Here is a 288,358-nt window from a genome sequence, read left to right as displayed (position 1 = left end):
AAAAAAAAACATAGCCACTGTGAGTTAGAAAGGGGACCAGTGTCGGGGACCCAGCCCCAGTGGAAGTCCAAAGAATCAGCGTTGCACCCACTTGACAGTTCATCCTACTCATAAGCCACGCAGACTTCTGAGTTCCCATGACTCTCACACTGTCCATGCTGACACGCTGGTGACAGAATCACATAAACGCCGTTCTGTCCGCACGAGCTCTTAGCCCAAGAGAAAGTACATATAGTGGCTGGAAGAGAACGGTCATGCATTCTTTGTGGGTCATAAAGTTGAACAGAGGTCACCTCACATGCGACTATAGGCAATTTACATATAGTAATATGCAATATAAGATTACATTCACCACCTAGATAGAGAGGTGGCTCAGCATTCAAGAGCACCAGATGCTCTTCCAGAGGACCGGAGGCTTTTAAATGTCTCCAGCTCAAGTTCCAGGGCACTCAGGACCCTCTGCTGGCTTCTATGATACACAGACATAGATGGAAGAAAAATATCTATATCCATAAACAAACCAACAAACAAATTTACCAGGCTAGAGTTCCAGCTAGCCTCCCAGCAGCCAAGTCCTGCTGCTGAGCTCCCACAAGTGGAACAGACTCCAGCTATTCTAGAGGCCAGCGCCCTGGGAGGAGAGTTCAGACACAGAGCTTTGCTGGTGGCTTCCTTATTTCTTCCATCCCAGTGACAAAATGCATCCAACCTAAGAGAGGAAGGCTTATTCGGCTTGTGTCTGAGGGAAAGGTGTCACGGCCGAGCAGGACAGCGGTACCTTGAAGCAGCTGCCCAGGTGGCATTGAGTCTACAGTCAGAGGGAAGGGAGAGATGAATGTTGGCGTCGAGCACACTTTTCCCTTTCTATTTAGTCTGGGACTCTGCTCCACGGGTTGTGCTGCCCACATTCAGGGGCGTCTTTTCCTGCTCAGCTCAGCCTTCCTGGAAATCCCTCAGATACATTCAGGAGAGCTTCAGGGCTGACATTAACCCTCACTATGGTGACAGCGATGGCTGTCACACCAGATCCTACCACACACGCTTGACAGGGTGAAGGAGAGGGCTGGGGGTCGGCTACAAGGAACGCTTCCTGTGGGTCTTCCATAGGAACAGGCCCGGGAACGAACTGAATACTGTCCGCGTGAGTGCTGCCTTCCAGAATCCCAGCAAAGACTCCTGGGATGTACCGGAAGGACAGCTCAGCTCAGCTCGGCCCTACAAGTGCAAATTAATGTTTCCTTTTCAATGAACTCTCACCCTGCCTAGTTTTTGTCAGATTGGATCAAATTACCTTAGCTAATTAAAATGATGAAGCCGAATTAGTGTTAGGACCATAATTACTTTCCCCATTATCAGACCGCACCGTCACCGGCTCTCCGCGTCTGTTTCAAAGGCAAGCAATCTGACAGTGCAGATTACAGTCTTCTGGCGTAAGCTCTCAGCCAAATGGACCAGTGAAGCACTTACTTTGAAGATAAATGCTCAGTGAGATGAGAGGTTATCACCAGACACCCTTTCTCTACTCCAAAAGCAGCCCTATTGTTTTGTTTTGTTTTTGACATTAGCACATCGCCATCCCATCGTTCATGGGGCAGGCCATGATTGCTGAGGGGAAAGGAGCATTGCCCCACCTGTCGTGGGAGGGGTTTATGTCTGATGTCCAGCGGCAGAGGGAACAATATAACCGGGGAAACATTTCTCAACACAAAGCCCTGGATCTGTTCACACGCCTGTAGTCTTGCAGAAACTTCAGTCCCCTTTTCTGGTCGTTCTAAATATTTTCTCAAACTCTTCGGTGTATTTAAAGACACTCATGTCCCCGGAGATGAAACCAGCCCCGTTATTGTCTTGAATTAGAATAGAGGCAGCTGTAACGGGATGGGCGGCCTCTCTGAAACCGCTGACGTGGGAATCCGGCTCAAGGTCTATTCTGGTCTCTGTGCATGTGAGAACATATGGCCTTCCGCTGTGCTGAGAGGCACACCGCAACGCTGCTGTCCCGAGTGGGAAGGGACATTGTGCTGGCGGAGAAGATCCTTTTCTGGCACCTGTGACATACCAAATCCTTCACCTCTGAGGCTGGCGAGTGACAGCTGGGAAGAGGATATGTGGAGTTCCAGGAGCTGTGAGCAGCTCTGCCTTACACCCCTATCCCCAACACTACACACACACACACACACACACACACACACACACACACACACACTGGAGCAAGCCTTGTTGTCACAGGGAAAGACAAAAAAAAATTTCCCCATCAATACAAGTAAGAAAGCCTGGGAGATTGCCTTCTAGATAACTAGCCAGCAGAACAAAACATCTGTAGTCTGAGATGCACAGCCCCTCCTTTTTGTGAGCACACACGGAGGGAGGTATGGTCTATAGGGACGGCTCTCACCCAGCCCCCACCCTGGCCTGCAGCCTCTGTTTTAATGACAGAGCAGCAGGATTTCGTGTGCAGATTTAATTTGTGTAATTGGTGCTCAGAATGACTGCTAATGAGGCGACACAGAGGTAAAGCCCAGCTCATCTTGCTGCCAGCAGCCAGCTGCCACCTCCTCCCTCTTCCTGCTCCTCCTATCTCCATTGTCAGGACCAGCTCTGATAGCAGTGGCCTGTCCTTTCCCCAAACAGCCCGGGATTGTTTGTCTTTCCTCATATTCTAAAACAAAATATTTCAAATCTGTTGACAATAGAGCCAGGACTGATTGTTTGCTCTTGCCTTTTCTGGCTTAATAAGTCATCATTTTGCCTTCTTTATACTGTCTGCTTTTAAACAAAATGCCACAAAATCCTCCTCTCTAATCTTCATCGATCCTGCCTCCTGCTCTTAAGATGACATCACAGGCTTCGGCATCTAAATCCCTAAGGAGGATGGGACCCATTGAGTACCTATGACAGAACCCTCACTGTTTTTTAAGTTTTGTACATTTTATCAGACAACTGTATTTTTGCAATTTGTGTCTTTCCTTTACGTGTGTGTGTGTGTGTTCGTGCATGTGTGTGTGCTTATGCATATGTGTTGTCTGAGGTTTCTGTCCCACCCAGTACCACATCCATTCAGCCCCAAAGAAATACAAAGATCTACATTAATTAAAAACTGGTTGGCCTATTAGCTCAGGCTTTTTATTAACTGTTATAACTTATATTAGCCCATAATTCTTGTCTGTGTTAGCCATGTGGCTTAGTACCTTTTATCAGCAAGGTGTTCTCATCTTGCTTCCTTTGCATCTGAGTTATGACTATGGAATAGCCTCTCCTCTTCCCAGAATTCTCTTGTTCTTGTCGCCCCACCTCTACTTCCTGCCTGGCTACTAGCCAATCAGCATTTTATTAAAAATAATGCAAGTGACAGGATAAAAGACTATTGTCCCATAGCACATATGTGTATCGTGTGTGTGGTTATGCATATATATATATGTATATATATATGGTGTGTGCATGTATATACTATGCATATGTGTTTAGTGTATGAGTGTAGGTATGATTTATGCATGTGAATTGGTATGTGTACGCATGTGTGTACAGTGTATACATGTATGTGTGGTATACGCACATGTATGTGCATGTTCATGCATACCTTTAAGATATGTAAGTTTAAAAAGTGGCACGTGAAGAAAAGATACCATGCAGCAGAGCTTAGGTGGAGAGCTTTATTATTGGAAGAAAGTGGATGGGAAAAGAGGGAAGGGGAGAGACTGGCCTCTGGGCACAGGAGCAGCAAAAGAAGAGAGACAGAAAAAGAGAGAGACAGAGAGACAGGCAGAGAAGTAGAAAGAGAAAGGAAGAGACGAAGGTGTAAAAGGGATCGTAGCAAATGTGCACAGAAGGTGTTCTTAGTATTTGCAACTGAGGATGTCAGGATCTCAAGGGCAGGCCAGTGCAGAAAGGTGGGCTTGCCTATGCATGACTGTGTAGAGGCCAGAGGTCTGCACAGGGTGTCCTTATGGTCCTACTCTCTTGATTTGTCCACTGTTGCTTAGGGGCTGGGTTAAAATGCCAACACGTAGTGTGTTCTTTCCCTTCCACAGCACAGTAGCCATGTTTTGCTTTTGTTTGAACTTTGTGGGGTTGAGCATAGCAGTCTCAAGTATGTCCAATGACAAAGCAAATTCACCATTCTCTAGTGGAGAGAAATAAACATCAACAAGAAGGAGAAGAAAGAAGTCCATGCTGATGGTTCTGCTAGCAGTAGGTGTTAGGACCCATGGGGTGTGTCCTGCCCATTGGAAAGATGAGGCCCATGGGGAGTGTATAGAGTCATGAGGAATATCCATGGGGAGTGTGGGGCCTGCGGGTAGCATGCCCATGTGGAGTGTTCATGGTGAGTCACTAGGTTTTGTTTTAAATTCCATTTGTCAGAAAAATAAAATTGTCCCCTTAGAAAAATAGATGATTTGATTGGTTCTATAGCATGGAAAGTGGAAAAATTTCCCAGAGAACCTGGAATAATAATGACACAATAAAAAGGCAACATGGAGCAAAGACCAGAGCACCGATCTCAAAGAGTGTACTGTGACCTGGGTTGAAACACTAAGCAACAAGCAGGACTATCCTGGATTCACCCCCAAATAAAAAAAAAAAAGACCAGAAGAGGTTTAATATCATGAGATAAGATCTGACCAGAGTTTCAGATAGACTGAGATGGCAGAGAGCTGGATTATTCCACACAAAGAATTGCAGAGACCCGAGAAACAGGGTAAGCTAGAATGAAAAGGGATAAAGGAAAAATTATAAGTATGGGGAAGGAGATGAGAAACTCAGGAGTTAGGGTCACAGTGATGAACATCCAAAACAGAGATAGTTCTATATTGTGATGTAGCAAGACAATGGGCTAAGCAGTTAGCAAGAGCATATGGGCTATCTCTCCTTACCTAGGGTCTATTCAGGCTAAAAGAAACTGGCTTAAAATAAATAGCTGGCCTCCTCATTTTTGCTATCTTGTTAAGTTTTAAATATTTGGATAAACTGAGTCATACAAGAAACTGGTATTCTATAATGATGCCCTATAAAAGGATCAAAACTTAAGATTCACAGTCTCTCCAGCCGGGCAGTGGTGGCGCACGCCTTTAATCCCAGCACTCGGGAGGTAGAGGCAGGCGGATCTCTGGGAGTTCGAGGCCAGCCTGGTCTACAAGAGCTAGTTCTGGGACAGGCACCAAAGCTACAAAGAAACCCTGTCTCGAAAAAACCAAAAAAAAAAAAAAAAAAAGAAGATTCACTTCACAGTCTCTCCACGGGCTGCATTTATGATTTAAGGTTTTATTTTGGTACTAGAAGAGCTTTAATTCAAGAATTGTAATTTCTAAGGCCTTCATTAGGACGTGCAGGTTAACAGTCATCTCATAAATAACCAAATTCTTCAACGTGTTTAGATCTATGCTTGTGGTCATACTAAGAACAAATGTAATTCATTGCCTTTATTTAAACTTATGTCTATTTTTAAGCCTACAAATAACTAAAAACAAATACAGTTTATTTAAAGTTTGATGGACTTAATAGGTAGCCTTCGAAAACTCCTCAGAGATCTGCTGAATATGGCATTTCAACTGTCTAGTGAAGAAAAGGCTTCCTGTGTTAGACAAAAAGGCAGATCCTAGAGGCAGCCCCAAGGTCTCCTCTAGAGAGGACAATTACACTGAGATTGTGGTAATGCTAACCACTGGACTAAACTTCCCCATTCCTCACCTGTCGCCAGAACCTTGGACAGGAGAACTGACTGTCTTCCTAAGGCTTTGACAAGGCAGGCCAGTCTCTCAAGTTCCTAACCCACAGAGAAATTTCTCAAATCTTTTGGGTTTGGCAGCCAAACTCTGATGCTGCCCTGTGTGACAGTCAAGAGCGAATGCTGTCCTGTGTGACTGCTGGAGGCTGGAGCCACTCTGTCTCCATGGAGATTGCCAAGGAGGAGCCTGGAGTAATTGTCCATGTAACTGGTAAGTCTGTCATTTTACTGATACACAGACCACTTGGTTTATACCTTCTGCTCACATTTATCTTTCTCAGACCTTGGATGCTATTAATATATAACAGCTTTATCAGTTTAGCAACAACTGCTTGGTCAATAAATTTCATATATGAAAATTAGATCTTGCTTTTTCTAGAGCTATTAGGTCTCCTGGTGAGAAGACAGACCTACAAAACAGGTTTCCATGAAACTTTTACTATTCCTATATTTAAAAGAACTTGCTTTACAATGAATACTCTCAGTAATCAATCACTTATTTCTCATGGTAAATGAGTGAATGGAAAAATGTTTGAGTTTTATGAAAGTTGTAAGGGTCTGAGAAAATAATTAAAATAATAATAATAAAAATAAAACTTAAAGATGTTAAGTTTGTGTAAGTTGTAAGGGTCTGAGAAAATAATTAAAATGAATATAGTAAATAAACTTAATGATGTTAAGACTTCTAAGGTTCAAAGTTTTAACATAGTAATCAATGGAGTTTTAATAAGCTATTAGACTCTGGTAAAGCACTGACTACTATTATATTCACAAGCTTAAAAATTTAAACTTCCTTTAGTTGTTTTCTAAGCATAAACTAGATGGTGCTTCTCATCATGCTTAAGACATCACTGTCTAATCTGTTTATATCCAGCTCTCTGGACAGAGAAAAATGTGCTAATGCTTTTAACTCAAATCAGTTTTTTGGGATCTCAGTGCTTTTACTGCAATTTGAAGCAAGGGTAGACTGCGTTTTTTTTTCTACAATGTGGATTTCTGTACCTATTACAAACAGTGGTAACCTATCAGAAGTGGTTGCCACAAGCTATTGAGGTTCATGACACAATTACAGCTCATAGCAACTGATAATTCAGATATCAAAGCACCAGAGAAAGTATTTCCTTATGGGGTTTCCTGTAGCTAGGCTTGAGGATCACTGACTCTGAAAACCATTGCTTCCATCTCTAATTTCACTTGTGTAATAACAGCTATGATATGACCCCATTAATATGCATTTCCATGTAATGTGTATATGTAACCTCATGATTACATCACTGTCTTATGGGCACATAGATCTGTGCATGGTCAGGAAGATGACTTTTCATTTGGCCGTATAATTTTGATATGTAGAATATATATTAGGGCATACTTCATAACCAGATCTATTTGTCCCGTGAGGACAGTAGATACTTAAAAGCCTGCCTTGTTGTTTTTGCTAAGACTATTGCGCACAATTAGCTCCTTTTTACCTCAGAGCAAGTTTAAACTAGATTAAAGGGTTTTTGTAAGCAGATCATAAGTTTAAAACTTTACAGCTGTGCACAAGGTCAGAGTTGTATATGTGCAACCAGGTTGCTGCACAAAACCCATGAAAAGCATGCCAGTTCCTCACTCGCCAAGTCTGCCAACAAAAGACCTAAGTCTCAAAGCGTATCACACTGGGCACTATCCTTCTGGTCACAATCTCACTCCTGGAACCTTGCAACCTTAGGTTGCTATGGCAATGACTCAGCTCCCTATTGCTTATCCTAGGAATGGGCTTTTGACCAATGAGAGGAGGTAACTCTTGTAATTTCTGTATTGCTTCAAGGCCCCTGCGAGAAATAAAGTTCTTACGCTGGAGGAGAAGCTAGGAGGAGCAGCTAGGAGAAATTCGAAGCAGGACAGGAGATAGAGAAGAGGTGGAAGAACAAAGAGACTAATTATGAAAAGCACCTGTGTGGGAGCGTATCCCCTCTATTAAAGAAAAAAGTCCTTTTTGTTTGCTGTTGCGTCCATTCTGAACCCTGAGTGTGTCTTAGGGTTGGACCCCAAAGACTCTCGTTAGTCAGAATAATGTATCTAAAACCATTATCTCTTTTTGCAAACTTTAAATGCATTTAAGCTTCAGGAGGTCAAGACACGGGACTCACCTGTCACAGGTCAAATGGACTCCAGAGAAGTGCTCCTGTCTGTCAATGGCCTAAGTGTCCCTATGTGCTACTTATTTCTGGGGGCAGGGTGGGCTTCTAAATGCAAGATTGGTCTTTACGTTTTAACCTCTGCCCCTTGTCTGTCCCAGTGGATCTTCCCTCACCAATGGCAGACACTATCCATGAATCAGCTGCGGACTACAAAACTCCAGATATCTGTGAGCCCTGCGCTTCCTGAAAGTTGATATAAACCAGCCAATGTGATTGCTCCCTGTCTCTCCTGTTAGGTCAGCGAAACAGATGCTTCTGATGAATGACCCCCCCAACTATTTGAACCCCCAACCCTTGGCCTTTGACAAGCATTCATGGACCCTGGCAGCATCCTAATGTCCATGGTGAAGCAGTTACAGAAGAGAGTGCATTGCCCCTTTTTTTACAAAAGACTAAAATTTTAGGTCAAAAGGCACTGGGACCCCACTGGAAAAGATCACACCTTGTCATCCTGACCACTCCCACTGCTGTCAAGGTAGATGGTGTCAACACTAGATCAAGCATGTCACAAGAGGTGATGACCCAGCTGCAGAAAAATGGGCCATGGCTAAGGCCTGAGAAGATCTACCAAAGATTAGACGGATATGGGTTATAGACCAGTAGGGTTTTGTCTGACTGTGTTCCCTCTGCTCTTTCGTAGGATATATTTCTAGATCCCCCTTTAAGAGCAAATGCAAATGTAACAACAGCTGTCTCCCGGCTCCCAGAATCCACTTCATCAGGTGGACATTCTTTCCTCCACGTCTCTGTTGAAACTGTTTGGTCTGCATGAGATGACATTTTCCACCCCTGCTCAGCTATTTGACAGATGCATCAAGCCCCCAAATTTTGTTATCTTAGTATCCCTATTTCCCAGGATGTTAGTATATGGCAGTCTGGCAGGGAGGGACCATTTGCACTCACAAATCAGCATCTCCTTACACCCCTCTTAGTAAGCGTAGGTTTGGGAACACACATGGTATCTTCAGCAAGAGAGTTTTACTGCACTGGCATTGGTAAATTCTTGAACTTGGTGTTTGTCACCAGTTATCTGAGAAGCTTTTGTGTGCTTTCAGTTGAGGGAGTTTGAAAAGGTCAAATGAAGAGCAAAGGTATTAGACAGTGAGGAAAAAAGTTCAGGGTACTACAAATGGTATTTCAAAAAATATTTTAGAAGCAAAAATATAAGCTTCACAAGTAGAAACCATTTTTATCTTCCTCTTTAAAGAACTCGTTGGCTTTTAGCCAAAAGTGGAATTTTCCAACTTTATAATTTAGCATTATTCTTTGACATGTTATAGAGAGAGAAAGATCAACAAAATATCCAAACTTTTCTGCTTAAACAATTATCCAGTTCTACTTGGAAGTCAAGAGGTCATTTGCCATAATTTGCTAATTAGGACTTTAATTCCTGGTATTGACACAAAAGAAGCTGTTTCTATCTATAGTAACAATGAGGGTTTGTGTTCCCAATCTGGAAAACGACATCGGCATTGGATTTGATCAGGGAATGTATGTGAGCATGGAAATAGTCTCCCAGCTGATGGTCAAGATAGGGTGGGAGAAGACAGAAGGAGGGGTCAAAGGACCGCCACCCATCCAGCCCACGCAAGAAAGGTCTTGACACTCTTAAAAAATACATGACACAGTTAACACGACCAATAGTGATTCATGAAGTGGAAATAATGTCTAAGGTCAAGGGGTGAGCTAGATAAGAGTCTTGCCTTGGGTGCTGTGCTGAGGAAGGACCATTGTAGTAGAAGAAGAAGGTAGAAGCAGAATTTATTCCATTTCAGAGAGAGAGCTGGAGGAAGACATGGAAGGGTTGTTCTCCACATACAGTTGGCAAGAGGCCAGAAAGAGTGGACCCAGGCAAGGGGAATCGGAGGAAGCACAGCAGAGAGATTTATTTTGTTTCAATACTAGGGACTTCAGTATGTTTATACAGTAGTGCAAAGGACTGATTACTGTGTTCCCAGTAATCAGAGAGCCATCTGGAAGCTGGTGAGAGTGGAAAGTACACCTCAAACCACAAGTATCTGTGTGACAGCTCATTAGAGGTAGCCATTTATTCTGTTCTCTCATGTCAAAGTGAATGTCCTACGCAATTAAGATGCCATCTTTTCTTAGGTGTACTGTTCAGTCCCAGTGTCTGGCATAGACTGGTCAGCTCTAGCAGCTTGAGAAAATTACTGAAGATCATGTCACCAGTGTTAGGCAGAAAGAATTCATAGATTATATATGGACAAATATAACCCTACCAACTTTGAGGGAGGGGCTAAACAGCTCTACTATGTCCACCTATTCAAATCTCGTATCATACAGAAGCACAGGCATTCTTAGAAATGAGGTTAAATCGAGATACATTTAACCGTTGCCAGTCACCCCTACACATAGCTAATGTCTACATGAGATGATAACAAGATCATAACTCCATCTTCTGTGGTACACGGCTCCCAAGGACACCTGAAGATGCTCTGAGCCCACAGAAAGGAAGAGGCAGCTACTGAGCAATGTGCAGTCTCCCTCATTTCCCATGATGTCACTGCCATCACCTAGAAATAATGATAATGAATTTTGTGAGGCAGTCTTATGGGAACAATTCAATATGTCTTTATTTTATATGACAAGGAAATAAAAAGAAAAATAACACAGACACACACAGAGACAAACACATCACACAAACATGTTCATAGCAAAATACTCATGACTGTTGTGGCTTGCTTTTGTGGTTGGTTACAGGGGCATAGCAGTATTTGTAACAACCTTCTAGTTACACTTCTGAGTTCCCTTCATTTTCAACAAACCCCTCAAGGGAATAACCCAAGCCTTAACTCCGGAAAGGTCTAGCCAGGGTTGTTGAACCCTATGACACAGCAATACGACAATTTCACCCGCTCACAAGTTGAGTCGAGTCACATCCAGCATTGTCCTGGGTTGGCTTCAGCCGCAAACATCTGGCCTAGACCTTTGGTGATCCTGCCTGGAGGATGGTCTGTAGTCTTCTGTTTTAATCGTGGGACTGGTGTAATGCTATGCCAGGTTGTTAAGAACCCTCTCTTTCCTCCACCGTGAGGAAGTGGTCTGATGTTCAATGTCTTAGTTTGATTGGACTTCTTTTCTAAAACACCATCATCAAATTAACTTGGGAAAGAAAGGGCTTATTTAAGATAACGTGTCCTAGTCACAGTCCACCATGAAGAGAAGTCAGAGCAGGAAGTCCAAAAGGAACCTGGAGACAGGGACTGATGCAGAGGCCTTCAAGTGATGCTGCTTACTGGCTTGTGCCTCGTGGCTTGCTCAGCTAGTTTTCTTCCACAGCTCAGGACCACCTGCCCAGGGGTAACACTGCCCACAGTGGAATGGGCCCTTCCACATTAATATTAAGAAAATGAATACATATAAAAGCTTGTTGCAACACCCCTGATATATTGTGGCAAAAACCATCCCATAATATGGATGACGGGTTGGCATTTTCTCATCATACACTAAGTGGAAAATAGCAAATAATCATTTGGCAGAAACTAAGAAGAAAAACATTGCCAATGAAATTTGACCCTGCAGATGTGAAGCAGAAAAAACAGGAAAAAATAAAACTTAACAATATTTACACCGTCTTTCTCAAGGGACAAGCCTTTCCCAGGAACAAAGTCTTCTTCAGGGACAAGCCTTCCCCAGGGACAAAGCCTTCTTCAAGGACGAACCTTCCCTAGGGACAAGGCTTTCCCAGGGGACAAGCCTTCTTCAGGGACAAGGCTTTCCTAGGGACAAAGCCTTCCTCAGGGACAAAGCCTTTCTCAGGGACAAGGCTTTCCCAAGGGACAAAGATATGGCTTGTTGCAGATACACGATTTATTATAAAAATCACTGAGAATTAGTCAAAGTTCACAGCTATTTTATAAAAAGTAATGAAAGAAAACCAGGACTCCACACCCTTTTCCCTCTAGAAATTGGTGTATCAATGCTGACATCCTGTACTGAGTTCTCCCAGCAAAATTTCCTATCATGTCCTCCATGTATCAAATAGAAAAGTATTGTTTTAAATGGTAAAAATGCACAAAATAATCTTTAATATGATTTTGGATAATTTCATAAGTTAGGAAAAGAACCTAGTGAAATGAACAGTAATGCAAAATATTGGCTGCTAGTTACCTTGGAAAGGTTTGAATCTGAACCTTGGTAGTGTGTGTGTGTGTGTGTGCATGCATATGTGCTCACACAAATATGTGCATGCATTTGTACTTATATGTTTGCACAGGTACTTGCATATGGGTACACTTGCATGTCAAGGTCAGAAAAAAATTTGGGGTTATCATTTCTCCAGCATGGTACACCTTGTTTTTCAAGACAGATTCTCTCGTTGGGACCTATGCTTTGTCAAGCAGCTAATTTGGATGGCCAGTGTGCTCCAGGGACCCTCCTGTCTCTGCCTCCCCAATGCTGGGTTTATAAGCATACATAGCCATGTCTAACTTTGTATCTGGGTTGTAGGTATTGAACTCAGGTCCTCTTGGCAGGTACTTTACCAACTGAGCTGTGTAACCAGCCCACATCAAGTTCATTTTAGTATGAATAGCTCATTTAAATCTTAATGAAGCGTCGCTCATATTTTGCCAGTCGGAAATATTACTTCATTCTTTCTAATGGGAAACAGAAGCCCTCAAATTTTCTTAGGTCCTTCCTGCCAGCGAATTCCAGACCCACAGACATATTTGACAACCAAGATGGAACTCTTGAGAGATCAAAGAAAATCTGTTAGCATAAATTCAACATTTCTCTTATCAATATTTGCAATAGTTTTTGTAAACAGTTCAGATGAATGTGTATGAGTAGTTTGCCTACCTGTATGCCTGTGGACAACATTCGTGCAGCACCGGGGAGGCCAGAAGAAGGTGCCAGAGACCAGGGGCTGGAGTTAGAGCCATCAGGAGGATGCTGCAAACTGAACCTGGACCTTCTACAAGAGTCACGTGTGAGTCTTCTCTCAGCTCCTATCGCTTAGAATGTGGGTTAATTTCTTAATCCTGTAACAACTCCAAAGCTACACAAATGTCTGTTATGCTTTAAGGAAAATTTTCATCAGAATATTGGCACATAGGAAGAGAACTGGAGTTGTTAAATGCCCAAAGTGTTTTATACATAACCACATCATGCCCTCTCATAACCCCCATTCCAGTAAGTACACAGGCCCCAAAGAAACCTTCTTTGTGCCCTCTAGCCGTGACCCCTCAAGGGACTTCTTAGAGCCCTATTGTCATTGATTTTTTTCCCTCAATATAAATGGAAACTAGCAGTTTTCCCTGACATGCCTGGCTTAAATTCCCCAATGCAGCATTCATTAAATCCTGACATTGTGCCTAGAGACAGCTTGTTATTGTTGCCATATAGTATTCTGTTATATAATTATAGTTATCTGAGGGGGATTTAATTCGCAGATTTTTGTCATTTTGTGTATTTCTCCACAAAAGCTAGACAAGCTGTATTTCCTGTGCACTTGTCTCTGTAGGCCAGATCTTGGAGAGAGACTGTTGGAGCAGAAGACACTTGCATGCAGAACAAACTTTGATAAACATTATCAAACAATTCCTTTGGCGGTTCTATTAGTTTAAAATCAAGGGAACAGTCCAAAAGAACAGTCACTTAGCCCTTCTTCCTTATAGTGGGCACCACCAGTCTTTCCTTATAGTGGGCAATGCCAGTCTTTCTGTATAGTGGGCAGTACCAGTCTTTCTGTATAGTGGACACCACCAGTCTTTCCGTACAGTGGGCAATGCCAGTCTTTTTGTATAGTGTGCCCTACCAATCTTGTTTTACCTTAAAAAAGATTCACTTTTAATTTTGTGTATATGTTTGTGTCTATGTGAGGGTCTGTGTAGGTTCCCATGGAAGCCCGAAGAGAATGTTGTATCCCCTGGAGCTGGGGTTAGAGGCAGTTGAGAACTATCCTAAATAGGTTCTGAGAACTGCACTCAGTTCCCCTGCAAGAGCAGCAAACCTCTTAACCTCTGAGCCATGCCTCCAGGCCTTATTTTACTTTTTCTAGCATCAGTGTATGCCTTCTTTAAAAAGTAGCTCTTTTGTAGAATTTGTTTTGATTTTATCTTTTGTAGCCTCCGTGTGGAGTACAAGGGTCAGATTTCTTGAGCTATGTGTGGGCTGCTTTTATGGGTGTCATGGGGGCCTGAAGAAGTTGACTTTACCTGCTTGATCCAAGCAGAAAGAAGACTGTCTGAGCCCCAGAACAGAGTCCCCCTTGAGAATTGGTCCCCAGGAGAGTGAAACATAAGAGAGGTGACTTCCAACTGTGACTATCAGCCAGGTGTTGACAGATGCCAGTGGTCTTCATTTGCATATTTGGAATGACTAAATCAGGGCCGGCCACATCATCAAACAAGGAATCCCATAGGTGATCTTCCAAGTCTTCGGTTTCTTTTCCCTTTTTGTTATCGATCTGTTTTAGGGAACGTGCTCCGCTCTGGTTGCCAATCATTGTCAGCGCGCCTCCTGCCAACTGCGCGCATATGTGTGGCTTAGCTTCTGCGGTTCTAAAAGCGTTTATGGAAAGTGTGACTTTTATGGAAGGTTCTGGATTTCAATAGAAAGTCATTTTGTCAATGTTTCCCTTTATACTTGGTGTTTTACATCTTGCTGAGGAAATATTTATGGGTCTGTTCTCATGTCGTTTCTGCGAGCTTGCTTTTCTGCATGTCCCATTTGAGCTTCAAACCCTCATACCGAGTTTTGTGTTTGGTATGGCATCGGAATCCAGTTTAGCTCTTCTCTGTGCCTGTGTGTGTAACTCTGGTGAAGAATGGTTGCATTTACCACCGGAGGGTAGTTTTGCATGCTCCAGAACTCTTTGTTAATCAAGTTCTCAGGCTGGACTGTTGCCCCCCAGAATATTCCTCTACTAGGTAGTTTCTGAAATTCACCCCAGTTATGGAGGTCAGGAGTTTGCTGCACCTCACTATTGCTAGGTCAAGTTCTACTGTGTTACTATGTCACATTTATTCAGACAGTCATTACCAGTGGATATTTAGATTGTGTCCCATCTCTATTTAGTATGAGTAAATCTGTTGGGAACATTTTAGTGCAAGTCTTTGTGTGGATTTCTGCAGTGCTTTCTGTTGGTTCACACTTTGGAGTGTGTTTTCCAGATCTCAGGTGAAGGGGCGTTTTAATTTTAGGGTATTTTCTATGCTACACTGTTTAATTCCAGGGCATTTTCTATGTCGCAATGTTTAATTCCAGGGCATTTTCTATGTCGCACTGTTTAAGTCTAGGGCATTTTCTATGTTGCACTGTTTAATTCCAGGGCATTTTCTATGTTGCACTGCTTTAAAGAGTGTTCACACTGCACTCTTGATCCCAGCACAAGAGACTTGGGTGCCAGTCCAGTTTCTACTGCCATCTCCTAAATCCACTAATCCAATTAAAAATGTTTGCTTGTCTCAAGATTAACGATATTTTGTTCTACGTTTATAATTTTTCTCTCTATGTGTATCTTTGATCTAGTTTGAATTGAATATTGGATTTGGCATGGGTTATGCACTGAAAGTAAAATCTGTCGTTTTTTTTCTCATAACTTGGCACCAAAGGTAATGCACACCGGCTTCTACTTCTGGACCCTCAGTTTGGTTTCATTTATCTATCACTCTGGTTCAGAGTTGGTGGAGTGCTCTTTCTTGAGGTAAATCTTGAAACCAGCAGTCTAGAGGCTCCAATGTTGTCCTTTCATAGACTCTGATCTGGTCTGATATCTAGGCCTCTGCAGTTCTGGTTAGATGTTAGCAACAGGTTGCTGTTAGCAGCCTTTGTAAGCACAGCTCTCACCCCTCATCAAATAAGCTTCTTTTGGCAACAGATGGAGACTAGACAGAGGTCTACAGCTGACCAAAATGCAGAGATCATTGATAGTAGGGTGCCCATCCACAACTGATGCATCTGCAATGCAACCCCTGCTCCTAAAGTTCAGGGGACATCTCAGAAAGGGGTGGAATTATAAGAGCGAGTGTAGCTGGCTTTCTCGTGCACCACTAGCCCCCAAATCATGACACAGAGACTTATTATTAATTATGAGTGCTTGGCCTTATCTTAGGCTTTTTTCTAGCTAGGCTTTTTAAAAAAAATTTAAATTATCTCATTTCTATTAATCTATGTGCTGCCCCAAGGTTTGTATTGTCCATCCTGTTTTTCCTTTTCTTTTTTTTTTTTACTTTCTCCATTTCTTGCTGGCTGGGTCCAGCTGGCTGGGCCCCTGACTAGATGGCTGGCTCCCCTTTTCTCTCTGCCTGTAAGCCCCACATATCCTTCCTCTGCCTAGCTATTAGCCATTTGGCTTTTTATTAAACCAATCAGGTGCCTTAGGTAGGCAAGGTGAAAGAGCAACACACCTACATAGTTAAACAAATGCAACACATTCTTTACATAGTTAAACAATTATTCCGCAACATGAACAAATGCAACACATCTTTATATAGCTACACGAATATTCTTTTTTTTTTTTTTTTTTTTTTGGTTTTTCGAGACAGGGTTTCTCTGTGGTTTTGGAGCCTGTCCTGGAACTAGTTCTTGTAGACCAGGCTGGTCTCGAACTCACAGAGATCTGCCTGCCTCTGCCTCCCAAGTGCTGGGATTAAAGGCATGCGCTACCACTGCCCGGCTACACGAATAATATTCTATGCCACAACCAACCAGAACAGCAGGATGTCTGCTGCGTGATAGTATCTCTTAGACATCCAGGGAAGCTGTACCCTGATGGAGGAAGGTCATTGGTTAATAAAGAAACTGTCTTGGCCCATTCGATAGGCCAGCCCTTAGGTGGGTGGAGTAGACAGAACAGAATGCTGGGAGGAAGAGGGAAGTGAGACAATCGCCATGCCTCTCCTCTCTGGTCAGACGCGTTGGAACTCCAGCCCAAGATGGACATACACTAGAATCCTTCCTGGTAAGCTACTGCCTCGTGGTGCTACACAGACTATTAGAAATGGGTTAGTCGAGATGTGAGAGTTAGCCAAGAAGAGGCTAAATATAATGGGCCAGGCAGTGTTTAAAAGAATACAGTTTCTGCGAAATTATTTCGGGTAAAGCTAGCCGGTGGCTGCGAGCTGGGCGGCAGGAACGCAGCCCGCAGCTCCTTTCTACAGTACCCATGGAATCTCAGCAGTATGGTTACCTAATAAGACCTGTACAATGTTGACACCAGCTGATGTTTCAGCACACAGCATCAGCAACAACTGTTGTGGTCATCCTCGGCCTCGCAGTGAACTGAAAAAGAAATAAACTAGACTGACCCTCAGCTGTGCCAGACCCGACATCCCTGGCAAAGAACTTTAAATTTAGACTCTAGCAGAAGTTAGGACTTAACATTTTTTGAAAATATTATTTTGAGAGGGTTATTTTTAATACATTGTTTGGACATTGTTATATAATGCATACATTTATGATTAAAACTTAGATATTCCCTAGGAGTCTCACAAGACATAGCTTAACTAGGTCTTGGTAGGTCTCAAGCAAGGAAAACAACAAGCTGGAAGGCTTAGGCAGGACATCTCTGCAGTGTAATCTGTAATCATCCAAAGGACAGAACTACAGCAGCGGCCCGGCTCCGTGTGTGTTTGATGCACACTGAAAGCAGACAGAGTCAGGGCAGACTAGCAAGAATGTTCTGGAATGTACAGTGTAGAGCCAGGAAGAGGCTTGGCCTGATGTTATTATATGTGTGAATGGTATGTCTTCTGTATTTGTTTTTCTCATTTAAATTGCTGACACGAAGGTCAAATAAGAGCCTCTAGCACTTTCCACACTGCTGTTTGCAGCTGTGGTAAGCATCAGATAATGTCACCATAATTAAGAATTTATTGGCACCTTCCTTAGACCGTATATGAACTTCCTTACCAGAAAGAACGTTAGCCAGGATTCGTTGCCAGGAAAAATCCTGTCTCTCATCAAGCGCAGGACACTTTCTTCTGTTATGTGAAAAGAGCAACATAAATCTTGTTTATCTTTGGACTCTCATTGCCAACAAGTCTTAAAATCAAACTTAAAATCCAACTTTAAAGCCCAATCGAAGATCCAGTTTTAGAAAGTATGTTTATTTTCATTCTTGTTCTTTCTACATATTTTTTTTCTTCCATGGCCCAGTTTTCCTCTTCTCTCGTGTGCTAAAGGCATAATTTTAGTGCTAACTTGACTCCAGTTCTTAATTCTGAAACAGGGACACGCCATCACAATCATAAAACAGCGCGGTAAGGAGCTGAGTTGTACGTATCTATGCTTGTACTTCTGCAACCTGTGGGCCAAATTCTAAACAAAACAAAACAAAACAAAAACAAAACAAAACAAAAACTATTATGGTGAAAATGGCAGATGGAAACAAATTCACATGTCGTTTGACTGACGTGGACTGTAACACACTCAGAACGTGTATGACAGGGTTCTTTCCAGGAAGAGCTAGAGTAGAGGAGTCAAGGTTTACTGATAACTGAAGAGGCTGTCACATTAATGAGCAAGATTCACTGTTAGAAATCTACACTGTAACTCAGTGGAGCCAGGTATGGTGGCGCAGCAGGGAAGCTGAGGCAGCAATATTGCAAGGGCCAAGGTGGCATAGCAAGACCCTGTCTCAGGCAGACAGACAAGCACACAGCAAATGAAGGTAGTTCACTGTATTGCTAGATTGGGGAAAAAATAAATTGAGTTACAATGTTTTGAGCAGATTTATGTATTTTTTGCTTCAAATTTAACCACAGTACTAGGAAAATAAGATAATTTTCTTAGTTTAGTTTTTTGTTGTTGTTGTTTTTTAGTGACAGAAAATACTGTTTATTTTTTTAAATTTGTAAATCTACTTTTATTTTTAATTCTGTGTATTCAGCATGGGCACGTGTGCATGAGCACAGATAGCTGTGGAAGCCAGAGATGTCATCAGATCCCTTGATTTACAGGAGGTTGAGAGCCTTCAGATCAGAGCTCAGGTCCTTTTTGAGGACAGCGTAAACTCACAGTGCTGGAAGTACTAGCCGGGGTCCTGTGAAGGAAAAAGTAGAATGCAATATAATAATACCGAATAATTACAAAATATAATGTAAAGTCCACAGGCTGGATGGATAGTGACACTCTACTTACAGATGACTCGAACGTGTACCTATAAAACCAGAGCGTGTCAGTTAATCACTAAGTTCAGTAAACATTCTAGCAAGGACACTAGTTGTCATGGTCTCCCTCGGCCAGCAAGAAGGATGCAACACCAGAGCTCTTCTTGCTAAGCAGTTTATTCAGGGCTTTATTCACAGCTTCCTTCTCTTTCCCTCTCTCTCTCTCTCTCTCTCTCTCTCTCTCTCTCTCTCTCTCTCTCTCTCTCTCTCTCTCTCTCTGTCTCTGTCTCTCTCTCTCTCTGTCTCTCTCTCTCTCCCTCTTAAATAGGCATGGGCTGCCAACCCTGGATTGCCACCTGGACACTGTCCATAGGTCCATGCATATGCAAGCAACTGACGATCATTGTGTGATAATAGCATAAGTCAGGCCTAGTTGATAACAGGAGTTGATATCACAGAGAGGATATCGCTTTCGGGATCGCGGAGCGCGGGAGCCAGCACCATCAGATGTGACTCCACGCAGCTCTCTACACATTGCCATCAGGTGTGACTCCACGCGGCTCTCTACAACTAGTATTTCTCGACATGAATCCTCTCAAACCGGGAAACAAACTGGAAAAAGCTTGCTAACAAGTGCGATGACCCACGCATGCTCTCTGTGGAGCAAACTCAAAGAATCACATCGTATTCGACCTTTTTAGGCTAATTTGCTGTGATAAGCTAGCATTATACAGGTTTATGTTTTACCCCAATTCAAGTACACCTTTAATGAAATGCATTCTAATTTCAGGCAGTTTACACATTTCATTTTAAAATTTACTTACAAATAATATTTAATTTTGGCACCCACAAATTAGCTTTTAACAAGAATGAATGGTTCTCTGAAAGAAAATGTGTTCAGTATAACTGGAAGGGGTTGTGGGCCTTCCCAGGGTGAGCAGACTCTGAGGTTTCTTACTCCTGAATGGGCACACCCGGAGTGGTCTCAAGGACTCCAACCAGGACAGTCAGTGAAGAGCCGAGGAGCTGTGGGTGAAACATGGATTTTCAGAAGAGTGAGTGTAAGGGACAGCCCCTGTGGACAGTGAAGCCAGGGCTGAGAACACAGAAGATCCCAGCTGTAAGAATAAGCCTGGTAGCCAAGCCTTTAATTCTAGCACTCAGGAGGCAGAAACAGGCAGGTCTCAGCGAGTTTGGGGCCAACTAAGGCAAGCTCCAGGACAGCCTGGGCTACACAGAGGGACTCTGGGAATGGAGGTTGGATAGACGGCTCAGTGGTTAAGAGCAGTTGGTCTAACACCCCCCACACACACCTGTTCTTACATGCATGGGCGCACACACACACACACACACACACACACACACACACACACTGATGCTAAAATCAATCTTAAGAAAAGAATAAATTGGAGCTGAAGCTAAGTTGGTAGGGTGTGTGAAGCCCTCCATCCCCAGCCTTACAGGAATCAGTTCTCATGGCTTGCCTTCCCTAATGCCAGCCCTGGTGGTAGCGGGTAGAGTTACCAAGATCAAGTTCAAGGTTATAAGTTGGCAGCAAGCCTGGGAGACATAAGACCCTGACTCAAAAGCAACAAACAAACAAACAAACAAACAAAACCCCAAACAACCAATGAAACCATCTGAGCAACACCCCATAGTAAAAGTGTCACTTGAGGTTCAGGGCAGCACTGAACCAGACTAGTCTATCAGAAATCAAATACAGAAGTCTGAAGTGAAGATTCACCATGTGCCTTCCCGTGAGAAACAGGTTGCTTTGGGACCTGCATCCAGAATGGTCATGCTTGCAACAGTGTTAGGATTCTAGGCTGGCAGGTTTTGTATGTCACTCTCTCTAGACTCAGTTCAAAACAGTCTATCTCAACAGCAGCCTGCACTGCTCTGTTCAAAGTGTGTTTAGTAATGACACAAGCTTTCAATTTGTGCCCCTTGCTTGGATGGGTCTGTCGTGGGTGTTCTCACCTTCTGTATCCTTCCAATCAGCTCCACACAGAGCCCTGGCCTTGATCCCTAAATTCCTGTTTAAAAGAAACTCACTTTGTGTAACTTTGACTGGTAAATATTGACTTGTCCTCCTGTGCAATACGATGGCAACATGCTATGGGTATGAGTAAATATTTCTGCTTCAACTAAGCAGAGTTTGTGGATGCAAAGGATTGGGACCAGCGCCAGCTTACATGATAGTATTTTTATATGACGCTTATCTGCCCAAGGGATTGCCAGCTTTCTGAAGGAAAAGCAGGGAGGATGTTTGTCCCTACCTACTAGTGATTGATGTATTATCTGAATTAAAGAGGATCCATACAAAATTTATCAGTGTTAAAATTATCACAGTTGCATATATGAAATGGAAGTGCTTCTCATTATAGAGAACCTTAAGAAATTATACACAGCAATTTAGATAATTCTCAATTTCTTGTAACTATGTGCCAAAAAATTAGCTTATAACCCTTACAATTTCTAACTTACAGATTTCGTGTTGCTCAAATGTTTATGAGAGACATCTGTGGGGTTCCCATGATTATAAATTAGCAATCAGGAATTCCCCAGAAAAGCATATATTTTTGCAGACATAAAACACGGAATAATAGAATGTGTACTGACACCAGGAGGAGGTAAGGTGGTCTACTGAGAAGTCAGAAATAATAATAATAAACACTATGTTCTAGATCAGCAGTTCTCAACCTGTGGGTTGCAACAACTTTGGGGGTCACAGATCAGCTATCCTGCATACCAGATATTTACAATTAATAACAGTAGCAAATGACAGTTATGACATAGCAATACAATTATCTTATAGTTGGGGGTCACCTCAACATGAAGAACTGTATTAAAGGGAAGACTGAGAACCACTGCTATAGATGTATCCCAGCGCTTCGATGCTACCATACCAAGCAAATATTCCTACACACATCGCTAAAAATAGTTCCCTTTTCCTAAAGAAAAAGACCGAAAAGCTACATTTTCTCTACTCACCATGACATTATAATTTAACATAAGAGCTCACGTGGAGCAAAATACTTTTAGATAAGCTGTAAGTAATATTGCCTGAGAGCTTAAACGTTTCCAGCTGGTTTCACTTAAAGGTCAGTTTTTCTAAAGAATGGGTGAGATACTAAGGAAAAAATAATGAGATATGAACATATCCTCACATTTTATTTTTAAAATAAGTTTTGAGGTTCTTGTTACATTTGTGTATTTTTTGTGTGTATGTGCATGCACACACATGTGTGCCTGGAGGGGCATTCATACCACAACCAAAGTCTAATTGCAGGAGGGGGTCCTCTCCTTTCACCAGTAGGGTCCCAGGGCTGAACTCAAGTTGTGGGGCTTGCCACCGTGAGCCTTTTCCGACTCAGCTGTCAAGCTGACCCTCTGTATATTTTCTTTGTAGAGAAACACATCAACTTCACAGAGCTACAAATACCCTGGGTTTATAGGCTTTGAGAAATAATGCCCTCCAGGAGAGTTTGTAGTGCATTCCTTTTGAAGGATCATAATTTCACCCTCAAAGTGATCTCCTTCCACAAGTAATAAATTGCTTTCAAGTATTATAGATATTCTACAGGGCGTGCTAAGATGTATCTTCTCCTATCATAACTTTAAATGTTGTCAGAATTGGAGATTTCTTTTTATGTTCATGTCCAGACTTGAGTGACCACATACAAAGTACCTCTGCTTTGAAAGGTGTTGTGTGTGGCTACAGGAGTATCTATCAGTGCTCATGTGCCTTGTGTCTACCAAATGAATGCAGTCATCTCATCAAAGTGTCTAAATTCAGCTTTCCAAATAACCAATCACATGGGTTCTTCACTCACCTTTGTTCTTAAGCAATGAGTAATAGATTTTTTAACATTCTCAGCATTCTTCATCAGATAATTATTTATACTGTAATGAAAGATGAAACATATATAAAAATGCTGATAATGAGTTAAAAATTTTATGATGTGGAATGTCTTTCTGCATATGTGTTGCTTTTATTGGTTGATGAATAAAGCTGTTTTGGCCAATGGGTTAGCAGAGTACAGCCAAGCGGGAAATTCAAACAGAGATATAAAAAGAGTAGGCAGAGTCAGGGAGATGTCCTGTAGCTGCCAAAAGAGATAGATGCTAGAACATTACCGGTAGACCACAACCTTGTGATGATACATAAATTAATAGAAGTAGGTTAATTTAAGATGTAAGGGTTAGCTATAAATATGCATGAACCATTGGCCAAGCAGTGTTATAATTAACATGGTTTCTATGTGATTATTGGGTCTGGGCAGCCAGGAATGAATGAGCAGTCTCCAGTTACAATATTACTTCTTAAGTAGCATTTTCATTATCTGTAAGGTTAAAGGGGCTGCTTACATGGCATTGCATGAACCTTTATCTCATATGTTAGAACACAATGATTTGCATCCTTGTTTTTACTGATTGCACCATCTGTGTAAATTCCATGCAGTGAATGGAAATAGAAAGCTCCCCTGGGCATTCAAACTTGCTTGAGGGAAACCAGCAGAAGTACATCTTCTAAAGGGATTCTGGCATTAAACTGCATTAACATCTGCCTGTGTGTTAAGGATGATGAGATCAGGTTTTGAGCTTTCAGACATAACGTCCCACTGGTTTCATTATGCACACACACACACACACACACACACACACAAACACACACACACACAGAGAAGACACAAGGGCCTCACTGAGATGCCACACCCCTCACTGGCCCTAGGAGAGCCACACACACAAGAGAACTAACCTAGTCCCTCATTGGCCCTGGGATGGCCTACCTGATGGCCCCACCCTAACAGGAGAGTTGGCCCCCCATAGGCTATAAAACATGCAACACAGGATACAAATTTTGTGTTGTAAATATCTGAAGTCCACACTCCAGGAGGGAGTCTGTGCAGACAGGGCCTTGCCTGTCCTTCTCCATGGAACAATAGTGACAAAGCAAATCTTGATAATTTTTAAAATCAAGGGTTAAATCAGTACTCCATCCTCTATTTCCATTTCTTAAAGGTGAAGAAATAAAATTTTTCTAAAATAATTTGTCTTATTTTGAACAAATATGTAGGAAGCCATAGAAAAGAACGTGTTAATAAGTAATCTGTGTTACTTACTATTTCCTAATGATATTCTTTTTTAATTTATTTTATTGGTTCTTTGGGAATTTCACACCATGTACCCCAATCCCACCCATCTAAGTCTGGGCAGGTCACCCAAAGGAAGTTCTTTACTTCCAACCATTATCACCTGCCAGAGCAGGACTTGGCCATTGATAAATTTAAATGGAGGCCTGAGTCTCAGTAGTTTACCCTGAAGCAATACCTGGTTGCAGGAAGAACCACAAACTGAGATTATCCAAGCACCCCAAAACAGACCGTTCAAAGGAAATGCTTAACATTCCAACCACTGTAGATAGGACCACCTGCCAACACACACTCACCACGACACCCCTAGACAAATGTCAGCCAATCAGAAGTCCTAAACCTCAGAAACCCCCTATCCTCACCTTTATTACTATAAAAACCCAATTGTAACAGAGCTCAGGGCTCTCTGTTTATTCCAATACGTTGGACATGTGAAGAGACCAAGTTTGCAAACGTGCATAAATTAAAGGCTCTTTGCTTTTACATAGGGGACTCGGTCTTCTTGTTGGCTTTTGGGGGACTTCACGGATTTGGGCATAACACCAATTCCTTTCTCCACCTCACCTTGTAGTGCCCCCCCAAATAAAACTAACAAATTAATCATAAAATAAGGCAGGGAGGGGCTGGAGAGATGGCTCAGTGGTTAAGAGCACTGGCTGCTCTTCCAAAGGTCCTGAGTTCAATTCCCAGCAACCACATGGTGGCTCACAAACATCTATAATGAGATCTGGTACCCTTTTCAGGCCTGCAGGCATACGTGCAGGCAGAATACTGTATACATAGTAAATAAACAAATCTTAAAAAAAAAAATTAAAAAATAAGGTAAGGATAAAAAAAGAAAATAGTAACAATAATTTTTAAGAATTAAATGTAAATAAGAATATCAATTTCAATTAAAAAACAAACAAGCAAGCAAACAAACAAAACAAAACAAAGTAGAAAAAACACCCCCAAAACTTCTCTTCTCTGTTTTTGCCTTTCCATTTCCTTTTCATTCACTTCATCTTAGTGGTACTGGGAGCTGCTGTGTAACATGCCATACACCCTTTTGCCCAAACAGATTTTCTTCACTATGTAATGTGTTGTTGGTCAGGTTCAAGGCCTCTGCATCAATATTGGATCCCCACAGAAACTCTCTGGATATCCCGCTGTTTCCTTGAGTCCTGGAGGTCGTGGGGCTACATAGTTCTGCAGGACCACTCCCTGTACAAACTCCAGCAAGTCACAGATGTAGGTGTAGGGGTGTGCTAGCCTAAAGTCCTGGACGTGTACCTGGGTGGCTGCCGAGCTGATCAGTCCAGGCCACTGGGACCACCCCTGTTGAGGACTCAACAAAATCACCTCTTACCAGGGTAGGGATATGGGAATTTTAGAAATATAAGTGAAGAATATGAAGACACATAAAAATAATAAGACAGAAACCATAGAATAATGCCGGAAGGGTATTCCAGTGATTACTGAAATCACCTGCGTTTATTTTCCCACAGCTTTTATATACTGTGTAAGTGGGAGGAAAGGAAATGGTAACAAAAGACTTTAGTAACATGATAAAAAGGGTAACTCAGTCAATCGCTTTATCACTCTGAGACATTAAATCTTTAGCATTATGTTGTCTAGGTAGCAAAGTTGCTCTAGATCACACATCCTGAAGGCTGTCCCTTCCCCAGGTGACCTCATAGTTACAAAAGAAGGAGCAGAAGCACATTTGCATATCCTGACCACCTGTCAGGATGGCAGGGATCTACTTGAATGAGCTATTTTAGTGTTAAAAAGAACCAAGCAATCACATTCTGAGTTGGGACACGCAACTACACACTTGTCATTCATTTGAGCAAACTCTCTGATGATCAGACAAGGTGGAAATGGGCCCATATTTCTCAATCCCCACCCCACCCCTTGTCAGGTGAGGGGCAGGTTCAGCTCTTCCACACCCCTAGTAAGGAGTGGGGTCATCTTTGCCAAGTGTGGGGGGCCAAGTCTCCTGTTAGGGTGGGGCCATCAGGTAGGCCATCGCAGGGCCAATGAGGGACTAGGTTAGTTCTCTGGTGTGTGTGTGGCTCTCCTAGGGCCAGTGATGGGTGTGGCATCTCAGTGAGGTCCTTGTTACTTCAACTCATAGTTTAACACATGGTTCAACTCATGGTTCACCTGGGTCTCTGTAGTAATAATGGTTATCAATGTAGATTCCAGCCATGTCAGGACCGTGAATCCAGACATGGTCCTCAGCAGTAGCCCAGCCCAGTCAACTCCATGGCCATAGGTGACAGCACAGGCCACTCAGGTTGTCATGGCCCCAGAAGCTGCACATCCCTCAGAGCCCAGCATGGCCACAGGTGGCCATCTGGAAGCTAGGCATCATTTTGGCCTTTGGTGGGAATGGAGGCCATAGACATCAACATAGACTCTGGCTACAGTAGGACCATGAACCCAAACGTTGTCCTCAGCAGCCTCTCAGGCCTAGATATCAGGTGACAGACTGCACAGACCTCTCAAATTAGTGTCAGCCGGGCTGCAAGGTGGGCCTTTTGACAGCAACATAGCCCCAGGTGACTGCCTAGATCTTATGCACATCCTTCAATGGTGCCAGGAGCCATGGATAGCAACACAGACTTGGCTGCAGTGGGGCCACGGACCCAGATATGGACGCCACCACAGCCCCAGGAAGCAGCACAGTCCACCCTGATCTGTATGGCCCCAGTTACAGCATGACCCAGTGTGCCCTCTGGTGTTGCCTCATACTCTGGGCATCCGCATAGCAATTGGTAGTAACAGGAGCCATTGACACTGACACAGACCTCGGTTGAGGTAGGGCCATGGATCCAGAAATGACCCCTGGCAGCAGCTCAGGCTAGTTGTCACACTGGCCACAGGTGGCACTGCAGTCCACTAGGATGAGCAGGGCCCCTGGCCATGGCATGTCTCTTGGTCACAGCATGTCCCTTGGTCATCAACATGGCGACAGGTGGTGTCTCTGAGCCCAGACATCTGTGTGTTCTTTGGTGCTGACTCGGGCCATGGATATCAACACAGACCCTGGCTGTGAAAGGACCATGGAACCAGACATGGTCCTCAGCAGCAGCCTGGGTCCTATGTCACCATGGCCCCAGGTAGCAGCATAGCCACTCAGATCAGCATCACACTGACTGCGGGGTGCAGGGTGGCCCTCAGGCACCAACAGGGCTCCAGGTGGGAGCCCAGACCTCAGGCACGCACCTTATCCTTGATGGAAACAGAGGCCTTGGATATCAACATGGTCACAGACCCATGGACCCAGACATGGCCTCTGGCAGCCGCCAGGACCAGATGTTACCGTGACTCCACATGGCAAGCAGGACCCCACCTCAGTCCATTCGTCACCAGCTACACCTCTACAGTCCGACTGTCTCCACAGGACAAGAACCTATCTGCCTCTCTCTTCCTCCTATACCCCTCCACACCATAATAGCGCCTGACTGCATCTTCTTCCCGTCCAGGGTAAACTACCCCTGGCAGTTCGTATGAGTCTCTCTTTCTCCTAATGGTATTCTAATACCTCATTAAGCTTTATTTTTATTTAGATAACTTAGATTGAAAGTTTTATTTTGAAAAGTCAGATACATATAAATTTTAAAGCAGTTTTAATCGTTAATCAAGATTCAGCAATTGGAAATGCATTTGTTTTTTGGCATTTACTGCATTTAAGCTTGACCAAGAGCATTTTCCTGGGTCTCTCCTGATTGGCCTGAGTGAGAATCCATTCGGAGGTACCTATCCTGCCTTGTTAAATCAGCTTAGGCCAACTGGTCTAATCCATAATTATTAAAAGGTTTCTGAACCCTCTTGCATGTGTATGGCATTATCAAACAAAATTTGTTTAATTAAAAAATTGTGTATGGATTGTTTTATCCGCTTAGAGGTTTGTGTATCAACTGCATGCCTGGCGCCAGTGGGTGCTAGAAAGAGACATCAAATCCTGTGGAATTGGAGTTATAGACAATTGTGAGCTGTTATGTGGGTGCTGGGAATCAAACCCAGATTCTCTGGGAGAGCTCTTAACTGCTGAATCATTTCTCCAGCCCCCAGAACTGGTTTCTGCTAATTTTCTGCCCTCTAACTTCTTTGTACTTTGTACACCCATAGCTCTCTTTTCTGCTTCTCTCTCTCTCTCTCTCTCTCTCTCTCTCTCTCTCTCTCTCTCTCTCTCTCTCTCTCTCTCTCTTTTCGAGACAGGGTTTCTCCATAGTTTTTTGGTTCCTGTCCTGGAACTAGCTCTTGTAGACCAGGCTGGCCTCGAACTCACAGAGATCCGCCTGCCTCTGCCTCCCGAGTGCTGGGATTAAAGGCGTGCGCCACCACCGCCCGGCTGCTTCCAATTCTTTCTTTTATTCACATCCTTCTACCTCAATACCTCTTTCTCCTCTTCATGGTCTCCTTTCTAGAGAAATACTTACTTTCTTGAAAATACATTTTTATTTTATTTTATTTTTTGGATACAAGATCAGTTCAGAGTTTTTAAGAGGTAAATTAATACCATTTAGGTCTCATAAGGAAAATTATATACAATCCAATTCAGACATATTGGTTATCCCCCAGAGTGCCCTGGTACTTCATAGATAGTCAGTTCCTCTACACACCTGGGCCTTGATTTTAAGCATGAGGCATAGAGATTCAAGGTCTGATGAAAATCAATATCTCATCAGATTCTAAAAGGGAAACGAATGCCTCTCTCAAGGGCTTGATTTTATGTCAGACAGCAATGTCAACGCAAAAGATAAAAGGTTTCAAAATGTCATGGTAAGGCTTGAAAAAGCCATGAATGAACAGGAAGCCACCCTACTAACTAGTCAGAGTTCTGTGAGATTTCCAATAAATATAGAAATGGACAGGAGTAAAAATAAAAACACCTTCAGTGTGGCCCTGGAGAAGGCCTGCCTTTGCTGGGGACATGCTCTAACAACACACATCTCCCTTTAAAAGCTGTGGCTTTTATTTTAGATATGATTATTTCCTGCTGTGGTCGTAAATTAAGGGTAGTGACTATTAAATTTAATTACTTTCTATGGCAGCATGCAGCTGGGGAAATTTAAGCTCTCAGGAAGGGTGATTACAAAGAGAAGACCCCTCCACACAGCGATCATCCCCCTGCGAACGTCCTTCACATAGGCAAGATTCAGTCAGAGACCCACATAAAATACACAAGCTTTTTTGGCTCAAAGAGAGGGGTCTGAATTCACCGAGCACAGAGGCAGAGCTGCCAGTCGGAAATACTGCACTTTCTGTATAGAAACGTACTCTGTGTTCCTCTCCACAGTGACCATCATCCAACATCCGGTGAGCTAGAAATCAAATGGCAGGATTTCTCCCAGCCAGAATGACCATCTAACAAATGTCCCTGACTCAGAACACGCTGTTCTCTCAGCTCTTAGGTGACTAGGGCCTTCTAGGGATTCATAAATATGAGCATGAACAATATTAATAGTATGTATGCTTGGAGCAATGAGGTTTTTTTTGCACATGCGGATGGAAGAAAAACACACAGGTAAGCTTTGACACGTTTGGGCTGCAGCGATGCAGTTAAACAAAGTTGAAAGTGGAGTTAAGGGTGGGATTATGAGCTCTGCAATGATCATGGATGACCCTGCTTGGAAAGTACACTTGGTTGGACTCACACTGGGCAACAAGGTTTGTTAGCAAGAGTGTGTTCCTATCACCCGCTCAACATCACTCCAAATCGAGAAAACAAGTATGGGCCACATAACGTTTAATAAATAGCCCATGTTTTGTATAATATATGGAGGAGGAAGAACCAAAATTATACTCACATACTATGTGTTCAAATACTAACCTGAAATACATGTATTTATGGATGATGCATTTGTAAATGTAATCCATGATGGCTTTTTCCTGTGCATTTAACAGAAAGAGGAAGATGGACCCACTCATGAGCATTTCTATGGTCAAGAGAGGGTGAGAATAGGAACATAGCAGTAACTAACAAAAGGGGTCCAGACAGAAACCAAAGTGCGGAGGTAAGGCAGAAGAGACCCCCAGGCCCAGCAGAAGGTTCTGTTTCCTCTGTGATAGTGCTGGACTTTCCTGTGTGAATCAGTTCCCCAACCAACCCAGAAGAGTTCTCAGAGCACGTGGGTGAATAGGGCAGGTATAGGAAGGTGGGCAGATATAATCAACATGCAATACAGGAATACAGAAAAATATTAATTTGCATAATTAATACAAACTAAAATGATGCGAGTTTTAATAACAGAAATCCAATTCATCAAAGCATACCTGTTTCCAACTACATAGTAATGTTTAGTGAAGTCATTTTTCCTGCATAAAGCCTGTCTCATGCCTATGTCACAGAGTGAAGCAACTCCTACAGGACAGCTGAATTCCTTTTTGTCTTTGTAACTATAAAGATGAATTCTCTACACAGTACAGATATATGAATATTAGATTTAGCAGAAAAGGTTAACACCTCTATACGTTATATAAAAACAGATATTTCAGGAGGCTGGAGAGATGGCTTGATGGTTAGAAGTATATGTGGTTCTTGTAAGGGACCCAAGTTCAGTTCCTGTCAGCCCTGGGGAATGAGTCACTGTCACTCCAGCTCCAGGGAGTCCAAAACCCTCCTCTGGACTCCACCCTGGACTCACATGTGTGTATCCTCCACTTCCCCCTCCACAGAATTAAAAATAAATCCTTAAAAAATAGATATTTCAAATGTTGTAGGCATTTGATAGAAAATGCTAAGTCAATTGTGTGGTACATTAAAGAATACAAAGAAACACCCCAAATTGTACCCACTGCAAGAAACACACTTTATGAGAATAATACTTTTGAAATTAAAAACTGGAAAATAAAAATAGTCCTATCGCTTTAAGGCATGAGTTTGGAACTTTCTGCTACCTTAACCCTGCCTAGTGATGTGTATCAATACATTGACAGTCAGCATCATCTCTCAGATATAGTGTCTACTGTGCTTTAATAAATATGTTGCTATTTTTATTTACAGCATTTGAAAGACCCATGATAATACACATATCTAAAGTTAAAGGGATCCTAATTTGCCAAGGTACTTAACTTTTATTTTTATGAATTGAATTATTATTTAATACATATATTTGTTTACTTTTGCATGTATGTGAGTTCATGTTGTGGATGGAAGAGAGAGGCCGTGCCATGAGTGTGTGCATGTGTGTGCATGTGGAGCCAGTGGAAAGGCTTGGGTGTCCCCCTCAGGAGCCGTTTACCTCACTCTTTTGAGACTAGTGTCTCTCATTGCCTTGGGGTTCCCACGTAGGTGAGACTGCCAGAGAGCCCCAGAGCTTATCCTCTTCCCAGTCCCCATTGTGGGACTCTGAGCACATGCCACTATGTCTGGATTTTTTTTTTTTTTAAATATGGATTGTGGAGACTGAACTCAGACTCTAACGTTTGCAAGTCAAGTGTTTTACTGAATGACCTATATCCTCAGGCTCCAAACTCTAATTTTTATTATATTAAGACTAATGTTAAGAGCTAATTTAGAATAATCACTGTAGTTGAAACAAAAGCATTGGTAGTTGTAATAGCTACTCTGACATCATCTCTTAGCCAGACATCTGTATTTTCTATATAAATGCATTTTATTTAATATTTGAATTAATATCTAGTTCTTTAGAAATTTTCCCAGTTGGTAGCAACTCTTTGTGCACAGCGACAGAGAAATGATCAAGATATTTACCTTTCCTAGTTTATTCTACATTCTGAATTTGTGTTACTTCCTTAAGAAAGTATTCTTTGTTTGACTCCTTGCTGGTTATTATACCATTCCCATTAACCTATGCATAGGTTGCATTTGGACATTTAGAATGGTTTAACACCATAAATATAAAATAAAAACTCAGTTCATCTATTAACAACTTCATAAAACTGCCTTCAGAGCTAGCTCTTAGAAAGTGTCGCTAACCTTTCTTTAGCATGAGAAAGAGAGTCGCTTCATGTGGCAGTGAGGAGCGTAGCTACTGCTCATTTGCAGAACACACATGCCCACTCTGGAGGAAGCCTAATTTGTCATCACACATGGAATGTTTTCTCTGGGGACTCTATGCAACACATGTGTCTGACACAGCATCGCTTGTTGACGTTCAGTGTAGTAGCTTCTTGTAGGCCCAGGGCTGCATGTGATGCTTTGAGTGCATAAGCAGTAAAGAAAGAGGATGCAGTGCCTCTTAGGCAAAAGGCACCACCACACACAGCATGGAACAGTCAAAGTCGATTTTAAATTCTCCAAACCAAAACCGCTTTTGTGTGAAGAACGTTCCTTCTAACTGGTATCTAACTATCAATGGAATAAGAGGGACGGTGGAACACTGACTGCCTTTGCATCTGAGATGGGTAGAGAGATGATCAATAGATACAGAGGATCGCTATGGCTGACAGATGTTTTATCTGGTTAGAGTGTAGATGTAGATAGATTGAAGGTTGTGGATAATAGATACAGATATATGATAGAGATGAATGATGATTGATATGCAATAGATACCAGATAGATAGCGGATAGATTATAAATAAATAGGTGATCGACAGATACATAGGTGAGTGAGAAAGAGTTATGGTTGCAGATTAGAAAGGAGATCAATTTCATTTTGAGAAATGAGTATTTTAATATTGTCTGGGAAATAGATTCTGAAGGAAAAGATCCAAAAAAAACCCCACAGCTGCCTTTTAATTAGCTACTGAAAATCACAACAATATTTTAAAAACTGGTGAGAAAAAGGAGATTTGAATGTTGAAACCAGACGGCACAAGTGAAGCCAACTAGAAAGCCCATAGAACAGTTTAGATAAACAGAGGAGACTTGGACAAAGCTCCATACAGCTGGCGATTACGACAGCTTAACCCCTTCCACATAAGTTATTCGTACAGCTGTGTGTAGTTCTAAAACTAGAAAATACATTTTCATCAACCAGTAAAACTGAAATTGTCCAAAAGAGTCCGTCCAACTTTGCTTGTAGGAGTTGATGTGAATTGCTTTGTTGACATCGACAATGATCAATCAACACACTTTTACTCTGTCAACACTTGAGAAAAGTCCAAAACTGACTTAACATTTGCAGGCAGTTGCTTTTTCCCTCTTAAGGAGATGAATTTGAAGAAAGTTGCCACAGTGCTAAATGCATGATTCCCAAAGCAATGCATGCCTTATGTACGACCAGAAGAACCAGTGATGAAGTATGAATTACATCAGGGCGCTGACTCTTCAAACAAAGACACATATCAGACGAGAGTGGGCGGCACACACAGAGGAAGATTTAGAAGCAGTAAACCAGGCAGCATCTTTGTAGGCACAAACTCTAAAAACTCGATACTTCTCTGTGATGTCTTTTTTGAAGAGCAGAGCCAATGATGATTATTATGATCTGTCTGAAACAGATCATCCCTTCCAATTTGGTTATTATCAATAGCACATAGAGAACCACATTTCACTCAAATGGAATAAAGGCCTTACAGCTGTCTTGAAGCTCATTGTACATGGCCACTGAATTGCTAACAAACCCTACTTCCATGTTTCAAGTCGCTAATGTCCAGGATTGTATCAGTCTTTCTAATGAATACCTTGGCTGCATACAAATGAAAAATGTATTCAACCATTCACCTAGGGAAGCCAACTGTCTCACACAGGTTTGCTGTTCTCTCGTCTTTATGGTCGCTTTTGCTTCACTCCCCTTTGGTTTATTCAGAACTCATTTATATTCATCCAGAAAGCCTTCCATAAAAGAAAGCCCCATTATTTCCATATAGCTATGAAAGCTACCTTATGAGACAGACAGACAGAGAGACGGGTGAGAGGGAGAGAGAGAACAGGGCATGTCTTAATTTGCTTTTCTGGTCAATAAATTCTCTGACCAAAAGCAAAGTAAGGAGGAATGAGTTTATTGGCTTATCGGTTTTGGTCCATCACTGAGGGAAGTCATGCAGAAATCTGGAATTGGGAACTGAGGCAACTTTTTCTTGGCTCCTGCTGGTTCTGTTGTTGTTGTTTGTTTTTTAAAGGCTCTTTTCTTCTTTCTCATTATACTGATTAAAAATATTTTTCATCTCTTTCCTTGCTTCATTCAGTGCATCCATAAGAACTACTTTGCTATGATTGAAAACCTTGCTAGACTGGTACACCCATGGACATCAACAAAACATAGCATATCAAGTTGCAGTAAGATTAAGCATCTCCCCGTGCATTAAGAGTGGACATGGAGACCCAGTATGAACAATAGGGCCTCAAAAGCCAGTAAGAAAGTAATAGACAGCTCCCTTTTCCCACTACTAGGAGATCCACAAGAAGACCCATGGAGGCTCACTGGTTATCTGTTCTGTCTCCGTGAGATTCTATGAGCCCAGGTTAGCTGATTCTCTGATTTTATTTTTTTGTGGTGTCCTTGATGAGTGATCAGGTTGAGCAGGGGTGGAAGGAGAGAGTTCTGAAAGAGACTTACTGGAAAGGGGGAATATTTTGGGATCAGGTAAAATTTTGGTGCAAGAGAATCTCCCAGGAATCTACCAGGATGACCACAGCTAAGACTCCTAACAACAGCAGATCTGTAGCCTGAACTGGATATCTCTTGTGAGCAGGCAAAACTTCAAGTGGAAGGAGTGGGAAAACAACCCAGCCATGTAATCTTATACCTACAGTCTATCCCACCTACAGGATATGCTGAGGTAAGGGTGAACTAGAGATTGAAGGAGTGGTCAACCAATGACTGCTCTAGTCTAAAACCCATGCCAGGAAAGTAAGCTCACACCTGACACGGCCTGGAGCACCAGAACCCACAGGCTGGATGACCCAGAGACCTGATAGAACCAAACATGACTGGGAGGAAAAAAGTCAATGTAATGATGCTAACACTATTCTGCTTTATTCATATATTGGTGTAAATAGAGACTGTGCTTTCATTTCCAGGCCACCCAGACCCAAATAATCACTCAGAAACTATATTAATTACAACACTGGCCAAGGGCTCAGGCATATTCCTAGCTAGATTTTATATCTTAAATTAGCCCATTTCTATTAATCTGTGTATTGCCACGAGGCTGTGTCTTACCGGTAAGATTCTGGTGTCTTTCTTCTTCAGTAGTTACATGGCATCTCCTTGACCCTACCCCCTCCCTCTCTCCGTCTTTCTCTATCTATCTATATCTGCTTGGATTTCCCACATGTCTTTACTCTGCTAAGCCATTGATCAAAACATCAACCAATAAACACAACACATACACAGAAGGACATCCTGCACCAGATTGGTGCCTAGCCCAATTGTCATCAGAGAGACTTCATCCTACAACTCATGGAGACAGATGCAGACCCCCAGCCAAACATTGGGCAGAGCTCAGGGAATCCTGCAGAAGATGAAGAGAAAGGAAGGTAAAATTGTTTTTTATGTCTTTGTTTTATAAACACTTCTTCTGTTCATTTTTTTCAATATATCTGTAGATTTTAATCTTTTTGTCGCTGTTGTTAAGAACTGAAGCACAAGTGTCCACACTCCCTTTAGCATACATAGGGTGGGACACTGCCTTCCTCTTCCACACAGGCAGACTGCAGCATCCCCAAGGTCGATGACACAGGTGTATCATCTCTGCCAAAGGAAGGACATGCCCAAGGCTGTATGACAATTATTCTTTGCATGCGCTTTTCAAAAGACTATTAAATATACTCAACATTTGCTTATTTCTCCCTTAAATGTAATTTGAAACTTATTTTGAATGAGAAATGATCAGATTATAACTTCTCAAGGTGAAAAAAATTTCCTATGGGTGTAAACAAGGCTGCTTCCTGTTTTTCCTTGGGTACACCCTTGAGTTGGGGTCTGGTGGTTTCACAGTAAAAAAATGGATGCAAATAAACAAAATTGATTAAAAGAAATGTTAGGATCTTGACATTGAGAGCAGACACTGTCTCAAGCAATATTGATATCAATGTGGCTAAACAGTAGAGATATTTGTATCAACAAAAAACTTACAGGGCCTGGTGATTGATGATGAGAAAGGAAGAAGAGAGATGAAAACATATACAGGGTACCAGATAATGTGTTATAACAGAGTAAAGAATTAACAATGAAAAGAGGAAGTTTATATGGAGAAGGTGAAGAAAGTCATTGACAGAATGAAAATTGTGAGCTCAAGAATGTGTGAGTAGAGAGTCCACTGGGAACACCAGACTTCCCACATGGATACCCATCTTTGAGTGTGCCTGCAAGGTATTTCTAGAGAAATGGAAATGAGAAGGAAAGTTCCACACACAACGTGGATGGCACCATCCCAAAGGCTCCAGGGACCAAATGAAAGGAGAACACAAGCCAAGTACCACTGCTCCCTTTTTTCTGTTCCCTGATCATGGATCCAGTGTGACAGGTCTCGTTGCACTCATCACCGCCATGCTTTTCTCCCATGGTGAACCATGTCCCTTCAAACTGTGAGCCCAGACAAAACCCTCCCTTAAGACAACTTTTGCCTGGAATTTTGTCACAGAAACAAGAAACATTACCAACGCAAAGTTGAAGGCTCAAACCCAACATCCAGTCATTTTCTCAATTCTTTGTGCTCGTATCCACTGATTGTTTCTGATTTTTTAATGGGAATAACACAAGATTGTGTTATAGGTCAGTTAACCCTAAAGAGAAATACATGTGCGTATATTCTTTTGATTTCATTTTTACCAGAGACAAATGTTGTCTTGTAAAAACTGTTTTATGCAGAAAGCATCATCCCCAGACAGTGAGCATAACTTCAGATCCTCAAAGAACAGCACAAATATCAAAACACCCTCATTTCTGCTGTGACACCATCCAGTCCAAGCACTGATGATAGATGCCATCATATAATCAGCACAGAGACAGCACCTGCATCCATTGGCTCTTCTTGACAGCATTACTCCCTGCTCATCTGAATCCAGGGCGGAGTTTAAAGACAGGATTAAAGCATGGCTTAGCAATTTATAGCAGGACGCACATGCAACACTGTTCATCCTCCTCGACACATTGCCTTAACTAGTTGCTGTGTAAATCTCACTGGGTCATTCAGTTAGATGTGAATTCATCATTATTAAAATTTATGCAATCAAATTAATGGTTACTTTTCCTGTCTTTAGTTGCTAAGCCATATATTGGCTATTTGATTAAACAAGCCAGAAGATGCCTTCCCCTCAGGCAGGTTAAGAAAGAGATGAAACTGATGGTTGGGAGGAACACTTGATTGACACTGGGAGGCTGTCACTTTGTTGTTATTAGATATAAATATGGGTTTGCTGTTTTAGTCTTAATTTTTTAAAACTTTATGTATAACAACGGAGGTCAAGGTATTCATACTCAACTGACTGTACCAAAGCAGAAGTTCAAAGAACTGTAATACCAAAAGAAAAAGAGCTATAACATACAATGTTGACCAGCTGGAGAGATGGCTCAGCTCTTACGAGCCTGTACTGCTCTTGTAGAGAACCCGAGTTCAATTCCCAGCGCCCATATTGGGTGGCTCTAACTCCAGCTGCAGGGACCCGATACTTCTGTCCTCCCAAGCACCTGCCTTCATATGTCATATGAATACACACACACATGCATGCACATGCTTGCACACATATGCACACACACACATACACATAATCAAGAAATAAAACAAATCCTTAAAAAGGTACAAGGTTTAAAGAGATTTTAAAAAGAAATGTTTGCAAGCTAGAGATGTAACTCAGCTGGCATTGTGCTTCCTTCCCCAGCAGGCGCCAATGTCACAGTCGTTCCTCAACGACCACCAGCCCACAACTAATTACACAGAGACCTAATATTAATTACGAAAGCTCAGCCTTAGCTTCAGTTTGTCCCAATAACTCTTATAGTTTAACTCATATTTTAATTAATCTGCTTCTATCACATGTCTTTTACCTCTCTCCCATTTTGTATGTTTGACTCGTTTTGTATCTTAATGACTTGATCCTTCCTCCTCATCCATTCTCTCTGCCCGGAAGTCCCTCCTACACCTCCTGCCTAGCTATTGGTCGTTCAGCTTTTTATCACACAAACCACAGCAATGCACCTTCACGCACTGTACAAATTTCTCACAACTCACCAAATTCTGGGTTTAGTCCCTAGCAGTACACAAAACAGGACATAGTGCCACACACCTGTGATCTCAGCACTGAGAGGTAGAGGCAAGAGGACCAGACATTCCAGGTCATTCTTGGCTACACAGTAAGTTTTAGGCCAGCTTGGACTGTATGAGACCTTGTCCCAAAACTTTTTGGTTCCACAGTTAACCCTCACTTGCTGCTGAACTCTCCCTCTATGAGTTCAGAGCGTCAAAAACAAGTAGCTAGAGAAAACGCAATGCGGGTCCAGGTGAGAGCGCAGGCGCAGCAGGCTTGCAGGGCGGTGTTACCCATTCTAGGTTTAAGCCCTCTGCGCCCCCCACATGGCTGCATGCGTCCGAGTCCTGAGTCACATGTGGGATCCAGTTTTCTTTGCTTCTATGCTCCTCTGTTCCGCCAACTTCAAGTAAATGACCATCCAGTGATTTGCGGATCCTTTCTTTCCACCAGAATCTTTGTCCTTCCCCCGCCCCTCCGTTTTCTCTTTCTGTCCCAGCGACTCAGTCGTTTTCTTCCATCTTCCCACGTTTCCTCTTTCTGTCCCACAGATGTGATCATGTTCTTCTATTTGCCCACTCTCATGAGCATCCATGCACTGTCACGAATCCCCGTGTTCATGTGATTTCCACAAAAAGCCCAGGCCACTAGTTTCTCTGTACACGGCAGGTCCTCGGACTGACTAGCCCTTCAACCTAGGTGGAAATGCAATTCGGCAGGTGCCCAGGGCCCGGGAACCCTGTGGACACTGTCCACTGTGCTTGTGTAACTGTGAATTGGTCCTCTGTCTCCCTTCACTGAAGGCTTCTTCAAAAGCCCTAGGCCATTTCGCCTTGATGCTGGCTGTCAACCTCTCGCCAGGACTCAGAGCACACTCCCGGGTCAGGCATGCCAACACTGGAAGGCTTCTGCATGCTAATGAGACTTTGCCCACCCGCAGATGCTTTCCTGAAAAGACAAAAAGCTGAAGACGGAACCATTCGCCTCTCCATCTTCCCTCTAGATGCACAATACACCGAGCCCCTTGCTGACAGAGAAAGTGTACACATTGCCCCCAAATTCACTAGACTAACAAAGCGCTTCCCGGCCACTTACAGAAGAAAAGTGTAGGGATTACTATCAACTCGTTCCTTTCATGTGTCCTCACCTTCAAAGGGCAGCCAGGATCGAACTGCGGTCTTTGTTGTGGCGGTAATGAGCTGGGATGGACGGATAAGACAGGCCGTGGATTCAGGGTCCCAGATGTGCAAGGCTTCATGAATTTATTATCAAAATGTGTCCTTCTCCTTGTAAACTGCGCCGCCACTACCACAAAGTGATTGTTCTGACTCCTGTCTCGCTACAAAGAGTGACCCCCAGCAGCTTTACAGCTGCTCAAAATGCAAAAATTATAACAGTTTCAAGGATCACATCACAGAGTCACAGGCCACTCACCATAATCTTTTAAATTTTGTTTTCTAAGGACATAATAGGAATAAAAACTATGCTCCCAAGAATCATACGCATAAGAAAGACATCTTTAGAAGTTTGTAAAACTTGCAAGAGCATTGCTGTGGACCTTTAAAATTATTTCAGATAGCAAAACTAAATTTTAAAAAGTCTGCATTGGTTTGATGCCCAGGGATGCATGGGATTTCATTTATCCATTCAATCCTTTGCTGACCTCTGGAAATTTCATTTTCTTCCAATGGCCAGTTTCATGTGCTCCAGTGAAAAGGAACAAGTATTGCTTCAAATTACAAACAAACTGGAAACAAATGGTGGTTATATTTTTCAGATATGAATATATATTCTATCACTAAGTAGACAGCCCCAATTAGTTTATTTTTAAGTCCATGTTTTCATGAGAAGATAAATCTGTGCTAAAGGAGGATCTCTGGATTTGACCTTAGCTCTCTGTTTACCTGCTGTGTTATCTTGCACTTCACAGTTTCGAATGTAAACTAATGGCATCATAGGCCAGCAGTGATGGTGCAGGTCTTTGATCCCAGGGCTTGAGAGGCAGAGGTAGGTGAAGCTCTATGAATTCAAGGTCAGCCTGATCTACACAGAGTTTCAGGAAAGCCAAGATTACACAAAGAAACTCTGTTTTGAAAAAAAAAGGGGGGAGGAGGTATTAGGTTATGTAACCCCTCAGACAGGGCTTTGATAAGGGAAGAGATCAATAAATATCAGATATTTGTATCTTTATGACACTGAGTTTCTACAAACTTGCTTCCATTTGAATTAATACTATTTGAGGAAATTATTACTGCTGCTTTATTAGTACTGTCTCTAAAATTCTTACTTTTTATTGCCCAGTTTCTCCCATGATGACTAATCTGGATTGTCAGCACAATCGTATCTGAAGTCAACTAATGCCCAAACTTCTGGATACTCCTGTGCAGGACTTTCTTATCAGGTCATTTGAAGTAGGAAGGTTCACCCTAAATGTGGGTGGCTCTGTCTGTGGGAGCCCAGATAGAAGGCCATGGAAGGAGGAAGCTTTGCTGTTTGCCTGCTTGCCTGAACTCTTGCTAGCAAATTCATCTATCATGTTGTTGAGGCAATCCTTCACCAATATTAGAACCAACTTTCTCAGGATTCCAGGGCAGATTGAAAACCAACAGCTCTCTGGGAATCATACGGGCCTTTGGCCCAGATGGGGACTGCAGAGACATCAAGCCACATGGACTGAGAACTAACAAAATCTTGGCCCCTCGGGATGAGACAGCCGTTGTTAAGACTACATGGACCATATAGTGTATGCCAAGCTAATAAATCACGTACGTACACACACACACACACACACACACACCCCTATCAATTCTGTTCCTTTGGACAACCCCTAGTAACACATATCCTTTGTCTCTTGGAAGGATGCAAATTTACCTATGTTCCTGTATTTCTATACTGGTTGCAATTTCAAATTCTTAGCAACTATCTTTAAATTTTATGTTTAAATATGTATAATTGTATATTCTTAAAAGTTAGGTTTAAACTTTTAACGCAGTTGTGATTTTAGTTTATTTTCCCAATTCTCTGACTAAAACATATTATTTTGACAAAACCACTTAAGGCAGAAAATATTTATTTGGCTCACAATTTTAGGTTACAGTCCCTCATTGTGGGGAGGTCACGGCAGCAGGAACCTGAACCAGCTAGTCACATGCATCCACGGTCAAGGGAAGAGATGAATGGTTTAGTGTCTGCATGGCAGTGCTCAGGATCCCTGCCCAGGGAATGGTGCCACCCACCATGAGCGAATTTTTCCATCTCAAGTAGTAATCCAGATAATCCCCCCACAGAAGGCCAGCATATCCAGTTGTACTGCTGACATGGGTCTTCCTCTATGAGAGGTTGAAGCACAATCCTTGGGTGCTGACCTTGGTATGTTTAGCAACCAAGGGACCTGCATGCTGCAGAGAAGTTTACAGGAGGCCTGCAAAGCTCTGTAAGACACAAAGCTTCGCGAGAAAACACATTGGCAGAAACACTATCAAACTGCAGGGAGAGGCATTGAAACTACCGGAATGAGGGCAGACTATGAACTCTTTAAATAGTTCTGCAAGGAAGGTGGCAAGCAAGCAACCAAGCAAGCAAGCAAACAAGCAAACAAAACACCAACCAAACCAAAACCAAGACCAAATCACAACAAACCAAAATGGTGTCGGTTTTGCTGAGAAAGCATAGTGACTGCAGAGTAGAGCAAGGTTCCCTGCAGGTTTCTAGAGTCATGACCCTGACATCTAACAAGCAAGGTCTGTGCTCTGATGGCTATGCCCCACACCTGGGGGTCAGCAAAACCTCAACCTAATTCTCTCGTTTGCAAATGATGCTGCCTGTCTCTATTATTCTGTGCATCCGGCTGTGCCCCAGGCAAAGGGTGTCTGCCTAGCTTCACCATCACTGGAAGCCACTTGGGCAGATACACCGACAGAATTCTATACCGTAATCTCCACGAACACCTCGTTCTGAAGCTGATGAAGGTTCGGAACTTCTAGTTACATCATCTCTAGGCACCGGCTTTTCTTTCCTGCTTCCACCAGAATTTCATAGTTTTCTAGTTTCTGTGTTTATTGACTTCTGTGTTCTGATCTTTTTGTCCCTTTTGCAGTGTAACCTGTCCAACTATTGTTGAACACTGGAGTTAATTCCATTTTGAGACTTTTTGACATTTAGTGACTATTGTTTTAGAAGCTATTTTACATGAGATTTTTGTATGCGTATGTATATGCACCATGGATGGAACCCATGGTCTTGTGCATGTTAAGCGATGCCCTTCCAGTGAGCAGGAACCCTCAGCCCATTAAACAGAAATTTGGGATATAAATACCACCTGCATTTCTATTTTTCAATGGTGTGTTTTTACTCTATATTTTATGTATCTGATAATCTTAAACATAGTACATTCTGAATTACCTTTCGCTTTCTTTATTATTGAATTTGAAGGTTAAACAGAAGACTTGAAGGTTTTATTTGGAGCTGCAGTAATCTCTTGTTTTATAATCTTCTGCACAGACTCAAGTCATCACTCCCTGGCTCCTGCCCTCGCTCACTCCCTAACTCTTTACCTTCCTTTCTCTTCTGTCTTTGCATCGTTCCCTTTACTTACCCAGGATTCTGCTGTCAGCCCTTCATCCACAACCAGGTCCACCAGTAACTCAGCTCATGTACAGAAATTTGACTTCAGGTTTTGAAGATTCAATAAACAAAACATAGAAAGCAGTTGCCCAGGTTTTGCTGGGACCTAAGTCTAAAAGGAGAGAGACCTCATAGCAAATAAGATTCTACATCAGTTCAACTTCATGATCTACACTTTTTCTAAATCCAAAGCTTACATCTGCACTAGACATGTACAGCAAACCCATCTGCTGTCCTTCCTATCCCATTTGATCCCTGGTCTCACATCTGGAGCCTGCCACCATATGGCTTCTGAGGCGTGAACTCAAGTCAGTTGGCTTCGTGGCAAGTGCCTTCGTATGGAACCATCTTGCTGAACTAATGTTCAGTATCTCTAAGAATTTATTTATTTTTATTCTATGTGTATGAGTGTCTCCATGTATGTGTGCCTAGGCATCATCTGTGTATCTGTTTTCCCATGAGGTCAGAAGAGGACATGGGGTCCCCTGGAAATGGAGTTACAGGCAGTTGTGAGTCACCATGTGGATGCTGGGAATGTACTTGGCTTCCTCAAGAATAGCCTGTGCTCTTCTTAATGCCTGGGCCACCTCTCCAGTCCCCAAACATGAATATCCAGTCCCCAAACATGAATATCTACGGCACACTCCCCACCTCTTTTTTTGGTAGCTGCAGGCCTGACTTCTGACTGTAGACCAACAAGAAGCATGTGGAAGAATGTGTGTGTGTGTGTGCATATGTGTATGATTGTGTATGTGTTTGTGCATGTGAATGTGTGTGAGTATGCATGTGCATCTGTGTGTGTATGATTGTGTATGCATGTGCATGTGTGTGTGTGTGTTTGTGTGTGTGCATGTGTGCATGTCTGTGAATGTGTGTGAGATGCCATTTCAGTTTGTGAATTAATTGGATTCAAGCTCTTCAAGTAATTTAACCCTCTTTGCCTTCTCTCGCTTTTCAGCATGGACTATCGGGACTGCCGATGCCTTCTTGCTCTCTGCCTGTATTTCATGAGAAAGATTTGATTTTCTTAATCAGCTGGGGCAAGACTGGCAAGAGCCTCTGCTTTTATTGCACATGGAAGCATTTACTGCGCCGTGAGCTGCCACGGAGAGGTTGATTTCTCAGCTGTTTGTCAGGTGTCCCCGGATGTATACCGTCTCTCAGCAGTGAGTCTCAAAAGCCAGTCCTCCCTACAGTGTCAGTGTACACTCTTCCTCCAGGAGTCTGGGGAGCGGCTACTGATTCTTATTTAACTATAATGTCTAAGACTTGGAAACCTATTTAAAACTGAATTAAAAGTTTATAACTCATAGTAAACTCCTTGGGATGGAAAATATCTGCATAAAGAAAATATTCTGATTAAACAACTCACATAGTGGCTATGGGTAATCAAATACACAATGTGTTTTTGGAAACAAACTAATTAAAACTACCCCACATAGTTGACCCTCGGGATGCTCTTCACAGGATGCTGCCTTTCTAGATAAAATACAGATGCAGGCTTTCCTTGGGTGTTCTTGGCTATTACATGAAATGAAAGTACTTATTGAAAAGTTCTAAGACAGGATGGGAGTTCAGCTTAGTGGAAGACTGCTTGCCTAGCATGGGCAAGGCCTGAGCTGTACCATAGAGCAAAAGCAGCTTCATTCCTAACACGGCCTTCCATGGGAAGAGCTAGCGAGCTTACATCTGTTTTAGATTGGGGTCTTTAACTGTCAGGCTTCAAGAACTACTTTGATAACAAGCAAAGACTGAGACTAAAGACCTCAAGACTCTGATTTCCACCACACCGGCTTGACTCAAAAAGAGCTCCTGTTTCTCTTGTGCTTTGCAGAACTCAATTCTTACGGTGCAAGCGGTTGTGATGTTTGGTTTCCGCAAGAGCAGTCATCTAAGTTTCAAAAGGCTTTTTGGTCAGAATAATGTTCCTCAGATGTTTACAGGAGCATCCAAGTCGAGCCAGCATCCCAGCTGGGGTGCTGAAGGTGGTCAGTGCGGGATCTGCCTCCTTTTGGGAGGCCCCAGGACAGAAAACCAAACTTTGACCTCTAAAGCAGCTTGTTCACCATGGACAGAAGCTCTGCCAGTGAGAGGACGGAGCGTGCTTCCCACACTGGGGCAAAGCAGCAGTTCTACCCAAAACCAACGACAAGGTTTCCTACATATCACACTCCATCTGTGCTTCTAGGTTTGTCCTTTCCTTATCTTGGCCTTTGTTTTCAATTTTTACTTTTTAAGGGGACATTGCTGCGTGAACAAAGAAGAGGGAAGTGATAAGGAGCCTTTTTCTGTCCCTCTTTCCATCCCTCTTTTGTTGCTCTTTTTCTTTTATCTTTTTTTTAAGTTTTATTGTGGAAATATTATTCTAGCAAAACAACTTTTTGGAGATTGGATGGCTGCTCCTACAGTAACTAACTTCACACAGCAGCTACCCGAGCTGTGTAGGTGGAGTCCGACAGAGAAGAAAAACTCTTCTGACTCCAGCCACATGTGATAAAGATCAGAAGACTATGAGCTGCTTAGGAGACGGTGAACTTGCAATTCTCTAGGATTACAGGCATGGGCCGAAGTGCTGCTTGCTAAGAAATTGTGGTATATATCATGGTTACCATGGCTGTGGAATTCCTCACCAGGGGAGCCATTCTTCCTTTTGGAAATGGTTACTGTGAATTCCATTCTCTACATAGATAGAGGGTTTCTCAGCTCTCCTTGCTCGCAGCCATTTCTCCCTGAGTTGGTATTTCAGTATTCTCCGCCAGGCAGGGCTCTGATCAACTGCTCTGGCATGGTCCTCACTGATGCTGATGTTGTGGACAGCTCTGGACGGTGAGAATATGTCAGAGGGGATTCTGTCCTGTATGAAAAAGATGCTCTAAAAGGACCAGTTGAAGGAAGAAGGCTAAAATGCACACACACACACACACACACACATAGTCAGATTCCCTCAGTTCAAGCTTTTTTGAGTAATTGCTAATTGTCTTCAGAAAGCACATCCATATATCTTAGATTATTTCCCCTGTGATTCACTTTCTTTTTGCTTTTTTTTTTTTCTTATTATCTCTTCTCTCTTGTCTGAGCAGTTCTGAGATAACCTCAAATTTGCTAAAATTCTTATTCACCGAGTCTTGATTTGATTTAACCCACCTGAAAAATTCTGAATCTGTTGCATTTTTAACATTGGCACACATTTCTTAAAAATTAACTTTATTTTTAGAACAATTTTAGGTTCACAGCAGAATGGAATGCAAACTCCAGAGATTTTCTAGATCCTCTCTGTGGGCAAGAACCCACCTTCTCTCCAGTTACCAACTGCTACATTCCTAACCAGAGTGGCCCAGTTGAGTTCAACCATAAAACTACAAGAACACGAATGTTTGTACTTTATGTCAACACTCCCAGGGTCATGTGATCTAAGCATCTAAACACATTTAAAATGTACCTGTCTTTACCACAATCCTATAAAAAGGATTAATTTTGCTTTGACAAAAAATACTCTTGTGTTCTAGCTTATCTTTCCTTACTCCACAAATTCTGGCAACCAATTTTTCATTTCCTCCATAGTTGTAGCTTTTCCAGAACGTCATGGAGTTGAAGTTGATTCAGTGTGTAGCCTTTCCATACTGGCTTCTCTCGATAGTGATATACATTCAGGCTGCTCTGTATGTATTCATGTGTTGAAAGCTTATGTCTTTACAAAGATTTATGATTTGTATGTGAGTGTGTGTGTGTGCCCACAAGTATATGCTGAGAGATGCCAGAATAGGGCATCGGATCCCATAGAGAACATGGATTCTTGGACCTAAACTCTGGTCCTCTGCAAGAACAGTGAGTTTTCTTAACTGTTGAGCCAATTCTCCAGCCCCCGAGTTTTACTTTTCTTAACAACTATCTTTTCAGCTGAATGCAGAATTGTTTGATTCTATCATAGATGAAAGTTTGGAATTATCAAAACTTAGCCTGTTAAAATTAAAATCAAAGGCCATTTTGTTCTTTCTTAAAAGTATAAGGATCCCAGTATTTTTCCCAGGCTAGCCTCTACCCTCTGGGTCTAAGCAATCTTTCTATCTCAGCCATCTATTCCCAGTTCTTGATTGAAACCCAAACTGTGTCTAGTTAGAACTGAATAGTTTCAACACTCAGAAGATGCCACAGAGACGGCTGTAGTGAGTACCACAGGGACTGGGGACAGATGTCCTGTTTTTCCCTCCCTCCTGCAGTGTGAATTCTGTAGCTCATAAACAACCGAATATTGCATTGCTTTGAATTAAAGTCATCAACAATTTCTAGAGTAAAATGAAGTACATCCCAGTCTTTATGAGGAATGTCTCCCCAGGGGTAAGATAATTCCATACATATTTTTTTTCTTTATGATTCTTACAGTGTTAGGTCACCAGAGTTGGCTGGGGAATGTTCAGTTTTTATTCTTTATGATTAATTTTGTCTGTTAATTGACAAATAGCTTTCCTTTTAACAATGGGGAAGAAATGGGAATAGAATGCTCTCAAAATATCTAGTTGTGTAATGAGAAAGCATAGCTTTTTATTGCTTGTTTGTTTTAACTGAACGTATGCCCATTGACCAAGACTGGGAACACATGGCCAGATGGGCGGCTACAGCTGAGATGCTATAGTCTGTAGTGAAAACATCTCTAGACCAAGTAGCTTGGCTTCAGCTATGGGACCTCATGCATTGATATAACTAAAAGAATCATTTGCTGATATATGTGCTCATTTTCTACTTAAACAATTATTAAACAAATATATGTGTTAATTTCAGCTTTATTCTTTGAGACTTGACTGTCACACTCACTCAGCTCTGCTTCATCACGAGGGGGTTCCTAACGTAGGTGGCAAAGGGTGTCATCTTTTCATCATAATTTGCTTGTCCTTCATCTATTTATCTATTTCTCTCTCATCTATCTGTCTGTCTGTCTGTCTGTCTGTCTATCTATCTATCTATCTATCTATCTATCTATCTATCCTCCATGTATCTCTCATCTCTCTATCTATCTATCCTCCATATGTCTACTATCTATCTATCCTCCGTGTATCTATCCTCTCTCTCTCTCTCTCTCTCTCTCTCTCTCTCTCTCTCTCTCTTTGTGTGTGTGTGTGTGTGTGTCATGTTGGAAAGCTGTTTGTTTGTTCCCAGCTGCCCAGACCTGAAATAATCACACAAAAACTATACTATTTACAACACTGCTTGGTCTATTAGCTTATGCATGTTTCTGGCTCACTCTTATATCTTAAATTAACCCATTTCTATTATTTTATATGTTACCATGAGGCTCATGGCTTACCAGCAAGGTTCCAGCTAGTGGCTTGTGTCTTTCTCCTCTGGTGGCTCCATGGCTTCTGGTTGACTCTGCCTACTCTCTCTCTATATATATATCTCTTCCAGCCTGGCTATATTCTGTTAATCCATTGGCCAAAAGCAGATTCTTTATTTATTAACTAATAAAGGCAGCACATATACAGAAGGACATCCCACAATCTATCTACTATCTATCTATCTATCTATCTATCTATCTATCTATCTATCTATCCATCTATCCTTCATGCATCTATCTATCTATCTATCTATCTATCTATCTATCTATCTATGTATCTATCTATCTATCTATGTATCTATCATGTTTGTCTGTCTGTCTGTCTCTCTTCTAACCATCTCCACTTTCAGCATTTATTTAGCTCACTAATTCAGGATGTGTGTATATTCTGGAAAGAAATGCCCTTAGATTCCAATAACCCAAGCCTATTTCTTTAAACACTAAGTGAACTCCCAGAAGGCATTGAAGGTTCCATAGTTCATAGTCTGAGCAGTAAAGGAAAGGTGTCCTCTCCCTCCTCCAGCCCTCTAAACTGGAGCCTCTGTGCTCTGCTGAGTCTCCACATGCATGCACAATCCTGCTCAGATGCTTTTCTGTTCTCTCTTCTGCTATATCCACTATTAATTTTATTAATCTCTCATTCTGCATGACTCACCATGAATAGGATTTGATCCAATGATTCAGCCTAATCAGCAAATATGCAATTGAGAGACAAGGAGAGTTGATAAGTAAAGAATGTAAGGTAATTTTATAAATAGAAGTTTTATAAAGATAAAAATCCATATTTTAATGCATTATTTTGTTTTCATTTTATTCTTAAATTTTGAGCATTCAGATATTTAATTCAAAAATCAGAAAAATCTGGCTTTTAGCTCAGAAATCCTCACACATACATCAGTAGGTTGGCTTGGATTATTTCTAAACGTCTCCATATCTCAAATCACTACTAAATACAGAAAATGAGTCACTTTTATATTTGTTGTCTTTCAGAGTTCCATTTGTACTTCTGAAAAAATTAGTAGCTCATCAGTTTGAACAATCAATGGAATCACACATGGGATCAAGGAAGTTGGCAGGAATCAGCCATTAAGGACTCTGTTGAAGATTTTCCCAGGCATGAACCTGGCTTTGTACCTTCAAGTTTTCCACATTCATTTTATTTTTATCCATAGATGCTGGAAAATATGCAGGGTTAAGTAAGATGCCCAGTTTCAAGGTCCAAGAAAAAAGCCTAATGGCAGATTGAGAGCATTTTGACTCCACCCACAGCAATCTGCTGGTATTCCACTTTTCATAAAGAATCGGTTGTTAGTTGTTTAAACAAATAAATACAAATTGTTAATTGATGACGTCAGCATTTCCGGTTTAGCTCACAAGAGCAGAAGCCAGAGGCAACTGCATTTGCGAGTCCCTCTTTACAAGGCAGATCTGGGCCTTGGGACCCAGAAGCAGTCAGCCTTCTTTTCCACACCTAGCCATTCTTGAACATTAAATCCCAGAGACCACTGTTAGACAACTCATGCAATCTTCATGTCCTCCTGTTGCGACAATTCAAAGTGCTGTGGGATAGAGTACATTTCAGTTAAATCAATGTTCATAATTTTAAGGTGGTGGAATAAGTTATATTCCGGGGTTTTAATGTATTCATGTCATTTTTCTTTTTGTTTTATACAAAAATGGTGACTATTAACTAAAGGAAAAGGCATTTATTTTTTCACTGCTTACTTGCCTGTGTACGTGACTTGTGTCTCTGTGTGTATGTATGTGTGTATCTATAAAGCTTTTAATATCTAATATATCTTTCTGTCTATCTACCTACCTAAACTATCTATCATTCATAGATCTACCTGTATATAATCTACCTACCTACCTGTATGTCTATCTATCTATCTATCTTTTATCTATCTCTCTCTTCTACCTATTGATAGTTTTTTGATTTCATTGAACACACTCATTTTTCATGTATAGTCAACCATTTTCCTTTCTTCTTTTGTGACATTTGTGCATGGTTTTCAGCCATTTTTCCTTCGTGTTTTCATCATTTTTCCTACTCATTTGTCAGGAATCTCCATCCTTATTCGTAGTTCTGTGGAAACCTGATTATAGATTTTCCCATCAGTTCTCTGAGCCCTGGGGAATTTGGATGTCTGTGGAAGGAATGTTGTCGCATCACACATCAGGAACCTCAGTGCTATCTTCTTGATAAGAATTTGATACCATGATGGTTGAACTCCAACTTCTGACTCTGACAACTTGTGAGCCCATTCATTCCTCTTCCCTCTGTCACTCATTCCTGCTCCAGTTGGTGAGGAAGCTAGATGCTCATCTTAGCTGCAGGATAGAGGAGTCCAAACCACTCAAGTCCTTGTGACTCAGGAGAACCCATGCTCTGGCCTCATTCCCTACCTAGGTCAGCCTGCCTTCCTTGTCCATAAGCTTTCGGGAATAACATCTGAAGCCTGCATTGCTCACTTCCAAACCTCATTTATGTGTGCAGCAAACATTTAGAATTTAGAATGTCTAGAGGACTCCATGAAATGATTGAAACTCACAGTTATTCATCAACTACCTTTTTCTTGACTGTCTTTTTAGTTAAGAAGCAACATACATACATATACTTTCGCTTAAGAATGCAGAAGAGGTGTGGGATCAGTAAGGGCCTTTCTGTGGGAAGACTTCCCCTGTAACAACAGAGTTATAGTACATATGATGTCCATTTATATGTGTACATGACGCAGAGAAAGGAATCCGTACTCTACATGTTAGAAAGGAGCTACAACTGCTTTGTCTCTTCTCTGATATTTTTCTCCACAGCTTCCCCATTAGAAGGACACTGCCCACCTTTCTCTTTCTTTTTTTTAAAAAAAATTTTATTTATTTAGTATAAAATATATGCCTTCAGGCCAGAAGAGGGCACCCGACCTCATTACAGATGATTGTGAGCCACCACGCAGTTGCTGTGGTAATTGAACTCAGGACCTTTGGAATAGCAGGCAATGCTCTTAACCGCTGAGCCATCTCTCCAGCCCACCTTTCTCTTTCTTTTCAGTTGTCTGCAGATCATGCAAGACTTAAGGTGAGACCATTGCAGTAACTGCTTTGTGTGCTCACCACGCAGCGTCTTCTGATCCATTGCCATGGTCTTGACTTATGAGAAGGTTGAGTTTCTCTTTATCACTTTTACATCTGGTATCAACCCTTTAATATATTTTTATATTTAAAATTGCATGTAAATTAATGTGCACATTTTATTTTTCTGTGACTAGTGTTTCAATTCACCATTTTACTTGCAAGATGTTTATATCATGACTCATGGTCTAGAGTTTAGCCATTTCCACAGCTCTGTTAATATTCTGGTGAATAGATTTACCATATGTATTAATCCAATATACTATCCAGTATAGGCACTGGATGATTTTGGTGTTTTAATTTTACACAGAGATGCTTTGGAGATAATTCTATGTGCTTTCTAAAACTTATGTATTGATTTCTTTGAGTTTTAGACTTAGAATTAAAATTACTTATGGGGTATGTGGCTTTTGACCTATTAGAAAACACGAATGTAACACTTTTCTAACATTATACCTATATTCACATTCGCAACCAATAGGAGAACATCCATTGCTTGGAAACTTGCTGATGATATACAATACTGGCAGAATTACAATCATGCTAATCTGATAGATGCATAATTTATCATTTTAATTTGCATGCCTCTGGATCCTAATGAAGCATGCATTCTTTTTAATGGTGGCAACGAGATCGTCTTTGAGTTGCTTTACTTTTTCTATTTACACTTTTTATATGAAGCTTCTCTGCGGCTTCTGATGAGCAGGACCACTCAGTTGTGTGTGTTGTTGGTAGTTAACACCACAGTGTGCATCTTACAAGCCACACCAAATCTTCCTGAAGTAAATCCGTTCGTCTTAAGTAAACATAAACCATTCCACTGCTTTCCTGGCACTAAAGGGAAGCTTCCTGGCAGTCCTTTCTGGTTTTGGCTGGGCTTGTCCAAAAGATGGTGATCTGATGGGACAGGGTTGGTCTGTTACTAATAAATGCATTGTTTAATTAATGTCTTCTGTTATTGAGGATCTGGTATCATTTCTAATTGTTTGCTGTTAGCAACTGAGTAGTAACAGAGATTCGAATGGAGGAAAATGAAGAAACCATATCAACAGTGATATCTTTAGGACAAGGTCTCAACAGCAACAATACAGAGGCATGTTGGACCATGTTGTTGATTGTGTTGAATTTCCCTTAGAGGAGTGATATGAATCTCCACTCTCCGCAATGTGACCTGAGGGGTCCTTTAAGGCTTTCCCTTTCTTCCTACCCAATACTTCAGTAGCCACAGTTCCATAGATTTCTACTGAAGGTGAATGACTGCCGAGGCAGGCATGAGACCAGCCCAGGGCACACCATACTGGCAGAGGCCATACTAACAGCTACCCTGCTTCTGTTCTGTAAGCCTTCCTCTCCCATAACGAGGCACAGAGTAAGGTTTACAGAACCTCAACACTGAAGCTGGGTCTGTCTCTCATGTCGGATGGTAGATCAGTCCTTTCTTCTGAAATGTCATCTCTGCCTCTCATAAGTATGAATAAAACTGCACTTTGCTCTACGGCAAGAAACTATTGATTTACTTGTTTGTTTTTGAAAAACTGTGTTTATCTTCATGAGTTTTGTTATGCAAAAATGCTTGGGAAGAAGCACAGTGGGTGCCTCTGCTTTTAGCCTATGCAGAAATAAGAGGCCCTTCAGGAGGTCTGTCCTTAGAAGGCCTTGGCATTGACTTCTGCACAAGCAGATGATGTAATTCCAACACCGAAGAAATGGAAACCAAACTAAGGAATATTTTAAGGAGGTTTGTAGTTTTGTTTTCATTATCAAAACAAAGATTCAGGATGTCGAGGTGGCTCAGAAGACAAAGTGCTTGCCAGGCAAATGTGGGACTCCAAATCCAGTCTCCTAGGATCCACTTATACACCAGGCACCCCATCATTCCAGACTCTAAATATGGATGCGGGAAACCCCAGGGCAAGCTGGCTAGCTAGACTATCAAAACCAAGGGTCGCTGGCTTCAAATGAGACCCTGACCAGTCAAGAAGGTGGAAAGTCATATAATAAAATTCTTAAAGAAAACCATGGGCTTCTATATATGTACCAGCAGTAAACACACACATGTGCACACACATACAGCTCACACACATGCATGGACACAGTTCATACGCATGTACACATGTTCAGAAAAAGAGCAGGGGTTCACTTAAGACAGATGTAGTTTGCATTTTCTTAGCAGTCTCTGCACGACACCTGGAGACACGTAAGCTCTCAGACAGCAAAAAGAGGAAGTGAACATACAGGAAAAGCCAGCAGCAGCTAAGAAAGTGGCTCCGAGACAATGGCCAAAGCTAAGCGTCTGCTGATTCCAGATTTTCTTTATGGATGAGATAACAATATGGAATTGTTTGTCTGTGTGTTTTAGCTAGCATATCTGGTAATCACAACGAGAGCCGTGACAACTGTAGGCAATGCTGTAAGAAAGAGTTCCCGACCATCATCCTAGTCAAAACCAAAGTACCCATTCCATTTCTTTTTTTTTTATCTGTCTAGAATCATTTTTTTTATTCTTTTTTAATTAAAATTTCCAACTGCTCCCCGTTTCCCATTTCCCTCCCCCTCCTCCCAAATATTGCCCCCTCCCCCCGCTCCCCTCCCCCTATCCCCACTCCTCTTCTCCTCCCCCCACACCATTCCCCCTCCCTCTCGATACTGAAGAGCAGTCCAAATTCCCTGCCCTACAGGAAGACCAAGGTCCTCCCACTTCTATCTATGTCCAGGAAGGTGAGCATCCAAACAGGCTACGCTCCCACAAAGCCAGTTCATGTATTAGGATCGAAACCTAGTGCCATTGTCCTTGGCTTCTCATCAGCCTTCATTGTCCGCCATGTTCAGAGAGTCCAGGTTCAACCCATGCTTATTCGGTCCCAGTCCAGCTGGCCTTGGAGAGCTCCCAATAGATCAGTTCCACTGTCACAGTGGGTGGGTGCACGCCTCGTGGTCCTGATTTCCTTGCTCACATTCTCCCTCCTTCTGCTCCTCATTTGGACCTTAAGAGCTCAGGATAGGAGTGAGAGACCTTGACTATATCCACCACTACCAGTAACGACTGGTTCTCACTTTGATGAAACTGAAGTAGAAGACAGCAAATGTGTCTGTGGTTGGACACAGGTATGGAACATAAGTCGGTCATTCATTTTTCTAACATGGGATCATATCATTACAATGAGATTTCAAGATGGGTGGGGTTGGTTTTGTCTCATTATGTGCTAATAATGCAGTAAGAAAAAGAAACCACAGGCCCAGTTGGTCAAGGACCAACTTAGAGCAGAACAACGAAGGCCAGCTGTTCTGCATGTAAGCACCGTAGACCTGCCTCTCCTCAGACTGTATCCGTGCATCTAGCGGGCTGAACAAAGCCCAGAATCAGGTTGCGGCAAGTACCACCGCAGTTTCTGCTTGCGTCGTCTGCTGTGCTTTGTGTTGGTTTTCAGTCCCGGGAGGCCACATTGCTAAACAGGCCGATACAGACGTCCTGCCATTTTCAACCTGGCATGAGAATGGCTGGGTTGGGGGAATGCTTGATCTGTGTCCTGCACTCGGAGGAGAGGCCCGCTCGGGCGGGAGAGTACCCGAGTCCGGAGACTATGAAGACGCCTCCTGTGGGGAAGGTACCTCAGATAATCATCTCCCCCCCCCCTCCTGCGTCTCAAACTCCATCTCCCCGCCCCATCTCCCCACTCCATCTCTCCCTGAGTAGGGATCATATTCAGGCTCTTCCTACTTAAAAAAGAAATGTGTATGCTCTATGAAAACTGAAGTGCATTGCTAAAATTTCTACAGCCAGCAAACATTAGAAGCTTCCCGGACTGGTAATGAAGGTGGAAGGCGGGTGGGGGGACGTTAACTCTATAATGATCAAGGCCATGATGCCTGCCTGTGATCCCAACACAACGTAGAGCCATCCACGGTACTGTTACAATATGGGATGTGGATGCAATGCGAGGAGGCTGTTGTTAGAGCCGCACTGGCCCAGTCTCTACAGAATCGAGTGGAGGGAGTATGGACCAGAAGCCCAGGTGATGGTCCTCTGGCCTTCTCCCTCCTCCTAGGGGCAGTTAGGAGCTTCCTTATCCTCACCATAGGAGCAGCTGTCATTGCATTGTTCTGCTTATTTTGCTGCCATGGCTACTGGGCCAAGGTTATCTCTGCTCTACAATGGAGAGCAATAATTACATTATGCTCAGAAGAAAAGGCCGGATTTCTCTACAAGGTGACCTATATCTGCAGCTGTGCCACAGGGTGACTTACGTGACATTGCTCACAGTGACATTGGAAGGGATTTTCATCATTTTCATACTGCAGTGATCTACGGATTGGGAGAGCTGTGTAAACTTGGCCCCGGGAAAGGTGACTAGCAAGAATCCTGAGTGTCCTGGTGACAAATCAAGGCGCTTTGCAAACCTGCTCCCCATGACTGTGATAAACACAGGGCTCAGGAGCCTTTTAATGCTTTGTAAGGTGACCTGTCCGTGTGTATAGGGGTGTCTCTGCGCATGTGAGTACAGATGTCTGGGGGGTCAGAAGCGGGCACTGGACCCCCTTGAGCTAACGTTTCAGGTGGTATAGTCAGCCACTGGATGTGGATGCTGGGAACTGAACTCTGGTCTCTGCCAGCGCAGTGTGTGCTCTTAACCCCTGAGCCACCAAGTCAGCTCTTCAGCTCCATGTCTTCAGACTTTGAAGATGGCACACACATACTAAAATATATATTCTAGAATCTATTTACAGGATAGAAGTAACACATTGTCAATCCAGTCTGATCAGATGAGGAGGGCACAGGGCAGAGGTGACCACACCATCTTATGGGGCTACTCTTCCTGAGCTTGTACCTATGGTTTCACAAGGGGACCACCTATGACTAGTTGTTAGATGTGAGAATGGCTGGATAGATGGATTGTTTGGTACAGGCTAAGGACACTGTGGCAACCTTGGAGTACTATAAAAACAAACAAAACAAACAAACAAAAAACATGGTTCCCAGTCTGGTGGTGGTGGCATAGGCCTTTAATCTCAGCACTGGGGAGGCTGAGGCAGGTGGATCTCTGTGAGTTAGAGGCCAGCCTGGTCTATAAGAGCTAGTTCCAGGACAGGCTCCAATGCTACAGATAAACCCTGTCTTGTAAAACCAAAACACACACACACACACACACACACACACACATACACACAAATAAGGCTCCCATGTCAGTGATCCAGTAGAACAGAGCCACTGGTCACATGACTCTGTGATGGGATGAGAACAAGAGGTAGGGTAGAGAGGAAGAAAGTTAAAGAACTGTAGAAGGAAAAGAAGCCCCTCCTCCAGGTATCTGGCTTTGCCTTTCTTGCTGATAGTATCAGGGAATTTCAGACTCACCTGTGAAGACAAAGTGACTTACACATTTCCCTGCAGATACCTCAGTCACAGTGCTAAAGACTAAACAAATGAACTGTGCTTACTCAGGGCCGTAGTGATGTGTTGTCCTGGGCGTCAGCACCCCACCCCTTGTTCTCACAGGGCACAATATCCCTCACTAGTCCACCAGGAAGCTCTGTTTGCAAAAGGAAGTTCTTTGAGCTTTAAACTGTGATGTTTTAGGAAAAGTCAGAAAAGGGAACGAAAGATAGGCAGGGAGGAGAGGGGAGATGTGGTTGGATGTAAAATGTTCTACATGGGTCCGTGTGTTTGAATCCTTGTCCCCAGCTGGTGGCGCTGTTTGGAATGATTATGCAACACCTTTAGGAGTGGGAACCTTTCTGGAGGAAGTGCATCACTGGGGCTGGGATTTGAGGGTTTATGGCTCGGTGCTGCTTCCTGTTCTCTTTCTTGGCTCCCTGCTTGTGGGTACAACCCGGTTGCTCTGTTTCCTGATTTCAAAGCTTGTGCTCCTGCAACCTTGCCTTCCCTACCACAATGGGCACATCCCCTCAGAAACCATAAACCAAAGCCAAACCTTTTTCTGTAACCTGCTTTCTGTTGGGGTGTTTTATCAAGGCAACGGAAAGGTAACCAACACAGAGGTGGGGCTGCTCTGGGTCCCAATCTTTCCTCAGGGCGGAGGCAGTTGCAGCAGGCAGTGTGGTGTGGATCTGAAACAGCTTAGCCACACAGCATAGGGCCAGGGTACCGTAAAGGTTTCTGAGGGAAGGCCGTGTACCACGGGGGAAGTCGGCATCGTTAGTATGTGACCTGTAGGGGAGCCAGCATCCCCAGCTAGGCTGTGTGCAGTCTCTCTTTTTGGGTGAGGGAAGTAGGGCTTGGGTAATAAGCGCTTCAAGTATTAGTATTAGTCAGTTTGTGTTCCATGACTGGGTAGCAGGGGACTTTCTGCTGTGTTCTCTCTCTGCTTGAAGCCCGGCTCTGTTTAGAGCGTGGCTACCTGGAGGTCCTGTGTTCTCTATCAAAAAAAATAAATAAAAATAAATAAATAAATAAATAAGCCTTGTAAATTAAACTCCATAGATAATGAAATGTAGAGAGAAACCGGATCATAGATTTAGAGTTGTGAAGACTCGGGAAGTTTACAGCTAAGCTCCCCCCCACCACCTCCTCAACCCCCAGCTTCTTTCTCTTAACCCTTGCCTTAAACTCTCTTTTGAGAAACTCCAACTCCACTTTACACTGGCCTATCTTGGAATCCTTTTCCCGTACTGAAGCCATGTCTCGTGGTCCAGCCTGAATGGAGTCCCCAAGGGGGACAGAAAACTCCTCAGCCTGCAGGAGCTGCCTCCTAATGACAAGCCGCTCAGAAAGAAAGATGCTCATGGGAAGAGGAGCAGAAGCCCGAGAGCAAGAAGACCCTGATGCGACAGTGCCTCATAGATGACGTCAGGCCAGCTAGCAGGACTTCAGTCAGAGCTTGCTCTACTGGGTCCCCTTTGCTCAGCCTTCCTCCCAGGTCTGTCGTGTGACTGGCCACCACATCAAAGTAGCCATGGGAAGGGATTAATTTAACAACAGAAAGGAGCAGATGTGAGGAAGGCAGAACTCAGCCGCCATTGTCCTCTGCACAAGGCCCTTAAAGCGCCTGACCAGTTAGACTTGCAAGTAGTTCTGCTGACTCTTGTTTGGGGGCTCTCTGCTCCGAAAGTCTCCCCGGATCGATAGCTTGCAGGATGGCAGCACAAGGTGAGTCAGTAGCTGCCCATCAATGTCCACTTCCCCCCTCAGATGGAATACTGCCGACTTTAGGTGGTCATTCTGTTTTCCTTCCCCCAAACGCTTCACGTAGACCGCCCACTTAGTAGGTGCGCCCGTAACTTCTTGTCTTCTAAATCTCTTTCCCATTTCCTTCCCAGAGTTCCTGGCACCTCCTAAATGAACGACTCCAAGTTGTTGGTTTATGGTATGATCTGCTGCTGGCTTGTCCTGCCACTTGGGTATCCTGCCCCTTTAAGAGACAAGCTCTGCCCACTCCCCCCTTCCGCAGAGGCCAGGGGATCTTCTGCCTGGGCTCTCTCTTCCTATCTGAAGAGGTGGCTGCCCCTTGGGTAACCTCTGGGTCACCTGCCACTGCCTCACTCAGGAGACCCACTTCTTTTTAGAGAATAACAGCTTAGAATCCACTTCAGGGAAACTTGGACTAATACTTCATGCTAGGTGGGGGCACAGATGAAGGCAACATGGAATCTACTATAAGATAGATTTACATATATTTCGTAAAATATTTCTATATTTTACAGAATCTAGACCTAATTACTAGAAAACACACACAAAGTGCCCACTGTGTGGAAGAGGAGTACAGTTGTCAATGTCGTAGGGATTACTGTCAGTTCTTAAAGCAGGGACTATGAAATGGAGAGAGGGTCCCTTTGTTTGTCCCTGTTACCCGGATAACTTACACTTGAAATAACCACACAGAAATTGTATTAATTAAATCACTGCCTGGCCCATTATCTCTAGCCTCTTATTGGCTAACTCTTACATCTTGATTTAACCCATTTCTAATAATCTCCATATCACCATGAGGTCGTGGCTTACCGGGAAAGATTTAGCATGTCTACCTGGCGGCTCCATGGCTTTCTCTCACTCTGCTTTCTTCCTCCCAGAATTCAGTTCTGTCTTCTCCGCCTACTTAAGTTCTGCCCTATCAGGCCAAGCAGTTTCTTTATTGATTAACCAATGAAAGCAACATATAAACAGAAGGACCTCCTACACCAAGGGACCCCTGATCTGACCTATCAAAGGACCCTATGGAAACGCAAACTGCACAGGGCACACTGCTCGTCTCTCTGGCTTTTCACTGCTGGATTTGAAGCAGTGGAACTCACAGCGGAGCTCCCATTTCACAGCAGGTCCTAGACAAGTTTGAGGAGGTAGGGTTTCCAGCCAAGCAAAAAGACATTCGGTGGTGACCAAGGACACTGAGATGCCTCCTCCAGGAGAATTCTCTGCTCTCATGGAGGCCAGTGCCTTGTCAGCTCTGTGTCTCTTGGGGTTGGAGAACAATAAATTGTCCACACCACAGGAAACTGGTCTTTTCCTGTCTTCTTCAGTGTTGACATGAAAATTCAGGGTTTTTGTTTTCATATATCAAAACGCTTATTCCCTGATCCAAGCCCACAGTCATGTGCTGGAGGGGAAGCCATTAATGGGATCCCCCTCTCAAAGCACTAAGGGACCCTGGGGATCCTGCCCTTCAAACCCTTCTGCAGGTCAGTGAGAGCTCAAGGCCCCATGACACTTGCTGTCTGTGACTTCCAGCCAGCACCAGCCGATGCCCAGGACTCTACAAACGCTGACACATGGCCCTGTGTTTGATAGAGCCTGCAAGGAAAAAAAATATCTGAATGGATTATACTAGGGGAGAGAGATGGAGAATAAGAAGAGAAAACTATAAGAAACAGAAATGTGATGTACTGAGGTTTGCATGTAAATGTCTCTGGTACCCAACTGAGAGCACTATGTGGGAACTTGCCGTGGTAGAGGCTTGTTTGCAGCCAGGGACATGGGCTATGAGCTGGGCCTTAAAGCATTATAACAGGGTTCCAGTTCCTTCCAATCTCATCTCTGCACCCTGACTCTAGAGGCAATGCAGCAGCGGATTCCATTCCCTTGATGAACAACTCCCCAAATGTGGCTAAATTAAACCCTCCCTCCTTTCAGCTGTCTCCCCCACCACCACCACCCATCCCTGGAGTTTTTGTCACAACAAGAGATCTGACCAGCACACTATGTTAAATGCCATGAGGTTCAGAGTTAAATGGACAAATGGAGAGCGTTCTTTAAGAATACAGTCCCCTTTGCTGGAAGGGAGAGTTAGCCTCCATCAGAGCTAAGCCCCCTTACTGGTCATCTAGTGCAGAGTGGTCATCCCTGAAGTCGTATACACACAAACAGCAAAAACAGACTGGGGGGGGTGCATTTATATATCTGTGAACATACATACATACACAGGAATACACATAAGAATAGTAAAGGAGGCTATCACCTGAGAGTGGGGGGCCGTGGGAGGGGCTAGAGGAAAGCAAGGAAAAAGAAAGTGATGTATTTCTATTTGATTTAAAAAGATATCCAGTCCTCTTATTTAGAAAACATCTGTGAATCTGTAGCTAGGGTTGGTGTCCAGGCAACGACAGATGATACATCATGAAGAACATATATTATCTCTGTGATGATCCTCTTTAGCTGACATTATTGTACTTGTTCATTTATAGAAAGTTTAGCCCAGGAATTTAAGCAGCCACTTGCAATTTAAGTGGCAGAATGAGGACTTAAACTAAGGTCCGTGTCTACAGAGGGCCAGCAAGTCCCGACATGTCATGCTATTTAGATCTTTAGAGGAGAGCGTTTCAGTGGCCTGTAAGAAATTGAGAACTTTCTGGCTAATTAAATAGCCAATGGCATTACTTTCATATAAATCTATGCAATTAGGATAATGATGTCTGGTTATCATCTAGAATACGTCTAATTAGACGACATTTAATCTTAAATGCCTCACAAGCCCTTTGAAGAAAAACATATTGCAATGGTTACAACCGCAGTAGAGAATCCCGGCTTATTCAAACTTCTTATCCAATCCAGACCACTCCCTTTAAAAAAGTGGGGTGTCTTTTAAAGTTACTTAGAAGCTACTACTGATTCAATGTGAAGTGCCCTTTAGTGCCAAGCTACAGATGAGAAACAAAGCTTATTCTGCTTGTCGTGGCCAAACCCACTAGTTAGGAAAATGAAAAGAAAAAGAAAAGCTAACCTCTAAGAAATAGACTACTTTTGCCCATTCTTTTAATGCACACGAGTGGGGAAAAGGCAGAGATCAAATGTACGTAGTTTTCTGGGGTCTTATGATGTTTCTTTTTTTCTGACAAGTAATTTCAAGCTGTGATCAAATTTCCTCATCTTCTCTCACACGAGTTAGAAAGAGCAGGGTATAGAGAACACTCGTGATCTTCCAGAGGGGCACACAGCTCACAGCTTAGACTCCGTTCCCTTCTCAGCTCAGCATCTGTTCTTGCGATGTTTGCTCCATGGAAAGTCTTAGAACCCACGAACTGATACAGGTTGTGAAAAATGATGTCACTTTCCAGGATGCGTGGTGATGAGGCTTTTCTGGTGATCAATTTAAAAGCCTCGAGGTAACCATTTGTCTTTTGATGTGTGCACTTTGCCCTGGCTTGTTGTCCCTTTTCTGTTGGGCTTTTTTCAAAATTGGTTAATTTGCAATGCAGAAGGATCCCTTGCAATATGCCTGGCAGCGTGCCCTGACAGGGTCAGGTGGTCATCACCTCTAGGAGGCGCTGTTACGGTGCTCCGTGGCAGTTACTGTGCCTCCGGGAACTAAAGGGACAGCCTAAAGTAAGATGTTACCACCAACACACACACACACACACACACACACACACACACACTCACTGGCCAGTAAGACAGAGGCAGTGAGACTGGGCATGTGGAGGAGTGTTTCAGGATATTTCCCTGCTCGTGCACGGTACAGTCTGCACATAGAAATGAACTGCATAACAGAACTAAAACAAGAAAGCGGGTACCACAACCGCCCCCCCCACCCGGTTGTCATGGAAATGCGGCCTCGTTTGCACTTCCTTCAGGAAGGATAGTTCAGATTGTAGTGTCTCTCCCTGAAATCCTTGAACAGGCTAGATTATTTAAGCAATTTCCTTCTCTAATCCTTACCACATTTCACAAAGCAATTTAATTTCTCTTCCCATAGTTTCCATGAGTCCTTGAGGTGGTAGACCATCCCCCGAAAGCTCTGCTCAATGGGAGCTCTTACCCTCTTGTTTTATGACAGCATCACCGTTACTTGTACATGGACTATAATACTGAGGTTTAAAATTAAAAAAAAAAAAGTTTTCTGGTATTAGGTTAGCGAGTTTAAGTGTAGCAACCCTACAAAGTGTAGCAATCGCTGGGAGTGTGTGCAGGAGGCACACAGTTTAGAAACGCCTTCCCGTCTCTGGCCAGCATCAACCCTGCTGTATTGTAAATGCTTAGACTCTCTAGAAGAAAAATTAATATTGATTTTGTCAGAATGATGAAAGAGCTTTAGATTTTGTGCCAAACTATAGAAACCCGGGCATTCTCTGTGCTTCTCAAAGCTTCTGGATCATTCACCAAAAGATGGGCATGTGTGAGAGAGTTGGAGAGCGCCGAGAAGGCAGCCCAAACCCTGCTCCTGTTTGTACAACCTGGCACATTATTGTAGAACTCTGCCTCACCTGCATGCTAACTCCTAAATGTTAAAATAACAAAGCTTCCCTTTTATTTTATTATATATTTGTTTTGCGCATGTGCGTTTGTGTCAGTGGCGGGTGAAGGTCAAAGGCCAACGTGTGAAGAGTTGGTTCTCCCCTTCTACCATGTTAGCTCTGGGCCTAGAACTTGGGTTGTCAGGCTTGGCAGCAAGCATCTTTACCCGCTTAGGCATTTCTCCGCTCCGATCCCCCAAATAACAAATATATCAACCCCGGGGTAGCACAATATCTGAACTGACAGTCACAAGAGCAACCTTGAACTGACTCAAGAAGGAGGTAGCTCTGAGTGACCCGGCGAACCAGGGCTGCGTGCAGTCAGCAGCTGTCCTAGTGAGCAGGACACCCCTTTGTGGTTAAATATCTATGAAAAGTCAAGTGCTATCCTGGCTACATGAGAAACTGAGGCACTAACAGCATGCACGTGTGCTGATCACACACCTGAGAAGCTCTAGAGTCCCGTCTGCAAGGGAGTTTCTAGATTAGGTGAATCGAAGTGGGAGAATCCATCATAAGTGCATAAGGAACTGCCCCAGTACCTGGGGTCTGGCCCTGGATAAAGAAGGGAAAGCCAGCTGAGCGCCCCAACCATTTCTTTTGCTTCTGGACTGCAGATGTGATGTCTGCCTCATGCTCCTACCACCAGGTCTTTTCCACTACAATGACTGTGCCCCCCTTGAACTATAAGCCAGAACAAACTCTTCCTCCTCCAGGCTGCTTCTCCTCAGCTCTCTGATCTCAGCAGCAAGCAAAGCAGCAAACCCTGTATGTCCTTCTGCCTTCTGTGGGCACAGGACACAGGATCCTTTTGCCTTCTATGGGCACAGGGCACAGGATTCTTCTGCCTTCTGTGGGCACAGGACACAGGACTCTTCTGCCTTCTATGGGCACAGGACACAGGACTCTTCTGCCTTCTATGGGCACAGGACACAGGATGTACATGTGGGGCACAGACCCTAAAATGTTCTGAAGGTTTCTACACAGGGCTGAGAGATGCAAGCAACACACTCCACCAGAAAAAGAATTTTATATGTGTGTGTGTGTGTGTGTGCTTGTATGCATATATAGTGACATTTGAATTTACAGAAGGAGTTGAGAATAACCATGTAAGGAAGAAATGCCTGTGGAATCAAAAAGAAAGAGCAGAGATGAAAATGTTTGGTGATTGTATGTACTGTAACTGTCATGCTGGAGAAATGGGAAAGCTTGTTCAAGAAAATGTGCTAGAGAAATGTGAAGAAAGAGATTTGAAAGGGAAGCCATCGTATGTTGTGGGTTTTACACGTGCATGTGTATTTATGAAAATAAACATTACGTTAATAATTTATAAACACATGCCATGTATACTGTAATTGTGAAAGCAAGTAAGTACTAGGGTTAAGTGAATGTTAGGAATCAAATATGGAGCTTGGGAACCCCAAGGAAGGTCTGTAAGAGAGCTTGCAGCTGCCTGTATGATAGCCAAGCCAACCAGACAAGAGGAATGGCAGGCTCTGAGAACACCACAAAGGCCTCTGGTCTCCACAGGCTCAGACTGGCTGCCACAAAACCCACCCAAGAAACATACACAGGGCGCCATTGCCCTTTTACCTATCAAGTGTTTTTAACTTCATGAGCAGTTATACCATCATATGTTTTGCATTTAATAAAACAGACTTAATTGTGGGTAAGGTTTCTGTTGCTGTGAAGAGACATCATGATCACAGCAACTCTTTCAAAGGAAGACGTTTAATCGGGGTGGGTTGCTTACAGTCCTGAGGTTTAGGCCATTATCATCACGCTAATGGTGACATGGTGGTGTACAGGCAGACATGGTGCTGGAGGCGGAGCTGTGATTCCTATATCTTGACTTGCAGGCAACAGAAAACAGTCTTACTGGGCATGGCTTAAGAATATAGGAGCCCTCAAAGCCCACCTCCTCAGTGACATACTTCCTCCCACAAGAGCACACCTGCTCCAATAAGGCCACACCTCCTAATAGTGCCACTCCCTTTGGGGACCATTTTCTTTCAAACCACCACAGTTGGTCTCCAGGGAAACCTTTGTCTATCCCAGATTACCCTAGGGTGATCAAGGACAGGAGGAAGAGTTGGCCAGGACTAAAATCCAGATGTTAGAGGCAGGTCTTTGCAGCATGGGTTGGTCCGCCCTCAGATTTGGAGATGGCAGTGACCGTCTGACTTGGCAAAGTAAACCCCAGATTGTTTGCCCCCTCTGCCCGTGCCCGGGTGAGTTCTTCTTTGGGAACATGAGAACTGAGCTTGCTGCTGAGGTCGTGATTAGCAGAAGATGGACACTGTCATCCCATGTGTGTGAGCATCGTGCTGATGGGTGTGCTGCCCTGCGACATGCTGTGATACGGTCCCAGCTGCCACTCTGTTGGAAGGTTCTATTAATTTCTTCAAGCTGAACTGTTTCCTTGCTGAGTCTTGCGAAACTCTGTGGCAGGATCTTCCAAATGGCTCTGCATTATGACTTAAACATACGTATCTTAGAAAGCAAGTAATCTGCACTAATTTCAAATCCCTCTGAAATTATAACGTTGAGGAAAGTGCAGGGCACCTCTTTAAAACAGATGTCCAATATTTCTTCTTATAAATATTTCTCATAAAAGACATAAACAGAACAATAACTTGGTGATAGATGTAGAATTAATATTGTGCGCACTAAAACCATTTTGGTGGAGGAGAGCAGAAACACTTTATTAATGCAGATAGCTTAAATCCTATCCAAATATATAAGCCCCAGATATAATTTTTTCCTAACTTTTGGAGCATCATTGAAAAGTAGCTTTATTTGGTACACCATCATTTTTCTTGTCAAGTACATTTTATGGACCCAGTAGCTGGGCTGATTTCCTCTGAGACGCCTTACTTGCCCTTTAGCACCAAGTAACTTCACAGGATTTTCACGACTCCTCTGGAGGGACTGGAGAACAATTCACACCAGCAGATGTCAGTCGGGTCAGTTTAGATCCATGTGACCATAGACGAGACAGAACAATAAAGTATGGTTATCGGTTTTAGAAACTTTGAAAACTACACATTTTGTGGGAAAAGAATTCCAAGTCAGAATTTTAACTTCTTGATTTTACTGGGACATTCATACAGATGTATTTATGTATACACATACGTTTCTGGTACTTTTTGCCTCATATATGAAAGAAAGCTCTTGGTTTTACTTTTTCAAAATTGAGATCACCTTTAAAGATATCCAACTAGTGATTATCATTAATTATGGATACGATATTTACAAGCTGAGTGTTTAAGCCTGAGTGGAGATGCCATTTCCGTTATAGATTTCAGCATAGAATCCTCGTGCATCTAACATGACCAGGATGTGCTTTACTTGATAGTCATTGTACACATCATGTGACCTCATGAGAAGCCTGTTCTTGTAGCTGCAAACGAAAACATTGCTAATCACTAATTAGAGATAACACTGCTCATTTCTGACCACTCAGCTGAGTCATATTAATTTCAAATGATTTGGGCACCAACATAGAAACTCTGAGTTCTGTTGAGCTGATTAAAAGATTTTCGCCTCTGTGGGATACTGAAGTCTCCAGGCTGTGAAGCCCCCAGCTGTCTGACCAGTTTTCCCACCACCAGAGTTCACTCTGTGTTCACTCTCAAAACCCCTGTGTCCTATATGGCCACTGTGCAAGTGAATTTGATGTTAAACAAAATGCTGGTACGTGATGGTAGAAGGTAATTATTCTGTAAAAGGTAAATTGCTGAACATGGTGCCCACTACCTGTAATCTGAACCCTCGGAAGATGGAGGCAGGAGGATCAGATGTCCAAGGCCATCCTTAGCTAGGTGGGATGCTGGAGGCAAACCAGGGATGAGGGAGACCTCAAAAACACAAGTAGCAAACAAACTCTCCTGAGAATAACAGAGCAAAAATGATGCTATAAAATTAAGTGCTGACAAAGCATTTCAGCAGTGACAATCTATCAGCAAAGTATAAACATCTCTAAGATTCTCCACTCTGGTTCTCTACGGCCCTCGGTGCTTGCTGTACTTAAGAGAAAGCAAGAGTTAAAATTTCAAATTCCATACCAAGCCTATTGTTTGTGGTTAATTTTGTTACATTCTGTTTGATTTCATGTTTTTGTTTCTTCTGGTAATAGAACAGCTAAATAAACACAACAAATTGAGTTCTAATGAGAACAATAAAAAAATTACATGGATCAGAAGCAGTATGCTGAAACATGAGTCTTGTGGCCCATTTGCCAAAATGATCGTAAAGAACTCCTTCTGTGTAAAAGCATTAATGCTGTAATGGTGGTGGTTATTCAGATGACGAATGTTAATATCACTGAGTATTTGAAAAATTATATTATTTCCATTATGCTAATCTTACTGTCTTAATAGAAGAAATCACACCCCCATTAAGATGACCAACTCCACAACCTGTGTCATCAGTGAAAAAGTACACTTAGGAATTCAAATGTACTGTTATTCAGAAATGAAAGGCGGAACAATTACCAGGGGTGTTGGATCAAACTGGTCTACAGAAAGCTCTATGTCTACCAGGTCTACATAGCAAGGCCTTGTCTCAAAACTAATAGCAACAATAATGAAATTTACATATGTGTGCATATACATTCACATACATAATATCCAAACATGTAAAATCACCATGGTTTACAAAAGTATACAGGCCATCCAAAGTCATGCTGAAGGAATAAATTCGAGTTCTAAAAATTCTAAAAGCAAGCCTAGAAACCTGAATTTGATCTCCAACATTTGTGTTTTAAAAATAAAAAGGCAGATTCATTACAGAATTACATCTGTAATTCTAGCTTCCCTGCAGTGTAATGGAAAAAAGACAGGAGAGTTGATAGGAAGCTTGTGGGCCAGAGGGCCTGGGGTTTGATGGTCAGCTATGCAAGCAAAAGCCACCCTGCCTCAACAAGGTAGAACCCACTTCCTATAGTTGTTCTCTGACCTCTGCACATATGGCTTCTTGTGCATGAGGCTATACACACATACACAGAAACACACACACACATATTATATATACATAGATACATACACGCATATACATATATGTATATACACATTCACAATTAAAAATTTAACAATAATTCTAAAAATATTGTATGGGGTTACAATTTCATAGAAATGTCATGACAAAAAGTGATTGTTGAAATATATGACCTAATAGAAATTATAAACCTTGCTGAGGCTGCCTCTGCAGTAAACCATTCATTAAACAAACATGTCATATGACTAGATCTTACCAGGTTCTGCCCAAGAAATGACAAGAATCAGTAGGATGCTGGTGTGGGAAGTCCTTCTGTATGTGTGTTGCTTTTATTGGCTAATGAATAAAGAAGCTGCTTTCGGCCAATGGCTTGGCAGAGTGGAGCTAGGCGGGAAAACTGAACTGAATGCTGGGAAAAAAAAGGTGGAGACAGTGAGAAGCCATGGAGTCGACAGAGGAAAAAGGCACAAACCACCAGCCAGAACCTTGACGATAGGCCACAACCCTCGTGGTAAAATATGAAATAATAGAAATGGGTTAACCAAAGATATAAGACCTAGCTAGCAATATGCTTAAGCTATTGGCCCAACACTATTGCAAATAATATAGATTCTGTGTGGTTATTTCGGGAACAGGGGAGGCCAGAAATGAACAAGCGGTCTTCCACTAACAAGATGCTCTCAATCACTGCCTCAGGAAGAAAGGTAAAAACTGGGAGGAGAACGTTGCTTTGACATATGTGAACATGTTTATATATATACACTTAAATAATGATTGTATGTATCAGAATGTTTTCACAACACTGCGAAACATTTATGAACTTTTAAGAACCATGCTCTTAGCAACTTTCCAAGGATACAGTCTATTGTTGCTAAGGATAGTCACCACAGCATCTTTCATGCTATTCTTCCACGTAGTTGAAATGTTGCATCATTTTTCAAAAACGTGTTTTCCCTGATAAGAATGGATACTGGCAAAAAACAAAGTGGAAAAAGATTCCGTGAATGCACACCAACCAAATAGACCCTGAGTGTCTGCTGTCACCTCTAGCAGGCTATCAGTCTCCATGTCATTCTGACTGTTGTAGAGCAATGAACGGGCCGGGGATCTGTAACTATTTTAAACCTGAAGCTTCATTCAAAGCCAATTGTGTGTGTGTGTTTAAAATATCTATTGATGATGATGGTGGTGGTGGTGGTGGTGGTGGTGGTGGTGGTTGTGATGACGATTGTGTGTGTGTGTGTGTGTGTGTGTGTGTGTGTGTGTATGTGTGGCATGTACATTCAGGTGACCATAGAGGCCAGAAGAGGGTATCAGATCTCTTGGAGCTGGCACTTCAGGTGACTGGTGCCACTCAATATGGGTGCTGAGAACTGAACTGGGGTCCTTTCAAGAGCAGCATTCTTAACCGCTGAGGCATCTCTCTGGCCCTGTGTTTCTTTATCTATAGGGAAGAATCCAGTATTTAGTGCATATATTAATAAGAAGCTGTGGGAAGATCGAGAGGGTCTGTTGCCACACTCTATGTCCAATCAGTAACAGAGAGAGACATTCCTACTGGAAATCAGAGGTACTTGGGTTATTTCACACTCCCAACCTTCATTATTCATTGTAGAATTTAAGCCAAAATAGGCTACAGCCAGAGCAAGACACACAGGGCATTGTATTAAAAAAAATCTTTTAAATTTAATATAACTGAAGCCAGAAGAAAGCTATTATTAAATAAAATTTGCCCTGATGATTTGATCTCTCTTTGGCAAGTATTTAAAAGCCTCATTTTGCACACGAAATTTTGCGCAGTGTCAGCCTGAGTGTGAGTGTGGTGTGGGTTTGTTTTGGGCTTGGAAATCTGTTACCAGCTCGGAAGATTTGATTTGTATTATGCTGTGATTGCTTCTCTTCCTTTGATATCTCAAGTTTATGGTAAATATTTACATTTACATTCTCTCCATTTTCTGATGGAGGAATGGGCTGTGGCCTGCTCCCATGACATCATGACCCTTGGTTTGTTCCTTGCTCAGCTCACCTCTGCTTCCTACTCTTTGTTCTGAGCTGAGCTCACAGCCGTTTGCTTGATTTATTCCCCAGTTCTTTCCATCCTCCGCCTGTATCTACCAAGGTCTTCCTACCAAGCTGAGGGCAGCGTGCTGCTTCAGAGGTTCTTACTATGTACACCAAAGCCTGAGGATGAGAAGATGTTATTTGTGCAGATTTGGATTATAGTATGTTCCAAGTTTTACTTTCCTCCTTAACTTTAGTAAAATTTATTGACGAGTGAAAATTACTCGTCTTTATGACGGTGTCTTGAAATTAGGCATGGCTTATGCTAAATTGGAGTTTCTAATTTCTTAAAAATGAACAAGGCTGTTGGTCAATAAGGCAGTACTCCCTTCTTCCATAATAAGACTTATTCTAGGATGCTGGCGAGGTGGCTCAATGGTTAGAGCATTTGCGGCTCTAACAGAGAACCTCAGTTCAGAACCCAGCACTGACTTGATTGCTGTCAGCAGTGATATGAAGCTGCAAGTCTATGGTATTTGATTCTCTCTTTTGTCTTCCACTGGGAAGCAGGCACATGAGTGGAGTACTCACATATGTGCAAGCAAGACACTTAGAAGATAAAACAAAAATAAATTAAAAAGACTGCAAAAACAGGAATAGTTTTCAAAGTCTTTGGAACTGTGCAATTCTCCATGTTATCACAGATATGATAGCTTGATTGTAGGAACCAGAAGGCTAAGTCTTTCTTCTGTTCGCCACACCATCTTGGTTCTTCCTTTGGTAAGAATTAGCAAACTGGTTTTCACTGTTAGATGGAAGACTGTTTTATTTATATATCCCAGAGTCAAGAATTCATGATGCTTGGTAAATATTGAGTAGACTGACTCACAATCAATCTGCTAAACCAGGCTTGTGCCGAATGCTGCAGTCAGGACTATTAGATTTCATTAGGCAATGCGCCCCCAAGATCACCTGAGGGCCTACATGTAATCAGGAAGAAGTATAGTTCACTTAGCTGTAGACACCCAGTGTTCCCAATATACATAAATCTAAGCCCAGGGAGGTCACCCCGGGACTGAAAATAGATAAGAACAGCCCCAGTGCCATGCTGGTGCTCTGGTCCTTGTAGGTGAGGTGGCTCTTGTTCCTGTGTGTTGTCACCACAATGATGGCTCCGTAGTCCCGAGCCTAACCAAGATGTGACCCAGCCTGATCTTCCCACGCACACATGACCTCACATGGCCTCAGTCAATACTTCATAAAGTGAAAGTTTATTCTGCAAACCATGATCCATATATATTTTTTTCAATTTCAGAATATTTTTTGTTTTCTTTATTCTTTAATGAACTTCATGTTTCGATTTACATGATTATAAAAATAGATTAGCTCACAGTGATGGACTGTGGCCTGGAATTGTAAGCCAAGGAAGCCCCTTCTCCCTTCAAAACCAAGACACTTAGTAACTTCCCAATTTCAGCAAAGGCAATGGCACCTCATACATAGACAGAAATTAGATTTTGCCTGGCAAGGAGGCTTGCTAGGGAGAAAAGAGAATGTTGGCTGCCTACTGTCACCGCTCCCGGGACCCATGCAGCTCCTGAGTGCATAGCATACAGGATCCATGGCTGAAGAAAAAGCTGAACAAAAGTTGAAAGGCAGAAGCACAGAGCAGGTCCTGGAAAGTTCTTTACTGTGGCTTCTTCAGTGACAGGAGATGAGCTTGTGGGCCAAAAGGAGTCATTGCGGAAGTCACAGGCCTGGAGGAGTCACCTGTAGGTCCGGGGCCTGGAGGAGTCACCGCATAAGGTCAGGGTTGAGATTAGAACACAGATTCTCAGAAGTCTGGCCATGACTCTTCTGATAAATGTGGTTTGAGCAAAATGACAGACTCACAGGAAAAAGAAAAGAGCTGCTCGTGACTCAGCTGAAGCACTAATCCGAACTGCAGCTACCGCCTCCTTCTCATAGCAAAGCTGCTAACCTGGCACCCATTTTCAAACACGCCGGTGCCTATTTTGTTTGAAATAAAGCAACATTTTATGTTGAGGTAAGTGGACTCTCTAGTTCTTCCAAAGCCCTTCCTGCCTTTCCTGAACTGGAAGCAGACAGAACATTTAAATTCCTTTCTGTTGACCCCTTAATCTCTTCCCCTGAGACACAACTGGTTTCAGCTCCAGGGAAAGAGTGTAAGAGGTGAGGAGCTGGAAAACAAGGAGTGAAAGCTGACCTTTAACCCTTGACCCTTGACTCTGGAAGCAGTAGTTCATGCTTGAGAGTGATTTAAGTGCATGGGACCTGTAGGACCTGGAGAAAATTCCACCTTGGGTAAGAACTGATGCCTGGTTGGGTGTCTGGGGTCTGCAGCTTCAGGCTCAGGAGCAGGAAGAGGGAAGCTCCCACGAAATGACCTTTTCTGCTTAATAAGGTTTGGACACCCTTCCCCTGGCCATCCTGATGCTGGGGACCTGGAGTTGTTATTTTCGAAAGTGGATGCATTATGTAAGTCTAAGAGAGATACGGCCTCAGCCAGGGGTGACACAGCACAGTCTTTGCAGTGTGACAGCAAGACAAGCAAAGTTCAGCGGGTGGCTCAGGGGGCAGGGGCACCCCACAAACCCGGTGACCTGGAGCTGGAACCCTGGGACCCGCATGGAGGAAAAGGGAGAGCAGCTTCCTGCTTGCTGTCCTCTGGCTTCCACATGGGGAACAGCGGCATGCACCGTCCCCGTCCCCACTAAATGAATAGATTAATAAATATACAAACTGACTCGCTTAAGGGGAGGGGCTAGGGACTGTCAAATGTTTCGCCGTGCTCATTGGCTCACACTTGCTTTTTGTGAGAGAACTGTAGTTACACAATCTGCACACTGAGATGGGGCTATGGGATTTGCCTCGTCTTTGTTGCTTACAACAGTTATGCAGACCAGATAGGCTTTGGTGAAAAAAAGATTTGTTTTGGATTTCTGTTCAGGAAGTACAGCCATGAGAGATCGCTTTGGTAACTGACTTCCTTCTTAGCCTCCAGGACCGCTCTATGGGGTGGCGCTGATGACCTTATCTGCTCCTAAGGACCTCAGGCTCCACGACCTTTGAACACAGCTGGTTTCATCCTCTTAATATGCCTCAGTGGGAGTTCAGCACCAGCAGGACCCTTAGGGGTCAGAAACCATATTTGATATATTCAAAGGATCATAACTACCCTTAATCTTTGGCACACTACACAGACAGTGCACCAAGCATCCTGGCATCCCCAACAGCTTCCATTCCTGTCCCATAGTGAGGAAACAGGTTCTGAAGAGACATGCTTTCTCCAAGGAGCTGAGCTTATGGGCAATTAGACTTTTATGTAAATGTTCCTGGATCCGAAGTCTGATTTCCTTACAGAGTAATAGTAGTCAAACTGGAAGTCACCTGACTCTCCCCAGGCCTGAGGTAAGCCACAAAACTTGCCCAAAGATTTTCCTCCGTATCAAATAGCCAGAAAACTCAACCATATAGTGGAAACACTGGGGGAAACTTAGCATCACGGTGAGACTGGAGGGGCCAGCCACCCTCTTCTAGTCACACAGCAGCCAGTGCTAGCCTGGCCATCTGGAAAGCCACTCAGCATCCTTGGGTACCACTCCTGCTCCTGCAGGCACCCCTTTTGGAGCTCTTTTCCATGACACACTCTCCTGGTGGTGGAGTCTCAGAATGGGTAATGCAGTGACTTGTCTATGCCATGTGTGTGCCTGTGTGCACACATGCACATATGTGTACTGGCCACACAGGCAGCAACATGGAAAATATTAAAAAGAGAATGTGAGATGGGTATGGTAGGAATAACTAGAGCCATGCTGAAGGTTCCCTGAACTTTAGTGAGAGGAGAAAGAGCCTTTGTTAAGAATGGGATTCTTAACTCAGAGAACGGAAGGCATTGCAGAGAAATGTGGAGAAAGGAAGAAATAACTCAGCGTAGGGGAGAAAGAAACTCTTCAGATGTACAGGAAAGGAAAGTGTATATCAGATTTCCCTGTTGGGGGACATTCGATTACACTGTGAACCCCAAGTTTGCATTTACATTAATTAAATAAAATTAACCTTGGGTCAGGAGGCTGAGTTAGCAACTAGTTGAAAGAAAGTAATCCTAGGGCATTAGAGGGCATCTGGGAGAGATAGAGAGATGCACCGGAAGGAGTAGGGAGGGGTTTTGAGTGGAATGGCTTTTTTTATTGTCTGGCAGAGCAGGGAGATGCTCTCTTTGGGAGATGCCAGCAAGAATGGGAGGTTAGCTAGTTACTACTTGCAATTTGCAGCCATGCACTGTTGTAATATGAGCGGCGGGCCTGTGTCCCCGGCACCCGGCTGCCCACATGGCTTACTTATGCCCTGAAATAATTACATGGAAACTGTATTCTTTTGAACACTGCCTGGCCCATTAGTTCCAGCCACTTATTGGCTAGCTCTTACATATTGATCTAACCCATTTCTAATATTCTGTGTAGCACCATGAGCTGGCTTACCAGGGAAGATCTTAACCTGCGTCTGTCTGGAATGGGAGAATCATGGCGACTCCCTGACTCGGCTTCTTTCTCCCAGCATTCTGTTCTGTCTACTCCGCCTACCTAATTTTCTGTCCTATTAAAGGGGCCAAGGCAGTTTCTTTATTACTTAACCAATGAAACAACAGATAGAAAGATGACCCACCTCCATCAATGCACCAACCTCTCTATTAGGTTTTCACCCCAGTCTTTGAATCTCAAGTCTTATTTATAAATAGCACAATAGAGATTTAGTTAAAGCTATCTTTAGTGGCAGCAACAGGGCCAGTGCCTACGGGAACAAGAGAAACAGGCCTGTAACTGTGGAGTAGTAATTGCTGGCTGAAATAGCATTAGATTAGGGTGCAGCCACTGTGCACCCAAACCTCTGCTCACTCTCTTGGAGGCACAGCTGCCCACGGACATGCGTGTGCAGGCAGATGTGAGTTCAGATCCACCTCAGGAATCTAGGCTTTGCACCAGCATCATCGCCCATTGATTGCCACAGGAATGCTTTCTCTGGCATCTCAGACTCATTCCAGCCTGTACATGTGCAGGCAAAACACACACACACACAAACACACACACACACATACACACACTTAAAAAAACACAAAGACTTAGCCAGAAACAAAACCTGTGCAAAATGGCATAAATCACAACAGAAATAGAACTTCAACGAAAGTCTTGCTCTAGTTGACTTGTATAGAGAGCCAAGGAAATATGCTGCCCCAATGTTCCTGTAAGAAAACCTTAGAATTCTCTAACACTGTCTAATTACAATGCAAAGAGTTAAGAATTAGGCCTATGGAGCTGGGAAAGTAGTGAAATGATTGAGTACTTTTTGCCTGGATTCCATTCCCAGAACCCACGTGGTGGCTCACAAGCACATGGAACTCCAGTTCCAGAAGGCTGGATGTCTGGTGTGTTTCTGGTTGCTACAGGCACTGCACACATGTGGTACACAGACAGACAGGCAAATAAACACCCCCCACACACACAAAATAAAATCAATAAGTCTTTAAAAATTAAAATTAAGACTTTCACACAAAACCAAAAATAATCTAGAAAACTTTTAAACAGGAGGAAATGAACAAAAGTTTAAAACATGTTTTAAGGACACTTGAACTTGGCATCCTAAGTCTGTTTTAAATAAAAATGTTAAATGAGCATGTTAGCTAGAAGTAAACCAGATCAATGGACCACAGAACATAAAGCTATCACCCATGGGCCGGGAGCAAACACAACAGTCAGCTTCCTGGGAAGACAAAAATGACACCTGTCTACAAGGTCACTCTCCCCCATGCTGGGTCCTCTTTGTCATTCCCATGCGTTGTGCAGCTTTCTGTAATTCAGGTTCATCATTAAAGGCCATTGGGATCAGTTATTTAAAAAGTTCAGTCATGTACCAGAAAGTTTTACTATATCTGCCTTAAATTAGAATAGTTTTCAATGCATTCCTTGTGGCATTCCTTCAAGGATTGTATTTTCACTAATGGTGAGTCACTATTCAATACTTTGTATTATACATCAATTACGCAAAAGATTTGGGGACAAAGTTCATTTTAATTGAACCCATCATGTGACTTCAGACTTTTCCTGTGCAGGGACCTTTTGGCATGTCTTGTTTAGATGACAAAAGATCATTTGGAATGATTCCAAATTTAAATCCTGCTTGTAGTTCATGTTCAACTAATGATTAACCTTTAATTAGACTATAATTAAATTAATTCTATTAGTTAACATCTAATTAGATTTAATGCATGCATATATGCATATCTATGTATGTATACTTCCTTTGCTAACACAGGTAATAAAAGAACCCAATAGGAAATTATACAAAATTTCTAGATACGAAATTTAAGGGTCTGGAGAGATGACTTGAGAACCTGGGTTTGGTTCCCAGCTCCTGTGGCAGGCAGCTCACAGCACCTGTCACTGAAGGTTCCCTGACTCTTCTGGATTCTGTAGGCACCCATACACAAATGGCACACACCACACCACACACACACACACACACACACCTGCCTGACCATTTTCATCTTATAAACAGCGAGAGCCTTAACTGTGTGACTCTCTCGTCATCGACGATGGAATGGATTGGAGGCACCCAAGAGCAGTTGCTGCAGCCGGTGCAGTCTGCTGGCAAACAGGGATTGCTGGGGTGTGCACACAGGTGTCCTCCCCTATCATTTGTGAGTAGTGCATTCAAGGAAAAGATGGGAGGCCCCGGGAGGCTCTGTCGGCAATGAGCGCCGTGACATGTTTCACAAATCTGCTGCATTATGTTGTCAAGAGCATTATCCTGGAACAATTGTATCAGGAGACGATCTCTTGCCTCTTTCTCTGAAGATGATAGACTCTGGGAGCAAATGAGGCCTCAGTGGAGGCGTGCTAATCTATCTCATTTGCGGGAGTAACTCTTCCCTCCCCTTCAACTTGTATGCACAGAAGAGTCCTTTGAGATAAATCATTTTCGTTTTTATCTCTAAGATGATTTCCACATTTTATTATCATTCTTTCTTCTCAGTATTCTTTTTCTAAAAATATGTATTTATTTTCCTTTTATGTGTATGAGTGTTTGCCTGTGTGTCTGTCTGAGTACTGTGTGTGTAATGCCCAAAGAAGCAGATGAGGGCATTGGATCCCAAGGCCTGGCATTACAATGTTTGTGAGCCACCGTGTGGGTGCTGGGAACTGAACCTGGATCCTATACAAGAAAAACCAGTGTTCCAAACCACTGAACTATCTCTCAAGTCCCTTCATATTCCTTTTAAGTGAATTCAATAAGCTGGAAGTCAATACGCCTCAGTAATAACTCTTTCCTTACCCCCCCCACTCCTTCCCTCCCTCCCTTCCCTTACTTGCATTTCCCAGGTAAGCCCTCCCCTTCTTACTTCCTCAGTAGTTTCAGGTAGACTGTATACGTTCTACTGTAGCTTTCCTTGCTGAGAGGAATTCAGTGAGAAAACCCGCGAATCATTCCCTTGCCACCGCCAGGTCCTCACACCATTGAACCAAGGGTCCCCAGCAAACCCAGATTTCCCCCACCTGACCCTGGGAGAAGGAAAAGTGAAGCCAATCAGAAGGAGAGTGTGTCTTCCAACAAGAAATATCACACAGACCCTGTCACAGGAGAAACTGAGGCCCAGACGGTCATGATGTCACACTTTGACCAAAACTGCTCATCTATTCACAGCTCCTGACCTCTGTTTAAACCTAAAGCCTCAGGTCAGTTCCCCTGATGACAGACTTTGGGATCACTGCACCTCTTTGCTTTGTATCTTTAAACTGGATGGAAGGGACTGGTGTCCACATCTAACTTGTTGAGGCGCCAAAGTTCAGGCTTGAGCCTTAAGATCTCCAGTAACCCAAGCAACCACCCGGTGCTATGGAGTAGGAACTGAGGCAGGCACCCAAGACTGGAAACATGTTTGATGACTAGCAAGCCACTTTCTTGTAGCGCAAGTCAGAGGCTAGACAGGAAATAAGCCAGGTTAAAACACAGGTTTCCAGGCCACGAGCTCTCCTAAGCACTGCGGAGACTTCAGTGTGAAGCTGCAAAGAGCTCGCTAGGAGGCCACAGTCCCTTCTGGGAATCTGGTTTCCAGCAATTCCTTTTGAAAGCTGCCTTGCTTTTTACAGCAATTAATTCCATGGACAAGCCCTCTGTTAAATCATCCTTGGATGATATTTACAAACTCTGATGATTGTTCTCTGGGAACTAAGTCTTTGTTACTTGCTTGGCTTTTGTGCTGTTGTTTTTGTAAGGAGACATTCTTTTCCATGTAGGAGGTCCAACTTCCCATTGTTAGAGTCCAGAGACCAGAGGGGTGGAATTAAGTGTGTTCCCTGTGAACTTCCATCCTGCCAGCAAGCTAGCTCTGGGAGATGGCAAGGGGTTCTGACTGACTGTCATGATTGTAAGCCTGAGACTATTGCCTCTTCAGTTGCAATCTTTAAGAATGCCATGTCTTCAGAAGAGGGACATCAAATAGTGTCCTTATCCGTCCTCACTGCTGCCTAGTCATGGAAATAAATTGAGCTGGCTTCTTTCCCAGAGAGCATCTCTTAGCTAAGGTACAGAAGCGCTAGGAATGTGGCACACCCTTCGTGACTGCTGTGCCTTGGTTTGGATTCGTCTCCCTCCAGCATCTCCTCAACTCTTTGAGAGGGGAATCAAGAATTTTTCCTGCAGTGAGTTCATTTCTTTTCTCTTCACTCCTTTAGCCATTTGACCCTCCAGAGTTAGAGGAAGGAAAGAGAGCTGTAGAAAGCTAGTGAAAAATCCATTTATCCACTCAACACAGACTTAAAGCAGAAAGAGATAGAGGGCTAAAGAGCTACGGGTGTTAATGTTTCATCACTGCTCTAAAAGCCAGCATTGGGAACCTATCTGAGGCCTAGGCACATTTAGTACATATTACAAATGATGGTTTCCTAAACCCACCTTGTTTTGTAAAAAAAAAAAAAAAAAAAAAAAAAGCGCAACACAGGGTCTGAGTCAAACTTACATAGGGAAGGATGGAGGAGACGGGGCTGTGCTCTTAGCACCCACAGTATGGACAGGAGGTGAGGATAATTGGACTCTGGGCTCCTCCACCTTCTCTCAGGGGGAGCCATGGAAGGGCTGCTGTTGTTAATGCTCTGCAGGGAGATCAGTACACTAAGGAATCCTGGGATTGAGTGCCAGAGCACACCTGTTGGGACTGCCGGAGCCCAGTGCTTGCATGGAACTGTAGTACTGTAAGTGTTTCAGGGGGTTCTGAAGTAGAGGGGGATCTTAAAATCATCACCCTGAGAACCAGAGAGATTGTAGGTCTCTATCCACAGGATCATCTGAATTCAGTCCACAATGAAGAGCATACATAGAGATGCAGGAAGCCACTGTCACTCCAGTACTTAGCGGAGGACTCGAGACTCAAACGGAGTAGGTTTTACATGTGCATCCATCCTGTGCACTGTCCGTATGACTTCACCTTGGCAAATTTTATTTTCTTTTTCCAGAAAAGAGAATGAAGGTCAATGGAAAGAAACCTCCAGTTGGCTGTCAGCTATGGGAGAGAGTGGCACAAGTTAGCTCACCTGCAGAGGCCTGTCACCTGGGACGAGGGGCTCCATTGAAAGGTAATTTGCAAGACATACCTCTGTGTTTGTTCCATGAAAACAAACAAACAAAAGCATGCACACACGCACGTGTGCACACACACACACAGACACAGGAAAATGGTAGTGAATTCAATTGGGGACATAAATCAAATTGTAACACTGATCTTCAAATTTCTACTTTGATTTTTTAAAATTATCCCTGAACTTCCATAATCGAAAATCTTCATTCTAAAACACATTTCAACATTTTAGGGAAAGAAGACTCAATAGTTGAAAGTAACTGCTACTCTTGAAGAGGTTCCAGATTCAATTCTCAGTGCCAAAAAGGAACGCAGACATCAGTAACTCCACTCCTAGGGTCTCTGATGCTCTCTTCTGGCCTCAGTTGTCTCACTGCAGGCACAAGGTAGCACACTTATATGCATGAAAGAAACAAATAAAAAAAAAGTTTAAGTAGCCAGGCAGTGGTGGGGCAAGCCTTTAATTTCAGCACTTGGGAAGGATTGGCAGATGGATCTCTGTGAGTTCAAGGCCAGCATGGTCTACAAGAGCTAGTTCCAGGACAAGCTTTAAAGCTAAAGAAAAATCCTGTCTTGAAAAAACAAACAAAACCAAAACAAAACAATCCAAAAACCTTTAAGAACAAGTATTTCCCACTTTGCTTTGAGATCTAATGAAGATCAGCTGTCACTTGTGCACATAGATGAGGCTAGAAAAGCACTTGGTGATGCCTGAGTGGACTGATCAATCACAGCCTCTGTTGTTACTCATAGGAAGTATCTTCTAGAAATATAACACCCTTTGGTTCCCATTTCTTCCATCAAAACTTGTAGCTGCCCAATGTTAAACCACGGATTTCTATAGATTGAAACTTTGTTCACAGAAAGAAAGCAATGGGGCTCATGAGATTCAGGAAGCAAAAATTCACAAGTCTCAGGAAGTTCCCTAAACTGAGAAGACTTACAAGGTTCCTGGACAAGGTTATATAAACAGAGAGTTGATGTCCTGACACACAAAGCTGCAGGCAATTTGTGTAGAAAGCTTTGGGGGTGCTTCCATGAGTTCAAGTGCACCAGTGTGGGTGTTGCAGTGTAAGCTACCTTTGAGTTGTCTGTTCTTCTGTGAGCCACCCCTACATGTGCTCTTGGGGAGAAAACACCAATTAACCTGATGGTTTCCAAGTTGTCCCTTACTGGAGTTATGACTTGCGTCTGCTGTTGATGCTCTAGCCCCAAAATAACCACACACAGAAACTGTATTAAATTACTGCTTGGCCCATTAGCTCTAGCCTCTTATTGGCTAACTCTCACATCTTGATTTAACCCATTTTTATTAATCTGTATAGCGCCACGTGGCAGTGGCTTACTGGGTAAGATGCAGCAAGTCTGACTCTGGCGGCTCCATGGTGTCTCTCTCCTACTCTGCCTTTCTTCCCCCCAGCATCCAGTTCTGTCTTCCCTGCCTACCTAAGTTCTGCCCTATCAACTAGGCCAAGGTAGTTTCTTTATTAACCAATGAAAGCAACACAAAGACAGAAGGACCTCCTACACCACCTGTGTGTGTGTGTGTGTCATCTTTCTGCAGTGTGCAGGGTTGTGTTGGTCCTGTGTTCTGACTCTGTGAGGTTGGGGATATCATCACTAGGAAAAGATTCACATATGATGTTTGTCACCACCCCATCAGAATCAGTGGAGTCACCACTGTGATTGTTGGAGGATGGGACAATGTCTGGAGGCCTGGGCTTGGTGTTTTGACATCTGCTCTTTTTTTGAGATGCTCTCACTATGTAGCCTAAACTCGACATTCCATCAGTGTCCAATCTTCATTTCCAGAGGCCTGGAGCTACAGGACAGAGCTATTGTGCGCAGCGTAGAAACCTTTCCAAAGATCCTGGCAGATCCTAGGTCTTGGAGTTAATGGGCTGACTGAGAATAGAAGCTGTATTTGGTGTGTTGGGTATGTTTGCACAGTGGATTGCCCCAAGCTTCAGCATTGAGCAAGGCCAGGGCAGCTGCCTCCATGCAGCCTACCTCACTCCACCAATGTTCTACCTGCTCTAGCTCATGCTTGTGACCACATAAAGGGCCCTCCACCACCATAAGCAGAAACACGATATTCTGACATGGAGAAGCCAGTAGGACGCATGGATGTGACCCAAAGCAGGTGCCGTAGCACCTGAAGGGTTTTCTGAAAAGACAGTGGTGACCGAAATCCAAGATTCAGGAGGCAACTTGAGCAGAGAACAGGGAATCGGCAGCAGGCTCATCTAAGATGGGCAGGATGGATAGTGATTGCTTATTTTGTGTATCAGAGGAAAATGGTATCCAAAAGGACAAGTACCGCGCACGGCGCCCCCCCCCCCCCGTGTCTGTGTTCTGTGAGCTGGCACCCAGTTCGTGAGCTTGGGGCAAGGGGCTGGAGGTTAAAATACACAGACACACAGACAGACAGACAGCGAGATGGGTCATCCTTGAATTCCCCAAGAATGCCCCCTTTATTGTGTTCAGGGGAAGATTATATAGAGATAGCCACGCCCAGCCAAACCCACCAGAAACCACTCTCCTGCCATCAGGAACTCCTGAAGGTCTCGTGCTCAGAGCAGATGTAGGCACTCAGATCAGGTGATTAAAAGAAATTCAGGATCTGGGGTTTCACTGCTCCCAACAGACAAGCATCCCTGTCATGTTGACAAGGAGGCAAAGTTCAAAATGAACGTTGAGAAATAACGGTAAGTAAGTTCCCACAGTTTAAAAATAAAACCGATGTGGTTGGGAAGATGACTCACCGGTGAAGAGAGCTTGCTGTTCCTCCAGAGGACCCGATATCAGTTTCCAGCACCCATGTCAGGCAGCTCACAACTGCCTGTAATTCCAGCCGCAGGAAATTCAGTGCTTTCTTCTGGCCTCTGAAGGTAGTGCATGCAAGTGCGTGAACCCACATACTTACACACTTAATTTTTTAAGTTAAAAAAGATCAAATTAGGGCTGGAGAGATGGCTCAGCAGTTAAGAGCACTGACTGCTCTTCCAGAGGTCCTGAGTTCAACTCCCAGCAACTACATGGTGTCCCACAACCATCTGTAATGAGATCTGGTGCCATCTTCTGGCCTGCGGACACACATGCAAGCAGAACACTGTATACATAATAAATAAATAAATAAACAAATAAATAAAACTAATGATTAACAGCGTGGAATTTATGAGTTGTGTCTTCATTAGATGCTTGGCATGGTTGATGTTGCAGGGCAGATACAGCTATAACTACCCTTTGCTGGTTATTCAGAATGTACAGTCTTTTATGTTTTATTCAAGCATATTCTCTCTCTTTTTTTTTTTTGGTTCTGAATGCTGGTGAGGGAAAATGATTCAAAACTACAGCACACTCCAAATCTGCTGGCCACAAGGATCAAAATGATAATATCTCTGAAAATCAAAACAAGGAACTCTGGGATGGAAAAATCTCAGAATGGTTTTTTTCAACCACTGTTTTCTATAAAGCTCTACTTTGACTTGGAATTTTAGAAGAAGATCAGTTTCATATAGATGACAAAAATAATAAACATGCCCTCTCAGTTATTGCAAGTTTCCCCAGAATACAGAAGCATTCGCTACACAACAGCACACACTTAGTTTTCGGTAGGAACTTTCTATTCTCCTGACACATGGTTATTTGGATGTTGATGTAAAATAAATCCAGCCTCCAGAAACAGTTACATGGTGAAAGAAAAAAGCCAATTACACTGTGTTATTGTTAATGTTAGCGCCAATCAGCAATATAAATGTACAGGGACCTTTTCTGTTGATATTCAGGCGCCTGGGGGATGTTGTGTACTCTTTTGTTACTTCGAAGTAACTTGTCTGCCTTAGTTGTCTGTGATGTCTTTAGAAGCAGAGGCCAGGAACTTCTAAGTTCTTGCACCTTTATATTCTACCCACATTTGTTTATACTTTGGAATTATAGTCCCATTGAGTACCTACTATTACCCATCTTGTGAACCACTATCATTACTGCTTACAAATGAACAACCCGGGGTTCTAGTAAGGGCTGAATGTGGACTCAGACGTTTTCTTATAGCCAATATTATTCTCTATCTATTATACTATAATGTCAGCATCCACTTCAAAATGACAAGGGACCACAGAGCTCTGGACCCAGTCTCTCTTCCAACATCGGGACCTCCCTTCTTTCTTCCTCTCTTTCTCTTTCTTCCTCCCTTCTTTCTCCCTATCACTTCAATAATTATAGCAAAACTAAACAAGCACATGACAAAACTCAGCCTGTGTATGTTGCTCATGGCTGGGGCTTCTTTTTAAGGATATAGCAATTCTCCAGAGGCAGTTGACACTGATGCTGGTGTGTGACACACACACACAAGAGCACCAAAGGGTAAAGTTCATACAAAAGGAGACAGGGTGCTACCCAGGTCAGGACCAGGTCATGGCCAGAGTCTGGGCCTGGCAGCCCCACAGGGCAGATAAGTCCCCTAGTCACCTCACCCTTTAGAGAGTAGTGGAGTGCAAAAAAGAAATTTATTCAAGGTGTCCACACAGGGAAGGGAAACAAAGTCCAGGGATTTTCTAGTATATCCCTAGGGTCCTGATGCGAGGCTTAGGCTTAAAGAGGAGGTGTACACAGCTAACCCATCAAGCTGTGGTTCTGTCTGCCATTATTGTCTGTGCCTCAGTCTCCTGAGCTAACATGTTGTCAGATCTGTGTGGACATTCTCTAAGAAAACTACCTCTTCCTCTGGCTGACTCCAGCCTTCATTCAGCCTTTGCCCGCTCCCAAGGAAAAGTCTAGTCTCTTGAAGTCCATTGTCTTGCTACTTTTATAGTGGGTGGAAAAGACATGGTGTTTCTTTAGAACATTCTGGACAAGATGCACAGATTAGTGTCTTTCTAGACCCGACAGCAGAACTCTCCTGTGCCACGGAGAGTTTGGAAGGAATGACATTCAAGCGTGTCTTTCAGAACAAAGAATATTACCATCAAAGACCTAACTATCAAAACAAATTTCCAAAAATGTAGTGTTAAAAGAGATGCTCAAAGTCGGGGGCTGACGGGATTGTCCTGCTGAGAACAATGCCTAACTAATTGTACCTCAAGTGACCTTAGGTAGATTCTGTTGTTTTCTGCCACTGTCCAACACTGAAGCCCTTCTCTGGAACATGCAGGTTGCTTTGGGGAACTGTTATAAAACATTTCATATTTATCCTCTGGGTTGTTATTTTGTTTGCTTCAGGAAACATTGAAATGTCTCTTTGTAAGGAACCAAAAAGGACCGTAATTAATTTCCCCACTGAGTAAAAAGCCCCAAGTCAGAGTATTTACTCTCACAAAAAGTAGGAGAAAATCATACTGGTACTTGTTAGTACTATTGTTTCCATTGATGTCCAGCACGATTTGTACTAGATTTTGAGAGGACCGTGCCTTCCTCACACACAATGTTGGTATCAAAACCAAACCATGGGATGATGAACCTCTAGCATTTTCTGAGAACTCAAGTGGATTCACTTACAGCATCTTCAGGATCATCTTTGAACTTCAGATTCTAGCGATGATTTTTTGGTAACAACTATTTCCAGATGTGTACAGTGGCATCGAAATCTTAAGCACAGTGTGTGTGTACACCCTGACTCAGACAGCAGCAAGAGACCCTGATTCTGTGACTGGTTCCAACATCCAGATCAGAGATTCCCACCTCTTTGGAGGACTCTGGGACTTTAACACTATTGTGAAAATATTATGCTGCCTATGTGTGTGGGGGTGGATATTCATATATGTGCAGGTGTATGTGTATATATAGATGTGCATGAGTATGTGTGTGTGTGTGTATGCGTGCACAGAGGTTAGAGGTCAGAGGTCAGAGATGTCAGCTGGGAATATTATTCCTTAGTAGACATCCACCTTGGTTTCTGGAGACCTGGATCCCTGAGTGGCTAATGTGCTTTAGGGGTGAGTCATTCCCAGCGCTAGGGTTGCAGGCTTCTGGTTTATTTTTATGTACCTTGGGCCTTAGGTCTTTGTGCTTGCACATTCATTGAGTTTTCTTCCCAATTGTAGAACACTTCTAAAGGAAGACCTTGCTATGAGTAGATTAAAACCTCCTATGAGTAGACAGGCTCATCATAGGAGCTACCAGGGTGGCGCCAGGTGGTAGCTCTTTAGGTACTTCCCGGAGCTTGTGTGAGGCTGACCCAAGCAGCATGAGTTCTGAGGGAACTGTGAAGATCATAACTGTCATGTCCACACACAACAGTGTGAGCAGAATTAAATGAGGCTGATCAGGCTTCCTGCCCTGCTAACCAGCAAAAGACACTGGCTTTGTTTGGTTTCTCACATCACAGCTTTGTACAGGGCAATCTGAAGACTAGGGATGGATGATGACTCAGTCGATAAAGTTCTGGCTTTGCAAGCACAAGGGCCTGACTTTGTGCCCTTTATTTTAAAGGTGTCATAAGAACTGGGAAGCAGAGATAGGTCTCTGGGGCTCGCTGGCCTGTCAGCCTCCTGGGTCAACTCTAGGCTAATGAGAGACTATGGTGTTTTGAATGTAAATGATCCCCATGGGCTCCATATCTGAACTCTTGATTCCCAGTTTGGGAAGGATTAGGAGGTGGTGCCTTGTTGGAGGTGGAGTGTTATTGGGGGTGAGTTTTTAGGTTCCAAAGCCCCCACCATTCGCAGTTAGTTCTCTCAGCCTCAAGAATGTTGCCTTAACATGTCAGCTCTCAGCTAACTGCTCCAGCAGCATGCCAGCCTGCCTGTCTGCCGCCATGCTCTCTGTCATAATGATCATGGGCTCTAACTGTCTGAAACTGTAAGCAAGCCCCCAGTTAAATTATTTCTTTCATAAATTACTTTGCTCATGGTGTCTCTTCACAGAAATAGAAAAGAAACTAAGACACAGACCTTGTCAAAAACAAAACCAAACAAAAAACCAGTGCCAACAGTAGCAACAACAACAACAACAACCCCCCCCCCCAAAAAAAAAACCTGACATCCATGCGCTGGTGCCTCATGGATGGGACTGGAAGTTGTTCTCTGGCCTGTACATGCATTCAAACACACAGGCATGGAATCAATCCCACCCCCACCCCACGGCAAAGACATAAGAGAGCATCTGAAGATGGGTGAGGATCCCCATTATCTTGTCTGCTTTTGTTGAAAGAGCAGTTTTCGCTAGAATCGAGACGGCAAAAAGACAGATTCTTGCAAGAATAGCTGTGGACACAAAGCCTTCCTAATAGCCGGCAGGGGAAACCCAAGCCAGACGCTGCCACTGTGGGAAGAGGCATTTTTAGGATGACTGAGTAAGAATAAAGCAGAGCCAAGGACACTCTTGATGGCTTCTGATTCCACGCCCCACAGCTTTAACAGAAGAGATCTGTTTCTTCCCTGATAACCCCAGGGTGGATTGTGAAAGTACAGGCAGCCCCTTCACTTCGCCACTTATTACTGCAACACAGAGCTCTACTAGCTTGGGGTCTGTTGAGCTAGGCAGAAGCAGTTTGCTGCTATTAACCCCTGGGATCCACAGCTGGAACTGGTTATGTGTGCGTACATGCATGTATGTATGTGTGCATGTGTGTACACATACACACATAAAAGCGTACACATGCTGTTTATTGATTGATTTATTTGTCTGTTTTCATTAACGTTAATATTTGGGCATGCTTGGTTATCTGAGTTATTTTAGAAGCAGCAGAGCCTGAACTATTGTTAGTTCTGAATAACTAATTGCAACAATAGAGCATTGTTTCCTAACAGGCTTCTCTCATTCTGACATTAACTCCAACCAGACTCTAGGAAGAAATCCTGTCTGTTGTTCTGGGGCATCACGGAGAGGACTGAGGCTGAAAAATTCAGGAATAACCTTTAAAATTCAACCTGTGCACTGTTCATTTGCTTCTGAAAAGCCCCCTCTCTGTCCACAGTATCTGCTCCTAAGTGAGAAGCTGGAAGACCAGTGGGTTTTGAAAATGTGTTAAGGAAAAACAAAAAACGAAACACAAAGCTCCTGTTTTATTCTCATTACTATTGTTGTGATAAAACACACCAACAAAAGGCAACTTGGGGGTAAATGGTTCATTTTCAGGGTTTATTTCCTAATTCCAGGTGTAGTTCGTCACTGCAGGGAAGTCACGATGGCAGAGCTTGAGAGAGCTGGTCACATCGTCTCCACAGTCACGAGCCTGCTGTGCTCAGCTCCATTTCTCCAATTATAGAGTTCAGTGCCTCCTTTTTTTTTTTTTTTTTTTTTTTTTTTGGTTTTTCGAGACAGGGTTTCTCTGTGATTTTGGAGCCTGTCCTGGAACTAGCTCTTGTAGACCAGGCTGGTCTCGAACTCACAGAGTGCCTCCTGCATGGGGAATTGTACCACGCACAGTGGACTGAGTCCTCTCACATGAATTAACTTAGTTAAGCCTAGCTTCCGTAGACATTCGTACAGACAACCGTTAATTGTGACCCTCTTTTCGGGGGATTCACACACATTCACACACACACCACACACACATACACACCCCACAGCACACAGCACAAAAGAGTGTGGTCTCAAATTAAAGAAGCAAAGATATGCATGAAATAAAAACATTTTGAGAGCTTGGAGTAACAATTATTATCCCAGAAGTAGGGAAGCTGAGGCAGGAGGATTAAGACATCAAAGGGAGCTTGGGTTGCACACCACACCAATCTCAAAACAAAAGAAAACAAAACAAAAAAGAAACAAAAAAAAGCAACAACAAGAACACTAGAAGACAAATTATATTTTAATTCTTTCCCATTTCAGAATGCGGTTTTAAAAGAATGATAATTGAAGGCAGATCATAAGCTGCCTGGGAAATATGCCACAGTATAGAATAATTACTATAAGATAATACAAAAGAGATCAGAAGAACAAGCAAAACAATTAACAACACATGTTAATGGCTGCAAGGAGAACTCCTGAGTGTGTTCTCCACGGCCCTGCAGTCTGCCCATCACAACTTGACATAAGGTGCAGGCCACCCGATGAGCTCTTCCAGCAGCCTTTCCTTTCCTCATCCCCACTGACATATTAATCTCACTCTTCTCTCCTCAGATCTAGTCCCTAACACCTAATGGTACTTGTTGGGACCCTCCTGGATTTCTCATGTTTCTGTAGCTATCCCATGTTTAGGGACAGAAGAGGAGGTGGACCAGACAAGTAGAGAGATAAAGGAACATGAGCTAGGGTGGTCAGGAAAGCTGCAGGTTTGTTCTGCCAACTGCCCGAATAGCAGTGCCTATAACCCAATAACCCCAAGTCAGCTGTCAACTTTGGTTCCATCTTTGTGCCTTGTAGCTGACTTTCAAATATAAGGTCCTATTTAATGATACCACCTTAGTTTAGATATTTACCAGAAGAAAGTGGTATTTATTGGCGTCACTGATAAAACCTCAAATTTACATTTAAGAAAATTAAAGATGGGGATTCTGAACTTTACTAACTATGATATTTGATGATATATGCATAGGAAATTAATATAGAATGTGTAGTATTATAGGGTTTCTGGTTAGAAAAATATCCATGCAGGAACCACACACACATATAATCTTATACTGTGATGACACCTTGACATGTCACACAGCTTGTCCAGTGAAGAACAATGGATGAAGATCACAGGCAGGCAGATGGCTCAGCGGAAATTACCATAAACCCTCAGAAGTGTCACTTCCGGCTTCTCTCAAGCAGACATGAAAAGTTGAGGGTCATGGAAGAACCTGAACAGAGATGAGCTGGCAAAACTGTCTTCTCCCTTCATCATGGGGCAAGAGCATGTACATAGTTCAGTGCCCGCTGGGTCATCCACAGGGCAGTTTAGTTGGAGATACAACTAAAATTACCATAGAAGGCTAAAGAAGTCGTGGAGCCTTGTGGCGGTTAATCTACATTGTGAGCTTGACTGGGTTAAGAATCACCATGGAAACAGGCCTCTTGGTGTATCTGTGAGGGAGTTTCTAAATTGAGTTTATCGAGGTGGGAGGACCCCACCCCCAGCAGTGGGAGACATTATCCCATGGGCTGAGATCCTGGACCGGATGGGTTGAGCATCACCCCAGCGCTCATCTCTCCTTGCTTCCTGACTGTGGATAGCAATGTGACCCGTGTGGATGGTCACATGACCATCTGTCTGGAGTCCCGCCTCTGTGGCTTCCCTGCCATGATGGGCAGCACCCTCAAACACTGAGGCGAAAGGAATTCTTCCTCCTTTAAGTTACTCCTGTGACAGCAGTGAGTACAGTACCTCACAGGATACCTGAAGATTTCTGCCCCCCATAGAATGATTCTGTGTTGTTTGAATTCCAGCTGAACAATAGAAATCCTTTTCTTTGTCCATCTCTCCTGTGACTCCAATCTGCAGCATGCCAGTCTCCCTCCTTCGATAGCTCAAATTTAGTTCAATGGAGAAATAGTTTGCATTGTTTTTAAAAGATCAAATTGACTTTTTAAATATAAGATTCTGCAAAAGGTAAAACTTGAGCTTAGGATTTCGCAGGAAGTGGGACTGCCATCCGATTGCCTAAAACACTTCTGAGGACTCTGTACTGAGACTGGTGGTCCTCGTGGGAAGCTGCAGTGTACCCCAGGCTGGCTGTGCCCAATAGGCTAAAATCTCCAGCCACTGTTTCTTTAATGCATGCCAGGTTACCATTTCAGCTGGGAACTGTTAACTTGGGGCTACTTTCTGTCTCTTACAGAAACTATTGGGTCTTATGCCTCCCCCACGGAGAGAAGGAATGAGGAGAGAGATGTAGTGGCTGAGGATCAAGGCTCCATCTCCTTGTCAGAGTCACAGTAGCAGGACCAAGAGTAAGGGGTAATGCAGTCATAAGAGAGACTTGAGGAAATGGTATTCCGATCTACAGTTCCCTGATCAGCCTCAGGAGGGCTATTGGACCACAGAACAAATATCCCATACCCTAGAACCATTCTCCAGCTATATTATTTCTTCATTATTTGGCAAAGGATGCAACATCTTCAATACCGAAGAAGCATCTTTGATTCATTTGGCTTGACAGACGCATTTTAAGCACTTATAATTACAGCAAGCATCCAGCATCTTCACGCTTCCTCTCTGCAGCAGCCCAGTGTCTTACATCGCATCACCACCCAGGTGACAGCTGCGCCATTGTGAGCCCCGTCCTCTTAAGAGTGGAATGCTAGTCGCTGCTAGTTCAGCAAACAGACCTTATCGCTGTGACCTAAGAGAGCTCCGAGTGAGGTGGGAAACGCCCACTGGCTGACTACGGGTTTCTAACAGCCCGGACTACAATGGCTTCTTTTGTTTTCAAAAGCTCAAGCAAAATCTGATATTCACAGCTGTTGTGCATCGATTCTGTGGAGAGGCGATCTCACTATGAAACCCAGAAGTTACTGCATGGATCTCAGGGGCACAAAGATTCAAGTCCAAGGGCTCCAGGGCCCAGTGGGGCTATAGGGTTTCCAGGAGCCCGCCAGACTGCTGTCTGTACATGCTGTTTGATAGCATCTAGTGGAGTCAGGATGGAGATGCGGTGGAGCTTCTGGGATTTTTGTTATTGTTTTCTTGTTATTATTATTTTTTAAAAAATTTATTTATTTATTATGTATACAACATTCCTTCCATGTATGCTTGCCAGAAGAGGGCACCAGATCTCACCATAGATGGCTGTGAGCCACCATGTGGTTGCTGGGAATTGAACTCAGGACCTCTGGAAGAGCAGTCAGTGCTCTTAACCTCTGAGCCATCTCTCCAGCCCCTTTCTTGTTATTATTAAGAGACTCGTTGGAAGCCAACAACAAACAAGCCACAACAGTCCCGAAACCCATACACACTCTCTTGGCGAGAAAAGTGACATGTACATACGAGTACAATCAAGACTGCACGGACTAAGTTCACTAGCGCTGGGCATGGACACAGAGGGCTCAGAGCTGCCATCCTGCAGTGGAGATCTTCCGAAGAAATTTCCCTAGGACTCCTATTATGAGAGAAAGAAAAGGTAGAAGCACCGTGCCAGCCAAAGGGAGCTTGTCACTGGAAAGAAATTCTAGGACAGTGAGATGGAGCACCTTGACCAAGATGGCTTAGCCCTGCACCTCTTCCCCTCCGTTCACACTCAGACCTCACCGGATCTCTCTCTCTCTCTCTCTCTCTCTCTCTCTCTCTCTGTCTCTGTCTCTCTCTCTCTCGTGTTTTAATGGGTTTAATGGGCCTGTTGAGAAAAGGTGATTTGTTGGGGCCTCCAATGGCCTGAACACAAAGCAAGAGTGTATGTCAGAAAATGAGTTTTTACATTTTGTATTTTAGTTACATCTTCTACATACCTCTCTGAGAATTTGTTCAAGTATCAAAAGACTAAAATTTCTATGGGAAAATCGTACTAGCCACACAAACGTTGAGAATCCGGAATGCCAGTAGCTTTTGAAGTGTCAGTCTACTCAGGGAATCCACACATCTTTGCCCAACTGCTGCCCCACGTGTCATACAAAAGATACATTCATGTGAGTCTGGAAACATGCTTAAAGCAATCACTATCATTTAAAACGTTGAACTTTTTCCAAGTTAAAAGCACAAGCGTGGGTGTGCGAACACCCCAGCCCTGCTCTGTGGGCTGTTCTGTACAAACACAGGTTTTCCCTCTGTTCCATTCACGGCCTCAACTCTTGGGGCAGGAGGCGGCCTTTCTCACTGTTTTCTGTCCCTGTCCTTTTGTGATTAAGTCAGACATTTGAGTGCCATGGACACCTCTGCCACAGCCTTCTCCACACCTGTTTCTTAGGTTTCACTCTGGTGCCAGTATGGGCTTGTGGGGTGATAAGCCGGTCAGCAACAGCGTGTAGGCACGTGACAGGAAACGAGAGACTGGAGTGAGCTGCAGCAAGGCTAACATGTTACGAGAAGTCAGTTGGCAGAGAAAGATGGGAAGCACTTCCCTGCTGGGCCTCACGCACAAACTGAGGGTGTTGTATACAACCGTGGGGGCAGAGGGGGCATGCAAATGGTCTAAGGTGGGGGCTGCCTAGTCATTTACTTGGAGCGGAAATATCCACTCTGGACGGAGAGGGGATGCTCTTTTCTCACACCACACATCCTGGAAATAAAATCTAGAAGATTCATAAGGCCCTCCCCCTATTTACAGAGACAGTCAACTATGGCCAGGGTAGTAAACTTTGAACAGCTGAGCTTCGCCACCTGTTCCCCTGCCTAAAGCTCTCCTAAAGAGGGAAGGCCTGCGCCTCTGCCCCAGGTGTTCAGTGTTGGATATGAAACAGGAAAATTTCTAGCTTTCCAGTTGGGTGAACCTAAGATTCCACAAGATTCTGAACAGGGAGTTGCTGCTAAAAAGTTATGTCCATGCTGTGTGTGCATGCATGTAATTCTACATGTGTAGTGTGCACACATGCTCTTGCAGGCACGTTTCAGCTGCCTGGTAACAGTATGCTAAGCATGTGTTGTTTACCTAACTTCCCCTGGCTGCCGCTCCTTGCCCAGACTCTGAGAGTATCATTGCTGGAGGAGTCAGAGTTCTTACAAAACTATCAGCTGCATGAGAACAGCATTTGCAGGAGTTTTGATAACACATTCTGCTTCTTATTGATTTCCGATTCCACTTATTACTGATTTCCTTTATCCTTTAGGAGCCATCCTCTCAGGGTCCGGTGCTAGCCTGGACTCTCAATTATTTTTCTAGACCAGACCCCAACATAAACTCTCTCTCTCTCTCTGGACTGGCATGGAGGAGACAGGAATAAAGACACGACTCACATGGTTTCATCGGGAGGGAGATTCTCAGAGATCCCTCATGATATCCTGAGTTTACATCCTGAAGAATTCCTCTCATTTATTCCTTAAACAGCCTTTATACCAAAACTTAACTTAGGGGAAGTATATTAGCATTCTGTCTCCTAGGTAACCAGGTAACTGGCTTTCAGTCACATCCACAACTATCTGTCTGTCATGTATGCTAGCTGTCACGTAGGCTTGAATCAGCATCTCTGTGAGGCATCCTCCAAATTAAAAATGAAGGAGCAAAACATCCTGACCCTTTGTTCGGGCAGTGACAGCCTGTCTGCAGGGCTATGTGACCACCTCAGGTGGGGTCTCTGGCTTCAGAGCCTGGCTGCCACACCATATAGAAATATGGACCTACACCATCCATTATTGCAAAGACAGTCCATGAAAATAAATGTTATTGTTTACCAATAAATTTTAAGGACACAGGCTTGGATAATAAAAATTCCATTTGTAGACTAGTCTTTACATTTAAATATGAATATGAATTTCATAATATTCCATTTTAAGGAAGAAACTCCCTAAATTTTCTTATTCAAATTTTTGAGTAAAATTACTTGAAAATAACTTCCCCTTTTTCGAGTAATCAGAATGTATAGTTTGTAATATCTTCCTCCTAATTGTGGAATTGATTCCTTTTGCCCAGGACTTATGAAATATATTTGCAACGCAGCAGTGACCCCCAGTGGTCAGAAGAGGACTGACACCTGTGCATTGTTTAAAGGCAGACAGCCCCTTCCTTCCAGACCGATTTTTACAGAGTTAAACCAACACTCACGGTGTTTGACCCCGGCAGAAACTAGCATTTGTAATTCTATAGTTTCCAAAGAACTGTGAATGTACACATAATCACAAAAATAGTAAATCGCTGTTCAATGGAATTTAATTGTGAACAAATCAAGACTTTCTTATAAATTTTAATATTGTCCTGAGACTTAGAAGTTCCTCTAAACATCCACCTGTCATGGAGGGGAAGTGAGAAATAGAGAAGCCACCTGGTCCTATCGTAGTTTTTACTTGAAGTTCTGAAGGACTCACGTCAGATATTTCTCTCAAAACCAAATGTCTGCAGGAGCCACTGTCATACCCCATTCCCAAAGCACACGCCGTTCCTGTTTTGTTTTCTTTCTCTTTGCTTCACTTTGAGACAGGGTCTCACTGTGTAACCCTGGCTCGCCTGGAACTTGATACATAGACCAGGCTGGCCTTGAATTCACAGAGATCTTTAGGCCTCGTCTTCTGGAGTGCTGGAATCAAAGGCGTGTGCCAGCACACCCCAGGTCTGACTTTACTTCTTGAATGGAGCCCCGCTCATCTCAATTTTTCTCTCTTCCCCTGTAGGGTCTGGCTGGCAGCCTCAACAAGTTCTTGTGTCAAGTTGAAGTCGAGGCATGGTTTCCTTACTGATCATCACAACTCAGAGTTAAACTTCTCTCTTGGAATGTTTACAAGCCATTGTTCTTGTCTGTAGGCTGTCTGTCGACATTTTTCTTCCTGTGCCTGTTCGAAGTTTGAACACATCTTCAGGGCAGTACTGCACACTATGTATCTGAGCTATCAACGATTCTGTTCAAACTTTGGTTCCCTCTTTTCCTCATGACAACACATGGTCTCAAAAGCACAGAGGCAGGGAAGGTCAAATTGATGACCTCATAGAAGACCTACTGGAAAATCAAGAACAGTGCAAGACTAATCGGACACCAGAGGGATGATGGACACTCTGAGACTCACGGGTGAGGGCTGTAGGGCAACATAGAATATAAAACACCACTGGTGTAGTCTCATTAGCGTGCTAGAGTCAGGCAGTGCCATGATCAGAGACCCTGAAGGCGTGTCCACAGACACAGCCCCAGAGAAAGAGTGGGAAAGAGAAGTGTTGTGGCATCATATTGTTACTGAAGACTCACACACAGGTAAGTGAAATGCCAGAGGAGGAAAAAGGATCAGAAGTACTTGTGATCACAATGCTTGCAACTTTCCAGTTCCTGGCAGAAACCTAACATTGGGTATGGGATGCTCAAGGACACACAAACAAAACTGGGTACCATCTTCAGCTACCAAAACCCAAAGATGCTGGAGGAAATCTTGGAAATAAATGGAGGGAGGAAAACACCTTAGGTGTCTAGAAGCTACAAACGGGCACTGTGAAGAAGCCAAGCAGGGAAGAAAAGTGGGGTGCAACTGTCAAAACAGTGTGGAAATTCCCAGAGAGGACAAGGATGGCAGAAGGAATCTATGAGAAAGAAGTCAACGTGTTTACTGTTCCTGTTCTTAACTGACCTAAAGCAGCAAAGGAGACAACATTTCACGACCACCAGCAGCCTGAGATGTCCCCTCAGGGAAACCTCCAATAAGGGGAAAGCTATACCTTCAACCACCTGACAGAAAACACTCAGCAAGGCTAGTGAGTTTATAAGTAGGCACAGGAGATAGAAAGGTCACTGTGATGAAATGAAGAGATGAATGTCTCTGGAAGGGCAGGACCTCAACATAGCAATCCCAGAATACCTTTGGTGGAGGCCGGCAATAACCTGTGGCTGAAACTATCGGGAGACACCTGAAAACCTGGCTGGGCCACCTGTACTGATCAACACATTACTTCCTAGTACCTCACTTCAGTTCCTGCCATAGGCCCTCTACAAGCCCCAGACCAGCAGCTGGATGGTGCATACATGCAGGAGCTTTGGCCTCTTCCGCTCCCCATCCCTCTTGAGTGCGCAACTATAGATTTACAATAAACTTCTATCTTGATGAAATGTTAATAAAGAAAATAATAATACACCAAGATGACATATTGTGTGTATGTGTGTGTGTGTGAGAGAGAGAAACAGAAAGAGAGAGAGAAGAGAGATAGAGAGAGACAGACAGACACACACAGACAGACAGACACACAGAGAGAGACAGAGAAGAGAGATAGAGACAGAGAGACAGAGAGAGAAGAGAGATAGAGAGAGACAGAGAGACAGAGAGAGGGAGAGAGAGAGAGGGAGAGAGAAAGAGAGAGGAAGAGAGAGGAGGAGGAGGAGGAGGAGGAGGAGGAGGAGGAGGAGGAGAGAGAGAGAGAGAGAGAGAGAGAGAGAGAGAGAGAGAGAGAGAAGCTTCTTAAGCAAGTGACGCTGGGGAAGGGGAAAATGACTATTTGCACATGCAGGATGACCCCAGATCCTCCCAGCTCACTCTGCACAATGGCTCAGTTGGTTAATTCTCAATGGATCAACAGCCTTAAGGCAAGACTCAAAGGTGTGAGTCAACCACAGCAAAGCACAGGAAGACATTTTAGGATGCACACATCAGATGAAGGCTCTCAGATCCAGGAGACAGCAAGAACTGATATATGGTAGTCCATGAAATTACCAAACACGTTTGCACAGCAAAGGAAGAAGGAGAACCCAGGAAGTGGAATGGAAACTTTACCAAGGAGCTTAACAAAAAATATACAAGGTGTCGAAACAACTTAAAACCAGAAGATAATCACCCAAAGACTAAATAAACTAATTGAAAAGACTGTTCTTCAATGAGTATACATAACCAATAAATGTCAGAAAATCCTTGGCCAGCAACCTGCAGTTGGCATGGCCGTTCACTGCTTTCTTTGTGAAAGTCTTTCTTGGTTCCTGCAATGTAACCAGTGAATTTCCTATGGACTCATTTGTTAGTTTAATTCTATTCTTCACCCAGTAACGTGCCTCCCCAGCCCTCTCATGGTGTTCACAGGGCCATGTCTAGTCTAAGGGATCTTTGTAATCTCTTCTCAGCCCTTGCTAACCTCACCCTTTCTTAATACAACAATGAGTCCTAAATCTACCAACAATGCAGGAACGTCTCCTCGAGATTCCCCACAATGTGCCCATGTGACAGAACCCTCCGTATCTCCACACAGACAGCAAACAGCATTCTCAAACATGGTATCCAGTCTTTCCCACACCACTTACAGTCACCTCACTCCTTTGTGTTCCTCAGTATCGCTAGATTATAAACCTGGGACAAAGGGCTGAGGTACCTATTTAACTTATCCAAATAGACTTGGTTCTCCCTGCATCCTTCAGTCCCTACCTGGCTGGCATACCTGGTCCCCTACCCTATCTGTCTCCAATCTGGGGGCTAGACTGCCCTTCCCCTAGCTACCCTTCCCTAATCCAACCATTTTGCTTGTCACTGTGTGTTCATTTGGGCTTCCTGATTGCTGCACCTACTTCTCCTCTCTCCTCCCCCTCCCCCATTACCTCAGTCTGGTCATGTCCGCCGCTCCCCAATGTTCTAGCCTCTGGCTACCTCTCCCACACATCTACAATAAGCTTGCTCCTTACCTTACCTGAAACAGTCATGGTTTCTTTTTATCTCTTTTTTTTTTCCTTCAAGCACAGACTTTGTTCAACTTGGATCCTACTCTCTGTCTTTCTCTCATTTAATGAATACTTGCGCTGTGGTGCCCCTCCCACATGCATGCATTCTGATCTGCACCGAAACTACGATTCGGCCAAACATGTCTGGCTTCACCGGACTTATATATACAAGAAGGCAGGCTCAGGCAATAAGCAAAATCAAAATTGAAACAGAGGCGGAGGATAAAGAGCGTCATGGGTGTCATTTGACATCGTTAATGGCATGCCTGGAAAGCTCCACCAGGTGGGTGGCAGCCAAACACATCCTTTGAGGGTATGGGAACCCAGGGGCGTGAATGTGTAGAGGGCTTTTCCAGGCAGAGGCTACGGGAAGTGCAAACACTCTGAGTCACCTGGCCAAGGATGAGGAGGCCAGTGATTCCAGAGCCATGGGAGCTTCAGGACAGGAGGGTGGGGAAACAGAGGCAAGCCCCGTCTGGTAGAGACTTGACAGCCAGTGAAAGACTGGCTTTTACAAGGTGAGACAGGAAACCCCAGTTCTTTACCGAAGAGCCATGACTTGGATTCTCTTTACCAGGGTTCCCCTGCCTTTTCTTTGAGAAACCACTGTTGAAGATAAAGGTGGGGCCAGAAGAGAAGGATGGAAATGGCATCGCTGGGACAGACCTACGGCTTCAGGGCCATCCTGTGTGCCCTATGGACTTGTAAGCTTACCACTTGAAAGACTCGGAAATAATGGAGAGATATATCAACGCAACACAGTCGTTCTGGAAATCATTTCCAAAAACACCACACAAAGTAAAACAAAAGTTCTGGCAATTCTGAGAGGAACAGGAGACTATCCCCAAAACGGATCAATTTTACGATGCGCTTAAGACTCAGTTGTGGAAAAACTTGGAATAAACTCCAGTTTCTGGGTTCAAATGAGTCTCTCTATTTCATCTTATATGGGTTTTAGAGTAATGTTGTCATTTACCCGTTTTTATAAAGTACCTAGGGTTTTGTTGTTGTTGAATAAACTATAAAAATGTAAGAGCATCCCAATGCACTAAAATAACTAGTTTAGTGATGTGATGTTTATATGGGTTGTGTACTTGACAGTACGTAGGCTCAGCTGTGAGGCAAGCCTCTGTCAGGCCCGTGGGGGAGTCTAGACTCCGTTAACTGGGAGGAAGACCCACCCTAGGTGTGGAGGACTTGCCTGGGCTGAGCTCCTGGACTCTGTGGGAAGGAAGCTCTCCTAGCACGGATGTTCAACATCTTTGCCTTTTGCACTGAGGGCGTAACATGGCGAGCTGCTCCAAGCTAGAAACTCCTGATTTCTCCACGGTGATCAATTGCCCTCTCCAACCGTGAGCCACAGCAACCCTTTATTCCTCCATTGGTGTACTCTATCACAGTAACAGCCAAAGTCGCTAAGAGCGAAGAGAGGCCAAAACCTCCAGAATGTTCATTTGACGTCTCTTCATGTAACGGATACAAGATGACTGTATCTCCACATTGGAAACATTCAAGTCTCCGATTTCTGATAACCATGTATATGGGGAATCAAAAATCAAAGGCCACGCCCCTGTCCTGGGATACAGTCCATGTGGCCTTTGGTGGTTTTTGTCTACCTGATATTTGATGAGAGTAAAGAGAAGAAATTGTTTCTAAAAGAACGTCTTGTCTTAGATGGCTTAGCAGAGAGGCTTGTCACTAGGTCTGATGACCGGAGTTTGAGCCTTAGGAACCCAGAGAGTCAAAGGAGAGAACCAATTCCTGCAAGTTGTTCTCTGATGACCTCTATAAGCATGAAAAACATATGTACACATGTATAGAAAATAAATTAATAAATAATATTTAAAAAATAAAATATATTTCATTGCATATAGCATGAGACTGCAAAGAAACCCTACCTTCTTGTGACCACTATGTATGAATCACACCTGATTTTTCAAAGTCTTTCAGAGAATGGGAATCTATCCTAAGAGGCAGAATCTTCTTGGTCCACAACGTCCCTGAAAGGCACATGCGCAGTCCTCATCACTAGGCTTTTTTCTACAGGCTGAGGCGCTGCAGCACACCCTGCCAGATAGTCCCACTGCTTTTCCCCTGGTCTGGCAGGGAATTCTCACACTGGCCTTCTTCAGATGGCTCCATGGTTTCTGCCTCCAGTGTCCTGCCCTGGATTCCTTTGATGACTCACTGTAACCTGTGAAGCCAGTACATTCTGCTCTCCCTAAGCTGGTTTCAGTCAGTGTTTACCATAGCAAAAGAAAACTGAACTAGGGCATATGCTAACCTGGCAAAACCAATGGTATAGTAAACCCAACAGCTTTTAAGAATGCATAGGCCATACTTCCTTGTGAAACAAATGCATGCATGCATGCATGTGTCCAGGTGGAGAGGTCATAGCTGCAATATAGATGCAAAGATAGAGATCATTGGAGATATGCCCGTCACTGCATTGTTTTTTTTTGTTTGTTTGTTTTTGTTTTTTTTTTATCTTTCTTTTGTAAGTCTGTACCTTTAGCTCTGCACGCAGAGGTTTTTGGAAAAGTTGTATTAAGAGGTAGGATGCACAAGCAAAAAGGGAGTTACATACTAGCCTTTCATTTTAAACCTAATTAAGTTTAATCTTCATGAAAATCTAATAAGGAACGTCTCAGAAGACAGATGGAATAAATTTGCATCAAATCCCTAATTTAATATTTAGTATTAATATATATTTTACTCAGAATTTTATAACATTATCCAAATTATGTAAGACTCAGTATGACATACGTTTCAATCTGAGCTGCATAGTCTTATATTAAGCTACATTAAACAGAGACTCATTTTTTTAAAATGTAATAAACTTGTCACCCCCAAGTTTGCCTCAATGGAAGTCACTAATGACATAACAAATGGCATCAGGCTTGTGTGCCCGCCCTTTGCTGTGGTGTAAAGACTGTCTCAGCTGATTTTTAAGTGCCTAGCCTGACCCCAAGATCCCAGAATGACATCGACCTCTGCTCAGACCTAGGAGTCAGTCCGAGCCAGTTCGCTGTAGGAAACTCAACAACTAACATTAAATTAATTTTACAGAAAATTGTACATGCTAGTGCTAAAATACTTTGTATGTGTTCTCTAGAGAAGAAAATGAGCCCAGATAAAGTCAGCCAAGGAAATCCTAGACTTTGTTTGTTAACATGCAAATATAAATTCTTGGTAAAATTTGCTCTCCATTTGTGGGGCATCATTGTATTTATCTAAAAAGTCAAGAACATTAACTACTGTACAGTCACGATAGTTCTGGTTGATTTGTGAAAAATACTTCACAAAATGCAAATTAAGGGGGCAGATTTATTCCGGCTTCCAGTGCAAAGGGTATGGACTGTCATGGCAAAGAAGTCATAGCGGCTAGCTGGTCACATGACACCTGCAGGCAGGATGCAGAGAGACATGAATGCATGTACTCGGTCTCTTCTCTTTTTGGTCAGTCAGGGATCCTAGCTCCTGGGTAAGTACCTATGTTTAGGATGGGTCTCTCCACTTAATTAAGCTAATAATCTAAAAGAATTCTCACAGACAGCCCAGAGGTTTATTTTCAAGGTGTCTCTGGTTAGTATTAAGGAGAAGAAAGTGGCCACCAGGTAGCAAATGGGTACTTGCTGCAATGACTATGAGCAATGGGAATGGGACCTTTCCCAGCTGTCCTGGGAGAAAGTTGGCCTGGGAAGGTTAGATAAATGTTGATCTCTTATCTGGGAAGTAAAAGGTCAGGAATTTATGGATTATTAGCATAACTAGGGAGCATGAAGAGAGAAGACAGATGTCAGGCTGATCTCTGCGGTTTGAGCATCCAGAGAGATGTCGTTCGGAAGAGCCCATGCGTTAACAAGATCACAGGGCAGGAGCCGCATGCCCTGGCAAGCCCTGAGATTGGTCTATCCTACCAGGAAAGGGAGGCAGGTCAAATTTCTCCGTGAGCCGTGAGCCCTCATCTGAGAACTTGCTGCTCAGAAAGAAACTAGTGAACATTGTCACCAGGGGACACAAGCACAGAGAGGAAAAGCAAGATGTCATTCATTCCCTGTGACTTCCAGCTTCTATTAGTCATGCCAAGAAAGACAAAGGTGTGTGGAGGCCCTGTTCTTCTTAAGAACAAGCCTGCCACCCTGTGGCTATGGAGAAAATTACACTTTAAAAAAGCCTGCTTGGCATTCCAGCCTAACAGAGTGGATGAGATTTCAGGGTTATTATGTTATAAGCTATTACTTGTATTTCTATTGATTCATTTTGGAAGCCTTAAATCAAGTTAGAAGTAGAGAACCAAACAGCCTGGTTCAAAAAGAGATGTTTGTCTTTGCCTTAGCGAATATTCATGTATATGTTTGTGAATGTCTTAACATGTCTTAAATGTGTTATAATTTGGACTCAAAAAGGAGAAAAACACATCGTCCTTTATATGGTTTTTCCATGGAAAGCCAAGAACACGTTCTCACTTTCTTTTGCCTCTGCCGTTTGCCGTGCATCTTTTCAGGAAGCAGCCATCTATCCGGTGAACTGCATCCCCCACAGCTAATTCTCACCACGATGGAATGTGTTGACTATCTTATCAATAAACAGTGCACAGCGTGGTCCTTGACTTTGCTATCTGGAGAGAGGTCATGAGAGCACGGTGGAGAGTCACCAAGGGCATCCACCGACGGCAGAGGTACGCAGACCCTGGAGCTGTGGGGAGCACACAGGACTTGAGGTCTCTGAGTGTGAACAGCTTTGCCAAGAAAATGAGGTGGGCATCTGGATTGCATCAACTTTAAAGGATTAAATAAGATAATTTACCTGTCACACATTAAAAAGAGTGGCGGCCAGTGGGTGCCAGATATACAAAGACACTAGAGAATAAGGTATAAATTTTGTAGCGTGGAGTTAAAACATATTAGCTATGTAGACTAAGCAATCCTGGAATGTGATAATATGTTGAATTCCTGTGAATGGACTGGCGTGATACTGTAGTGCACTCTGGCTGACATGTGATCCCTCAAAAATCATGTCTTACCAGAAGCAACTGCACACCTGGCATTCTAGCCTGTAGAAGACAGAGACATGAGGATTGAGTTCCAGGACAGCCTGGTCTCCATGGAGAGTAACAATGAAGAGAGCTCGGGCTGAAGTTCAGTGGTAAAGGGGTATTCTACCACAGGCACAGTTTAGATCCCATTCCCAGGATCTGAATTAATTAGTTATATAATTAGAAGATCATATGCTGAATCTTTAACTTCGGAGATGTGACTTTCAGGAGATGATTAGGGTCATGTAAAGTCGCAGCCTTGGATTGAATCACGTATTTCTTTCTCTCAGTCTCTCGTCTCCCTTTTTGTCTCTGTTTTCCTTTTTCTACCTGCCTCCATTTCTCTCTCTTCTCTTCTTTCTCCTCTCTTCCCCCTCCCTCAATTTGCAAATATCAAGTACAGGCAAAGATCAAGAGGACACGGGGAGACAACAGGTGTCAGCAGAGCCAGGAGAGAGTCCTTTGTAGGAGCCAGGTCAGGCACGATGGTCATTTGGGTCCTTCAGTACTTAATGTGGGCTTCTGCTGCCACGTCTTCTCAGAGTGTTGTCTTCTGTGGTGACAGCCATCAAGCAACCAAGCAAGGAATACACATGATGTCACGGTGGGGTGGTGCAGTCTCCTGGAAGTGAGGCCTGATCGTTGGTGTAGATTTCCTAACTGGCTTTGTCTTGGAAGCACAACAATAATAGCGTTCTGTGCACCCATCTATTTGCTGTGATACGCGTGTGTGTGTGTGAGAGAGAGAGCATGTGTGAGCGTGAGTGTGTATGTGTGTGTGAGCATGTGAGTGTGTGCGCATGTGAGTGTGTGAGCATGTGTATGTAAGTGTGTGAGCATGTGAGTGTGTGTGTGAGCATGAGTGTGTATGAATGTATGTAAGCATGTGAGTGTGTCTGTGAGCATGTGATTGTCTGCGAGCATGTGTGTGTGTGTGTGTGTGTATATGAGAGAGAGAGAGAGAGAGAGAGAGAGAGAGAGAGAGAGAGAGAGAGAGAAAGTGGGGGGGGGGGGGAGAGTGAGGGAGAGAGAGAGTCTGTCCAAAAATGATCAACCACATAGGGCAGGTGCAGATGCTAAGGCCCGTGACAGAGCCCATGGATGAATGGTAAATCTAGAGTGTGTAAACAACGATAGAAATCCTGAGAACCAGAGGGAAGCAGTAGACGTCAAAGGCGCTTTTCCAACCGTAAATGCATCTGATGCACTCCTCGGTGGACATGACGAGAGGAGGAAAGCCACTGAAGCTGAGCAAATAGACAACTCTACAGCAAAGTAGAACCGGAAGTGGTCATCATGAGAGGGAGAAGAATATCCGGGAAGTGTGGGTAATAGAAAAGTGTGCGGAGTTCACATAACAGGAGCATGAGAAGAGAAGAAAGGACACAAAGGAATGGAAGGATATAAAACCAGTTTGCTTCAGGCACCAAAGCAGGGGTCCGGGAAACCTAGAGGGTGGTGAAACCACAGGTCCTGGAAGCCGAGAGGGTAGTGAAGCCATGGGTCCTGGAAGCTGAGAGGGTGGTGAAGCCACGGGTCCTGGAAGCTGAGAGGGTAGTGAAGCCACGGGTCCTGGAAGCTGAGAGGGTGGTGAAGCCACGGGTCCTGGAAGCCGAGAGCGAGTTGCCGATTGGAGAAGTGAGGAAAATCCTGGGCAAATCATAAGAAAAAACCCATTTTATAAATTGAAAGATAAAATAAAAACACCCAGCAATAAGCCTGATGAAACAAGAATGCCTCACATACGAAAAAGCAAGGGAAAGGATTTTCTTCAAGATCTCCTTACAAACACGGAAAAATGAAACGCTGGCAAACAACATGAGCAAAAGTACCCATCAGAGTGTCCTTCCGAATGCAAAGGTAGGCCTTTCTCAGACCTGAAGCAAGCAAATGAAAAGAGCAACAACACAAACCAACTCAGAAAGTTCAATAACCTGGCACCCAAGAAGTGTCAATTAAATTATTTAGAGAGCCATCCCTAGCTGTGGAGTTCCCAGCAGGGGATAACTGCCGAAGGAGGAAAAATAACTTTTCCACCAGTTCTCCTTGCCGCGTCCCCCCATGGATGGCCCCAGGCCCATGCCCATATGCTCATCACTGAGTAATCCTGGCAGGCTGTCTTAATTAGAGCTTCCATTGCCGTGAAGAGACACCATGACCATAGACGGCAACTCTTACAAAGGAAAACATTTGGTTAGGGCTGGCTTAGAGTTCAGAGGTTTAATCCATTGTCATCATCGCAGGAAGACATGGTGCTGGGAAAGGAGTGGTGAGGTCTATGCTGTGGACCAATCCTTTGATACACTATGAATATGTATTACTCTCATTGTCTAATAAAAGCCGATTGGCCAATAGCCAGGCAAAATGTATAGGTGAGGTGATCAAACTGAGAATACAGAAGAAGCGGGAGGTCAGAAGGAGTCACCAGGAGCTGCAGAGGGAGCAGGACATGCTATAGGACAGGTAAAACCACAAGCCACATGGCAGAGGATAGATAAGAAAAATGGGTTAATTTAAAATGCAAGAGTTAGCTAGTAACAAGCCTGAGCTATTGGCCAAACATTTATAATTACATTAAACCTTTGAGTCAATTATTTGGGAAGTGACTACCGAGTATTTGGGAACAGGCAATTGGGACAGGAAAACTCTGCCTACAGGTCTATATCTGGATTGGCAAACAACATAAAAAGGGAGTAGGTCACTAGGCCTGGCCTGAGCTTCTGAAACCTCAAAGCCCACCCCCAGTGACACACTTCCTACACCAAGGTCACGCCTACTCCAACAAGGCCACGCCTCTTATCAGTGCCACTCCCTATGGTCCTATGGGGACCATTTTATTCAAACTACCACAGAGGCTATTAATATATTAAACATAAAATTTAATAGATCAAACATAAAAAGAAGACATGCAATTTAGGAGACTGTTGGTTCTGAGAGAGGGCTGGGAATTGAAGGGGAGAAACGAAAGGAGCTCATTATGAAAGGAGAGATTAAGATATACTATGTATGTGCATGAAATGTTCCAAGAATAAAATATTAACCTTCATTAATTTTTTTTTTTTTTTTTTTTTTTAGAGAGAGAGAGAGCAAGAGGGATGTAGGTCAGAAATGCAGATGTTGGACTACAAAGACAGCTTCATGTTTAAGAACACAGGTTGCTCTTGGTGAGGACTGGAGTTTGGACCCAAACACCCACACCATGGCTCACAGGCTCTGTGAGCTCAGCTCCAGGGGATCTGATGTTCTCCTCTGGCCTCCTCAGCGCTACACACGTGCACATGCATGGGACAGAGATGTAGACTGCATGGAGGTAAGATAAATGCTTGTCATTTTTATTCTTATCTATGATACATGTTTATGCACAATAAGAAAAGGAATGACATTTTTATCTATGTAAATGTGTATTCATATACACCTGTGTGTGGAATTAAAATTGATAAGGGAAATGGCTGACATTATAAAGCGAAAGGACAAGGAAGATTTTTATGTAAAGAATTATGCTGCCAAGAAAGCATTATGGTGCTCTTTGAAAGCGAATTCTCATTATTTAGAGTGAGTATTGTAAACTCTAGAATAAAACACAGACCACGTGCAAGGAGAGAAGATGGAAGCACACAGGTGCTCAGCTGAAATGCTACAAGACACAAAAGAGCTAAGACTAAGTAGGAGCAGCCAATGGGGACAGGCAGGCAGCAGCAAAAGCACACTGGGTTCTGTTTGTCAAATTTTATTGTCATTGTTGCTGTGGTCTGGTCTCTTTCATTGATGTTTTAAAGGTTCATTTTTATTGCACGTGTTTACTGTTTGCCTACATGTATGTGTGTGCACCATGTGCGTGACCAGTGCCCAAAGAAGCCAGGGGTGAGCATTGATTTTCATGGAGCTGGAGTTAGAGACAGTTGTAGCTTCCATGTGGCTACTGGGAATTGAAGCCTGATTCCCCTGCAAGAGCAACAAGCACTCTTCACCATGGAACTATCTCTCCAACCCTCTTGGTTTTCTGTTTGTTGTTTTGTTTTGTAGACAGGCTTTCACTGGGTAGCTCTGGCTGGACAGGAGCTCTCTTTGTAGCTCAGGCTGGCCTTGAACTTAGAGAGCTCTGCCTCCTAAGTGTGGGGCTTAAAGGTGTTGCCATCAGGGCTGCTGTTTGCTAGTCTTTCACAGAGAACATTTGCATCTGAGTCCTTTGAGAACACGGCCCTGGAGATTTTCACACTTTGTGTCCTTGGGACTTGGTCAGGGTAATATGGGCACCCCAGAATGTTTGTAATAATTTTTTTTACTGTCAGTTCTGTGATTTAGCCTTAGGAAAACTATCATTAACTCTTTAAGAGTTTGATGTCATTCACCTGTGGAGCCTCCTGGACGTTGTCTTTTCTTGGGAGACTTTACACTATTAGTTCAATCTCTTTACCCAAAGCTGATCTATTCAAGTCTTTGTGTCCTGATGATCATTTTGGTAGGCTGTACATGTCCCAAAATTTACTATTTTTTTCAGACTTACTAATTTGTGTGTGTGCACATGTGCAGGTGTGTGTGTGGATGAACATTTGTCAGTGCGTTCACATGTGTTTATGCATAGGAAATCAGAGAACCTTAGGTACCATTCCTTATGTAATATCCACCTTTGAAATAGTTAATTTTGAACACAGTGTTTCACTGGCCTGGGCCTAAGCAAGGGGCTGGGATATGTGGTCAGTCAGCCCCAGGGATCTGCTTGTTTCCACCTACCCAGAGCTGAATGACAAACACACGTCACCCAGGACAGGTCTAAGGACTGAACTCACGTGGATTATACATGCACGCCACCTGTGACAGGTCTAAGGACTGAACTCATGTGGATTATACATGCATACTACCTGTGACTGGTCTAAGAACCAAACTCAGTTAAGTGTGGCAAGTTCTTCACAGCGACCCATCTTCCTCAGCCTGGTTTTCCTCCTTTGTTAGCACATAAATGCTATGATGACAACCACATTATTTGTGTTTCTGGGACAGGGTCTCGATCCCCATCTTTAGTTTTATTCATTGGGTTTTTCCATTCAGTCTTTGTTAGTCTAGCTAAAAAGCTTATCTATTTTCTTTATCTTTTCAACAAACTGACTTTATTCCATTGCTTTTTTCATACACGTTGAAAGGCTCTGCTTCGCTCTGTTCTGTTTGGTCTGTCCCGTCTCTTCCCTCAGTACCACTGTTTCTGAACTCGCACCTTTGGTAAGTTTGGTTTCCCTTTTCCTCTTGCTGTTCTGAGAACATTCTAAATTTCCCTTGACTTCTTGGGAGTGCTTCTTATTCTTAGTGTGTCCGTCATCTTAGTCCTGATATTCATGTGGTTCATAGAATGTCTTTTATTATTGACTTCTCATTTTATTTTATTGTAATCAGAAAAGATATAGGGCATGATTTTAAGTTTTAAAATTTGTTAAGATGTGTGGCCTAACATCTGACTCTCGAGAAGTGTCTCTCAGCTGGTACACAGATTGTCCTGTCTGTCTGTGGTAGTTTGATAGTGATGTTTCCTCTTTACTTTTTAGTTGGATGATCTGCCCAGGATTGAAACTGGGTAATGAAAAGTACGCAGTGATGGTGTTCTTGTCCATTTCTCTCTTTAGCCTAATAGTGTTTGTTCTGTAAAATTTCTATACCTCTGAGACATAGATACTCTCATGCGCATCTTCGTGTTTAACTGACGCCTTGGCTTCTAGAGGAAATTACTCTTCCTCTTGCAGTTTTGTCTTCATTTGTCCTTGTGATTATAGCAATACCTTTAGGCTCCTGTCAATCAAAGCCTGATATCCACCCTTTGTTTCCAGGCTGTGCACATCTTTATGGATGAGACGGGAATCTCGTAGGCAGCGTATTAGGAGGCAATGCCTATATAATCTGTATTGTTTAATTGGAGAATTTGTTGAATTTATTTTGAATTTTGCTATGGACAGGTTAGGGCTTACTCCTATCATTCTATTGATTTTCTTTTTGATTTTTTCTTCATTTTATTCTCCTCTTTTGTATTCCTTTATATTTAAAGGCTTACTATGTTTTGTTAATGTTCTATTGATGTGGAAAGACACTACTACCAAGGCAACTCTTATTGGGGGGTTAGTCCATGATCACAATGTCAAGAAGCAGACAGGCAGGGCACTGAAACAATAGGGGCATGGCAGAGAAAGGCAGAGAGAGATAAGAGACAGGGACAATGGTCCTTTGACCTGGTGTGGGTTTCTGAAAGCTCAGTGCCCACCCCCCATGATTTAGTTCCTCCTACAAAGCCATACCTCTTTATCCTTCCCAAACAATTTTACTCTCTGGTGACCAAGCATTCAAATATGTGAGCCCATAGGGGCCATTCTCATTCAAGCTACCACACTAAGCTATCTTTTTCCCCCACAATGTCTTCTCTATGTAGATGTCCTCATAGTGGAAACTCTTGCTTTCATTACACTGGTCCCCGTCTCTAACTCCTGTATATAGACTCCCATGAAGGCTAATTTTCAAACTTGTTTAATGGCCTACATTTCCTTCCGCTCTTATTTCTCATAAGGGTTTTTTGTTTGTTTTGTTTTAATGGAGTTTAGTAATTCCTCACAAAGCTCTCAGGATTCCCTCAGGATTCCTTCTCTTTTGCATATTCATGGTTTGATAGCATCTTTTCCTGACTTAGTAAAAAACCTTGATAAATAGATCCATACCTATCCCCATGCACAAAACTGAAGTCCAAGTAGATTAAAAACCTCAATATAAATCCAACCATACTGAACCTGATCAAAGAGAAAGTGGAAAGTAGCCATCAATGTGTGGGCACAGGAGACAACTTTCTAAATATAACCCCAGTAGCACGGACACTGAGAGTAACAATAAATGAATGGGACCTCCTGAAACTGAGAAATTTCTGTAAAGCAAAGGACACAGTCAATAAGAAAAAAAGACAGCATACTGAATAGGAAAAGATTTTCACCAACCCCACATCAGACAGAGGACAGATTTCCAAAATATATAAAGAACTTAAGAAATTAAACATCAAAATTCGAAATAATCCAATTAAAAATGGGGTATAGAACTAAACAGAGAACTTTCAACAGAAGAATCTCAAATGGTCAAAAGACACTTAAAGAAATGTTCAACATCCTTAGACATCAGGAAAATGGCTCTGAGATACCATCTTACAGAAGTCAGAATGGCTAAGATCAAAAACACCAATGATAGCTTATGCTGGAGAGGATGTGGAATAAGGGGAACACTCCTCCATTGTTGGTGGGAGTGCAAACTTGTACAGCCACTTTGGAAATCAGTGTGGCATTTTTTCAGAAAATTGGGAATCAACCTACCTCAGGATCCAGCAATACCACTCTTGGGCATATACCCACAGTATGCTCAATCATACTACAAAGACATTTGTTCAATTATCAGCATTATTTGTGATAGCCAGAACCTGTAAACAACCTAGATAACCCTCAACTGATGAATGGATAAAGAAAATGTGATACATTTAAGCAATGGAGTAGTTACTACTCAGTGGTTAAAAAAAAAAAAAAAACATGACATCTTGAAATTTGCATGCAAATGGTTGGAACTAGAAAAATTGATCCTGAGTGAGGTAACCCAGACCCAGAAAGATGAACATGGTGTGTACTTACTCACAAGTGGATACCAGCTGTAAAGCAAAGGATATCAATTCTATAGTCCAAGATCCTAGAGAAGCTAAGTAGGTGAGCCCTAAGAAAAACATACATAGATCCACCTTGAAAGGAGAATAGACAATATCACCTGACAAAATTAAGAGAGTGGGGGTGAGGGAGAAGGGATGATGGAGAACTTGAGGGAACGGAATAGTTGAGATGGAGGAAGGACAGAGATAAGAGCAAGGAAAGAGATGTTTTGATTGAGAGAGTCATTATGGGGCTAGAAAAACACCTGATACTAGAGAAATTCCCAGAAATCCACAAGGATGACCCCAGACCCTAACCAATAGAGGAGAGGGTTCCCAAACTGGCCTTGCCCTGTAGTCAGACTGATGAATATCTTAAATGTCACCATAGAACCTTCATCCAGCAACCGATGGAAACAGAGGCAGAGACCCACAGTGGAGCAGTGGACTGAGCTCCCAAAGTCCAGTTGAAGGATGGGAGGAGTGAGAATATGAGCAAAGAGGTCAAGGCCATGATGGGGACACCTGATCTAATGGGAACTCATCAACTCCAGCATAGGACCAAAGTAGACCCTCTGAAAGTAGGTGACAGTTGTATGGCTGGGGCAGACTGAGGGGCCACTGGCAGTGGCACTGGGATTTATACCTACTGCATGTACTGACTTTTGGGAACCCATTCTCTTTGGAGGGATACCTTGCTCAGCCTAGATATAGTGGGGAGGGCTTTGGGCCTTCCCCAAAGCAATATGCCTTACCCTCCCTGACAAGTGGATAGAGAGTGGAGGGTAGAAGGAGAGAAAGGGAGGAGGGGATAGAGTGGGAACTGGATTTGGTATGTGAAATAAAAAAAGTTTGTTTCCTATTATTAAAAAAAAATAAAGCTGGGCGATGGTGGCGCACGCTTTTAATCCCAGCACTAGAGAGGCAGAGTCAGGTGGATCTCTATGAGTTGAGGCCAGCCTGGGCTACAAGAGCTAGTTCTAGGACAGGCTCCAAAGCTACAGAGAAACCCTGTCTCGAAAAACCAAAATAAAGTAAAATGAAATAAAATAAAAAAATTACAAAATCTAAAAAAAGAAAGAAATAAAAGAAAGACCTTGCTATTAAATTGAACAAACACGTTACCTGGCCTTTTCTCCCAACGTTTGCCCTTCCAAGCTTTTCACCATTTCTTATGCTTGTTGAGGATTATGTCCTTAAGCCCTTAGATATTCTCTTGAAGATCAGTTTTTTTTTTTAATTATACTTCTTTTCTCCTTTATTTTCTCTTCTTTCTTTCTTTTCTTTCTTTGTTCTTCTTTTTAGTTTTAAATGGGCTGAGGCCAACCACCAGTTTTTGTTTTAGTTTGATTCATTGAAATCTCCATTTTCAGGATTTCCATTTTGGTTCTTTACCAAAATATCAATCTCTTTCCTCTTTTCTCTCTCTCTTCTCTCTCCTCTTCCTCCTTCTCTCCTCTCTCTCACCCCCTCCTGCTGAATTGTTATCCATATTTTTAGTTGTCTCCAGAACTGCCTTGAGTTACTTACTCATGTGTCCCTTGGAACCTCACAGGTATTTGAGTTTCCTTAGACTTTCTATCAGGCATCCCATTGGCCTCAACTTTCTCTGGACTCATCCTATAGTCCCCATGTTTGTGAGCACCCGGTTACTATTTTCTTTTCAGAGTCTCCACATGAGATTTGTACACCTGCTGGGTCTCATATCTGCCTCTTCCATTGGCGGGGCCTTCCTAACAAGCAAGTCTTTCCTAAATACAGGTTTTAGGGAGCTGGCTTGCTATGCAATGCTGTTGGTGTTTCCCATTGGGCACCATGGTGCAGTTTCCCTGAAGGATCTAATCAATGTCTTTGGGTATGGTATACACCATTATCAAGTCATCATTTTATGAGTGTTATCCACTGCCTGCAGCGAGAGTGGCTGTCTCCATTGCCCGGTGCAAATTTTTCTAGGACTGCGGGTTCTCACTCTGCCACTAAACTAGCCAAGACCTCTAGCATTGTTGGCCCCAGTAACAGGAGAAGGCTGAAGCACTGGCCCTCTGAGCAGTCAGTGCTGTGAGCTGCACATGGAGAAACATTTGCTGGATATTAACCCCTTCTGAGGTCTCACATTCTGCCCTAACAGCAGTGCCTAGTCAGGGAACGTGAGGAGGGGATGCCGGCAGAAAGCATGTAAATGATCAGCATCCCTTTCCTTTTGCTGCTCGATGGTACTGACAGTGGAGGAGACCTCAAGCAGAGCCTGGACTGTAGCATTCAGCCTGCCTGCCATGGAGCTGCAGAGTGGAATATTCTTCTCCGCATATTCTGGGGCATGGCAGCAGCAAGCACTGTGGCGTCCCTTCCTGTCCAGGACTGAAGAGGTGCTTGAGTCTGATCCACAAAAATTCCTGCTGCGAGATCCCTCACTGGCACCAGTCAACTTGAGGATGGCCATGTCTTCACCTCAGACAGCAGCTCCCTGATGCCATGAGTGAGAAGGGCAATGCCCTTGGCGCCCCGCAATGTGGGACACGTAACAGACTTGGATTGGAATTTCTTACAAGCTTCTTCCCTAAGAAAGGATTAATATGCGCTTTCACTGAGCAATTACTTCTTCTAACCAAAATCACAGCTCATTTTCTTCTCAAAACACATGTTTGCCGTTTTTAATCATGGACTCAGTGATTAGGGATGCAATGAAAAGAAGGGAGGGCCAAGAAGCATTTCAGATAAACAAAGAATTAAGATGCAATAGGTTCAGTAAGACAAGAGCCCTCTGGACTGTTCTGGAGAAGTCCTTCAGATAATACATTCTTTCATATACAAAGAGTCTGAGCACCATGAGTTATCAGAAACTGTTCAGCCCTAGTAATGGCCTGTCTCCCAACATGCCAAGCTCTGGGCTTATTTATTTTTATTTCAGTGTGTTGCACTAAATACTTTCATGCATACAAGATATTATTATTTGCTAAAGATCTGTAATTATGATTGTTATACAGTACCCTTGGACCTCTTTCTAGTCAGGAAGATGCAGTGTTATCGAGAACACAGAAGGTTCTGCTAACGGGGCAGAAGATTCTTCTCCCAAAAGAAATGAAAACAGAATTCTTCTTAAATGCCTAGTTATATCAGTAAAAGTCCTCTTCATAACCTCAGCATGTCAGGAGGGGACAGACACAGAAATTCCCCTTTGTCAGGTGCTGTGAACACGACTCATCCAGATGAGGATGAAGTTCTTCCAGGAGTGAGAAAGAAGCTGTGACCCATGGGCACCAGGGTCACTGACAGTAGACACACGCTGGGCCGTGAGCCGGGTGGTCCAGCACCCACAGCTCTGCCACGTGGCAGAGGAAGATGGCTTATGGCGTCCTCAGGCAATTTGCCTGACAAATCCACGTGCATCCCTGTAAGTAGGACAGTTCACAAAGAGGCACGGGTATGAGAGTGTCGGCAAACAATGTCTAGAAACACAAGACGTGAACAGACGGCAAATGTCAAGCCACAATACCCCACCACAGCGCTTTGAACTTGCAAACCGACTTTCTGACTTGGAGCTCTGTCCAGAAGCCCCCCCTGGAGTCTTTTGGAAGCATCCCTAAGCAGTGTCTTTCGGAAAGGCTGGCAGTCACTATTGCTCAGGGATTGGTGGGTTAAAGTCTTGCTTTCCCTTATCTTTTCGAGCCAGGCATCGTAAAACTTTAGCGGTCCTGGGAGGAGGGGAGACTTTTACTCAGTACCATCTGAATGCCATGCGTCATGTTAGATACGGAAAAACACAGAATTGTCTCTTCCCCGGCTTCTGTGGTATGGGGCCAACTACTGACACTCATTTAAGACAGCAGGAAAAAAAAAACAACAAACCCAACCAAACAAAAACAAACCAACAACCTATAATTATAATTTTCTGTGTCCTCCTTCAGTCTCTGGGTAGAGAACTAAATTACAAACTTAAAAGAAATGTATATTTAACACGTAGATTTTACAGCTGTAGCAAAATAACCAAGAATGTATCTTTGAGGACCCCTCCCCCCCATTGTTTCCATTTGGTGAATACCACAAAAAAATTCACAAAGAATAAAATATAAATAACATAACCATGAAACCACCTCTTCTGTCTCTCGAGATGACCGAGGAGTTAAGACAAGCTACCCGCTAGTGCACTTGGTTCTCTTCCTGAGGGAGCCCGCCACACTTCAGTTTCTGTTGTAGGATATGCATTATTTTACGAAACAGATAAGCAAGTGGCAATGAATTGGAATTTATTTCAATCATTGAGAGATTTCAGGTTTTCTTTTTCACTCTTTTTTCTTTAAATAATTGAGTGATTTTGGAATATGCATTCTTTAAAAGAAACTTCTTTAGTTTGACTAAAGAAACCCAGAAGAAGTCTGTTTTTTACACTCTCCTTGTCCTCCTGTCTTTTTTCAAACACCACATGCATAGACATTGGAGCACCAGTCTCGAGAGCACGAATAAAGATTCAGCATCATTGACAGCAACAAGAGAATCTAGAAATTTCTTTAACGAGCATAAAAGGAACAAGTTACGATTTCTGGTCCTTTCACATAACGAGATGCCACTCAGTGGGGAAGTATGCCGAACCGTTGCTACAGCCAGGAATGCTGGCTTCAGTGAAAACACGAAGCAGCTCTTCTCACAGCGGCTCTCATTTCATCACCTTCGTTTAAAATGGATGTCAGCTGTGATCATTGGGTAGGGGCCCTCCGCCCTCTCAGGTGGACTCTCGGTGGTGGGCAGAGGCCCTCCGCCCTCTCAGGTGGACTCTGGATGGTGGACAAGGGCCCTCCGCCCTCTCAGGTGGATTCTTGGTGGTGGGCAAGGGCCCTCCGCCCTCTCAGGTAGACTCTTAGAGGTGGGCAGTGGTTCTCTGAACTCTCAGAAGGACTCTTAACAGTGGGCAATGGTTCTCCGACCTCTCAGGTGAACTCTCCTACTGGATTCTCCCATTTTTCCATTCTCCTGCTGATAAAAGTTACAGTAAGATTTTTCTATATTTCGGACATTTTCAGAAATTCAACGGATTCCCTCATCATTTATCCGTTATCACAAACATGCACACTGAATTAATTACACACATAGATCGTCTTTTGTCCTCTAGCCCAGTAAGAGGCCCACCACACTGTTCATCTTAATGTTTTTGCTAGAGGACATAGGCTTTTTAACCCATGCATTAATTATTTTAGACTAAATTAGGTAGAAGCCTAGATAATAAAGACAAAAACAGGATCAACTCCTGACGTTTCAACAAAACGGTAGAGTGTTCCAAACAGTTGTTGAACTAAGAAGTTTCTCCAAATTCTGGGCAGTAATTACCAGCTTGTGGCGAGCGCCACAACACTCAGAGAAGGAGGTTCACATTCAGTGTAAGCAATTTCCATTCCAGCGGGTTTGCTCACGCAGTCACGCATATGATACTATGAAGCATTTTGAAGCAAACCCTTCATTTAGTTTTTCCCATAAGTGTGACATTAGAAAATAAGATTCCAGTTTCCATCATGTAGTTTTATATTTATTTACAGAAAATGATGGCTTCATATAGTCTTTTTAAATTAAACACTAGCTTGACTAAAAGAGGTACACATTGCTTATTGTTTATATAGGCGAAAACACACAGACGTGTGTGTGTGTGTGTAACATGGTTATGTCTATATGCACAAAGAAGATATAGATAACACAAAGAGAAACCAAAGTAGTGAAAAACCAAAAACCAGATGGTTTGTATAAAAGACCAGAAAGGGTGGCTATCTTGGGGGAAGGGATGGGTGGAACCAGCTTAAGATTAAGCTTTCCAGGGCTGGAGAGACGGCTCAGTGGTTAAGGCTCATGCCGAGGACTTGCATTGGGTTCCCAGCATACTTCACTAAGGAGCATGACTGCCTGCAACTCCAGCTCCAGGGATCTGATGCCCTTTTCAGTCTTCTGCGGGCACTATATGCACAAGGCACACATGGTACACATACATATGTGTAGGCGAACATTTCACACACATAAAAAAAATCTTTATTTTCAGTTAAGCACGCAGCTGTGCTTCTGGGTAGGATTCTCTGCAAGGAACTTCCTGTGCTCTGAAACAAGGGCCAGCAAGGGATAATAGCTGGCCAAATTGGCTCTTTCTTGTTGGGAGGCAGAGGCAGGTGGATCTCTGTGAGTTCGAGGCCAGCCTGGTCTACAAGAGCTAGTTCCGGGACAGGCACCAAAGTTAGAGAGAAACCTTGTCTTGAAAAAAAAAAAAAAAACAACTAACTAAATAAATAAAGCTTTATTGGAACACGCTCATAATCAATTGGTCATATTTGCTGTTGCACTGCGGGAGCAGAGTTAATCCGCATGATCACTATGAGCTTTCAAGTTCCAAAGGATTAATATCTTGCTGCTTTATGTAAAGTCATTACCTTTAACCTCAGGCTACAGCCTGACCATGGGCCTCTGCTCAACAAATGTAAAGAAACAGCTTAATTTTGGCTCATATTGCAATCTTACTAGAGTCCTGAGCAAAATACTACTTCATAAAAAGCAAAATTAATAACACTGGCCACAGAAAGAATGAGACTCAACTGGACAAACGAGAATGTATTGTGCCGAGATAGGTAATAATGGGCAGATTGACCTGATATACAGACATCTGAAAAAAGAAACAAACAAAAATTTTCACGTACAAAGTTACCTCATGGAAATCTTTGCTATTATCTTAGGGTCACTGCTGCTGTGATGAAACACCATGCCCAACGCAGCTTGGGGAGGAAAGGGTGCATTTGCTTTATCCTTCCACATCACAGCTCATCACCGAAGAAGTCAGGAACCCAAGCAGGGCAGGAACCTGCAGGCAGGAGCTGATGCAGAGGCCATGGAGGGATGCTGCTTACTGACTTACTCCCCATGGCTTGCTCAGCCTGCTTTCTTATAGAAGCCAGAAGTAACACCACCCACAAGGGGCTGGGCCCTTCCCTGGCAATCACTGATTAAGAAAACACCCTACAGGCTTGCCAACAGTTCGATCTCATGGAGGTATATTCTCATTTGGGGTTCCCTCCTCTCAGATGACCTTAACTTGTGTGAAGTTGACTTTAAAGTAGCCAAGGATGGTTATGAAAAAAAAAGAGTAGAAATATTAGCCAGTGTTTCGCTGGATATTCCTCAGGAATGGGCTAGCAGAGGAGCATGGGATTGAGGGATTTTCCCTAAGACAGGAAAAGCTGGATAGTTGTGGATCACAGATCAGTCCCAAAGGGTGCAGTCATTCTTAGGAAAAAGAAAGTCAGAAAAGGGAAAGGAGTGAAGAACCAGCAGTGATAGCCCCTCCAGTCTGAGAATAGACAGAGCATTATTTTATCACTTACCTAAAATGACAGAGTTTTATAATTTTTCATAAAACATCCAATACCAGGATTTACCTTATGAAGTTTGGGAAAGAATAAGGCCACAGAGAGGTAAGTTCAATTCCAAAGCAGCCCTACAGGGGTGCTTTCTGTTTAACTAGCAATCCAGGTCCTCCCTTCAAGGTGCCCTTGGGTGTGAGAGTGAAGAGCTCCCCACAGAAATGCACCCTAGTAGGAAAGAAGAGGCCTCTTTATAGCATAGTCCAGCCCTAACTAGATGCACCCACTTACTTGCCCTGCCTCGTGCACAGGAAGGAAACAGAATGGTCATGCCAGGACTAGGCTGGGAGGCTGGGGGAGCCTAGCAGTGAGCAGAGAAGCCACAAATGGCTCTGAAGATCACATTACAAGGATGGTATGGTAGAAATAAAAGCAGTTTCAAGTCACAAATTACCATGTTTCTTGCTTTTTTAAAAAAATTAAGTAAAAATCACTTTATGGTAAAGACTCATTTTTTTACCATCTTGCCAACAATGTTTACTGTCAGGATATATATTGTATTTGCTCGAGGTCACGTGACCCTTATGACTCAGTAACCACAGAAAATGGCGGTCAGAAAGACAGTGTCACTGTGGTATGGAAAGGCAGGAAGCCTGCTGGATGGTTTAGGCTAAGAAAATGGAATTATCTTGCCAAGTTTGCCTTGTTTACAGTTTTCTTTCTGTAAATAAATAAGAATAACACTAATTTAAATGACAGTAAAAAAGTTTTAAAGTAAAATTTAAGTGGAGAATTAGGTTTTGCTCCTGTCCTCTCTCCAGTGTCTCGTGTAGCCCAGGATGGCTACAAACTCCTGATATTTCTGCTTGCAGGTTTTCAGGGCCTCTTGTGGCTGAGGATGGTTTTGTACTCTTGATTGTCCTGTCTCAACTTCCAAGTGCTGGGGTTGGGGGGGTGCACCACAAAGTCAACATGAGAATAAGCATGTTTGTAGTTTATGTGTAATTATATAGCATTTCATAAAATTCTGTTTGGTCATGGTGAGTATCTTAGTTCCATGAAAAAACTGGTTTCAGATAAAATGATAACCCAACAGGATGGTTATATCTAATCGTAAAGTTGATACACCCTAAAAAGATCACCTGGAAAGAGAGTCTCAGGGAGGAATTGTCTAGACCAGATAGCCTGTGGGAATGTTGTTCATTGAGGTTGAAAAACCCACCTACTGTGGGCGACACAGTTCCCTAGGCAGCAGATCCTGAACTGTCTGAGTGGAGAAAGCAAGCAGAGCACAGCAGGCCTTCGTGTTCTTGGCTATGGGTGTGGTGTGGTCAGATGCTTCCAGTTCCTGCCACAGTTGTTCTGTCTCTTTCTTGGCTATGGGTGTGGTGTGGCCAGCTGCTTCCGGTTCCTGCCACCTTCTCTGCTCTGCAGTGATGAGCTATAACTTGGAACTTGAGCTAAAACAAAGCCTTTGCTTTTGTCAGGGTATTTTTTTTTTTAATCACAAAAACAGAAAACAAAGCTAAGACAACCATTGACTTCTGACCAAAAAATCATCCGATTTTCTTTATAAATGCAAGGATAGTCTAGGACTCAAAAATCAGCCACTAAAGGATTTTAATTAAAATGAACATCTCTGTCCCAGAAAGATTGGCAACATAACCAAAATAACCTGCTGTACAATAGTATTGATAAAACAGAAAAAGGTAAATGTTTGTGATACTGAAAATGTCAGACACAACTTTAACAGAACATCAAAACTATGTTTAGTTTGTTCACAAAAGTAGAAAACAATCCTTCCGGTGTGGGGAGTGTGGTGTGCGGGGCATGGAGGGTGCTAAGGAGTAGGGCAGAGCCAGTGAGCAGAGAATGGCGCAGCCCGTGGGGAGGGAAGTGGACAGAGGGCACAGTGGACCTGGAGGTTGGGAGTGGAAGGGCAGGGCACTGGTTATCTTTCATGTTGCCATGATCAAATGCCCGACAAGGAGCAACTTAAGGCGATTGTTCCGTAAATGTGGGAACGTAGGTCGATTAGCCGGAGGCAGAGAGGGACGAGGTGTCGGGAGCTAGAAAGGCACATGGTTGCCCCTAGTGATCCACCTCATCCGTCAAGACCCCACTTGCTAAATTTCCACATCTTTCTCAAACAGTGGGAGGACCAAGTGTTCAAAGGCTTGCATTTGTGTGGCACATTAGATGTTTACACAGAATAGACAAGAAGAGCAGAAATCAGACAAGAGCCAAAGAGAGGAAACAATGGCAAGGTGTGGTGTGTGTCTGGGGCTTCATGCTGGGCACTTGTCTTGTTGCTGTGGCAAAATTTCCAGGGTGAGATTAATTTGTCTCCCAGTTTGAGGAGCCAGCTCATCACGGCGATAGGAGTAGGAGGCAGCAGGTCACACCACATCCACACACACACAGACAGACACACACACACACATCCACACACATCCACATCCACATGCACACACAGACAGACACATCCTCATCCACACACAGACAGACACATCCTCATCCACACACAGACAGACACATCCTCATCCACACACAGACAGACACATCCTCATCCACACACAGACAGACACATCCTCATCCACACACATACAGACACATCCTCATCCACACACAGACAGACACATCCACATCCACACACAGACAGACACACACATGCACACACAGACACACACACACACATCCACACACAGACAGATGATGGAGGAAGGTCATTGGTTAATTAATAAAGAAACTGCTTGGCCCTCATAGGTTAGAACATAGGTGGGTGGAGTAAACAGAACAGAATGCTGGGAGGAAGAGGAATTGAGCTTAGATGCCAATGCAGTTGCTCCCCAGGGCAGACGCGATGCCACTCTTCCCTAGGGCAGACGCGATGCCACTCTTCCCCAGGGCAGACGCAATGAAGCTCCGACCCAGGATGGACGTAGGCTAGAATCTTCCTGGTAAGCGCACCTCAAGGTGCTACACACATTAATAGAAATGGGCCAGGCAGTGTTTAAAAGAATACAGTTTGTGTGTTGTTATTTTGGGGCATAAGCTAGCCAGGTGGCCAGGAGCTGGGTGGCAAGAACGCAGCCCGCAGCTCCCACGACAGACAGACACAGACACCACCACATCCACACATACATATACACTTCCACACACAGACAGACACGCCCACACACTGACAGACACACAAAGACACACACGCCCACACACAGACAGACACACACGCCCACACACAGACAGACACACATATCCACACACAGACAGACACACACATCCACACACAGACACACACATCCACACACAGACACACATCCACACACAGACAGACACACACATCCACACACAGACAGACACACACATCCACACACAGACACACACACACATGCACACACAGACACACACACACATCCACACACACACAGACATATCCACATCCACAGGGTGAGGGCTGGTGTTCTGCTCTTGTTCTCCCTTCTATTCGGTCCAGAAGCCTGGCTTGTGGGACGGTGATCACAAGTTCAGGGTGGGTTTCCCCACCTCTGTTAAACCAATCCAGAAATCCCTCACAGACATGCTCAGAGGTTTCTCTCAGCGCGGAGTCTAGGTCCTGTCAAGTCGGCAGTCTTGACCGGCTGAAGACTGGCTTCAGAAAGGAAGGGCTGAGAAGAGAAGAAAGACAATTAGGAGAAGGCAGGAAGAGATTCCTCCCCGGCTTGATGAGGCCCTAGGAACTGACGAGTGTGGTTCAGTTAATAGTTGTCATTTCTGGCCAAAAAGCATAGAAAAAAATTTTGGATATTGAATTAAATGATTGCAAGAATGTGCACAGCGTCACAAAGCCAAGGGCGGCACACGGATGTGAAGTTTAAATGACATGTATTCTCTGGCTCCTCTCATGTGTAGGCACACATGTGTGTCCTTATTACCCATCGTTCCTGAGAACCATATGTTCTAGTTATGTATTCCAACCAAAACCGAATTGGGGAGGAACGTGTTTATTTGGTTTACACCTTCCACCCACAGTCCATGGCCGATGAAGTCGGGACAGGAATCGATGGGAAAGGCTGCTTCCTGGCTGGCTCCCATGGCTTGCTCAGTACGCTTGCTTCTACAGCCCAGGACCACCTGCCCAGGGGTGGCCCAACTCATGCATCAAATATTAATCAAGAAGATGACCCAAAGGCAGGGCACAGGCCAATCCAAAGGAGGCAATTCCTGAGTTCAAGTTCCCTCTTCCACAATGACTCTACTTTGTGTCCAATTGACAAAAACCAACCAGCATGGTTTCTAATTGGCTACTAATTCCATTTTTGCTATATCTCTGATTTTAACAACCATTTTCATAAGGAGTGAAGATATGGGTAGGGAAAATAGCTGCATTTGTTCAGGTTTACTGGAAGACAAGAGAAAATGTACAGTTAGAAATGTTTTTTATATTTTACATCCGCTACTGCTCTACATATGACACCTACTTATTCGTGTGTTTCGTAGCTTTAAAATATATTTTATGTATATGATGACCTCATGTCTTTCACTTTTAAATGAATAATAATTTTTTGTATGTATGTTGAGAAATGTGCTTGTGTGTGTTTGTACATGGATGCAGGCACATGTGTGGCGGTCAGAGGACTTCCTGGCGTGCCTATATTCTCTTCCCCCATCGTTCCAGCCTGCTTCTTTTCAACTCTGCATCCATCAGGCTGCTTGACCTGGTTTCCAGGGATTCCCCTGTCTATGACTCCTGTGTACCGCTAGGGGTCGCCAGGGTTACGGACAATTGTGCTTTTCTGTCTGGCTTTTAAGTTGGTTCTGAATAGAATTGAGGCGGTCAAGAGTCCCTGGCAAAAGTCTTTACCAAACAGTGAGCCATCTCCTCACCAGAAGACAAATTATACATATATATTAATTATAGTGTACTATTCTAACACAGCTCTAGAAATCTAAGGGAGACAATGAAAAAAAGAACAAAAGCTTCATTTCATGTTTTATATAAAACACTCTAGATTTCTTTTAAAATTACATACTATGCATACAAAATTGTAGTTTTGTGTAGAATTATCTACAAATGAGTAGATTACATCATTGTGGAAAAATAGTAGTTCAACTCACCATACCATTGCTTAAATAATTTGTGGGCAAGCCTCCCTTAGAATTTTTCAAACATATTTTTTTGGACTGGTTATGACCGTCTTTTTGTATTGCTTTATTTCATAAAATGAAGACTATACACTTATTTCGTAGATTAAACACTTCACTTCACAGAATGAATTAAATTATCTGTTTTCCCAAATTAAATTCACTGGTAAGAGATGTTAATTCCGTTCTGTTGAGCTGTGAAGGCATTTCACATGTTCTCCAACAGAAGCCAGGCAAACCAGCAAGAACTTCACCATCTTCCCTAAATATATCCGAGTTATTTCGCTCCATTCTTATGTCTCTGAGTATTACACCGCGCAGGATTAGCAAACAAAATGGAAGTCTTCTTCAGTCTTTGGACACTCACAGCCACGACTTGTAGTAACGTGTAGATCCAACTTTAATCTAGAAATCTCTTTTGGCTGAATTACAGCCAAATAATGGCATTAAGCGGTATGTGGTTGGCAGCGATAAAATTTTTTTTTTGACGGGGCTTAAAAGCGCCCCCCCTCCCGTAGTTGTTTTTGTTTTTTAAGGGGAGGGGTAAGTTAATGATAGGCATTCGATAGTTATGTAGTCTGAAAAATGCAGCAATAGAGACGCCTAACTCTCTCTGGTCTGCGTCCTGTTCCCCCCTCACACTATAGCTGGGCAAGGGGCAGGAGCGAATGTTCTAACTAAACAAAGGAATTCGCGATGGTTTTAGAATCAGGCTCCATCCTCCTCCGTTTAGGTTACAGGCGGCTTGCATCCTGTATTGTCTTCTCTATTGCTTTTGATTGTTTTCTGACCTCACACAAGGAAAGGCAGTAGGAGAACCTTCCAGAGCCTTTTCTTTGCCCCCATCCCTTGGCAAGAAGGAGGAATTAGCTCTGTAGCCAGATCCCCCTGTCTGCGTTTAATTTAAAGCACGAAACCAGCCACTGTAGCTGCAAGACTTTCTATAACCAGCAGGGGGCAGTGTTGGCTCGCGCTTGAACCCTCTCTGGGCGCCGAAAGTTTGAGGTTTGGAGGGATTCCTGTGGCAAAACTGTATGACATATGCCCTATATTTGCATTGTTTGGCGTCAATTCACATTTTGCAAGTTGGTTCCCTTAAAGGGGAAAATTATTGACCCGATTCCTAGTCACGTTTTTATTTTTTTTTTCTTTTAAAGAAACCTCGCGCGCCACCACACAAATAAGCCGAGGCTGGGGAATCATCTGAGTGCAGTTGGTGATGTGTGACACTTAAAAATTAAATTTAAACGTCACTTTATTTATTTCTATTTTCTTAAAGCTATTCCGCCCCCTCCTGCGCCCCCAAACCAAAACCGAAACCAAACGTTATTAGATTTTCTTTGACCAGAAAATGTCGGGGCGGGGTGGGGGCGGGGGAGCCCTACCGGTGGTCAAAATTCCAGACTGAGATTGTAAGAGGAAACTGTCCCCGCAGAAACTGCCATTGTTTCAGCCGAAGCCCGGGGGCTGGTCTGTGAACCGGATTCCAGCTGGGAGACTAACCAAGCTGCGGGTACCTGAGTGCCCCTCTCTTCCTTTGGGAAGTTGGAGGACTGCTGGCCCCGAGGCCTCGGTGTCCTCTGGAGCCGACGGATAGCGGCTTGCGGCGCGAGTTCACGAGTGGGGTAGAGCTGGGGATCTGCGAGGTCCCGTGGGCAACAGCTTGCTCCGCTCCGGCACTGCCCTGGCTAGGGCACGAAATGGTTAAAGCACAGCAGCGGCGCGCATTCCCAGACAGGCTTTGCCTAATCCTTCCTCCCGCGTTAACAGACCCTCGCCCCCAGCCTTTCTTTCATTTCCCTCGACCCCCTCCACCGAATTATTACCAGCCTAACAGCCTAATGGCACCCCCAGCTCCGGCCACTAAACTTATTTATTTCCAAACCTGACCCCACCCCATCTATTCCGCGGCTGCCTCTTGCTGTGATTGCTCCGACGCCGGCCAAGATTTGACCAAAAGGGAAAATAAATAAATAGAAAGGAGTTGGGGGGTGGTCGCCCCCTTCTTTGCGCCTCCGCCGCGGGGCTCGCCCACCGCCCGCCCACAGCCTCGGAGGCCGCGGTGACGAGCGTCTCCCCAGCCAGTGGGGGCAGGAGGCGAGGGTGGCGGGGACTCCGGGCGGGGCTGTGGCCAATGGGCTGTAGCGGGGCAGGGCCCGCGGGTGACAGGACCAGAACAGGGGAGTGGCGGCCACTGGAGTCCCGGAGCATCGAGGGGCGAGCAAAGTTTCTCAGTCCTGCTCGCGATCGCGGACAGCCCTCCCCTCCGTGTGTGCGCGCGTGTGTGTGAGTGTGTGTGTGCGCGCAGCGGGGAAGGGGCGGGGAGAGTACGAGGGACCCGGAGAGGCAGCGGGGGACTCGCCCGGCTCCAGATCCGCGGCGGTGCCACCTCCGAGCCCTGGCTGCGAAGGAGCGCGCCCACCCGGCGCCCCGTGCAGCTGCACCGCACCTCCGCGTCCCCATCCTCCGCGGAGACCGCGACGGAGGGACCCACCCCTCCCCAAACACAAAGCCTAGCGGATTACAAAGTGAAACTGACCCGGGACAATAAAAATAGAGATACCAGGACAAGGGCGAGGCTCTTTCGAGGGCGCTGGTGCCCGATGACGCCCGGGGAAGAACCCCTGGCATGGTGAGGGGAGGGGACTCGGGGAACCAGCACTGTTGCTGCTGCTGCTGGCCGACCCCCGAGACGCCGAGGAGGAAGGGGAACCCGCGCTCCGTGGATGTACAAATGATGCAGGCGCAGAGGTGAAGGATGCAGAAAGGCGCCTGCGGCAGCCTGAGCTGTACCTCGGGCTCCGAGCTGCGGTGGGCGCAAAGACATCCCGGGTTACCAGCAAGAGGACAGAGTTGAGGGCTGCCGGAGACTCGGTGGGCACGCGGTGCCCCGGGTGCCTCCGCTGCGAAGGGAAGGAGCCCGATCCAGAGACAACCTTCCCAGCTCCCCCGGAGTGAAACCCTAGAGGAGTCTGCACCGCCAGTTTCGCGTTCGTCCGGCGTCCCTGCTCAGTCTCCGGGCTGCAGAGGCTCTGCACCTCTTGGCTCTGTCTTGTTTGGCATCAAGCTCCGGGTAAGTTCTAAAGTTTTTGGAGAGACGTGCATGCAGTGAGTGACTCCTCAGGTCCCCCAAAATCCAGGCCTCATCTCGCAACTCCTCTCCGCGGTCTGGACGCTCAGACTCAGATTTCCAATCCAAGTGTCTGGGGCCTTGAAACTTTCTCGGGAGAGTCCAGGGATGCCCCGCCGCCTGTGGCCTCATCCTCCCCTGCGCTGCGCGTCTCACGGGCCACCGGGAGCCTTCCCTTGAGTGTCTGCCCCTGGCTCACTCTTCTGAACTTCAGAAATCTCCAGCCAAACTGGCTTTTGACTGGCGCCACTCAGAAGCCCTCCGGACCATCCTGTTTCCTTCACCTTGCTTCTCTTCCTCTTACGGTTCCTGGAAACCAGGACCATGAACTTGGCCGCAGACCCGGCTCCCGGCCGCAGGCGGCTCCCGCTACTCTCTCCATCCCTGTGCCAGCTACTGCGAGTCTGGGGGTTGTTGTCTCTGCTCCCGGGCCCAGCCCGAGTCCAAGCGGCCGAACAGCGTCAGGTGTTCCAGGTGATGGAAGAGCAGCCTCCAGGGACTCTGGTGGGCACCATCCCAACACGCCCGGGCTTCACCTACCGGCTCAGCGAAAGCCACGCCCTGTTCGCTATTAACAGCAGCACCGGAGCGCTGTACACCACGGCCACCATCGACCGCGAGAGCCTGCCCAGCGACGTAGTCAACCTGGTGGTCCTTTCCAGCGCGCCCACCTACCCTACCGAGGTGCGGGTGTTGGTGCGTGACCTCAACGACAATGCCCCAGTCTTCCCGGATCCCTCGATCGTGGTCACCTTCAAGGAGGACAGTGGCAGCGGGCGTCAGGTCATTCTGGACACCGCCACGGACTCTGACATCGGCTCCAACGGCGTGGATCACCGCTCTTACCGCATCGTCCGCGGCAACGAAGCGGGTCGCTTTCGCCTGGACATTACCTTGAACCCCAGTGGCGAGGGTGCGTTCTTGCACCTGGTGTCCAAGGGTGGGCTGGACCGCGAGGTCACACCGCAGTACCAGCTCCTGGTGGAAGTGGAGGACAAGGGTGAGCCAAAGCGGCGGGGTTACCTTCAGGTCAATGTGACTGTACAGGACATTAACGACAATCCCCCGGTGTTTGGCAGTTCCCATTACCAGGCGGGGGTGCCCGAGGACGCGGCTGTGGGCTCGAGTGTCCTGCAGGTGGCGGCAGCGGACGCAGACGAGGGCACCAATGCGGACATCCGTTACCGGCTGCAGGATGAGGGAACCCCCTTCCAGATGGACCCGGAGACGGGGCTCATCACCGTGCGAGAGCCACTAGACTTCGAGGCCCGGCGACAGTATTCGCTGACAGTGCAGGCCACGGACCGCGGTGTGCCCTCGCTCACCGGGCGTGCCGAAGCGCTCATCCAGCTGCTGGATGTCAACGACAACGACCCAGTAGTGAAGTTTCGCTACTTCCCCGCCACCTCGCGCTACGCTTCGGTGGATGAGAATGCGCAGGTGGGTACCGTAGTTGCTCTGCTCACCGTGACGGACGCGGACTCCCCGGCAGCCAACGGAAACATCTCGGTGCAGATTCTCGGGGGCAACGAGCAACGCCATTTTGAGGTACAGAGGAGCAAGGTGCCCAACCTGAGTCTCATCAAGGTGGCCAGCGCCCTGGACCGCGAGCGAATCCCTTCCTACAACCTCACAGTCTCGGTCTCGGATAACTCTGGGGCGCCCCCTACCGCCGAGGTTCAGGCGCGCTCCTCCGTGGCCAGCTTGGTCATTTTCGTCAATGATATCAATGATCACCCTCCGGTCTTTGCACAGCAAGTGTACAGAGTGAACCTGAGCGAGGAGGCGCCTCCGGGGAGCTATGTGAGTGGGGTGTCTGCCACTGACGGTGACTCTGGTCTCAATGCGAACCTGCGTTACAGCATCGTCTCTGGAAATGGGTTGGGCTGGTTCCACATTAGTGAGCACAGTGGCCTGGTGACCACCAGTGCTGCAGGGGGCCTTGACCGTGAACTTGCCTCCCAAATTGTTCTGAATATCAGTGCCCGAGACCAGGGGGTCCACCCCAAAGTGTCCTATGCCCAGCTCGTGGTAACTGTCTTGGACGTCAATGATGAAAAGCCCGTGTTTAGCCAGTCTGAAGGCTATGAGGTCTCTGTGGCTGAGAATGCTCCAGCTGGGACGGAGCTGTTGGTTATAGGGGCAACCGATGGGGATCTGAGCGACAACGGGACGGTGCGCTTCTCCCTGCAAGAGGCCGAGGGTGACCAAAGGCTCTTCCGCCTGGATCCTGTATCTGGGAGACTGACTACTACTTCCCCCCTAGACAGAGAGGAGCAAGCCTTCTACTGTCTGTTGATTCTAGCGACAGACCTGGGCTCCCCTCCCCAGTCGTCCACAGCTCAGGTGAATGTCAGCCTTCTGGATATCAATGACAACAGCCCCGTGTTCTACCCAGTCCAATACTTTGCTCATATTCAGGAGAATGAGCCTGGAGGTAGCTATGTCACCACCGTGTCTGCTACCGACCCAGACATGGGTCCCAACGGGACTGTTCAGTACAGTATTTCAGCTGGGGACAGCTCGAGGTTTCAGATTAATGCTAAGAGTGGGGTTATTTCTACAAGAATGGCCCTAGACAGAGAAGAGAAAACAGCCTACCAGCTGCAGATAGTGGCTACTGATGGGGGCAACCTACAGTCCCCGAACCAGGCCATAGTCACAGTCACGGTGCTAGATACACAAGACAACCCACCCGTGTTCAGCCAGGCTGCTTACAGCTTCGTGGTCTTTGAGAACGTGGCTCTAGGGTACCACGTGGGCAGTGTTTCTGCAACCACCATGGACCTCAATGCCAACATCAGCTATCTCATCACTACTGGGGACCAGAGAGGTACGTTTGCTGTGCATCCCGTCACAGGGCAGCTGACCACAGCCAGTGTGATCGACAGGGAAGAACAGTCCTTCTATCAGCTGAGAGTAGTGGCCAGTGGGGGCGCAGTAGCGGGAGACACGGTGGTTAACATCACCGTGAAAGACTTGAATGATAACGCCCCCCACTTCCTCCAGGCAGTAGAGAGCATAAATGCAGTAGAGAACTGGCAGGCAGGACACAGCATCTTCCAGGCCAAAGCTGTGGACCCCGATGAAGGTGTCAACGGCAGGGTGCTCTATAGTCTGAAGCAGAACCCCAAGAACCTATTTGCTATCGATGAGCAAAATGGTAGCATCAGTCTCCTGGGTGCCCTGGATGTTCACACGGGCTCCTACCAGGTAGAAATCTTGGCCTCGGATATGGGCGTCCCCCAGCTCTCCTCCAGCATCATTTTGACAGTTTACGTCCATGATGTAAATGACAACCCACCAGTGTTTGACCAGATTTCCTATGAGGTCACCCTTTCTGAGTCAGAGCCCGTGAATTCTCGGTTTTTTAAAGTGCAAGCTTCCGACGAAGATTCTGGGGCAAATGGGGAAATAGCCTATACGGTCACAGATGGGAACACTGGCGATGCCTTTGGCATATTTCCAGATGGCCAGTTGTACATAAAAAGTGAACTGGACCGGGAACTTCAGGAGAGATATGTGTTAGTGGTCGTTGCCTCTGACCGGGCAGTGGAGCCCCTAAGTGCTACTGTGAATGTCACTGTGATTTTAGAAGATGTGAATGACAATAGGCCTTTGTTTAATAGTACCAATTACACATTTTACTTTGAAGAGGAGCAGAGAGCCGGGTCATTTGTTGGCAAAGTCAGTGCTGTGGACAAGGACTTCGGGCCGAATGGGGAAGTAAGGTATACTTTTGAGGTCGCCCAGCCCGATTTTGAGCTGCATGCTGTCACTGGGGAGATCACCAGCACCCACAAGTTCGACAGGGAGTCACTCATGAGGAGACGGGGCACAGCAGTGTTCAGCTTCACAGTGATAGCCACAGATCAGGGCCTCCCTCAGCCTCTCAAGGACCAGGCCACCGTGCATGTCTACATGAAGGACATCAATGACAACGCCCCCAAGTTTCTAAAAGACTTTTACCAAGCTACAGTATCAGAAACGGCGACCAATCTGACCCAGGTCTTACGGGTGTCCGCCTCAGACGTGGATGAAGGCAGTAACGGCCTCATCCACTACTCTATCCTCAAAGGAAATGAAGAAAGACAGTTTGCTATAGACAGGTTTTCTGGTCAGGTGACTCTCATAGGCAAGTTAGACTATGAGGCGACCCCGGCCTATTCCCTCCTCATCCAGGCGGTGGATTCAGGGGCCATCTCCCTCAACTCAACCTGCACACTCAGCATTGATATTTTGGATGAAAATGACAATACTCCCTCTTTTCCAAAGTCAACACTGTTTGTGGATGTCTTGGAAAACATGAGGATTGGCGAACTTGTGTCCTCTGTCACTGCCACTGATTCCGACTCGGGTGCCAATGCAGACTTACACTACACCATCACAGGGTCCAACAACCATGGAACTTTCAGCATCAGTCCAAACACTGGGAGTATCTTTCTTGCCAAGAAGTTGGACTTTGAGACGCAGTCTTTATATAAATTGAATATAACAGCAAAAGACCAAGGGCGGCCTCCTCGGTCATCCACCATGTCAGTGGTGATCCACGTGAGGGACTTCAATGACAACCCCCCGAGCTTTCCTCCAGGAGACATTTTTAAGTCTATAGTGGAGAACATCCCTCTTGGCACATCTGTCATTTCTGTGACAGCACACGACCCGGATGCGGACATCAATGGGCAGCTGTCTTACGCCATCATTCAACAGATGCCTCGCGGCAACCACTTCAGCATAGACGAAGTCAAAGGGACCATCTACACCAGTGCTGAGATCGACCGCGAGTTTGCCAATCTCTTCGAGCTGACGGTGAAAGCCAACGACCAGGCAGTGCCCATCGAAACCAGGAGGTACGCTTTGAAAAATGTGACCATTTTGGTGACAGACCTCAACGACAATGTCCCAATGTTTATATCCCAAAATGCCCTGGCTGCAGACCCCTCAGCCATGATCGGTTCAGTCTTGACTACCATCATGGCTGCAGACCCCGATGAAGGTGCCAATGGCGAGGTTGAATATGAGATAGTGAACGGGGACACGGACACCTTCACTGTGGACCGCTACAGCGGAGACCTTCGTGTGGCTTCCGCCTTGGTGCCTTCGCAGCTCATCTACAACCTCATAGTGTCAGCCACAGACCTGGGCCCCGAGAGGAGGAAGTCAACCACGGAACTGACCGTCATCCTCCAGGGCCTTGATGGGCCTGTTTTCACACAGAACAAATACATAACCATTTTGAAGGAAGGGGAGCCCATTGGTACCAATGTCATATCCATAGAAGCAGCTAGTCCCAGAGGGTCAGAGGCTCCGGTGGAGTATTACATCGTTTCTGTTCACTGTGAAGAAAAGACTGTTGGACGTCTCTTTACCATTGGACGGCAGACTGGTATCATTCAAACTGCAGCCATTTTGGACCGGGAGCAGGGAGCATGTCTCTACCTGGTGGATGTCTATGCCATTGAGAAGTCATCTGCCTTTCCCAGGACACAGAGAGCAGAGGTGAGAGCTTGGGTTCCTTTATTATTTGCTCTGGGTGGGCTTTATATATGTTATGTATATATGTATATATATATATATATATATACATATGTCTTTGCTATTGTGCATACTCTCTATGATTTAACTGTGTTTTTGTGGCCGCTTTTATAAACAGGGACAACTTGAAAAATGTTGTCACCTACTGACAGTTTCAGAAAAATGCAGCTATCATTCAGGCTACAATAAATAATGAACTTTTTAGAACTTCAATATCCCTCACCTGCAATCATGAGTGTAAGGCTACTGGACAAAGCATTTGCCATTTTCATAAGTGACTAAAGCCCATTTGTACGGACTAACCTAGATTTCTCTCAGTAAGGAAATCAGCTTGGTGGATGGACAGTCTCAGAGTTAAATCCTGGTTCCAAGGTGAAGGGTTTTGCTAGGTCTCTGCGTGGGTTAGGTTTCTGAGTTGGATTTGCTGGAGCCTGCGTGGCAGTTTACACTAGGGCAGCACTGACTTCCCCATCCTCAGCGAGCTTGGCAGATCATAGGCAGTGAGTAATCTCAACGTGGTGAGCCAAGTTTGTGGAGATTCCTGATTTCTTCTGCCCGAGGGGCTTGCAGACGACCTCCTGGCACGGAGGAAATGCTGCTCTTTCTTCCTAAGCTAACTCGGGTAGCTGTGAACAGTTAGATCTGAAGTTCCCCTGTGAGTCTTGGGATAAAAGTGCGCTGCTGTTAGATGCACTGGTGCAGGCACTGGTCCTGTCTCCAGGTGGGGAAGGTTGCCCGGTGCCCGAGTCAGTCTTGAACCCATCCTCCAGAGACACAGGCTGAACTATTGTCTCCGCCCATCCATTAAGCTCCTTCGTTCCAGGGCTGTGTGAAAATTGCCAAGAATGGATACAGCTACCTTCTAGAACGTTTGATTGATATTTTCTGAGTCCCCTCCCTCTCCTGCTTCCCACTCTCCTCAGAGATGTCCTAGCATCTGCCCCTCAGGCAAAAACTCAAAATATCAAATGTGGCTTCTGATGCCTGGCAGGAATTCAAATACAACATGGTGGTAAAATTGAGGCTGTTGTGTTTATTTACTTGCTTTCTCCTTGGGGGAGACCAAGGATGCTTTCATTTTGAGTGCTTGTTTTTATTATTATCTTCTGGAATCCCCTGTGATTATTTGTGTGTGTGTGTGTGTGTGTGTGTGTGTGTGTGTGATCACTAGCTCTATGCATCCTATTGATGGGATCAGAGGGCATTAGTGCTCATTAGAAATATAATTCCCAATGGTGATGCAATTGTAAATGAATTCCAATTTTTCCTTGCACACCTTTCCAGAGAGGCTTCAGGAACAAACTGTATCCTTCCATCTATTTACTACTCTAAAGATTTTAACATCAGTGGTCTTTGGTTTGGATCAGGTCATGATTTATGCATAAATCATTATTGGATTTGTATTTATTCCATCTCTCACTTTCTTCTCTGTAGTTACTTCTGAGATGAACAGCCTCGATTAGTTTAAAAACCCAAATATTTACTGATGGCTGGCAATTAAGTCTCTCTGGATAATGGCTGCATTCGTTAAACAGATGACATAATTAGGTGTTTATTTCACTCAACTGCTTTTTTGGAGGAGAGTGGAGCATGGGAAGGAATGCTCCTGGGTGCCATTAGAAGACCCATCATGCCTGTGACTTATCCATTCCACAGGGGAAGACGGACTTGCCACAAGTGTGCCAGATAGTAATGTCTCTAAAATAGGCATGAAGACTAAAAATAATTGTTACAAATAACTTTTGTTAGGAATGGGGGCAGCATGCCCATTGCTTCTTTAACAGTAGACATTAGTATGAAAATTACTCTTTCAGACTTCAGACAAACCAAAGGAGAATCAATCTGAGGACTAGTGTATGTGTGTGTGCGCGTGTGTGTGTGCAGGCGTGCATGTGTGTGTGTACCTGTATGAGTTTCCATTTCTCTCTCTTTCTCTCTTGTATACACACACACAACACACACACAAACATGTGCACCCATGCATCAGGATACCCTCCGTACACTGAAATTGCTGAAACTGTAAACCAACATTGAGTTCCCATGGTACAGCCACTCCTGCAATTTAAACCAAATGTTTTATTTGTTATGCCCAAAGAGCACTGAAAACAGTAGTTTGGATGTAAAATGTCATGTTATTCTTGCTTGTGTTTCTCCAACATATAGAGTAAGCTGATTTTTTTCAGTTGCTCAGTTGGCTAGTTATGATGCTGCAATGAGAAGCCATAGAGTGTCGACGGCAGAGATGACTTGGGCACTGCTCTTTCCCAGATTCTTTTAATGTATTTGAAAACATGCATTTGTCTGACCTGATAGGGATCTGGGCTGCTTGCTCAGGGCTTCGGCCAGGGTCACACATTCTGTGTGATGAGAGGGTCAGGGGAGAAGATGGGAGCTTGGCCTGCGGTCTGTGGGCACAAGAGATAAACCTTTGGCATTGTTCACTTTGGACACTTGACAAGGGACACACACATTCTCTCCCACCACCTGTCAAAGCTAAAGCTTGAATGCTTTAGCTAAGGCAGGAATACCTCCAAAAGCTGTCGACTGTAATAGGTCAATTAATTGATTAATTAATTTTAATTAAAATTTATTAAAATTTAGAAGTCTGTTTTATTTACAGACTTGCAGCATTGGGTCTCCGTTAGACGCCATGATGACCAGGGACTTTGCTATATTGATCCTTTTTATTTCAGAGTCTCATTTATTACCCAGTATGTGGTAGTGCTGCAAGCTTGTTACTGCTGAGTACCACGGGAAGAGCCAAGGTCAGAACACAGCTCCTTTGAGGATTGAGTTCACGAAAAGCTGTGGGTAAACTTGACCCGTCGGTTGAACAAGGGCAGAGAATAGGAGTTACCTCTGTTCTACAAACGAAATGAGGATTGTCAGAAATTCAAAAGAACAGAGGGAATAAAGGGTGGTCTGGCATAGGGTTACTGTGTGAGTGGAAGAGGGGCTGCAGCTGACCAGGGTCACATAGGCCACTTTCCAGGCCACTGGCCTCTGGACCCCCTTATGCTCCTCTGAAACTCCCCAAGGGCCTTCTGGTTAAGGGTGTGTCTTAGCCATCTTTCTTTACTAGTTGTGGTGGCTTGAATAAGAAATGTCCCCCATGGGCTCCAGTATTTTCTAGCTTTCAGGGGGTGGAGCTTTGCTAGATGAGTACTGGAAACGGCTTTGAGAGCTTATGGCCTCCATCCATTACGAGTTTGTGTCTCAGCTTCCTGTTTGCGGTTGAGATGTGATCTCTCAGCTTCCTATTCCTTGATTTGCTGCCCTGCCTGTCCATCATGGTGGACTTTTAATCCTCTAGAACCATAAGCCAAGGTCAACGCTTTTGTCTGTAAGTTGCTTTCAGTCCTGGTGTTCTATCTATCTCAGCCTCAGAAAAGTAACTGAGGGACTTGTTTTAACAAAGCAAAAAAAAAAAAAAAAAGTTGCTAATTTATTAACATTACATGAAACATAATGTTCTTTTTTTTTGTTTAAAGATGTTACATATTCAAACTTGAAAATTTGAAGTAATAGCTCACATTTAAAATTTTTCTTTGGCCATGACTTACAGAATACAGTAGAAGTCTCAAGCTTTTTGTTTTGTTTTGTTTGTTTGTTTGTTTCCCAGTTAAAATATCTGACATTATTCCAATTCTCAAACAGGTAGGTTTTATGTAGGGTAATGGAAAAGTATTTTGGTTTGGTCCCCTGTTCAGGTAATCGTTGATTTTACCATCTGGAAAGACATCGCACTGGGACTTATTGGCAAGACATCAGGAACTCAGTCAGCAGATTTACCTGTGTAGTTACATGAAAATCTATGCTCTCTGCTACCTTACAAATGGATCTTTGCCTATTTAAGATGTGCAGAAATCTTTAATAAATAAATAAATAAAAAGAAAAAAAAGAAACACACACACACAGAGCTCTAGACTGGAATGGTATCTGATTGATAAATGTAATCTGAAAAATTATGGTAAGCTGGTATTTTCTAATAACACAATTAGGAAGTTTATGAATTCAAAAAAAAAGATGTATCTATCAGCTTTATACAATTCATAAAAAACTGGGGTAAGTGATGGAGACTTTATCAGAAAGGATCTTTATGGTAGGCTATTTTATGAATTTCAAATATACTTGTTTTAAATGATGGATAGATGAATGTTCTAAAGAACATGTTTGTGTGTGCATGAGTGTGTTTATGTGTGTGCATATATGTGTATGTGCTTAAGTGTGATATGTGTGATAGTGTGATGTATGTATATATATGTATGCAGGTATGTATATGTGTATATGGATATATTTATGTCTTCATACATATATGTATCCATGTATGTGTGTCTATTGTGATGTACTCAAGCCTTGCTACTCTGTCAGTTTATTACATATCACAGTTATTTTCATGATGATCGTCCATAGCACACACATCCTTCACATGTTCATAAATACATTGTATCATTAGCAATTGTAATTGCCTTGCTTTATATCAAGTCTCTTGAAATATGTTCCTTTTAATGACAGTGGTGTAGCTGTGACCCATATCTGACCATTTCCCCTCTAAATACTCCAGAGTCCATGAACTCCACTGTATTCTCCTCTTACGCATCTGAGTGAGGCACACAGACCAAGTGGCATCAGTGTGTGCGTGGCGATTTCACTCAGCCTCTCCCCTGCCCGTCTCATGCACACGCATGCAGATCTCAGGCCTCACTGTTTTGACAGCCATGTAGAATCACTGCACACGCATCACGTGTTCTTTACCTTGCCATCCACTGATGCTCACATGGGTTGGCTGGTTTGATAGTCTCGCCACTATACAGTGCTCAGTCAACATGGATGTAGGTTTGTCTCTCCAAGGCCTGCATTTCCTCCTGTCTGGACACATGCAGTGATGGGTTACTGTATCCTGTGACACTTCTCTCTTTAATGTTTGTTCATGACTTTTCTAATGTTTTCTGTGATGGAGTCACCAGTTTGCGTTCCGCTGCTGCTACAGTTCAAATTTTGTTGACTTGGTCCCTCTGGTGGTCCCCACTGAGGTTTTGTGGAACCCTGGAGAGCTGCAGCTTAGTGGGAGGCATTTAGGATATTCAGGATATCCTTAAAGGAGGCCAGTGCCTGCGATCCCTTCCTCTTCCTCCTTTTTCTCTGCCTCATGATGCAGCCAGTTCAGTCCACCATGCCCTTCTAACCCAGTCTGTTGCCTTACCACCAGCCCAAATCAAGGATGCCAGTGGGTCATGAACCACAGCCTCCAAAACTGTAGTCCACAATAAACCCTTTATCCTTATGAACTGATCATCCGAGGACTTTGTTATAGTCATGGGAAGCTGATTAACCCACATGTACGGGTGCATGTGAGTAAATTCTTGCAGCCTTTGTAGCACTAACCTGTTCTGGGTGGCAATAGTTTTAAAGGGGGTGGGGTGTCACTGGCGTGGAGAGTGACACGGACGATCAGGTTTACCTGAGGCTCTTTGACGATGCACATTCTTTACAGACCTGTTGGCCATCTGTTCATCTATTTTCTTCTGGAACTGTTGGGTCTTCTACCCACGATTTAACACCATTGTTCAGTTTGATACTGCTGACATGTTTCAGTTTCTCAAATATTTCCCCAGCTAACCACTCTCAGATTCATCCTTTGTTTTTCCATCTAGAGATTTATCTCTCACGGTGTTGGTTGTTTCTGTCATCCTGAAGCTTTTTAGTCTGATTTGTATGTGCCTAATTTTTATTTTATTTTTTTTTATCGTCTGTATTTTCAAGATTTTAATAAAAGAATGCATGGTCACTATTTTGGAAGGAAGTACACTGGGGGAAGTGTTTTATTCTGATGTTCTTATCGAGGTCTGACCTTCTGTCTTTAGCCCACTTTTACAAGATGAGGAGCCAAGACCTAGCTTGGCTCACACTGCCAAGTGCGCAAGGCTGTTCCCCAGCACCATCCAGGGACGGCCCTGCCCTCCTCCATGATGTGTTGTTCTTGCAGCCATTGGTCATTGCAGGCCAGCCCATCAGCAGTGTGTGACTTTGCCTCCGTGCTTGCTGTCCTCGTCCAGCGACATGGCCTCTGTTTTTGTAGTGACACATGACAGTTGGCTTGCAGAAAACTCTTTACATGTATTGACTCCCAACCCGCCTGGGGATGCTTAGAAATTATTCATAATTCAAAATTTTACTTGTTAGCTCAAAATTTACCCTAACATTGTCAGTTATTTTGCTTGAGGTGTCAGATTCCCTTCGCTCGTGATAAACGTGAGTGAGTAGTTTCTTTCAGGGGCTCTTCATAGTGGAAATGCGCTACCCCAGACAGTGACTTCCTAGGCTCATCCCGTAGTCAGAAGGGCCTTATTTTACACAACTTCAGTCCTCAGCCAGGTGCCGATCAGTGATTCTCTGTGCACACGTAACACAGAACACTGATAAGGCGGCATTGAGACTGGAATCTGCATTTACTGCAACCGATAATTGTGCTGTATTCTAAAGAACGCTTTTTACGTTTTGGTGAAACTGGCATCCAGGTTTACTATGAGCACTGGTGTGACCCTGATGCTGACCTCTGACCTCATCCAGGTGAACATATCCAGATAAATACCTCTGTACCAGCCTAACTCCTACACACATGCTTGGACTGTGTTTAGCTGATACTAGAACGAGCTTTAGCAATTGGATAATCTATTAATTTTCACAGTGAAGCCATATTGATGATGAAGAGAAGATGGGGCTGCTGGGTTCTGGACAGTAAGTTAAGGAATGATTTTATTCCAGGCAGTTTAGAATTAGAGTTGACTCGCGTTAGGTGAAATGTCTCAATGGGCTAAACCTGGGCCTGATTAAGAAGAACTAAAGCACCTGAGATGAGTATCAATGGCAGAGGTGGGAACAGTCTAGCGCTTCTGAATTTTAGTGATTGACAGATGAAGACTTCTCATCCAGGAAAGGAATAACTGGTAAATGACAGGGGCCAGTGTAGATCAGAATGTTCCTTAAAGTAACCCCAAAATAGAATATGATGATATTTCCATTTCTTTGGGTGGGGAAGGGGAGTTTCGAGGTAGGGTTTCTCTGTGTAGCTCTGATTATTCTGAAACTCACTCTGTAAACCACACTGGCTTCAAACTCACCAAGATCTGCCTGCCTCTGCCTCCTGAGTACTGGGATTAAAGGCGTGTGCCACCAGGGCCCGTGATGATATTTTATAATGGCAGTCTTTCAGTAGTCTGTGTAAGAGCGGCCCATGGAAAGAGAGTGGAATACAGAAAATGAAGATAAGTGGGAAGAATTATTACATAAATCTCCATTACAAAATATTCTCAGATGAGATAGAAGATTGAAATGCCTTCTTCCTACCCTGTTACCTGAGTTAGATCCCAAAGAGGGCAGAGGGAACCAGATCCAGAGTTGTCTCTGACTTCCACACACACACTGTGGCACAACTGCACACCCCTAATAATTATTGCAATAATAAAAATGATAATACATATGTAATGACCTATTAGCCATATACTCCTATTGTACAAAGCGTGGGATTCCCCCCCCCCCCATGATAGAATTAGATAATGAAGTCAAGATGGTAAACAGGGATCCAATTGGCAGATAATTTACATATGGTCAAGATCTGCCTCTAGGTCTTCTTCATGCATTTACGAAACACACCGAGTAAAACTAAAGAAGATTCCAGTTTAAGGAAAGATCAGGAGCCATTTAGAAACGCGTAGGGCAGTGAAGTGACCACAGTCTTTGAATTTGTTCCCAACAGTGCTCACCCCCCCGCAACTTACTTTAAGAATTACATATTCTTTCTCATTCTTGTAGATACACGATTTGAACGGTGTAAAACCTTTCCATTGTTCTAAGGATTTCCACACTACTTTTCTTGTAAAGCATCAGGCAGTGGATAAAATACTTGATATGGTCTCTAGCCATCTGCAGCCCAGCTTGTTTCTACTCATTAAGAAGTAGAAACCGCTAAAGCCAACGCTGTAAGCTAGCAGAACCACTGAACACAAGATGCTGTTTCAAAGATGGGACACGGCTTTGAACGTTACAAATGACTCAGGGTAACTGCTGCATCCACTCCTCCCCTGGAGGATGCCTGACCTACTAGGGCAGTGACAGGCTGGCTAGAGGAAGGGAGTGAGGATGGCAGAGAGGCCCAGGCTTCGAGGGCTATGAGGACTTTGCTGCCTCATTTGGAATGATAGCTAGATTGGCAGTGATTGGCAGTCTGTTCATATGACAGATGTGGGTGGCAGAGGTGTCACAGAGTGGGAATGACCCCCTTCCAGCCTGCGCTCAGGACAACCTCCGAGCTACAGCCTGAGACCCCAGCAGGCCTACGAGCCCCACAAAGCCTTCTCAAATGAACGCTGAGTTAAACTTGAAGCAGGAAGTTTGTGAAAATGTGGCTCACAGACAATACTTCTCTCTCCTCTCCCCTTGCATGAAACTGTCACGGTCCCAGCTGCTTCCAAGGCATCATTTACACTCAAGAAAAATGGAAGTAACCTTCTTTGTACATGACATCTCTGAATTTTCCATAGAATCTTCAGGTATTTACTGCATTTCGTGTTCTGGAGAAGCTGTATGTCTTTAAATTTCGAAGTATATTAAATATTGTCCTGCTTATTTTAAATTTATAGCAATTTTCCGATTTGTGACATTTTTACTAGAAGTAGTGTATAAAAACGAGGCCCACAGTTTATCCTTCGCTTTAATGATAGTTTTAAATGTGATTATGTGATATGTGTGTATAACAATGGAGCTTTGAACCATAATTGCCGCTGGATGTTGCCGAACTGCTTCCGTGCCCCTGGCAGGGCAGTGGGAGCCACTCAGAATTCTGCTAGTGCTACTAAAGTTGACTCATTGTCTTCTTTTTAAGATAGTGTATTAAATCACCCGCTCAACCCATTAAAACAGCCATTCATGTTTGTGTCTAAGTGGGCTTGGGCCGCCTGTGTTGCGAAGCCAGCTTACTGTTTTATTACCCTGCATAATAAAATATAGAAATTATCTTCCCGTCGAGGTCGTAATTAGTTGCAAGTAAGTAATGAATCTTTAGTGTCCTGAGCCCAGGGCCTGGCAAACTGAGAGTGCCACTTGACCCATGGCTTATTGAGAAATGAAGGATGTGGGAGAGCAGTTTTTCTTCATGGGATAAGATGGCTTAGGGCACGAGGGTTATTCTAGCTTTCCAAAAACTTGGGTCGAACCAGTGCAGACAGCTGGTGTGATAGAGGCGGCCATTCCTGTATCCTCTACTTTGTGTATAAGCACAGATGGACGGATACGGTATAGGCGGCCATCCCTGTATCCTCTTCTCTATGTCTAAGAGCAGACATGTATATGATGAGGTATATGTGGCCATCCCTGTATCCTCTTCTGTGTGTACCAGCACAGATGGCTGATGTGATGGAGACGACCATCCTTGTACCCTTTTCACTGTGTATCTGTGGAGTTCATCAATGCCTTTATAGTTATGAAAAATGTTTGTCATTCAGCATCCAAGAGCAGATACACCAAATGAATCACCTTTGTTTAAACATGGTGGTAGATGCTGGATTGGGAGGTGGTGCTGGGGGTGAGCTGTAGCAACACAGGAGAAGGGTGATTGTGTGGGACAGAAGTTTGCCACACTTGCCGAGTGTTAACTTCATCACATTACGCACTTAACTTTTTAGTTCATCTCATCCTCCTGTCTTAGAGACTGTTTGAAGGAGACACCCAAGCAGACCCCTGGGGGTCAGCGGCCAGGCTTCCCAGCCTCCTAACTCCAGCCTAAGTATGAAAGTCTATCTAGATAGCACCTGAGAAACACAGCTGACATTGACCTCTGGCCTCCATTGCTCTTAAATATGAATGCTCTCTCTCTCTCTCTCTCTCTCTCTCTCTCTCTCTCTCTCTCTCTCTCACACACACACACACACACACACACACACACACAAATGAAAAATATTTTTTAAACGTGACCTAAACAGGTTCTATTGGTCACTAGAACATGAGACAAAGTGTGAATAACTTGGGAAATGAAGCCACAGTTTAAATTTTATCTTTGTTAAGTATGGTATTTCCTAAAGTCAATTTTTCCATCCTCCATTAACAAATTTGATATGCATTTCAATTTTGGGAGAAACAGTCAACAGAATTTGAGATTTACTTATCTATGTAATATATATATATATACATATATATGTATATACACACATATACATATATATATACATATATATGTGTGTTCTCTGTCTTCACATATATCTACATTCCTTAAGAGGGCATTGGATCTCATTATAGATGGTTCTGAGTGGCCACAGGGTTGCTGGGATTTGAACTAGTAACTTCTGGAGGAGCAACTAGTGCTTCTAACAAGCTATCTCTCCAGGCTCCTGGTCAACAGAATTTGAAAAGGGGAGTAACTTGCTCAAAGTCTTACCTGCAGTGGGAACCTCAGGCAGGTGCTCAGCCTCCTCCAGCCTTGTGCCTTTGTCTCCTAGGAGGAATACAATGCAACCTTTCTCTAAGCCTTGGGAGGCAGTGTATCTCACAGTAGTGTGAATTGTTCCTGAAGGTTTCACTAAGCCTTGGGAGGCAGTGTATCTCACAGTAGTATGCATTGTTCCTGAAGGTTGCTTGACTCACCGTTGAGGTTCCTGCATTTGACTATTTACTCCTTGTGTGGTCCAGAAGGCAATGATTCCACAAAAATGTAAACAACCACTGGTCAGGGAAATAGCTACTGTTCACACGGGGATGGTGGCGACACATCCAAGGACACTGTGTGGATGGGGAGAAACCAAGCATTTAAATTTCAGGGAGTTATTAAGGATACACATTAAAACATCCCTATGGTAATTTTCTTCATTACTTGACATCCAGCACAAAAATAACATTTAAATGACACCAAGTGTCAAGTGAGCAGGAGGGCAAAGCTCAAAACAGAAAGGATTTTAGCTAAGAGACCAAAGTGAATTCTGTTTTAAAAATATTGGTTTTTTTGTTTTGTTTTGTTTTGTTTTTGCAGACATTTACTTTAGGTAACAAACAAAATCCGTTTTGTAGTTTTTATGTTGCAAACCCAGATGAGCATCCTTTAGTTCATAGGCTTTCTGGATACCTCTTTGGTGTCAAAGACCTTTTGAGGTTCACTCCATCTAGGGGTTGCTATAAAATATTGAAAGGGACATTGAATTTTCAGCGACTATCATGAAGGAGACTTCAGGCCAAGTTCAGGCTCTAATGACCTTTGTTCTAGCTCACTCTCCTATAGGAATATTTCCTAACAGTAAATCTTGAAACACTCTCATCTGATGGCTGCACACTGCAGTCTCTACATTCTGTTTCTATGAAGAATTATGGTGGAAAGTGCCCATTTTGTTCTAGTTTTCTCACTCTGGTGCCCTTTTTCTTTGTGCTGTTGTGGAAGAAATGAAGCAAGAGTCTTCTTCTTTGTTTATTTTGTTGTCAAAACAACTTCTCTAGAAATAAAAAGTCCAATGTGCAATGACCCCGAAGGCAGGCTGGACACCTTCCATACTGAACAGTCTTCATTGCTAACTTGACACAAGTTACCAGGGAAAAGGGAAGCTTTGCTAAAGAACATATAAGACTGGCCTATGCGCCTGTCTTGGTTGATGACTGATGTGGGAGGGCCCAGCCCACTACAGATGGCAGCATCCCTAGGCAGACGGTCTTGGACTATGTAAGAAAGCCAGCGAGTTAAGCATGAACCAGGAAGCAAGCCAGTAAGTACCTTTCCTGCATAGTTTCTGTTTGAATTCATGCTCTGATTTCACTCAGTGATGGACTGGTACCTGGAAGTGTAAGCTGCATACACTCTTCCCTTTCAATGTTTCTTTTGTTTATTGTGTTTTATCACACTGATAAAAATTGACTAATGTATTCCATTTCATACAGAGATTATGAGCAGCCGTGACCACAGGAGCCCATTGTTTTGGATAGACTTGGATTCAAGTTCATTTGTTTCCAAAACTTTTGTTCTTTCTAATACACTTCTGTGATCTTAATTGCTACACATCATCATAAATTATCACATGACAATGCCATGAAAGATGAAGCCTCAAGAAATATGTAGACAATGATTGACAGCACTGGGGCTGGCCCATATCTGGTTTTGTTTGTAGGTTAGTGAAGACTCCCTGGTTTTTAAATCAGAAAATATGTTCAATCAACATTTCTGTGAAGGAGTTAATAATGCTCACTTTCAGAGAGCATGACTATATCACATTAAATGAAGCATTGATTAGTTGTAAAGGGAAGTATAGCATATAAATCAACACAATGAGGGAGAATGTCAAGCTCAAGGCTTGCCTGGGCTTCAAAGAGGGACTGTGGCCAAAAAGCAAAACAAAGAGAGAACAGGAAGGCCATGCTTAGAAAACAGAAATTTCGTATTTTTTCTGGGTCGCGTTTATAGTTAGCCGAATTGAATTTGGATGTTAAGCTGACTTTGAAGGAGATTTTCTACCATGGCTATACCTAAGCGTGTCTCCTAATTCAATGCTCAGACATGAATGAGTTGGATTTTGCTTTCTTGCGGTGGTTGTGGGAGGAGAGTTTAACTTCAGCAGCCTGTCTGTTAATGAACACAGACTTATTACGGGTGGAGGAGATAATAAGGAACCTAACTGTAATTAGGGATTAATGATGGGACTCATATCATGCAGACATGTGGCAGAAGACACATCCATGACACCAGAAAAGGCCTAAGGTGATGAACCCAGAAGTTGTGCAGGTACAGCCAAACACACAGGTGTAAAGATTCCAGCCCGTGGATGATTGGCCAGTAGATTTTAAGCATGTGTGGTAGGCATAACCACAGGAAGCACTCAGTGCCATGGAACGCTCACCTCATAGTGACCAGGAAATGAAAAGAAGGAAGAAAGGCCCATTTCCCCTTGTAGTGACCAGGGAACAGAGAGGTAAGAGGAGGGCCACTTCCTCATGTTCTCTTAGGGCACTCAATACCTGAGACCCCCTGCTGGGCCTAAGTTTTTATACCTTCCCCTGCTTTCCCATATTCTCAAGATAAGGACCAAGAGTTGGACTGTAGACTTCAGACCTAGGAAATCTAGACGAGAAATACAGACTGTCTGAGGCGACGCAGAGTAAAGAGAGAAAGAAGTGCTAGTGTGTAGCTGCCTCTGCACAGGGCTGCCTCTCTGCACTCTGTAACTTAGCAGTTGGCTCCTTTCAAAAGTTTACTCCCTATTGCTGGTTTGAGGAACGAGAACAACCAGGAGAGTCACCTGAAACAGATTTCTTCATCCCAGCCTTCAGACAGAGGCAATGTAGAGAGTTTTCCAGGGTTGTTTTGGCAGAGGGTGAAAACCACTTAGGATTTCCAGTTTTGTAGTGAGGTGGAAGACAGAGATAGGAGAATGCTAGCTGTACTCCTTGACCTTGGCCTTGGGTTCGAGTCTACTTGTCTGTAAGCAATAAACAGAGACTACAGAACCAGAGGGGTTGTAGTTGAGCCTTATTCTCCTATTTATTGTGAATAGCTGGCTGTGACCTCCTGGTTCTCCACCTCACCCCTTTTTATTCCCCCAAATACTACTGAATGCTGTGGCATCAAGCTGCCTCACTTCAAATCCACACTGGCAACATGCAGGAAATCTATTGTAAAAACCCCAGTATTCTGTCAGGAAACCTAGAAGACTGCCACATTGGGTGGTGTCTACAGTTGATTTCATTGACTCGCTATTATTAATCCCACATAAGCTTTTAGTGTTTGTGGTGGATAATTTTGGTTGTCAACTTGCCCCAAGTGGGACCTGTCCTGAGGAATTACTTCATCTGTCTGGCTCTTGGACATATCTGTGGCTCATTTTCTTAATTGCTAACTGACGTAGGAGGGCCCAGCCCACTGTGGGCAGTGCTATCCCCTAAATCAGGCAATCCTGGCCTGTATAAGAAAGGCAGCTGAACAAGCAGGAAGGAACAAGCCAGGAACATTTTTCCTACAAGGTGTCTGGCTTCAGGCACTGTTGACCTACCTCAGGACTGAGCTGTTCCTGCATTTTTAAACCAAATAAACCCTTCCTCCCCAAGTTGCTTTTAGTCAGAATCACAGAAGCAGAAAGCAAACCGGGGCAGTGTTAGATTTAGATAGGGATTTCCTGAGTTATTTGACCTGTGCGAAATGAAATTAATTTCTTTGTCTCTATAATGTAGCATCTGTTAGAAGTTGCCTATCCTTGTTCTACTGCATTTTTAAATAATTTAATAAGAAACATCATTATGTCATTAACTGGGCACCAGCTTCATTCAAGAGGTTTTCTCCCACATCCAGGTCTAGAATGTTGTCCCTTCTAATGCCTGTCTTCCCTTCTTGCTTGAGTCCAGGCCCACCCTGTGCTGTTGTAATTGCTGCCCCCTTTCTCTCCTTCCTGTTTGAAATGAGGTCCACCCTGTGCTACTATAATCTCTGCTCTCCAGAAACCCTTCTTCCAGAGTTCCTGGTCATTTGACTCTTTAGATACCGTATTCGTAGAGCTCACTCAGGAAATGCAATTACATACTGATTTTTACACCATTTCTAGTTATACTAGCAGGTACTAAGCAGTTACTCTGCAGTTATTGAATATGACCAATGAGCAATAATAAGCTCCCATCCCTGAGGCAGTAAGTACTAGCATTCAATAATAACAGATGGCTGCTTATGCTCATGCATTGAAACTTAAAATGACGCGTAGAAAGAAGTTCAGTTGTTGGGACTGTCTTACAGATGACGGAACGGGAACACGGGAAGGATAACGTAGCCGCACAGGTGCTAGGGCTGGACCAGGACTAGGTTTGAGCTGTGGCTCTAGACAACTGTACAGTCTGACTGTAGTTTCTTATAGCTGTGTCAGAAACATGCTTAGCTGGTATTTTTTATGGTAATTGGCATACATTGCTATTGTTTTTCTTCATATGCGTCTGTAACATAGGTTAGAAATACCACTTTAAGTTATTTTAGAATGAGCAATAAACAAAAACGATGGAAACGCAGAAGTTTGCTTTCAATCAAGGGAATGTGGGCAACGGTCATGAAAATCCTGATTTATAAAAGTACTGGAACTTAACAAAATACTTTTCTCCATTTTTTAAAAATCAGGTCTTTTAGCCGTTAATCTATATGTTCTTTAATATATTTAATATAAATAAAGCAAAATTTAAAGTTTAGAAAAGTATTTGACTCTTATATGCAAATGTTTTAATTTGATTCATTCTCGAATGTTACTATTCATGAGAATTCTTTACGTGGACACTCATTTATAATGTAAATTATTCTCAAAAGTTAGGGAAAATCCTTGAGGTAAAAAATGTGAATCAGACCTCAAGAGGTGTCGAGGAGATGGAAATAGCACATGGGGCACCTTAGCAAAGATCCTCTTACAGAGAGAATAGCACATGTGCCAATGCCAAAGGGTAGCTCCGAGGGCAGCCAGCCTGGCTCTGAAAGACCAGCGTCAGCACTGACAGGAGTGACAGCGAATTGGAAGCAAGCTGTAGCCAGGTTCTGGTGTCAATAACAGCTGCACCCTTTGTGTGGGGGCAGCAATAATAGCTGCACCAGTGGTGTGGGGCAGCAATAATAGCTGCACCAGCGGTGCGGGGGAGGAAGTAGAGAGGTGCGGGAGCAGTAATGACGCTTGGAGGTGCTGCAGAAGGAGCAGCTGTGGTGCATTATGGACACAGCAGCAGCCGCAGTTGTGGCAGGTGCTCTAGCGTGTACTGTGAAGGACAGCCGAGGCAGAAACGTGGGGCCAGGGAAGCAGTGGCTACAGAAGCTTTCACGGGGCACCGGGCGGGGAGCTTAACCACTGCAGGAGCATAAAGAGCTTGAGCAGGAAGATACCAGCGGAGAGCTGCTTTTTCTGATGTAAATGCTGTCCTAAACTCCTGCAGGATTTCGGCGTTAGTGAATCAGTTGTCGCAGGAGTCTGTTGTCACAGTTGTTTCTGATGTATAAGGCCAGCTTAGCTGAGGAATCGGGAGAGGAGGAGGTGAGAAAAGTACCTTGTTCCCAGTACAGGAAACAAGGAAGGCCCTGTAAGCCGCCCAAGGAGAGCATGTACGATGGACTGAAATCAAAGCTTTCCTTGCGCTCATTAAAAGTGCCACTTTAAATCCTTTTGGAGTGAGTTAATGTATGCAAATGGTTTCACTGTGTGGGTGTACAAGTCGTTTTTAAAGCACCCGAGGTGCCCTTAGAAAGTCACTATCTGGAATTTTTCTAAGATTACGTTTTGAAACGGACATGGGAGACGGAGGACTGTACCGTCTGTGACTGAGAAATGAAGATTGCTGTAGAGTCCCAAACTCTCCCAGTCCTCAGCTGGCAAAACCGTGAGAAGACTGTAAGGTCCGTTCAAAAGGAAGTTGGTTGGTGATGGGGTGGAGCTTGCAAAAGAACTTACCAGAATCGATCACATCCTCAGATGAGTTTTAAAGTTTGTACCGATGTGCTTTGGGATTCCCTTATATTCTTTCCCATCTAAAGACTATCCACCCTTACATAGATAACAGGATAGAGTAGCCTGCAACCGTCATTGCACAAGCAGTAGCTTTTAATGTAAAGTCTGCACGGACAGAGGAAAGGAACACTTGAGAAGAAGCCGCATTCAGCATAATTGAAACGTGGTTAGCCATCTGGGCGCTGGGAGCAACACAAAGACATTTGGTATTTTAAGTAGCGGATTTGGAATTAAAGCTGGGTTCTTTTGTGTCTTTCAAGAACATTGATTTATTGAGACGATGCATGGCTCTCCATCATACATGAAAGATTAATGACCTTCTAAATGCCCTTTCATTCATTCTGTAAAATGTTCAATACAGTTAAGCAAAAAGAAATCTTTGAGGGTATGTAAACCAAAGTGACAGCAAATCTCCAAAGTATTTTGCTCCATCATTCACCAAATGGTATAAAATGTAAGTTTTTCTCTAGGAAGATAAACCCACAAATACAAAAACAAACAACAAACAAACAAACAAACAAACAAAAAAAAACCCAAAACCAAAAACCCTGGTTACTATGAATGTTGCCCAAATAATGAATAAATAGATTTATGATTATATCAGTATTGTACTAAGTTTATAAAATAAATTTCTTTTTTGTTTTTGTTTTCCAAGACAAAACTTCCGGTAAATCTAGTGATTAGTCTGTGAACTTCAACAATTTCATAATGGTACCTGGAATTGAAGAATTTAAGACATAGAGTTGACACAATTTTATGTGAATGGATCCATTTAAGATATTTCATGAGTAAAAATTTTTTTAGGCTCAAGTGATTCTGAATCACATTTGTAATGATTCTAAACTAAATTTTATAATATAAAATATGATTGTTTAGAGGTCTTATTGTACTAACCTTTGCTGTTTTAATTATTGAGTGTTATTTTAATTTGCATGTTTTATTGCAGAAATTATAAATGTATTATTTACATGTCTTACTCAAGTCAAACTGGGCACTTCTACAGTTGGTCTACTACTATTCAAAATTTTCATGTGGCCATTAGAGAAATATGATTTTGTTGTTTCTTCTTAAAAACATCATATTTAAATTGATGTGGCTGCTTATGGTACTATCTACATAAGATAAGATCTTCACCAGAAAAAATGGGAAGAATAATTTAAAGATCACTAATCTCCAGAAAACTCACTTCAGGGTGACTGAGTTCACCAAGTTAGGTCTTTCAGATGATTTTTTGTTATTGTTTTTCATTATTACTCTCAATGACCAACCTTAAAGTAATCCGAATCAATAATTTCATCTATATTAGAATTTATAGTTAATTGTTTTATTTGCTTATCTAGAATTAAAAAACAACACCAGGAGACTTAAATCTCTTTCTTTATGTTGTATGAGAAGCAAATGGATTTGATAGAGCAGTAAAAATTACTTTTGGAAATAACCACAAATGCGTAATTTTTAGTCATTCTTACTGGAACAAGTGAATTGTAAGAACGTGGTTTGAAAGTAGTATTTATGTAACTGAGAACACTGCACATGATGTATTTTCTTTATAGCATACTGGTGGTTGCGATAGGCATGTGTCTAATTGGGCCTGAGGTGTGCTGTATATACTCAAATCCGTGTTCTTAAGTTCTCCATGGCACTCTATTCTCAATGTATGAAGTGTTTCTCTGTGATTTTCTTCATATTGGAGTCAAATGTCAGAGCCCATGCCTTCTAAGCGTCCCCCTAGTTTGGGATGCTAAAGGTCATTTCTCTGTTGGCATTTGAAATGTCCTCATTGGGTGGGAAGGATGGCTGCATTACCTGGTTTGATATTCTGCATCCTCCATTAGACAACACATTATTGTTCAGCATGATAAAACACCTCATTATACTTGCAAAATATTTCTTTTCCTAAGACATGGGTCTTAGGCTGCTGCTCCAACAGCAAGAGCAGTGCCCTTGGCTGTTAGGAGAGTTGTTTGCCTGCAGCTGTATAGAAGATAGTAATTGTGTACATATGTACAGACATACATCACATCTGTCCCTCAGTTTAAAAACTTGTGAACACAAACACACAAACACACTCTTTTTGAGTAAACACAAAGTTAGAAATGGTCCCTGGAAGTTTTTCAGCAGCTAGTGTTGCTGTTTTGTAAGATTGCAGAACCTTTTTGAGGTGTGTCCCTGGTGGGGTTGACCTGAAGGATTAAAATCTGAGTTTGTTGTCTGCTAGAATGCTAGAGGCACTTTAGTGCCCTGTGCTAGAATGTCACATATGTGGAGAGGACCTGTGAGAAGCTACAGTACAGAAAGATGTATCTAGTACGTGTGATCTAGGCCAATCAGTGGGTATATGAAGAAAAAGTTAGACAAAGTCTTAAGTATGTTCATTTGAAAGTCTCCTACAGAGAAGTTTGTCTAGTGATAATATCAATGTCATGAAAAGAAAGAAAGTAAAAATATGGGGTATCTTTAAAGATAATCAAAAATAATGCAAAATAAAGCAAAAGCAGACAAGGCAAAAAAAAAAAAATACCCACCAGAAACAGAGTTGCTCCTCCAGTCACATCGTGTGAGAGAACTGGCAAAGATTTAGTTTGTTGTGTGAATTGGGAGTGCCAGAAGAGGGCATTTGGGTGGGTTTCCTTGCAAAACTCATCAACTCAAATTTTACAGATCTGGAAACTTCTAGCTCAACTGCTATAATGCAGAATTTTCTGGTGACTACTTATCAGTGCTATAACTTTGGGCAGAACACGCCCCAAAGATGTGGCACATGAACCTTGAGTAAGTCTATCTGCTTTGGAAGTTTATCCAAATTTCACTGTATTATATGTATACATACATATCTTGTTTCTATTTCTTGTGCTGAATGGATTTCTGAGCCATTTGGAGGATAATGTAGGTGAGAATCTGTTAGGCAAATGACTTTCATTAAGCACTCAGCCAGACACCCACAGGTCAGTAAGAGGAGCCTCTTGTCTAATCCCTTCTCCTGTGAGCTCACTGAGGGAGACTGGGCGGTAGACCCCAAGTTTTCATCCTCTAGAAAATCCCAGAGCACGTCCAAACAGATGCCTCATGTGTAATATTTATTTTCCCTTGCTCATGATGGCAAATCTCATTACCTTTGCTGTTTGGAAGATTCCTTCCCCTGGTTCTTTGTGTACATTAAGGGTGCTGCTTTGGGGGAAAGCATCCTTGGTATAGAATCAATTTGCCCCTCCATTCCATTCTCCTTAATTCAAATCATTTTTTTTAGTACCACAAATGTTGTGAATTACACTATCTGTCTGTACCACCCTCCTCCCTCCCCGATTGTGGTCTTTTTGACCCGGTGTCCTTCTCCATCCCTGGGTCCTTCACGTCTGCAGGGTTGACTGCCAAGAAGATGCAAAGAGACAAACACACTGAAGTCAATTGTGCGCATGTGCACGGGCCTTGCTGTCCCTCTGTGGCCTGTAGGAGACCCACGGCTCATACATGTGTGGTTAGGCATGTCTTCCTTTGATTCAGCCTGTAAGTCTTCATGCAGTTTGGCTACAGAGCAGACTGCTCACAGCAGCAGACACCATGCTGTAATCCAGGCGTAGCAGAGGCATAGCAGAGGCTTAGCAGGCACTTGGCTGACATAACAGGTGGCCAGTAAGCACTGACAGTTGCCGAGCTGAGGAAACGTCCTGGAGGGAACATCAGATGTGGCGACTATTCTCTGCCTGGCTGTGATGGAAGGCGGTGAAGAGTGAATAACTCAGAGAGGAAAAAATGCTGGGCATGTCAGGTGCTGAGCTTGCCCTGTCTGAGCTTGCGATTGGCAGTTTTAAGTTTCTTCTCCAGCTGACCACAATTTTAGGCCTGAGAGAAACTTGCAAATGACTGGAAAGGAAGGAGGAACATGGCAGTGATGTAGATTCTTTTCTTTTAAGTAACTTGTTTTCTCTTAATTTTCTTTTCTTCTGGGATTCAGAACCTTCCCCAAAGGCAATTTTTCTCATTACTCCCGGTGGCACCTCTCAGCTTCTCCTGTCTGTGTACCCCCTCCCTGCCTGCATTATTTCTGAACTGGCCTTCACATTTGCATGTTGGGGTTTGTTCGGCCTCGGATTCGATTCCGATGGGGTGTATAGACCTGATCATATTTGCTGTGCTTGCAAGTGTGGTTTTCTCTCCAGTCTGCCCTGCATGTACTGAGCAAATCTCTGTAGACCTCTGATGTTAACCAGGTAGATTTTTCTCAGCTGGGGTGGGGGGAGGGTAAAAGCATCCTCTGCTCTATCCCAGTCAGTGGACTGGCCTTGCTCAATGAGATCAGACTTTGGAGGAAGGCAAGGGAGGTTTTCTTATTTAATTTGCTTCCAGCGAGCTCCCCTCACCCCCTTTTCTTATATTTTAAGTAATGCTTTCTTAGTTGGTCATTAGACTTGGGGAGTTACTCACTTTGTTGGCTCAGACACTAAAACCTTCTGTCTTTTAACTCTGATTAGTGACACTTTAATAAAGTCATTTGAAGTTCAGTGGACTGAATTTTCTAACTTTCCTGATGTTTCTATGGTCACAGCAAAGCGACCTGCATTGAAGCCTGTGTGCAATCTTTTACATGCAAATTTTGCAGAACCATGCATAATTTTGTATATCTGACTTCCACACCAACTGCAGAGGGTGAGGGATTTGAATAAAAGTTGCCGCAGTGCCTCCGGCCTTTGTTGTTTTTGCAGTTGGGGTGCAGTGGGCTGGGAACTAGAGAGGCTGTCAATTTGCTGTCAGTTGGCTGAATTTGGGTCTTTCGGGATCAGCAGTCTGCTGATAAAGACTTTTATGGTCATACTTTAGGTTTTCTTCCCAAACCAATGTTGACACCACCTCATTTTCTTCCCCTTGATTGGATAATCCTGGTAAGCCGTGCTATTGAAGGAAATATTTCTCGGAGTCAGGTCAATGAATTTTTGGTCGAAGAGGTAAAGAGAGTTTGTCCAATGGCTGTAATTAAATCATGCATGGTGAACTTGCTTTGGGGGGAACTGACGCGTTTTGTATTGCATTGCAACCTGAGTGAACATTGACAAGACTTGAGAACGGAACGGATGAAAAATTATGGTTGCTTTTTAGTTCCCAAGAAGCCAGTGAGGCAGGTCATTGACTTGATTTTCATGGGAAGCCCAGCTCTGCCCGGCTCGCATATTCAGGGACCCGGCAACCTGGACTGAGTTTGGGAGGGAGCAGGCGGCAGCATTGTGCCAGGGTTTGTTGAGAAGAAACAAGGCAAGATTTAAAACAAAGCCTGAATAGGAACAGTAAGCCTGTGTCTTGCAGCTGACCGACTTTTCCTCTGTGCTGTTCCATGCAAGTGGCCCGCTTTCTCTAACTAAGGCCACACTGTAGTACGAGGAATATTTAAGATATAACCCAGTGACCTGCCAGCATAGGAGCAGATACTACACAAGAAAGAAATAAGTTGGAAGCCCTGAACTACAAATGTAGTCACAGCACGTGAGCCCTAGAGGGTGTCTAGGAGCCAAGCAAAGACAGAAGATAATAGATCTAACCAAATGAATAATGGACCTTGAACATGTTATCTTTTTCTAACTCTTAGTAAATTTATGCATCTAATCACACAACAAGTCAACATTTCGTTATTGCCTTCATGAGTTTTAGAGAACTCTGTTCCTTTATATGGGTTTTGTTAATCTCTGGATAGTTTTTATAGATTAATTTAATAGAAATAAAATCAATGTTATCATAGGCAGAATCTTGGCAGCAATCTTAATGGAATCACTGGGGATCTGGTGCCTTTGCTTCCTTGATTGGGAATGTCAGTGAATTATGATGAGGCAATGGTGGGGAAAGTGACTCTTGGGAGCTGTGCTGTATTTTCAATAGATAATAGATATTGGGCAAAGATGGAAATGAGTATTTGTAATTAATTGCCTTCTAGAAGCTAACTAAAAAAACCGCTTTTTTTGAATTTTTAAAATTTTTTCTTTTTTGCATCAGATAATATTTGTATGAATTCATAAAGCACAGTGGGACAGTGGGTTATTTTGGTTCATGAGTCACTGGTTAATAATATAATCAGGGTACCTGGTAAGCCTATCCCCTTAAACCTTTACCACTTTTTTCAATCAATATTAAATTCATAATTTTTTGTTTGTTTGGACTCAAACTCAATGCAATACTTCTGTTTTAGCTTCCTTAATATATAGTTGTCATAGTTCAGGTTTTGTTTTTGCTGTGATACTATATATTACGATAATAAAAAGTTTATGCAATATTGTTGGCAATATATACCATTGAATGATCTGCATCTAGATCAACAGGCAGCAGGAAGAAAGAGCCACTGGGCCTGGCTTGAGCACTTAAAACCTCGAATCCCAGTCCCACTGACACACTTCCTGTAACAAGGCCACACCTACTCCAACAGAGCCACACCTCCTAATAGTGTCACTCCCTATGAGCCTATGGGGCCATTTTCATTCAAATTCCCACAATAGTATTGCATATATTTTATTTCTATATATCCTTTGATATTAAGACAAATCTAAGAAAATTTATAGAGAGAAATAGACATGCAATGGATGCTACTGAAAAATGCCATGATGACAAGCAAAAAAAGTAAAAACAAAGTTGTAACACCCAGAGGTTGCTTTAGAAACAGATATCAAGGGGTCAGCAAGATGGCTGAGCAGGTAAAGGAGTTGGCTCCTAAGTCTGACAACCTGAGTTTTATCCCAGGACCCACCTCTTAGGAGAGAACTGATTTCTGCAAGCTCTACATAAACACTATCACAGGAGTGCCAACCGCCTACAAAATAAATTATAATTGCAATTAAATAATTAAGCAAATGCCAAAAAAATGTCTAGTGGAATGATAGTCTTATACAACTTTTTTTTGAGAGGGGTCAGTAATTCTATAGGGTTTTATTTTGGTATTTATAGACAATAGTTGTAAATACTAAGCAGTAATGATCATTTTAGAAAAAAACATAATTTGTATGCATTTGCGAGATAAAATTTGGAGTTTATATATAAATGCAGAGACTAAGTACAATCCATGGATACAGATATCAACACAGCATGCTGTAACTTGTAATTATGTTGAGTTCCTATTGAAGAAAGCCATTGTTCACTAGAATGACATAAGAATCAGTCTTCTGAAATCACTGTGGATCTGAGAACACATTTCCTAAAATTTTGACTTTTAATAAGACTAGGGATTCATAAGCTTGCTTCAAGGTCATATGATTGAAAAATTTGAAATCTGAATGTGGGGCACGGATGGACTCATTCACTCGTTCACTGCTGCGCTGTGCGTTTTTCAGTACTCACACTGATGTTTAGTAACTTATCTATCCACCCTCTGGGAGACCCAGGAATGATGAAAACCCTGGGTCTGGGGCTCAGAGGGTCTGAGTTCACACTTCAGATCACAGACTCTCTGAACTGGATCAATGATATTTGGAAAGTTGCTAAATATTTTTGGATCTTAATTTCTATATCCATAAAACAAAGATGCTTCTGTTTGTTCTACTTAGTTCTATTCCTAATTATTAACAGTTAACAACCCTAACCATCCAATCAGGGATTTCCATATAAACTTCACATTTAAGAGAAGATCTGTTTGTTGTACACATTAGAATATGTCTCTGCTATATAAAATAATGCTAGCTTAGCATCTCCAAGTCTAGAGGACACCTCAGCCATGGAATGAGGCTGTATGTGTGATGTGTTCTCCAGAGAGTAGAGTTCTGGTTTCTCCTGCTCCTTGTCATGATCCCGGGGCTGAGCCCATACCTAACACATAGAGCAGTCTAGAAGGATTTGTTAAGACAATGAAGTACCTCCTTGGCCTAGAATGAAGTGGAAGGAGAATGAGAAAATTGTTTTTGTAATAAAATTTGCAGTTTAAAAGGCTTTCTCTGTGTGTGTCTGTCACGTGTACATGTGTGTATATATGTATATGTTGTGTGTGTGTGTAAAGATTTACAGCCAACTTAGGCAAGAGTTCAACTTGTGCCATAATATTCTATCTGTGTGGATAATTGCCTCCATGATGATATTGATAGTGGTGGTTGAGTTGGGTTCCTAATAAAAAGAAGCTCAGAGAAGTTGACATCCACTTTTTCACCTGTAAAAGAAAACTGAAGGGCTACTTTCTGATGCCAAGGAGAGTCGAGGAATATAGGAGTTGAGTGTATAGACAATTCTCTGAAGGGAATGGTTACTTTCCCAACATCCAACCCAAGCAGACACAAAATAGATCAAATAACAGTAAGGACTCTAGGCAATGGGAACAAAAGGCAATCGGCATTCAGCTTGCTGATTGAAGTTAGAGCTCTGTCTTTCTACGCAAAAGGAGGGAGCCAACTCCTGAAAGTTGTCCTAAGACCTCCACAAGTGTGTGGCACAGCATGTGTGTGACCACGCTAACAAAAACACATAGCCAATAATGATAAATAGAAATAAAATAGAACAAATAAAAATTTGGATTCTTCAGCTGGAAATAGGACAGACACTGAAGGTATTGCCTTATGTTACTGAAATGATGAGCGAATTGTACACAGTGGCTACATCTTGTCACTTGCAGTGGATGTGGTAGCACATTGATGTCTCTGTCACTCGAGGTAAAATGTGTTGAAGATCTCAGTTTACGGGAGGTTTACCTTAGCCGTGAGCGGTTCGGACAGCCGTCTAAAATGGCAGCGTGTTTCCACCGCTAGAAGAACACAGGCAAATGCCTTATGAAGTCTGCGGTTCCTCTGCCCCAGCATTGAAGTCAGTGCTTCTGAAGAATTACAGCGATTTACACGGGCAAACAGCATAGTGGAATTATATATTATATCCATAGCATGCTCCATATGTTTCATATATGTGTATTTGTGTGTGTGTGCTTGCATGCACGCATGTCCCCTCTGGGGCATATATCGTGATTGCTTGCTGGAACTCAACAGTGAATACATTGAGATTATGATTTTGTTTGCTATTCATATCACCCTGGCTGGATTTAAACATTGTAAGGATGCCTAGGGTTGTCCCTCAAATGCAGCTTTCATTAAGTTTTATTAAATGACCGAGTGCGATCACCACTGACTCCCGTCTGACTTCACACGGTTCAGGACATGAGCTCAATGTGAAACAGACCACACATCTGACATTTAAACTTGCTGTTGTCGTTAAAACTGTAGTTGATTCACGTGCACGTGTATGTAGATTGATTAATTTCAGTTAAATCTGAACGCAGAGACTTCTAACCAGTGCAGCTTGGTTACTTGGTGTTTAAGGAAAAAAATGTACATTTCACCTAGTGGGTGAAATTTTTCTTTATGGTTTTTTGGGGAGAAGAAGAGGGCAGCTTCTTGCAGAAACAGAAAGGATCATAAATCTGGATTCTAGCAGTTTCTGGTACTTTACAGCCCATTAAATGCACGTGTACCTTGGATATGTTTCTCTTTGGTTGGTCAGTGTTTTCTTTCTTTAACCTCAGTATGATGAGACCTTGGAATTTTATCTCTGAGCAGGCCAGGCCAATTAATAAAATATGGGAAAGTCATAAGGTTGGACCTGACTTTGCTGACTTCGTTTTGGCTTTGTTTTCCTAAATATAAAAAACCCATAGTCCATTGTCCATTGTTTGGCGTCCATTCTAAGTCCTGTCCTTTAGCACTGATTTACCCAGAGCGCGTCTTCCTGACTTGGTTTCTTGTGTCCAGCAGGAAGAATGCGGTTTGAGCTTTGTGAGTGTGAAAGCGAAGGAAGGAAGTGTGCCTTGTGCAGACAGCATTTCCAGTCAGGACTTTTCGCTTTGTTTACTGTGTTTCTCATTCAGGCCGAATGTTCCTATCTCTAATGAGCTTTGGAGCAACACCTTTGTCCAGCGCTGGCCTCCAGGAAGGCTTGGACCCTAGCAAGCTGGGAGACTGGGTCCTGGCTGCAGTCCACAGGAAAACAGCCTTGCAGATCTCCTGCTGTTTTCCTTGAAAGTCCCTGGCCCTGCAGAGAGCCTTTTAGTGTTACTAGGGAGGGGCACTGAGTAGAAAGGTCCCTTCAGCCTTGCCAGTCACATCACCCATTGCCTTTGCTGAATGCCCAAACTCCAAGGCTGGTGTCCTCTTATATTCCCTGTGGACATTAAAGAAGGAAAGGATCCCACTTTATCGTGGCTGCTGAATTAAAGGCAATACAATGTCCCTAGAGGAACAGCAAGCGGTAGTGTCTAGATCCTCTCAAGAGGTTAAACTGTGTGGCTGCTTAGGTTGCCCAAAACCTCATCTCTGGTTTTCTACGTTCTGTCCCATTTCGTCTTTACACAGCGGACATGCATTTAAAGGCACTGGATCTTATGACTGTCTGAATTTTAGGTTCAAAATCTGCATGGTTGTAAATTTCATGCCACTGATTTAGAGTAAATGCACATATTAAATTCAAGACCCGACTCTCCCTTTACAGTACACCAGGGCTCACGCTGAAGAGCGTCACAAGTTTCATTTTGATGTGGTTTGGTCAGTGTGCTTTGGTACATTTACTGACACAGCAGTTGGTTCCAGAAGTCTCTATTGTTCATAGAACAGCACCATACCTTTGGAACCACAAGTGACACAGTGTGCTTCCTTTGTTCATCTCTTTGCCTGTCTCCTTCCCACGGAGTTTGCTCCAGCGCATCTGCTACACTGGAAATCTACCTTTCCATTTTCTTTATGAAGATAAATTCAATCTCAGTGTGTGTTCAAGACCATTGCTCAGAGTGCAAGCTTTCCGGGTGCACGCTTTTCAGGTAGTACCGATTCCTCGGCTGGGTCTATCCGGCAGGAGTGCACATGAACTTGGGGGATAAAGTAATATCGGGGAAGGAGGCAGGATTCTGCGGTGACTTTGCAATTTTTGTGAATACAAGTCGAAATGATTTTAGACTTCTCCATTTGAGTGTGACCCTATTAACGATATTCTCATAGCCAACCTCTTCTGGTCATTACATGCTCTCTCTTCTAAGTTAGCTTCTTCAGAATTTTCCCATTTGTTACAGAAGAGTCTGGACTTTCCCAACTTGGGGTGAACTTAGTTTTAAGGAATCTGAATTTTACAGACCAGAATTAATATCACAATTTCTCTCATTCAGAAAAAGAGACGGTTCATATGCAACATTTTACTGTGGTATTTCCACAAGTAACAGGTGTACTACACTCTAACAGTAACAGGTAACAGTAACAGGTTTACTACACTCTAACTCTTCTGCCTTCTAATAAATTAAGAATTTATTTGGGGCTTACATTTCCAGAGGGATAGAGTCAGTCCATCACCATCATGGTGGGGAGCATGGCCGTGGGCAGACAGGCCTGGTGCTGGAGCAGTGTCTGAGCGTTCACATCTCATCCACAAGCAGGCATTAGAGAAAGTTAACCAAAATGGTGGAAATGGTGAGTCTTTTGAAAATTCAAAGCCTACCCCCAGTGACGCACCTCCTTTAACAAGGCCACACCCCTAAGTCTTACCAAATAGTTCCTACCAAGCAGGGACAAAGTTTTCAAGCAAATCAGCCTATGGGGGTCATTCCCATTCAAACCACCACAAGTCATTTCCTGAAATGAAATTGGGGTTCTCTGCCTCCTATACCCTCAACCTTGGCATAAAAAGCCAAAATGTCAGCTCCAAGAACTAGACAATATGACGACATGAAAGTTTAGGCTGATGTAGCTGAATTAGAGGAAAGTTGCTTTCCCACATTGCCCTGCCCCCAGCAGCATGCCCTGCACACAGCTGAAGGATGTGTTTTTAATTCCAGTTCAGCGTCTTCAGGACTGCATTGTTAAAATATGAATCCACTCTAACTTGAAGATGCTTTCCAATCCTTCTAAGATTTTAGAAGGACTCAAGGGTGAATTCTTAACGAGTAATAAAGGTTTCAAATGAACCAAACCAGATTATATTTCTCAGGAAACGTCGAGTTCCATCGAAAGTTTGGCATTCAGTCAGAATGACATTTTTTTCCTTCAAGCAGTTTTGCAGCGGTTCAGAAATGAAGCCCAGTGGTGTCTCGTGACAACCGTCTACAGAAGCGCCACCAACTCAGCTTCAACATGAAGATGATGTCCCTACCCCGTAGGCATCACCCCACATCTGTCCCCTGTTGATCTGCCTGGCTTGATGTTCTTTACAAACATGTTATAAATTAAAACATTTCTTTATTTCCCCTTCAGCTTACAACTGTGTCCCGGATTGGAATTGACTCAGCACTGGGATAATTGGGCTTTAAAGAAAAGCCTTTTCAGATATATTTACAGTCCTTTGTCCATCTTTGGTTCATTTATGGCTTGGCACCAGGTTTAAGACTGAAACTGGCATATTATAGTAGATCAGTGCTCTCAGATCTCAGATTTGTGCAGAGTCTCGGGTCTGTTTTGGTCATAAATGAGGCTGTTCATTCTATTGCATATTTAATCCACCTTTACTCTATGAAAAATAAGCATTTGTTTTACTGCTTAGAGTAATCTGTATGGTCCCAAAATTCAAAACTAGGAAGAAGCAGACTATGCATCGGTTAGACGTTGGTGTTTGAAAATTTACAAAGTCATCATTATAGACTTTATTTACTCAACAGGCTCATAAATATCTCATAATAAAGCATTACTCCCCAGGATTGACTGACACTTAATCTTCATATCCGCAGTCTTGCTAAAACTTCCCCAAATGAGTAAAATTCATATGATAAACAAGCAAGTCTTCAAAAGAGGTTATGCTTATAAGATAAAGGTTAGAAAAAAATCCCAGAATGTTATTACTAAGAGATTTTATAAGATTTGCAATAAATGGGTAGTAACCAGTTTTCTCTAGTCAACTGAGGTCAAAATTAACTGCATTTTGTTTGAAAGTATTTGTGAATAATGGACATTTTTGTTTATGATACTGAGTTCATATTTATTGGCTCCAGGACTTTTGTTTTCTTTATGAAGAAAGGAATATTTAGGGTTCTCTAGGCTGTCTTTGAAAAAGAAGTCAACCTTCATGATTTTCATAACTTTTTAAGTGTGGTTGGCTGAAACTGGGTCAGATTATCTCCTTGATGATAGGGCGTGAGGGAATTCGTCTTCTTTCTCACGTAGTAGACAGTACAGCCGATAGCTCCATACCTAGAGTGACTTCTAGGCCAACACATCTATGTATGTGTGGTCATGTGGTATATACACGCTTGCATGTGTGTGAGCACTTATGTGCTTTTGCCTTCATCCAGAGGTCAGAGGTCAGTTTTAAGTGTCTCCTCTCATTGCTGCTCACCTTACATATTGAGGTGGAGCCCCTCACTTGAATCCGGAACTCATTGATTCAACTCATCTATCCAGCCAAATAATAATTTCCAAGCAAAATGGCTTATAAATTATTACTTTAAATATAATTCTTAAAGTTACTTGCTTCTCTACAGGAAAAACGAGATTTTTTGAGGAATGTACCACTGCCGCCCGATCCTAGCAGTAGACGTGGAGGGTTACACTTACTACAGCAATATTCTCTCTTTTTTTTTTTTTAAAGTGCAAGTTCTTCTGCCCTTTCTTGTAGAGTACATTTCAGATGAGACCCTAAATGTGTTCAAATGTTGGAAAGCAAGCGGGCTTGTGCCAGTCGGGTGGATTGATTTTACAGACTTGGTTTAATTCTCTTGTTTGTTATGATTTTTTTTTTTAAAAAAAAAAATTTATCTGCATGTGGGAAACAGCCGTGTTCAGGGTTTGACATGGCCAGTGAGTTGCATATATCTTTCATGATACAGGGGAAATATCTTACATTTATCTCATTTATTTCATGATGTGGAGACAGTGCTTCAAATTGGCTTTCCCCTTTCTCAGCTAATCAATGAACTCAACAGAAATAGAGCCAGGAGTGCCTTGTGGAAGAGGAAAGCACGTGACAACAATAGTGAGGACAGCAAAGGTGACTTCCAGTGATTTATCAAAGCATTGTCTTCTGCAGGATCAGCTTGGATTCAATCCATAGATGCAGAACATCTACCTCCCCTAGGCTAGACAGCACCAGGGTCTTCCCCTGTGGCAGCCTTGCTCCTTGATTGACATTATTACATCTCGGAAGAGCACCCTGCTGCTAGGACCCTGTTTTGTTTTCTGTCAGCAGAGTGTTTTCCCTCAGTGGTCACAACCACCCCTGAGTGGGAATCTGAGCAAAGCAATGAAACTTCAAAGCACACAGAAGAACCCCTGATTTTGTTCACATGAGCCACACGGGTGGTCTCATCGTATTACAGTGTCTCCTGGCTTGCATTCCCCTGCTCAGAGAGCAAAGTCACCTAGCAGCCCTACGGCCTCAAAATCCCGGCATGTCTTCAAGCTGGATCTGTGATGTAGGGAATGGCATCCCCATTTCCCTAGGGATTTTGTCTTCAAAGGCAGGCTAGATGGGCAGTATGTACATTAATGACATGCCTGAGCCAATATTTATTTTACACAGTTACTTGAACTAATCGTATATAGCATTGATATTTACAGAAGCAGCCTAAAATTTCTTCGTGTGGTTTGACTTGCTACAGAGGTGGAGAAGAGCCCCACTCAAGCAGAGGGGTTGCTCTGTTTGGAGAGAGATCTAAGGCTGCTTGTTTCACCCTGCCATTCGTGAGGTGTGAAGAAAATGCATTTCAATGGATCCTATACAATCAAGTGAAAAAGTGATTTGGAGGTCGGAGGGAGGGCTCCTTGGTTAAGGGCACTCACTGTTCTGCAGGCTCCTACAGGCATGTAGTGACATATATATATATATATATATATATATATATATATATATATATATGTGTATGTGTGTGTGTGTGCAGTCACACACATGTTTCTGTAGCACAGGTGACTAGATTGATACTATAGAAAAGTAAGATATAATTGAGTCATGGAATATTCTAATAATTCTAAAATTCTAATAATATTCTAGTAATTCCAATGATAATTTATGGAATAGTCTAATCCAATAGTGACATATTAGACTAATATTATTTGGGTAAGTAGAAATACACACATATCATTTACTTCTATTGACACCATAGAGCCATAAAAATGTAGCAATCATATAAGGCATCCCAATGACCTGATTGATACCATGACAACAGCAGCGTAGACATTTACCAATCAGTAGATAACAAACATAACCTGATAGATGGTGACATTACCTTATCCTAAGGAATTCTATGGTGAACTTTCATGAATCTGAATGTGGAATTAGAGTTTCTGTGGCCATTACTATGCCTGTGGTTTTTTTTATTTTATTTTCACCATAGATGCTTCTTCAAAAATAAATAAGATCTGAATATATCCCATGATGTTTATAAAACACCAATGCATGTTTTTTTAAATAAAGTAAACAAGATTGATCTTACTTATATTCACCTACAAATAACTGTGTCTCTGGACATGAGTAACCAAAAGTAATTATTAAGATCATTTTATATGCCAATGATCATAGATTAAAGTGTGCAAATTGTTTCCACAGGATGAAAATGTCTGAATAAACTCTTCTCATTTTGTGATGAGTCTAGACAGGAACATAACCTCTTGATCCAGAGTCAAAATTGTCATTTGTTACCTCACATCGATAAGATTCATAGGAGCGAAGGATTTACTCAGCACAGCTTAGAGAAGATGTGCCATAACCCAGAAAACATTTAGATGATTTGGTTCTAACAATACCAATAGCAAAACCTTGAGAAGGGAGCAGCATTTGGATGATGGTTATTTTACTAATGTAGTTATAGTATTAGCTAAATGGAAACTGCACCCTACCTCAGCTGTTCTAACAGTACTGACCTCTCCAGCATAGATGTTGGAGATGCCATCTGGACCAATCTTCAGTAAGAATTTTACTCCTTTTCCTAAAGGGAGAGAAAGCAATTTCTTTCCTTACTGTAGCTTAGCTTTAAAGCCCTTGTGTTATGGGTTTGTGCAAAGGCTCAGCCCTTCCTCCAAGGGGCTGTCACTGATATTAGAGAATCCTGGTCACTGCTGAGCGACTCAGGTTGCAACATCTTGGCTTACTGTAGATTACTGATGCAATGGCCACGTCTGAGGGCAAAGCCTCACTCTTTCTCAGCATTCATGAAGATTCCCTTGACCCCTGGTCAAGCTTCTTTTGCCATCACTTAACATTTACGTAAATCTAACCAGCCTTTCTTATGAGTTAAGGGAACTAGGTGTGGGGGAAGCCCTGCCATGACAGTGTGTGTCTAAGAAAAGGCACAGCCCTTCATGCCGACTCTATCCACTGTTTATAAAGAGGAAATTTGTGTTTATTTGACTCGGTCCCTCTCAATAACTGAGGCACGTTGCCTTTTATGTTGTGAGAGGTGTCAACTTCTGTCACCATTTACTCCCACGCTCTTCTGTTTTGGGGTGTGAGTTACAGGCTTGGGAGCTAACACTCCCATTTTTTGGAAGAGAGAAGAAAAAGTACTCTTAAGGGGGAAAAGCTGATTCTGCTTTCCAAAAGCCGTGTTCCAAGCATCAAAAACCAAGTGTCCAATGGATGAAGATAACTAAGTCTCACCCCTGTTCTATTTGGAAACCGAAGTGTCAGAGATGGGTCACTATTGCAGATTGGCTCCTATTAATATTACTATCGGAGTTAGGCTCACATGCTCATGGGACTTCTGTCCTGCACACAGTGTGCTCCATGCTCCTGGGACTTCTGTTCTGCACACGGTGTGCTCCGTGCTCCTGAGACTTCTGTTCTGCACAGTGTGCTATATGTTCCTGGGACTTCTGTTCTGCACCCGGTGTGCTCCGTGCACTTAGGTTTTCTGTTCCTCACATGGTGCGCACTGTGCTCCGGGGACATCTGTTCTCCCCATTCCCTAGAGAGAAGTGAATGAAAGGCAGGTGGAGAAAATTCACCCAGTGTTCCTGAGGCCAAGTGTGAAAATTCTTACTCAGGTTACTTACTGATCTTTCCTCAATCCTTCCTGATACAGGAGTTACCTATTAACAGAATCCTAAATCAGCCATGTATGCAGAAAGCAGGTAAGCAGGCATCTCTGTGAAAGAAACTTTTATATGTATGTATACATGCATACATGCATGTGTACACATACACTTTAGATGTAAATCTTCAAATGCAAATAGTCTACCAGACAGGTGGGTAGGTAACATATGTTCTCTAACACTTAAAAATATAGCTCACTTACTACTGAGTTGGAGAGATGGATCAGCACTTAAAATCACTGACTATTTTTCTAGAGGACCTGTGTTCAATTCCCAGCACCCGCCTGACTACTCACTACTGTCTGTAACTCCAGTTCCAAGGAATCTGATGTCCTCTTCTGATCTCTGAATCTGATACCAGACATGCACACAGTATACATACATACACAAGACCAATCACTCATACACATAAAACACTTTAAAAATATTGGACAGCGATCAAGTATCGTCATCTCCCTCTGTAAAGCTAATTTTATCAATGTTTGATTGTTCCCTTTTTTTGGTGGAGTTGAGAATCAAACACAGAGTCTTTTCTTGCCAAGAAAGCGTTCTGTCACTGTGTGTATCTTCAGTCCTTTACATTTTCTTACAAATGAAAAGCATGAGACTTCCTTTGGCATGAATACAGCCTCAAAAAAAGATGCTTCACAGGAAAAATGGGAAGATGGGAGTAACTGTCACAGAAAATCAGGCTCCATTGAAAGTCACAATGGAACGTGACATCAGCATTCAGAGGAAGAGGGTGCTGTGTATTTCTCTATTTCTATGTTTCTGTTTGTTTAATATCCTTAACCATTTATTTTTCTTGAATGTGTGCATGTGGAAACTGTAGGTTGTTGTCCTGTGGCTACTCAGTCTCCCTGATGGGTTCTCTCATTGACCCAGAACTCCCCAATAGGCTAGTCTTGCTGATCATAGAGCCCCAAGCATCCCTGTCTCCACATTCCCAGCACTGGCTCTTACGTGGATGCTGGGGACCAAGGTCAGATCCTCATGTGTCGACACCAAAGACTTTATGGGGCCCCCAACCTGCCTGACTATCTTCTTTTGCTTCTGGGTTCAAACCTTGAGCTCTCAGGAGTAGCTCCAAGAGCAGACCCTTTTCTTTGCTTCTCAAGCACCATGCTTCCTGGGGTGGAGAGCCAGCTTCCCATTCCAGTGCTCTATCAGCCCCTCTGGCAGCATTGCTGTCTTTCCACTGGAGAACTGTTTTCCTCATCACCGCAGGGCTGGTGTGCTGAGGTCCCACTGTCTCCCTTTCATCTTGTCGTTACCTTGGTCCCTGAGTGTCCAGAGTGTTCACTGCTTTGTCATAGTCCTCTCCTTGCCAGTCTCTGGCTCCAGCTCTCGCACTGCCCGAGAAATTCTTACCTCCTTCCCCTGTCCCGAGTCACCATGTCTGGTTCACCGTCCACCTTCTATAATCCATCCTCTCCATGACTTCAGTATGTCAATCAACCACTTCTGAGATTCCACTTCAAAATATGAATGGGAGAGATGTAAAGCCATGGAAGGGACCTCAGTGTCTTATCAAGGAATGTGGAGTACAGATTAACTTAACTGTTCTTGCTTCTTCCTCGAAACAACACACCTTGATGACTTCATTTCTCACCTAAGTAATGAACGAGGAGCAATTTAATCAGACTTGTATCTGAGGACCTAAGAGATAGCACCTATTCTCTGGGAGCTCCGCTCCCAATCATGTATGGGAAGATGAACAAGAAGGATTCATCACAAGGCATCTGGACTATTTGCATAACGCCAGGGCATGGGCACTTCAGTTAGCCCTTGTCTTTCAGGTGTTCAAGCTTGGTGAATGTATCTCTATCCTTTGGGATTTCTGCCCACCCTTAGCCACACCTCTAGGGAAGTTCTACACATGAAGCTGTTCAAGGTTGTGGGACCACAGAAACATGAAGCACAGGGAAAGGAAAGGAATGGGTTGGCACCTTCCTCGGAGGAATAGCATGGGCAGCTCAGCCCTGGACAGTCCAGCCAGATTGCCGCTTCAAGCAGAGCCAGGAGAGGCTGGAGAAATGGAAGATCATCGTGCAGTTAGAGAAGATGCTGTGCAGTTGGGAATGTAGGAAGCACCTGGTAGGCTCGCTCAACACCTGCTGAGTAACTTAAAGAGAAATGCAGACAGAGAGAAGAGGTAGCTCAGCAGTTACTGTAAGGTTTTCTTCTCTTTTCCAACTAAATTTGAGTTGTTGGTAGCTACAGAAGCTGTCCGGGGAAAGCCTCTGTTGGTACGTAGCAAAAGATCTGACATGCTTGGCTCTTCTGTCTGTTGCATCATAGGTGAGGTATATAAAGACAGATTTAATTTAAGGAAGAAGAGGTGAGATGTGGGGAGAGGTTTCCCATACAAAAATTTTGCTCTTCTGGTTGGCCTTGTGTGTCTCCCAATCACTTAAGTCATGAGTAGGCAATCATTTCAAGGGTAAGAGAAACAAAGTTTGGTGAATTTTAGAAAGGAAATGGTTCCTCACTTGATAAAATGGAGAAATGGACAATGCTTTCTAAAATATACATATGCAGATGTAGTCAGAGGTTTTCTTCAGTCAGGAATCTGCCCGACAAAGACAGATGTCCAGCTTGGCTAATTCCACGGATGAGCGTAGAATGGGTTTATTAGCAAAATATTCAAAGTTATTACTGATAATTTATTAGTCTGTTTGAATTAAACAATTGTCAAGTAAAAGAGTTAATAAAAGATGACATCCTTAAACACGTGACTTCCCCTGGGGGGATCCAGCTGTGACGGCATCCTCAACAGGGAGGAGAATCGTCTTCAATGTGGTGTACTGGAATGGCTTCTATAAGAGTTGTGAAGCCCTCACAGCTCAATAAGAAAATGCAACTGTTCAATCAGGGACTGGGAATTTCTGTTTTAGTTCAGAATTTAGAGAATTAACAAAGGAATTGTCACAGCAGAGAAGGGATTGACGGCTGTACCTAGGTGTGCACTTAGATGCTTCCACAGAGGTGTGGCTGTGCAGCTGGACAGACCGTCCAGTGGTTATAAGAGCACCTTATCTTCCTGCAGAGGACCAGAGTCTGGTCCCCAGCAACCACCGTGGGTGATTTTCAATCACCTGCAGCGCCAGCCCCACGGTGTTTGACACCCTCTTCTAGCTTCCAGGGGTACTCTCATTCACACCCACATGCACACAGAAACATAGCTAAAAAGATCTTCTTTTAAAAAAAAACATTGTGATTTGTGTATTGGTTGTTGTCTCAGATATAATGAAGCAACAGACGGATGATCGGAGGTCAGGAAACAGAGGTGTGTGTGAGAGAGATACTAAATTTTCATTTCTTCTCCATTGTCTTGTTCGATGGCGCCCTAAATCTAGTCTCCGGTTTCCTCATGCTGCACTGCCTGGCCACATCCCCTTTATCGCGTTTTTCTGCATCTATGAACATTCCTTGGGGGTATTTTCTCACCGTCTTGGGTATGCAGGTTTCCTATGCCTGTAGCTGCTTCATCATCAGGGTTTAACTAGCAGGAAGCCCCATGTATTGTTCAATTTATAAGTTTTCCTATGGACAGGGAAGCTAAACACCAGCCCTCTGTTTAACGGTGTGCCATGCATAGTCGTTAGCAGAAAAGTGGGTAGAAAGGGTTGTCAAGGCTGGCTTCAAGCTCGTGTCTCCTGTGGTGCCTGTTCTGAGAGGTCTCATTTAGTCTCTTCCACTTGCCCATCATTCTGTGTGATGGATTCAATGCAGGCTTTCCAAAGACTTCCCTTGGCTCGGCTCTCCTTGTTCCCCACTAGCTGCTGAGTTGTGCCGGTCATTCCTGATTTGTCTCTTCCTCTTTAACCTCACAGCGTGGATGGGATGGAAATTCCTACCTAGAAATTTAGTATTCAGCACATTTCATGTTTCTCTTATTGAGATAAGTGGTTAGTAATAGGATATTTCGATACACACACACATATGGTTGAAAAGTCTTAATAACAACTTATTTATCCTTTTAAATCAGAGCATGTATATGTGTGGTATGAATGTATGTATGTGTGGTTTGCAGGTGTGTGTATATTTGTGCATGTGTTGTGTGTGTGTGTATCTATCCATCTTAGGTAGACAGATATTACGGACAAGGGTGGAAAAGCAGCTTTTTACCTGATGGTGTGGAATGATGTAGCCCTGCTAGGCTTGTGCTCTGTTTGCTACTGTTTTATAGGACTTTACTAGGCAGTCATTCAGCATATTAGCTTTCTGGAGCCAGGGTGAAGTGCTAACCATTTATAGGTAGACACTTTGGCAAAGAATGGAAGGATTCTGAGGTGGCCTTAATCTCGTAGAAGAACTTGTCCTGTGGGGGTTAGGAGGGTGTGATGGGGTGGTGTAGGTCTGGGAGGTAGGATTAGTCTAGTAGAGTTCTCAGTGTGTGTGTCGGGGGAACTGTGCAAGTTTTGGGGGCCCAAGGATGTGATGCTAAAGGCCATTCACACCAGTTCCATTTTGCAATTATTTATCTTGGTTTTTAATGTCAGTGGTTAAGAGGGAGGCCCCACAACATTGCTAGTAAACCATCTATACTGTTAAAATATGGAAAAGACAAAAGAAATGCATACTGGAAAGATATTTTAGAGCAGAATTGGAACAGAGCCAACGAGACTGACTCGGTGGAGTCTTTGGAGGGAAGCCAGGGAGTCTGTGATATTTCCCTAGTGTATACACACACACACACACACACACACACACACTCCACTGGATGAAAATTAACTCTTTCTACTGAAGGTGAATTTGAGACTTTCTTGACTTTGAAACTCAAAACCGAGTGCAAATTAAGCATGTTTAAAGCTTGATCACAAATACATCACACACCCTCTTGACTTTTGGCAAGACCTCGCATCTCTCCAGAAAGTCAAGATAGGAAGATATCCAAAACCTTTTCTTCTTTTTAAAGGAAGAGTTGGGTCATAGCCAAATGCCTGCTGAGGAATTCTTAGGAGAATTCTGGAAGCCTTAGTTTTTAAGGAAATCATATTCTCCATGCTTTTGTGGCCCCAAGTATTACTGGAGTGGGTTGAGAGCCTCATTTATTTGTGTCTTGTTCATCCTTTAGACTTCAGTGGTCAGATATCCCTTTGGCAAGGTGACAGAAGGAAAATGTTGTGCTTGGCCCTGTACAGCCTCCAATTTCTTTCCAAATGAGCGCTCCAAGAAAGAGGTATTGAGTGCAGCTTTAGCTAGATTTCTTTATGTTTGATGAGTACATTTCTTTGTATTAGACAAACACAGACCATGCTTTTGCTTGCCCACTAAACTTGAACACATGTCAGGCACTTGATACAGGTGTGTTATGGTTGGAAGGCCCAAGTGAGATGAGATTTCAGGTAAACCGGCAGTGGCCGAATCTCAATTTAACTATAAAATCTTTTCTTTTGGGTGAACCCGTGTCTCATGAAGCCTAGGCTGGCCTCGAACTTGCTATGCAGCTCAGGATAGTCTTGAACCTTCCAACCCGCCATTTCTAAGTGCTCGGGCTGGTGGACAACACCACCACAATGGTTGCTGTTCAAAGTTGTGTGAGCACAGCTGTCCAAGGATGAAAGAGTAACATCAGTTAGCAGTGGCTCACGGGGTAACAAAGGTTCCCAACTTTCCTGCCACATCTCCATGTCCACTTCATTCTTTTGTTCTTCAATTCTTCAACAAAAATGATGGAAATGTACCGTGGCACTTTTTTAAAAATTATGATAAAATACATATAGCCTAACCTTTTTCATCCTAACCAATTTTAAGTATATTGTTTGGTGGCATTTCAGGGCTTCCCAGGGCTCTGTAGCAGTCATTGCTGTGCCGCCCGTGTGATTTTGGCTTCTGACATGAAGCCCCACACCCACTGGGCAGCAACCTCTACTGATGAGTTGCATTTCAGGAGTGTGACTGATCTGGTGACAGGCCCAAGGAGGGTCGTGTTGTACTAGGTTAGTCTCTGAATGGTTTCACTTGGATAATTTCTGTTTGGTGCATATGACAGCAAGTATCAGTTTGGCTTCTCTTTAAAGCTGACTGATATGTACTATATTAATATAATATTCACAACACCTATTGTTTAACCAGAATGGACGCTCAGGGTCTTGTCTTCTTTTGTTGTTGTGGCCCTTGAGATGTGAGACCCATGACCCTAAAACAGTGCAAGGTTGAGGTGTTAGGACCATACTAGATTGACAGGCATGACAGTGATGTTGGTTCTTTGCGATATGGCTTGTCTTTCCTCGCTGTTGAACACTTCCGTATCTCACCGCATTCTAGATGCTTCCGTTTCTTTTTCTGCTGCATTCATATGAGAAGACTATGGGATCGCAAAGCAAAATGGTCACATAAATGAACTACCAATTAAATCTTAACGTTTGTCCTGGTGGTAAGGCCATCTTCATAAAACTGATTCTGCCTTCCAGAAGCATGGAAGGCCTTCCCACCATCCAGCTCCTTCTCTGACTCCCTTTCCAATGTGCTGAAATCCTCACTGTCCTGTCTTTTTCTTTTTTGGTCAAGTGTATTGAAATTTTTTTTTTGGAGTTTTTACTAATGGGTTATTTTCTTAATTTCTTGCTCTAAGGAAACATGGTTGGTGCAAATGAAGGCTGTTTTATTTATAATGACTTGCATTCCTCAATGAGACTGTGGTGTTTATTATAGTAGACTCTATAGGGCTTTGATATATAGAACCAGGGCACATGTAGAGAGGGGTTGAGTCCCCCTTTCCTATTCTTTTTATATCTTTCTCCAGTCTAACAGATATAACCTGAGATTTTGAACACTACACTGGGTAAGAGCAAGGGGATTGGGCATCCTTGTCAGGTTCCTGATTTGAGAGGAAACACATAGAAGTGTAACTGGCAATGAAAGTGTAAAACCCTAATTGAAGATTTACGGCTTCGGAGTTTCTGTTCTAACTGCACAGAGCTCACCCGGATGCGTATGAGTGAGTGGCGGCCTTAATCTGTTGTGTGGTGTTTTTGTTTGGGAGGTTATTGCAACAAAGTGGTCAAAATAGAATATGAAACTGTCCAGCCCTGAACAACAGGCGGGTTTATTCTCACTCACCACTTAGTGCTGGCAGGTGCTGGAGTCCAAGAACGATCCATGAGCCTGGTCGTGTCTTCTAGCCTAGCGGGCTGTGTGAGAAAGTGTGTCCCGGAATGAAGAGTAAGCATGAGTAACTGTGGCTTCTCCATTTGTGACTACCCTGCCATTCAAACTGTGTGTCATAAGTGAACTCCTAGTCAGCAGGCATTGGAAGAAACAAGGTTAGTGGGGGGGGACACGGTTATTTATGGAAAATGATGAAGACCTGGGGCCAGTCAACCAACGATCAATCAATCAATCAATCAATCAATCAATCACCACTACTTCTGCCTTGAATACAAACATGACATTTCTAGAGTTCAGTAGTGTACACACATGTGTGTAGCTGTGTGCAATGTGTGTGTGTGTGTGTGTAAGGCTGGAGATCAACATTGCCTGTCCTTCCTTGAGTATCATCCACCCTTTGCCTTTGGTTTGGTCAGTCTCTCTCTGGCTGGAGTGCACCACACAGGCTAGCCTAGCTGGCCAGCAAGTCCCAAGGGGCTCTGTCTCTACTTCCCAAGCTCTAGCATAACAAGCAAGCTCCAGCTCCAGGATGCCTGGCTTTCCTTTGCAAGGTTTCTAGGGCCAGAAGCCAGGGTCTTGCTTGCGAAGCAAGCCCTTCATAGGCTGCGCTGTCTCCCAGTCCCTTCAGTAGTCTGAGTAGACGCCATCTCTGCTTTATAATGTCTAGAGCCCACTAAGCAAGGCAAAAGCGGTTCATGAATCTTGACAGAACTTTGTCATTTGCTCACTTTTTATTAAAATTTTCCTCTGATATGTGTCTCCCTCACTCAGGTCAACGTCTACTGAGAACATTCTGGAATGCCTTTGTAGGGTGCTTGTTTTGAAGAAACATAAAACTTTACTTAAGATCCACATGAAAACCACATATCTTTTAATTCCTTCGTTTACTCTGTATGCATTTTATGGCATGTGTAAGAATCCGGGCAAATGTAGAAATTATGCAGTTTTGATTTCAGAAGACGCTGACGTGGTTACGTATGGTGGCCTTAGAACTCCTTATATGGTTCTGCCTTGAATGGTATTGAGAGCACCGCAGCTCCAGCTTCTTCTTATGTCACCACACACTTAGTGAGCTATGGAAAGCATGCTGCCTGCAGAATGGCCTTAATTGCTTTGTGCCTGCACTCCTGGCCACCCTCCTCACCGCTGGCAACTCTCCAAGTCTGCCTGTTACTCACAAGTATTTCTTTCCTATGAGAAATGCATCAAAATTCCACTAACATATGCTCTCGACTGCTGGGAGAGTTTTAGTGGCGCACGATTAGCATAATGGCTTTGGTTTGAGAAATTTAATTGGGCATGGTCACATCCGTGTTGGGTATATGAGTAACAAGCTGTGTCTTGAAGCTCTTTATGCAATTCCCAATTTGCTTTGAAAAGTGAAACTAAAGAATTGATAATGCACATGCTTCCTCATTTCCTAATACTCAGGAACAACTGGACTGGAGCAATGCATCTTTGTGTGGAATCGCGGGCAAGTGCCTGCATCCACTGTAATTTCACTGAAGCTGGACCTAGGGTCAAATGCCGAAATGCTTTGTAGCCCAGCATCCCCACAGTAACTAACGACTAAATTAATTTTTAGCAAGTATTATACCTTCTAAATTATATTTCTTCTCACTACAGCGCTTCCTGTAAAACAGTGTATAGATGCACAGCTAACTATCCATTTTCTAGGAAAAGCCTTAAGCCATTTTCATTTTGTATATGCCTATGTGTGTTGTGTGAAAGTGTGTCAGCACATGTGTGTGGGGTATGTTTGTGTGTGAACAGGTGTACATGTGTGTGTGTGTAGGTGTGTGCCTGCCCATGAGTGTGCATTTGGGTGTTGTACCTCTGAAGTGAGTCACTCTTGCTGGGACTTTGTGCAAAGCCAAGATTGGCTAACCAGATAGTCGCAGGGAGCCAGCTGTCTCCATCTCCCCACACCCAAAGTTACAATTCCCCACCACCATGCCCACGGTTTTCACATAGGCCCTGGACTGATGTCAGGTCTTTCTACTTACGAAAACGCCAGCAACCGAGCCGTTTCCCCAGTCTCGCAGGAGTTCCCTCCAGCGGTGTGGTTTAAGGTGGGTCTGGCTCTCTAGCCTGGCTTGATCCACTTTCTGAGCAGCGACTTGCCTGGGCCTCCCAAATGTGGAAATTATGGTTTTGAATAGCCACACCTGGCTTTTTTATTTCTAAAGTGGGAAAAGATATCTCGGGTCTGGAAGGAGCAGTTAGGCTGTTCTTACAGAGGACCTAGATTCCGTTCTCAGCAACTGCATGGCAGCGTTAAACTGGTCTGAACTCCTGTTCCAGGGGATCTAACACCCTCTTCTGACCTCCTTGCATGCACAAAATGCCTGTACATACATACGGGTAGCACTCATACACTTAAAAAAAAGCAAACTAAATAAGTCTTAAGAAACAAGATGCCTAAATGTAGATTTACTCTTTGGTGTCTCGTGAGGCTTCAACATCTTCAGGACCTGTAGCAGGTTTCAGATCTCAAGAGTGTGGGGTTCACAAGGCAGAACATACTTTTTTCAGGTCCCCTTGGCTTTCCTCGCAGCTCACACACAGCCCCTGCCCGGCTCTCACATGGCGGGATGAGAAGTCTTTCCACCAGCATCTGATTCCTCCCGTCAGAATTCCACAGCCTTGGTTCCAGTCCGTCATCTAAATGAGACACACACTCTTATCACTGCAGACTGTGGAATTAGGTCGGTTCTACATGATAAATAAATAAATACCTGAAAGTATTGCTCATAGGCTGAACATGACCCTGTGTGCCTCCACAGTCCAAACACCACGGGGCTGACATTTGGGCATTTAAATGTAAGCTGTTCCTCGTTAAGACCTCCTCATAACTAAAATGTGAGTCACTCGCCAACTGTGATGGATGTTGGCTCTGCAGCGCAGTGAACCGTTCAGAACACAGGGAAGGCTTCACCCAGACTCACGGCAACAGAATTCCCAGTGGTCACCCCATACAGGGAGAGGACCGAAGAACAAAATCAAATCAGCCGGGTGGACCCTGGCACCAGCCTGTACAGCTGTGTCATTTTCCGTTTTAAGAAACGAAAGTTTGCAGAGCCCAAAGTCACACGTTAGCAGTGTAAACAGGGTAGACTTCTGTTACATTCATGACCAGATTTAAGTCTCTATTTTAAACTGGAGTCAGCCATGGGTTCTCCTGATGAAGCTATCTGGTTAGTTCATCTATAACCAAAAACCAAAACACAACTAAAGCCTGATAATCAGCACCTGGGGGTGGGGGAGGTGGAAGTGGAGTTTTCCAGCAAATGTAGACTTTCATATAAATTTAATAAATAAAGATTTGCTCCCAGAGGACTCCCAGAGCATAATCAATGAGCCAATCACTTTGAACAAAATAAATCACATAGGACCTCATTCTAGTTGGAGTAGATATAAACACATTTAAATCTAAATTCAATTATCTACCCAGAGCAAGGATTCTAACGAGTCACCCTGCTGTCTGCAGAATAAACCCGGCTCACTAGCTTTCTGGTTAGATAGTCAGCTCCATTGTCCCAGCCTTCTGCACAGCTGAGCGCAGACATTTTTTGGGAAATGTAAAATCCGCATGACATCTGAGGTCAGGCAGGAAAGGTGGTGCTTTCCTCTGCAGGGCCAGAGGAAGTGACCCATCAGACGTGAGGACTGGACAGATCCTGGGGTGGGTTTCAAGTGGACCTGAAGACGAAAGATGGGCAGGAACTTAATTTGGAAGAGGAGGTGGGACCTCCACACAGAAGAGGGGGTGTGGCCTCCACACAGAAGAGGGGGTGGGGCCTCTACACAGAAGAGGGGGTGGGGCCTCCACACAGAAAAGGGGGTGAGACCTCCATATAGAAGAGGGGGTGGGGCCTCCACACAGAAGAGGGGGTGTGGCCTCCACACAGAAGAGGGGGTGAGACCTCCATATAGAAGAGGGGGTGGGGCCTCCACACAGAAGAGGGGGTGTGGCCTCCACACAGAAGAGGGGTTGGGACCTCCATAAAGAAGAGGGGTTGGGACCTCCACACAGAAGAGGGGGTAGGTGGGACCTCCATAAAGAAGAGGGGGTGGGGTCTCCATACAGAAGAGGGGGTGGAGCCCCCACACAGAAGAAGGGGTGGGGCCTCCATAAAGAAGAGGGGGTGGGAGATTTCCAGCACCTACTTAACCCCAATGAAATAAAAACTCTTCAGAGTAAGATCAGAATTTTTCCTCAGCGCGCACCCCGTCTACATGTGTACGACCTAGGTACCCTTTAGTGACGTGTCATGGAGTGACGGCATGATGGCATGTTGTGGGCCGTGCTCACTGGGGGAGTCCTGTGTTACTTAGCTTGGCAGCCTCTGCCTTCCATGGTGCAGGGCCGCACGGATTCCACATGCTCTCGCAAATGGACCCCTTCTGAACCAGTCACCGCGATGTTCGTCTCAAGCTCTGTGAATGTTTCAGTCATCATGAGCACGGTGTCTGTGCATTGTCACAGTGTATTTAATGGCATCGAGAAGATACTTGATGGCCAGAGAGATGCCGGTGTGCTAGGAATGCAGCAGGACTGGGGCTAGTCTAGCCACCACCATAGAGAAGACAGCTTGGATCCCTTGGGCTCCAGTAAGAAGTCACTGTTGCAGAAATATACAAACGGTTCGCTTTAACCACGCGTGTCTCTGAAAGAAGGATGCTGTTAGGAATGACGGGGCTGTAAATATGAACAAGACAGATTTGTCCTTTTCCAAATCTCAGAATCTAGAAGTCACTATTTGGAGTGTTACTAACGGTTTGGGGAACTGGAGAGTCTCAGTGACAGGCTAAGTGTCTCTACTCTAACAATCTAAAATACTTCAAAACACACAGTGCTTGGAGCATGGAAATGTTGCCACAAATGGAAAATTCCTCACTTGCCTCTGGGAAGCAGTCAAGACACAGGCGAACTGAAAATATGTCATAAAGTATATGTGTAGAGGATACATATGAAACGAAGTGAGTGTGGCATTTAGACTTGACTTTCTTGTTCCAAATATGTCATTTAGCCTTACAAATATCCCGAAATCTAGAAGCAGCTGCCGACCAAAAAAGCATTGACCCCAAACCTTTAGAATAAGCCTTGCTCAGTCTCTACCAACTTTAGGAGCATGTGGATATGTGTAGGAAGTTAAGAGATATGACCTTCTATTATTGACATATATTTTAGCAAAAACTATTCATTAAAAATTGCACCTTTGGGGCTCAGAGGTTAAGGGCATATACTCCTCTTTAAGAAGGGCCTGAGTTCAGCTCCCAGTACCCATGCTGAGTGACTCACAACCGTCTGTAACTCCATCCCAAGCTCTGCAGGTACTGTATCTATGTGTGCACGCACATGAGCATACAAGCACACACACACACACATAGACACACATGATTAAAAAAAACTTAAAAATTGTACTTTTATATAATCTTGATGTAATACCTTCATATCTATAGAGCAAGTAAATGTAAACTCTAGCTTTTATTTTTGATGCAATGCTTCTCATAATCTACACAATCCAAGTGTCTAGTAATACGCACAGGATTTAACTAACATGTCAGTTCCACAAAGATAAATGAGCAGGGATGTTTTATCTTATGCTTGCCACTCAGTAGCTGCTCTTCCTGCCTTGACAGAGTGTGGCTTGCTATTTTATAGTTTGTGTACTTGCTCACCCACCAACCATTTAGCTGTTAGCAATTTCTGAAGTGTTGAAAAGGAGATCAAAATTTCGGAAGAAAACATACGTTTCTGATTTTTAAAACCAATCAATTATACGTGTATCTACACTACTACTTCATTCAAAATGCCCACCTTGCAATTCCTTCTGAGTGGGTAATTGAACTTGATGCAGCCCAAAGAAAATCTAGATGAACGTCTTCCCACAAGTCTCAGATGAATTATCCTAAAGATGGGAAAACTGTGGTTAAAAATCCTCACTTCTCCTTACCTCTCCTCTTCTCTCCTTCCTCTCCTCCTTCTCCTCTCCTTTTCTCCCCTTTCTTCTTCTCTCTTGCCATCCTCCCTCCCTCTCTCTTCTTTCTTTTTTGCTTTCTCTCTCTCTTTTGCTTTCTTAACAAATTATCTCTTCATGTATCTCTTCATACATTAACTTCCTCAAACATAGTTTTCATGTTACTTTTGAATAAGGACTTGTTTTGTGTGAGAGGTTTCTCCCTTAACACCAAGGGTGGAGGCCAGTGGCCTTGCGCAGTCATTGAGCCAGCTCAGCATTTCAGGTTTTGCACGTGGTTGAGGAAACTTCAATGGACCCTGGCTTTGTGGTAAACCACTTGACGTTTCAATGCCTTGGCTCACACTCTCTGTAAAATAAAGGAAGTGAACACGATGCTCCTCCAGATTTCTTAAGTATTCGTACACTTTGGAGATGAATGCCTTGCTGAGCTTTCAGTGTTCTACACAAGCTAGAAGCACAAAATATCCCCCCCCTCCCCCCGCTCCACACACACAGTGAGAATAACTTTCCAAAAGACTTTGAAACTGGCTTCATGATGTTTTAAGTGCATAAATTAGCTAATGGGCTTGTGCATTTTAATAGTTGAAGCAAACTAGTACATATGCCACACATTGTTTTAGATTGTGTGTGTGTATGTGTGTGTGCATGTGTGTGCATGTGTGCACCTGCGTGCTTGCACACGCTCTTGGGCACGTGCATGCGCAGCCTTCACAAGAGCCAGGTGTGAGGTTGTGAAGGCCCCAGGCTTAGTAACGACTCAGAACTATGGCGCCTGTCAATGCAAGTTGTGCAGAACAGTGTGCTACTATGTAAACCTGCGTGTATCCAACAAATACAATGACTGTTATTTGAGAAATAGATCCAAACTATAAATACATTTTCACACATGCACAAATTTTATTCTCTTCTGGAATCTGGACCGCTTTGCCTGTGATATGCTCACTCACTCCAACATATATCATGCAGCATCTGAGAGTCTGTAGAGTGCTGGGTCTGTGTCAGCCATGAACGTCACAGGAGAAAATAGGACACGGCACTGTTCCTTTAAGGGAAGAGGTGCAATGTGCTTACAGATGGATGTTCAAATTGAGACTTTGGTATCCTTCCTCCCCCTTTGGAAACCTACTGTTGACATCTTGGGGCAGAGAAATTTGTCTCCCAACCCTGGGGATTTCTCTGAATTACCTTTTCACATTGGTGCCATCATTTCTCTCGGTGAGCACAGAGGAACTGGGCTGGACTCCCTGGCTTGATTCCTATGTCACCATCACCTGTTTTTATCTCCTGTCTGGATGAAGATGTGGAATGGTTTGTTTTGAAACAACATATAAAAGACAGAAATCAAACATTGAAAATTTTGCCAATATACCCGAAAGCACAATTAACACTTTATTTATTTATTTTTTTTGCAGTAAGACTAAGCACCTCCCCTTTTATTTAGGCTGAACAAAGTGATCCAGTATTACAAATCCTTATTATTTTACATACTGTGTGTGGGCATTTTGGCTGCATGTATGTCTGTGTATGTTCTTTTTTTTTTTTTTTTTTTTGCAACTCTTGGTTCACACAATTGTTCTTTTTTTTTTCCTTGCTGATTTTTTTTATTAATTAATTAATTTAATTATTAAAGATTTCTGCCTCTTCCCCGCCACCACCTCCCGTTCCCTCCCCCTCCCCCAATCAAGTCTTCCTTCCTCCTCTGAGGAGGAAGGAAAACAATTAACACTTTAATTTAAAAATTTTGAAGACCTCTTTCTTTATGACTCTGATATTTTTTATAAAGACGAAACAATAATTATTAGTGGTTTATCAGGTGCTAAAATAGTTCATTAGATTCCGGAAAGATGAGGGTGCGTGTTGACAGTACTTTCTGTATTTCCCCTTCAAAGACAAACGGAGAGCCACTGTGGATGTGTCGCTGACAGCTAATTGTGTCCTAGTTGTTCCAGGGCTTTGAGGAGATGAGTCAGTGGGTACAGGACCTGGTGTGCTAGTGTGAGGACACAAGTCCTAGTCCCCAGAGGTAAAGTGGGACACTCTAGCGCGTCTGCCATTCTGGATTCCCCACAGCTAGACGGGCAGTGGAGTCACGGTGACCACCAGGAGAGCTAGCAAGCCTGGAGTCTGCAGAGGCGAACAAGAGACCCTGTCTCAAACATGGTCAGGACCAACACCTGAAAATTTCAGCCACTGGAGAATGTTCATGGACGTGGTGTGTGTGTGTGCATGTGTGTGTGTGTGTGTGTGTGTGTTTCGGAGCTTTCCTACATAGACCTGATTCTGAGATGAGGGGTGAAAGCCAAGAGAAATGAAGTGTACAGGTTCATTCGGGTGAGGAGCAGTCTCATTTGTTTGTAAACCCATGGTATTTGAAAGCCATCAGATGCCGGGTTGCCTCTACAGCTCTCATGGGAGGGTGTAGAGAGCCCTCTCTGGTGGATAGAGTAGATGCAGCTTACTGCCGGCCTCTCTTGCCTTTGCCCCGTGAGGCTGAACTGTTTCCTGGTGAGCAAATCTCTTCCACTAAAGGTGGAGAGAGACTCATAGCAATTATTAACTATTAAATTAAATATATTTTCTGCCTTATCAATTGTTCACCCTCTCATTTGTCTAATTTGTCTGGATTTTCCCCAACATTTTGGGTGAGAAAGTGACATTTTGCCACCTTTTGCTCTCTTCCCATCTCTTGTGTCTCTTGAGGAAAAACCATACTGTCGACTTGACCCCTGTCTTCTCAGCTCTCATTTTAGTCACTGGATCTGATCAGGGTCTTGGCAGAATAGCTATGAACAACGGCTTCTCACAGAATCCCAACTTTGAGGAGTGCGTTCTTGCTGGCTGGCTGAATGAGTTTTCCTCCCTGACAGAGTTTGTGATCTTCTCCAAGGTAGCCTTCACTGCCCTCACAGCTGTCTGTCCCCTTCTCAGAGCCTGTGAGTCTCGTACCCCCAACTCAGCTGAGGAGCACAGGGTCTGAATTTGCTCTCCAGGCTTTGTAGATCTTTACTTCAGAAAACGTCTCTTAGGCAGGTAAACTCATTCTGACTAAGACGTTTCAAAGAGGCAGTTCATCCTTGTGATCTATGGAACATGGCTTTTGAAGGGGAGGTTGGTCACTGCAAATAGGAGTCAAGACGGTTCAGTGTGTAGCTTGTGTATCCCCAGAATAGAGGGTTGACATTACATGGAGAAATTTTGAGTGTTTCTTTAAACAATGGGCGAATATCCTTCCTTGCCGCAGACTTTAGTTGCGACTGTGCAATCATTTCTGGCAAAAACTGTTTTTACCACCTCGCCAGTGTCAACTGGCATCATGGTTGCAAGACAGATGGTCCCTAGTTTCGGAAGACCTTTAGGAGGGTGTCAGGGTCAATGCTCAGGGTACATTTTCCAGTCTGGATTCCATCGGGACCATTTAAATTCATTTACCATCAACAAGTTAGATGCTGTTTGATTGTCCTTATTTGTTCCTATGAATATTTTATACCCTTCTTTCAAGGAGTCTTGTTTTTTGGGTGTTTTTGATTCCTTTTGGGAAGGATAGTTGCGTGGACTCCTAGTCTGCATTTTGGGTAAAGCCCTCATGGATTTTTTTTATTTCTTTTTTCTTTGTAGGTAGAAATAACGCTTCAAGATATCAATGACAACCCTCCAGTGTTTCCAACAGACACTCTGGATCTCACCGTGGAGGAGAACATTGGAGATGGCTCTAAGATTATGCAGCTGACAGCCATGGATGCTGATGAGGTAACTCATGTCTTTAGAATCTGTAATTACAGCGACTTACGGGATCTCAAGTGCATGCTGGGAGCTCTAGTGTGCAATGATAAGGGTTGCGAGTTCTGCGTTCTTTCCCAGAGAGCTTCTGTTCTTCTAACTATGATGTGCTCAGTCGGGAAACTGCATGTTTCACACACACCAAGCCCTGAGTTCAAGCTCATAAAAGAGCTATTTCAATGGCGCTAGCTCTAAACCCAGCACTGGAGAAGCTGAGACAAGAGCACCTACGGGGCAGGCTATCCATCCCGACTAGCCTATTTGGAGGATGAAGGTCTCAGTGAAAGACTTTGGGATTGCAGAGATGGCTCCGCAGTCAAGAGCACTGGCTACTCTTGTAGGAGACGCAGATTCAGTTCCCAGAACTCATCTTGGGCGGCTCACAACTACCTGTAACCCAACTCGAGGGACCCTAACATACTCATTTGATCTGCATGGACACTGCACTCACGTGTGTCCACACACACAAGTACACACACATACACCAGAGAGAATGAGTGTGTGTGTGTGAGAGAGAAAGAAACAGAGAGACAGAAAGACAGAGAGAGAGAGAGAGAGAGAGAGAGAGAGAGAGAGAGAAAATTAAAAATTTAAAGTTGGCACCCCCTGAGAAACATCTAAGTTGACCCACTGACCTTCATATACACTGACACACACTCTTTTCTGATCAGTTGTTTTTCCTTTGCATTTTAGATTTCTTGGCCAAATCACTTTAAAAAAATAATAAAGACTTCGAAACTGGATCTTTATTTCTATTTACTTTCAAAGCACCAAGGATCTATTTTTATTTTATTTGTAATTGAAAAAAACAACTATTTTAAAACTAACAATATTTAAAGTGATCTTAAAAAATTTATATTTTAAATAATTATATATTTTGCATTTATTCATGCCTACATAAATTAAAAATCTGTAATATCTATTTAAGCCTGTCATGCAGAAAAGCTAATAGTTTTTCAATTTATTGTAATAAACAAATTTCATACCTTTTGGCAAATGTTAATTTTTTAAACTTTATTTTTGTTGTATGTGCATTGGTGTTTTGTCTGCGTGTCTGCGTGAGGGTGCCAGATCCCCTGGAACTGAAATACAGACAGTTGTGAGCTGCCATGTGGGTGCTGGGAGTTGAACCTGAGTCCTCTGGAAGAGCAGTCAGTGCTCTTAGCCGCTGAGCTATCTCTCCAGCCCTGGCAAATGTTAAATTTGACACAACATAGATTTTTCATTCTCTATATTTTATGTATAGACACACAATAGTCAAGCTGCAAATGCCTGGGAGGTTATATAATTAATTTATATTTCACTACATAAAAACTCCTTGCTTGTTACTCCTTTCTTCTGAGCTAAAGGTTTAATTACTGCTCTAATATTGAGTAAAAAGTTTTCCCAAACACCAACACATTTTCTCATCATCCCTCAGCCAAGCCCCACCCAGAACAGGCTTTCCTCCCTCAACCCTAGGGTTTTTTGAAAACTATGATTAAATAGTTTGTAGATTTTTTTCCTTTAACATTGTCAATAAGTAAGTAGAACAAGACTGTATTTGGTGGTGCTCAGATTTAATCTAGAGACAGAGGCAGGTGGATATTTCTGGGTTGGAAGTCAGCCTGATCTACCCAGAGAAGCCAGGATTAAGCAGTGAGATCATGTTTCAAAAATAAAGAAAGAAAAAGGTAAATGAACAAGTAAATAACATATTAGGGAGTTCTAACAATCAATTTAGAAATATAATAGCCTAGGGCTGGAGAGATGGCTCAGTGGTTAAGAGCATTGCCTGCTCTTCCAAAGGTCCTGAGTTCAATTCCCAGCAACCACATGGTGGCTCACAACCATCTGTAATGAGGTCTGGTGCCCTCTTCTGGCTTGCAGGCATATACACAGACAGAATATTGTATACACAATAAATAAATATTAAAAAAAAGAAACCAAAGATGATTTAAAAAAAAGAAATATAATAGCCTAGTCATGATTAATTTCACAAGATTTAGTAAAAGGGAAGAGACCAAAACAAAATTTTAGAAAACTGCAGTTTTCTTCTAGAAGACATTTGATGTTTCTGTTAGTTTCTACTGTTTCATTCTGCACAGAGAAAGGTTAATACTGCTTCCCAGGTCAGTGGTCACTGGCAGCTGAACCCCTGTACTACTAATTCTATGCAACATCTGAGATTGGTTAGCAAATCTTTCCCTTTCTTAAAGCTCATCACTGAATCAATATATTTAGTTGTATCATTTATGAAATTTCATGAACTCCAATTTGAGTATAATATCAATATGAATATCAAGCAGTTGATGTAGGATAATCAGTCCTGATTGGCTGTAATTGCAATTGGGAAGAGAAATAAATGCTCATTTGTTTGAAATGTTTTGTTCCTGCCACTTCAGAAAAATTAAGCAAGAGCTATGCTAATTTTAATAAATATTTTAGTGGTACGAAGACTGACTCTGTGGGATATCACGATTGATGTGGGATTGCTCTACCCAAATTATAGTGGATTGCAAATAAATTGCATGTGGAAGTTTGATTACTTTCATCATCTGACTCTCCTGAGAATCGTCCCCCTGGGACTATGAGAACCATTGCTAACTGCTGTTTTGAGATGATCATACTTACACTTCCCCTTCTAGAGCACAGCCTATTGAACTGAGTGCCATGCTGTACGAATGACATTCTCTGCTTATGCCTTTGCAGTGCCTGAGACTGCAGAGTGTCTGCAGTTCACTCTCAACTCCTTCAAGCTCCTCTTGAAGGTGTAGTCACAGTGGTATTTGAGAACAAGTGGGAGATTCCTTATGTCTTTAGGTTTTTACACCCAAATTTGCTTTCATGCACCTTGCTTTATGTCTATCGAGAGGTTGTTTTAGATTTGATACTTTAGTAAGCACACGGGTGTGATCATGGAGATTGCTCACTTTACACAGCTGTGTAAACATGTAGAAGGAAGCAGCTTGTTCAGGGTCAGGCAGAGCAGAGGTGCAAGGGGTAAAGCAGGAATATATAGGTGGGGGGCACTTCTCGGTTGGTCAAGATAAGAGAGGGAAAACCTTGGGGAGAAGCCGGGGGTGCCACAGACTCTAAGGGCTGTGTGGAGGGTTGTAGAAAAGCTTGGTGTCAGAGAGATTAAACAGCAAACCCACCAGGAATCTGAAGCCTCCATTAGGACTATATTTGTTTTTAAAAGATGAAGCCCTTTGGGCTTCTTTCTTCCTTTAATATCCTTTTCTTAACAAGGAGAGTTTCCCACAGTACTGGAGTATTTCAGCTCCTGTGGGGAACCAGCATTGCTTTGACTTTGTAAAAGAGTCAGGATGGACACACAGGGTCGCTACAGGATCCAGAGATTCATATTTGCCTTTGTGATGGGTTAATGTTTTTGATAACCCCTTGGTCTATGGGCTTTGCTTCTCAGTACCTCACCTCTTGGTTGGAATGGAGACAGCTCCTTAGATAGAATGCTTCCTGTCGTCTGAAGTCCTGGCTGCCCTTTGCTCTCTTCATCTGCTCTGTGGCAACAGTGATGAAATGCAAGGTGGCCCTTTCTCTCTGTGGCGACAGAGGAAGTTGCTCTGTTACTTCTGAGAAGAACTGGGCATCTTCAAGGCACTGAGCATGTAGATGTTTCTGGAAATTTCTATCAGCTTATTGTCTTATAATCCATGCACTTTAGTTAGTATATCTGTTACATATTGTGGAATATTTATGTATAACATATATAATATATTATATTATACATTATCCTATGTGTAATATACTATCATATACTATAACACACATAATATATCTCATACATTATATTACATATAGTGTATAATATCATATGATATGACATATAGTATAATATATAACATAGAATATTATACTCTATTATATAAAGTATACTACAACGCACATCATATATTATATACTGTATAATATATATATTATATACCACACGCTATATATTATACAATCCATATTATATATAGTATAAAATAATATGTACAGTATGGAGATATTCATGTCTTAGAGAACCCATAGGACACTGAGTAAATCGATCAGTGTAAGAAGGCCACATTCTCCAGTTACCGGGTCTGTGTGCTAAGGACAGCTCAGAACATTCTAAAGTTCAGTTTTTGAAATCAACGCCTCAGGTTGGAAAAATTAATTGCACGCTATTGTCATTTACTCCGGGATCCTCCTGTTGGCCCTGCTTCTGGCCGCTCGGTGCTTTGACGGTGTGTCTCCACTTGACAGGACTGGGCTGTTAAACAAACAGACTTTGTAGAACTCCCACTTTAGCCAGCAGACAGTTCTGTCGTTGGTGGAGAACTAGCACCAGCTGGTTTTGAAGCATGGCGGTATGGACGTGGTCTTCACTTCCCTCAGGGAGACGGGTACCATGAGAATACCGTTGTCTACTATCCTGAGCCGTTTCATAGATCAGGCTCTTCTAAATATGGAATTTCAAAATGCTCCCGTTTCTTCCAGTTCTCGTAGTGTCCTAGTCTGTGTCATTGGTTGGTTCAGATGGAGGGAAGCTGTTATCCCGTGGCCGTGGCGCCACTAGTGCGTTGGAATTCCTTGTGAAATGGGACAGTCCAGAATGTGCGTAGATCATCAGTGGAAAACACCTTATGGATGTTTCTGTTCGACCATACGATTCCAGTGAATATCTTAGATACAGGTGACTACACAAAGAGACTGTGTCAAACTCAGCACTTATTAAGTTATGGGAGATTCTGAGGCCCTCTCTTTATTACATTTAAGACTGGCTTTGGGGATACAGCGTAAGAAGCCCGTAAGGGCCGCTGAACATAAGTTCTGAATGAGGGTGCTTTTGCCTCATGCTGTTGAAGATGATCTATTTACATGTACGAAAAACAGAAACACGCACAGTAAAACATCAAAACCTCTGACAGAAAAGCTGTCCAGGGGATTAGGTTCTGTAACCCGGTCAGTCAGGCTTTGATCTCCATACAGAACTATGTTTTCTTCCCAGTCTTGCTTATGAGAGTTCCTTGAATATTTTAGCGAATACATGTCTGGATAGTAATAATGAGAAGAGGCAAATTTGCTTGTAGGATCTGTGTTTGAATCAAGACAAGTTTGTAAATTCAAGAACTACAGCAACACTTATTACCTCAGTGTCCCAGTCCGTGGTTATAACAGGACATTAGATGCTACTTTCTATGGGATGACAGGGACTCGTCTCTCTAGCTGTAGATTGTCACAACATCAAATACTTCCCTTAAAAAATGAAGGATATGATCGCCTAGCATTTTCCCGCATCCTCTATCTCTCCAGGATCACTCTAATTTTGAAAATGAGTGTAAACCAATTTAACCGTTGAAACAGCCTTGTTTGGCAGGTTGTCATTTGATTCCAATTATGCATACAAGAAAGGCTAGGCAAAGAGAGGCCCAGTGTGTGGCCCAATGAGACACAAAAACGCTAGAGAAGGGATCAGCCTATGACATGGATCCCCAAGGATGGCACCCCAACCTGTGCAGTGTGCACTTAACACTTCTATCACAGGCACACAGCTAGGAATTTACAACTCTGACAGCTCATGAGTTCCAAAGGATGGCAGTGTGTCTATGAGATACTGTTGTGAAGTCAGTGCCTCCTCTGGCAGATTGGCATGGCCTTTAACTCTGCACAATTTCTTTACGTTTGAACTTTGCTAGTTTACTTGGGCCTCTGCATTGACCTTAGGCAGCCATGCATCTAACCTTCCTCTCAGGGCCCTCCTCACTTTCTATCCCTCATGGCTCATGACACTCTGCTCCTGAACGACAGATGCTCAGTCTTGGTCCTGCCCTTCTTCCTTCTGTACTCTGCTTTAAATTCTCACCTTTTGGGACATTTACCTCCTACCATGATCATCTTAGATGTCATTCACCGTCTCTGATTGCCAGATAACCATTTCTGTGAAGCTGTCCTTAGCCACCAACTCACTTTGCCCAGTTTGGGGGTCAAGGAGCACCAATCTCTTTAACTCCCGTTCTCCTGACTGTCTTTTCAGCTTTTCCCCACTGCGGGCCATCTCGCTGTGTCTACAGCGTACTCATATCTGCAACCCCAGCTCTCTCTATATATACCTGTCTGTCTATCAACTCGTGCTTCTAGGTGAAACAGAACTAGAATTCAAGCCAGTCTGTGCTACATTTGAAATTTTCCAAAATCTAACCTTTTTTTTTTTTCAAGACCATTTGTTGAAAATAAAAACTCTCGAAGCTCTTCTAATTGTCTCATTCACTCTCTCCCTCTGTGGATGTTTGTTTACACTCAAAACATTTTGCTCATTCTATGATACTCAATACCATTGTCCTCTTTCCGTTGTATCTTCCCCCAGAGCGACCCACAGGGCCCTACTCTCCTGGCCATTCTATTATCCAAAGCCTCTCCATTTAGCACTTGGTGTTTAATTACCATTGCAGTACAGCACCGGGGGAACATGAACCGAGCCTGGCTGGTGGATCTTTGGGATGGAAACGGATGTATGCAGCTAGATCTCCATCAGTGTTTTCCTCCCTAAGCACGGGAGGAACTAGCGATTCCTCATTACCTTTCCAGCCCCGGGAAGCAGCACTGTACTACAGTTCCTTGAGTGTGATTGTTTCAGATGGTTCATGTAACTGATATCATGTGACACCCATCCTCTGTGAGTGGTATCTTTACATTCTCATGAGGGAAACGATTTCCTTTTCAGAACTACTGTCACGTAGACCACACCCCCTTTCTGGTCATTCACTGATGGAGTAGTTCATCTCCCAACCTTGACTGAGGCAAACAGTCTCCTCTTGAAATACTAATATCAGTTCCTTTGTACAGATACTAGGAGTAGAAATGATGAATCACTTTTCATGCTTGTGTGTGTATGTGTGTGTGTGTGTGTGTAATACCCTTCCTATTGATTCCATTGCATTCCCCTGACACAGGGTGAGGTTCTTATTTCCCCATTTCTTGACATGTGTTGCCTCTTCGGGTGTTCTGATGTATCCGCCCTATTAGGTCTGAGGTGGCACATCTGTGCAGTTTAGTCACTCCACGGCAGTGACGCTGCACACGCTTTACACATCTGCAGCCTTTCCCCACTTCTTTGGAGAGGTGGTTCCCTGGGTCCTTAGTCATCTTTTATTAAGACAGAAACATTTTGCTGTCTGTGGCTATTTCAGGAATCAACCTGCTGTCATGTGTAGAGTTTGCCACCATCTCTTGCTCTCCCGATTGCCCATCAGGTCACAGTGCGGAAGCTCTTCGCTTTGGTGTCACCTCACTTACCTCATTGTAGTCTTGTCACCCGTGTTTTCAGTGTCACCAAGAGCACTGCTGTCAGGAAGACAGCCTTCTGCATCTGGTCTAGGAGACTTAGAGTTTCAGGTCTTATGTTGAGGGGCTCACCTACTGCGTGTTGACTTCTGAGCACAGAGTGAGATGCCATCCATACTCTTTTTTTTTTTTTTGGCCACATGATAATCGGTTTCCCCAACACCACTTTCTGAATAGTTTATTCTTTCCAATTGTATAAGGGTCAGTTGACTATCCTGTGCATTCATTTCTGAATTCTTTGCTCTGCTTTGTTACGGATATGTCTGGAAATCCAGTGTTGGAGCTGTGGTTTTGATACAGCTTGAACTCAGGAGGAGTAGTTATTTCAGCTTTCTTCCTCAACATTCATTTGTCTCATTTAGGGACTTTGTGTTTGGTTTCTAAGTGGGTGTTTAAATTGTGCTCTTTTCTGTTTATTACTTAATTTTATTTATGTGCATGTGTGCGATCTTGTGTGACTATATGCACATTACATGCATTCAGGAGTTTATGGAAGTCAGAAGAGGGCATCAGATCACCTGGAACTGGAGTTACAGGCATTTGTGAACCTCCATGTGGGTACAGGAGTGGAATATGGGTCCTCTGCAAGGGCAGTCAGTGCTCTTAACTGATGAGCCTTCTCTCCAGTCCTCTGTGTTCTTTTCTGTTTCTATAAGAAAAACATCATGAGGGTTTTGAAAGAGACTGTGTCCACCGTAGATTGCTGTGGACTGTCTGAACCTGGTAGCAATATTGGACGTTCCAATACACAACCTCAAATGAGTTTTTAGTCTTTATTTTATTGATGATTTCGACTTTTCAGGGCAAAAGTCCTCCCCTTCTTGGTTAGGTTCATCTTCTCCACCTTCTAAAACTGTACACTGTCACATGCAAAGCCATGTCATGTGTTACACACAAAGCCTTTCTCTGTAAAAGTCAGACTCACTGAAAACAGTGAGAAACAAAGCTCTTGAGCTCCGCGGTTCACGTGCCTGGTCCTTTCCCTCAGGGTGCAAATGCTCTGGTCACGTATGCACTCATCAGTGGAGCTGACGACAGCTTCCGGATTGACCCCGAGTCTGGAGATCTCATAGCCACCAAGAGGCTTGACAGAGAGCACAGGTCTAAGTACTCATTGCTGGTTCGAGCAGATGACGGCCTTCAGTCCTCCGACATGAGGATCAATATCACCATCAGTGATGTGAATGACCACACCCCCAAGTTCTCCAGGCCTGTGTACTCTTTTGACATCCCAGAAGATACAACCCCTGGTACGTGACATGCTTTGAGAGGCGTTTTGCAGGAACCAACTTTAACAGTACGGATAAACTCCTCTGGTTGCTTTAAGTAGTGGGTAGTGTTTAGTACATGTTTACCTCAGGTTAACAAATATATGCATCCCATTTTGTGATATTTTGTCTAACATCTTTTGTGTAATCCTCAAGAAAATTCCTAATAAGTTAGAGCAGATGAGGCGAGGTAAGTATGTGATTAATAATAGCAGACATTTCTGTTTGTGGATGTCCTCTGCCCAGCTCATCAGCACTCACAGCAGCCAGCTCCGTTCTCTTTCTGTTTTAAAAATGAGTACAAGCAGAAAGAGTGTGAAAAAGGCTGCCGTTAGTGGTTCTAGTCCACGCTGGCGATGTGACCAGCAGACTTAGCTCATTTCTCTTGGCATCCCTTTCCTGTGTAAAATGGAAACAATAATTGTTAAAATCATCAAAATGCTAATTACGAAGATAAATGTGAAGCTGGGTGTGATAGCTCACACCTGCAATCCCAGCACTCAGGAAGTGAGGCAGGGAGAAGGTTGGGAGGCCAGCCTTGACTACATTGTGTTGCTGTCTTCAAAAATCAAAATTCAGATAGGCATAGTGGTACATACCTTTAATTCCATCACTTCAGAAGCAGGGGCAAAGACAAAGGCAGAGACATAGGCAGAGGGAGGCAGAAGCAGGGGCAGCCTCTGAATATGAGGCTAACTTGGTCTACAGAGAGAATCCTATCCTGAAGGACAACTGGGGCTACATAGAAAATTGGATAGAAGTCACTCCCTGGTGATCCCTCTCCCTGACAGTTCCCCCTTCACTTCCTAAGATGATATGCATAGTCCTTAATGAATTTCTCAGCACATTTATTTCCTGTGTTAATTATAGCAGTGACCACTGGCTCTACAGGCTGCCAGCTCCAGGACACATGCATGATGTTGTTTGGAATCTCAGTCCCCCATATTAGCTATGGGCTCCAATAATTATACATTGACTTATGGATACATGCAAAACTTGGTAGCAATGGGTGGAAACAGTGTCAGAAATAAGATTACCTCTCTGAGAACCCTATCGCTACAGCCTGAGTTTCATGGGGCGTCTGCCACGGTCCCTGAGTTGTGGTTTAAGGAAATGGGCGTGTCAGTCTAGAAGTCAGCAGAACACCAAATTCCCTGTCTTACAGCAGTCATGTATTTTAAATACATGACTATAAAGCCACATTCTTGATCAGTCTAAACTTTTAGAAATAACGCAATACCCCTTGTTTCACACTTTTAGAAGTAACACAGTGCCCCTGTTCCAGTAACTTTAGGCATGCTTTGACATTCCGGCAGGGTCTCTGGTGGCAGCTATTTTAGCGACAGATGACGACTCTGGCGTGAACGGGGAAATCACGTATGTGGTGGACGAAGATGATGGGGATGGTGTGTTCTTCCTGAACCCGGTGACTGGTGTCTTCAACTTGACCCGAACCCTGGATTACGAGACACAGCAGTATTACATCCTGACGGTCCGTGCTGAGGACGGCGGGGGACAGTTCAGCACCATCAGAGCTTACTTTAATATCCTTGATGTCAATGACAATCCCCCTGTCTTCAGCATGAGCGCCTACAGCACGTCCCTAATGGAAAATCTGCCTCTCGGATCCACTGTCCTTGTGTTTAACGTCAGTGATGCAGATGACGGTATGCCATTTCTGTCGTGTGCTTACTAATTACACAAAATACAGGGTGAATCTGAATGAATCCAATGCTAATATTATCTTATTAACTGTCTTATTTATTCGTATTTGTTCATGAATGATAATCTATAAATATACATATAAAGGTAGCTATTGGAGTTTTAACTGGAAGATTTTTAAAAAAAGCAATTTGTAATATAATTTTTCATAACTATCACATGATTGATTATAAGTTTATATAGTTAATAAATTATATCTTTAGGTTTTTGCCCTAAATGTTTTAGCAGCATATCAGATCAGTAACTTAGTGGTCAGAGATTGTGTCAGATAAATAGATATATGTGTGTGTACATGTGCATGCAAATTTATTACTCAAACTTTTAAATTTAAGTTTTATAGTTATTGATTTGTTTCGTGTGTGTCTGGATGTGTGGATGCATGTGGCGTGGTGTACGTGTGTGTGGAGGTCAGAAGACAGCTTGCAGAAGTTGGGTCTCTTCTTCCCCTGTGGGTGGGGGACTAGGGTCTCCAGTCCTCCCAGGAAACAGTGTTCTGAACTTGTCAAATGTCACTAAAGGGGAGGACACAGAGGCTCATGGTTCATGCTGCAGTCACTGGGCCTTGGTAGAGGTAAGTCTTCTCCAGTGACTTGGCTGCTTTGTTCTTCTGGTCTTCAGTTTAAACCCTAATATCTGTCTCTGGGTTTTTACTATTTGTGCTACACAGCTTACCCTGTTCAGCCATCTTGCCGGCCCATATGTTGCTTAGACTCGAAAGAGTAAAAGTGCAAAGTAAAAAGAGAAAAAAAAAAGTCTTAAAGAAAAATATTTTTAAGTGAATAACTAAATTATGTATTATTAGATTAAAAGTCTAATAATATTTTGGCAAGTATTTGTGCTTTCATTGACTGGAAAGGCTTGTTTACCTTACAGTATATAATGAAGTTAAGCATTTTAAAAGAGATTCTTTTACTTTAATTTGTGTATATGTGTTGTTGTTGCACAAGTGTGAGTGTTGCATATGTGGGCATTGCACACGTGTGCAAGTGTTGCACACGTGTGCAAGTGTTGCACACGTGTGCAAGTGTTGCATATGTGGGTGTTACACAAGGGTGCAAGTGTTGCACTGTGGGTGCTACACAAGTGTGCAAGCGTTGCATTGTGGGCATTACACAAGTGTGCAAGCGTTGCACATGTGGGTGTTGCACAAGCATGCAAGTGTTGCCCAAGTGTGCAAGTGTTGCATATGTGGGTGTTACACAAGTGTGCAAGTGTCCCCAGAGGCACTAGATCCCGCAGGCATTTGTGGGCTGCCTGAGATGGGAGCTAGAATCTGGAGTCAAGTCCTTACAAAGCTTACATCACTTTTATTTATTCTACCCGTACAAGAACATGAATATGGAGTATTTGCTACATCATGGACACATTCTTGAGTGAAGTTTTCTTGTGGATATGTTCAGAGTATATGTGTTCATGTGTGCATGTGTTTGTGTGGGTGCAGGTCTATACGTGTTTGTGAACATGGAGGACAGCACTTAACTTCTGGCATTAGTCTGCAGGTGCTCTGCACCTTGTTTTGTGAAACAGAGTCTCTCACGGGCTTGAAACTTGACTTGTCTGGCTGGCTGTGGATTCCCAGATTCCATCTGTCTTTGGGTGTCCAGCATGGGACATAGAAGTATGTACCACCATGCCCCTCACTCTTATCTTAGTTCTGGGGATCGAACACAGAGAGAGCTTCATGCTTACAAGTCAAGCAGCTTGCTGCCAGAGTCATACCCACGATCTTGGGGTCAGCTTTCCATGCTGAACAATTTTCTGCCTGGCGCCTATGTGGGTTATGGTCTATTGAGACCCAATATATCCTCTGGAATAAATTTGATTTACCCTCAAAACATTAAATAGAAAGAAATGTGAAAACAGTGAAAAGATACTGGTGCACTTAATTTTTCAAAAGGTTTCAAAATGACTCCTGCCTGTGCAGTCACAAATCATTTCCCCCTCTCTCTCTTTTTTAAGGGTGTTTCCCCCATTTAATTGTGCTGGTTAGAACTGTGAAGGTTTTGAGCCCCTTTTAGCCATTGTTCAGCCTGAATGCTTTTATCAGAGTCATTTCCTGGACCTTGACTTAAAATAGAGGACAGAGTTCCTACTCCTTCTGGATTCAGAGGCTGGAGATAAGGGAGACTTTGTTTGTAAGAACCCAGCACACTCACAGGGAGCGTTTCCTGTGTGTCTGTGAGCTCTCTTGGGGGGCACTCAATTGAACAGGTTCCACTTGGCCCCTGCTCAGAAAGTTCCCGAGCAGGAACACTGCCATCTTCGACAGAAATAATTGTTCTAGGAGAAGGACTTCAGCAATTTATGTCGCCTGTGTACATAATCAGCATTTAAACTTTAACCCTTTCAGTTACATAATCTCTTCAATAAAGCACAAGCCACAGTTCTATTAATATCAATGTGTCTATGAATATAGTTGGCAAGTTTTATATGGGACAAGTTAAAATATTATGACAGTATGTCAAATTACTGTTGTCTTACCCTTCTGGAGACCCACACACCTGAGGCATAGTGGTCATTAGAGGGTGTTCGGAGAGTGACACAAATGTCACCTTTTCGGGATGCTTGCGCCCACTTATCTTTAGTGCATGACTGGACGAGGTCCCAACTGTGTAGTCTAGTTCCCCGATGACCTTGTTCAAAGTGCTCTGTGAAGAAGCATTGTAGCCCTGTCGGAACTGTGTGTCTTTGCCATGTCACAGGCAAGCAAATATTAGCCCCTCACATATAGAAGACAAAATTTATAGATTGTGACTGAGTGCACACATTCATAATCCAGCTATAAAGTTTCAAAATGTATTTCATTACTTATATTTATGTTTTTACATAAGACTCTACAGTTCTTGGGAATAAAATATACAACAAATGCCAATATCATATGTCCACAATCAAATGTACACATATGTTCATCTGTACCTAGCTCCTCGTGACACAGACACACGTACACACCAGCCTAATTCTCAAGAATACTCATAGAACCCTGTGACTTCCAGCAGGCCGAACTTGAATGCTTGGAAAAACAACCCATGACCAGTGTAGTTATCTGCTGGATTGTAAAAGCCCCTAAATACAAATCTGGCATTTTACTCAAAACCAAGACAAAGTATGTATTTGCCTTCTCACTGGTCAGTCACTTGATGCAAAGAGCACGGGGAATGGTGAGATCTTTGAAAATTTCCTGACAGGTCCAGTGTTGAGGTGGCTCTGAGACCCTCTGGGGCCATGTGTATTTCCTAGTATAGACTTCAAGGCCAAGGTTACTTGATGGATTAGACTCTTCGGAGGGAAACAGCCCTTTTTAAAGTGCAGCTCGGTGTTTTCCACTGTCCAGTTCTGTTTTCAGTTCTGAGATAAGACCTGTTCTCACCTTACACTATCTGGTGCAACAGCAGTTACTATTGGTTTCAAAGATCATAGTAATATCTGGTTATCTTAAATGGCATTCCTTAATTTATTTGTGATTATAAATTAAATATAAATGCTTTTATTCTCAGTAATACTTAAAGGTTCACATTTATTAGCTCCCTGGCTGCTGGCTGACCCTTCCTGTCAACCCTTTCCTTTATAGATGGGATCTTTCTGCTCTCTGTGAGGCCGTGAGCCTCTGGCCCACTCTGTTTCCTCTCCACAGCTTAACGTTTACTTGAATGAACACCCAATTAGAACACGGATTCTCAGATCCTTGCTGTAATTGTGTGGTTCTCATAGATCTCCACTGAAGTCACGTAGAATGTCATTAGTGCTTTTAATTTCAATTGATCTTCATTGATCATCTTGTATGTCTATACAGAACTATGTTTTTTATGGTGCTTCTTTGGTATTGTTTTGACTCTCGTGTTTTTGTGATCTCAAGAACAAGGATTCCACGTTTGATTCTGGCCTTTGTGTTAGGAAACCCTAAAAGTGTACTTATGCACTTTATGTAAAAAGCACCTTTACACATTCAGCCACACATCATATCAGGTAGAACCTTTCCAAACCTGGAGAGATGTAAGACATGCTAAAGCATTCAGCAGAGCTGTCTGGTCTGGATTTTCTATCCTTCCTTTTCTTCAGGTGGGTTGATGTGTGGCATCTGAGTTTCAGTTGTTCATATTTTGCTTGTTGTTCAGGCTCCTAAACTTATCACCTCTGCTCCATTCATCTGGAAGAGTCTGCAGTAAACCCCACAGATGTATGGCCACACAGTACAGTCTATGTCTCCAGAGACCTGTGCGTCAAAGTTCACCCAAGAAATGTTAGATCAGTACCTCAGTGCTGACTTCGCCATCTAAATGTGGTTCCTTGTTTGGCACATGGGGAAAGGATGCTAAAGAGAGACCCTCAGATCACAGGGACAGAGTAACAGGACCACACTGGAGGAGAAGGGATTCTTTTACTTCAGTAATTTGCCTGGAAGGGAACCAGAGAACGAAAGGAAGAGAAAGCAAATGGATTCTCAAAGGTTCGCACACCACTGAGGAGAATCTTTCACAAGAGCTAAGCAACTGCTCTAGGAGGCTCTTGGCAAAGAGTAGACATTGTTTCTGGTAGAGAGGACCCAGAGTGCTGAAGAGCTGGAATTTCCCTCAGATGAGATGGGAGAGCCCAGGCGGCACTGTGAGCTGGTCGGGACAATGCTACAATTTCTGAGGCAAAAATCCCATGGCTCTCTATTACTGATGCATATCCAGAGCCTGCCTTTCAATGAGTTATTAAAACATAATGGCAGATATGCTCTCCTCACCTTCTTCGCTACGATCATTTCGGCAACATTTTAAAATGAGTATATAGTCTTAAAATGAACAAGTGTTATATATCAAGAACAAAAATGATGGTATCTAAACATGGACCAGCGACAACAGGAACCTTCTGCCCAAAGTCTTTCATCTATGACTTTACTGCTAACGATTCCTTTAAGGAATACTCTTTCAAATGTTTGAATGTACATAAACCTTGAGAGGGGTTATTTTCTTAAAGGACGTTGCTTGGCCAGATGCTTCGAAGGAATTAAAAAGTATTTATTAGTTCTGACAAGAAATGTAAAAGGAGACTTTAAGCATCCATGACTAATGTCCAACATCAGAACATTTTATTTACCCTTCTCTGAAAACCGGTGTCGCCCTCAATAAATTACCGAAGTTACGAATGTTTAGCTAATAATATAGAAAGTGGGGTTTGTAGTGCTAGGCCCCAGGGAGTTACGTGATAGAAACAAAGAAATGTTTAGAAGGATATCTGCTCTCTGGAACCTTTTCCTCCTCTTGACTTTGGTAATTTAGCATTTCAACATTGCTGTAAGCAACACACCCCGTATAGATCATTTGTACACCAGGCTGTAAATGTCTTTCAAATCAAAAGCTCAAAGGAAAAGAGTCATGCATGCAGCAGTATTTGCGAAGTGTATTTAGCTGTAGGTAAATCACTCACACTCATTTTGAGGGGTTCATGTGGAATCACTCAGAAAATCATTTACGGTGTTTAACATGTCAGAAATGCTCCAGTACGTGTTAGAACCTGTGGTGTGGCTTAGGCTACAACCATCACCTGTTCGATAAGCTTAACTTTGCCTCTCTCACGTCTAGGTGTCAACTCTCAGCTGTCCTACAGCATCGCTTCAGGTGACAGCCTTGGGCAGTTCGCAGTGGATAAGCATGGAGTTCTCAAAACCCTCAAGGCTTTGGACCGGGAAAGCCAGTCCTTCTACAACCTGGTCATTCAGGTCCATGACTCTCCCCAGCCTCCTGCTTCCAGGTTCACAAGCACAGCCCAAGTCTCCATCATCTTGTTAGATGTCAATGATAACCCACCCATGTTTCTTTCCCCCAAACTGACGTACGTTCCAGAAAACACCCCTATTGATACTGTTGTCTTCAAGGCTCAAGCGACAGACCCAGACAGTGGCCCCAACAGCTACATTGAGTACACTCTCCTGAATCCTTTGGGTAACAAGTTCAGCATTGGGACCATCGATGGTGAGGTCCGTCTCACTGGAGAGCTGGACAGAGAGGAAGTTTCCAATTACAGCCTGACAGTGGTAGCCACAGACAAAGGGCAGCCACCCCTGTCCTCCTCTACAGAAGTTGTGGTTATGGTCCTGGACATCAACGATAACAACCCAGTTTTTGCTCAGTCTGTGTACAGGGTGCAGATTAAGGAGAGCACCCTCACCGGCACAGACATAACCCAGGTATCTGCAGCAGACGGTGACGAAGGCACCAACGGGCAGGTGCGCTACAGCATCGTGGCTGGAAACACACATCAGGAGTTCAGGATCGACTCGGTGACGGGAGCCATCACCGTGGCTAAGTCTTTGGACAGAGAGATGACCCCTGCTTACACTTTAACCGTTCAGGCTACGGATCGGGGCAGTAGCCCCAGAACAGATGCTTGCACTGTCTCCATCACTCTACTTGACATGAATGATTTCGTCCCTGTATTTGAGCTGTCTCCGTATTCCGTGAATGTCCCTGAGAATTTAGGGACCCTGCCCAGAACGATTCTTCAGGTCAGTATGTTTAAACACAAATTATACTGTCATTAGACAGCAAAGCAAAAGGCTTTCTTCTTGGACTGTGTTCAGGACCTCCTCCATCCTCTCACTGTCAAGGGGAGATAGACGCAGAGGATCTTCAAAATCGATGCTTATGAACATTGTACCTGCGATTTCGTAATTTCCTTTTTGTATACTCATTTTACCCCCATTTGTTCATTTGAGGAGCATTTTTAAATTGTGTTTTACTATGAGAATAATATTCACACCTAAGATGATGTCAAAATTTGGAAAAGTTAGTTCAAAGCATTATTTTATCTTCCTTCTTTACAAGAAAGAAAAATCGTAATGTACATTCATGGGAAACATTCCTCAAATCCTACTCATTGACTTTATGAATATATATATATATGTATGTATGTATGTATATATATATAGTACATACTATAATTTACAACTTTAAAAAATCTTTAAACTTTGTTTTACATGCATGAATGGTTAACACTCGCACATGTATGTGTATGTTGTATGTGTGCCACATGTATGCTTAGTGCTCAAGCAGGTCAGAAGAGGGCATTGGATCCCTTAAAACTGGAGTTACTGATCGCTGTGAGAAGCCGTGTGGGTGCTGGGAACAGAACCTGGGCCCTTTGTTAGAGCAGCAAATGCTCCTGACCACTGAGCCCGCTCTCCAGTCCTCTATTTTGGAAGCACAACTGTTATCCTTCAAGTTATCCTGCAGTGGTTCATTCGTTTCACATGATAGGTGATTCATGGCAGCTATGCGACTCCTCCCCCCCCCCCCCCCCCCGTAGGTGGTTGCAAGAGATGATGATCAAGGACCGAATAGCCAGCTCTCCTATGTTCTGCTTGGTGGAAATGAAGACAATGCTTTTGCCCTCACGGCCAGTGGAGAGCTTCTGGTGACCCAGAGTCTGGACCGGGAAGCAAGGGATCACTTCGTCCTGGTTGTCACAGCTACTGATTCAGGTGTGTACTGACTAGTTTGCTCGGTTGTGAGTCCGAGCCTCAGGAGCAAATGAATTTAGCTTTATTTGCAACGGAATCCCATTCAGTGACATTTCCTAATGCTTGCAGTAGTTCCTAAATACACTGAATATAGCTAATGAGGTTTCAGTGTGGAATGGTGGGAGAATCCCCACGTCACCAGAGAGGGTGGCTTCTGTACAGGAGAAGTTCCTTGCTGTGACAGCTACCTGAGCCCCTATGAGTGTGACCTTCTACTCCCACACACTGAGTGAGGAGGAATTCGAAGTACTTCAGCTTTGAAAGCATCTAGATAGTTCTAGAAGATTCTGGAGATGAAAAAGTGTCCTGATTTCTTGTTCACTCAGCCTGTGGTTTCTCAGCATCATCACTCTCAAGTGTGTTTACTGAGTCCCAGAGTGTCCAGGAGCCTCTGCCCTGATAAACTTCCGTAGAATAAACCTAATAAAAACTATCTAGCCTTCAGTTTTGGGAAATGGCAGTGACATAAATTGTTTGTCACGTAGCAACAGAATACCTGAGTTTTACAAGCAATGTTATTCTCTACACTGCTTTGTTTTGCTTCATAGACTGTGTTTGTGAACATACAGAACACTTCAAACTAAAATGGAAGCAACTAAACATCCCTAGAGAATATGAATGCCTTGATTGATGGAGTTAGAGCTGCTTAAATATTTGTTGACTAAAAGTTTGAGTTTTCCAAAGATAGTGAATAAATTATAGGATGACTCGTATAAAATTATTTCCTGAGAATAGCTACCTTGTATCCAATGTTTTAATTATATTGATGCATTTAAGGAAAATATTTGTTGAAATGTTCAAGGCGGATTTGCTCAGATAACTGAAATGATACATGCATATAACCACAAGTGCCTGTCTTAGCATATGAAGATATGTATATGCTTTTCATGTGCTATACATACAAGAGTGTCTTTATGGAATATTGAAAGACTCAAATGGGCTCCTTTTACTGTAAAATTTTTATATTAATATGGCATGCTGAAATTCCTGTTGAATATAATCAGTTCCATGCAGTCAGTGTACTGTTTCATGGACCCACTCAAAAACTAGTAGAGGATTTGAGAATTACACTTAGTGACATATTCCAAGGACAATGTCACTCATTTTTAAATGACTGCTACTCTCCTCTTCCCACTCCTGCCTTCCCTTTCTCTTTCTCCCCCCCCCCGTATATTATCCCTTCTATTTTTAGTGTGTATGAATTACCTTGTTATATTATATCAAAGCTTTGAAATCTCAGGGAATGAGGGACAGAAAACAGTGTGTCAGTCACATGCAACTTAATCCAAGTTAATCTGAGACCTGTTTGTGATATCCGTGTTCTGCATCCTTCACAGTCCTCGGGCTCTTTGTGTGAGCATCCTCCCATAAGTCCAGTGGAAATTGCCTGTACCAATCAGCCCTGGAAAAGAGAGACTGAGATCAGTGGAAACTAGTCGGGAGTTGGGTTTTAGAACCAAGGCTTCATTGCTAAACTATTCCAGCCTCAGCTGTCTTCATGCATTGGAGCTGGAAGCATGTGGTCAACCCCATACACTCCCTGGCACACACATATACAGTTTGGGGAAAGGAAGTGGCAGGAACAGAAACTGGATGGAGGAACCTCGCCCCTCAAGTCATCTGTCTCCATGACACTTGCTGTACCGGGAAGACGGTGGACATTCTGGAGTGTAGGAGGGAAATCGGGTCCGGAACTATACTTTGGGGTGATCTGTGATAGGCAAGGCACAGCACACAGAGGATCCTAGGCAGGTGGTCCTAGACGGTATAAGAAAACAGAATGAGCAAACTGTGAGGAGCAAGCCATGAAGCAGCGTTCCTCTGTGGCCTCTGCTTCAGTTCCTGCCTCCAGGTTCCTGTGTTGATTTTCTGCCCTAACTCCCGCAGTCACAGACTGTTATCTGAAAGTAGAAGCTGATCAAAACCCTTTCCTCCTCCAAGTTGCTTCTGGCCATGTTGTTTATCTGGACAACACAAGACAAACATAAAGAGTTCACTAGAATATTTCCAAGCCATTGACAGTCACAGCCTTGATGACCACACCCTGTGCCCAAATAACTTCCACATATACTTATCTATTTAATTTTACATTTTTGAGGATTTTAGACTTGAGTATTGTATTTAGCCCAACCTCTCCCTTTCTAACTCCTCCTGTGCTCCCCCGACTCAATCTCAAGTATACAACCTCTTCTTTCAATATTATCACCACCACACAGATGTTTGAATATAAGCCACTGAATCCACTTAGCATTGCTCATATGTGTAAGTGTTTAGGGCTGACCACTCTTGTATTGGATATGCTATCAGGGACTGGTCCTTGCAGAAAGCTGAGTCTCCCTCTCTCAGTAGCCATGCACTGTCTGTAGGCTCTTCATCTAAGGGTGGCGCCCTTTGAGGTATCCCCCACCCATGTTGCACAGTTAACTGGTAGCAGTGGAAAGGTCTTTTTTTTTTTAAATAATTAAAGGAAATTATACCACTAAGGATGATAATACTCCCCTCAGGAGTCATAGACTAACAAACCCCAGTGGTAGGCATGGGAATGCTCACTTAGAGTTGTTGGTAAGGAAAAGCCAAGGGACACCCAAAACAATACAAACTTTTGTTATTGCCTCAGGGTTGAAGGCAAAACCTCCAACACATTTGACAGGATGAGTAGCCCCACTTTCAAGGAAATACAAAAAAAAATGGTGGTATCAGGTCTCATAAACCACAGCTCACTCCTATGCTCTAGGCTTGAGATCTCTGAAAAGGGACTGAAATGCACGCTTGTTGCTATGATTTAACAGTCAGAACAGTAGGTGACATTAAAAAAATTCAGAAAGAGACGAAGGAGTGAGATCTCAGATGACATGTTGTCAAATTTGTCATGTTCGAAGAATCGAGGAAAAAAGTCAGAATGCTTGTCAGAGAAAAGGTCCAACAGTTTCATTCCGTATCTTGCAAATCGCCTGTTTTTCTCTCTTGAAACTCTAACTTTTTGACAGCCTAGGGCTGCCCAGCTGTGGCCATATGCTAGGAATTGACGCCATAGTGTATAGCTAGGCAGGACTTTAAGCCCTCAACTTTGTCCTCCATTTTCTGACCGAATGTCTGCAAGGCAGTGCATGGAAAAGCTTTCTGTCCAGTCTTCCCGGGAAGCACCGCTCGGCCTTTCAACTTGGGAGAGAGCAAATTTGCCTCACTGAAAAGCCGCGGCAGAACAGGCTGAATAAAGATTCCAGCTCAGCCTTCTTATACCATTAAAATGCTGAACGTGCTGCAGCTGAATTGAACAGGGTATTTGGCTTGTCTGCAGCCACAGATATGGGCATTTTGCCTGCTTTATATGTGTTGATTGTTGGCATTTGTGCTATGTGTTGCTTTCTTTGATGTCTTCTTGAGTATGTGGTATAGCAGAGCAGAGGCCTTCCAAGCCTAGGGTGCTTCCTCATAGAGGAATGAAAGCCATCTTGGCTCTCCTGGCTGAGGAGATCATGTTGACACAGCTAATGTCCTTCACAGGGTTACGTGCGCTGTTTCTAAGTAACCTCCCTTGCAAGGGTTTGCCAGCCATGTTCTCACAGTACAGTACGTAAGACGTCTAAGGTATAATAAACAGTCTGAACAGAGAAGCCAGCACAGTATACTTAAAAGTGTAGTATGGAATGCTAATTTATAAAATGAAAAGCCAGCCTTGGAGTTAAATACACAGACCCTAGTGTTCAGCCTAGGATTAGAGACTTCTTCCATATTTTAGTTCCAATGCTTTGGATACATTGCCTATATCTTATTTACAATGTTAATGCTGGCATATAATTTCTATTGCACAAACAGGTAAAAGACTGGGTTATTAGCTATTCGTATCAGGCCTCATACCTGATGGACGTTTCTCAAGCTTAGTAGACACACAGTAAATGTGACTCCTCCCCACCCCTCTTTGTTGACACAGATAGTGAAGGAAAATTCTTACCATTCTTCATCCAGCTTCCTCTGTTGATTAAGTTTATTAACAAGTGGGCTCTATTCAACAAGGTCCAAAACCGTCAAGTGGATCTCATGATTGTCCTCTCCACCGTGACTCCTCAGCCCATGTGAAGGCAGGGATGACAGCCCCCTCAATGGCTACCTTTTCTCCTGCATGCTGTGCTTGTTATTCTAGAGGCAGCAGATGAGCCTTCGAGATCATAAATTGGATCATTGTACCTCACCGCTGTCGTAAAAAGTCCCCCAATGGTTTCCAAAACTCCTCTGGAGGTTTAGAACATGACAAACTCCACAGGCTCTTTCTGCCTGCGTGATCTCCCCCAAACACTTTCTGTCACCTTCACCCCGAGTAATCATGGCACAGGGGCACCAGCTTCCACTGTTCCCTTCCACCCTTTCATTCCTTACAATAATGTTATTAGTTTCGGTTTTTAGAGTCTCATACAGCCTAGACAGGCCTGGAACTCGCTAAATACCCATGATGACTTTCGCCTTCTGAGTCCTAGTTCTGGAATTACAGACTTATAGCATAAGGCTTAGTTTATGAGGTGCTGGAGACTGAAGCCATGGCTTAGTGCATTCCAGGTCATTATCTTGCACTTAGCTGCATCCCAGCCCCAGCTTGCTAGTTTGAAGCCAGATAACATGTACTCAGAGCACAGAACCTGGCCGCTGCATAGGATTTGAGTTCTTTGCATCTCAGGATCACTAGGGTGACTGCCTGCTGCCGATGCCAGGCTCTCTAGGAAACCCACAGCCTTTCTCCTTCTCTGGGCCTATGCACTTGGGCTCTGTTTGAATTGGGCGCTCATCTGTACTGAGTTTCCTTTTGATTAGTTTCTGTTGTGTTGGCGCAGTGCTTCTCAGCCTTCCTAATGCTGCAGTCCTTAATACAGTTCCTCATGTTGCGATAATCCCACAGCCCTATACTTCTATTGTTGCTACTTTAAAACTTGTCAATTTGCTCCTGTTATAATCCTAATGTGTATATCTATGCTTCCTGATGGTCTTCGGGGGTCATGACCCACAGGCTTACAACTGATGTTCGGGGAACATTTATTTCCTGGTTATTCTGTTACTAGATTTAGGCAAAATGTCAGCTATTCACATGGGACCTCCCTGGCACTAAACTCACGTTTCTCTTCCCCATCAGCCAGGGCCTTGTTTTTCCTACACTTAACAGTTTCTTCCTAATACTGGTTGCTGTCTAGAATCATATGCTTATATAGGACATAACATACCTGAGTGTTTGACTTGTGTTCCTCTTCAATCATTTCACCGTTCTGAGAGAAAGTCGGGTTCCTCTGTGTGCTCAAACAGAATCCCCAGAAACAAAATGGGCGCCTAATCAGATGAGTGGAAATGCGGAAATTGCTTATCAATTACACATTAGCCTGCTATGTGTGGTTTAGGGATTCTAGCTGGATTAAGCAGCTACAGGTCTACCCTTGGCCCAAGAAAGGTCTCACACTCCTGTAGAAGAGTGTCCTCGTCAACTGAGTGCAGAACTGCTGGAAGTACACACATGGAACAGTGAGGGAGGATGGGGACACCATTCAGTCAGCCATCAGTGGAGTAACAGAGGATTCAGTCAGACCACGTCACATCTGCTATCCTGCCATTTGTGTTTATCATATTGTGTATTTAAAGTCCCATTACATTTTGATCAGTAACATATTTGTGAAAAAGCCTTCTGTAAGGAAAAGTGAAGAGTTTAGTAACCCATAACTGGGCTTCAAGGGCTGTCTGCTTGGTCTTGGTTATTCAAACTCATCCCTGTCTTGAAATGCAGTGGGAGTGCCTAAGGCTCAGGCTGCCCTGTGCAAGATGATGGCAGGGTGCTAAGGATCCACAGAGGAAACCGATTGTTTTAAGTGCTTAAAATCCTCCTTGAGCCAAGTCTGGCTCCAGGGGCAGGGGCCATGCCTCTCCCACCAAAGGCTTTGTAGGCTGTTTCCAATTTTTTTTTTGATTTACCACCTCCCAAATTTCATTATAAAAATATCCAATATGCTGAGATAGTGTACATTCTGAACCCCATTCAGGCAATAGTTAATGATTGTATCCATTTTGAAGATACAATCCTCTGGATGTGAACATGGATGGGGAGGTGAAGAAAGTTAAGAAACCAAATAAACAAAGCATGGTTCATACATAGACCATTGGTCTGAGCAAATGTTAAATGTGAAGAGTAAAGATTTTAGGGCAGATAATGCTATTGGTTTCCCTCTGGGACTTGAGATAAGATTCTGTTGCTGAAGTCACCATGTATGCAGGTCATAGAACATGGGGAAGTCAAACTGGTCCACATTTAGAAGCGTCATTCCTACTGGCTAGCTTTATAGAACGGGAAGGAGGAAAACAATAATCCCCAATGTCACCCAGCTATGAACCTTGTGAGTTACAATAATGATTGGATGGACAAGTCACAGCCCATGGAGCATAGTGGCATGAATGTTATGAGAGTCACCATCATTTCAGATTGGATTTAGGGCCTGGCATTGTTACTTTGACCAGGAGTCTGTGCCTAGACAGATCATAAGCCCTAGAAGGGAAACTACTTACTACAATTCTGCTAGATGGACAGAGTCCTAAAATAACTCCTGACTTCCTGCTAGACCCACAAATCAGTGAGATGCTCAAGCCTCACCAGAGAAGCTTCTCCTTAGCAGTTAGCACAGATATCCTTGACTGATCAGTGTGTAGAGAATAAGAGACTGCAGTGCTCAACCCTAAACGGGACATCTATATCATAGCCTTTCTCTCTAGGCTCAGGGGTTTTCATAGCAGACGGCAAAAACAGAAAAGTTAGAGGTGGTGGATGAGCTCAAGGAAGCTGTGTTGTTCTCTGGACCTTACAGGGCAACTGCACATCAACCGTGACAGCTTGCACAAGGCCAGTGCAAGCTTGATCCTGGCAAAATCCCAGTTTAGAAATGGGATCTGGGCATGAAAGGCGCTAGAAGCTGTTGACAATCGATGGCTGTTGTTAGGTTTCTTTGACATGTGATAGTTTGTCACACTCCATGGCAGGCCTCACACCTAGGAGCTGTTGGGCGCCATGAATTGGACTGTATCGATAAAACAAACAAACGAACTACTGAGCCAACACCAAAGCCAAAAGCAAAGTTGGGTGGGAAGGGGGATGGGGTGGATGTGGAAGGAGTTGAGGTAGAGGAGTAAATATCATTGAAATACGTTGTAGGAAACCCTCAGTCAATAAAATATTATTTTAAAAGTTACGAAACAAATATTTTAGTGAAGATTACCCAGAATTATTTTTAGCCATATTTTATTTGTAATATAATAAGAAACCCAGTTTAAGAAGTCTAGTAGATGCTGGATATAGACACTTATTTCTCAGAGAAGCTATTCCGGTGGGTACCCCTTAGGGAATGATGACACTCTGTAGGCGCAGACTCTGTGCACACCTAGTGCTCCTAAGAAGAAGACATAGTCCACCGTCTCATTCACTCACACAATAGCTAGTTAGGTACGTATAATTTTAAAAGTTGATGGTTTCAAAACAAAAGCCCAAACCCTGATTATTAGAGCCACGTCCTTGGGTGGGGTCTGTCCTAGCTGCACACTTTGGGCACTTCTAATGACATCAAGGACAAGTTCCTCCCCGAGATTAACTATTTCCACCTTTGCCCACCACATTCCCTTCTATGGAGTATTTATGAGTTTCTTCTTTGAGGATTGACAGTTTTATTTAATAAAAACACTGACTTAGGGATTAAAAAGTATTTATGACTCTACATCATTAAAAGTGCTCTTATGGGAGTCTATTTGTAAATTAGAATCTCCCATTTACCACCCACATCAGATCAGGAAATATATGTTCAAGGTTTCCGTACAGTACCTCATATATTCATGTTATACTAACATGACACGGCATGTGTGATGTGCTTTGCACATATGTGTAGACAGTTAGGTTGTGGCTTTGCATTTCATAAGAGGATGACATTTATCTGAACATAAAAAAAAATGCCTCATCCCTGATCCCCAAACAGGGAGACTAAGAAAGCACAATAGTTTGACTGTAGCTTTGGCCAGAAAGTTCCACCTCAGAGTGTCCGTGACTGGGCTAATTAATAGGTCTGTGGGGACAAGTGCAGCTATCAGCGTTTCTAATTAAGGACATTCATCATCTGGCTGAAAGATGGAACGGGCTGCATTCTGAGAAGGTGGGGATTGTGTTTTAATGGAGGACAACATGAGTTTGCTAAACTTCACGTGAACAACTCAAAGAATCAAACATCTTATGCCAACTTCCTGGTGAGGACACAGTGACATTTCGATTTAACAATGTTCATCACATTGCTTAGTGGAAGCGCAAGGTCATTGGCTCACAAATGGACCTGCAGTGACAAAGGCTAGGTGGTTTGTACAACCTTACCCATCTGAGGAGGGTTTTACTATTTCAGAAAGGCTGTGTTTTATTGAGTCGGAGGTCACTTTGTTTACATCCAAATAATATTTTTTATTTCTAAAAAGCAAGTTTGGATTTATCCAGGAGTTTAATAATTAATAAATTTTTAATTAATAAATTGAAATGTTTATTTAAAATTCATTTTCTCTCATTTCTAATGAGGGCTTGTATCATGTCTATTAGTAACATAAATATAACAATTAATATATTTAATTTTTTTATATCACCTAGTCTTTAATATTAAAAATTCTTACTGTAGAGAATTTTATTTTCTGGAAATTTAACTGACAAAAATTTAACTTTAAAAATGGTACTGAGTCAGTCCTAGGATTTCCATTTCATGCCATAAGATTAAAACGTAGTAAAGCATCCTGCATTTCACTCTTCTCTGAACTTTGATGTTGTAATAAGAGCAGCGGACTAAGTTCCTAGCACCGGGCCGCCCCCATGGCTTATGCCCCAAAATAATTACACAGAAACTGTATTCTTTTGAACACTGCCTGGCCCATTAGTTCCAGCCTCTTATTGGCTAACTCTTACATATTGATCTAACCCATTTCTAATATTCTGTGTAGTACCACGAGCTGGCTTACCAGGAAAGATCTTAACCTGCGTCTGTCTGGAGTGGGAGAATCATGGCGACTCCCTGACTCAGCTTCTTTCTCCCAGCATTCTGTTCTGTTTACTCCACCCCCCAAGGGCTGGCCTATCAAATGGGCCTAGGCAGTTTTTTTATTAATTAACCAATGAAAGCAACAGATGAATACAAGACCCACCTCCATCACTTTGAAGCTGAGGACACAAGGCTCTGAGAAGAGGAAAGACTGTTGCCAATGTCAAACAAAACTCACAGGTAGACACACACAGCAGATCGTGGCTTGACTGATGAACTCTGTAAGTCTGTACCTTGGTGTTTCCATTGAGTGGTCGAGCAGGTGGAAATCAGTTTGGCCTGATGCTGTTTAATTTTATAAATCTTTATATTTCTTGTAAAACGCACATGCTGTAAGATTTTGATTACTTTGACTGCCCAGGCTACTGATGCACGTGTAGCCACTTGCAAAGCATTGCTATTTCTTTCTGTTTTGTCTCTGTAGAATGCAGCTTGCACTGACAATTCTAAAACATGAACACATGTCAAGTGATAGCCACCTGTATATATTTGGTTTGCTAATACAGGCTCACAGAATGAGTAACTGGTCATAACATAGTGTTTTACAAAACTAAAATAATGCAAAGTTGTTGGTCATATTTGAGGTCGCTCGTGAATTCCATTTGCTATGCTTTCTGGATCCAAGTGTAAACATAACCTGCAAACCTTTGGTGGTGACATGACATGATGAACTTCAGGCCATTTTCCGGGGTGATTTGATAACTGTGAGACAAATAAGCCAGTCTCCCAGGGATAGAAGCAACATCTAGACTCTATGGCATCCAACACACGTGTCATCTCAGGACTCAGCTCACGGAGCTCAGCACACTGCATGATGGCTATCAGGAATGAAAGCAGCTTCACTGAGAAGCAACAGGACAGCAAAATTCTGCTTCTGCCCCCGGCCTTTCCCACTGGGGAAGAATGTGTGTAACGGCGAGGGGCTTACTTAAAAGTTCAGTTTGTGTGCAGTGTAGACGCCAGGGATATGGTCTCATGTATTATACTTATGTATGTTTTCTCGAAGGACCCTTGTGTGAAGCATTGTCTTTTGAAAACCGTCCTTTAAACTCACTTAAACTTCATTTCAATATGCCTGAGCTTCCGGTGCCTCCAGTCATAATGATGGCACAAATTTAATACATTCCCAAATTCAAGAACAGAAAATGTGAATCAGGAGCCAGGTGTAGTGAGCTTTTGCTACATGTTGTCAAAAATCTAGGAACTCTCTTGTAAGTTTATGCACAAGTATAAGTTTATGTGCATATGCATATACAGATAAATACATGAATATTTTTATATACTACATATAATTTTCAAACTGAACTCTGAAATTCCTTTATCTTGTGATTACTGATTGCAACTGGACTTTTGGATTATAATTGGTGTTCTAACTTCTAATTCAAGTGTCCTAGCTCTCATAATTACTGGCTTCTGAGACCTTGCCTTCTATTTGGTTTGTATACTGGGTCCCTTTCATTGGGTCACACTCCGCTGGGTGTGTCTCTCTATCCGCCTCCTCCCCTGATTGTGCTTGCTTCTGATAAATGAGTCCAGATGAGACGGGCGCATCTGGCTTTGTTACAGCACCATTATCAGGTTGTTGAGGCTACACTTTTCCTGGAATGCAGACTCCATTAGGCCTTCTGTGCATGAACAGTTGGAAATCTCTCAGCCTTTAACCTTTGTCCCCAGCTTTGCTCTCTGACCTCAGCCTTAGGGTGTAGCCCACCTAATAAAACATTGCTGCTGAGGTGTTCAGCTCATTGAGCTTCCATCTGCAAGGTCAGTCTGCAGCGTTGACTTCCACTTGTAAAATGAAAGAAATTAAACAGACGGAACATGGGCTTCTGTCATTGTGGACTTTTATAAAGACAAGGAAAAGTTTCTATTTCCCCCACTCGGCTTCCAAGTTGTGGGAAAGCTGCTGAGGGTGAGAGTGGAGGGTAAGTACGAGCAGTAGGGGTGCCATAGTTTGACCTCAGGCTGATGAATGGGGGAAAAGACTGTTGAAAGAATCCATATCTCCCTTTTGTTGTCTGTAGGCTCAAGTTTTGTTCTTTAAAAAAGTCTAATTCTCTACAATTCAGAGAATCAGTAAAATTAAAAACAACATCTGATTCATGTAATATATATTTAAATGAGACTTGTCCACATTAAATAATCATAGATCTGATATTGCAATTTCAATAATAATATTGGGGCCGGAGAGTTGGGTTAGCAGGTAAGAATTCGGAACTGTAGTATTGGGGTGGAGGGTGGCTCCATGGTGTACTGCTCTTCTGATGGGCCTGATTTGCATTCCCAGCACCCAAGTCAGGAGGCTCATAACGCTTACAACTCTGTCCTCTGTGTGCGCGCGCACACACACACACACACACACACTTCACAAAGGTATTACACACACAGGCATACCGGCACATAGATATTCACACATCATAAACATGCAGGCACATAGTCATACACTTCACACATATACACACACAAGACAGTTACCACCCATATACACATCATAAACATGAAGGCACATAGTCATACACATCACACACATACACACACAGGTACTGCATGACAGTCACCACGCACACATACAAATTTAAAAACCTTAATCCCTGATTTTTTTCTCATCTGTTATTGATTGAACAAAGTTGAGAGGGTGGAAATACACACATGGTTATATAGTGGTTTTTATCACTCCGAGAGGAGCCCTTGGCTTGGTACGCGGTCCCACATGGCTTTGGGATCATCTGTGGGAACACTTCTCAGGCCAGGAATACCATCATCGACTCTGCTTGATGTCTCTTTGAAAACCGTCTGGTAAAAGAAGAGAGTTTGGGTTATGAGGACAACGGCATTGAATGTGCAGTTTCTATTCTTTCTGTTCTTGACTAACTCAGAAAGCAGCAGCAGCAGCAGCTGTAGACAATGGAAGACCCTGCTTGCACTGGGTGCTGACTGTGAGTCGCCACTGTGGTAGGTTTCTATGCTGTGAACCGTCAGGATCTTGATAGGCTTAAAGATGCAATGGTCACGTATGGATTCTCCAGGTCATTTCTCAGAGACACCGTGACCTTTGCACACACACAGGGCACATACATACAGGTGAGCAAACACTCATGAACATAAAATAAAAATAAATCTGAAGGATAAGAACAATGAGTAACAAGGAATACATTTAATTGTTTACTGCCCTTTTAGAGTAAGTTCTATTTTTATTCTCTACTTAGCCAACAGCATAAAAGAGTAGTAAAAGTTATTGTGCCTTCCTGCCTGTACCCATCTGCTGCTGTGGGGACCCTGATCGAATTTTTTGTTCACACAGAAGCATGGATACGTTCTAGCTGACTACTTTTTAATGAAGTCAAGCAGAGAACTGTGCACATGAGTGAGACTGTCCACTTCCATGTCATTAAACTGAATACAATTAAGTATCCAAGAAATGGAGTCCAGACATTAGTCACAAACAGTGCTCGTCAAAATATTTTAGCTTTAATACCTTACTTGCGGGAATTTTCCACCTGAGCCAAGACTGTTGAGTCAACACGCCCCATGAGCTGGAGATGCCTTCTCACCTCCTGAGTTTGTTCCCTGAGCTTGGGGAGAGCGAGCACTGGCAGTTGTCACTGATTATCAGGCCATGTGGCCCTTCCAGCTGCTGGCTCCACCTTTGGCTGAGTTCTGGGCAGACTTCCAGTCAGGAACCCATGTTTCCCAGCTTGACTCTGCTCCTCTCTAGGACCTAAGACTTTAGCTTTGCAAAAGTCCCTTGAGCTTTTCAACCTCTGTTTTGCTCACATGTAAAAGGGAGTTGCTAGTTATATCCTTTCATGGGATCGGGGATAATCGCAATGTCAGCTTTGTAAACACCTGCATACACACCGAAGGACCCAATAGAAGCCTTCTGTTTCAGATGCCGGTGTGTTCATGAGAGTTTATGCTTAGAGATGCTTCCTACCTCAGGTGCCTTCACAACTATTTGGATTCTCTTATTCTTTTTTTTTTTTTTTTTTTTTTTTTTTTTTGAAACAGGGTTTCTCTGTAGCTTTGGAGCCTGTCCTGGAACTAGCTCTTGCAGACCAGGCTGGCCTTGAACTCACAGACCCGCCTGTCTCAGCCTCCTGAGTGCTGGGATTAAAGGCATGTGCCACCACCACTTGGCCACAACTTCTTTTGTGTGGGGGACTTGCATAACACAACCTTTCTTCTCCCATTTACACTAAGTAACTATTCATAATACAGGATATAGTTTTAAAGATTGTACCGGATCATAGGTAGAATATAATGGGGGCTCATTTTCTGCGCTGGTCTCTGACAGGTAGTATTTCTGTAATCACGAATTTTAACACACATTAATATAAATGAAGTGCCCAATGTAATATAAAATATTTTATCTAGAAGGACATAAGCATATGTTCAATTTATCACATCAGTTCTCTACATGCAGCCCAAACTCAGTGGGATGAGTGTGTGGGCAGAGCCCTGCTTCCCTCCACTGTCCACCCTTTCTGCCTGTGACATGTAGTTTAGCTTCCTGTACAGGACACATATATCAACTCACAGGAATCATCGTGTGATTCTGTCATCTGCTTAATGTGGTTCCTACATGGCTGACCATACAGCTGTTTAGTCCTGAGTCTTGAGCAGCCACAAACTTCCATCTGAAAGACATTTAAATTGTGTCAAAATAAATATAAGTATCAGCAAATCACAAGATGACTGCAGAAAAATAACACAGGAAGGCAGCAAACCTCAGCATTATTCTGTGGCAATAAAGTTACTCCATGAAGCTCAGACCAGCAACCGGAAGTGTGGCTTTCGTCTCGGAACATGGCGGGGTAAAGATGAAGACCATGTGAGCTTCCTACAGAGGAACACGCTCTAGAAGCAACAAGTAATTTCACAAAGAGAAAAGGAGAGAGTCTGCCCTTGGCTGTGAATGGCATCTCCTTTGGTTTTATTGGGAAGAGTTTACATTTGAAAAAAGGTTTTGAAAGCGCAACGAAAGGAGATGGCTTTCTCGTCAGTTATGAGGGCAAACCCACAGCATCCTAACATTCGCCGTAAGATGAGTCTGCTGAATTTGAGCAGCACAGTCTCGGCACTTGGAGCTTTGATTAAGGGTTCAAGGATGACGACAGCTGAAGCAAAATTAGAAGGACTTATCTCAAGCTTATGTTAAATAGAAAGGATATATAAAATAAATTATGAATCTCATGCTGGAATACAATCACAAGATTTTCTCCTTTTTTAAATGAGTATTGATTATACAGAAAAGGGACTTAATACTTGAAGAGACCTGTTGGGTGTTCGGGTAGTAGTGGTGATGGTCAGAGTCATGTAGTTTGTGGACCTACGCAGTCAGCGGCCAACTCTTCCGTTACCGCAGGCTGTTCAAAGTCTGGTTTGCACTATTTTAACGTAATCTCAGATGCCTTATGGGCAGTGTCTCTTCTAGGGTGCTCCCTGCATTGATGTGTTTGTACTTCTGAAATGGAACAGGAGCATGCCAGTGTGTTCTTGCGGAGTCAGGAGGAGACAGTTCAGACCTTAGGTCAAATCACACATCTTTCATGTTTAGAAATTTTGCTTCCATGTCTTATAACTTATCTCCCACAAGTCTGTCTACAGCTAGGAATGGTTAAATGTATGGATGTGGCCAACTGCAAACACTAAGACTTTGTTTTTGCTTCTTCCTAGGATCCCCAGCCTTGACAGGAACAGGGACAATCAATGTTCTCGTAGATGATATCAATGACAATGTCCCCACCTTTGCCAGTAACATGCACTTCACTGCCATTCCCGAGGACGCCCTGACAGGGACAGATGTCCTGCTGGTGAACGCCTCGGATGCAGATGCTGCGGCCAACGCCGTCATCAGGTATGCGCTTGGAACTGTGTCAACTAGTTTTTCACCAGATCTGGTCTTCAAACTAACACAAAGTGATATCTAATTTCATAAGGAATTCCATATTAATACCTAATACTCTTTCTGTGGCCTATTGCCAAGCCACTATCCTGAAACTGAGAATTAAGCAGCAACATGATTGCTTCCTCTAAAGCTGTGCGTATTACTCTCTATTTTATCATTTGCCGTGCCCAGCGATGATACAGCTGTGGTCCTTCTGCTGTTTGTTGCTGACTCCCTGTCTTATGTTCTGTGTTCAGCATGGTGGTAGGAGGTTCTGCAGCATGCAGCTGCCTGGGGATACCCAGTGATGTTAAGTTGGCATGATTGTGGCATCACATGCAGGGAGGGACTTGATGACAATGGAGCCTGTTGGGCTCAGTTCTTCCCTTTCTCCTCTCACAGGCCCATGACTTGCCACCATGCTCCTTAACAGGGTAGCTGACTTTTGATATGGCGACTCTGAGTTTCAAGACCTTCAGATGAGATGTACTGACTGTAGTTAAGGTCAGGCCTATGAGTGTCACATATCACTTCCAGAATGTTCTATGATCAAAGCAGCTTTACCAGTAAGATGAATATACCCCAGGCCTGAAGGGATGAACTTTGAAGCCTTGGGCCATTGATAACCAAGCAGTATCCCCTGCATTAATATTCATATTTTCTTCATTTAAAGGTTTCTTTATGTAAATCCTGGCAACAACCAGGACAGCAGCATGGATTCTTGTTCAAGGAGATAAAGTAGCGGTGTGTAGCATTTGGCTAGCATAGCCCTCTTCTCTGCTTCCCAGCCTGCCCTAAATGGATAAGGACACAATTTTCCTATTTTCAGAGCTAACCCTTAAAGATAAATTTTTGTAATTCCGTGTGGACTGTGTGGTTAGGTGGATAAAAAGACTGTGGGTCAGAAGACAGAATCTGGAGAGGTCTGACAGTTCTTATAAAAGGATAGCATATGTATTAATATGGTGATGGCTTCATTAGTGATTTACTTTTGTCACCTGCTATTAATTTCTCATGAACCAAGGCATCTTGGGAAACCATTCTCTTTCTGCTGGCAGGGATAAGGGTGTGAGAAGCTCTGGATTCAGTCCCATTTCATAAACATTGAGTTGCTGGTCTGAGCATGTGTCAGCTAAGGCAAGACCTCTGTTTTCATTGAACTTTGACCTTTTTCCAGGTTGTCGGCGAAGTGCAGCAAAATAAGATTGTCTCATATATGAAGTCACCTGAATTCAAAAGAGAATGACCCCATTAGGGCATATGAAGGGTATACTCTAAAAGCTAAGAGTTAGACCCTGTAATGATGGCCGTCTTAGTCCCTGTTTTTTACTATGACAAATACCTACTTGATGGTCTTTACAAGAAGGAAGGGTTGATTCTGGCCTCAGAGGCAGAGACTTTGGCCTGGGATCCCCAGCTCTGGGCCTGGGATGAAGGAGATCACACAGCTGTGAGAACGTGGGATAAAGAGAGCTGCTCACTTCATGGTAGCAAGGAAAGGGGTGGGAGTCATATCAAGGGCCAGAGCCAAGAGACACTCTTCTAATGCACACCCTAGTGACTCCCTTCTTCCCAGCAGGCCTCTGGCCTAGAGCTCCCACCCCCAGCTTTCTGTTCACACCTTATGCTTAGGCCAGAGCCTTCTTCATTTCTGAAGACACTGTTGCAGACTCCTCCAGAGGTACCCTTTCCCAACCTCCCGTCTCCCCGTCCAATCAAGTCACACCATTAACTACCACAGAGTTAAAGCTGTAAGAAACTATTTCAAAGCAGGGGGCCTTGATTTGATATAGTGCATGCAATAGTCGATGCTGGAAAGGACAGGATCAAGATGGTAGCCAGGCCGCAGTCAGGAGGGGAGGGTGGTTGTGATGACCCCTGCTGCCGCACCCACTGGAGGGGATGATGCTGCATTCCTGAGGAAGGGGAGAGAAGACGCAAATGAACATGTCCCCAAGTGCTTGTGAACATCAAAGGCCTCACCAGAAACTTAGCAGATGGCCTCTGTCAGGTGGTGTCTGTATGTTAGAAGGATCAGGCAGAGGGATATGAATTTGATACATCTAAGAAGAACACCATGCCAGGGTCAGAGTGAAGAGATTGGAGATGGAGGGGCTCTCTTCCTTCATCCTCCCTCCCTCCCTCTCTCCCTCTCTCCCTCCCTCCCTCCCTCCCTCCCTCCCTCCCTCCCTCCCTCCCTTCATTCCTTTTTGTCTTCCTTCTTCTTTCCCTTCCTTCCTCCCTCCCCACTGGCTATCTCCCTTCCTCCCTTCCTTTATTCCTTCTAGTCTTCTCTTTTACTTTCTTTCTAATATGGTCTCAGTAGGCAATTCTTGCTAGACTGGAACTCACTATGTACTTCAGGCTTTCCCCAAGCTCACATATATATCTACCTGCCTCTACCTCCAAGAACTGGGATCTAAGGCATGCACCACCATGCCTAGCCCAAGGTATGGTGTTTCTTAATTTTCACTCTATAACCTCACTTGAATTTTTCCATCTTAATATCATGGTATGATGGGCATAGAGCGTGTTAAAGCTACCAAGGTTATAGCTCTCATCTAGATCTATTTGTAGCTCATGAACTTCTTTGTACATAGATTCCCCCATAGTTTTAGAAGCTTCATCTACACAAAGTCTAAGGCTAAAACTAAATAGTTAGAATTATTTCACATTTCAAGGAAAAAATATAGAAATTTCTTCGAGCATATAACACAGTAAGATGTTGATAACATGTTGGAAATGTTTAAGGAACAGCACAGACATTCAGCTATTAAAAGAACACCACTAAATGGTTCAATGACATCATGAATGTACAACTGTCTCTGAGGGGCCCAGAAGCCCAAGAGTATCTGTGGTGTTGAGAACCCAACTGAGCCTCGAAGAAGAGAGGCGTGAAAATCCTGGCCCAGGCTTTCCGCAGCAGTCTATTTATAGACAGGCTGGTGCTGCTTCTCCCTTTTCTCAGCTTGGAAGCATAAATTAGCAAGTAATGGGTGTTACGCCATACTTCATGTTTAAAAAAACTTTTCATGCATTTCAGAATTTAATAAAGCTTTCAACAGGAATCATATTAATATCATAAATTTTTATTAAAACTTTAAACATATTGTCTATTTTTTTTAACAATGATCAAGTTGGTTTTATCTTACAAATTCACTGGAAGTTCAGCATGCATAAATCATCAAGTGTTATAAATTACACAAATAGACTCAAGGATAAATGGGTCACATGGTCATCTCACTGAGTACAGAAGAGACTTTTTATTTATTTACTTAATTTTTAAATTAAGGATTTTTTCATACAATCTTTTTTTTTTCATTTTACATTGCTATCCTGTTCCCACTCTCTCCCCTCCTCCCACTCCGTGTTTCCATCCACCCCACCCACCCCATTCCCTCCTCAGAGAGGGTAAGATTTCCCATGGGGAATCAACAAATTCTGACACTTCAGTTCTAGGCAAGACCAAGGCCCTCCCCCTATATCTAGGCTGGGCAAGCTATCCCTCCAAAGAGAATGTGCATCGAGTTGCCAGTTCAAACACCAGGGATAAATCTTGATCCCGCTGCCAGTGACCCCGCAGACTGCCCAAGTATCACAGTTGTCCCTACGTTCATGAAATGGATGGAACTAGAAGAAAACTATCCTGAGTGAGTAACTCAGACCCAGATAGACAAAAATGGTATGTACTCACTCATCAGTGGATAACCAGCCTGTAGTTCAGGATCCCTGAGAAGCTGGGTCGCAAGGAGAACCCTAAGAGAGACATGAATGAATTTCCCATGGGAAAGGGAAACAGACAAGACCTCCTGAGAAAACTGGGAGTGTGTGTGTTGAGGAGAACATGAGGGAACAGGATGCTCTAGAAGCAGGAAGGACAGCAGCAAGGGAAAGAAAGTCAAGAGATGTCTTGATTGAGGGAGCGATAAAGAAACTAGAGAGAAATATGGCACTAGGAAATTTCCCAGGAATCCACAAGGATAATAATAATAATAATAATAATAAGCTAAGAGCATATTAACTATTTTTAAACAGTCCTACAGGCAACACTATGTTTGATGGCATGGAATAAGTAACCTATGTCTTACAATATATGCTTCCTTTATCCTTTGGTTAAACTCACATCAGCTGGGGCATTCTTTCAACCTTGGCTTCTTATTCTCCACCGTGTAGAAAACATCAAAATTCAGTGTCTTTCATTTTTGTTGCTCATACTTTTTAATGGATTCTATGGGAGGAAATAGTTGGTTGAAGCTTGATCCTTATTGCTGTCAAACTGTTGAAGAATGTTCATAGCAGAACAAATCACTTCTTTTCCTACGAATTACTGGAAAATGCCTATGGCCACTGATAGTTTTCAGAGTAGGCATCACTTGCTTCTGTGATCCAGTTCACCAGAAAATCTCAGAAAGGCAAGTTCATTTGAGTATTTCACAACTTTGGCTTGATAATTTAGAATTTTGTCTATAAAACTTCATTTTTACTTAAAGAAAAATATTTAACTATAAAGGGGGTGGTATCACTATACTTTACTACAAGGTTCTTCAACCCCAAGAAATAGAATTTATTTTTATTCTGATTTAGGCTTAATCCAGGCATATATGTATGCCAAGAAATGTTGAAAGCTTTCAACAATATCAATTACTTTTTTCATCAAGTTATTTCTCAACCAAAACCTCTCTATTATATTTCCCATTCAGCTTTATAGCACCTCTATATTTTTATATAGCACCTCTCTATATTTGTAAATATGAACCCTGAAATACATCATATCCATAAAATAGTATAGAAACGCTGGCCTTTATGTTCAGCTGTGGGCATGTTATAGACTATGCACCTTGCTGTTGTGGTGTGAGGCATGCGTTTCTTGCTCTGCAGTTTCTAGTAGGCATCATCTATTGCTTTGCTCACATGGTCAAACCAAGGCACATATCTGACTCCAAGACGGGCATCTTGTATAAAGAAGAAAGCCTTTTGAAGATGTCTACTTCTGATCTGCAGCCTATGTGTGCACATTGTGCTGGAGACCTTCAATTCAGACTGCTTCTCTGACTGTCATTCTGGACTCTACATCAGACACAAAATCATGAACAGACACAGAGAGTCAGCCTCCTCTTCAGAGAAAATGGAGAAGCTGTGCTCAGTGAAAACTCCAGGGAAGTAGCTGATCTGTCCAGAATGAGGAGCAAATTGTCCAGGAAAATATCATCCTTCCCTGACAGGGACACAGCGAGGTCATCCGAGGAATGAGGCAACATGGGAGCATCAATGCCTCTATGTGAAAACAGCCCTCTGCTGTGCTGTGTATAGCCAACACGTTACACATCTAGTGTTTTGTCTTTAAAGAATAATCTCCCCAAGTATTACAGGTAGAGAAGAGAAATGCTTTTAAAGGTGTTTAAAAATGTCCACTAGTGATTCTAGCCACCAACCCCACTATTAGAACAAGGCAGAGGCTGCAATTCCTAGTGTATCTGTTTGAATGGCAACTGTGTTCTAGGCTCATTTTCTGGTATTGCGTTGATCTGATCTGAGAGTTCAGAGACCCCTAAGGACCTTGAAGGGCTCTTGTGGTCATCGAACATTTTAGAATAATGATTGTTTACATGACAGCCACAGAACATTCCAAGTAACTATTTTCTGTCCAGAATTTCTCATTGCTGTGTCTTTAAACTTTTTTTTGTTAAATATCTACATGTTTGCATGTTTTATTTATTTATGTATTTATTCATAGAAAGCAGGGTGTCATGACATCATAGCTGAATGTGACCCACCTCTCCTTGCTCTTTGCCTCAGCTATAGCATCATCGGAGGAAACTCACAGTTCACCATCAATCCGTCCACGGGACAGATCATCACCAGCGCACTGCTGGACAGAGAAACCAAAGATAATTACACTTTGGTCGTGGTTGCCAGTGATGCTGGGTCTCCAGAGTCTCTCTCCAGTTCTACTAGTGTGCTTGTGACAGTGACTGATGTCAATGACAACCCACCCCGGTTCCAACATCACCCGTATGTCACACACATCCCATCTCCTACTCTTCCAGGTAATTCAATAGTAAGGTCACCCAGGTGTGTGTAGCTTATCAGACACATTCTGTGAACAGCGCTAAGAGACATATGATACAGTCTAATTTGGAAAAACATCTGAAATTCAGGGTGTGAATTTCAGGCCCAATGAAACTGAAGAATTCTAATTCTTGCCTTGTAGATTATTTTCTTTTATCCAGATTAGCTGCATATAGGACTTCACAATTCTCATGGCTCCGTGGGTTTAATTCTTATAATGTTTCTTCAACACTGTACATGAGCAAAATAGCTAGCCCTCCATCATCAATGATGGCGCTGCTGACATTTCATTTGTGTGTGAGTTCCTAAGAGGGGAGGCACTGTCTTTGTTCTTCATACCAATTCCCTCATTGTTGAAGAAAATAAACATTCAACTTCAATTCTTCGTGGATATATTTTCAAAAAGTTGAATGAATCACTAATTCTAAGGATTGCATCTTTCCATTCCACTCTTGCTTCTGCTGTCAATCTTATGAGCCCATTGTGAGTTGCCATCTCGGTAGCAACATGAACTTATCTTCCTGCATTGAAAAGAATTAGTTTATCATTTAGTTTGTAAGTAGTGGTACATTCTCTCAGGAACTAAGTAGATATGCTGCCACTTGTAATTTTGATAAGATTAAATGCAGTAAAATATACAAATAGAAGTAATACCGTCTTCTTTCCTTGAAAATATTTTATTCGAAGAATAAATGAGTGGATTCAGAATTTCTCTTCATGTTCTTTGATCTCCTACTAACTCCAGAATGTCTGATACCAGTTGAATGAATAAAACCTACAAATGGATATATGCCAGATTTCCATCAAAAAGAAATGCAAGTAGAATTCATGAATCCCTTTTGAGAAATCCAGCTGGCATGATGCTGACTGCATGATTCTGGTCCGTGCAGCGTTGACATGATGCTGACTGCGTGAATCTGGCCCACGCAGTGTGTGCTGTACAGGGGAGGATGCTTTGGGCAAGATGAGGTGTTGACCATGATCGCCTTTATCTCGCTGCATTCATGTATGTAGCAAGACTCATTGCCTCTTGAAGAAATTCTGGCTTCTCACTCCTGTCATAGATACTTCTGTGGCGATATGGGGAAAGATTTCTGAATGAGATACTGATCCTCAGAAGCCGTTTCTCTGGATGCTTCTCTGCATATTTCCACTCCAGTCTGTCCCAAGGGCATCTTGCCAGGGACTGGTTCTTGCAATCCAAATTGGGTCCATGAATTCATTTCTTATTTTTACGATCTTACACTTACTTAAATTCATTACACATGTGTGTGTACACACATACTTTATCTCTATTTGGTAGTAGCTCAGAGATGAAAGACTTTTGCCAGGACATAAAGGTTGTAGTGACCCAAAATCAGTGTTTGAGGATGGACCATGTTTGTTGACAGGCTTTCATGGAGAGCAACCCAGCGGTGTTTCCAGATGCTGGGAGTGGTGGGCACTTTTCACTAAGCAGGGGGTGGCTCCTGGCAGAGTTGAGACTCCAGTGTCTGTTGGAGGACTGTGTGCAGAGAGGATCTGTGCCCGGGGGCTGTGATTCTAGACAATCAGCCAGCGCTTGCCATGGTTCTCTCAAGGGAAAATAATAACTAAGTCTAGCACCTTGTGTGGGGCTCACTGAGAAAATTAAAGATCTGTTTCTGAAGTCATTAGTCAGCTTTGACCTCGAGACTTGAGAGACAATAAAGTTGTGCTGTTCTTTCCAGAAGTGGTGGAAGGGTTGAACCCAGCGACAACACAGCCTCACATTTATCGAGGGACCACCCACGGGACCCACAGAATCCCCCTGTAGTTTTAACCAAGAACCTCCTCTGTTGCAGGTTCCTTTGTCTTTGCCGTCACGGTCACCGACGAGGACATCGGATCCAATTCTGAACTTCATTACTCACTCTCAGGTCGAAACTCTGAAAAATTCCACATCGACCCCCTGAGGGGGGCAATCATGGCAACGGGGCCGCTAGGTGGCGCTTCTGAGGTGACCTTCTCCGTCCACGTGAAAGATGGCGGCTCATTTCCAAAGACCGATTCTACTACAGTGACTGTCAGGTTTGCCAACAAGGCCGATTTTCCCAAAGTCAGAGCCAAAGAACAAACATTCATGTTCCCGGAAAACCAGCCAGTGGGCACACTGGTCACCACCATCACAGGGTCCTCTTTAAGAGGAGAAACTTTGTCCTACTACATTGCAAGTGGGAACCTGGGCAATACTTTCCAAATCGATCCGTTATCGGGACAGGTGTCCATCAATCGGCCTTTGGACTTTGAGCAGATACAGAAATATGTTGTTTGGATTGAAGCGAGAGACGGGGGCTTCCCTCCTTTCTCCTCTTATGAGAAGCTTGACATCACAGTGTTAGACATCAACGACAATGCTCCAGCTTTTGAAGAGGACCCATTCGTGTCCGAGATCCTGGAAAACCTATCTCCTCGCAAAATACTTACAGTCTCGGCAACAGACAAGGACAGCGGGCCCAATGGACAGCTGGATTATGAGATTGTGGACGGCAACAAGGAGAACAGTTTCGCGATTAATCACGCTACAGGTGAAATCAGAAGCATTCGGCCACTAGACAGAGAAAAAACATCTCATTACGAGCTCACTGTGAAATCTTCAGACAAAGGGTCCCCTTCCCAGAGCACCTCAGTCAGGGTCATCATCAATATCTTAGATGAAAATGATAATGCGCCCAGGTTTTCTCAGATATTCAGTGCCTATATTTCTGAAAACTCCCCCTTGGGCTATACGGTTACCCGTGTCACGACTTCTGATGAAGACATTGGCATAAACGCAATCAGTAGATATTCCATAGTGGATACAAGTCTTCCATTTACAATCAACCCCAACACAGGTGACATCGTCATTAGCCGACCTTTAAACAGAGAAGACAGAGATAGATACAGGATCCGGGTATCTGCACACGATTCTGGGTGGACTGTAAGTACTGACGTCACCATATTCGTGACGGACGTCAATGACAACACGCCCAGGTTTAGCAGACCCTCTTATTATTTGGATTGCCCTGAACTTACCGAGGTTGGCTCCAAAGTTACTCAAGTATCAGCCACAGATCCTGACGAGGGGTCAAATGGACAAGTGTTTTATTTCATAAAGTCTCAGTCAGAGTATTTCAGAATCAATGCCACCACTGGAGAGATTTTCAATAAGCAGGTGTTAAAATACCAAAACGTCAGCGGCTTCAGTAATGTGAACATCAATAGACACAGTTTCATTGTGACAGCTTCCGACAGAGGCAATCCTTCCTTACTCAGCGAGACCACGGTAACCATCAACACAGTGGACAGCAACGATAACCCACCTCAGTTTCTCAAAAATAAATACTTTACGCCAGTTACGAAAAATGTTAAAGTTGGCACTAAGCTAATCAAGGTGACTGCCACGGATGACAAAGACTTTGGAGTAAACTCCGAGGTGGAATATTTCATATCTAACGGGAACCACTTAGGGAAATTTAAATTGGACAATCATACTGGATGGATTTCAATAGCCGCTCCCTTGGTTTCTGACCTTAATCAGAACTTCTTGGTCACAGTCACTGCAAAGGACAAAGGGAACCCTCCCCTCTCGTCCCAAGCAATTGTTCACATCACGGTCACTGAAGAGAACTACCACACGCCCGAATTCTCACAGAACCACCTAAGCACCACCATCCCCGAGAGTCACAGTGTTGGGGCTGTGGTCAGGACTGTCTCTGCCCGAGACCGGGACACAGCCATGAACGGTCTGATCAGGTATGACATTTCTTCTGGGAATGAAGAGGGCATCTTTGCGATCAATTCTTCCACGGGTGTGCTAACACTAGCCAAAGCCCTGGACTACGAGCTGTGCGCAAAGCATGAGATGACCATTAGCGCCACAGATGGAGGATGGGTAGCGAGAACTGGCTACTGTAGCCTGACTGTGAATGTGGCCGATGTGAATGACAATTCCCCAGTGTTTGTGCCGGACGAATTTTTCCCAACGGTCATGGAAAATGCCCCAAGTGGAACCACAGTCATTCACCTCAACGCAACGGACGCTGACTCGGGGGTCAATGCTGTGATTGCATACACGGTGCAATCATCAGACAGTGACCTGTTTGTCATTGACCCCAACACAGGCATCATCACCACCCAAGGCTTCTTGGATTTTGAAACCAAGCAGAGCTACCACCTCACTGTGAAAGCCTTCAATGTCCCGGATGAGGAAAAGTGCAGCTTTGCCACGGTTGACATCCAGTTGAAGGGGACCAACGAGTATGTGCCTCGCTTTGTTTCCAAGCTCTACTACTTTGAGGTCTCAGAGGCGGCTCCTAGGGGCACGGCTATTGGGGAAGTGTTTGCCAGTGACAGGGACATGGGTGCTGATGGAGAAGTCCACTATTTGATCTTTGGAAATAGCCGGAAGAAGGGCTTCCAGATCCACAAGACCACAGGACAGATCTATGTGTCTGGGCTTCTTGATAGGGAAAAAGAAGAAAGGGTTTCTTTGAAGGTGTTGGCCAAGAACTTCGGCAGCATTCGGGGGGCGGACATCGATGAGGTCATTGTGAACATCACTGTGCTCGATGCTAACGACCCGCCAGTGTTTAGTCTAAACACATACAGGGTCCAGATCAGTGAAGGGGTCCCCATTGGGACCCACGTGACTTTTGTGAGTGCTTTTGACTCAGATTCCATCCCTAGCTGGAGTAGGTTCTCATACTTCATTGGATCCGGGAATGAAAACGGTGCCTTTTCCATTAACCCCCAGACAGGGCAGATCACAGTCACCTCAGGGCTGGACCGGGAAACCCTGCCTGTTTACAATCTCACGGTCTTGGCTGTGGACTCAGGGACGCCCTCTGCCACAGGAAGCGCATCCTTGTTAGTTACCCTGGAAGACATTAATGATAACGGACCCGTGTTGTCTGTCAGCGAAGGGGAAGTTCTGGAAAACAAGCGCCCAGGAACTCTAGTGATGACCCTGCAGTCCACAGATCCTGACCTCCCTCCAAATCAAGGCCCCTTCAACTATTACCTGCTGAGTACAGGCCCGGCCACTAATTACTTCAGTCTCAACACCGCGGGAGTTCTGAGCACAACCCGGGAGATCGACAGGGAGCAGATCGCAGACTTCTATCTGTCTGTGGTCACCAGGGATTCTGGGGCACCTCAGATGTCGTCCACGGGAACCGTACACATCACCGTTCTAGATCAAAATGACAACCCCTCACAGTCACGCACAGTGGAGATATTTGTTAATTATTACGGTAACTTATTTCCTGGCGGGACTCTGGGCTCTGTGAAGCCGCAGGATCCGGATGTGTTAGACAGTTTCCACTGCTCCCTCACTTCGGGAGTCACCAGCCTCTTCAGTATCCCAGCAGGCGGCTGTGACCTGACCTCCCAGCCCAGGTCCACAGATGGCACCTTCGATCTGACGGTCCTCAGCAGCGATGGAGTCCACAGTGCAGTCTCCAACAATATCCGGGTTTTCTTTGTAGGATTCTCCAATGCCACGATAGATAACAGCATCTTGCTCCGCGTTGGCGTTCCCACGGTGAAGGACTTCCTGACTAACCACTACCTTCATTTCCAGCGCATCGCTAGTTCCCAGCTGACAGGCTTGGGCACGGCGGTGCAGCTGTACGCCGCCTACGAGGAGAACAACAAGACGTTCCTTTTAGCAGCTGTGAAGCGAAATCATAACCAGTATGTGAACCCCAGTGGTGTAGCCACCTTCTTCGAAAGCATCAAAGAGATCCTGTTCCGTCAGAGTGGAGTAAGGGTGGAGTCTGTGGATCATGACCCCTGCGTTCACGGCCCGTGTCAGAACGGAGGCAGCTGCCTGCGGAGGTTTGCCGTGGGCTCCGCACTGAAGATCCAGGAGAGCCTGCCGGTCATCATCGTGGCCAATGAGCCTCTGCCGCCTTTCCAGTGCAAGTGTGTGCCAGGCTACGCTGGCAGCTGGTGTGAAGTCGATATTGACGAATGCCTGCCGGCCCCGTGCCACAACGGGGGAACCTGCCACAACTTAGTGGGCGGGTTTTCATGCGGCTGCCCAGATGGCTTCACTGGGAGAGCCTGTGAGAGAGACATCAACGAATGCCTGCCCAGCCCCTGCAAGCACGGGGCTGTCTGTCAGAATTTCCCTGGGGGATTCAACTGCGTGTGCAAAACTGGATACACAGGTATGATGGTGTGTTGCTTGCTGTGCTTGCCACTGTTTTTTACCCAAAGACTTTAGCCTTAGTATGAACGTTGTCATTTAATATATATATGTATATATATTAATTTTTAAAGTTTTTGAGAATTTAATACATGGATACTATATTTATACCATTCCCACCACTCTTTTTTACACCTCCAACTCTTCCCATATCCCTCCCCATTCCCTCTCAAGTTCATTATCTCTTCTGTAGTTACTATTGTTACATATCTGCATATATACAAATATAGCCCATCAAGTCCACTTAGTATTGCTTATTTGAACGTGTATCAGGGTGGGATCCTGTGGAATTTCCAGCCTCCATATTGGCATAGCAGCTGGCATGGTCATTATACAGGTCTCATTTAGACAACTATGCTGTTGAGATTCCCTGGCTTTTGACAAGAGCACCATGAGTGGACACTCACCTCCATGGTTGGATAGGAAGCATTTTGGACATATGTCTGCCTATGATAGAACCGGGTCATTTGTTGGTGAGCTGGATGAGTTCTCATTCCTCCAGTGCACAGGACTTGCCCTTCTCTTAATCCTCACGGCATTTTGAATTACCTGTTTGCTTAATGGTGACCATTCTGGTTGGGAAAGGAAGAAATGCTGGTTTGGTTTACATTTTCCTGGTAGCTCAGGCTGTCAAGAAACTCTCCCCTGTTTACTGACAATTTGTGGCTCCTTCTTTGAGAGCTAGTTGTTTCACTGAGCGCTCCTTGGTGGGGTCACGTAGTCTCTTAGTATTTAGTGTTTCAAACTCTTTATGTGGTCCAAATATTTAGTTCTTCGTCAGATGAATCATCAGCAAAGATCCTCTCCCATTCTGTCTTTTCCCTCTACTCACTTCTTTCCTTCGCTGTGCACAAGCTTTCTAATATTATGCAACTTAATTTGTGGATTCTTAGTTTTGTTGCTGAGGCTACTGGAGTCATGTTTAACAGGTCCCTACCTTAGCTATTTCTTGACATGTTTTTCTAGTGACTGTGGTATACTTGTCTCAAGTCTGTCAAGAATATTCACACTGGACTATATTGATTTCTAAACGAGTTTTCAGTTTGTGTTACCATTTTATGGAAATAAATGGTTTCCAAGGTTCTTAAGAAAATTCTGGCAGCCAATATCAGAGGCTAAGGAGGTAGGGAAGAGGAGGGAGAGAGTGGGGTTGGACCACAGGTGCAAGCTTCTTTTGTAGATGTCAACTTATGGCTGTGCCCTGTTATACCCATGCTTGGGTAACCACAAAAACACATATCCATATGATTCTGACAGAATTATTTCACCTCATGTATTTTTCTCAGACTCCATTTAATGTTGTAGATCTTCTCTTGTGTTTTCTCTACATTTTAAAGCCTACAAAATTCCAAACTATTACTGTTCAGTGATCCTCATGTCTTATACAGCATATACATGCAGGATAGACAGGTAGGAGGGGAAGAAAGGCAGAGACAGAGACAGAAAGACAGACATGCAGAGAAACACACACACAGAGGGAGAGGGAGCTGGGAGGCATTGCTGTATTTCTTCTCAGCATGGGAAGCTCTGCTAACGTTTAGAAGAGGCAAGAAGAGTGAGAGGTTGTGATTGACGTGCTCCTAGCAGCTTTGTGTGGGGAGTGTCTGAGTCCCTGAAAACTCCCAATAAACATAAAAATGATGATCATGTCATGGAGGCAGGAAGAGGGGATATGATTATTGCAACATTATAATTGTTTTGTTGCCCAGTTTTATATTTATTGAATTTTATTTTCCAGAGTAAGCATAGAACTCTACACACAGTAAACATGTGCCAATTTTATATGAGCGTATGATTTAAAGAGATTGATCATTGATTTTTGTATAACTTAGTTTCCAAATCCTTAGTTACTAGAAATAAAACAAAAGAAAATGCAAACAGTGAGTCTGTGACATCCACCCACTTTCTTTATGTTTCTGTATTTGTTCCTTCTCTTATTGCTATGATAAAACGGAGTCACTGTAGGGGATGAGGGTTCACTTTGGCTCAGTTTGAGGGGACAGGTTATCATGACATAGAAAGCATGGATGAAGGGATGGAAGGTGGGTGGGTACGTTGCTGCCCCAGTCAGGAAGCAGAGAGAAATGAACACTGTTGCCCCCAGGACTTTCATCATTTTGTTTAGCTCAAGACTCCAGGTCAAGGGTTGAACCACCTACATTCATGAACCTCAGTTAAACTTTGCTCAAAACATGCTCACAGAGACACCCAGAGTTGTGTCTCCTAGATGACTCTAAATCAGTATTAAAATGAGTAGTCTTATTGTTTAAGTACACTTTCCTACAATTTAAATTTCATATTACAGAGAGGATTTCTGAGCAGAGTAGAAGAGAATAACAAGTTTATTTTACTGTGGAACACCTGAACATATATTGTAGGTTTTGCCACACATATGGGCGCAAGTCAGTGTGACTTTAGGAAGTATGCCTTGGGCTTGTTACCATGTGACATTTCCCTGTGCTTCGAGGCATGTCTTGTTATTTTAGGGGGAGATAAAATTTGTCCATTCATCACTTTTGTGTCAATTTATAGTATACATTTTTTCCAGACAGAGAAAAGTTATATACAGGCTGTACACAGCAATTTTTCCTAAGGAGCTTGCCAAACATACGCTTTCACAGAATGGACAGAGGATGAGATATTGAAAAGAGAATCCCAAGTTATATGTGAGTGCCGTGATAACTTGTGGTGACAGAGATGTGTGATACAAAAGAAAAGAACTCTGTGAGTAGTCACGGCACACCTTTCTAAAGAAAAAATACTCTGGGGAAAACACTTTGATGAACTAAATTTCTTGAGGGTACCTTTCCCCGAAAAAAGGATGGAAACAGCTTACACAGTGTGCAGAAATAACTACTTGGTACTAAATTAACTTTAAAAGCTTTTGAGGGGTTGGAGAGCCGACAGCAGCTAAGAGCATTTTCTGCTCTTGCAGAGGACAAGGGCTTGATTCCCGGAAATCACATGGCAGATCATAACCTTTGTAACTCTGGTTCCAGGGGGTCTAACACCCTTTACTGGCCTCCACAGGAAGTGCATGCACTTAGTGGACAGATGTAACAAGCGGGAAAAACACCCCCACACAAAAAATAATAAATATTTTAAAAATTATTCCAAAAATGCATCCTCAGAATGAATAACACACACCTAAAGATTAGCAATAAAATATTTTAACAGAGGTATTTGGATACAAAATGGATTGCAATAGTTTCTATGCTCTGTTTCTCCTCTGTGTATAATAAACTCAAGAGATGGAACAGTGTTTGTAGTGACAGAGCATAGTTGTGTTCGGGAAAGCAGAAAGTCCCATCAACTATAGGATCTCAAAAAAAAAAAAAATCCTTATCTACACAACATGGTTCTGTTTAACAGCTAATAGGTAGCTTAGCTTCTCTCTAATTATTAAAAAATATATGGTGTGGAACAAATAAGCCTTGCATATTTTTCCTTAATAAATGCATTGCAGGTACTCCCAACAGGGACAGTCTGCATTCACCAAACACTTCCATCTTCAGCCTGTGTTCAGCAAAGCCTCAGTGTTCAGTCTCTGTTGAACAGGTTCTTCCATCTTCAGTCTGAGTTCAATTTACCTCCTATTTTCTGCTGCAGATCATGTATCTTTGACTAAGCACTTCACGTAAACTTAAACTGTACTCTCGGGAGTGGTGTGGACACCCCACGTAAAGATTACACATGCCTTTTCACCCTCGTTAGTTCCCATTTTCCATGTGATCAGAATCTTCACAACCTGGAGCAATTCTCCATTTGTCTTTGATACCTAGTGATTATCAGCACAGTTAATGGCCTGATGTCAAAGCAGCAAGAGCAAGTCATTCTTTAAAACACTCACGAGGGCCGGGCGGTGGTGCACGCCTTTAATCCCAGCACTTGGGAGGCAGAGGCAGGCGGATCTCTGTGAGTTCGAGACCAGCCTGGTCTACAAGTGCTAGTTCCAGGACAGGCTCCAAAACCACAGAGGAACCCTGTCTCGAAAAACCAAAAAAAAAAAAAAAAAAAAAAAAAAAAACAAAAAAACAAAACAAAACAAAAAAAACACTCACGAGGGTAGTAAATGCATGTGCGCAGTCCCCTGTGCAGATGCATTTACTACCTGTGGCAATTCACATGACAGCCACACAGTGAAGCATTAATATAATTAAAGCTTAATATAATAAAACAATTGGGAGTCAAATATCATGGTGAGAATCCGAAAGATCAGAGAAGCAGGGAACAGCCACCTGTCACCTCCTACCTCTTCTGTTCCTCCCTCCAAAAGGGCTGAGATCCTTTCTCAGTCCTGCTTACTACTTTCTGTCTCCTCTCTGTCTACAGTCCTCCAAACCTCTATGGTTAATTTTGTTCGGCTAGTGGCTGCCTCCGCCCCCTAACTCCAAGCAAGCTTTATTCATCAGAACACAATCAAAATATCACAAAAGAGCACAGATCTGCTGTGTGCCTCTTCCAGAGAGCTTGCAAGGGACAAGGCTCTGGTGGGGACTGCTGATCGACTCGGAACATTAATTAAGTTAATGAGCCAAAATTGGGTTTCACACTGGCGCAGCACAAGGAGTATCAGCCCAGAAGATTCTGTAGTGACTGGAATCTGCCATCTCTGCCTGACCTGACACCCTCAACAGAAGCGCTCTGCAGGGTCACCCACCCACACAGAACAATTCAGGGCTGACTGTTGGTTCCCATCTGGGACTTAGAGCCTGAACTTTAAACAACTGAGAAGACATTTGGTGGCTCTTTTAGATTCTGAAATGTAAATCAAATCCTTACTCTTTCAAGGTGTGTCTTTGAATATAAATATCTAGCTCGACCAACTCTTTCGATACACTGAATTCCAAATATTTTTTATCCATTAAAGGAGAACTGAGAACTATGCCTTTAAATGATGAATAACTCATATATTCTGACAAAACTAACTCCCTCATGAAGTTATTTATATATTTTTGATTATTAGTTTCTAAAAAATTCTGAGAGTAAAACTTCTTTAAATTGAAATAATTAACAAAAGGATAGTTTGCTTTTTTTCCTCCCTGAAAATACCTGTTGGCTGTGAAGACAATCATTCTCAGACTTTCCTATTCTCTAGAAACTATGACTTTGCTTGCTGTATATTTTGAAATGCATTATCAAGGCTTATATTGATTCTAGGGTGTTTTTACTCCTCTTTGAGCTATCAGAAATAACCTTTAGTGAATATTTAACTGAAACTTAGATGTTTACATGAAAGTTATCATTTGTGAATGACAAGAAATTTATACTAAAAGTACACAAAAAAGACATCTAAATTTATTTTATTATTAATTAGAAAAATTAAAAGATGATATTTAAAAAAGGATTAAACTCAAGTTAGAGTTAGTTTCTTAATGATTTATTTTATTTTTAATTCAGTGTATGTGTGTTTGCCTGCATGGTAGTATGTGTATCTGAGTGCAATGCCTGTAGAGGTCAGAAGAGGGCACTAAGTCCCTTGGAGCTGAAGTTACAGATACTTATGAGCCACCTGAGGTGGGTGCCAGGAACCCAACACCAGTCCTTTGGAAAAGTAGGATTTTCCCTTGACTTCCGAGCCATCTCTCGAGTCACCATTGTAGAAATTTAAAAGATTAGCCACCTGGGTTAAAAACTCTTGCTGTTTCTTACAAAGCATGGGAGACCATGTTCCTGATGATCCAGCCAAGGTTTCTCTGTCCTTGCATCCCTGTCTCTTGTCTTTAGGAAATGAGGCTTTCATTTTATAGCCCACTAATATGTCTCCATGATCTATGTCCACATTCACTACCTGTAAGATATATAGGCTCACATATATAATATATGCCACTTTTAGCATGACTGTAAAAGAAAAAAAACAGATAAGGAAGGGAGTAGAGAAATCTAGCAGTACTTACACTGTTAGTCCATGTGAAAATCACATATTCTTTTGCAGTAAAAGAAGGATGTGGTGTATGAGGTTTCTTGTAGGAAAATAAGAGTTCAGTTAGTAGGACCTACTTAAATCTGTAATGGATAATGATGACATTTTAATAAGGATAAAAGCATACTTCTAAAAAGGTGTATGCCTTATCCAGAAGGAAAATGAGTTGCCAGATGGAGGGGGGTGTGTTTCTAGCCATCATCTACAGTGTGAAGTTCAGCACAAGCTTGCAATAACACAGTCTAGCCCGTGCCTCACTCCTACCACACTATGAACTTATTTTTGGTGCCTCTAAATGTGTCACTTGTTTATTCTCTTGTTCTCCCCTTAGAGTCCAGGAGCATTCTGAAAATGTGCTCTGTGTTCTGCCGTGTCAGGGGGTGGCCGATGCTGTTTATAAAGGAAAATACTGAATGTGTGAGTCTGTGATGCTCAGAAATGGCTCAGCAGTGCCACGAGGCCTGCCTGACTCAGATTTATAATGTCAGCCTCAAACCACTGTGGCTTTCAGAACCAAGCCGCGAAAACAAAAATGAGTTAAACAAAAGCTTAAGATGTGTTTAGAGCAAAGTTGCTGTGATGTAAGGCATTGTCTGTGGTTAGCCTTCTCTAACTAGGGGGACAAAACATATGCATTGCAAGACACACAAAGGGCTCACCAGTGCAGTAGAAACGGCTCTACAGAGTGCACACATACACGGGCCTCTAAAGTCCAGGACCTAGTACTGAAAAAGCAATTGAGGGCTGGAGAATTGGCACAGATGGAAAACTGCTGGCTGCCACTTCTGAGGGGGCCCACGTTCAGATCCATAAGACGTGCTTTAAAAGCTTGGTGTGATGATGTGCCTGTAATTGAGACAGGGGGATTCCTGGAGGTGAATAGCCAGACAGCTTCACCAAGTCAATGAACTCTGGGTTCAGTGAAACAGCAGGTCAAAACCTGAATTAGATAGCTATTGAGGAAGACGCCTGGCATAGACACATGGCCTCCATGTGCGTGTACACACTCTCTCTCTCTCTCTCTCTCTCTCTCTCTCTCTCTCTCTCTCTCTCTCTTTCTCACACACACACACTCACACACACACACACACTCACACACCAATATAGTGTGGGCACACACACACATACACATACATACACATACATGGAAGCAGATTCGTTGAAGGTGACTATAACAAAGAGAGTCTAAATCTCAATAATTAGAAACTAACTAGAAACTACACTCCCTGTTAGCATCAGGAAACTAGTACTTCTCAAATTGATCTATTAAAACAGCACGTTAACAGTTATTCATGTTTACATAGAAGGAAGCAACAAAAGAAGACAGGATTTAGACAGGGCACTTTGGCTGCCAAGAGAGCAAATGCTCGCCAGGCTCAGTATGAGCAGAGCACAGAAGCAGGGAACTTGCTCGGTCAGCGCCATTGTCTGTCACCTCTCAGTTGGGAAACGGGTTTCCATATTAGTCACTTTTCTTGTGTCTGTGTCAAAAAGGCCGAAAATAGCAGCTTAGCGAGGGAAGGGTTTACTTTGGCTCATAGTTTGGGACATCATGTCAGCAGGAGCAGGCGCTGCTGGTCACATGGCATCCACAGCAAGGCAGAGAGGTGGACTCTGGCGCTCAGCTGCCCTTCTGCTTTAGCTCTGGGCTCCAGTCCACTGAAGGGTACCACACTTCAGCTGGACATTCCCACCCCAGTGACAGGATCTGGAAACCCCCACACAGACAAGCCCAAAGGCTGTCTCCTCGGTGACTCAATGTGCTGCCCCATCAACAGTGCTAACCTCCAGCTTCTAAGGACTCCTCTGTGGCATGAGGAACTTTCTTTCCCGTGACAAAGAAAATGCCATCTTCAGGCAGTTCCCTGCTTTTTCCGTTGGTATTTCTCCATCTACTCTCTGCCCAGCCCAGTATTAATGGATCGGATTTAACAAGATCCACAAGAACAGCATCTATATGCTGAAAATGTACAGCATATTATTATCTAAGACAAAGTGTGTAGCCTGTGGTAGAGAATGAATGAAAGAATTTGAAAATGTGATTGATGGGTTTTCTTGTTCCTATTCTTCTTTACACAAGGCATGGAATAAGTTCAGGGACACTTCTTTTTTCCTGTCATTCATTCATTCATTCATTTATTTTTGAGTGAAAGATGTAGCTTTGCAAGCTCAGCCTCACCAATTCTTCCTTTCAGAAGCCCGAGTCAATGAAATTCCTATAATGGAATTGTAAAAGTTTGCACGCACTCCCTTCCCAGTGTTGAATGTGAAGGTACGATCTCAACAGGAGGAACAAAGTCAGGGGAATAATTCGGATGTTTTCACCATGAAATTTCCTTGAAAACAGGCCTCTCTCCAAAACGGCTAGGCAAAATGTACAAATTGTGTTGATCTTTATAATAGCGCATCTGGGTAGGATACGAAACTCTGAGAGATGATTCCAGTGACCTGTTGGGGAGTAAAAGGGCTTCTGTGTCTCTATGGGATTTGTTCCTGTAGGATGTAGTTTTGCATATAGTTAGAGTTGATGTGGTTAGTATATTTATTTCTAAATCTTCTTAACAAGTTTGATACATTTTAGGGAAAATGTGTGAATCTTCTGTCAATTACTGTGAATGCAATCCCTGCTTCAACGGTGGCTCCTGTCAGAGTGGCGTGGAATCATATTACTGCCATTGTCCGTTTGGTGAGTAGAATGTATCCATTGCTATACCCATCTAGAGACTGGCTCTAGGGATGTGGCTCGGTTGGTAGATGGCTTGTCTGCATTGAGCCTTGGGTTTAATTGTCACCACCTCATGGTGGTGCACTCTTATAATCCCAGTGTTCAGGAGAGGAGGCAGGAGGACCAGATGTTCAAGGTCATCCTTAGAAGTTTAGAGAATTCAAGACTAGCATGTACTTGTGAATAGATGAGCAATCTAATATGACAATGTATGATCAAGAGACTATTAATCGTTTTGCAAAAGGCACTCAAGTAAAATGAAATATTTAACGCTAACTATTTTAAAGTCAGTTATGTTACCAAGTACATCATTTTAATTATTGTTATAGAAAACCTCAAAATAATAATAGCCTTATGGACGCCTTCTTGTAACGTTTAGCTTAATACTTAAAATATCCTCCAAACACTTTCAACTCCATATCAAATCTCTAAGAAGAGTCAAAGGATTCTTGTTTGTTTCCTTTTTACATGAATTCAACCATTTCTACTAGAGGAGTTTGGGAACTAAATGTACATCCGGGCTGTTGCAGATAATTCTCGATAGCTAATAAAAACTCTACCACTGTGTTCTCTTGATGGACATTATCAGACCTTCTCGTGGCATTTACTGATTTCTTCAAGGCACCTTCAGATATTACCCAGAAATAGGTCAGCAAGCAACTGTGACTAATTCGTCTATTTAAGATTTTCTTACCTCTCATCAGAAGCAGATTACATCTTTGGGGACGTGTCTGTCTCCAGGGAGGATAAAGCTGGTTCTCTTGCTTTTCCTCCTGTGTTCCCACTGCTAGATGGGCCTGGGATCTGCAGTTTTAGTGTCTGTAGAGAGGGATTGAGTTTCTAGTGACCAGAGACATGTCTGTAAGCCTTCCCTCTGATCTCCATATGTGTACTATGACTCAGATGTCCCCACATTACATAAATGAAGCACTAATACTTATTATAACAATGATAATAATAAAACATAGTTAGGAAAAAATCAATTTCACCGATGTTTCTGAGGCTCAGAAATGAAGCGATTTATTCAAAGTCAGGAAAACTGGCAAGGAATTGCACCATGAGGATACGACTGGAGAACAGGTGCACGTTGCTGGTTTCATGCCAATATTACATTTTTTTAGGGTCTTATCAGAATGCCCACAAAGCAGTGAGAGTCTGTCCCTATGAAAACAACCATTTCCTCGGATCTCCTACAAGGCCAGTTCTTTGAGCTCCCACAGTCAGGCTTCATGATTTAACTTGTGTTTTGGAAAGAAAAAAAAATAAATTGGAGTGGAAAGTGGAAAATAATTTTCAAGTGACTGACAGAGTGTTTATAATTGTTAGCATTCCTTGCCATTTCACTAGCAAGTGTGCGTATTTAGAACAACTAGTGCCAAACACTAAGATCATTTTCCATATGGTGCTGATATAAAACTCACTGTATGACAGGGATGGTCAGGGGTCATACCTCGGGACCCAAATGTACCTTCTTCCCTCACCCTGCAGACATCCCTTGGGGAAGAGGAACCGTACTATAAATTCCAGTAGACACGAGGCTGGCAGTCCAGGTCCCAGCTAATTCCTTCCAAAGGCAAAATCCCAAAGCACTGCTGAAATGCAGACCTTGTCAGATGACCAGAGAGGCGGTTAGAAAGCAAAACAAAATAAAAAGCCTTGGAATTCATCATCCATCCAATGCATCGTTCCAGGCTGCACAGGCTGAATTAGAAGGAAAAGTAATTTGCCTTCTCAAATTCAATGTGGGTGACACACACAAGAAGCAGCAGATGGGAATGCCTCAAAGACTCGGGGTGGTGACACACAGGGTGGTGACACATAGACCCCCAAACACTACCTTCCTTGGAGTTTTGAGGTTCGAAAAAAATGTTCCCTTTATAGTCGCATCAGCCAAGGGCTTGCTCTTTAGATTTTGATTCATTTATATATTTGTAGATGTATAGGTACGTAGGTTTAGACAGTTACGTAGATGATAGGCATGTGTCGGGGTCTGGTGCCATCACAGAACATAAATTATTTCTCCAGACCAGAGGGGAGGCGTGGGGTTAAAGACACAACTCACATGGCTTTATCAGGAGGGAGATTCTCAGTGATCCCTCATGAAATCCCGAGTTCACATCCTGAAAATTCTACCCGTGTTTCTCCAAACAGCTTTTATATCAAAACATAAACTGATGGGGAAATTCATTAGCATTCTGTTTCCTAGGTAACCAGGTGAATGACTTTAGTCATGTCCACACCATTGTCCACACCTTTCTATGCCCATTTTGTCAAGTCTTCCTATCTTCCTGCTCTGTATGCCAGCTCTGTCACATAGGCCAACTTAACATCTCTATCCCAGGAGTCCCCCAAATTACAAAGAAGGAGCAGAACTATAATAGCATATCCTGACCCTTTGTCTGTAAAGGTCTGTAAAAGCTTCTGTGGGGCCAGGTGCAAACTATGGCCTGGAAGTCTGGCCGCCATTCAATGAATAGATATGAGCCTGTATGATATATGCCTCTACAGACATCATGTAGGTAGGTAGATGATAGATAGATAGATAGATAGATAGATAGATAGATAGATAGATAGATAAATGATAGATGATAAATGCATGATATTTAAATTATGTAGATGTAAAGCAATGACATAGGAAGCTTAGGTTCACAGTATATTACATATGTATCATTCTTATAATTTTTTACTTTTTAACTTTGTTTTAAGATTTAAAGTAATAAATTTTTTTTTTTTTTTTTTTTTTTTTTTTTGGTTTTTCGAGACAGGGTTTCTCTGTGGTTTTGGAGCCTGTCCTGGAACTAGCTCTTGTAGACCAGGCTGGTCTCGAACTCACAGAGATCCGCCTGCCTCTGCCTCCCAAGTGCTGGGATTAAAGGCGTGCACCACCACCGCCCGGCTAAAGTAATAAATTGTACATATTTCCTAGTCAGTTTACTGACTTTTATCTCTGCCTGGACAGAAGAACGACAAGTTAATCTATGTATATTTTGCAAAAGCTTCCCGGCTATTTTATCTCAAAGACTGGATAGAAAATGTGATGCAGTCAAAATAGTTAAGTAAAATCAGAGTATATGTCTTTGATGTTTTCCTCTTTTTCCCATGATTCTCTGACTGAGGTTCAGTTATAAGTTCTCAGAAATAGTAGCGTTCATTCCTTTGAGCTCAGCTATTCCCGGACTCTAACTCAACACATTTACTATAGACATAAAATCCAAACTAAAGAATGAAACCTTTTCAAAGCTGGATATAAACCCTGCCTACCGCTGTGGGTTTCTTTCCAATCGTCAGCCACATCTACCAGTGTGTGGGGAGAAGGACTTGGCTTGGTGCAGCAGCATCAGCAAAACTCACTGTCAGGATGGAAACAGGCTGTGCAAACAAATGGAAACGCAGAGCAAAATTACTCCAAAGGAGCCCCCTGTGACTCATCCTAAGGAGGGAGGGCTCAGTGGTTAAGGACACTGACAGCTCCTCCAGAAGATCCAGGTTCCATTCCTAGCGCCCACATGGTGGCTCCCAGCCATCTGCAGTTCCAGTTCCAGGGCACCCGATGCTCTCTTCTGGCCTTGGTGGGTACCAGGAGTAAAAGTGGTGCACAGACACAAAGGCAGGCAAAGATCCATTTGCATAAAATTAAAGAACATGACTAATAAGCAGATCTTAAAACGCTGACTTCTGTGCTGGGGGCAGCATACCTTTTCCTCATTCTGTGGCCTTGGAAAATACCGCTGAGTGGGGGACTGAATTTTTTTTTAAGTCAAAACAAATGAATCTACTGTCCTCAATTGAATTAATATGGTCTTTAAGAATTATAATTATGTATTGTGGCCTTGGTAGTGGTGCACGCTTTTAATCCCAGCTCTTAGGAGGCAAAGGCAGGAGGATCTCTGTGGGATTCAGGCCAGCCTGGGCTACACTGAAACCATGTATTCATAACATAGAGTAAAATAAAGTAAAATAGAATACAATTATATATTATGGTTGACTATTATAGCATAGTACATTTTACAAACATTACCAAACTAATATTCAAAGTATTTGAGGAGAGAACTATTCTCAAGCATACTCCTTCCTATTACCTTTAATTTTTGAAATTGTGGAACACATAGGTAAATTCCTAACTCAGAAAACAACATTGGAATCTCATTTCTCTCATAAGTCATATAGTTGTCTGTGTCTTCATTTTGCAGTTCTGTGAGCAAGGTCTGCTTCATGCCAAGCATGACCGTGGAGCTGCCTCGAGTTACAAGAGTGGTAACTTAGGGTAACCTTTGAGGAGGGGGTGATGATAATGTAATTTTTACCTGCACGATTCATTATTATAACTGAAAATGTTCTGTTAAGAATAACTGAAGGAAACATAGCTAGACTTCAGTGTCCATCTCTCTCTCCCCTGCAGGTGTTTTTGGGAAGCACTGTGAACTGAACAGTTATGGATTTGAAGAACTGTCATACATGGAGTTTCCCAGCCTGGACCCTAACAACAACTACATTTATGTCAAGTTTGCAACTATCAAAAGTCATGCGCTATTGCTTTATAACTACGACAACCAGACAGGAGAACGGGCAGAGTTCCTGGCGCTGGAAATAGCGGAAGAAAGACTCCGGTTCTCCTATAATCTGGGCAGTGGGACATACAAACTGACCACTATGAAGAAAGTGTCGGATGGACAGTTCCATACAGTGATTGCACGGCGGGCAGGAATGGTGAGGTCCCCTCTTCCCTCAGCCTGCTGTCGCTGCTCTGCAGCCGTCAGTCATTCCTCCTGGGAAGCCTGCATAGAGGGTTACCATCAAAGGGCAGGGCGTATGTTTATTGGGTGACAACCGTGCTGTTGTCTCAAGAAAAGGAAGGATAAGAAGTGAACAGCCATAGCATTAGCAGCCCACACTTCTCCAAGGATTTAAAGGCAATCTAGAGTTTTATTTTAAATTACTGCTCTTCTATCTAGAATTTTGTTACTCTAACTGAAGAACCCAGTGTAAACCAATTCTTTCTTGATCTTCTACCTCATTATAAGACACAGATGCAGTTACCAGGTGAGGCCATCTATCTATGGCTGCACCGAGAGCTGCACCATGGTCAGCAAGTTGTGAATAATACTAAAGGTAAAAAGAATATTTCTGTGATTAATAATTTGGCCACAGGAGGAAAATATATCCTTACTTCAGTGTGTGTGTGTGTGTGTGTGTGTGTGTGTGTGTGTGTGTGTGTGTTTGAGATAGGGTTTCTCTGTAGCTTTGGAGCCTGTCCTGGAACTAGCTCTTGTAGACCAGGCTGGCCTCGAACTCAGAGATCCACCTGTCTCTGCCTCCTGAGTGCTGGGATTAAAGGCATGTGCCAACAACAGTGCCTAGCAAGAATATATATATATACTTAAAACCCCTATTTGATTTTAAATCTGCTACGTTCTATATTCCAAAGTGAAATTGTTGGAAATTGGCAAAATCATTAGCCTCTAGGCTTTAATCATCATACAGTCAGATTAGAGATGTTTCAATTTGCACTCTTACTGACAGGAAAAAGAGAAGTATGTTTCTTAGGAAATGTAGTATATGAGATTGTGTCTAGGATAATTCTTTAAAGAATTCCAAAGGTAACATCACAAGAGTGGGTAAGGCCTTCAGATCTTCTTAGATTTTTTTTTTTTTAAATCACCAAACTTTTACAAAAAAAGGAAAATAAATTACAGCTTGACAATGGCCAACACACGTGCCAGCCAGAACTGACCAGGAATTCTCTGGTCACTGCATAAACACTGTATACTTTGTAAATATATCTAATATCAATATTTTTTCTTAGTGGCTATGTAGGTGGGCATTCACAGAAGCCCATGAAGTGAGTCTCTGAATTGCAATGCCACCTTGGAGACGAGTGCCCCTTCGTTTTTAAGATAACAAACCAAGGAGTAAACGAAGTGGGGCATGAACAGCTTGACATGTGTTGTCGGAGTCTGCTAGTTCATTCCTGGCTGCTCAGACATGGAATAATCACACAGAAACTATATTATTTGCAATACTCTTTGGCCAATAGCTTAAGTGTATTTCTAGCAAGCTCTTATGTCCTAAACTAATACATCTCCATTAATCTGCATCACCACAAAGCAGCTACATGACTTCTCCATGACCCCACCTACTCGTTCTCTACATCTGTTTGGATTTTCCACCTGGCTTTACTCTATTAAGCCATTGGCCGAAAGCCGCTTTGTTCATTAACCAATAAAAGCAACACATATACAGAATGATTTCCCACACCAAACATGTAATCAGAAGAGTAGACATTCCCCTAAATGATAACATTTATTATAGTTTGAGAGGAAAGTGATAAAAATATTCATGTCTCTCACAAGAGTTTGTGAAGATTCCAGTGGCTGTTAGGTATATTAAAAGCGAATAAATGGTGTGTTTTAAAATTAGTATTTTATTATTCAGTACACAATAGTGATAAATGAACTCTATTAATAGTTTCTGAGATGTGAGAAGTCTATGATAACCTTTTCTAAGGGATGTTTGTGGACAGCCCCCAATTCATGAACAACGTTCACAAAATGAAGTCATTGGCATCCATCATAAATACGACTTCATTATAAGACAGGAAACCTGGTATCTACCGTGTTTATAACAAGTGAGGTGCATTATTGAACTTGATTCTGCCCTTGTGGTGTTTCTACTGTTTCTTAAAATCTAGCCCATGGCCCACAGTCATGCGTGGGAAGCACAAAACAGTGCCGTGTTGTTACTGCCCTCAGATGCGTGTATCATGGCATTAGAACATACTTAAGAAGACACTTTTCATTGTCCCAGGAGAGGAACAAAACCCCTCCTTCCTTTAATGGGGCTATCTGGTCAATGTTACACCACCACAGTTTGAACCTCACACTCACAATGCTGTTGAATCAAATAGGAAAGGCTTTGGCTTTTGGTGACTCTTACTGACAACCAGGGGCCATCCAGCTTTGCTGTGGAGAAGAGAATAATGTGGAAATTCAGTATTGTCTCTGCCAACAGCAGTCTCCCTGGCCATTGCCCATAGGGAAGAACTTGGCTTCGACCCCTTCATGGGTGTTGTGAACACAGAGGTGGGTTTTTTTTTTTTGATCAAGAGGTATATTCATACATATATATTCATACATATATATGAATATATGTACATTTATAAATATATTTATATGCACACAGGAAGCTCTAGAGGGCTGTGGCCCCTCAACTTGTCTGACAATGGCAGTCAGTTGTGACTGAAATCCTTGAGAAGTTTTGATCATGCAGCAATGCATTCTGTTGACACAGGTGTGTGCTGCTGTTATTTGAAATAATAAGTCTTAACATTGACGAGGGCACTTACCTGATGTTTGTACGTTTCTACAGGAGATGAGGGAGGGGAAACCATGATCAGAATAGAATATATGAAATAAGTTTTTTCTTTTTTTTCTTTATTTTATTTTTTTTGAAAAAGAAAACAAACTATCTTTTTTCATTTTATATACCAATCCCAGTTCCCACTATCTCCTTTCCTCCCATTCCCTCTACCTTCCTCCCACCCAACCCCCCGTCCACTCCTTAGAGAGGGTAAGTCATTGCTTTGAGGAAGGTACAAAGCCCTCCCTACTATATCTAGGCTGAGCAAGGTATCCATCCAAAGAGAATGGGTTCAAAAAAGTCAGTACAAATAGTACAGATAAATCCTGGTGCTACTGCCAGTGGCCCCACAGTCTGCCCCAACCATACAACTGTCACCGCATTCAAAGGGTCTAGTTTGGTCTTATGCTGGTTCCTTCCCTCTCCAGCAGAGTGTACCCACAAAGAGGTCTTGACCTCTTTGCTCATATTCTCACTCTTCCCACTCTTTAACTGGAAGTTTTTTCAATTAAAAAGAAAAATGTTTAACATAAACTTCCATGTATTTTAATATATATGACATACCATCATAACCATTCTGTAAATATGGCAGATAGAATAAGTCTTTTGAAAATTTTTTTGAATGATTGGGATACTGAATAGCAGAATAAATATTTTTATTGAAATTATAATCTTATGGAGTTGAGGTTTTCCAGGAAGACTACTGGCTTCTTAATTCTCTCTTATATATATGAGGCACAAGGAGATGACCATTTCAAAGGTGGCTCATCACTCTGGTGTGTAAAGATAATTAGAATTCAAGATACCAAGGGGACCTGTTTCCATAACTTAAAATGTGAAGCAAATTACAGGATATGTTATGCATACATTAAATCAAGAACATCATAGTACTAACAATTTCAATTATCCCCACCTGAGAGCAGTGCTAGCGGTGTCTACTGGGGAGACTGATGTCACTGGAAGGCCTGTGGTGACTGAACCCTCTCTTATTTCAGGCAGCATCTCTAACTGTGGACTCCTGCTCTGAGAATCAGGAGCCAGGCTACTGCACCGTCAGCAATGCAGCAGTTTCGGATGACTGGTAAGTAAAATCATAACTCCATTCTTATCATTAATGAAATGATGATTTACAAGAACTTTAAATAATTTTTCTCCATACTAAATGGTTGTATACCCCCTCAAAGAGATATTCATACTATAAAGTAACTACTGTCAGTGAAACATTATTTTAATGCTGGGTTAAAAAGTTGCAAAGTGATGAGTCAGGGATAAAATCAAAGGAAACCGTGTCTACTGTAGCCCGGACTGCTTAGATTTCCCTTCATGAAAGGCTTTCATGCTTCCTGAGTCCTGTGGGCATGTACAGCATGGCTGTCACTCATTCAGGCACGTTCTCTTCACGTTTGTGGGATAATTTAGACATGTTTTTTAATAGTACTTCAAGCTGAATTGCAGTACTGGCCAATCCAAGGCAGAAGGGATTTTGTAAGGAATGAGAAGTGCAGACGTACAGTGACCCCCTACCCACTGTCTTTATTGACAGGAGGACTTGCTGTGTTCTTAAAGAACCTTGCAACCTGTAGAAGTAACAGTCTTGGCATCTGTGCGTTAATCTTTTCTAGATTGCTCATTTTTGCTGACAGCATTGCTGTGTGCATCCAATGTGGATAGATGAAAATATAATTTCATAAGCTTCTCTGTCTTTGTAATGTAAAACCCAAGCAATCATGAAAACACCTGCTTTAGGCTGGATGTTGGCCTGGATGCTCGTTCTGGGAAAGTGAAGTAATTGACCAAAATATCTTGTGTTGTTTTTAAGATTTTTACTCTTTTGCATTCTCATAGGACTCTTGATGTTCAGCCAAACCGAGTCACCGTTGGAGGAATCAGGTCCTTAGAGCCAATCCTTCAGAGGAAGGGACAGGTGGAGAGCCATGACTTTGTGGGGTGTGTAATGGAGTTCGCCGTCAATGGGCGACCCCTGGAGCCCAGCCAGGCTCTGGCAGCACAAGGCATCCTTGACCAGTAAGATTTTCTTTCTTTCTTCCTTCCTTCCTTCCTTCCTTCCTTCCTTCCTTCCTTCCTTCCTTCCTTCCTTCCTTCCTTCCTTTTTCTTTCTTTCTTTCTTTCTTTCTTTCTTTCTTTCTTTCTTTCTTTCTTTTTCTTTCTCTTTCTTTCTTTCTTTCTTTCTTTCTCTTTCTTTCCTATCTCTCAACTATCTGTATCTATCTATCTATCTATCTATCTATCTATCTATCTATCTATCTATGCATCTACCTATCTACCTACTTACCTATTGATGGTTTTTCAAGACAGGGTTTCTCTGTGTACCTCTGACTGTCCAGGAACTCACTCCATAGATCAGGCTGGCCTCAAACTCTCAGAGATCTTCCTGTCTCTACCTCCCAAGTGCTGGGATTAAAGGTTTGTGCCACCACACCCAGCAAGATTTTCTTATCATTAAAAAAATGAAAATCTAAATACTTAGCATCCCAAGCCTCCAGATTGAGGCCTTACCTTACCTGACTGACAGAGCTTCCATGATGTGGCCTGTCCACACCCTCTTTCTGGTCGTTCTGTTCCTGTTGTTTCACACACACTGGGTTCCTAGTTCACAGTAGGACTTCCCACTGCTTTTTCCTCAATCTCAAATCAACTTCTCTTGAAATCTAAATACAAATGTCCCCCCCTTACTCTCAATGTAGAGATACAGAAACCCTCCAAGGGTTTCTTGCACTCTTCAATCTGTGCAGAGGATCTCTGTCTAACAAACAGCATATTCCTCTTTTCCCTTTATTGTCTGTCTTTCACACAGGAAAACAAAGCCTCTTTCCTTTACTATATGGATTCACTCATTCCTTTATGTCTATGCCTGGTGTCATACCTGGCTTGTAAGTGGGCCATCATTATGAGTGTCTTTATGGGGTGCACATGGACCTAAATAAATATGTAGCCCTGGACCATGCTAAGAAGGGATTTCTGGACCACTGTGGTCCTTCAGAAGTTGACATCATTGGTTGTCATTGTAGAAGATATTTTAATTTAGCTTTCTCTTTTGGCATGAGGTAGACCATGTTATGAGATTTCTGTGTCATTAATTGCTGCAGGGTAGCTGGAGCAAGACCCTTCCTATACTGTAAACCTAAGATTAAGCACATTGATCAGTCTATGTCTACTTCTAGTCAAATGTTGTTCTTCCAGGTTGGTGCTTTACCCCTCTTTTCTGTGACTCTCTTGCAGGTGTCCTAGACTAGAAGGCACGTGCGCTCGCAACCCTTGCCAACACGGTGGCACCTGTGTGGACTTTTGGTCATGGCAGCAGTGCCAGTGCATGGAGGGCCTGACTGGGAAGTACTGTGAGAAATGTAGGTCACCACTGTTACATTCATGGCGTGCTGTCACAAGCCCCAGAAAGTATAAATAGGTGCACCTAAGCAAGTTGCTGCATTTTGACTCTAACATGGCAAACATTACGTGTGCCAAATGAAGGGAGAGACAGTTGCAAATTGGCTTTTTAATATAAAGAGCAGTAGCATTCTCTCAAAGAATTGAATCTTAACTAAATGTCAGTTTCACCTTATAACGGTACCACTGGGTTATTTTATGTCACTTATTGGGTAGTTGGGAAATTTAAAGTCAGCAACTATACTCAGTTGAGGGGTATTTCTCTGGTCAGATTTTTATATTTGTCAGATAAAATTTACAGTATCACTGAATTACATACAGCTCCAAATATTGTGTGATAGTCAATGTGTTAAAATAAAAGTCATAGTTTAAGTTGTTTTTGAGCAGCATTGTTTCAGTCTTGTCACTAATAACTTCTCACTTAAACCCCAGTGTTACGATAATCACGACATCAGTGATATTCAAGTCACCAGGAAAGATTTGCTCTCTAATTGGAAGCTGTGTATTCTATTCTACCCTGTGCCTTGGGCCCGACTTTATGAGAACTGCTTTATTTTGAAATGGATGACTACTACTTAATTCGGCCACTAGCGCCTGGTGACTTTTTAAGGAAACATTTATTGCTACTGTAATAGGAAAATGAAGAGAAATGAGCGATAACATTGGAATACAATATAATCCAAAAGATCTTAGAGCCAGTCAACATAGATATAGCATGGTAGCTTGGCTATCAAAGAAAAAGAAAAAGTGAGTTGAGCTGTCCTGAGACTTATTTTTCTCATGTGAGATATAATTCTGCACATGTTATTCTGTTTATCTGTTTAGAGTATGTGACCCAGGACAGAGTTACCCCTGATTCCATTTCCCCACATTCATTTCCTGAGCTATGCTACTGGTTATATAGATGCAGATATCTTACTTCTGGACTGGGAGGTTTTTTTTTGTTTTGTTTTGTTTTTTAACATTATTGCTTATGATGATGAACCATCCATGGCAATGGCTCCAGGTAGAACTTCAGCTAGAAATCTTTGACTAGACAATTTTTTGGGTTCATATTTCTAAGAATTAGAGACTAGAGGGACTAAAGACTAAAGAGCCAAAGGTTTCCAACTATAAAAACATACTTGCTTAATAATTTCAGGAATGCATTGAAATTGGTTCAAGTTTTGAATTGTACATTTTAGCAGTTGGCTGTGTCGTCCATGTCCAGCCTTTTGGTCCCATAGCACAGAGATTGGATGACAAGTCCCCCAAGTGATTAATGATTGTCATCAAGGATTTTATGTTTCCCAGATCCAAAAGGACTCAACCATTGGCAATGCACTTACATAATTATTCACAAATGGAAATTGTTTTCTCAGAGTAGGACCAGGAAGAGTAATTTCAGAATTGAACTTTTGTCATTTTTAATACCTTGTGCCCCTCTGAAGAATGCCCTAAAAAAAAGTCTAGTGAAAGTCTTCAGATTTTCCCTTTCTTCTGGGCTTTCAGCTGTCACTCCGGACACTGCCTTGTCACTAGAAGGCAAAGGACGCCTGGACTACCACATGAGTCAGAGCCAGAAGCGGGAGTATTTGCTGACACAGAGCATACGGGATGCCATGTTGGAGCCTTTTGGTGTCAGTAGTCTGGAAGTAAAATTCAGGACGCGGAGTGAGAATGGTATTTTGATCCACATCCAGGAAAGCAGCAATTATACCACGGTGAAGGTGAGAGGAACCTGTGCTGACCCTTCTGATGACCCTGCCTGTTCTGGGGCAGAAGTCGCTTCCCCCACAATATTTGTCCTTTCCTTTCCAGCCTTAGAGTTCTGACCAAAGTTTGGCAGTGATCCAATACCATCCACTCTTAATGATTCCAGGGCCTCGGACAGAGTCACAAAGATTTGAGAGGGCCAGTTTCTAAACACCCCTGTGTTGTTTTAGAGCAAAAACCACAGTCAGGCAAGTAACACAGAAAAGGTAGTCAAGTCTGCTTTCCCTGATAAAAATCTGTGTTGCTTTGCCTATCATAAGCAAAATAAAGCGTGAAAAGTATGTGCCTTTATTATGGAGGATTATTTTCACCAAGAATTATTTAAAAAACTGATAATATAGGTTAAAGTCTAAGATTAGACTATGTAGAAATTATCTGACTTCATTTTGAAATGGCATTCTATTCATTACCTAAGTCAAATCCACAAAGTTTAATGTTTTTGGTATTTATTGTAAGTAAAATTTCTTTTCATCTCTCCAAATAAATTTTAATGAGTAGGGAGAGAAATGTATCCTCAGTCCTATGGAGATTAGAAGGGGACATGGGCTGGCTTCCCTCTGCCTTATTCTCCTTGATCAGGGTTTCTCTTTTCGTCTGGAGTTCTCATGTCTGCTTTCGAGCATAGGCTGAGCAGTGTGCTTCTGGTATCTTCTTGACTCCTTTGCAGCCATTGACATGGGTGCTGGGCTTTGCTTGACTCCTCTGTCAGCTATGGACATGGGTGTTGGGGATCCAAACTCAGGTCCTCACACCTGTACTTCTAGCAATCTACCCACCGAGCCATCTCCCTGCTCTCTTTAAATAAAATCAAAAATTCAATTTTTTAAAAATGTATAGTCAATAAGGACAGATTTGTCTCTGGGATTTTACTTCACTTTTCCTCTCTGTAGGTAGAAGTCCAAGTCAGTCATTCATGAGCCACAAGTCATTCTTTGCCTACCTCCTGTGACCTTATGAGAATATGAAATGAGAACCACCTTCTTTCATAGACAGACATTCGCACCAATTTTCCCAGGAGATCTTGTGTTTAGTTTCATCAATGTTTCATAAGCTCATTCTATGTCTTATAAGTCTATTGATACTTTTGGATTCATTTTAGTAAATTATTAAGAAAACAAAACCATGATTAATGACTTATTTTTCTTATCAATATTTTGAGACACAGAAAAGTATTAGCAATTACTTGACTTAATTCACAAATTATATTGAAAATAATGCTGATTGTCATCCCTAAATTTTAGGTTTCGGTTTTCCAGGTTTCTTTGTGCAACAGGTTATCTTAGGTGTCTATTTTCAGTAAGTCTCACAAAAAGCCATTCCCTTTCCTGGTGATCTACTTGTATCTTCCTTATCCCATTTGTTTCTAGATCGAGATGCTTTTTACTCTCTACCGTCGCTTGACAGTGTTTGGAGATGTTTTTATTGGAGGGATGAGAGTGATGCCACCATGTAGTTGCTGAAGACCAGAGCTGAGCTTCTTATAGTATATCCAATACCCCCAACAGAGAACCGTGTGTTCACAAATCTCAGTCAGTGCTGCATTTGCAACAAAGCTCCAGCTTCCTACAGGGATATCTTCAAATTTTCACTTTACATTTCATTCCTTAGACAGATATCCTGGTTCCCCAATCAATATAACTCATGAAACATAGAACTACCTAAAATGGAGTCAAAAAGGCTGTTGATCGTTTCCATTGAAAGCAAATTAGATGGAAGCAATTAGAGAGGCTATGATGTAATTACAGTGGATTCATCTGCCCAGAACACCATTCCCTCCGGAGAGGGGACCCTGAGTGGCTTCTGCTCAGAGTTCCTCCATTCTGAGAAGCCACACTTCAGTCTTTGCACAGGATTATTTTTTAAGCTGTCTCCAAGTCCCCATGCCATTTAAATGACATTCGACACACTGCTGTTTGCCTTCTCCTTCAACCAAACAGTTCGGTCAACATGCTAATGCATCTGAGGAGTGAAAGCCTCCATTAGGAAGAGGCTGAATGATGGGGTTTGTCGTTCTCACTGTGAAGCTCAGCAGGATGCTAGCTGGCACTGCCTCAACATGGTGCCACAGAGCTAAACAGAGAATTAGGCAAAATGACCAGTTACTAGTAGTCACGGCATTTAGCGAGAAAATTGTGAGCAGCAGATTTCCAAAAGCAAGGACCTTGGCAGGTAAAAGGAGTAGAACAGGAAAAAGCACCCAGCCGAGAAGAGCAAAAGGAGCTCAAGAAGTAACTGTGCTGAGCAGGAGATGACTGGGTCTGCCGGGGTGTGGTCGAGGAAGATGGGGACAGAAGTGCTCTGAGTGTCAGCTGCCGGCCGTCCAGGAACCATGGTTTGGGTTCTTTTAGCTCAACTTCTTACCATTTCTTCCTTAAACTCTTTATTTAGTGAACTCGCAATCTCTCTCTCTCTTTCTCTTCCTTCCCCTTCCCCCACCTCTCTTGCACTCCCTCCCTCCCTCACCTTCCTTCCCTCTCTTCTTTCCTCCCTCCCTCCTTTTACCTCTCTTTCTCTTTCCCTCTCCCCCTCTTCCCCCCTCCCTCCCTCCCTCCTTCTCTCTCTCTCTCTCTCTCTCTCTCTCTCTCTCACACACACACACACACACATCCATGATAGGGAAAATGAACAAAGTTGTTGGGTGAAGGAGATCCTGGGTGATTTGAGTGTATCAGGAGATAGCTAGAAGAATTGGAGACTCATAGAACAGCTGTGCTCTGATCATTTAATTTACATATACGTCTTAATCACATATGTATGCGGTGTGTGAGTGTGTGGTGTATGCACATCTCCTGTCTTCTACTGTTCATTGCCCTATTGCCTTGGGTAGGTCTCTCACTGGACTAGAGGCCTCACATATTGCTAAGCTGTCTAGCCAGAAAGCTCCCATGGTCTCCATCTCTGCCCCTAAATGCTGGTGTTGCAGGGACGCAAGGCTGTACCCAACTTTGATGTTGATGTTGGGGTTTTGAATTCAGGGCCTCATGCTTACAGAGGAAGCACTGAGCCATCATCCAGGCTTTAAAAATATTTTTAATTGAAAAATACCACATTAAAGCACTCCGATATGATTGCTGTATGTAACTTTGTTACGCGACTTTTCCACAAAGCACAAACGAACTCATTTTCAGTTTTTCCAGAAGTGTTTCTTGCGTAGACATGGAGTCTGAGCTGAGTGACACACACAAGTGACCCCTGCTTTTCCTTCAGTGGCTCCTAGGACACTTCATCTCTGGGCCCCGGGCGGCAGTCCTATCTGGCAGCAGAGATGGGAATGTGTTCTCTGACCCAGGGGCTCATCTTGCCTTACAAATTATTCATTTTCTGAAGGGTCAGCCCATAACACTGGAAACTTACAAGCTGGAAACTGGAGTGTCCTGTTACCCAGTGTTCTGCTGAAAGAAATCAAATTCCTCTAGATAAATCGAAGAGACAGCTGTAGTGAAGTCTTGGCCAAATCTCTCTTTTACTTTATGGTATTTCGTCCTGGAAATGAATAGCCCCATTTTTGTCTGAAACTCCAGTGTTGTGGTATAGGAAGGTAAAGCTCCTTCCGTCTTTCTTTTTCTACCTACTCTGCCTTTGCAGCTTCACCTTCACTTTTTGGTTTTACATTTTTTGTTGTTGTTTGTCTTTTAACTATTCTAGCCTTTTTACTAAACTTAGTGATTTAACATACTTCCCTCTGCCCTTGAAAGACAAATAATCAAATTAGTGTCAATTATTTAGGCTACCTAGTCACTACAATATATCAGTTTTGTTCTGAAAAGTTAGATGCCCCTCAAGTAGTTACATATAAAATGAAAAACTGCTAGAATTTGCAAACAAGCAGTAATGTTGTCTGAAATGGCAGTGATGAAACAGGTGAATGTATTGTATTATTATAGACTGCTCATCCGTTCCAGTTCCTTCAGATTGCTCAATACTTTAAACAAAGTATTTTTATTCAAGGATATCACGTTTGATATGTGCATTGCTTTCAATGCCTCTTACAGATTAAGAACGGCAAAGTGCACTTTACATCAGATGCAGGTGTTGCTGGGAAGGTGGAGAGAAGCATCCCGGAAGCGTACATTGCGGATGGCCATTGGCACACCTTCCGGATTTCAAAGAACGGCAGCACCACCATGCTGTCTGTAGACAGAATATATAACAGAGACATCGTCCACCTCACTCAGGACTTCGGTGGCCTCGAGGTGCTTACCATATCTCTGGGAGGAATCCCACCCAACCAAGCCCATCGAGACACTCAGACAGGTAAATGCCTCTGGAAAATCTGCTCCTCATGATGTAGGTGATTTTGGTGGCTAACAGGGAGTGGTGGTTAAAGTCCAATTGATTGCATATGACTTTCTTCCACAGAGTAATTTTACCCCAGTGCAGTTTTTACAAGAGTAGCTAGTTTCTGATACTGGTAATTATGAATCTTCTAATCAACATAACTGTCTTGAGAGAGATTGTGACATTAACTGCTTTCGTCTGTACTGTTGAGATCTGGTTGAAGAATGGGCTCCTCCGATGCTTGGCTTGTCCTCAAGGCCTTTGTCTGTTCAGTCCTGTGTGCATCCAAGTTGGTCTCCCCAAGGAATGCAGGAGACTAGGGTAACAAATGTCAATTAGATCCTCACAGGATGTAGGTGTTATTTTCGATCAGTGATACAAAGGAAAATGGAGAAACTCGTGTGTTCATACACCAGGAGGAGAGTGAGACTATTGGAAGGTTTATTTGATGGAAAATGTTGACAATCGAGGCCAAGGCCAGGGAACAGCTTATGGACAGCTAGGGTAAGGCAGACAATGAAACTGGAGAAGAAACAGGATGTTCTAGTTGGAAAGTCTGGATGTGCTTATTTTACTTGCAGAAGATAAGGAGTAATTAAAATTTTAATTTTAAACATGCAGTAGTATTAATGATATTTTAGGCTGATTCTGAGGAAGAAGAGGAGGAAGCAGCCAGGATCTAGGAGGCACTGCAGTAGAAGATACGGTTTGCATTCTAATGGAATGGCCAAAGAGTGAAGTCAAAATAGATGAACCCGGCTTGTTCTGGAGGTCATTTTTGTTTAAGATCGGGGAGAATTCTGAGCTTTCATCTCAAACAATAGTGCCCCCAATCAAGGGAATGCTGAGGAAGAGTGAGGCAGACCTCAGGGAAGCACGGAGTTTGCTGTGGGACACATGGGTTTGAAGCACCTCGGAAGGGACATTGAGTGGATGACCTGCACTCAGGGTAGACCCTGTCTAGAGATGTCAGTGCTAAGTAAGGGGAATGTGGGTGGGTGTGAGATTGTGTTGGAAGCCTTGTGTGGCTCCAGAAGGGGAGGACTGTGTAAAGAAGAGTGAGTTGGTATAAATGTCTGGAACTTTGAAAGAACACAAGATGTCACAAAATGAAGAAGAAAGGAAGGCAGAGTCAGGGGCTATGGAATCAAGTTCAATAGCCTAGGAAATTCTAGGAAGCGTAAGTCACCCTGACAGATGTCACTTGGGTAGGAAGGTATGTCAAAATAGAGGAAAACACAGAATGTGTCACAGATAATGTGATCAGTGCATAAAAATTCTGGGTCGTCAGTCTTTATTCAGTGGATTTTAGAAAATGTGCTATTTGGGATTTTGTAAGAGATCAAGACGGTGTAGACTCTGCTGGCCTGGTAGGCAAAGTAAACTCCTGTGCCTTCATGTCTGTGCTTCCTGACATCAGTGCGTTCAGATCAGGGAAGGATCTCTTAACTGCTTTCATCTTTACCAGTCACTACTAACAAACCCCTTGGGATTCTTCTGTCTACATCATCCTGACCATTTACAATGTGGGTGCCACAATTACCTGGTCCCATCCCAGATACCCTCCAACCCTGGAGTGGTCAGTGTTTTTCTTTTGATCCACAAGGGCCCATACCAGTGTCTTTGATGGGCATACAGTCTGTGATTACACACTCTGTAACCCTGTGGTTGAAGCAATTGGCCTTCATTTTACTCTTTCTGTTGTTCATAAAAGAAGATTTATCTCTAAGTAACTCTTGGTCTATGGCCTGTAAGAATCAAACTGATGAACTGTTAAATAGGTGGAGAGAGAGAGAGAGAGAGAGAGAGAGAGAGAGAGAGAGAGAGAGAGAGATCAACACACTCTGGATGCGGAGACCATCCAAACTTTTCAGTTCTCCCCCATGTGTTACCTAACTCTGTGGTTTGGGAGTTAATGTCAGAGGACATGCATTCCCCATCTTTGAGCTGGAGCATGGCTGGGGACCCTCCTGGGGTGCTGTGGGTCTTCTCTTCTTCAGATCTTAGCACTCAGAGGTGAAATGGCTGCTTTTCTCTAAAGAGACTTTTACTGTATCTCCCCCACAGGTTTCAATGGCTGCATTGCGTCGGTGCTTTATGGTGGTGAGAGCCTCCCCTTCAGTGGGAAGCACAGCTTGGCCTCCATCTCCAAAACTGACCCTTCGGTAAAGATCGGCTGTCGGGGTCCCAACATCTGTGCCAGCAACCCTTGCTGGGGGGACCTTCTGTGCATCAACCAATGGTATGCCTACAAATGTGTCCCTCCCGGTGACTGTGCCTCCCACCCCTGCCAGAACGGAGGCAGCTGTGAGCCAGGCCTGCTCTCCGGCTACACATGCAGCTGCCCAGAATCACACACCGGGAGGACCTGCGAGACGGTGGTGGCCTGCCTTGGTGTCCTCTGTCCTCAGGGGAAGGTGTGCAGGGCTGGAAGTCCTGGGGGACACGTGTGTGTCCAGACTCAGGACCCAGATGAGATCTCCTTACCGCTGTGGGCTGTGCCTGCCATCGTGGGCAGCTGTGCCACAGCCCTGGCCTTGCTTGTCCTCAGCTTGATTCTATGCAACCAGTGCAGGGGCAAGATGCCCAAGAACCCCAAAGAGGAGAAAAAGCCGAAAGAGAAGAAGAAAAAGGGCAGTGAGAATGTGGCTTTTGACGACCCCGACAACATCCCTCCCTATGGGGATGATCTAGCAGTCAGGAAGCAACCCGAGGGGAACCCCAAGCCTGACATCATAGAGAGAGAGAACCCCTACCTAATCTTTGATGAGACCGACATCCCCCACAACTCAGAGACCATCCCTAGTGCCCCACTGGCTTCACCGGAGCAGGAGATTGAACACTATGACATAGACAACGCCAGCAGCATCGCGCCGTCAGATGCAGACATCATTCAACACTACAAACAATTCCGAAGCCACACTCCGAAGTTTTCCATCCAGAGGCACAGCCCCCTGGGCTTCGCCAGGCAGTCCCCCATGCCCCTGGGAGCAAGCAGTCTGACCTACCAGCCTTCTTCATACGGCCAGGCGTTAAGAACCAGCTCTCTCAGCCACTCGGCCTGCCCCACTCCCAACCCCCTGTCCAGGCACAGCCCAGCTCCTTTCTCCAAACCATCTGCTTTCTACAGAAACAGCCCAGCCAGGGAACTGCACCTTCCACTGCGGGATGGGGGTACGCTGGAAATGCACGGGGACCCCTGCCAACCTGGCATGTTCAACTATGCCACCAGGCTGGGGAGGAGAAGTAAAAGCCCCCAGACCATGGCATCACATGGCTCGAGACCCGGGAGTCGCCTCAAGCAACCCATAGCACAGATCCCTCTAGAATCTTCTCCTCCTGTGGGACTCTCCATTGAGGAGGTAGAGAGGCTCAACACCCCTCGCCCTAGAAACCCCAGCATCTGCAGCGCAGACCATGGGCGGTCCTCTTCTGAGGATGACTGCAGACGGCCCCTGTCCAGAACCAGGAACCCAGCAGATGGTATCCCTGCCCCAGAATCCTCCTCCGATAGTGACTCCCATGATTCCTTCACGTGCTCAGAAATGGAATACGACAGGGAGAAGCCCATGGTCTACACCTCCAGGATGCCCAAGTTATCTCAAGTCAACGAGTCTGACGCAGATGATGAAGATAATTACGGAGCCAGACTGAAACCCAGAAGGTACCACGGACGCAGGGCTGAGGGCGGACCGGTGAGCACCCCTGCAGCGACATCTGGGGCTGCAGATAGCACCCTGAAGCTAGGGCAGCAGGCAGGCAACTTTAACTGGGACAACCTTTTGAACTGGGGCCCGGGGTTTGGCCACTATGTGGATGTCTTTAAAGATTTGGCCTCTCTCCCGGAAAAAGCAGCTGGTAGTGAAGAAGGTAAAAGTGGGGCAGCTAAACCAGCCCCCAAAGATGGGGAGGCCGAACAGTATGTGTGACGTGTGGGCAAGAAACACTCAAAGCAGTCTGCGGCTGCCCACTCGCGTGGGTCACCTTTGTAAAACAGGCCAGTAATAGACCGGACTGGGGGCCGCGGGACACGTTTATTATTAACCACAAAGCTGCTCACATAGACTCCCAAACGACTCTTTAATTTAAATGTGCTTGGTGGAACGGTCCTCCTGCATGCATTGTGTTTTGTGATGAGTTCGGGGGGCATGCAACATTCATTGGGAAGTTTTGCTTTGTGTTTGGTTTGTGGATTTTACACTTACTGCCATTACAGCCGCAGACGTGAGCTGCGCTTTCACAGTGGGGGGGTGCTTGTTTCCATAGTAGTGTTATGGTTGCATTTTACATGGCAAGGTCGCTTCAGTTGAACCAGTCCCCGCAAGGTGCAGGAAGAAACGCGTCCCATCCTCCGATGAAGGACCGCACATTCGCCCTCTTCAGACTTATAGGTTCATATGTGACGTTGCTCAGACATGCCAAGGGCTTGTTTTACATGACGGTGGGTACTAAGATTAAGTCATTTTGTTCAGCACTTTAAAGCTTGCTCAGAAACTGGGTTGACACTCATGTGTCTCTGTGTGAACAGTCATGGTCTCCTGACTTACCTCAGGCTTCCACGAAGAACAAGATGACCGCATACTGTCCCCAGAACACTGCCACCTTCTTTTTCCGGAATAAAGTTCTCAGCGCACTTCTAAGAGACATTTTTTTTTAAAGTTATTTATTGAATAAAAAAAAAAGTTCTATGCTTTTAACATGTAACAAATTGACCTACGCAGGCCCTAATTGGTTTTACTTTCCAGCCATTCAACTTTTACCCCAAGTGCCCAGTTTTTATAATTTATATAAAGTCAGATTGCAACGTTTCTTTCTTTCTGTCCTTTTGTAGATCATTTTTTAATACTGTGTAAAACTTTTTTTTTTTTTTTTTACACCTGAGCTATGTTTTTGATACTGATATTTTCCTAAGCTGGAAACGTTTCTTGCTTTCAGGGAAGGTAAGAAAATGCATTTTTTACATTTGTTACTTATGTAACATTCATATTTCCACAGTTTGATATCTGTAACATACTGTATGCTTTCTACCTGTAAATGGCAACAATAGAATTAAAATATTTATTTAAAACATTGTGTCCTAGGGTGAATATCAGTTTCTATCTTTTCTCTGCTTTCCTGTGGGCAATTGAGAGTATTCTCTTTCTGACAACAAGGCATATAGCAAGTAGTCAGTTCAACTTCCATGGGCTACGATATGTAGTGTCAAAAATCAGAGCTGTGGATAACAGCCAACAAAGACATCTTACGGCCACCCAGCGCATTCTGGCTTACAGAGTCCTGGGACTTCTCTGTGGTATGCTGAGTCTAGCCTAGTTGGGTCCAGGGAGACCAACGTCATGAGCCCTGTTTAAGCACATTTACTAGTTAGAAGTTCTTAGCAGAGTCTGTTCAATGAGAAGCAGCTTAAGACGGGGCTTTCAGCTGGAGAAGCAGCCATGAGCTAAAGCCGGTTGTGAAATATCTCTAGCCCCTGCTTTCTTCAAGAGTTCAGCTCCATATTTTTTTTTCTAACTCCAAGGAAGGTAAGAGAAACAGCAGGGAAGGTCTCCTCCACGGAACTATCTCTAACTTACTGTCCACTCTCACGTGGCATGTCTACACAGTACGCTGTAGTCAAGCCTGACCTCCAGTTTCTAAATTGAAGAAAAGTGACTCCAAAGAGTGGCACATGACAGGATTGTTTATAAAGAACCACAGAACATTTTTAAATGACCTTGCTCCAACCACCAGACCGTGTTTGAATTAATTATATTCCGCAAACTTTGTATTTGTTGAGGATTCTTCAACACCAGCCATCAGCCCACAGCTGAAGAATTTTACAATATAAATGAAATCTTAAAACAGCCAAATTATGAAATTGTATCCTAAATTGCTTTCTGGTGTTTAAAAAGGTTGGGATTATTAATTTTGTTTCAGGATAAGAAGTGAAATGTGGATTAGGATCTAAATCATGACAGCCATTTAATGTGATTGAAGTATCAGATGCTGATCTGATTTTGTCTTTTTGCGTCACCTGTGATGGGCCATACTGTCTAATATTTCCCTGTGAGTCTTAGTGTTTCAAGTGTATCCACCCAAATATGGGGAAATCTTCATGCCTTTTGTGTAACTCAGAACAGAAAACTCTTTCCCCTCTGAGGAAATTCTAAAGCATCTAAGCGACCTCAAGGACACAAAGTTCCTAATTCAGAACAGAGCTGACAGTAAACCGGCAAACAAGATCACAACTAAGGGTTAAGGGCAGAGAAGTGGATGTGAAGAACCCTCAGGAGTTTGAATTCTTATTGCCCTCTCTACTGGTCCTGGATTAGGGCAAATGGCGGTCCTCTAAGAAAGTTCTCAGTGTTTTCTCCTCTTAGTTTTCTTAGTTCCTAAGTTTCTCCTCTGAAGCAAGGGCAGTGTTTGCTGCAAGGAAAATCAGATCTATGTGTAGTCAAGTCTCACACAGAATCTAAATCAATACTCAACTGCCCAAAGTCACAAAGTGGCAGAAATATACTGTCTGGGGGATATGATGAGCAATTTGACAAGGTAATAATCCCAACAAAATAAGCAGCTGATCGTCATCTTGTTCACACACAAAACCACAGCCTTGGAGTTTTATAAAAACCATGAAAGGGGCTCTCTGGGTTTCCTGAAATATCTGCTCCTTCAGCTCTCCTGTGTCTCTCAGACAAGTATTTTGACTTACTTTCAAGAAGAACCTTAATTTATCCCAGAGGAGAGGGGGAGGGGCAGAAAAGACAGGGATGACAAGAAGGGGGAAGAGTATGAGGAGGGGGAGGGGGAGGTTTGTACTACCAGCCAGGAACAGAGCCACAGGCAAAGCACAGAGCTCCCAGGTCTCTGTGGCTTTCAAGGTTGTTTCTACAATTTTCTAAGTTAGGTGATTCATCGATAGCTCATTAAGATAAATTAAAACCATTTTTTTTAAATGGCGAATGAGAAGAGCCTGGAGGGCAGCTCCCCAGCTACGAGTTGTTAGGGAAATGCTTACAAACAAGAAGGCTAATGGGAAACAGAGTCCTCACACTATTGAAAGTCATGTACTTCATAAATATTTTATTTATAAGAAAAAAATACATCACAAAGCAATTTTATTCCATCCAGACATTCCATCTAAGAACAAATCGCTGACATCACACATAGGCATGCATTTTAAACATAAATCTTCAAGAAGTGAGAATGTTTTTGTTTGTGTGTTTTGTTTTGTTTTTAACAGTTTTGAATCAATTGAACAGAACACGGTTTCCTTCACTGTTTTGTTTTGTGAACCCAATTTTAAAAGAAGTAGTATTTCAAACCTGAAAAGGCTTTGCCATGGGAGAAGTGCATTCAGGAATGGTGTGTGCTCTAGCACCTAACCGGGCCTTTCGGAGTCAAGCCTCTCGGTGTGTAGCAAGGCTCTGCCGTTAGTGTTTGCCTGGTACAGGGAATGGCAATGGCACACCAGTCACACAGTTGGGCAGCCAACTATTGGCAGGGTCCATTTGTCCAAGAGGTGTAGCAAGGTGTTTGTATAAATTCAGCAGTTTTCTTTGTGTAATCAAGTCTCACACAGAATCTAAATCAATACTCAACTGCCCAAAGTCACAAAGTGGCAGAAATATACTGTCTGGGAGATATGTAGGCATTATGGTCTACTTCTTCTGGAGCAGACGAGTTAGTCCCAGCAGCTCTTTCCTTACCACCACAGGTATGGTATCTGTGTGACTGACAGGTCCCAGTAAGGAAAGTTACAGAAGGACTTTACACCATTCCTGCACATGTCCTCTGCAGTTACGTCCAACTGAGGCTCAGAAGACAAACCAGACAGCTGCAGCTGTGGAGAGTTCCTCTAGGGACTGTGTTTCATCCAGACTATCCTTTTAACCATCCCACGCCTGGAGAACAAACAAACTAATGAGAACTATCTTCAGAGAGCTGATGGCAAAGGTGTCTGTTTCGCTGTCGCCAAGGCTTGTGTGTCCGCACAACCCCCTCCCCCCGCCCCCATGAGCAACTTGGAGAAGATTTTATTTTAGAAATAGAGTTTTGTGTTCAAGAAATGATCAGTGGTAATAAAAATACTTTCCAAAGTGAATACAATAGACGTATTTTCCAGAGGGAATGGGGCAGAAGAAGCATCAGTCATAATTGCTCATCTCTGCTCAAGCTCAAGACAATGAAGAATTTCACCGGAAGCGTTAGGTTTTACTTTGTTATTGTTTACCCTTTCAGACTCCATCTTGATATGTAGCTCAGGCTGTCCTTGCACTTATAATCCTCCTGCCTCAGCCTCCAAAGTATTGGGATCACAGGTTACTACCACCACATGCAGTCCTCAGAGAGCATCTTAACTAATCTTTCGTCATTTGAAATGAGCATAGGTATCTCCAATTGACTCTAATCTTAGGGCCAGGGCATATTTCTTTCAGTGGCTCTGATTCTATGACACAAAGTGTGTTTCTTTGGCACTGGTTTCAGGGTCAGGGTGTGTTTCTTTGGTTCTGGGTTCAGAGACAAAGACATTTCTTTCCCTGGCTCAGGTCTTAGATCCAGGGTGTGTTTCTTTTACTAGCTCTGGGTTCAGAGTCGGGGTGCTCAGGGACTGGTTGATTTCCTGCTCCAGTTGGCCCCTTTACTCTACAGTCTGAGGGAACAGCCAAGGAATTTACAAAAGTATGCTCCTTCAAGGCAGAGCTTTCAGGTGACCCATTCGGATGTAATTTTATTAGTTTATGACTCCATTTACTGAGCTCCCAAGTCAAGTTCTGAGGCACAACATCAGGATTTTACTCTGGTGAGAAGCTGGGATGGCAGTCTGCATGCTGTTCTAGCCCAGAGAAAATAACCAACTATGGTCCAAGTTCCCTGGCAGTGTCATCGATCTTTAATTTCAAATTGAAACCACATTTCATGTGGCGCAGATGTTGATCAACAGAAGATTCCATTTCGCCTCAGCAGTCTTCATGCCCAGGCCGTTCTTCCTGTCCCCTGTCTGCCAGTCTTGGCCTAGAATGTGCCCCCACATCTGATATTCGACTGAATTTGAAAAATAAGATGTGCCAGGGAAAGGTTTCTTTCGAGAAGTGGTATAATGCAAGCTTTAGGTCTATTGCAAACATGTGTTAATTATTTTACAGCTGCTAATCTGAGGGATTAAAATATATGGCTGGTTGCTGAGTCTGAGGTGATGCTGTTCAAAGTCAGGTCACATGGTTGGTTTCTCATAAGACTCTGGTAAGCTGTGGGAATAGCTTAAAAAGAAGGTAAAAGGTTTGTTCTCCATTGCTGCGGCAGACCCATGCTGGAAAACCTTGAGTTGATGGGCAGCACACATGAGGGTAAATGGTTTAAAGAACAAAGGAGAGGAGACAGAAAGCTGGATGGGTCAGGAAAGAGGGGATCTCAGAGGATCTGGGGCAGGGGTGTATATGATATAGCACAGTGTGTGAAATTCTCAAAGAACCAATGAAAAGGAAAGAAATGTGAAGGACAATCATGGCCATCATTTGGGAAGGCCATTTGAATCCTTCGTGTAATCTAGGCACCAAGCTCAGAAGAACATCTACTGCAGCCTGCTGCATGGATGTGGGGGAGACTGGTTGGAGTCACACAGTTTGCTTCATTAATCTCAGAGAGAAGAGGACTGAGAGCTTCTTTAAGAAGGAGGGAGGCTTGCGCTGTCATGATGCACCTTGAAAAACTGAGTTAGTGGAATATTCAGGAGATCATAAAGAACCAGAGACAGTTGTAAGGGACAAGTCAGCTTCCATACTAACGAAAGGCTATCCCAGGTGTGATGGTCAGCTTTAACTGTCCATTCTCCACAAACTGGAATGGTCAGAAAAGAGCCTCTCAATGGGCAATTATCTACTTTGGGTTGACCTGTGGGTATGCGCTTACGAAATCATCTTAATTAATTGACAGGAGAAGACCCAACCCACTGTGAGCTGCACCAATCCGTAGGCAGAAGGTCCTGAACTATTTGAGAGATTGAACAAGCAAGCAAGTCAGCAAGTAAACCTCTATTGAATCAGTGCTGTCTACTCCAGGCTGTGGATATGATGTGACCAGCTGTTTAAAGGTCTTGCTTTGACTTCCCACAACAAAGGATTGTAACCTGCAAAATAAGGTGAAACAACAACCTGCCTTAGTTAGGGTTTCTATTGCTGTGAAGAGACACCATGACCATGGCAACTCTTATAAAGGAAAATGTTTAATTGGGGTGGCTTACAGTTTAGAAGCTTAGTCCTTTATCATGGCCGACAACGAGCAAGCAGACATGGTGCTGGAGAAGGGGCTGAGAGTTCTATATCTTGATCCACAGGCAGCAGCAGAAGATGCTATGTGCCACACTGGGCATGGCTTGAGCATATGAGACCTTACAATCTGCCTCCACAGTGACACATTTACCTCAACCAGACTATACTCCTAATAGTGCCACTCACTATGGGCCAAGTGTTCCAACACATGAGTCTATGGGGGCCACTCTTATTCAAACCAATACAACTTTTTCTCTCCTAAATTGTTTTTTATCAGGATATTTTATCTCCCTAAACACATGAAACTAGAACACATGGCCATCCTGCATTCAATGGCCACTTTTGAACTGGTCTTTGTGTTTTATCAAAGAAAGAATAACTCTGCCTATGAGTCTGGGTAACAGATCTTTCTCTAACTTTCTTGACAGGAGTCTTTAGCTGCCCACCAACATAGAGAACTATGAAAATAAAAGTTGACTCTGACAAGAGAGGACTTGTAGTTTTGTGTGACTAGACTGCTCTTTGTCAAATCTGGTCAAATTTAAAGACTTCAAAGCCCTGTGTCCCTAGAATTATTGAAATATTTCCAAAGAAAACTATGCTTATGTAAAGGCCTGGAAGAAATGAAGATATTCTAACGAGACACTTATATATCTCAATCCCACTATCAGTCTGTTGAAAACGTGGATCCTAAAGAAATGAGGATTTCCCTGGGAATCTTATGCTGGGAGTCCCTAGCCAGAGGGCGAGTCTGTACCCTAGAAAGAGATGTCGCACAGCTCTAACAACTTGTCAACCACCTTGCAGGATGTCCTGACAACATTGTTAACTGATAGGTCAATGGCAGGATCACACCTTGACCAGGTGCTTGCTTTGATGCTCCATCCCTGCCCACTACTTAAACTTTAATATCACTTCAGGATTCAGAGGTGGACATGGGGGTTTCTCTGTATCACTCTGTCCCTCCCCACAATGTGGCCACATAGAATAAATTTCCTTCTCCTCCTTTCCACTATTAACTAGGCTTTTCTTATTTCCTTATGGAGGATGAGTGCCTTGATGCAACTTTGATAACCAGTAATTCAGCCCCACATTTCATATCTAGGGTAATCAGCTGTTTCAGTTGTTTCTTAAACTGTGTTCCTCAAGTTCAGTTGCAAAGATAATTAAGATGTGTTGTGAGCTTTAAAAAACAGCCCAGTTTACGATGTTTTCAGTAGTCTTCTGTTGTCTTAATTAGCTAAGACTGCGTTAAAATCCTGGTATTTAAATGCTATCGCCATGAGCCAACCCTCCAGTCTGCAGCTGTCATAGCGCAGCCATCCTGAAGTGGGTTCTGTTGATTTTAGGCAAATACTGTCACAGATTGGGTGTCATCTCCAGGGAAAAAAATATGCCCATTTTCCCAGACTGATCATGTTTTGCTGAGTTTGTGGTAAACAAGGCTGCCGTCTAAATTGGTTAAAAGTCCTGAAATACTGAGTAATTACTTCTGACATCTGTCCCCCTGTCTCAAAGTTCTTCCAGCTTTGCAGTCGCAGTGCTGTCGATTTTCCATTTTAATTTCCCTGGGCTTCTTGAGCTGACACAGGACCCTTTGTGGCTACAGTCTGTGGAAAGAAGACATTCAGAACGAAGAGACAAGATGAGTGACCACACGACTCAAGTATTTTCTGACATGTGTTTCTCTAGTCATACATTGTTCTGATTATTCTGCTGAAGCTGAATAATATCTCCTTATATATCTTTGCTTCGCAGTAAATTTCCTCTGTCAAATTTGACATAATTGTAGTAAGGAGGCTGCTAGTTAGTTTCTGGCCATTTAGCCCCAAAATAATCACACAGAAACTATATTATTTAAATCACTGCTTGACCCATTAGCTCTAGCTTCTTATTGGCTAACTCTTATATCTTAATTTAACCCATCTCCATTAATCTGTGCATCACCACCACGAGGTTATGGCCTACCAGCAAAGTTTTAGCATGTCTGTCTCTGGGGGTGGCGCCATGGTTTCTCCCTGACTCTGCCTCCTTTCTCCCAGCATTCAATTTAGTTTTCCCTGCCTAGCTCTGTTTCCCTATAGCTCTGCTATAGGCCCAAACCAGTCCCTTTATTAACTAATGATATTCACAGCATACAGAGGAGAATCCCACATCACCTCCCCTTTTCTGTTTAAATAAAAAGGAAGGTTTTAACTTTAACATAGTAAAATTACTTATAACAAAACAGTTATCAAGGGAGAATTATAGTTACAATATTTATATCTACTTTATCTCATCATAATTAAGAAAAACTATAACTGTACATTCTTCAACTTCGTCAAAGACTCCAGAAGGATATATAATATTATCTAAGTAGACAAAAAGTACATTTTAAACAACTTCCAAAACTCTAAAATTGACAGAGACATCTCGCTGCCAGGACAGTCACCCAAAGTTCTTCTGTACCATTGGGGCATTCGTCTTCAGCCTACAGGCCCATAGTACCCAACAGACTTTTTTTCCATGAAGCAGGAAAATACAAAGACAGTTCTGCCTATATTGGCAGTCTGTCAGTCATTTTCTTTTGTGTCCTGCAAAATGTCTCGCAAACTATTTCATAAAGCAGGAACCATGAAGGACATTCTCACCTTCTTTAGGCAAGTTCAGCAGTCATTTCTCTGTGGGTCCTGCATGTCCAGTTTTTATAGCATACAATGAAGTAGTCCAGGCAAGAGAAGCTTCTTGCCCACATGGCTAGTAAATTCCATAAGGAGTCTCTTCAATGCCCATATTCCTCTTGATGTTATTGGTGCTGCCAGGAGCAGATGTGTCTCACTGTCATGAAAAATCCTAACTTCTTAAAACACTTTAAAGGGTTCTGAAATATTTGAAGAATACTTATCCATCTGAAATACATACATCTCTGTACATCTAGAAAACCTAACTAACATGACTACAAGATTGAATATCATGGATGATTATCTATTAACCTATATTTCTTAATTATACATTACATTTTTAAATGAGCTTTACAAACACAATACCTTAATCAAGAGCAGAAATATACATATAGCAGAATTAACCTTAAATTTGTATCAATAAACCAAGATCCATACCAATGCAAAGTATCCACTTCTATATCATATCCCCCTTAAAATACAAACAAACATTTATAAATAATATTTGGGAATATGGGGGTAGTTTTCTAGACTACTTCTGTTTATTGGGGGCTCTATTAATCAGGTCGTTCATGGTATATCCTGTGTACTAGGTTCATCTCAGTAGTTAAGTGAAGTAATTTTGGGGGGGTGTTCACGGCAACCTTTCAGGAAATCTTGATCCAGCAAACCACATTAGCCTGGAAGCAATCCACAGGTTCTCATCCTCTGTGGAAACAAGGGAAGAACCCCTTTTCCAAAGCAACATATCCTTGGATCCATATTTTGAAATTAAGATACCTTTAAAATATATGTGCTGGTTTAGCTTAGCAGCCCAAAGAAAGAAATGTCTCTCTGTATTTAGCTCCTTTACAGTAAAAAAATTCAAAGAAAACAATAATATACACAATCCAAACTCTCTTTGCATATTCCATCTTCATGTGGCTTTTTAAATCTATTACTTTTTAATATTTATTTTATTATCTTATTCCTTTAATCTATGACTGTCTGTACTCTGTCTCTTTAAAGACTTTGTTTTATATTTTTTATAAACCATTTATTTTCTTTTATAACTCTGTTTCTTCTCTTTCCCAAGCCTACGTACATTTTATCCAACACTGAGACCCATTTTGAGGTCTTTCATGTCTGAATCTGTTCTATTATGTCTGTAATTCTTTACTGTCCAAGAACACTTAAAATGCCAAGGTCTTTTTAAAAACTTAAGCTGAGCCTTTGCTAGGGGAAATATAGCACTTCATGCTTGCCCGTTCAGTCCAGCATGGTGGAGCTGGTCGTCACTGCCTCCAAAAGCTATGCACAATGCCCCTTCTCTAGGCACACAGCCAGTCCCTGTCACCACTAAGCAAGTTGTAGCATGCTGTTCGCAAACACCATTTAAATGCTTGGTCTTCTGAAAAAGCCAGAGATTGCACTGGCAGCATGGCCCAGAAAGCCAGCATTTCAAAATGGCTATGGCTTTTTTTGTTACCGCTGAGTCAGGAAAAATTCTCTTAAGGGAGCTGCAGCATGCTGACTGCAAGCAAAGCCCATTTGGGAAAAAAAAAAAAATGAGGCTAAACTTTGTTTCTTTTAGTGTCTAGAATTCCTTTTCAAGCCCTCTCAGGTTTAACATGGATTAAGTCCACCATGTTGGCGCCAATTTGTAGTAGCAGGCCACTAGTTAGTTTCCAGCCACTTAGGCCTGAAATAATCACACAGAAACTATATTATTTAAATTACTGCTTGGCCCATTAGCTCTAGCTTCTTATTGGCTAACTCTTATATCTTAATTTAACCCATCTCCATTAATCTGTGCATCACCATAAGGGTATGGCCAATCAGCAAAATTTTAGCACATCTGTTTCTGGTGGCAGCTCCATGGCTTCTTTCTGACTCCACCTCCTTTCTCCCAGCATTCAGTTTAGTTTTACCCACCTAGCTCTGCTCCCCTATAGCTCTTCTATAGGCTCAAAGCAGTTCCTTTATTAACCAATGATATTCACAGCATACAGAGGAGAATCCCACATCACATAATTTTATTTTCATTTAAAGGACTTTATTCTTTTATTAATTGTTTGAAGATTTCATGTTAACAATATTTGGTTTTACTTTTATTTCTGTTATAATTGTTCTAATTTTTTTAGATTAAATCACATCATTCTTGCCCTTCCCTTTTCCTCCTCCTACTCTTCTCACGTACCCCTTGCCAGTAGCAAGGTAAATAGCTTATAATTTTGTAAAAAAAAAAAAAAAAAACTGAAACCTAGGCAACATGGAATAGTAAAACAGGTTTAGAAGGAGAAAACAGATTGGCTGGCTGTCATATCAGACCTAGGAAAAATTGTATGTGCTTAGAAATGTAATTTCTGGCAACATATCTCAAATTTAGGAGGAATTAAATATTTGGAAGATGATTGCATGGACAATTAAAAATTAAATTTGTATTCTAGTAAGATAAGACGATTTCAGTATTTTTCCAAAATGAAGCTTGTTTTGAGAATATCCGTACACATGGCTGGTGAGATGGTTCAGCAGGTGAGGGTGCTTGCTGCCGAGCCCGATGACTGGAGTTCGATTCCTGGAATCCGCATGGTGGAGGAAGATAACTGGCTCCTGTAAATTGTTCTTTGAGCCCCAAATAAGCACTGTGGTATGTGTGCACATGCTCACAACCATACCCAAAAATAAACAAATATAATCAAATAAATTTTGAATAGCGTCAACATACTGATAGGATTTGCTAATAAAGGAAGGGGAAATAACAGCAAATAGTTCAGACGTAGGTCCTGCGAAGGCAACAAGGATGTTCTATGTAGACTCATAGCTAAACAGAAACATGGCATCGCTTTTAAAATGGCAGCTTGTGTAATTTTTGACAATGTGACGAGACTAAGACAAGAAAATATTCTTTGAAGATTTAAAGAGAGTGGATTCAGAGTCAGCCACGCTGATTGATGCTCACTTGGTTCTGAAGTGATGCTGCTGAGATTTGGCAGGAGGGAGGAAGCTGGAGGAGGCAGCCAATAAGGGGGTTCAGGGACAGCCTCTGCAGGGCTGAATATTAAAGGAGAGCTTTCAAAGGAAAGGAGCTGCCAGGAGCAGAGCAGAGAGAGAAGTCTCATGCCCCAGGAGGGAGGAGAATGGAGAATCACAGTGGGACCAATTGCATTTTCCATTGCATGAGAAGATGTGCAAACAAGAAAGCCACTAAAAACGAGGACATAGGATTCGCAGCACCCGGATTCACACACTGGGTTAAAAATGTGCTGACTTGGGTTTCACAAACCACCTGGAATTTTCTTTAGGAAAATTCTCAATCATATTTTAATCGCTCAGAGCCATTAATTTTTAAAAGAAGATATGCATAAGGATTAATGACAGTCTCCTGGCATTTTGCTTGCAAAACCCAAGATACCTGCAGTGAGGTTATCTACTCTCAAGAACAAACATTAGCCTCCCTTCTGAGGGTACCCTTCAGTCTCTCTCTCACTGAATATTCATAAAGCACTTAATTTGCATAAACCACAGCACCATCAAACTGTCCGCTCAAGTAAGAAATCGTCACCCAACACATGGCCCCCGTGGCAAACACTCTAAGAGGCATGAAATTAAAATATATCCATAAAATTATATTTAATTGCCCATTTTGGTTCTGTAACTTGGTTGCCTTTCAACAAAGATGAGAGAAATCACCTCTCAGCAGCTGCAACAGATGGTCCTATGTGGTAGCTACAAAACAGGTATGACCTATGACTTATGGTAAGATTCCTGCTGGATGCACGACTGGGAGCCATTGGTCTTCGGCTGCCATGTACCCTTGGTACTCTCTCCTGTGACCCCGCCTTTTGCATTCAGTGTCCTGCAGAGTCTGTAGTTGAAAGCAGGGAACTGCTGGCTTTCTTCTTCAAGCCAGGCTGCCCCTGCAGCTCTTCTCATTTCCTGAAGTCCATGCTGAAGCCAATATTTGATGCTTGGCTGAGCTGCTGGGAGTCACACACTCCCTCCTGACTCCTGACAGCTGAGCAGTGCACACTGTCCATATTCTCTACGTTTATCTAATGAAATAAAATCATGTTCTGTGGAGCATATCTTCTTTCCTAGCAGATTTATTAAAAGGTTAAATCATCTTGGACACAGGACTTGTGCACTCTATATTTTTATTCTGTTCCAAAGAATTTCTCTGTTTAAGACAAGGATCTTATTAAAATCAGGAAGGGGCAGTGACTGAAATTTTGTAGTGTACTAACTGCTGTTTCACTAGAATGATTTCTGTTGGTTTTGTTGTTCCTGTGTATTGGTTTGGGTTGGTTTGGTAGACATATGAGAAAATGGTGAACCCATATCCAGGTCTTCCACATTGATTGATGGGACACAATCTTTTGAGAACAAAGACTGAAACAACAGTGTTATTTGATACTGTTTTTCTGTTCTACGAGGACAGAAGTGGTTTTCACTCCTCCGATGTTGCCACAGGATGGAATTCCCAGCTCACCCTCTACAAACTCCTATCCAAGGGTTCCTCTCTGCACTTTTGATCTCCCAGGTTTTGGCTGATTTATCTAAGCTGAGTCCCCAGTTGCCTTCGTGAGACTGATGAGTCAAGAGTAGATCTCACATTTTTCTTAATCTTTTTGGTGAAGAAATGAATTCTACTCTGGCATTCTGGCACATATATACCACTGGAGTTTAATCTTCCTCTTTGCTTCCCAACTGTTCTATTTTATCCATTTCCCCTTCTTGTTGGTCTCTTTCTTCCCTGAAATTGGCAATCCTCCTTTTGATTTCAAGTCCTTTCTAGCCCATTAGCCTCTCTTTTTCTCTTTAGACATCTTCCATCCCTTTAGAGATATTCTTCCTCTCTTAGAGTAACTTTTCTACTTTCAAGCCATACCTACATATACATATTTCTTCTGTATTGGAATCCAGGTTGTAGTTTCAGATCCAACTATTTCTTATTGAAAAATACTCTTTGCAGGAACCCTTGGTGGTCCATTCTGTAGCTAAAGTTACTCTCATGCTGACCTGAGGTTGCTTTTCTTTGTTGTTTGTAAGCAGAACGGTTGTCCTCCAGGAAGACGTAGAAGGGAAAAAGGTGGCGTAGGTATTCTAGCGTAGTCAGTTCACTGTCGTTCTTAAGAGCCAGGCTGATAAATCATCTTACAGTCTCGGAGAACCATTGCCCCTATGAGAGCAGCTGTGAGAACACAGGAATGATTATTGCTCATTAGTTTTTACTGTGAGTCATGGGAGGTATCTGGAGTCTGGTTTCTTTAGAGCACCTACATTGCTATCAAAGCTCAGGCCTCCAAGGACCCAAGGTCATCTCATTTGAAAAGTTATCTTATATTAACATCAGGAATGCAGTGGTTTCCAAACACAAGCCAGTTCTATCCACTGTAAAGACTCCTAGGGACGAGGGGTCTCTGCTGGAATTTGCCCTTTTCTCTTGTTTATTCGTGGAGCTGTTGAGTTTCCCCCTTTGCTCTCTATTACTTCTCAGTTGAGGAAGTTGACATCCCAGGGTAGTTAGAACCACACCTAAGGAAAACCAACAGGATATGAAAAGGACAAGGCCTGGCCTGGCATCTGAAAGCTTGCAGAACACAACATATAGGATACATTTGCAAAGAATGTCCGTGGATCTGCTCCTGACACTCTATTTCTGGGTGAGGGGGTCACTGGGCCATGACAGAGCCCACTCAGCCTTTCCGTGCTCTCTGCAAACTCTTGGGATTAATTTTATAGAGCAAATGCCCAGCCCGAGCTTCTGTCTCGTTCGCTGCTCTTCTCTCATCAAGGCCGTTTGGGCTTTCTGAATGGCTGTGTCTTCAGTCCTCAGGAGATGGAGATACTGAATTAAAAAGATTGAGTGGGCACACATGTAGAGAGAAGAGGAGATCACAGCTACAACTGGGCTGTCTCCCAGGAGCTTCTGCTTCAGTACAACCATCTAATGTGTGGACAGTTGCTGGGGAATATTGTTTTCAGGTGTGTGACTTTTGTTTATGCTGCGTTTGTTTAGTTCTGTGAAGCTATGTTACTGTGCCTGTCTAAAACACCTGATGGTCCCAATAAAGAGATGAACGGCCAATAGCAAGGCAGGAGCAAGGATAGGAGGGGCTGTCAGGCAGAAAGAATAAGTAGAAGAACGGAGGAAAGAGAGGGGCAACCAGAGAACAAGGAGAGGAGGACGTCAGAGGCCAGTCACCCAGCTACACAGCAAGTCATGGAGAAAGAAGTAGAGAAAGGTATACAGAAACAGAGAAAGATAAAAGCCCAGAGGTAAAAGGTAGTTGGGATAATTTATGCGGAAAAAAAAAACTGGCAAGAACCAAGCTAAGCTAAGGCTGGCATTCATAGTTGGAAATAAGCTTCTGTTTGTGATTTGTTTGGGAGCTGGGTGGTAGGCTTCTCAAAAGCCAAAAAAGTAAAACATCACACTACAGATATTTAATCCTAAAACCATTTGAAGCCTGGATACATCTTGTCCCAGATGAAGAGGGAATATTTATGAGATTGAATTGGAATTTCCTTGAAAGTCATTCTTTATATTTTCCTTTTGGAGTTTTGTGTCATGTGTGTAAGGATACGTGGTGAGATACTCGAGGAAACCCCACTCTTCAAGAGACAAAGTACAAGAAGAAAAGAGCATTTAAAATTTTAAGTTGTTATTGCATGTACACTTGGGGGTACATTGTATGTACCATGCCACTGCGTGGGTGTGGAGGCCAGAGACAGTTTTTGATCCCCAGTTCTATTCGTGCATCATGTAGGTCTCTAGGATAGAACTAGGGGCATCAGAGTTGCATAACCAGTATTGCCATTAATATCCTCCCGTGCCATTTTGCCAGCACAGAGAAGGATTTTAAAGCAAAATGACTTTATTGGGTTATGTTTGTTTGCTTGCTGGCTTTCCTTAGCAATATCGATGATTAGAGCCAATTCCCTCAGAGAGGGAAGGATGCAGAGAACACCAGGTCTCCCAGAATGTTAGTTTTGTGCCATGAGAAATCACAGTCGCTAACACACACATTTTGTGCCTTGTCACGTGGTTTCATAACTCCAGAAATTGCTTTGCTCAGGTCTCAGGAGGAGCTCCTGGTGCCTCCTGCTGGTTCTAGTGCCAACCCAGTGCCAGCTCCACTTCTGGGGCTTCAATGTTGGTTCCTTATTTATGATGATAGCTCTGTAGGCTGACAGATGACTTCATACTTGGAGCAATATCTTCTGCTCTGACACTGCATGGTATTTGGTAAACAGTTCAATGTTCTTAAAATAGTGCAGTGACTCCCAAGGACCGTATGCTTGGAATTAAGACATGCCTGATACAAAGGGTTTTAGCTTTCATGCTCCTTTATTTTCAATATTAAGTAATGTTATCATTTTACCTTTCAAAAATTTGTACATAATACTGCGGTCATTTTTTTTTTAGCATCAATTTATTTGTGTTCCCAAGTTAAAAAAAAAAACACAATAGGAAACGAGCTATTTCCCACTTTGTCATAATGTAGCTAAACTCATAACTCTGAATAATAATCCAATAAAATCTCTACCCTTCCATTGCCTTTTATGGTATTTGATGTATAAATTAGTTGAGGCTTTTAGTCTATTGTAGAGACATGACAATATGGGTCAGTGTTATTTTTGTAATTATAATTCAGCAATATCCCCTCGTTTTTATGTCACATCCATTTAATGTCCTTGCAAGCATTCAGGAACTTAGTTTTGGAATCAGGGCAACTTGGATAAGTTGACTTCAGAATGACATTAGGTGGCTGGGGCACACGCAGCTGGCAGAGTGCTTGCCTCATAATGATGAGGACCCAAGTTGATTCTCTGTGCTGGGATGTGGAGAGAGGTGGCTGGTCTAGGCTCACTGGCCAGTCGGCTCCAGGCCAATGAAATACCCAGTCTCTAAATCAAGGTGGAGGACACCTGAGGGCTAGGACATAGGTAGTCATCTGGCCTTTACATACTGCACATGCTCTCACAGGCCCACATGTAGACGTGTACATAACTCATACACACTCACATGCATACAAACATATTTATACAACACATGTGCACATGCAGACGTGTACACACCCATACATACTCATATGCACAAACACACACATGCATGCACATAAAGACATATACTCATGAATATTTACACACTCACACACAAACACACACACACAAACTGTGCCCACAGCTCTGGCTACATATTTCCAAGGTTTCTGTACTTTCCTGCAAAGACTGTAACTACAGCACAATGTAGCTTCTTAGCTTCCTGACAGCAGGGTTGGCCAAGTAAAAATCTTTGCCCTGCTAACCATACCTGGATGTGTGGCATGGAACTTTGTAACAGAGCATTTTAAAGGGTCATCTGTAGGCACTTGTCATTTTCTTTTACCATGGAGACTCAAAGTCAAGCTGTAAATGACATGAAAAGGAAGGACCAGGGTGAGAGAGAACAAACCCCTGATGGGAGCCAACCAGGCCATCCAGTTACAGGTCACTCTTAATGCAAAAGTGAATGAAATGAAGATCTAAGCAAAATTGTCTTTTGAGTTTAACAACTTAAGATGATCTTGGTATAACTCAAATAGAAATATCACGAGGCTTTGAAACCACAGACTAACCCTTTCTATTTTCTTACTACTCAGGGTAGTTTTACTGAAATGTCTTATTGTCTAAGCAATATACATAGATTAACATAAGAATCCATAATTCCACTTACATCTCCAGACAAATGAGTGCAAAGGAGAATCATCTCTGGTGGCACGTGGTGCCGTCTGTTGACTGAATTATTGATGGCTCCTACAGCCCATGGCGGTTGTTAGTTTCCTCTGGCGGCCGTTGAGAGGCATCAGCTTCCAGGTTGTGCTTCCTGTAATACCAGCTTGATTTACTTTGTATCATTAAAAACGGTATTACAGAGGAGCACATTAAATATTCAACAGAGGCTAATTAGCTATCCATGTTTTATATGCAGTAATAACACTGGAAGCCTCTTCAGATTTATTAAGTGTGCTCAGGTCGGTGCGGAAGAAAACTGATTTTGTGAACTTAGCAAATAATTCACAAGAACCGAGTGACTTGTGGGCCCATGTAGACTCCTGAGTTCTCTCCTGACTGTTATAATGCTTGGTTTTTATCAGGAAAGAATCAAAACGTTAGAATTTCTTTTGCCGAAGTGGAGATTTCCCCAGTGACTGTCTCACACACACACACACACACACACACACACAGAACAATCAGCAACATTCCAGAGTACAGTCTGCTAGTGGAGACCGCACTTTCAATATCACAGAAATTAAGTAAGCCAATTCATGTGTTATTTCAAAACTCATTGGCTTTAGCAATTCAGACTAAAAGGCTTTAAATTCAGACTCTCCAAAAGAATGCCTTCAAAATATTGCTTAAAATTCTTTGCACACTAATTAAAATTTTATTATTTACTTCACTTTTATTCGTATGAGGGTTTTGCTTGCATTTATGCCTGTGCACTAATGTGTGCAGTGTAAGAAAGTGGGCTTTGGATTCCCTGTAGCTGGAGTTGCAGATAATTGTGAGTTTCCCGGTGGGTGCTGGGAACTGAACCTCGGTCCTCAGCAAGAGTAGCTGGGGCTTCCAACTGCTGAGCTAAGCCCCCATTCCATCACACTTTTCAAAAATTTCAAAGAATTTTTTCAAAGGTGTGCTTTTGCTAAAAGACTACCATATTTTTCATAAATAGATAACAGCGTGGGTCTCCAAAGTTGCGGTTTAAGTCATTCCATTTGGTCCTTTTGAGAAATTTCAGTCCGCTAAGCAGGGGAGTCTGGTAGCAGGCCGGGTAGCTGAAAACGTGTGCTATGGATTTGACATCTTTGCCGTGGCCTTTGGATTCGAACAGTCGCCGCTAAACCACTCCCGTTGGAAGAAGATGCAACGCTTTCTGACTCAAAATACTTGACAAAGACCTAGCTTTTCCAGGCAGAGGAAGCCGAGGAAAGCCTGACGTTTTCCACAATCCTGACAACACAGAAGACTGTTTTAGAACAGAACTGAAGTTCCATTAAGCTCCCTGCATCCCCGAGGATGGCAGCTAGGAGCCTTGGATGCTAGGCAAAGTTTTTCCATTTGGAGCTCTCTTTGTGATGAGTATTTTTGTTCTGGCAGTAAAATAGCTCTGTGTTCCTGGGACTTTCATTAAAAGATTCAAAGGAGACATCATTTGACTTACTTTATCATTAGAGTCCTCTTTGAAGTTAGAAAGTCGGGATTTACAGGGTGTATGTGTGTGTGTGTGTGTGTATGTTGTAGTATTTTCTCTTATGGAGACATCAGTATATTGGCTACGACTACCAATCTGAGAGCATCATGCAGCCCCATGAGTAGGTCTGAGTCCATGGCTTTAGGCTCCAGTAGCAAAGGAGAAAATGTCCATGTGAGGTAATTGGTGATGTGACCCAAAGTCAGAACATTCATGGTTCAGGACTGTGAATGTAGCACATGCCAGCATTTCAGGGCGAGGGAGAGGGTTAGGTAATCCCAAGCCATGACCAGCTAGCCTGTTTCCCAGTTCATTGAGAAACCCTGTTTTATGGCAGTAAAGTAGAGATGTATGAAAGAAATCTCCCAACATCCTGCACTAGTGCCTACACCCATGTGCACGCACATGTATGACTGCCACACTCCACCCCCACATTGACATTTGATAAGAGATAGGAACTCCCCAGAAGCACAGTTCTTCCCAGTATATTGCATGAAGGGAAACATTTCATACAGTGTATTATATGTGTTTACAGAGTCTGTAAAACAAGTTCAAATGCTCTCTGATGACGGATGGTCTATGTCTGATGAAGAATTCAGAATAAACCATGAATGAAAGAGTTCACTGAACTGTAGGCTGTTATGGAATCAGAGCACTTAGTCTGATGGCTATTTGGGTCTAGGTATAAAAGAAGATTATTGGTAGGAGTTAGCCCGTTAGTCTTGCAAGAAACTAGACATTGTGGACTGTTGCTAGTAAGATGTACATTTAGAACTCACCAGAGAATACAGAGAAGCAGGAGGTACTAGGCCTCTGTCTTCCCCAGCTCTTGGTGTCTGCTCCACTAGGCACACTCAGTTAATCCTGGATTGGAGACTCACAGGTCATCCACAGTGTGCCTAAGCCTAATTTCTGAAAAGGAGGGAACCAAGAGAGTAGGCTATATATCAGGTGAGGCTTTTCATACTGAGCCCATAGGATGGAGAATCTAGGTGGGGAGGCAAAAATGAACTCCCACCAGGAAGACTGTATTTTCCTGAAGAACTCTGCCAATGAAAAATTGAGGGATGAGTTAATGAAATGAGGGACTATAATAACCGGTCCTTTAAACCAAATTGGTGCTTCCTATCTTTGCCTTTTCTCTAATCCAGGGTCAGACTTTGTAAGGCTGTAAAGTAGTTTACATCACTTGCACTGCTCTTAGTAGCCAGGGCTCTTATTATGAAGTGAGGATCACTGATTCTCACAGTTCTAAACCCAACTTCATCAATGTCCCATTTTCTAAAAATTCCTGGTATTGATTCTCCTGTGACATTTCTATCCATTTAAGATACAGGGATCTTGCAAATCCTGCAATTGGGACAGGCGGGAGGCTCTGGGCAGTCAGATGTGTAGGTTGCTTGTGTTTGTGGTGGTTGGTCACTTATTAACGCTTTTGAGACGGGGTAGGGGAGGCTTCACACATCTTCTTCCCCAGCTCTTCTTTATTTATATCTTTCTGAAGACCATTCTGTATCATAGGACAGGGTGGGTAAGGATTAAAAAGCTCACAACAATGACACACTTTGAATGCCTGGCAGACATACTCTTGAAATTAATTAGCTTTTCTTTGGAATAAGAAGGTTGTCCTAATAAATCACTTTTCCAAATGAATCTCTTTAACTTCCTCATTTCTAATCTAACTCCTCTGTTCATTAACTGTTTACTAAGTGCCTGGCTGGTCCAGGAGTCTAGGGGCAAAGAGAAGTGCAATCTTAGAAGAGGCCTTCTTTCCTAAGCCCAAAGTATAGAGAGAAAGTCCCTCATCGGAGCGGGGCTGGTGTATGCTGAGAAGTGGAAGGAGTTATTGGCTTGATATGTCCTGTAGCAGGGTGACGTCAGAGCAGAGACTTAAAACAAGACATGTTCATCAACCTACAAACAGGAGCCCAGAAGTTAAAAATGAAGTTGAATGGGTTAAGATGACCTTCAGCCTGGAGGCTAGAGTGGAGTCTGTTTTACTGTCTTTCAGCTTCCAGGGGCCTCATGCGATCCTTCCCTCATGGCCTCTTTCTTCATCTTTTTATAAAGGTTTATTTATTCTTATTTTTTGTGTCCAGCTGCCTGCGTATCATTTTATCACACATGTTCCCGTTTCCTACGGAGGTCAGAAGAGGGAGTGGGAGCCCTTGGATCTCTAGTTGCGGATTGTCATGAGCCTCCATGTGGGTGCCAGGAACTGGACCTGGGTCCTCGGCAGAGCAGCCAATGCTTTTACCCGCTGAGCCGTCTCTCTAGTACCCCTTCACTCTGTCTTTATAGCCAGGAGCATCTCTCTCCTCTCTGACCTCTGCTTTCATCCCTACATCTTCTTTCTCGAACTCTGCTGCTCCTGCCTCCCACGTGAGCATCTATATGCTTCCACTGAGCCCAGTTGGAAAATCCAAGCTAGTCTCCTATCTCACGATCCGTAGTCGCACTTTCGATGCTTCCTTACTTGTAGCATACTTATGGGTGGACAGATGAGACGGTCCAGTGGGTAAAGCCCTTACCATGCAAGCAGCAGCCCTGAGCTCTCAAACCCTGGTGACTGTGGGAGGAGAGGAGCGATGCTATGAGAGAATAAACAACAGTACAAACGGAGAGGAGTAAGGCAGATACCAGTGATCTTAGCTGTTGGTAACAGGGAGAAATAGCTAGAATGTCATTAATGCAACTAGGAACACTCAAAAAAATTTTTTTTGTTTGTTTGGTTTAAATTTAAGCAAGAAATTTACATGACCTAATTTGTGTCAGCTGGAATGGTCAAAGAGTCCAAAGAAAGATTCGCTTGTTTTCTATATTTTCATCTGTTCAATTGGAATAGAAAGTGCTCCTTAAACAAAATAAGCAATGATTAAGCTGATGCTTCAGAGATAACATACTTTCTTTTACTAGGTTTTCTGTAAAAAGAACATTGACTTTTAGCCACTCAGCTAGAAAACTCATTAACTGCCGAGTTTGGGAAACCAGAGTCAGAGCGCACATTAGATTATTCCTGGGCTTAGAGCTCGTGACTAACATGGCAGAAAGACTGCTGGAGATAGTTAATTGAAAAAAAAAGTAATTCTAGCATTATGTGACCTTATATGACTAATTCCCGGGCTCTGAGGCCATGATTACAGCACTTCTTGACTGCTCTGAATTTTGGTATTGATGGCTCGGATTACTTTATTTGCAGAATGGTCACAGAGTGTGGAAATACCCACTTGAAGCTCCAAGACTTGCTATTACGGTGAACTGCCCATGGCTGAGGACTTAGATTGGCAACTCTGAGCGTCTAGGCCCTGCGATGTTTCTGGAAACACTGGGCCTCCGACTCAAGGATGTGATGGAGTCTGTGTGTGACTTTAGTGCCTTCCCCACTCTTGATTCCGGCTGCACTTTTGCTGGGCCATAGGAAGACTTGAAGGAGGACTGTATGCTGAAGATGCTTATGTGGCCGGCCATTCCAACAGGAAGGTCCCCCAGTGGTGCCAAGGCTTCCCCGTGATCTACCTCCAGGTGACAACTCCCAGAAGATGTGCTCACTGCTAAGACAGCCTGTGCTGAAGGCTGATAGTTGATTTCAATTTAAAGAAGATAAAAACTGGGGTGGTTTCTGAATAGTTTTTCATTGCCTGAACTGACGACATTGAAAAAAGATGAAGAGGGTTCAGTCACCAAACTGTATGCGGATCATAAGGGTCATGCCTCTGCCGCATGAAGGTTCCTTGCCCTCTCATAACTGACTTCGTCTCCCATGAAATGGCACCAGGACATGCCAGACCTTTGTACAACCTAGTGTATGAGAGGTGGTGTACACCATGCTTAGACCTGGCTGATGAGGTCATCCAGCCCTGAACAAATGACCATCAGCTTCGGCACACTATAAATCCCTACATGGACAATGAAGGCTAGGCGCTGTGTAATAGTGTGTAATACAATTGCTTAGAGCTCTTACAGCCACAGTCTGCCATGGCTCCTGTCCCAAGACCTCTCCATGACATGGCATACTCCGACAACAAGGAACTGAGCATTGATGGAAGCCATCAGCCTTGAGTCAAGGCACTCTTCCCTTTTGTCAGTTTACAGGATCGGGGTGCTTAAAGCTGACAGTCCTCTGAATACCGGCAGAAGTCTGCACATGTGAAGAGATTGACTTTTGAGTCTCTCGACCGAATTTGAGATCCCGTGTGTTAGGAACACACAGCCTCTCTGGATAGCCAGTTCTCACCTAGTGGTTAAGGAGTCTGGCTCCAAACCACCCAGCTCATTGTTTTTATACCCACAGTGTGAAAGGAAAACCAGCTCGGTGCCAACCCCACATCGTATAAAGCTCTAACAATGTGCGGAGTGTGACTTAAGAGCCCGTAATGGATTTCTCATGAAGGTAAGGAAAACGCATTAAGGAGATTAATTTGTGTTTGGAGAACCTCCCCCTCTACAGCCAAAAATATTTGTTCTGTTAAGTGTGGTTTGCCGATACACTAGATAGCACTGCGCCCCTGCAACGCCGCTGTTATTGGCATCACTCTGTTTTCTGCAGATGGAGCATTTGTGAATTATTAAACAGCTCACTCACAAAGTGAAATGCTGATTTGGTGCTAAGACTTACTTTTGGCAATTATTGTAGCTAAAATAGGCTTTAAGAGGGGGCTATCCCAAGCTGAATTATTTCTTCAGGAATTCTTTTTTTCTTTCTTCTTCTTCTTCTTCTTTTTTTTTTTTTTTTTTTTTTTTTTTTTTTTTTTTTTTTTTGTAAAAAGCTTTTCTGCACCTAAGTAAAGTTTGTTTGCAGTTATTCGGTAAGAGCCTTTTTAAAAAGAGTTGGTAATGTCTATACCTCATTGTTTAATTGTCTAGCTGGTTTGGATGTAAAACGACCCGTATAAGACTCATGCTTTGTATGCCTGAATGATGCTTATCTTGTAGGCTCGTGATGCTAATTTTGAAAGTTGTGGGCCTTTGAAGAGTAGAGTTTAGCTCTAAGAAGTGGCTTCTTGGGATATGCACCTTGAAGGGGATAGCCCTTCCAGCTTCTGACTGAACTATCTCAGCATCTAGACCCATTCAGATGTGACCAATTAAAGGTGATTCTAAGACATACCTGGGAGCCATGCCCACTGCCACGTGGTCCCCATCCCCATTGTGATGGACTGCTCCACCAAACTGTGAAACAAAGTAAGCGGCTCTTGCTTTACATTGGCTCTCCTCATCATGGCAGTGAGAAAACCAGCCACATGGCTCGAGGAGAGATCATTGATTTGAATATATTCAATAGTGAGAATTTAAAGGTAATAAAACGGACCCTTTATAGTGCACATAATTTGAGTCCTGTAGACTAAGGCAAAAGGATGGGAGACTGCACAGCTTTAACCTGATTCCTAGTGCCAGCTCCAGGGCTGACTAAAGGGTACCATGATTCTCAGCATTGCTCACTGTAGACTATGGCTGGCTGTTGGGGTTTCTCCTCTGTCTGGCCTGAGACAGAGCCTGAGGATTAAGACTCGGGGAAGTTCCAGCTGGAGGAAAACAATGATCTACCAGAAGCCCCCGCTGGATTCAAGCAGGGCAGAAGAAGAAAGGAGTGAACTCCATGAGTTTACTTCCTTTCCTCTGCTGTTGCTTCCAACAGGCATGGTCTCATTTCTGCCCAAGGATTTTCTTCACTCTGTCAACTATAACTGTTACATGCCCAGGGCACAAGTCTCTAGTTTCCATAGCTGCTTTATGCACAGGACTCTGAAGAGGTTCAGGGATATGACATGTGCCTCTGTGAGGCTATCAGGTGAGAGACCTGACCTATGCCACTCCCAGAGTTCATCCTTTCAAGGTCATCTCTTTCCCTGAAGGATGTTGACTTTGATCTCATTCATTCAAAGTTGCTCAGAAAGACAGTAACAGGGGCTCATATTCTTGGGTTGGCCAAAAAAAGCAGTCTGTATCCACTTGTCTACTGTCCTCTCAGAAAGAGGAGGTGCCTTAAACCAAGCATCAGATTCCGCAAGTTTATTTTGGGATTGCCACATCCATATAGGTGCCACATACCCTCAGAAATTTGGTTGAGATCCCTCCCAAGACAAAAGTAAAATGAGCACAGACTATGTATGCATCATACATCAGCAAAGAACAATCAGCAAAGGACACTTAAGTGTCTGGTGTGCAGTCTTCAAATTTGCCGTCCTTGCGTTCTAGCCTCCCTTCTACAAATGAGCAATGCCATGTTTAGGCATCAGGTGTTGAGGTGGTGCCTCACCTGGGGGCGAGCTCACACAGATAAAAAGTAATCCCAAGTCCCTTGATGGAAAGAATGATGTTAGATCCATAGAATGCCAGAAGAGTCATCTCTTGGTAGACATTAGATATGCAGACTGCTTTAAGATCTATCTCTTGATAAAAAGAATGACGTTAGGTGCATAGAATGCTATACGATCTCAGAAAACGTCTAAATGCATACAACACAATATAATTTCAGTGCAAGAACATTGGCTCTAGAATTTCTTGCTGCTTTAGCCAGGCTGTATTGGAATAACTGAAAATTGAATAGTACAGCAAGGTGATTAGGAGTGTTGGTTTATCAGTCAGGTTAAACTGATTTTGAGTGACCTTGCAAAGTCTCCATAACAATCCACATACTAGGGCCCTCATTTCTCTAATGGGGTTGTGTACCAGGAACTAATCCACAGCTGAGCTCAGAAATTTACTCATGGTGGAATACTACAGGCTGTCATTACACATTTTACAAATAAGTTCCCAATTTAACTTTGAAAAGGACCCCACTTAACACTGCTTCTTTATCAACATAATGCAAGATGTTCTAGAATAATTTGTAATAGAAAGTCTTCCTCATTATGGGGGTTCTTCCTTTAAACGTTTTTTAGTTCAATAAAATCACAGGCTTAAAGAACGATGGCTTTCTAAAATGCTGGCAAAAGGCCTGGGATTTAAAAATAATAATAATTTCTTATCACACTTTCAATCACAGGATCCACTGTAATTGCTGCCAAAACATGTCTTTGTTACCATAGAGACCCAGGGAGATATTCATATATTGAATAACAATCATCACATTGCTCAACCAGAACAGAATTGAAGACAACGCTCTCCTGTTTATGTTTCAGAAATACATCTGGTTTAGCAAACAGTAGGCAGAAGGTGGAACACAGGGTGGCTTCTACAAATGCCACCATCAAAGTAAAGTTGGTCCTTGAAATGTAAAATAACCAGGGTATTGAATCAGTAGGGTGTGGGGGCCATTCTTAGCAATGTCTTCTGTCTGTACTCTGCAGATTACCCTTGTATATTATTTTCTACGGAGATAATCCTTGCCTTCCTTGGTGGGTATAATCAACAGATTTTTCTGGATACTTTGAACAAAACAGACTTCTGCGATTTCATCCCCAACTAGTCTCAATGTATGGCATGTTTTTATTATGTTAGTAGAGCCAGCATTGCAAGATAATAGCTCCAAGTCCTTGAGAGGCAGAGCTTATACTTTCTAGCCGCCGTTTCTGTGTGTATTGCAGACAGGTAGGAACATAGTCAAGAGTAAGTTTATCCTCTTCCTGTCCAAATCACCAACAGTTTGCTCCCCTCAATTTTATCTTCTGCAGTAGTCTCAAATGTGAACTGGGTTAAGAGCCCAGAATACAAGGCAGGTGGCCTATCCCTCTGTGCTCTCTGTGCCTGTGCTCCTTAGCCTCTCAGGATTGGTAGGTCATTGAGGCGCTGGTTTCTGAGCCTTAGGTGAGGTGTTTCCCTTTTCACTCCTGGCTGTGCTTGCCCTGGTGGGAGGTATCTCTTTGTACACAGAACAAGGCCTGGTATGGGAGAGTCTTCTGTTTTGTGTTGATTTCATTGGTTAAATAAAGAAACTGCCTTGGCCCTTTAATAGGTCAGAAAATTAGGTAGGCGGAGTAAACAGAACAGAATGCTGGGAGAAAGAAGCCGAGTCAGGCAGTTGCCATGATTCTCCTACTCCAGACAGACACAGGTTAAGATCTTTCCTGGTAAGCCACCTCATAGGGCTACATAGAATATTAGAAATGGGTTAGATCAGTATGTGAGAATTAGCCAATAAGAGGCTGAAACTAATGGGCCAGGCAGTGTTTAAAAGAATACAGTTTCCGTGTAATTATTTCAGGTATAAAGCTAGCCATGCAGAGCTGGGCGGGAATGCAGCCCACCGCAGCTCCTACTACAAAGGCCAGATATTTCTAAGTCGGGTTTTTTTCCCTATTGGAATGTTCTGTTTGGTCGCACTAACTTTTGTTTGCATTCTTCTAGTTAGGCGAGTATCGTTTAATGGAATGCAATATTTTTTTTTCTTTTTTTGAGAGGAGAATTTGAGACATTATTGGAGAAATTAGTAAAACTTTAACACACTTCAGCCCCATCAGCATTTTGTGACTTATATTTTCTTTATTCTTATATATCTTCAACAAAAGTAATAAGAGCATCAGCTAATAGCTGTGTGATGTCTACGTCTCTGGCAGAGTAGTCAAGTATACACAGCAACCCTTGAGATGTGGGTTTATTCTAGGAATAAACACTTAGAAACATGCTATAATCCGCACTAAAGAGTGGAGCCTGAGGACCACACACTGGAAGCTCCAGCCAACGTTGCAGGAAGTTAATTCCTCCCAAGCACGCTCCTCAGTCCTCATCTTTATCCATTTCTGCTCTCTGCAAGAACACGGAGTCCTGCAAACGCTGCCCTGAGTAAATCTTATTATTTCAAGAAAACTGTTCATGTAAGAATCTGGGAAATGTTTTTGTCCAACTGAAAATCCTCCACTGGGTCTTGACAAACCGCAAGAGCAACACCTCCCACCTGTCAGAGCTACAGATATTCCACAAGAGCGACTAATCACTTTCCCAAACTTGGGTGGTAGGCTCAGGCCCTCCTTGCCAACATCCAATATAGACAAAGGCGCATGCGCGGGGGCAAAGCGCCTCATTAACTTCGTGGTGATTTGCGGCTCAGAGTAAAGACCGTGCGAGATGCAAAAAGGTCGCCCGACTCCCATTTTAAACAACATTTCAAAATGTTAAAGTAGACTTGTTTTCTTTTTAAAAGGAGAAGGGGAATAGAGATAATTCCTGCTAATAGTGTCAAATACACTAGCAGGCAGACATTCGGGACTAAAGAGCGTTCTCATGGACAGCTTTTCAAGGACTTTAAAGTGTCTCACATAAATGTAGGCACCATTAGCATTCACTCGCTATAAAAGCTTTGATCTTCCTTTAAAAGAAGCATGGGGAAAAGGGGAATTAAAAAAAAAGAACGGCGAAAGCATAGCTGTCAGCAGTTTGAATGCTGCCAATTATCACACCACTTATAAAGAGCTAATTAAACTCGATTGCTTCCCAGAAGAATCAGCTTTCCTCTTTTTATGGTCTCTTTTTATTTGTACTGTAAAGAAACTTGATTATCGATAAGACCAGCGTTGCAAGCTGGATTGGGAATGTTTCTTTTGCCTCTCTTGGACCCAGTGTGTATGGCATATCTCCTTTGGAATTTTAAAACTAAGTGTAGACTTACAAAATTTGTCTGTGCACAATTAGCATATATATTTCTGTGTTCTACCAACACATAGGAATAGCTTAATATTTCTAGGAAATATTGTGTAGCCATAAACCCACGACCTGTAAAACCCAAAGGCTCTCTTCCCCTGCCCTCACCTCCCACCTTGCCTTCTCATCCAGCAGGCCCCATTTACAACACACCGCTTTCTTCTAATGTCTCCTTCCTTTCTGGTTCTGCTGTCTTGTCATGTGTGACCTCATTTCTTCTCTTGGAAATCTCAAGAATTCATTTTCCATGGCTGCTCTCCCCCACCACCTGCTAAAGGATCTCTTTGGTAATACCCTTCTTTCTTCAATATAAATAATTTTGATTTTAAGACATTTTTAATGATTATATGAGATAGATTAATGGTGCAGAAAACAATTACAGAGCAAAGATTGCTGCTTCACTCAGAGGGCCTTGATCAAGGCGACTGTCTGAAGGAGGGCTGTGCCATGACATTCAGCTGGGGCAGAGCACAGACCTCCCTCTCATCCCATGGACCTCATCTCTATCCAGACGTTCTGTTCGCTCTGTCTTGTGTCCAGGGCTCCTTGTTCTCTGTTCTCAAGAGCCTTGTATGTGGCAGACACTTTGCCCCTTTCCTTAGCCCACTTTTGTACCCTTTATTTCTTCAGAGGCCCAATGTGTAAAATATTGAGTTCACTGTATCAGGCTGTCCTTTTGGGGTGATCAAATTATACTCTGTCTTAGTCATTCTGGCCTGCTCCAAGAGTGTGGAGATATTCTTGCAAGATACATTCTAGAAACTTCGTCATTTTAAAAATCACACTCACCAAGGCCAGCTGCCCTGGATCTGAAAAAGCATGGGATAAAACCGGACTCGCTGAACATAGCAGACAATAAGGACTACTGAGAACTCAAGAAGAATGGCAATGGGTTTTTGATCCTACTGCACGTACTGGCTTTGTGGGAGCCTAGGCAGTTTGGATGCTCACCTTACTAGACCGGGATGGAGGTGGGTGGTCCTTGGACTTCCCACAGGGCAGGGAACCCTGATTGCTCTTAGGGATGACGAGGGAGGGGGACTTGATTGGGGGACGGGGAGGGAAATGGGAGGTGGTGGTGGGGAGGAGGCAGAAACCTTTAATAAATAAATAAATTAATTAATTAAAAAAATCACACTCAGGCCCGCAAAATACCCTAAACTGATTTTCCATTCAACTTTTGTCCTCATGAATTTCCAATTTCCTTTTTGTAATTTTCCATCTTCTTTTCTTCTTTTAATTTTTTTATTTTTCTGTCTTTTCTCCTTTTGCCATGATTTTCTGCTTCCTGCTTTCCTTACATTTTATTCTGCTTCTCCTCACCCTTCATTTTCTGTTGTTGCTCGTGCCGTCCCTAATTCTCTCATCTTTGTTTGGTTTGGATCTTTTATTTTATTTTCTGTATCATATTTCACTCTATATTTTCTAAGCCTTTCATTTTCCATTGTTCCCGATGCTATTTTGTTGTTTTAATTTTTTTTTTCTTTCTGAGGAACTAAATTGAGCCCAGACGGGCTTAGTACATGTAGTGTGGGTTCCCTGCCGTTGAGAAGCATTCCCAGCCCTGCTGAAGAGAGCTGTGCCTAACTGCAGACCCGAGCCAGTCCCACCCAAAACTTGGCAGATTCCTCGACTTAAAAAACCCAAGGAGCCAAGTCCCTCGACTGATGATAAAACCACATGTTGGCACAACTCGGAGAGTCTGACACACTGGTTTAGGATGAGATTCTGAGATTGGAGAGGTGTTGCTTGCCAGGGAAGAGGCCATGATAACCTCCGGCTTACTTCAAATTAGGAGGGTTTAAGCTGTAGGAGCGAGGCGGTCTGACTCACTCGGTGTAGTTTTCACAGCGATTACCACAGGGAGTGGAGAGAATTCACGTAGGAGGCAAGGGAAGGAAGGTTAGCCAGGAATTGTTCCAATAATGCGTGGAGAGGTGATGTTGGCCTGAACTAGAGGGTTCCTGGAGGAAGATGTGGGATGTCGCAGTTGGACACTGTTAGTAGTGTTCTACTTCCGTGTCCCAAACTGAGCTCCTGCATTGCCTCGGTAGGCTTCAGTCTACTCTTGGGAAACAACAAGTCCACTCTTTAGTTGCTGAGGTCAGCGGTCGTGGAAAGCCGAACTTTCTCCAGCACGGCTCTCCTCAGCATCAGGGCGCTACACGGTTCTGCATTTCTTCACAGCCTTATATTTCCTCGCTGAGGTCCCCTGAGTTGAGCGGTCCATTATTTTTGCTTACATCAATTTAACAAATTTGTACAGTTCTTTCTTCTTTCTTCATTGCTGCCTTGGTCTTTTCTACCTGGGACAGGAAGAAAGGGAGAGGCTGCGAAGACTCACGGGTTTTCTGTCAGTTCTGTGGTTATGATCCATCATCACCGGCCTCTTTGACCTAGAGCTGAAGCTGGGCCACCCCTTCCCCCTTGTCTCCCTTCTGCTCTTGTTCTCCCCTCTTCTCTTCTTGTCCGCCTTCCCCTCTGTTTATGGTTGTAACTCCTTTCTCTGTTTGAAATCATCCATCCTCTGAGATCTACATGACATTCTCTCTCACATCCTTCAGAACATTAGCCCAGATTCTTTGCTGTCCTCTCGGGCATCCAAGACTGAAAGGGAAACTTCCAGGTACCTTTGTGTCTTCCTCTCTGCCTGGGACACTGGGAATTTTCTTTCTTTCTTTCTTTCTTTCTTTCTTTCTTTCTTTCTTTCTTTCTTTCTTTCTTTCTTTCTTTTTTAATCTCACCTCTAAATTCAGTTTAGATTCTGTCAAATACCAACAACTTCTATTCTTACATTAAACATATTGCACTCAATTCTTTGTGGTCTTTCCACCACCAGAGCAACTTGTGACACATTATAAATTCTGCATATTTATTTGCTAACATAATTAATTAATAGTTAATGAAAATGGATCTGACTTCAGAGAATAAATAACATATCCTTTGTTATTAAATAAATGTACTACTTTTAGTTTGGGAAATAGAAATACGAATTTTAAATGGGAGAAAATGTACACACACACACACACACACACACAGATTTGTAGACATTTGGAAAATAGTTAAAAGTCCTGGGAGTTTTGTTGGAAGGAGATAAGTAAGAAAAGGATTTTACTATGCATAAAGGAACAGAAGCCATCTTTAAATATACTATCTTAAAAGCATTTGATGCATACTAGCAGCGAAGGATTGCAATTGCTTGAATGGTCCTGCTTTACGTTCTCCCAAACAGTGTCATTGCTGTGCTTAAGTGCTGGCTTAGGGTCCCAGTGTCGTGCTCTGCTTCTGTGAATTTCAGCACGTTCTTCATTTTCGTC

The 288,358-nt window shown here is 43.2% G+C and overlaps 1 protein-coding gene across 1 annotated transcript; it reads left to right on the top strand.

Annotated features, from left to right (window-relative positions):
* Window positions 1–126,351: 126,351 nt before the first annotated feature.
* On the top strand, window positions 126,352–257,365 carry Fat4 (FAT atypical cadherin 4). The gene is made up of 17 exons (XM_057756879.1): window positions 126,352–131,526; window positions 181,693–181,824; window positions 190,154–190,415; window positions 191,750–192,100; window positions 197,720–198,642; window positions 199,443–199,617; window positions 214,407–214,587; window positions 220,414–220,664; window positions 222,510–226,859; window positions 235,402–235,506; window positions 239,945–240,252; window positions 243,897–243,982; window positions 244,747–244,926; window positions 246,142–246,266; window positions 247,798–248,015; window positions 252,054–252,315; window positions 254,407–257,365. Exons 1-17 carry the CDS (start codon window positions 126,352–126,354, stop codon window positions 256,266–256,268), a joined length of 14,946 nt encoding a protein of 4,981 aa, XP_057612862.1. The 3' UTR covers window positions 256,269–257,365.
* The last annotated feature ends 30,993 nt before the right edge of the window (window positions 257,366–288,358 follow it).

The sequence above is a fragment of the Chionomys nivalis genome, chromosome 24 (assembly GCF_950005125.1).
Source record: "Chionomys nivalis chromosome 24, mChiNiv1.1, whole genome shotgun sequence".
In the NCBI taxonomy this organism is placed as follows: Eukaryota; Metazoa; Chordata; class Mammalia; order Rodentia; family Cricetidae; genus Chionomys; species Chionomys nivalis.
This window is presented reverse-complemented; position numbering and strand designations above follow the sequence as displayed.

Excerpts from the sequence above, each read along its gene's own strand:
- Fat4 (XM_057756879.1), top strand. The coding sequence starts at position 126,352 with ATGAACTTGGCCGCAGACCCGGCTCCCGGCCGCAGGCGGCTCCCGCTA. Across the intron at positions 131,527-181,692 it reads CCAGGACACAGAGAGCAGAG|GTAGAAATAACGCTTCAAGA; the intron begins GTGAGAGCTTGG and ends TTTTCTTTGTAG. Across the intron at positions 252,316-254,406 it reads CCATCGAGACACTCAGACAG|GTTTCAATGGCTGCATTGCG; the intron begins GTAAATGCCTCT and ends TCTCCCCCACAG.